The 270363-nt window shown below is 54.9% G+C and overlaps 18 protein-coding genes across 38 annotated transcripts; 11 read left to right on the top strand and 7 right to left on the bottom strand.

Moving 5' to 3' along the window:
- The first annotated feature begins 204 nt into the window (after window positions 1-204).
- Window positions 205-3200, top strand: HAPLN4 (hyaluronan and proteoglycan link protein 4). The gene is made up of 4 exons (XM_054181904.1): window positions 205-322; window positions 661-1023; window positions 1788-2090; window positions 2863-3200. Exons 1-4 carry the CDS (start codon window positions 205-207, stop codon window positions 3198-3200), a joined length of 1122 nt encoding a protein of 373 aa, XP_054037879.1.
- A 2505-nt stretch (window positions 3201-5705) lies between these two features.
- On the bottom strand, window positions 5706-14832 carry NCAN (neurocan). The gene is given in 15 exon segments (XM_054182112.1): window positions 5706-5854; window positions 5971-6153; window positions 7270-7414; window positions 7508-7590; window positions 7697-7855; window positions 8061-8174; window positions 8382-8498; window positions 9019-10242; window positions 10328-11223; window positions 11554-11848; window positions 12138-12265; window positions 12353-12510; window positions 12512-12528; window positions 13241-13642; window positions 14760-14832. Coding segments are annotated over 15 exon segments (4143 nt in total).
- A 14160-nt stretch (window positions 14833-28992) lies between these two features.
- NR2C2AP (nuclear receptor 2C2 associated protein) lies at window positions 28993-31529 on the top strand. 2 transcript variants are annotated; one of them, XM_054182257.1, is made up of 6 exons: window positions 28993-29041; window positions 29956-30002; window positions 30142-30232; window positions 30356-30461; window positions 30783-30851; window positions 31147-31529. In XM_054182257.1, exons 2-6 carry the CDS (start codon window positions 29962-29964, stop codon window positions 31260-31262), a joined length of 423 nt encoding a protein of 140 aa, XP_054038232.1. In that variant the 5' UTR covers window positions 28993-29041; window positions 29956-29961; the 3' UTR covers window positions 31263-31529. The 2 variants fall into 2 exon arrangements, with proteins under 2 accessions (XP_054038232.1, XP_054038233.1); XM_054182258.1 differs by lacking the exon at window positions 28993-29041 and adding an exon at window positions 29052-29070.
- A 370-nt stretch (window positions 31530-31899) lies between these two features.
- Window positions 31900-37600, bottom strand: RFXANK (regulatory factor X associated ankyrin containing protein). Of its 2 annotated transcripts, XM_054182256.1 has the most exons (10): window positions 37269-37598; window positions 36605-36819; window positions 36301-36378; window positions 35518-35598; window positions 35092-35157; window positions 34815-34915; window positions 33678-33803; window positions 33091-33157; window positions 32772-32852; window positions 31912-32401 (listed from the first exon to the last, which is right to left on the bottom strand). In XM_054182256.1, exons 1-10 carry the CDS (start codon window positions 37487-37489, stop codon window positions 32343-32345), a joined length of 1095 nt encoding a protein of 364 aa, XP_054038231.1. In that variant the 5' UTR covers window positions 37490-37598; the 3' UTR covers window positions 31912-32342. The 2 variants fall into 2 exon arrangements, 1 of the variants encoding a protein (XP_054038231.1); XR_008463361.1 differs by lacking the exon at window positions 33091-33157 and having other exon boundaries at window positions 31900-32401; window positions 37269-37600.
- Window positions 37601-38163: 563 nt separating this feature from the next.
- On the top strand, window positions 38164-46281 carry BORCS8 (BLOC-1 related complex subunit 8). The gene is made up of 5 exons (XM_054182232.1): window positions 38164-38245; window positions 39799-39911; window positions 44215-44279; window positions 44700-44807; window positions 45724-46281. Exons 1-5 carry the CDS (start codon window positions 38209-38211, stop codon window positions 45764-45766), a joined length of 366 nt encoding a protein of 121 aa, XP_054038207.1. The 5' UTR covers window positions 38164-38208; the 3' UTR covers window positions 45767-46281.
- Window positions 46282-47476: 1195 nt separating this feature from the next.
- On the bottom strand, window positions 47477-52702 carry TMEM221 (transmembrane protein 221). Its single transcript, XM_054182231.1, has 3 exons — window positions 52401-52702; window positions 48554-48639; window positions 47477-48268 (listed from the first exon to the last, which is right to left on the bottom strand). Exons 1-3 carry the CDS (start codon window positions 52700-52702, stop codon window positions 47751-47753), a joined length of 906 nt encoding a protein of 301 aa, XP_054038206.1. The 3' UTR covers window positions 47477-47750.
- Window positions 52703-57491: 4789 nt separating this feature from the next.
- MEF2B (myocyte enhancer factor 2B) lies at window positions 57492-68883 on the top strand. The gene is given in 10 exon segments (XM_054182069.1): window positions 57492-57684; window positions 64984-65063; window positions 65260-65316; window positions 65318-65464; window positions 65537-65665; window positions 65756-65918; window positions 66873-67018; window positions 67598-67709; window positions 67805-67895; window positions 68348-68883. Coding segments are annotated over 9 exon segments (1212 nt in total). The 5' UTR covers window positions 57492-57684; window positions 64984-65009; the 3' UTR covers window positions 68661-68883.
- Window positions 68884-110612: 41729 nt separating this feature from the next.
- TMEM161A (transmembrane protein 161A) lies at window positions 110613-115131 on the top strand. 2 transcript variants are annotated; one of them, XM_054182306.1, is made up of 12 exons: window positions 110613-110693; window positions 111326-111429; window positions 111515-111595; window positions 111837-111934; window positions 112081-112237; window positions 112507-112658; window positions 112740-112800; window positions 112939-113082; window positions 113272-113385; window positions 113598-113772; window positions 113918-113979; window positions 114229-115131. In XM_054182306.1, the coding sequence occupies exons 1-12, from the start codon at window positions 110691-110693 to the stop codon at window positions 114629-114631; spliced, it is 1554 nt and encodes a 517-aa protein (XP_054038281.1). In that variant the 5' UTR covers window positions 110613-110690; the 3' UTR covers window positions 114632-115131. The 2 variants fall into 2 exon arrangements, with proteins under 2 accessions (XP_054038281.1, XP_054038282.1); XM_054182307.1 differs by having other exon boundaries at window positions 113883-113979; window positions 114229-114629.
- Window positions 115132-117545: 2414 nt separating this feature from the next.
- Window positions 117546-138031, bottom strand: SLC25A42 (solute carrier family 25 member 42). 5 transcript variants are annotated; one of them, XM_054182386.1, is made up of 10 exons: window positions 135605-136030; window positions 135178-135252; window positions 129035-129157; window positions 127823-127934; window positions 125406-125431; window positions 124400-124566; window positions 123637-123753; window positions 122993-123144; window positions 122274-122595; window positions 117548-120544 (listed from the first exon to the last, which is right to left on the bottom strand). In XM_054182386.1, the coding sequence occupies exons 3-10, from the start codon at window positions 129116-129118 to the stop codon at window positions 120481-120483; spliced, it is 1044 nt and encodes a 347-aa protein (XP_054038361.1). In that variant the 5' UTR covers window positions 129119-129157; window positions 135178-135252; window positions 135605-136030; the 3' UTR covers window positions 117548-120480. The 5 variants fall into 5 exon arrangements, with proteins under 5 accessions (XP_054038363.1, XP_054038361.1, XP_054038358.1 ...); XM_054182383.1 differs by lacking the exons at window positions 135178-135252; window positions 135605-136030 and adding an exon at window positions 137928-138030; XM_054182385.1 differs by lacking the exons at window positions 135178-135252; window positions 135605-136030 and adding an exon at window positions 129479-129697.
- An 832-nt stretch (window positions 138032-138863) lies between these two features.
- ARMC6 (armadillo repeat containing 6) lies at window positions 138864-146094 on the bottom strand. Of its 3 annotated transcripts, none has more exons than XM_054182381.1 (8): window positions 145976-146094; window positions 144875-145027; window positions 144348-144430; window positions 143057-143627; window positions 142411-142556; window positions 141699-141830; window positions 141027-141164; window positions 138864-140136 (listed from the first exon to the last, which is right to left on the bottom strand). In XM_054182381.1, the coding sequence occupies exons 2-8, from the start codon at window positions 144993-144995 to the stop codon at window positions 139924-139926; spliced, it is 1404 nt and encodes a 467-aa protein (XP_054038356.1). In that variant the 5' UTR covers window positions 144996-145027; window positions 145976-146094; the 3' UTR covers window positions 138864-139923. The 3 variants fall into 3 exon arrangements, with proteins under 3 accessions (XP_054038356.1, XP_054038355.1, XP_054038357.1); XM_054182380.1 differs by lacking the exon at window positions 145976-146094 and adding an exon at window positions 145564-145703; XM_054182382.1 differs by lacking the exon at window positions 145976-146094 and adding an exon at window positions 145564-145704 and having other exon boundaries at window positions 140096-140136; window positions 141027-141196.
- A 148-nt stretch (window positions 146095-146242) lies between these two features.
- SUGP2 (SURP and G-patch domain containing 2) lies at window positions 146243-162801 on the top strand. 5 transcript variants are annotated; one of them, XM_054182377.1, is made up of 10 exons: window positions 146244-146707; window positions 147858-149540; window positions 150494-150611; window positions 151307-151815; window positions 152003-152114; window positions 153628-154148; window positions 155067-155131; window positions 155813-155949; window positions 157989-158109; window positions 161175-162801. In XM_054182377.1, the coding sequence occupies exons 1-9, from the start codon at window positions 146593-146595 to the stop codon at window positions 158107-158109; spliced, it is 3381 nt and encodes a 1126-aa protein (XP_054038352.1). In that variant the 5' UTR covers window positions 146244-146592; the 3' UTR covers window positions 161175-162801. The 5 variants fall into 5 exon arrangements, 4 of the variants coding, with proteins under 4 accessions (XP_054038354.1, XP_054038353.1, XP_054038352.1 ...); XM_054182376.1 differs by having other exon boundaries at window positions 158295-162801; XR_008463366.1 differs by lacking the exons at window positions 157989-158109; window positions 161175-162801 and having other exon boundaries at window positions 146243-146707; window positions 153628-153914; window positions 154034-154148; window positions 155813-155885.
- Window positions 162802-165910: 3109 nt separating this feature from the next.
- On the top strand, window positions 165911-174252 carry LOC128900796 (semaphorin-4E-like). Its single transcript, XM_054182316.1, has 13 exons — window positions 165911-165982; window positions 166305-166364; window positions 166555-166653; window positions 166844-166943; window positions 167116-167226; window positions 167588-167739; window positions 168058-168233; window positions 169622-169778; window positions 170118-170340; window positions 170795-170910; window positions 171328-171494; window positions 171682-171734; window positions 172783-174252. Exons 1-13 carry the CDS (start codon window positions 165911-165913, stop codon window positions 173433-173435), a joined length of 2139 nt encoding a protein of 712 aa, XP_054038291.1. The 3' UTR covers window positions 173436-174252.
- A 3146-nt stretch (window positions 174253-177398) lies between these two features.
- On the top strand, window positions 177399-202780 carry HOMER3 (homer scaffold protein 3). Of its 3 annotated transcripts, XM_054181693.1 has the most exons (10): window positions 177399-178000; window positions 187037-187184; window positions 189130-189286; window positions 190214-190345; window positions 190747-190854; window positions 195600-195721; window positions 196633-196789; window positions 198665-198775; window positions 199713-199793; window positions 200651-202780. In XM_054181693.1, the coding sequence occupies exons 2-10, from the start codon at window positions 187171-187173 to the stop codon at window positions 200837-200839; spliced, it is 1071 nt and encodes a 356-aa protein (XP_054037668.1). In that variant the 5' UTR covers window positions 177399-178000; window positions 187037-187170; the 3' UTR covers window positions 200840-202780. The 3 variants fall into 3 exon arrangements, with proteins under 3 accessions (XP_054037668.1, XP_054037669.1, XP_054037671.1); XM_054181694.1 differs by lacking the exon at window positions 187037-187184; XM_054181696.1 differs by lacking the exon at window positions 190747-190854.
- Window positions 202781-210800: 8020 nt separating this feature from the next.
- On the bottom strand, window positions 210801-215933 carry DDX49 (DEAD-box helicase 49). Its single transcript, XM_054181692.1, has 13 exons — window positions 215757-215933; window positions 215544-215667; window positions 215359-215444; window positions 214999-215120; window positions 214705-214892; window positions 214422-214562; window positions 213998-214073; window positions 213809-213885; window positions 213209-213306; window positions 212790-212864; window positions 212089-212177; window positions 211616-211687; window positions 210801-211320 (listed from the first exon to the last, which is right to left on the bottom strand). The coding sequence occupies exons 1-13, from the start codon at window positions 215869-215871 to the stop codon at window positions 211144-211146; spliced, it is 1440 nt and encodes a 479-aa protein (XP_054037667.1). The 5' UTR covers window positions 215872-215933; the 3' UTR covers window positions 210801-211143.
- A 130-nt stretch (window positions 215934-216063) lies between these two features.
- On the top strand, window positions 216064-221523 carry COPE (COPI coat complex subunit epsilon). Its single transcript, XM_054181697.1, has 10 exons — window positions 216064-216232; window positions 216560-216622; window positions 217011-217111; window positions 217319-217471; window positions 217922-217975; window positions 218456-218537; window positions 219557-219712; window positions 219984-220052; window positions 220557-220631; window positions 221171-221523. The coding sequence occupies exons 1-10, from the start codon at window positions 216107-216109 to the stop codon at window positions 221216-221218; spliced, it is 927 nt and encodes a 308-aa protein (XP_054037672.1). The 5' UTR covers window positions 216064-216106; the 3' UTR covers window positions 221219-221523.
- Window positions 221524-223929: 2406 nt separating this feature from the next.
- CERS1 (ceramide synthase 1) lies at window positions 223930-238077 on the top strand. 4 transcript variants are annotated; one of them, XM_054182303.1, is made up of 7 exons: window positions 223930-224169; window positions 232394-232553; window positions 233064-233244; window positions 233909-234070; window positions 234925-235072; window positions 235681-235829; window positions 236306-238077. In XM_054182303.1, the coding sequence occupies exons 1-7, from the start codon at window positions 223948-223950 to the stop codon at window positions 236346-236348; spliced, it is 1065 nt and encodes a 354-aa protein (XP_054038278.1). In that variant the 5' UTR covers window positions 223930-223947; the 3' UTR covers window positions 236349-238077. The 4 variants fall into 4 exon arrangements, with proteins under 4 accessions (XP_054038278.1, XP_054038279.1, XP_054038277.1 ...); XM_054182304.1 differs by lacking the exon at window positions 223930-224169 and adding an exon at window positions 231107-231524 and having other exon boundaries at window positions 236306-238073; XM_054182302.1 differs by lacking the exon at window positions 223930-224169 and adding an exon at window positions 231727-231966 and having other exon boundaries at window positions 236306-238074.
- Window positions 238078-238099: 22 nt separating this feature from the next.
- On the top strand, window positions 238100-241266 carry GDF1 (growth differentiation factor 1). Its single transcript, XM_054182300.1, has 2 exons — window positions 238100-238750; window positions 239786-241266. Exons 1-2 carry the CDS (start codon window positions 238378-238380, stop codon window positions 240619-240621), a joined length of 1209 nt encoding a protein of 402 aa, XP_054038275.1. The 5' UTR covers window positions 238100-238377; the 3' UTR covers window positions 240622-241266.
- Window positions 241267-243079: 1813 nt separating this feature from the next.
- On the bottom strand, window positions 243080-265828 carry UPF1 (UPF1 RNA helicase and ATPase). 3 transcript variants are annotated; one of them, XM_054181677.1, is made up of 24 exons: window positions 265453-265828; window positions 259029-259171; window positions 258525-258614; window positions 257795-257962; window positions 256750-256930; window positions 256494-256655; window positions 255744-255828; window positions 255470-255568; window positions 255174-255291; window positions 254165-254324; window positions 253925-254043; window positions 253481-253645; window positions 253136-253250; window positions 252797-252940; window positions 252169-252382; window positions 251828-251945; window positions 250093-250249; window positions 248940-249082; window positions 248058-248232; window positions 247442-247523; window positions 246758-246919; window positions 246191-246408; window positions 245597-245719; window positions 243080-245480 (listed from the first exon to the last, which is right to left on the bottom strand). In XM_054181677.1, the coding sequence occupies exons 1-23, from the start codon at window positions 265675-265677 to the stop codon at window positions 245600-245602; spliced, it is 3363 nt and encodes a 1120-aa protein (XP_054037652.1). In that variant the 5' UTR covers window positions 265678-265828; the 3' UTR covers window positions 243080-245480; window positions 245597-245599. The 3 variants fall into 3 exon arrangements, with proteins under 3 accessions (XP_054037652.1, XP_054037653.1, XP_054037654.1); XM_054181678.1 differs by having other exon boundaries at window positions 255174-255282; XM_054181679.1 differs by lacking the exon at window positions 245597-245719.
- Between the last annotated feature and the right edge of the window lie 4535 nt (window positions 265829-270363).

The following is a 270363-nucleotide window of genomic DNA, read 5'->3' as shown; positions in this document are numbered from 1 at the left end:
AGGCGGGAGATGGGGTGGGGGCATCCCCACGAGGGGTGGTGGCGGGTGACGGCATCTCCTTCCCCTGGATGGGGGCGCGGGCTGGGGACCGGCATTGCTGCTGGGGGGCTACCAAAGCCGGGGGTCAGGCAGAGCGTGGGTTTGCCTCACCGCTCTCCTCCCTGGGGGGTCGGTGGGTGCTAAGGGGCCCTGCTCTCCCCCTAGATGCGTCCCCGAGGCCCCTGGGCCGCTGGCCCGGCAGCTCTGCTGCTCCTTGCTGGCGTCCTCGCCTCCGACGTGCTGCCCAGCACCCGGGGACGGAAGAAGGTGGTCCATGTCATGGGTGAGTGGGGACAGGGGTCCGCAGCGGGGAGCTGGGCTGGACCCCCAGGGTGGGACAGGGGGAGCCACCCTGCAGCCATCGGGCTGTTGGGTTTAAGATCCACTAAAGTGCCATCAGGGTTGCTGGGACATCCATTGTGTCCCCCTTGCCCTGGCCAGGAGCTGCCCAACCCTCGTTGGGGTTTGCAAAGCCCCCAAAAGAGGCAAATTGCCCCCAAAGGTGGTCCTGCACCCAACCTGCTTGTCCCCATGGTCCTGCCCATGTGCCAGCACTGCCTGGGGTGGAGGCAGGGGCAGGCTTGGGGACAGGGACTCCCCTGAGCTCAGTGTCCCTTGCAGAAGGTGACAGCGGGGCCGTGGTCGTGCAAACGGCCCCGGGGAAGGTGGTGACGCACCGGGGCGGCACCATCATCCTGCCCTGCCGGTACCACTACGACATGGCCGCCCACGACCCGGCCGAGATCCGCCTCAAGTGGACCAAGGTGACGGAGCCCATGGCCTTCGTGGACGTCTTCGTGGCGCTGGGGAAGGCGCGGCGGGCGTTTGGCAGCTACCGCGGCCGCACGGCCCTGCAGGAGGACGGCTTCGGCGACGCCTCGCTCATCATCCGCAACGTCACCCTGCAAGACTACGGCCGCTACGAGTGCGAGGTCACCAACGAGCTCGAGGATGACACCGGCATGGTCAAGCTGGACCTCGAAGGTAACGGCTCGGCTGCGCCGGGGAGGAGGGACAGGGACAAGGAGGGCCCCGGGTGTCCCCGTGTCCCAGGCGGGATGGCCAGGACACGGTTCCCAGCGCCGCGTTCCCAAGCTGGGCTCGGTCCTGCTTTACGGCCGGTTGTTTTTCCTGGCGTGTGCCGTGGTTTATTGCCTCGGTTATTGGCTTTTATTGTTGCTCCAGGTTTACGGGCTGGCAGCTAATAAACGCGGGAGATAGATAGCGGCACGGCCTCGTAAAGCACCGGGGGGGGACAGGGATGGGATGTGGCAGCAGCGTTGGTGCCGTGCATGGCTACAAGATGCTGGGATGGGGGGGGGACACCGGGAAAGGGGGAAAACCCTTTTTTGGGGGCTCGGGAGGCACAGCAGCGCTGCTCCAGCTGGTACGGGCTTGCCCCGGGGACGCCAGGGCTTGGCTGGACCCTGCGTGGGCACCACCGATGTCCCCATGTCCCAGAGCAGCAGCTCCTGGGACCCGGGGGTGCCCCGGGGGTCCTTGCGGTCACAGGGCTGGGGGGCTTTGGGGTTGCCGAGCACCTGGAGCACCCGAAGTCCCCGAGCAGGGACGATGGCAGCTCGGCTGCGCTGGGCTTTGCAGCCGGGTCTCCCCCCTGCAGCAGCCCCTGTCCCCCGCCGGTGCCTTGTGCTGATGACCCCGTTCGTTGGGTGCAGCTGCAAAATAAGGTGGGGGAACCCGCCCCCCAAGACCCTAACCCTCCCCTCCGTGTGTCCCCCCCCGCCCAGGCGTCATCTTCCCCTACCACCCGCGCCTGGGTCGCTACACCCTGAACTTCCACGAGGCGCAGCAGGCGTGCCTGGAGCAGGACGGCATCCTGGCCTCGCACGACCAGCTGCACCAGGCCTGGCTGGAGGGCATGGACTGGTGCAACGCCGGCTGGCTGGAGGACGGCTCGGTGCAGTACCCCATCTCCCGCCCGCGGGAGGAGTGCGGCCGCAAGGACACGCCGGTAGGGGTACGCAACTACGGCTACCGGCACAAGGAGAGCGAGCACTACGACGCCTTCTGCTTCACCTCCAACCTCAACGGTAACGGCGGGGAGGGGGGGAAACTGAGGCACGGAGCACCCACAATGCACAGAGTGCATCACCCAGCTCCCTGGTTTGACCGGGCAGGGTGGGGGGTTCCCATGATGGTCCAGGAAGGCGCTTAGCTCTGGGTGAGACTTCACGTCCCTTCCCCAGGCTGCATGTCCCTTCCCCGGGCTCCCCAGCACATCAAGAGGGGGTTCGGTGCCGGGAACCCCCATAAATGATCAGGATCTGTCCCCATCACCTTTGGGGATGGGGCACCCGGTTTTAGCAAGCCCCATCTTCCCCGGGCGGCAGCAGGGGACGGAGGTAATTGCAGCAGCAAACGGGCCGGGTGATGGATGAGGCCGGGGCCGCGCAAGACAGATGGGAGCCGGGAGGGCTCCCGGGCTGTGTAAATTCCTCCTGGCTGGCAGGGCCGCGCGGGGGGGCTCTGCCGATGTTTGTTTAATGGTGGCAGGCAGGATAAATAGCGGGTGTAATCGCCACCAGGAGCCATCACCGACCGCCGCCGTGTAGCCCCCATAAATCTGCCAGCACCGTGACGGTGGCTCCCCAGAGCCCACCCAGCCGGTCGCCTCCTCAGGACCCCCCTCCCCCCCAAATATGTGTTTTGGGGTGGGGGGGGTTCACAGGGCTTGCACCGCTCAACCCCATCCTACCCTGCTGGGTACCGGTGCCATGCCGGATGCGGGATGCTGCAGATGGGTCCCCATCCCCGACACCCTCCAACTTTGTGTGTGTGTGTGTGTGTGTCCCCTCCCCAAAGGCAAAGTCTACTTCTTGAAGACGTACCGCAAGCTGAGCTACGCCGAGGCGGTGCAGGCCTGCAAGAACAACGGGGCGGCCGTGGCCAAGGTGGGCCAGCTCTACGCCGCCTGGAAGATCCAGCTGCTGGACCGCTGCGAGGCCGGCTGGCTGGAGGACGGCAGCATCCGCTACCCCATCGTCAACCCCCGGGCACGCTGCGGGGGCCGGGAGCCCGGCGTGCGCAACCTGGGCTTCCCGGACAAGAAGTACAAGCTTTTTGGGGTTTATTGCTTCAAAAAAGCCGGTGAGGCCGCCCCGGAGAAGGCGCTGGGTGGGGGTCACCCCAATCGTGTGTGAGGCTCAGCCACGCTGGGAGCACCCCCAGATTTGGCCGGGGCGACCCCTCCTCATGTGCTGGGCTCCCCGGCGTCGCTGCCTCCCGGGACGCGGCAGCGCGGGGAGCTGCGGGCAGCCCCTGCCTTGGACTGGGAGAGGTGCCCATGCGATGCCGGGGCGGCTGCTGCGCCGCAGGCTGAGGACAAAGCCCGGGGACGCTTGGGGAAACTGAGGCAGCGGGAGGGGAACGACTTCAGGAGCCCAGCCAGGAGCCTGCGCGCGGATCCAGGGCCGGCTCCCCAGCTCGTTGCAGCTCTTGCTTATCAATTATCGCATGTGCTAACGGCCCAGCCAGAGCAAAGCAGGCTTGAGCCCTCGACGTCCTCATCCTCGTGCCTGGGGTCCCCAACTCCGCGCTGTCCCTGGGGCGTCTCTCTGAACCCCCCCGGGAGATGCTGTGGGCAACCACATCATGGGAGCAGCAGGTCTCTGCGGGGGGGGGAGCTGACCTGCCACGAGCCCCCCAAAATCCCAGCGTGGTGCTGGGCAACGACTGGGGGCACTGGGCTTGGCTTTCATGTAACATGGGCGGCCGGGGGGGGCTGGGGGGGATCGCCTGCAGCCCTTCCAGCATCCGCATGCACCCGCTCACCGCTGGCCACCCCAGGGGCTGCTGCTGGGCCAGCCCAGTGCCCCACGCCACCAGCCCGGGGCCGCTCCTTAGCGCTTGGCTTGGTGGGGAAGCGGCGGATGCCGGGAGCGGGAAGGTGCTGGGTGGGCACCGTCCCCTGCGCCCCCCCGGGCCGAGCACCGTCCCGAGGCTTCCTGCAGCCCCGGCGCTCCCCAGCTGGACGTAGATGAAATAAAAGCTTCGGCCGCTTTTGAGAGCTGAGCCGGGCTCTCGTGTCTCCTTGGCTGGTGCCACCCTCCGGGGGCATCTCGGGTGCAAGGGGACCCCGCGCCCTGGGGGCCACTTCCCCCCCGCAGCTCTTGTATTCGCTCGGAATTCAAAGCCCCGGTGTCCCTGTCCCCGCTGCGCCCTCCCTCCCCGCCGGAGCTGGGCACCTTCGGAGCGTCCCGATGGCATCCCCCTTGGATTTATCAGGACCAAATCCAAGGGTGCAGCATCGGCAGAGCCACCTCGGGGCATCGCAGTGCTGGCAGCCACCACGGGGGATGGCGGGGGACGACCCTGGGGGGTCCCCCATGCCGGAGGGGCTTCCTCCACGGCCGGTGCAGCTGAGCCCAGTCCATCCATCACCGTCACCGACTGCCAGCGCCGGTGACAATAAATAGCTGCTGGGAGCTGCCACCCCCAGCCACCGCGACCCTCGGGGGGCAAGAGTGGGGACCGCAGGTGCCGGGGGCCACCGGAGCCCCAGGTGGTGGCCACCACACGCTGATGGATGGCAGCTGGGGTCGGGGGGGGTCACGCAGCCCCTGCACCCATGGATAACACGGGCAGCACCCCGATAAAATTCATCAGCGTCTCCGCAGCTCGTGGGGGCGGGCAGGGAAAGCCGCGGCCGCGCTGCTCCCCGCCGGCGTGATTCATGAGCTCTCGGCTCACACGGCCGGGCCTGCGAGAAGGATTAGGTTTGCTTAAAATTAATTTAGTGGTGGTGAAAGGAGGCAGATGGAGAGCGCCAGCGAGGCACTCCCCGGCCAAGGGCCGCACGGGGACTGTCCCCGGGGTCCCCGTCCCCCCCCTGCCCCATCCCCAGGAAAGCACAGAGTTGAGGCCACTCAACTGTTAAAAAAATTTATTAAAATGTCCAGCAGTACAGAAAGGCAAAGTCAGAAATGGCACGGGGCTCGGGGAGGGGAGGGGAGGGGGGGGGACAGGGATGGGGAGGGGGCTCGGGACACGGCAGTCACGTCGCAAACAGCAGAGATCAGAAAGCGCCGTACACACACACACACACACGCCAACTCCAACGGGGACCCGATGACAAACGGAAAGGGAAAATAAAAATCAACCCCCAAAACCAGGCGGCAGAGTGGGACACCGGCCCCGGTGGCATCGTCGTCGTCCCCCCGCCCCCACCCAGCGCCGGGCAGGGTCCCCATGCCGGCCACAGGGACGCCCCACGAGCAGGACTGGCGGGCTGGGGTGGGAAGATGGAGGGGGGGGCTGCTAAAAAACTGGAGCCACCCTGGGCCACGATGGCCAAGGTGGGACATGGGAAGGGGGGGGGCTGGCGGATTAACCCCCCTCTTTGGGGAGGGGGCCGGAGCCCAGCCGGGGAACAGCCCCCACGCGGGATGGGGGGGTCCCCATGTGGGGCTGGGGGCTCGACCCCGGGTCGGGGGGGCTGAGCGTGGGGCATGCAGGGAGGGCTGGGGACGCACACGCAGCCGCCCCCTCCGGATCCTATTCCCTACGGGGCCGGGCATCCTAGGAGCTAAAGCCAAGGGTTGGCGGGGGGGAGGTTATAAAAGAGGGAGGGGGGTTGGGAGGGGGCCAGGAAATGTCACCGCATCCCTTCGGGGACCTTTGTGCTTCCTTGTCCCCCCCCCCCGGCTCTAGAAGTAGTGGCCCTCCTCCATCCAGTCCAGCCGGAGGTGCTTGCGGTGTTTTCGCCGCTCCTTGCGGGGTTTGTGGTGGTGGTGCTGGTGGTGGGGGTGGCTGTGCCGGTGGTGGTGGTGCCGCCGCGCTCGGTGCGACCGCCTGGCTAACGGGGGCAAGGGAGGGCACCCGGGGGGGTCAGGGAGCGCGGCCCCCAGCAGGCAGCTGGTGCCTTGACACCCTCCCTTATCCCTCCCCCCCGCCTTCCCCGTCCCCACTAACGTTTTGTGCAGAGGATTTTGGGCCGGTCCCACTTGCCGGTGCTGTGGCACTTGATGGTGGGCACGTGGCGCTGGGTGAAGCCCTCCTCGCACTGGTAGCGCACGCTGGAGTGGATGCTGTACTTCTCCTTCTTCTTCCCCACCGGGAAGGCGTTTGCCACCTCCGGCGGGGGCCCGCACAGCACTGGAGGTGGAGGGGGGGACACAGACCGCTGTCACCCCCCTGTCACCAGGAGGGGATAAGGGGACACCTTGTCGATGCCACCGGTTCTCTCCGGAGCGGTGGTGGATGGCTTTAGGAGGGGTTCCTCCGTCAGGTTGGCAGTGAGGTGTTCCCCAGGATTAACTTTGTTAATTAATGGCCTTATCGGGGCCAGCGCATCGTTAAGACGCAGCCGGCGGGAGAGGGCGGCACGCTCCTCCGGCTCGCAACGAGCAGCTGGAGGTTAATATAACTTTCAAGATAAGGAATGAGAACTTAATAGTTTTAATGGTGGCAAATTAAACAAATTAAAGTGGAGAGGGAAGAATTGACTGCGGGGGGGGGAAGAAAGAAATGGAGATTAAGGGGAACTGCTCAAGTTTTCCTGGGTGAGGGGCTGGGAGAGGTTTCCCGAGGATGAGGAGGTGCCTGGGGGCTGCGGGATAGGGATGTGGGATGGGGATACTGGGGGCTGCGGGATGGGGATGGGGATGCTGGGGGCTGTGGGATGGGGATGGAGATGCTGGGGGCTGCGGGATGGGGATGTGGGATGGGGATGCTGGGGGCTGCGGGATAGGGATGTGGGATGGGGATGCTGGGGGCTGCAGAATGAGGATGAGGGGTGGTGATGGAGATGCCAGGGGGTGCAGGATAGGGATGTGGGATGGAGATGCTGGGGGCTGTGGGATAGGGCTGCAGGATGAGGATGGAGATGCTGGGGGCTGCGGGATGGAGAAGTGGGACAAGGATGGGGATGCCGGGGGCTGTGGGATGGGGATGGAGATGCGGGACAAGGATGGAGATGCCGGGGGCTGTGGGATGGGGATGGAGATGCGGGACAAGGATGGAGATGCTGGGGGCTGTGGGACAGGGATACGGGATGAGGATGGAGAAGCTGGGGGCTGTGGGACAGGGATGCAGGATGAGGATGGAGTTGCTGGGGGCTGCAGGATGGGGATGCGGGACACGGATGGGGATGCTGGGGGCTGTGGGATGGGGATGCGGGACATGGATGGGGATGCCGCGGGCTGCGGGATGGGGATGCCGGGGGCTGCGGGATGGGGATGCCCAGGGTGGGGACGCCGGGGCGGGCGGTACCTGTGCCTTTCTTGCAGATGTAGGGCAGGTTGTAGTTGCAGGGCACGTCGTTCCACTTGCCGATCTCGTGGGACACCAGCACCACACAGTCCTCGCCGCCCGCAAAGAAGTTGTCGGGTTGGTTCTCCCGCCAGTTCTCGTATTGCTGGTGGGACAGGAGAGAGGGTGAGAACCCCTGCACCCCCCCCCCACGCCCTGCACCCTGAGCCCCCCCACCCTGCACCTCCCAGGGTCTCACCAAGCCGGTGTTGTCGGTCCACTGGAAGTCCTGCTCCACGATCCTGTCATTGAGCCCGATCCAGGTGTTCTCGTGCCCGAAGCCTACGGAGAGAGGCACCCACAGCTCGCGCGGTGCAGGCCAGGAGCACCCAGGGGTGCTGACGCATGGAGAGCTGCGGGACGGGGCATTACCCCCCGCAGCCCGCACCGTTGATGAAGCCGTGCTCCTCCTGCGAGTGGATGCTGGTGAGGTGGCCGGCGCGGCGGCGGCAATCCCGCTCCGCGTCCTCCCAGGAGCGCCGGCGGGCAAAGTACCGGTAGCAGTGACCCTGGAACTTGTGCCAGTTGTGGTCACAGCCCTCCGTGTCTGCGGGGAGATGGGGACGGTGGGGACAGCGAAGGGGACCAGCCCCCCAGCACCTGGGGAGGGATGCGGAGAGCATCCTGCATCCTCTTCCCGGTTCCCCATGCTGATCCCCAAAGGGACAGGGGCTGGGCAGTGTCCCCGTGGGGGTCTCGCCCACCCCATGGCGACACACCCCGGGGGGGACATCGGGGGCTGCGCTCCCCACCTTTCTCGCAGCGGCTGCCGCCGTAGCTGGGCAGGCAGAGGCAGACGAAGGAGTTGACCTCGTCGATGCAGGTGCCGCCGTTCTGGCAGGGGCTGGACAGGCAGTCGTCGATGTCTGCGGGGACACGCCGAGAGCTGCAGGACACGGGAGACCCCCCGCCACCACCCACCCAGCCCACCGTCCCCTCCGCCAGCACCGGTGCCTGAGGATGGGGGGGATCGAGCCGGACTTAGAGCCGCAGCCCCATTCCCCTCCCGGATTTCCAAGCTCCATGCGGCGCCTGGCTCTGCCCCGGTACAACGGGATGCTCCGGCCGCTCACCGATCTCGCAGTTCTCCCCGGTGAAGCCCGGGGCGCAGCTGCAGCCGCAGACGGTGCCGTTGGCGCGGCAGGTCCCGCCGTGCAGGCAGGGGTTGTTCTGGCAGGGGTCGGACGGGGCTGCGGGGTGCAAATGGGCGCCCTGAGCCAGGGGCTGGGGGGGACGCCGCGGCACCCACCCCCTTCCCCACCAGGACCCAGGGCCTGGCCGTGACCCTGCTGGCTGCCGCACATTAACCGCGGTGCCTTTTCCGCCTGGCTGTGGCTCGACTCTTTAAATACATTTGTTGTTTGTTTGGCAGCCGGGGCCGGGCAGCGTGTGCCACGCGTCCCCCGCCAGCAGCCGCCTCTCCAGCTATTATTATTACGAGCAACTGCAAATATTAAACATTTAAGAGGATGCTTTCCCAGCTCACGTTGATAGCTCGGCTCCCTTCGAAAAACCCAGGACCTGCTTCCAGCCCACCGCAGTTGCCAGAAACTCCCCAGAAAGTAAATTGGTTTGGCTGAAAGGCGAGACCCGCAAAAACCTCCGCCTTAACCCCCTGGGTCGGTCCTCTTGCCACCCAGCCTGATTTTCCCCAGTGCCCACCAGCTCTAGGTGCCCCCAGCACCCCGACCCCCCCAGCGCCGCGCTCACCGTGCCGGCTGGCATTGTCGGCACCTGCCCAGGCCAGCAGCTCCCGCTCCTCCAGCCCCGGCTCCTCGCCGCTCCCGCTGTCGGCATCCAGCAGCGGGGACCCCCCCGGCAAAGCTGCCGTGGAGGGCTCAAAGAGCAGCCCCGTGCTCGGGGACTCGGGAGCCTCCGGCACCCATGGGTGGGGGGCAGTGGGTGACGGCCAGGGGCTGCGGGTGGCCGAGCCAGGGGGTGCGGGGGTCTCTTCCCTCTTCGCCTCCCCGGAGGCATCCTCCTCGCCGGGGGCCATTGGTGCATCCTCATGGTTGGGGACACCCGGGGGGCCGGGGCTGGCGGGAGGCTGCCGAGGGGCTGGGGGGGGCAGGAGGAGCTGCTCCGCTCCCCCCAGCTCCGGTGCAAGGTGGCTGGTGGGCTGTGGGGCCACGGAGGCAAAGCCCGTGGACCCCTCCTCGGCTGCCGGCTCCAGCGCATCCGCCTCCACCGGCTGCTCGGTGCTGGCCCACAGGGTCACCTCGCTGGCCACGGGGGCAGGCGAAGGCGAGGGGACATCACGCACTGGGGGGGACACGGCTGCTTCGCTGCTTGGCTTGGCTGAGCCCTTCCCGGCATCGCCGTACCCGACCGGCTGCTCATGGCTGGGCTCAGACGGCGGCTCAGATGGCGGCTCAAACGGCCCGTGGGGAGCCGTGGGGCTGAGCTCCCCCCGGGGCTGGGGAGCAGCCACCTCGGTGGGGCTGGGGGTGACGGGGTGCCCCATGGAAGGGCTGGCTGGGTGAAAGAAGGTCACCGCTTTCCTCTGCCTCTCCAGTGAGCCATTGCCCGGGGCCCCGCTGCCGTCACCGCCGTCACCGCGGGGCTGCGGGGCCATCTCGGGGCTCTCGGCCACCAGCGGGGCTGGGGGCAGCGGGGGCCGTGGCGGGACGGAGCCACCATCCTCCTGGGAGAGAGCGTCCCCGGAGAAGTCCTCGGTGGCATCCGCGGGTGGCCGGGGAGAGTCCCCGCGGGCGCTGGGGACGCGGGGCTGAGCCCGGAGTGTGGTGATGTCCTGGTGGCCGACAGCATCGTGGGGACCAACAGAGGCAGGCAGGGCTGGGGACGGCAGAGGGGGCGTCCGTGCGGGTCCCTCGGGATTGTGGGGGGCCATGCGGGGGCTCCACCACGGCAAATCCCTCCGGGAAGGCGCCTGTGGCGAGGGTGACACTGGGGGGGTGGCTGGTGCCATCAGCTCTGCAAGAGATGGCACAGCCATGGGGTCCCCGAGCTGGCGCAGCCCCCGCCGGGACCCCCCTGGCCGCTTTCGGGCATCACTTACCGGGGCCGATCTCCTCCTCCACCGCGTTGGAGGGTGAGTAGGTGCCCTCCCGCCGGAGGCTCTCGGTGCCGGTGTGGGAGATGCTCCACGTCTCCACCGCGTTGGCTGCAACCCCCTTCACCTCCAGGGCCAGGACGGGGGCCTGGCTGACCGTCCCCACCGGGTCACCCACCACCGTGGGATCCCCAGCCACCGTGGGGTCCCCAGCCACCGTGGGGTCCCCAGCTGCCACCGCGGGGTCCCGGCTTTGCCGCTGGAGCTGGAAGTAGCGCCCGTTCAGCCCGGCATAGCTGCTCCGCCTCGGGGCGCGGGAGCTGGCCAGGGGGGTGCTGGGGGTCTCCGCTGCTATGCCGGGGACCGTCCCCAGCCCCGATGGTGAGCCGGTGACGTGCTGCCGGGCTGGGCTTTGGGACTGCGGCAGGAGGGCGGCCGGGGGCTCCTCGGGAGCAGGGGCTTCGTGCGCCGGCGGTGCTGGGCTGGATGGATCCTGCCAGGAGCTCACCGGCACCTGGTCCACCACGTTGAGAGCTTCATCCTCGTGGGGCCACGCCAGCGAGGAGGCCGTGGTGGGAGGCAGGGATGTGCCGCCATCGCCCACCCCCAGGCCAGCAGCCGCCGTGGCAGCCGCGGGGAGGTCACCGCGCCGCGCCGCTGGGCTGCTGCTCGCCAGCCGCAACTGCTCGTCCTCATCCTCGCCCAGCCCCGCGGGCCCCGGCTGCGGCGGGAGGCTGTAGCGGTCACGCAGGGTGTCCCGGGCATCCCCCGACGTGCCCAGGTCCTCGCCGTGCTCCACCAGCACGTTGTCGCTGCCCGGCGGGTCGGGAGTGGGTGGCACCGGCTCCTGCGGCTCCCTCTGCCCCGCGGCCACGTGCGCTGCGGTGAGACCACGAGCATCAGCCGTGCCGTCGGCGGGACCGAGGGGCAGGATGGGGATCCGGGACCGGACGGGGATCCGGGGCACGAGTGGGGACCCACATCCCCCCCCCCACAAGGGCTCAGTACCAGGAACCGCATCCCGCAGCCTTGCACCATGCCAGGGTGATGCACGGAGCTGGGCTCCCTCCCAGCGCAGCTCTCCCCATTGATCTCATTAATTCCCCAATTAAATATTCATCCGTAGCAATTTTCCCAGCCATGCCCACCGATTCCCAAGGGAAGACGGGCCAGGGCTGGTGGGGGGCTTGCGGGGTGGCACGCGGTGCCGGCATCGCGGCCGGTCCCTCTTACCTTTATAGCAGTAGGCGTCAAATTTGGAGGTGGCGGGGGGGAAGCCGGTGCGGTTGGGGAACTGGTAGAGGGTCCTGACGCCCGAGGCCTCGCCGCCGCATTTCCTGCGCGGGAGCCTGATGGGGTAGCGGACGCTGCCGTCGGCCAGCCAGCCCGGGTCGCACTGGTCCAAGCCCTCGCGCCACGCCAGGTAGAGCTGCCCCGTGGTGGCTAACGAAGCCCCCCGGCTCCGACAGTGCCTGCGGGCCCCCTGCCAGGTGAACCGCCCCGGCACCGTGGCGTAAAACACCGTCCCTGCAAGAGAGCAGAGCCCGTTGGGGATGCGGGGACGGAGAGCCGTGACGGCTCGGAGCCGAGCGGTGTTTTGTGGAAGTCTCCATGAATTGAGTACGACAGCCAACACCGCGCCGCTTGGCACCGGCACCGAGGGTGACACCGAGCACCCATCCCTGCAGCCAAACCGTGGCAGGCAGGAGATCCATGGAGATGCCCGCGGTCCTGGCCACGGCCGTCTCCTCGGAGCAATGTCCCTGGCACCCACCCACCCGCCCGGCGCGCACCCAGCCGCCGCGGCACCGCTTGCCTCGCAGCTCCTGGGCGTAGCAGTAGACATCGTACTCCTCGCCGGGCTCCCTCCGGCCGTAGCTGCGGACGCCGGGGAGGCTGTTGCGGTCTCCATAACAGCCAGGCCGGGAGAGCGTGATGGGGTACCTGCCAGAGAGGGGCACGGCCGGCGCTCAGCCCCGCGGTTGCCCGTGGCGAGGTGTGCCCGGCCGGCAGCCCGTGCCGCACACTCACCGCACGGTCTGGTCGGCTAGCCAGCCCGCGTCGCAGTTGTCGTAGCCGTCCTCGAAGGCGGCCTGGAGGTGCTGGGGTGAGGCGATGATGGCCGAGTTGTCCAAGCAGGCGCGGCGGGCGGCGGCGAAGGTCAGGGCATAGCGCTGGCCCGCGGGGCGGGTAGTGGAAGACGACACCTGGAAGGGCAGCGGATGGCACGGCTGGCACAGGGCGCGGAGCTGGCAGGGCTCGCGCGGGGGTACATGGCTTGTAGGAGGTGCAGGGCTTGAGTGGGGTGCACGGGGTGCACGAAATACATGGGGTGCACGGCTTGTACGAGGTGCATGGCTTGCAGGGGGCACACGGGGTGCACAGCTTGCACTGGGTGTATTGGTTAACATGGGGTGTATTGGGTGCACGGCTTGCACAGGATGCATGAAATACATGGGGTGCACGGCTTGCACGAGGTGCATGGCCTGCACGGGGCACACAGGGCGCACAGGTTGCATGGGGTGCAGGGCTTGTACAGAGTGCACGGGGCGCGTGGAGTGCACAGCTCGCACGGGGAGCATGGCTCGCATGGCTTGTACAGGGTGCACAGGGTGCACACGGTGCACGGCTTGCACAGGGTGCGTGAAGTACATGGGGTCACGGCTTGTACGAGGTGCATGGCTTGCACGGGGCACATGGTGCACAGGTTGCATGGGGTGCAGGGCTTGCATAGAGTGCGCAGGGTGCGTGGCTTACAAGGGGTATATGGAGTGCATGGGGTGCACGGCTTGAACAGGGTCCACAGCTCGTACGGGACGCACGACCCCCACGGGCACCCACGCCACCCCGCCGCGGAACCCGCATCGCCCCCCGCAGCCCTCCCAGCAATGCCACCCCGCGTCACGGCGCCCGGCTCACCCGTCACCTCCAGGGGCAGCAGGTCCTGCTCATCGTCGATGCCGGCCACCACCTCGCAGCGGTATAGCCCCGCGTCGCTGGCGCGGGCGGCGCGCAGCACCAGCGTGGCGTTGTAGCGGTCGCGGGGGTAGCCGGGCAGGGACACCCGGCCCTCGTAGGCTTTCACCACCTTCACCGCGTTGTCCTTGGCCACCAGGATGGGGACGTCCTCCCTCTGGCCGGTGGCCGAGCGCACCTTGCTCCATTTGACGCGGGGGGGGTCGGGGGGCTCGTTGGGCCCCAGCGAGGCGGAGGGATGGAGCAGGAAGAGGCAGGGGAGGGCGACGGGCTCCCCCAGCCCCACGCGCACGGCCTGGTGCTGCACCCTGTTGATGTGGATCACCTTCCCATCGTCCTGGGAGCCTGCGGGGAGAGGCGCCCAGATACCACGGGGATGGGCGGTGGGAGCTCCTGCAGGCCTCTTGTTCGTAGCGGGGAGAGAGCTGGGGGCACTGCAGGGTTTTGGGGGCCCCATACCGGGTACCTCTGAGCCCCCCAGGGAAGAACATGAAGCGGGATGATGTGCAGCCTCCCCGGCTGGTGGCTGAAGAGCAGCTTTGCCAGTTAAATCGGCCAAGTCCCCGTCCCCGCCAGGCTGTAGCCGCTGCTCTGCACCCATGGGTCCCACACCGCTCCCGTTGGGATATCAATGCTCCCCATCCCTTGCCCGCAGAGGTGGACCCCTCGCCAACGACTCGGTGCCACTCAGCCCCTGGTGCACCAGCAGGAAAGCCATCCCCACGCCGGGATAAAGCGCGACAGCGATTGTGACCTCCTCCTCCTCCTCCTCCTCCTCCTCCTCCTCCTCCTCCTCCCGCACTAATCCTGCCCCAGCCTGTCCCGGCTCCCGGCTCCACTGCTGCAAATCCCACAAGTCTGGGGAACTCCCGCGGCCTGGCTCTCCCTGCCCGCAGCGGGGTCGGGGGGGGGCTGCTCCCCACAGAGCCCAGCCGGCTGGGGACTGGGGATGGCCACTAACCCCCACCTGCCACCCTCCGCCCCCTCCATCCCACCCTCCGTCGCACCCCAAGCCCTTTGATCACCGGGAGACGCACAGGGAGGGTACCAGGGCGGGGGGATCCCAAATGCCCCCCTGCAGCGGGATGCTGGGATGCCCCCACCACGCACGATGGGGGGGGACATGGGCTCTCCCACTCAGAGACATGGCAAATCCCTTGGGGAGGGCTCAGCTCCGCGGCGGGGAGGGGGTTGGGGGTGCCACTGATGGGATTAAGGATTTATGGTCTGGCCTGCGGGGATCCCAGCGTGGGGGGGGTCCACGGTCGCCTGGGGGGTTTCTCCCTCGCTAATCCCCTGCATGCAAGGGCAGGGAGGCATGGGGGGCTGGGGGGGGCACAGCTTAAACCCTCTCCTGGTTATTATTCACCCTCACTATTTATTATTGCTGATAGTCCCTCATTTGCTGCTGTTTCCCGTTATCGGCTAATTAGCCCCGGCTACGGAGCGCTGTCTCACTCACCCAGGACGGCGATGGGGAGGAGGGAGAGCCCGAGCAGGAGCCAGCAGCCGGCATCCCCCATCACATGGACCATCCTTGACCTGCAATGAGAGCCGGGGGGGGGGGGTGGGGGGGGTGGGAATGGGAGGCTGCTGCTCGCCCTCCCCCTGCGCGTGCGGCGACGCCGTCGGGCCATAAATCACCGCGAGGCCACGCTGACACCAACCCCCGGGAGCCGCGGGGAGAGCGGGATTAGCCCCGCTTAGCGAGATGCCATTAGCCCAGAGAGAGTTTGATTTCGCTGCCGGCACGGAGCTGATGTGGGGCCGGGATGGAGGACGAGGTGCCACCCATCAACCCACCCACTGAGCCCCCAGCCACCCCACCGGGGCGTCCCTCTGCGTCCCCCTGCCACCAGTGGTGACATCCCCGCACCCTCACGGTGCGCCGCTGGAGGTGGGACACGCGTCTCCATGGCGGGGGCAGCAGGGAAGCCCGGGGGGTCCCGCGGCCCCCCAGCCCGGCCGTGGCAGAGCCGGCGGCGCTGGAGCCGGCCCTTACTCTGCCCCCAGCATTAACATGCAGCGGACGCCATCGGCTGCCGGAGCCGGCGTGCGGCGCGCGGAGCACAAAGCCGGCACCGCCGCTCGCTGAAAATCTCCCATCCATCTGTTTGACTGCAGCGACGATTAGTATTTTCTAAATCATTTGGTCTCTGGGCTCGGAGGGAAGTCGGAGAAGTCGCCCGCCCGGCGCGGGCACAACCATCGCCTGGCCCCCACCACAACCAGCACCGGGGTCCCACAAGCCCCACTCAGGCTTTGTTTGGGATTTTAACCCGGCTCCGGCACCAAACTGGCCAAGCAGGGATGCAAGCGGCACCCCCAGACCCCAAAGGGGGCCGTGCTGGTGCTCGGCACCACGTGGCTGCGAGCTCGAACCAGACCCAGGGTCCCCCCCCCGTGCGCCGGCAGATCCAGCGCAGGGTTTGCTCGTCCCCACGGGGGTCCCTCATTTCTGACACTGACCCCCAGCCAGGACAGTGAGCCGCGGAGCACCTTGGGGGGGACACCAGGACCCCCCCTGTCCCCCTCCCAGCTGCCCGGAGCCGAGGCTTCGGCTCAGTCCACAGGTTCTCCCATCCCTGATGCTCCATTTTTCCAGCCCTTGATTTCTCATTCAGTCCCTTCTGCTTTTATGGGACAAAAATAGCAAGAAAGAGCAAAATGGCGAGAGAAAAAAAAAAAGGAGACCCCCCCTGTGTTCAGCGCTGGAAAAGGGCCTTTCGGGGGGTGCAAAACTGGGTTTTATCTTCTCTTTTCTAAAGAAGAAAGTGTTTGCTGCCCCTTCCCTCCCGCAGCTGCTCCGCGGGGCTTTCTGCCTCCAAACCCAGCTGCGGATAGAAGATGTGGAGGTGACTCAACCCCGGCTCTGGCCGCAGAGGGAAATTCCCGGGATGCGGAGCAGGGAGCGGGCTGCGGCTCACTGCACCTTCACCCCACCACGTCCCCCGGGAGCCGAACAGCCCCGCGGCCACCCCACGGCACTGACAGCACGACGGCAGCTCCTTCTTCCCTGCTCAGAGATGCTCCAGGAAGGAATTTCCCCGGGGCTGGTGGCCCCGGCAGCACCAAACTTTTCCCTGTCTTCCCACTATGGGTGGGAAAAATAAATGGCTTGGCACAGTTGGGCTCCGGAGGTTCCAGCTCCTCCCCATTGAAATGCGAATTGTGACTTTCTGGGGGTGTCAGGAGCTCGCCCAGCACCAACCATCAGCGCCGGGGTGTGGGATGGTGTGGTCCCTGCCTGCCCCCCGGCCCCCCCAGCCCGTATCTGTCCCCGAGCCACCACCCCGGGACCCGCTGGACCAGGGTGGGGGGGCGGGTGCAGGCTGGGGACATCCAGGACACTCAGCACCCGGGGAGAAGGGTGCCCTGGGCTGTGCTCGCACACGTCCCAGAGCTTCAAATCACCCACAGCCCCCTTTTCTTTTTTTTTTTTTTTGGCTTTTTACCCATTTTCTTTCTTGCATCCCTCGACATTCCCCCTCCCTGCAGCTTCTAGGAGACTTTTCCCATTGAAGGACAAACCGGACAATTTCCCACGCGGGAAAGCGGCGACCAAGTCTCGCTCCCCGACACGTCCCCACGCCATCCCTGAGACCTTCCCCTTCTCCATCCTCCTCCTCGCCAGCCCGTGGCCGCCCCAGCTCCCAGCGTGGCGGCCCCAATTCCCAGCCCCAACCCAGGGCCACCAGCCCCAGACCATGGGGTTCCAGTGCGCTGCCCGGGGCCACGTTGGGGTGGTGGGACGGAGCAGGAGCCGAGGGGATCCAAGAGACCCATGTAAATGTGCTGGCGTATAAATACTCCTCTAAGCTCTCGGCTGTTTACCCAGAGCCGCTCTTCTGGAGACGGGTCCTCGCTGAGCAAACGCCGGGCAGCGCCGCTGGGTAAACATTTAAATGTTAAACACAGAAGTTGCTCTTTGGATTTGCAACCGCTGGAGCCGGGCGCACGCCGTGAAGGGGCTGGATGGATGGGACCACGGTCCCCAACCCCGCTGGGGACACCCCAGGGTGGCGGCACCAGGGGAGCGGGTGCTGCCGGCGGCGCGGGGCCGGGGGCCGCGGGGGCTGCGTGGCTCCGGCCGCGGCCGTCGCCTTCCCTGACATCAGCATTTCTGCAGGTTTTGCTTCGGCAGCAGGGATGGTGCCGCGGTGGGAAGGGCCGGCAGCGCTGGCAGCACCCACTGCCTCCTCGGGGACCCCCGGGGACAGGAGACACAGTCCCAGCCTGCCGCTCCCTTGGGGCCACCCTCCTGGCACCCCCTGCCCTCAAAGCACGCAGGGACCACGTCCCCGCTGGCACCGCGGCTCCGCTCCGAGCTGTGGAGACAAAAGAAGGTCCCTGCCACGCTCTGCTCCCCCCAGCCCCTCACCGGACCCCCAGCCGCCCCCGCCACCGAGCCTGGCCCTGCGCTGAGCCAGCAAAAAGTTTATCCCAAGGTCAGGGCGAGCGGCACGGCAGCCTCCCTCCCCGCCGGTGCCGGAGCCGCCACACGCGGCGTCCCCCACGCAAGGACCCCCGTGCCACGCCGGGGGCTGCCGAAGCCACAGCCAGGCAGCGTCCTCCCAGACTCGGCGCCTCGTTAATTATTGAGACCGTCTCCCTCCCACCTCCTCTTGATCCACTAACCCACAATCCAGCGCCAGTGAGGCAGGCCGGGGCTGGCACGGCCGAGTCCTGAACCCCCGGCATCACCGGGATCAGCCCTGGCCTGATCCCGGCTCCCCACCGCCGGCAGGGAACGCTGCTGCCGGCACAGCTCAGTACCCCCAGCCTCCTGCCAAGGTGGGGGGAAGCAGCACCAGCCCCATCCCATTGGGGCAGGATCCAGCCGGGGTCCCCATGGAAGGGGCCGCGGGCTCAGCCATGCCAGGCATCACCGCGCCGTCCCCAGCGGTGACAGCAAGGTGAGGAGGGTGGCGGGGAGAGCCAGCGCCAGCCATGCCACCGGGAGCCCAAGGGGCTGAATTTCGCGTGTCGGGTCTCTCCGCGCAGTCAGGGCAATGCCATGGGCTCAGGGCACAGCGACGTCCCCGGTGCCACGCGGCTGGGCCCCCTCGGGGACAAGGAGCGTGTCCCTGTCCCCCTTGGACCCAGCCCCAGCCGGGGGAACGGCAGACGAGAGAAATTTAAAATAACGGCGGTGCAAAGCCACCCCCCCACCCCCCCCCCCAATCCTGGGCGAACATTTTCACATCTGTCACTAGCTGTCACCTCATGAATAATTCATCTGGCTCATGAATATGCAAAATCGGGGCTGGTGATTAGCTCCAGCTGAAACATAGCTTAATTCCTCGCAGGCCATTGGGCGCCGGCACGGCCCGGACGGTTTTGGGGTCCCCTCTCACCCCACCCTGCCCCGAGCCATAGGCTGGGACTGGGGTGGCCACGGGCCCCGGGGGTCCCCACGGCGAAGGGGACATCTGGGACGGTGGCAGGGGGGACACGGGCTTGGGATGGGTTGGAGGGGAGGGGGGGCACTGCCCACCCACCCAGGTGGCCTGGATGGCACAGGACAAGGGTGCCCCCCACCCTGGGGATGCCCCAGCCCTGGGGGTGCCCCCAGCTGCCCCCCCAGCCGGGATGCAGACCCTGTGACCTCTGCTGTCCCCACGGGTCACTCCGGTCCCCAGTGCCACCAGCGCACACACAGCATTTCGGTGCCCACCCACCCACCGTGTCTCCCCCCCCCCGCCGCAGACACCCCACGGGGCTGATCCTGCACCCCCCGCACCCAACCCCTCAGAGCCACCAGCCCCCCCCTCTCCGCAGCACCCACCTCCCTCCCAGCGCCGCGATGCCTCCGCCACCCCAGCGGGGAGGGGGGTGTCCGCCGAGGGCCCCCCCCAGGGCTGCGTGGCCGCGACGGGAGCCTGGCAGCGGGGCCGGCTCCGCGTCCCCTCCTCTCTGCCCACAACAAAGGAATTCTGCAAACCTCGCTGCCGTCACATCTCACAGGCAACGTGATGCTTCCCGCTCCCCCCCAGCCTGCGAGAATAAATTAGCACCTCGGAAAACTGTGATCCCGTCCAATATGGGCCCTTTGCTGGGTGCGATTTTTATTAGGCAGACAGTCTGCAGCCTTTATTTTAGAATTTGCTCTTCTTTTTAATTTTTTTTTTTAATCCACCCCACCTCCCCCTCCCCCCCCCCCCCAGCTTTTCTGTCTCTCCCCGGGAAGCTGAAAGTGGGAGCCCCGAAGCCGGTGCAGCATCACGGCAAGCCCCCGGCCCCATCCCCGCAGATGGCTCGGCCGCACACCGGTAATTCCGAAAGCAGCGCCGATGCCCGGCACCGAAAGCGGGGAGAACACCGGGCCGGTGGGCCTGGCACAGAGCTGGGCCTCTGGCACCGTCCTCCCCACCGGCGCTGGGTTTGCCGAGCCCCTGGGTACGATGCGTGGGAGCGAGGAGTCCCCCCACGCAGCCCCAGACCCCTCACCGGTACCCGCACCCACCTCTGTCCATCCCGGCATCCCTCCATCCCAGCCTCATCGCGCTGTCCCCATACCAGGGCACACGGGCTGGGCGTCATTCTGCCCCCGGCGCTGAGCACCCCAGGGATGCAAAACTTCCCGGCTCCCTCCCCTCCAGGGAACCACCCGCGGCACCAACGGGGAACCGGGTGGCCAAGGCAGGGGAGGGGACCGAGGAGTACCCGTCTCCGGCACCACGGGGTGGGGGGGTGGCGGCGGCTCCCCGGTGGGCACCCACCCACCAGCACCCACTGCCCTCCTGCCATCCCTCACCCCTTCTCCCTGCCCACCGCCACGCTGCCGGCTCCTCTGGGGGCTGGGCAAGGGGTCAGGGCACGGCACCACGCTTCCAGCGTCCCCCAGCCCTGCCTGTCACACTGGCCCCAGTGCCGGTGTCCCCCAGCCCCTCTCGGCCCCGGTGTCCCCCAGCCCCTCTCGGCCCCGGTGCCAGCATCGCCCAGCCCCTCTCAGCCCCGGTGTCCCCCAGCCCTGAGAGCCCTGGTGCCCCCCAGTGTCCCCCTGTCCTGGGTGTCCCCACAACACCGGTGTCCCCAGCCCCATTGTCCACCTGCCCCGGTGTCCCCAGCCCCACTCCTGATCCTCCCCCAGCCCCGGCCCCAGCATCCCCTCCATCCCCACAGTCCCCAGCCCCAGCGCCCCCATCCCTGACAGCCCCAGTCCCCTCAGTGTCCCCAACCCTCAGTCGCAGCATCTCCGCAACCCCCAGCAGCCCACATCCCTGCCCACCCCTGTCCCCACAGTGTCCCCCAGCGCAGGGTGTCCCCCGCATCCCCCAGCCCTGACACCCCCCTTGTCTCCGAGCCCGGATCCGTCCCGCTCCTGCCGTAGTGGTGCCGGTGCCACCGCCCCCGTCCGTTCCCACCGCCCGACCCGGCCCCGCCGGCACCGGGCACCGCAGCGGGGGCGCGGCGCGGGCGGTGCCGGTGCCGGTGCCGGTGCCGGTGCCGGTGCCGGTGCCGGTGCCGGTGCCGGTGCCGGTGCCGGTGCCGGTGCCGCACGTACCTGGGGCCGTGCTCACGGCGCGCAGGGAGTCATCGCCGCCGGTGGAGCCCGAGCACCCCGCCGGCACCGGGGGCTTAAAAGCGGGGCGCGGAGTGGGGCAGCGGGACGGGCCCCCCCGGAGGGGGCCGAGCCGGGCCGGGCCGGGCCAATCGCGGCTGGCGGCAGGCGCGGCCCCCCCGCCCGGTGCCGCCGGTGCCGCCCGCCCGCACCTGCCCGCAGCGGCGGCGAACCCGCGCCCGCTCCGCGCCCCGCCGCGCTGCCCGGCGCAGGGCGAGGGGCGGCCGCGCATGCGCCGACCCCCCAACCCCCCAACCCCCCCCCCCCCGTGAAACCGGGGCCGCCCCCCCCCAACCCTCCCGGCGGGGCCGCCCCCTCCCCATCGAGCGGGGCCGCCCCCCGCCGCCGGCACCGCAGCCCCCGCAGCCCGGGTTGGCAGGGGCTTGGGGGGGGGCCTGGAAGTGGGGGGGGTCCCTAAGAGGAGAGGGGGGGCTGCCTATAATGATGCGGGGTCCCTAAGAGGGGAAGGGGGTGCCTCTAATGGTGGGGGGGGGCCCCTAAGAGAGGAGGGGGGGGTTCCTGTAATGTGGGGGGTGTCTCTAAGAGGGGAGGGGGATTGGCCATAATGGGGGGGGGGGGGTCCCTAAGAGGGGAGGGGAGGTCCCTGTAATGGTGGGGGGGGGTCTCTAAGAGGGGAGGGGGGGTTGCCTGTAGTAGGGAGAGGTCCCTAATAAAGGGGGGAGTCCCTGTAATGGTGGGGGGGAGTCTCTAAGGGGGTGCCTGTAATGGGGGGGGTCCCTAATAAGGGATGGGGCGGTCCCTGTAATGGTGGGGGCGTCCCTAAGAGGGGAGGGGGGTTGCCTGTAATAGGGACAGGTCCCTAGTAAGGGACGGGGTCCCTGTAATGGTGAGGGGGGGCCCTAACGGGGGGGCGGTGTGCCAGTAATGTTGTGGGGGTCCCTGTAATAAGGGGGATCCCTAATAAGGGACGGGAGGTCCCCGTAATGGGGGGGGGGGTGTCCCTAAGAAGGGAGCGGGGCGTCCCTTCCACCCCCTCCAGAGGCCCCCCCAGTCCTGGCGTGACCCCTCTCCGCATGCACCGAACCCCCCCCCCCATCTTTGAGCCAGCTGCATCCAAGCAGGATTTTAGGGGGTGTCTAAAAAAAGGGGGGGGGGCACCTTCCAGCCCCTCTGCACCCCAAAATCCCTTCCAAGCCATATAGGGTGCAACCAACAGCATCTTCCAGCCCCTCCGCACCCCCGTACGGCCCCCCCCGGGGTGCGGAGGGGCTGGAAGATGCTGAGGATGGATGAAGGCTAGAAAAAGCCTCAACAACCCCCCATAAAGCGGGTGAGACACCCCCCAACCCCCCCCCCCCCCCCCAGGGAGCTGCGATACCAGAAACAAACCCCAAAATGGGGGGGGTGGGGGGGGAACCATCCCTGAGTTCTTGGAGAGGATCTAAGGCCGGGGGGGGGGGTGGTGTCACCTTCCCGCCGGTGAATGGAGAATGCCACCCTGTCTCCCACGGCTCGGCAACAACCGGTGACAAAAATATGTGTGTGGGGGGGTGGTGGTTCCCCCCTCGCTCCTCATTTTACCCCATAGGATGGATCCGTGGAAACCCGAGAGCAAAGTTCTCATTTCCGACTCCATTGTGCCAGACTTTTTTTCGCGGCGTTTCCTGCCTTTTGTCAAACCACCACCACCACCACCACCGCCACCCCCCCCCCCGCCGCCATCCTTTCCCCCCGCACAACCCCGGCGTTGTCGGCGCACAGAGCTCTTCTGTTCCCCTTCTTTATGTGGCTGCAGCTGGCGTCCCCCCCCCGTCCCCGTGTAGGTGCCCGAGTGTGGGGGACAGTGACAGGGGTTAATACCCCCCACCGTGGTTGCCAAGCAGGATTGGGTGAGAAGGTCCCAGGAGCTTTGCCGGCACCCTGATGTCCCGGCTGCTTCCCGCTCCATGAGGATCCAGGTGGCCGGCGCTGCCACCCTACGGGTCTCCATCCCACCATCCTGCTTTGGAAAAAGCACCCATGGGTGCCGGTTGGGGTTTGTTGGAAGGAGGGTGCTGCACCATCTCCATGCGCCTGGAGAGGACGGTCCAGCATCCCGGTGGAAGCAGGACGGCTGCCCATACGTGGCTCCCAAATGTCACCCCACTCCTGCAAGGGCCTGGGCACCCTCTGGGGTGAAGATGCTCCCGCTGCCCCACCACCACCGCAGCCGGGTCCTGCACCCGCAGCAAGACCCGCATCCCACCTGCCTGCTGCCCCCACGGGCTGCCCAAACCCTTCCTCCCACTCTTCATCTTCCTAAGTTTCATCCGGAAAACCGGCGGCACCGGCAGGGTCTGATCCGCATGACGCATCATGCGCGGGTCGGGGATTCACTCGGGAGCCCGGCTCCTTCCTGACCCAGGGGCGGGATGGGGGAATCCCCCTGCACCCATGTCCCATGGGCCACCCTTCGCTAACGAGCACCGGGCGCGGTGACGAAGCTGCACCCAGCCGTGACCCTGTGCCAGGATGGGTCTGCGGAGCGCAGGGGCTGTGGGGACAGCGGAGCCGGAGCCGCTCGGGGACACAAACCCCACCGTGGGCTCGAAGCAGGCAAGGGGGGAACGGAGGGACCTCAGCACCCACCCGTCTGCCTCCCAGGGAGGGGGGACAGGCCCCCGGCAGAGGCAGCGTGGCTGATGCGCCGCCGGCCGTTTGTCTTGCCGAGGAGGGTGCCGGCAGTGAGTTATCGGAGCTCTCCTCTCGAGTGCAGATAAATGTCATAACAGACACCAGCCAGCGCGGCTTATGGATGGGGATTTAATAGACACCTCTCCCCCCGCCACCCGCCTCCCCGCGCCGGCAGCTGCTCCGCACCCGGGGACCGCAGCGGGTCCCCTGGGATGGGCACCAGCTCCTCCACCAGCACCGGTTTGGAGCCCCGGTGTGTCCCCCCCCAACCCCGGGTTGCTCCCTCCAGCTGGGAGGTGACTTCATGGGGTCCCCCCACTCCGTGGCCCAGCCTGGAGCCCTGACATCCCGCCGTGGCCATCCCTTCATCCAGGTGGGAAAGCCAGCTCCACCTGGCGTGGAGGGTTGTCCCCATGTCCCCATCCTTGCCTGGCTTGGGGTCCCCTCCACACCCCCGGCCCCACGTCCAGCCCGTCCTTGTGATGTCGCCCCGAGAGTACCGATGGCCCCATCCGGAGCTGCTCCCACAAGGCAGAACCTGCTGTCGCCCAGTGCCCGCTGCTCCCCATGTCCCCAACCCCACTGGGGACAGGCTGGGTGGCCCCCGGGGCAGCCGTGGTTGGGGTGACTCCATCCCTCAGCCCCTCGGCCCCGGCCCCGGCAGGTTTTGCATCGGCGCCTGCTGGGGTGAGCAGGGACCTGAACGCCTTTTTGAGCCGGAACGCTGGGTTTCTGGTGAAATCCTGCAGCAGTGTTGCCGTGACGACCCTCCTGCAGCTTCCATCCAGAGATGTTTTCCTTTGTTGTGACAGGGATGTGGGGAGGCGGCCGCCGGCAATTGGGGTGCGCGGTGGCAATGGCGAGGAGCTCCCACTGCCAAGGGCCAGGACCCGCCACCACCCTCGGGGAGACCCCGGTGGGGCTCCAGCTGCGGCGTGGGGCTGGGGGGGGGGGTCTCCACAGCTCCAGCACAGCCCTGGCTTGGCCTCAGCCACCCAGGGGACAGCAGAGGGGCCCGGAGCCACAAGTGACATGAGTTTGATAGGTCTCAGCCAGGCCTCGCTCCCATCAAGGGCCACAACAGAGAGGTGGCGGGTCCAACCTGCAGCATGGGGACAGGTGTGGGGACACCGTAGACTCCTGAAGGGGATGGAGGAGTTGGCTCTGCGAGAGCAGGAGGTGAAACACCCTCGTCACCCAGACGGCAGAGCCGGTTTGGCGGGGGGTGGCGAGGCTGGGAGCCTCCTGAGCTACGGTGCTGCCCGGTTTGGCAGCCGGGGCCGCGGCTCCGTGACCGGGGTGCTGAGCAGCATCGCCACGGCCACCCCACGGGTGCTGAGCACAGGGGGCCGGGGTGCCTGGCACCCTCCCTGCATGGCGAGGGGCTCCCCAGCTCCCCGCAACCGGAGCGCGGCCACGTGTCCCAGTCCCCGCATGGCCCGGGGTGCGCGGGGGGACCCCGTCCCGCGCCCCGCGGAGCCGCTTGTTATTCCGCTCAGGTCCGCCGGCGGCTAATGAAGCCCGTTCCAGGAGAGCTGCCACATTCATCGGGAGAGCGGCTTATTAATGAGGCCTCTGCCACCGCAGCTGGGGCCAGCGCTCGGGGCACTGGCACGGGGACAGGCAGCGGGCAGACGGATGGATGGACGGCTCCATGGCAGCCAGTGCCTGTCCCGGCTGAGACACTGCTCCAAAGCCGGGGTTGGAGCCGGGCAGGACGCGGGGTCCGCTGGGGAGGGATGGGCTGAGACCCGGCACCACGGACCCGCTTCCACGCTGCCCCCGACCCCTGGCCCGTGGCTCCTCACCCCTGGCTGCGGCTTGTTCCTGCTTTTGGCCGGGGCCAAACCCGCCCCGCGGCACCATAGCGGCGAGGGCATGGAGGGGGCCGGGCCGGGGGCTGCAGCGTCGTTTCCCCCCGCTCCAGGGATGCAGGGACCCTGCCCTGGCCAGGCCCAATTTTCCTCCAAACCCGCCAGCAGGATGCATTGATTTTATTTTCTGTTTCCATGGCAACTGCCTCCTTCCCTTCCCCCTTCCGGCAGCCGGACCCGCTCCTTCGCCCTCCCGCCAGCACCCACCCGCCAGCGGGGACACGGGCAGCGAGCCAGCACCGTCCCCTCCGTTGTCACCCCTGGGTGTCACCCGTTGTCACCCCTGGGTGACAACGCCACCAGCTCAGCATCCACAAGCAGGATCCGACCCTGCACCCAGTGCCCGCCGCGGTGCCGTTGGGTGATTTTGGGGGGGGAGCAGCCATCGGGGTGGGGATGGGGGACACCAAGCCCGGTCAGCCCCTCTCAGACACCGGCAATAATTAGCAGCAGGGCGGGTGGGATGCCGTGCGGGTTCATTAGCCAGGGCGGTAATTGCCCAGCCGGCACTGGGGATGGCGAGCAGCATCTCCCGTTAGCAGAGCCAGGCTCATTAACGGCACGTCCTACCCCGACACCTGCTCACGGCCGATGATGTGCCGCATCTCCGGCGGGGAGGACACCGGCACAGCAGCAGCCCGGTGCCCTCACCCTTTGGGAGGAAACGCCGGTTTGTGGCTTAAAAGCAGGACTACGATAAGATAATTATAATGATATCCTTTTATCCATCTCCTTCCAGAGGGACGCACTCATCACCGCCCCGCACAGCTCCTTCCCAGCGCGGAGATGCCACCACATTGTTATTTAGCATTAATTACCGGCTCTGCCAAATCCTGCCCTTCCCGGGCCCCCCCACCCCCCTGGGGACCCCCGGCCCCTCTGTGTGGGCAGGGGGGGAATAAAGGCAGAGGCGCATCCCGGAGAACAGGCAGGGCCCTGTGCCGGGCGGAGAGGCCGCGGCGGTGAATAGCGCCTGTGCCGCATTCACCAGTAATCTCCAGTGTTTACACGGAAGTGGAAATCAATTGCCGCAAGTAATTAACGGCAAAGGGCACAACCACCCGCTTCTTCTTTGGGAAGCGGATCCCGGCGCCGGCCGGGGGTTGCTCGGCAAAAGTCACACGCCGGCACCCGCCACACAAAAGGCATCGGCACCCGTTTCCTGCGCCGTCGGCATGAGGTGGCTGCGCCGGCACTGGGCCAGCATCCCAGCGACTCCCGGGTGGGAGCTCGCGCCCGGTGGGAGCCGGGGCGGTCTGGATCGGTGCCGGCGCCCGGTTTGGCACCAGCCTTCCCATTAGCTCTTGGATAAACCGCAAAGGCCCCCCCGGCGGGCGGCTGAGCGCCGGGGCTGGACGGCAGCCGGGAGCCAACGCCGCCAAGCTGCACCCGGCACAGCCCGGCGCGGAACAGCTGCGGTCACCACCCGCCTTATTCCTCAAGAGCGAGGAGGGTGAGGAAGATGCTGAGGCCGAAGAGCCCCAGGGCCAAAGCGTTGCCGCCCCCACCTCCCCCCAGCAGGGCTGGAGGGGCCGGGGGGTCACTGAGGCGAGGGGGGATGGTGCCGGCAGGCGCAGGCAGGAGGTGACACAGGCAGCGGTGGCACTAACGATAGCCTTGTCCCCAGCACGCGATGAGCCAAGGGGCAATTAAGGCGCCTGCGGTTTTTGACCCAATTTCTCAGGCAAAACTCAGCGGGGGGGAGAAAGGGGGGAAGGAGGAGACAGACAGAGCCTGTCACGCGTGTCCTAGCGTGTGTCGCCACCTGTGTGTGCTCGATGACATGCGTGTGCAGGCATGTGCACAGCCCCAGGCGGGGGCTGAGCCCCCCGCGCCACGCTGCGAGGGGGAGGTGACGGCTTTGCCGCACTCGGCTGGTTTTATTTTTGCTTGTGGCTGAGCGCAGGCAGCCTCGGCGCGGCCGCCGTGACTCATGCAGGCAGCCCGGCGGCCGGGGAGCTCTGGGGGGGCTGCAGAGCACCGCTGCGCCGTGTCCTGCCGCTGCCTCCCCCAGCAAGGCGGCCGCGGGGGCCAGACGGGGACCTGGGACCACCGCGGGGTCAAGGCTTGGCAACCTCAGCAAGCAGCGGGGCACATCCACAAAGAGCCGGGGCCGTGGGCAAGCGTAGCGGCACCATATGCCTGCGAAGGATAATTTTAAGCAGCTGCTGTGTTATATGTGTGGGGGGGGCGGGGGGGGTGATTTCTCTGCAGGGATCCTCCAACGTAGGGATGCTCTGGTGCAGGGATGCTGTAATGAGCAGGGATGCTGTAACGAGCAGGGATGCTGGGATGTGCAGGGATGCTGGGATGTGCAGGGATGCTGGGATGGGCAGGGATGCTGAAGCACACAGGGATACTGGAACATGCAGGGGTGCTGGTGCACGCAGGGGTGCTGGGAAGTGCAGGGATGCTGGGATGTGCAGGGATGCTGGAGCATGCCGGGATGCTGGGATGTGCAGGGATGCTGGAATATGCAGGGATGCTGGGATGAGCAGGGATGCTGGGATGTGCAGGGATGCTGGGATGAGCAGGGATTCTGGAGCACACAGGGATACTGGGATCAGCAGGGATGCTGGGATGAGTAGGGATGCTGGGATGTGCAGGGATGCTGGGATGTGCAGGGATGCTGGAGCACGCCGGGATGACAGGATGTGCAGGGATGCTGGAGCACACAGGGATGCTGGGATGAGCAGGGATGCTGGGATGTGCAGGGATGCTGGAGCATGCCAGGATGCTGGGATGAGCAGGGATGCTGGAACATGCAGGGCTGCTGGGATGAACCGGGATGCTGGGATGTGCAGGGATGCTGGGATGAGCAGGGATTCTGGAGCACACAGGGATACTGGGATCAGCAGGGCTGCTGGGATGAGTAAGGATGCTGGGATAAGCAGGGATGCTGGGATGAGTAGGGATGCTGGAATGTGCAGGGATGCTGGAGCACGCCGGGATGCCAGGACGAGCAGGGATGCTGGAGCACACAGGGATGCTGGGGTGTGCAGGGATGCTGGAACATGCCGGGCTGCTGGGATGAACAGGGATGCCGGGATGAGCAGGGGTGCTGGAGCACGCCGGGATGCCGGGATGATCAGGGATGCCAGGATGAGCAGGCATGCTGGAACATGCCGGGATGCCGGGACGAGCAGGGATGCTGGAGCACGCCGGGATTCCTGCACAGCCCGCACTCCCGGCGCGTTCCCTCTCTCTCGCTCTTCTCAGCCGCGCTCCACCAGTGCCACCTACAGAGCTGGCCCAGGAGGGCACCCAGTCGCCCCCAGCCCAGGGCCCGCCGGGGTCCCCCCCTGGAGCCGGGTCCGGGAGGGGGGCGTACCCCGACCCCAGGACCCTGCAGCGGCCGGGGGGGGGGGGGGGGGGGCGGCGGCTGGAGAAGGGGGGGGGGGAGGGACCTTTAGGGGGTTGGGGGAACACGGGGGGACGGCACCCACGAAAGTGTGGGGGGGTGGGGGGGGGTGTCGCCGGGGTGCTGCACCCCCACACGGACGGCGGGGGGGGGGGGGGGGCCGGGGGGGGGGTGCAGGGCGGTCCCGCACGCCCCGGTCCCGGTGGCGGGGAGGGCGGAGCGCCGCGGCGGGGGCGGGGGCGGGGAGGGGGGGGGCGTTCCCGGACGCCTGGGGCCCGGGGAAGCAGTTCCGCCGCTTCCTGCGCCGGGCGGTGAGTGAGAGCGGCCCGACGGGACGGGGGTGGGCGCGGGGAGTGGCGGCGGCGGGTCCCGGGGGTGCCTGGTGCTCCCCGGGGGTCCCTAATGCTCCCCGGGGGTCCCCAGTGCTGCCCGCGGGTCCTCAGTGCTGCCCGGGGGTCCCCAATGCTATCCGGGGGTCCCCAGTGCTGCTCAGGGGTCCCTAATGGTATATGGGGGTCCCCATTGCTGCCCGGGGGTCCCCAATGCTATCCGGGGGTCCCCACTGCTGCTCAGGGGTCCCTAATGCTGCCCGGGGGTCCCCAATGCTGCTCAGGGGTCCCTAATGGTATATGGGGGATCTGTGGGGATCCCCAGTGCTGCCCGGGGGTCCCCAATGCTGCTGAGGGGTCCCTAATGCTGCCCGGGGATCCCCAATGCTGCTCAGGGGTCCCCAATGCTGCAGAGGGGTCCCTGATGGTATATGGGGATCCCCAGTGCTGTCCGGGGGTCCCCAATGCTATCCGGGGGTCCCCAGTGCTGCTCACGGGTCCCTAATGCTGTCCGGGTGTCCCCAACTCTTCTCAGAGGTCCCCAGTGCTGCCCAGCGATCCCCAGCGCTGTCTGGGAATCCCCAATGTTTCTCGGGGGTCCCCAATGCTGCCAGAGTGCCCCAAGTGCTGCCAGGGTGTCCCCAGTGCTGTCTGGGGGTCCCCAATGTTTCTCGGGGGTTCCCAATGCTGTTCATGGGTCCCCAGTGCTGCCCGGGGATCCCTAATGTTTCTCGGGGGTCCCCAGTGCTGCCGGAGTGCCTCCAGTGCTGCCAGGGCATCCCCAGTGCCGTCCGGGGGTCCCCAATGGTGCTCAAGGGTCCCCAATGCTGCCCAGGAGTCCCCGTGGCTGCTGGGTGTCCCCGTTTTTGCCCCTCGCTGACCCCGTCTCTCCGCAGGCAGCGATGCCCGTGGAGCCCCTGATCTGCGCCGACACGGCCACGCGGTGAGTCCCAGCGGCCACCACCCCGGCGGGTCCCCCTCCTGGGTGCCGCACGCTGTCCCCTGGCCCTGTGGGAGACTCAAGTCCCGTCACTGACGCTGTCCCCGTCGTGTCCCCGGGATGGTGGCGCGTGTCCCTGCAGGGTGAGCTCTGTGCTCAACCGGGACGTGAAGCAGTTTGGGAAGAAGCACATGTTCGACGCGAGCGAGGAGACGTGCTGGAACTCGGACCAGGTAGCGGGGACGAGGACAGGGACAGCCAGAGGGGTGGGACAGGAGCCACGCACGGGGGGGACGGGAGCCGGGCACACGGTGAACACCCCGCTGACGGAGCCCCGGTGTCGTTCCTGCCTTCAGGGCACGTGCCAGTGGGTCACCCTGGATTTCCCCCGCACCGTCAAGGTCTCACAGCTCCACATCCAGTTCCAGGGGGGATTCTCCAGCCGGCTTTGCATGCTGGAAGGTGAGGAGCTGGTTGGGGGCGGAATGGGGGTCCCTCTGCCTCAGTTTACCCACAGCTGCTCCTTGTGGGGCCCAGAGGTCTTTGTCAGCCATTCCCAAAACCCGAGAGGGGCTGAGGCTGTGGGATGGAGCAGAGCGGGGTGAATAGCGAGGACCTGGGGTTCTCTGGGACAGTTTGGGTGCAGATGGGAACTGGGTCCGTTAGACGGCCCACTGCTCCCGGCCCCGCAGCGGAGCCATCGCGGGGAGGAGTTTTGGGGGCAGCGGAGGCTCCCCCAGCACCCGAGCTTCCCGCGGCTGCCTCCACCCTCGCCCTCCGCAGGCTGCAGAGCAGGGGAAGAACTGGTGAAAATCTCCGACCTGTACCCCGAGGACACCCACGCCATGCAGATATCCTTTGCCGCGTTGTGGGCCGGGTCGAAGGGCTCGGCGGGGGCGTTTTCAGAGCCACCCGCGGCTGCGGAGGGACACGGGGGGCGATGGCAGAGCTATGATTTAAACGACGGACCTGCGGGTGCTCTTGGCACTTTGCTACCGCTAAAGCAACTCGGCAGAACGGGAGCAAATCCAGACACCACCAGCCGCGGTACGCCGGGGTGCGAGCCCCACGCGTGCCCCCTCGGAGCAGGTCTCCCATGTGTCCTGGTGTGTCCCCGACTATTTTTTTCCTTTACGAGCCCCGCACAGATTCCAGGTGGAGGAGACGGTGCTGGATAAGCTGAAGATCACCTTTGAGAACAGCACGGACTTCTTCGGGAGGATCGTGGTGTACCACCTCGGGGTGCTGGGCGAGAGGCTCTAGGGCAGCGGCGAGGGACAGTGGGGGGCTGCTGCCCCATCGCCCGCGTTCCCCCAGGGGGGCTCTGCTGCGTGGGGGGAAACGGGACAGCAAACCCTGCCAGAGGGGACGTGATGCCCCCAGCTGCACCCCAGGGTGCTGAGAGGGGACCCCCGCCCCACGGGATGGCAGTGACAGAGGGACGCTAGCGCAGAGATCCACGTGCTGGACTTCTGAGCTTTTGGTGGGACGCAGCCTGTGTAACCGGCCAAATAAATGGTGTCCTCGCGCCTTCTCGGCTGCTCCATGGGCAAGTGGCACCCCGGGACCGAGCCCTCTGGGGTTTGTCGTGGCCGTGCCAGCGTGTGGCTTGCGGGGGCGAGAGGAGAAGTGCCACCTCCGCGTGCTGTGGGCTCTGGCTCACTCTCACCTTTGCTAACCACCCCGGAACTTCTCGGAGTGGCTGTTGGTGGCCTCGCAGGGCTACAGCTCGGGGTCGCAGCGTCGGCCGGAGCCGTGCTGCGTTCCTGGCTGGCAGGGTGATGCTTCCTTCAGGGTTTTGCTCCTGCCTATGGATATCTCCCTGGCTGGTTATAGCACTGCGTGAACTTTATGAGCGCAAGAGGGAGCTTCCCTCTTCAGAGAGACAGCTCTGGAAAGGAATACCAGGGCACTGGGGGGGGTCCAGGCCTTGAGGAGGTTGGTTGGCCCAGTTCCCCTCAGTTCCCCAGTAGATGGTACTGGGATTGGGCAGCTGTGACAAACTGAGGCACTTGGACAGGGCTCCACACGGCTGCTTTAGAGTTTACTTCCAGCAGTGTAACACCTGAATGCACACACGCGTGAAGCAGCCGAGCCTGGACAGGGCAGAAATGCAGCTGCCCTGAGGAATGAGTGTCCCGGGGCGCGAGGCACCGTGGCCGCGCCACCTGCCGGGAGAGGCACAGACCCACCGAGGGCAGGCAGTTCCCAGCCTCCTCCCCGTGCTCCTTGCTTGAGGCATCGCACCGCTGCCCGTTTCGGGCCGGCGTTGGTCCCAGAGGAGAGCCCTGCGTCGGCCGGGAGACGCGCTGGTGCTGCAGCAGCGCAGAACAAGCTGCCGTGTCACTCCGCCTCCTTTTTCAGAAATAGCTTGAGGATGTGATTTTCGATAACCTGTTGGACTAACGGAGGGGAGAGAGGTAAAGCCCAGGGAGGCCAAGCCTGTGAGAAGCCAGTACCGCTGTGGGCAGGACCCAGTCACCATTTTCCTCCCGTTTTCCAGCGGGAGGCTGGAAAACCCCTTTCTCCAGGGGCCTGTCCCCATCCGCCCTGGGCCAGCCCTGTCTCCAGCACAGCTCTGATTTGGAGGGGGAGCAAAGGGAACAAGACCCGTCTTGATTTCTCTGGCTCGGTTTTCTCTGCATGGCAGACTGGGGAGCTGTGGTGGAAGGTCAAAAAAGGCTCCAAGCAAGGCTGGAAGCTGGGAATTGCCTGGAAGCTTTCCGGGGAGGGAAGGCAGGGCTCCTTGCCAGGCACAGAGGGGACACTTGCCTTTCTTGTGTCCCAGGGCCACAGCCAAATCCATCGGGGTGTAGCCAGAATCTGCCTCCGTCGTCAGGTCGGCGCCGCGAGCTGCAAGCAGGCAGTGGAGATCAGGGCACGGTGCTCCCCTGCCAACGCGGCATCCCCTCTGGGTCAGGCACAGGGTGAGGGGACCCCCAAAAGGTGCCTGTCCAGGCTGGGCAGCCCCCCGTGACACCCCCAGGCTGCTCTGTTTCTCCCCCCAGGGCGTGTCACGCTCTCTCCCCGAGGCGGTTACCAACAAGCAGCGATTTGAGGCCAAGGACTAAGTGCAGATCTTCCCCGTTACCTAGTAGGGCCTCGACACACTTGACGTGATTGCCACGCACGGCGTAGAGCAGAGGAGTGCCGCCGTTCTGCAGGGAAAGGGAAGGGGCTGTGTCATTGCCTGCCTCACGCGGGGCTGTGATGACAAACTCCGACTTCTCCCGGAGCAGCAGGTCCCCGTCCCACTGGGATCCCCTTTCCACCTTCTCCCAGCTCCGGGCTGGGTGTTTTCTCGCAGAGCGGCTCTGCGCAGGTTTTATTCTCCGTATGCAATACGATAACTTTTGAATTGAGTAATTTTAAAGACAACCTTAAGTTCTGAGCGCTCTTTCCTCGTGGCTGGTAACGTCACCAGTGTGAACAACTGAGGAAACCATTTAAAATTATTATCCAGATTAATTTCTCGGAACAACTGCATGAGCAGGCAAACGAGCGCTGCGAGCCTGGGAGGCATCTAAGAGAGAGGCATTGCTGCTAACTCAGCCCACTTCACGATGTGAACTCGCTGCTGCTTTTTAAAAATGAGCTTTGTGGAGCCCCGTCCGGAGCTTGGTGTCGCTCCCAGCGCTGGCACAGTCCCCGCAGCAGCCTGGGCCCGGCGGCACTCACCCAGTCGTAGATGTTGATGTCCACGTTCCTCTCCAGCAGCATGATGACGATGTCGGTGTAGCCGCCCATGCTGGCCAGGGACAGGGCGCTCTCCCGCTCCTTCGCCAGCGCGTGGGGGTCAGCACCCTGGGGACGGCACAGGCATTAGCCCCGACGGGCGACGGGAGCCCTGCTGAGACCTGCGGCACTCGGCACAGCTCTGCTGGGTACCCCAGGGGGGCTGATCATGGAGCCAGGTCCCGACGGCCTCTTAGGGCAGAGATGGCTCACACATTCCCAGGGACCTCTCCTTACCAAAGTCCTTACTGGGCATATTTTAATCATCATCGAACATGTCGGGTGAGGACGTAAAAGCCATTCTCCAGTGTCAGTAAACTAAGCCTGACGGTTCCTGTTACTCAGCCCTTTCCCCCATCACTATAACACTGTTACCTGCCCTGTCCAGACATCTGTACGGTATCCACCGTCTCTTTTGTTGCTCATTTACCTAGAAAACCTCCTGGTCCTCCAGCCCTGCCCACCACGGACCTGTCCCGGACTTCATTATAGCCTTTATCAATGTATCACCTCATTTATTTTGGGTTCTGTTTGTCTCTCTGGTAATGCATTGCAATTTTGCTGCTAATACAGTAACGGAGCCCGTGCTTATGTGGCGCGAGCGCTCGCTGGTCGTTGGCCACACGTGGATGTGGGACTGAGCTTTGGGGAGCAGCTTGATCCGTAGGATCCGGTTCCTGCTCACCCCCAGACAGTCCTCGACTGCAAGCCCAGCACTCAAGGACGATGCAGCAATGAGTTCATTAACTGCAACGATACCTCGGCGAGCACATTTGCTGGCGGATTACAGGGCCCAAGTGATAAGCCTGATCTCAAATTACCAATAAGCAGATATTTAATTACAAACAGTTATTGCTAGCTGGGAGATAAGGCTCTTCATGCTTCTGACTTAGCTCACAGCCCAACGGGGAGTAGCATCCGACAGCGTCTGAGCCATTAGTTCTGCAAACGTGTCCTGTTTGGTGCCACGGGAAAGGTCGGCTGAGACGGTACCAGGACGGTGCCGGACAATTTGGCAGCCACCGGGGTCGGAGACGGGAAGTCTCCTGTTAACGAGGTGCTGCGTGAGTGTGGCCTTACCCATTCCAGAAGGTGACGGACCGTTTCGATCTCTCCGAAGGCCGCAGCCCAGATCAGCGGCGTGAAACCTCTCTCATCGGGTTTATTTACCAAGTTCTCCCCTGCGCAAACAAGGATGAGACGTAAACAGGAAGGCTAAAGCCCCCTCCGCTCCCTATCTCCCCAGGAAACCCAACAAAGGCTGTCAAACTAAGCCAAGGGTTTATCAAAAGGCATGCTATGACCTGGCAGGACTCTGCGGGATCTAGGGCAAGAATCCAAAGGAAGAGACGGGTACCTTTCCGAAGGTGCTCTTTCAGCTGGCTGAGCTCTCCTTGGGCAGCAAGCTGGTGGATGGACAACGCTGGGGGACAGAAAGAATTCACCCATCAGGACAAACTTTCCCCAGCTCGGCACCCACTCTCTGTAGGTGGGTCCCTGCAAGTCTGGGGTGGTGGCGACTGGGCAGCCCCTGGCTGAGCCGCAAAACCCCAATGGGTAACTAACACCCTCCCGCCGTACCGCGGCAGGGACAGCCAGCCACGGCGGGTGCTGAGAGCAACAGCACTGCAGGGCGACGCCTGAGGCCATCCTGGAGGACGCTGAACAGCGTGGCAGCAGGAGACGGAGGGAGGCTCCAGCCCCTCTGTCCCTCTGCTCCCTCTACACCCCATCTGCACCCACGGTCTGGGATGCGCAGCCCGCTCTGCCCGGTGATACTCACTGTCCAGCGTGGCTGGCAGGGCTGAGACCTCGTTGCCTCGCTGCCTGTTCGTCAGCGTGTTCGAGTGCTTCAGGGGGAAGCCTGTTCCAGGGAGAGGAGAGAGTCAGGGCACGTCTCCTCCGGGCACAGGGAGGAACGACACTGACTTGAGGCCAAGAGCTTCAGGAAAGCTCAGGTCTCACGCGCCTTATCTGACACAGGTCCCTCCTGTCCCTGGCAAAAACTGAATCCTGAAAAAAAGGAATTATTCCCTTGCAAGTAATGAGCCTGGAGACTGAGGTTTGACTGGTGTGCAGGGACCGACAGCTGAGGAGGGAAGATAAACCAGCCCCAACAGCTGCCCAAGGGTGGGCAGGGTCCATCTGGGGCACCACGGGAGGCAGGGATGTGGCATTAATGGCATAATTGCACACGATATACTGCAGAGGACAGCCTGGGGGATGCACTCAAGTTCATCCTTGTATTTCCTACCCTTGAAGAGCTCCACTTTGAATGTTTTTTCAACAAGTGATTTGCAGTTTAATCAGGAAAGTAGACGGAAAGAGTTTGCCATCTCTGGTTCCACTGCATGGAGCTGCAGCGACCTCTCACTGCTGCCATGAGTCATCAGCAAGGTCTGGATTTGGACTTGGCCTTGACACGTTATGGGAGGGACCGGCAGCAGCAAAAGACTTTTTTCTAGCTGCTTTTGTGGGATGAGTGATCCAGATGACCTCTCCCACGCCTGTCTCCCACTGGGGCTGCGCCTGAGCATCTGCGAGCACCAGGCTCTGCAACACTCACTGTCGAGGGCCGAGAGCTCGGTGCTCCTCTGCTTGTCCATCGAGGCAGCCGAGGGCTTCGGGAGAGCGTCTGTTCCACCTGCAAAACCAGGGTGGCCATTAGGGACCTTTGTGCCACTCGCTGGGGAGCAGGCTGGGCTCCACGTGCAGCAGAATGGGACCCAACCGGCACAGCGAGCACCCCATGTGGACCCCAGGGAGGAGGGCACGATGATCCTGGTTTACAGGGGGACAGACACTACAGGATCCCGGGTCCGCGTATGCCCTGAGTCAGCTACCACCACCCTGTCACCCCCAGCACTCACCGTCCCCATGCTCCAAGTGTGGCATGTCCTGCTCCGGCTGCAGATGCCCCAGGGGGGCACCACTGTCCCCTGTGTCCCCGGTCCCAGACAGCTCCTCTGTGGCTGATGCTCCCTTGGCTCCTTTTTCACCCTTTTTCCGGAGCTCCTGGGCATCCCTGGTGTTCGGGGGGGTCTCCACAAGACGAGGGCCACCTTCTTCACTTTCCATGGGGCAGCTGCCACACAACAAGGCGGTAGGAAGGGGGAAAAAGCGGGGACATCTCCCAGGACGGAGAGGGAAGCTGTGGTGGGGGGAGGCTGCCGAGTTCCCAAGCACAAAGGGCTTGCGGCCACCAAACTCTGCTGTGCCGGCAGCACAGTCTGGGGTCCCGCTTGCCCTCCCTGGCCAGAATCCCGTGCCCCCCTGCGGACAAAAGCTCCCGTGGCGGCAGCGTTGTGAAGCTGCACCGCGACCGTCTCCGTACGGCTCATCCGAGCATGGCCGCCTTCCCGCTCGCAGCAGGACCAAGCCAGGGCTGGTGGGAGGGAAACCCCCCCCTTCTCCCCAGGCACCCCACTGCCGTCCCCAGCCATCCCTGCCCGCCTCGCCGTCCCCGGGCTGGCCGGTGGGGCCTGTCCCGGCTCAGGCCAAGCCGCTGTTCCCCGGTGAGGAGTCTGGGCTCACCCGCGGCATCCTCCGGCGCAGGCCCCCCCCCGTGCCAGCACTTCCCCTTCCTCCGGCCTGGTGGGGCCCAGCCGGGCTGGGGGGCACCGTGGGGGCCCCCGGTCCAGCTCCACCTGCCCGGTGACGGCATGGAGGCCGGACGAGGCGGAAAGCCTGCCGTTAAAGCGACAGTCCCTCTCCTGGGATGGTGGCGGGGACGCGGTGGCCATGGCAGTGGCCATGGGGCAGCGGGTCCCCACTGACTTGGGGGGGGCACCCACCCCCCACCATTTGTCCCTTGTCCCACACGGGGCCCCACGTCCTGCTCCCGCCTGAGGAGAGCGGCTCCGGCCACCCAGGGCCTGAGGGTGGGAGCGCTCCAGCCCATGGCACCATGGTGGGGCTGTGAGGGGACAAATGTCTGGCAGATGGGGGGGGTCAACGTGGCCGGGGGGGGAGACCCCGGGCCTCACAGTGAGGTGACATCCCCACCGCCCCATACAGCACCAGGGGGTCCTGGGGTGTCCAGTGCTGGGTGACCGAGGCCATCGCCCGCCCAAGGCCTTCTCTCGCCCAAGGCCTCCACGCACCGACCGCGGGGGGGGGCATCCATGAAGAAAGGGGCGATGGCGGGCTTTTTAACACCAGCCCCCCGGGGCTGGGCTGGCTCCGCGTAGCGGGGTCGCAGTGGACCGCCCGGGGGAAGGTCGCCCCGGGGCATCCCCGAGGCCCACCCGGGGTATGGGCCCGGCCTCGGGGTAGGGGGGGGCAGTCCGGGGAGGCGGGAGACGCTTGAGGGGAGGGTGGGAGGGCTGACGCGGAACGATCGTGCTGGGGCGGTGTTTCCGCCCGGGGCCGTGTTTCCGCCCGGGGCCGTTTGCGGGGCGGGGGCGAGGACGTTTCCGGCCGGGGCGGGTTTGGCGGACGCCGGCGGAAGCGGAAGCGGCGGCGGCGGGGCGGGATGGAGGAGCCCGAGATGCAGCTGAAGGTGAAGAAAGGTGGGAGCGGGCCGGGACCGGGGGTAGCCGTCGAGTGGCAGGGCTCTGTCAGGGCTCGGCCCGTCTGAGTTGACCGGTCGCGGCAGCACCCTGCGGGTCGTGACAGGGCGCGGGTCGTGACAGGGCGCGGGCACGACAGGGCTGTGTCAGCGGCGGGAGAAGTCGTGACAGGGCCCTGAGAGGGAGGGGCGAACGACAAGGCAGGGCAAGTTGCGACAGGGCGGGTGGCGACACGGCGTCGCGAGTGGTGACGGGGCTCTGCAGCCACAGCAGGGCCCAGAAGGGCACGACGGGGATAGTCACGATGGGGGTCGTGACACGGCAGGGGGCGACGCGCCCCCGACAGGATCCCGCAGAGCTGTGGGGGCCCGCCGGAGCCTGGACCTGTCGTGGGGCTACCTTGTGTCCCCCCTCGTCCAAGTTTTGCCTGCCCCTGGCAGGGCCTGTGTATCGGGACAGCAGACAGACAGACAGACAGCCCCACAGCCCCGTCTGTCCCGGTGGGGGTAATTACTCCCGTGAAGTTTTACATTTATTCCCATTTGCATTCAGAAGCTCAGCATGTCTCCGGCGCTACAGAACTGCCGTGTCTGAGCAGTTGTCACTGAAACAAAAGCTCAGAGGGGAGGAGGAGAGAAAAATTTTTTCTCAAAATAGAAAATTCTCTGAAAGATGTTGCGCTTCAGCCTGGTAAAATCCCTCCCTGGTTCATGCCCCCGCTATGAACAATGAAACGAGCTCTGAGCTTTATGTCTGTTAATTATTAGGAGCTTCTTCTATCAGCGTTCTTGCGAACCCGCAGGGAAGGAGTGGTCAGAGCTGTGCTGTGGCTGTGGAGACCTGCGTGCAGGGTGGCCCGGACAGAGCGTGGGCTGGGATGAGAGGGGTGGAGGGGGAAAAGCGGCTCCGCAGGCTGCTTGGAATGGCAACAAAGCATCCTGAGCCCTGGAATGCCACTGTGTCTCCTCCGCGGGCATTTTTGGGATGTCACCTGGGGAAGGCATCTGGTAGGGAGCAACAGAAGGACCCCACAGCAGGAGGTGGCTGAGACGCAGGAGAGCTTGAGGCCCTGAGATGAATCTAAATGGCCGGTAATGAGACAGGGAGCCTCCAGACTGGGAGATGCCAGCTCTCCCTGCAGCTGCAGACAGAGGAATGGGATCCAGGCCACTGCCGGGCTCTGCTTATCTCCTGTCCCACTCCAAATTGGTCAGAAAGGGCCCAGTGACGGGCACAACCCAAGTGGTCCCCGAAACCAGAACAACCAGAGCTCGTAGGGGACCATGGAGGCGGTGACATCCCAGGCTGGTCTGTCTGCGGCTGGAGACAGCGCTGGCTGCAGATGCTGTTATGGGCAGAGTGGAAGTGGAACTGCCTGTTCAGTGGGGTTTTGCTTTCACATCCTTGTTAACAGACTAGTTATAAAAGGTATGTGGGGTTTTGCTCTGGTCTCTCCATTGTTGTGTTGGAGACAGGACCAGGGCACCCTTTCCCACCCTGCCTTCCCCCCTGTTGCTCCCTGCTTTCCGTAACTGTTGTTTTTCTTGTTGCAGTTACGGACAAATTCACTGAGAGCATGTACGTCCTGGCCAACGAGCCCTCCGTGGCGCTGTACCGGCTGCAGGAGCATGTGCGGAGATCCCTTCCGGAGCTCGCACAGCACAAGGTGAGTCGTGCTTTGTGTTGGGCTCCAGAGCTGTGACAGGGTCGGGCAGAAGCTGTTTTCCTGACCTGGCACGTCGTCCCTATTTCACCGCCCTCAGTGGGTGGGAGGAAATCAGCCACTGGGGTGTGAGGTGCTGTGGGACTCCTGCCAGGTCTGAAATGGGGGTGAGGGGATGTTGCAAATTTACCCGCGGACCTGAGGAAAAAAACCTTGAGAGTCCAGCTATGGTCCTGTGCTCTCACGGCTGGACTTGTGCATGGAGACAAAGAAAAATAAGTAGTCTGTCTTGTACGGGGAGGAGGGAGATGTTAAATCTTATTACCCCTGCCTACGCTGTGAGATTTTTATTTCCTACATAAAATAAAGGGGGGCGGGGGGAGAGGAGGGAAAGGGGGGCGTGAAGAAACAAGTGCAAAGAGCCCACATGAGGCAAAGCAGGATAATGAATCGCATCTCGCAGCTGTGTTCCTACTTTCCTCCAGAGCACGGAGCACAGACACTTTAATGCCAGCCTTGTTGTCCTTCTCCCTCTTCTGCCAGTCATGATTCATTAGGAGTGATGTCTCATGAATAGATTACTGCTTCATGTCTATGCTAATGCACTGTCAGGCTCCATTTTTCACCTTTGCTTTACAGCCCTGGTTTCCAGATTAACCTGGATTGTGACACTTTATTATTCAATTATTTATTAACGTTTTATATACGTGTCTGTGTGCAATGGTAGGTATATAGAGATGTATATGTATGTATAGCGCATGCTGATGCAATTGCATCACTGGCATGCGGGAGACAGGTTTGTAAAATTATTCCTGAGCTGTCACTTGCTTTCATTTAATCAAGATAGTCCCAATTTCAGGGAATGTGTCCTGAACAAAAGGAAATTGAGCAAATTGTATGACAAGTCATGCAGAGGGAAGAGATCAGTTTCCATCACTGAAGGGTGCGTAACGGGGATGAGGGCGAGGGGCAGCGCAGAAGCGCTAATGGAAGCGACAGCCGAGTGGAGGTGCCAGATGCAGAGCGTGTTGTTAGGCAGTGGGGTTTATGCTGGGAAAGATCTCGGAAAACCATTGATTCTCTCATTTCCCCTGCTCGATGCAGTTATTTGCAGTGTTCTGTGACCTCTCCGGCTCATCTGAGTTCCTTTCCTTGCTGCAGCTATCCCAGAGAATTCTCTTTTGTGGCCAAAATTGCTGCTGTTTTCCACTTTCTTCCTGTGAGAAAGGAGGTCATGCGGTCCTGTGGACGCCAGCAGCAAACACAAGGACCGTGCGTCCCCCCATGTGACTGCAGCCATCACAAGCACCCGATACCTTTGGTCTTTGATGCCTTCATCTTGCAGCCTCCCCTCTGCCCTGGCTGCTAGCCCCAGCTGGGGCAGCAGTGGCCTTTGTACATGAGGAGGAGCTCGCCGTGCTCCCTGCAGTAACGGTGCACGTCAGGACAAAGCTGAACTGACCGTGCAGTGCCCTCTGCCCCAGGGCACTGCCCCGCTGACACGCCAGTACCTGTTTCCCTCTCTAATGTTAGAAAACATTTCCCCATGCTTGCTCGGAGGTGCTGCTGTTTCCATCCATTTCTTTTTTGCCCCCTGCATGGGCACTTCCAGCTTCTTAACTGCTTTCCTGGTTCCTGGCTGTGTTTAATGGTGCACTGATGTGGCAAGAGCTGGGAGAAAATGGAAAGAAAATTGATTTGTGGCAGCTGGAACAACAGTAGATCCAGAGCTGCTGCTAGTGACTTCTCCTCCAGCCTCGTCAGCTGCCGGGTTTGTTTTTCCCAAGGCCGCAGCATCGTGTTTGGGAGCATGCTCTGCTCCCTGCTGGTAACCAGTCCCTGGTAGGAACTGGGAGGGTTAAACATAACTCATCTAGGCCGGTGTCCTGGCTGTGTTGCCAGGCTGCTTGTAACAGCCTTATGACCAGGTTCTCTTTGTTATACTTGATCCCACTCTCATTTTATCCCAGTTTCGGGCATTGCTGTTTGCAGCGAACGGGCTGGGCCTGTCAAGCCCTTGAACCCAGGCAGCCAAACCCCAGGAGAGAGGGATGTGCTCAGGGCCCTGACAGGGCCATCGGCACAGCGGAGCGTTCAATTAACTGGGGATGGATATTTTGGGTTGCTCTGCCAGAGCCCATCGGCTTTGTGGCTAGAGACTGGAACAGGAGGGTGTCAGCAGGGCTGTGCACCGTGAAAACGCTGTCAGGTTTTATCTAAATCAGAGCAAAGGCATTAAAGTGCGGTGGTTTTAATTCTTCAGAACGGAAAAGAAGAAAAAGGAACATTCTGTGTGGATCCGTTCTCAGGTAATTTAGTCCCAAGATGTAGGTAATGTATAAAGGAAACAGGATTTATTGGTGGTTTCCAGCTTTCCTTCAGCAGCAGCAACTCTGCCTCTGGCTGGCTGAGTTCTCCTGAGACTCAGCCTTTGAAATTCCCAGAGGGATTAAACCAAGGAAAAATCGGGAGGGAGGGGGCTGGGAGAAAAGTTTCTGCAAAGAGAAGGTCACCTCCGTGCCTTTACAACAAGCAACTTTCTGTGATTTGATAAAACAATAATCTTAATACCTTCCGCAGCATCTCAAACTCTCCGAGCAGATTTACCGCCTCCCCGATAAGACACAGCGTGATGCGAGGCCCTCGCTGCCTCCGCGCGTCGTGGCTGCGCTGCTAAGCCCCGCTTCGCACAGAGCCGCCTTTCTGTATCTCGCCTGGTCTTTTGAGAACTTGCATCTCCTCGTTAATTTACTTCCAAGCGACAGTAATATATCATTAGTGCTATTGTATATTAATAGCTGGCTTTAGTTCTTAAACTGCATCCAAGGGCACGTTGTGGGAATTTGAAGAAAGGACATCAAGAAAAGATTAAGAAGTGAGGAGCTCTAGGGAAAGGCTCTTGTTCCTAATTAAGGACATGAAAATCCCAGGAAGTGGTGGGAATGCTGGGAACAGACATCACTGGCTCTGATACTGGGAAATGATTAAAATCTACTGGTGCTCAGAAACGGCCGAAGCACAGGCAAGTGGCTGTGACACACACGACTGAGCCAGAGCACTGTCGGGGAGTAAATCGGTGTTAAAGATCATCTGGTACCTCTTGGAGAGAGCAGGGTGAGGAGCTGCAGGAGAGTTTCTGCACCTTTTGCGGCTGCCTCTGCGCGCAAAGTGTCTTCCCAGCAACAGATACAGTTGTGTAAGATGCGATTGGGCTCTTGACGAGCGCAGTCTCTGTGGGGTTGCGAGTCCTGGGTCAAAGGACCCTCTCCTGCAGCGAACTGCCTAGAGCGTTGCATGTCAAGGCTTGTTTCTTTTGTAGTGTAAAGCTATGTGGTCAAGCGTCCTGATGTAGGACAGGCTTTGAGCAGCACAAGTGATTTTGGACGAAGTCCAAGCTCCTACCCGACCTCCTTCACTCGCAGAAAGAGGCCTTTGGATTTCCTCCGGCTTGTAACTAGACCCAGCAGAATAGACCGGAGAATTAGCTCCCATGAGAATGTATTTTGAAGAGTGCCCGAACTACTTAAGGACTTTTGAAATAGTTATCTATTGAGCTACACCTCTGAATTCAGCTGCGCTTTCATGGTGATTTGCGTATTTGTTTGCTTTTCCCTTTCCTTGGAGCTACGGCGTACAATTATGTCCCGTGGCAGAGCTGGCTGCATGCGGTGCTGCTCCAGCGTGTGTGGAGTTTACAGGGCTCCTTCCAGCTCCTGGAGGGACGGGCACAGTGCTGACTGCTGCTTGGCATCAGGTGCCAGAGTTTCGGAGCAGACCTGGGGACGGGGGTGCTTACGGCTGTGAAAACATTTAAGAGTGGCAGGTCTAACGAAACGAGAACTTCCAGTGCCGTGAAAGAAACTTTTACCTGGTTTTGCATGAAGGACTAAGGACGGGACTCCACGGGAGCTGTGTTAGTTCGGATCCTGGCTGCCTGCTGGGACAGACGCACTGGGAGATCCGAGTGCTCTGAAACATCCCGCTGGTCCGTTGCTCGCAGCCTGACTGACATGGGCCCTCAGCTGGCTCATGGGCTAAAACATCTAAAAACAAGGGGAATTTTGCCAGAATATCCACAGTGTTGGCCTGAACTAGTAGCCCTTCCAGAAATACACACAATAAATGTTTCTTTTAAATGCTAGTGCTTGGCCTGGAGCTTGTCATAGGCTGTCAAGCGGGAGACAGAATCCAAATGCAATTTCCAGTGAAAAGCAGCCAGAGCCCTTGTTTGGGCAGGGCTGGCAGAGTGTATGGCTGACAGACCTCCAGTGCGCGCCTAACGATGCCACCTCCTTTTCTCTTCCAGTCCGACATGCAGAGCTGGGAGGAGCAAAGCCAAGGAGCCATCTACACGGTGGAGTACGCCTGCAGGTATGGGAGACTCCTCCAAGCAGGAGGGTTGTGCTCGCGGGCGGAGGTGTTGTGGTAAAAACAAAGCAGAAGCCGCCTGCGCTTCGCTGACGCCTCCCTGGTGTGAGGCAGGGGGAGAGCACAGTCGGGGTGGGGGGTGAGGCAGTGCTCTCTGAACCGTTACCATGAATCTCGAGGGCTTCGCTTTGATGAGCGTGCCAGCTCTTCCCCAGTGCTGCGCGCGGTGCAGACCTGCCAATCTCCGGCGGTAAATCCACCCACCAGCTCGCTAATGTGTGAAAATGCAATGCGCTGTATAGGCTTGAGGTTTCTTATTACCAGCCCTCTCTGTCAGGGGGTGTGCGCGCTAGAACCACGATGCTTTTGGAAATACTAACCAGGCCTCCATCTCCCTCCACCCCCCCTCTTTTCTCCTTTCAGCGCCATAAAGAACATGACTGACAGCAGCGTGTACTTCAAGAGCATCGACAGTCTGCTCAAACACGCCATCGCCATGAAGGACCAGCTGAACGCTGCTCAGGGCCGCAGGTAGCGAGGGGGTGTGACACTGCCTGTTTATCCGAGGGCTGGCAGAGGCTTTGGTGATGTAATGCAGCCCAGTGCAAATACGTTATCTCAGTAATGTGATTCTAGACTATTATTTGAAAGAGCATGCTGCTTGCCTTCCAGTGATCTTCTGGCTTTTGTTTACTGGGAAGCAAATAATCTTGTTTACAAAAGGTTAACTGGAAAATAATTTATTTCCTTATTTAAAAAGGGACATTTGGTTGTGTAATACATGAAATCTTTGTTGTGTCAAAGGCATTTGGAGTGAGATGATGCTGCCGAGATGGAATAGGTGTAAGGCTGTGTTTGATGCTGTTCTCTGTCATGTATCTGGCTCTTTTTGGGCAGAGTCCCATAGAGATAAGTGGTAGCAGAACGACGATGCATTTTTGTCTGTTTGCAGTTGAACTATAGCTACTAAAATATCTTCCAGCAGATTGTCTGAGTCTAGTGTATTTGTCTCTCCTGAGAAGGGTGTTGGTATTGGAGTCTGACTGGCTAGGAGTGAGAAAATTCCCAAATGCCCGTCCCTGATAAAACCACCGCAGCGAACAGAGAGCCTCTGTCTCTGCAAACGACTCTGCCTTAGACACTTCTGGGTCAGATTCCGGACTTCCCCAGTTGCCCACGTGGCAGAGTGACGCTCTGTGCAGCCCAGAGCATTTTCAGCGGTTTTCACAGTGGTGTGTGGCTGCAGAGGTTGCTGTCTCGACACCCACGGGGGCTGGTGCGTGCCGCTCCATAGTCTGCACAGCGCATGGAAAGGTGTGCTGGTCTAAGCTGCTCCCCTGCTGCGAGCAGTGAGCTTTTATTTGCAGAAGTCCCCGATTCTTCACATTCCTATGGCTGCTGGTGTCCTGCCTGCCTGCTGGACGTGACTGTCTCTCTCTTTTTACAGCACTGTTGCCCCACCAGCCAAGAATCCTCCAGCCAGTTCCTGATTTCGGACAAGACTGGCTGTCCTCTGCTGCCTTCTCCAGCCCAGCTCTATGTTCTCCAGCCACAGGAAGGAGTGAGAAACCACCTGCTCAATCTGTGAAGCTGCACAGAGGCCTCTGCCTTCCTCTGCGTTCCCAGTAACAAGGTGCTGCACCCGAGCAGGCAAATCCTGCCACTGGGGTCAGGACTGCCTCTGCGGGGTGCTTTGGGGAGCAGTTGTGTCCCTTCCCATAGCACGCTGCAAAAGGGAAACGGGGTGGTGCATTTGTCCTTTCCAGCTCTTTTCGATGGCAGACTGTTATGGGGCGTTTTTCTCTCTACCTCTTGGCCACAGAAGTATCTCAGAAAAACTAGGTCTTGCTTTCAGTATTTTGTAGATGGCTGTGTAAAGATGTAATGTGGGCACACTTCAGCTTTGTTTGGGAGGCATTCTGCAAGGAGGGTTTCTCATGTGTGTGCCAGGGAGTTGCTGAGTTTGGTCGTAGAGGGAACAATAATAAAAAGAAAAAACAAGAAAGTTCTGTCTAAAACCTTCCCCTGTTGCTCACTCGGGCTGGGGGGTCTTGGAGCCTGCTGGCTCTGTGTGTTTCAAAGGCCATGGAGCAAAACAAAGGCACACAGAGTTGGAGCCTTTCAAGTGAAAAAAGAAACTGTCCTGATCTTCAAAAAACAACAAAAAAAGGACTTTCTTCATCCCCTGTCAAGCAGTGGGAGGCAGAGCTGTACACACGGCTTTGGAGGTCACTTTAAAAAGGATGCAACCTCAGTGATAATCTCTCCTGGAACCAACAGTTCCATTCTGCTGACGAATTTACCAAGGACGCAGGGATCAAAGCAGCGCTAGACTCAGTTTCCAAAGAAATTACTGTGCTCGGGGTAACAGGTGTCTTTCAGGGTGATAGCGCGGGAGGTGAGAGGGGATCTGTTTGAATCGGTGGCCTCCCTTCACTCCCTGAAGTGCTTTACTGCCTGCTGAATGATAAGGAATTGGGGAAGAACCAAGCGTGGCAGAGCGTGGAGCTGTGAGGAACCAGCAAGGTGTTTGTCAGCGCAGGGACAGAGCGAGCTAAACCTGCTCGTGTGTCCCGGAGACAGCGCCTGCCTTTAGTGCTTGTGCTTCTGCCCTGCACGCAGCAGAGGGCCGTCAGTGCCAATGTAGACCATTTCCTGGACCTCAGCCTTGACGATCAACACTCTTCTCCTGGTGGCACCCAGGTAATCCCGGGAGAGGTCCCTCCACCACTGAGCAAAGCCAGGGTGGCCCCAGCACAGCCCCTTTCCCTGCTAAGCGACCCTGCTTAGCAAGCCGTGTCCTGCTCAGAGGGTGGACGTGCTGGTGACCGAGCAGCAGGCTCTCTGCCACCCCAAACCCACCTTCTGCAGCTCACAGGCTGCTCTGGTTCCGTCTCACTTGCTCCTCTGTCACCTCCCTCTGTTTCTTACCCCTGCCTGGCTGCACGCTGGGAGGAATCCCTGCTGGGTCCGTTGTATGAACCGTCGCTGTAGTGCTGGCTCCTGGGGATGGAGGAGGAAGGAAGGAGACGGGGAGGTACAGACAGCCCGAGAAATCAGCTGCGATCTGCTGGGGAAGGAGGGTGCGTCTGTTTGTGGACAAGGTCCACTCTCTTCTCACCCACGTGTGCCACTTCCTTCGCTGCAGTCGGGGCAGCCACGGGGGTCCTGCATGGGTCACTGCCAACGCCATCCTTGTTCGTGGGGTGACAAGTGCCAGCAGCACCGCTGGTGGCAGGAGGGGCTGGGGACTCAGGGCAGGCAGCCGAGGGCTTTTGGCTTTGAGTGGAGGTGTCAACTTCTCGGTAAAAGAAGCAAAGAGCATCGGGCAGCGGCCGCACAGCGGAAAGGCAGCCATCCCCCTGCCCTGCTGAGACGTGACCTATATTAAGCTCTAAGCAGAGATGCAAATCTTGGCCCCTGGTGCCTGCAGCTCCCCTGGGACGAGATGGGGCGAAAAGGTCCCGCTTCCACTCACACCAGAGTCGAGTCCTTGCCTGAGGCTCCAGGTTTGCGTGACAGCACATTCCTCATCTCCTGTGTGACGCCGTTCCAGGGCTTGCCCTGCGCCTGCAGCAGCCCTGACTCTGCCGACAGCGTCCTGTGCGTCCGGGGCGGGTTGTAGCTCTCCTTCTCGGAGCGGAGCCCGGGGCTGCCCGAGGAGGTGAGGTTGCTGCTGGCCGGAGAGCCCAGCTGGGATTTGTGCTCCAGGAAAGGAGGGAAGGAAAATTCCCGATGGATTTCAGGCCGGGGCCGGGGTGCAGCCACGTTTTTGTTGTTGAGATCGCTGGCGGAGGATTCGCCGTGCTGGGCAGAGTCGTTCTCATACAGGGTGTGAGAAACCTCGGAGCGGCTGCGGCGTGAAACCTGGGAAGCCCGTACCAGGGCGTGTGTCACCGTGATGAGCAGGACGATGATGCCGGAGGAGAGGATACAAGCGCTGGCAATGCCGGCCTCCAGTTCAAACAGCAGCAGCATGTAGATGGCGAGAGCTGGAAGGAAAGGGAAGTGCAGAACACCTTGAGGAACCAAAAGGACTAAAGCGATGCAGCTGACCTGCAAACTTCAGGCCAGAGGAGCTCTGGAGAAGGCTGGTCACCGAGAACAGAAAGTTCACGCTACGGGAATGAGCTGGCAAAGCCATTTGCAAAACAAACCCGATGCTGAAGTAGAAACTCAGCAGCTCACGAGCACTCAGCGACCGGCGCAGGGTGCACAGTCTGGGCTGGAAATGCCCGGTCCCTGCTGGGCTGCGCTGGTGGGAAACAAGGACTTGCCTGTTAGGTAGACTGAGACGCCGCAGCAGAACAAGCCGATGGCAGTGTGGCGAACCATCCGGCTGTCCAGAAGGAACCAGTCTGCCCTGCAAAACAGATGAGAAAAACACAGGTCTGTGTAGTTTCTGTGTAGTCTCCTGGCCCTGGGCTCAGCAGAGGAAAAACGCTGATGCTCTGGCTCCTGCTGAGAAACTGAAACACTGGTTTTGCATAGAGAAGAGGTTCAGGGCCGGGTCACAAGCCCAAGGACCTCTGCTGAACTGGGGTTTCCCCCAGGCTGCTGGGTTGTACAGCTCTGGGCTTCGTCCTTCCCACTCTGGAACGGGAGATTTTGAGATCACGTGAAATTTCCACCCCTCCCTGCCTTGCTTCCAGCCGTGCTGCGGGAGCCAGGTGGGAGCAGGGGCTCAGGAGGGACAAATGGTTGGAGGCTTTTTGCAGGTGCTTCGCCCCTTTTCGGCAAACCCAGAAGAGCAAGCAAGGAACAAAACTGAGGCGTGTGGAGCCCATCTCCCCCTTAAATAAAGAATGACAAGTAAAGTGCTGGCGCATTGAATTAAGCAAAGCCAGGTTCTCTCTTCACCCCTGGGATTGGATTTCTGTGCTCAGCTCAGATTGCAAGCCTTTTGTCTGCAGGGGGCTCGGTACTTGAATTGGGCTTAAAACACATGAAAAGACCAGTTCCTTTCCAGCAGGGCCTTTGTCTCCCACCCAGCACCAACCCCTGCGCCTGCTGCCTGCGCTTTCCAGGGCTCGCTCTCCTCTGAGCCGCCGACAGCTCTGCTTGGGCATCTTGGGAGCCAGATTGACCTGGCAAACCTGGGTCCTCGCTGGGCTTTGGAGGCCGCTGTCACCAGAGGATGCCTCTGCTAATTGGGAAAGCGGGATGAGGTCGTTAGGGGATGCAGCGTAGTGTGGCAGACGGGTGCCAGGCGGCTCAGGAGGGGGGAGTTTGGAAACGTGAGGGTTCGGAGAGATGCTGGCAGGACTGCAGTGCTGAGAAGCCACAAACAGTCCTTTGAAACAACTGGGGGGGCACGGGGCCGCGCCGGTCCTGCCACCCACCTCCAGAAGTCCCAGGGAGCCGGTTGGAAACGTGCCCTGGCTTGGAAGGACCAGCTGAAGGGGCAGCAGCACAACCATCCCCCTGCCGGGACCAGCCTTGGTCCTCTGCCACGCCAGCTCCTTCCACCCCGCAGCTGAGGATGCTCTGCCCCGGCCCAGGCTCCCCCCAGCATGGCCTGGCCCCCTCCCCTCCTCCCGGGCTTCTTGTAGCCCCTCGGCTGTTGCCACCCGCAGCCGGGAGCCGTTAATAGACCCTGGACCCGCTCCCGGGGAAGAGCAGCCGCTTTGTTTTATTAATTACCTGAGTCGGGGCGAGGGGATTAGCGGGGAGGAGAAGGACTTTGTTTGGAGCTGGCTGAGACTATTGAGCGCGGGGCTGAGGAGCGGGGCGGTAATTCAGTGTGACAGGCCCAACGTGGGAAAGGTCCCTGGGACGTGAGCGGGTCCCCTAATGAAACCGGCGCCCGGTGGGGCCAGGCCAGCTTGGCCACCGGGAGACGGTGGCTAACGGCATCCCGCATTGTGGCGGAGAGGGGCTGCGTTCTGCCAGCACCTCCTGCCCTGCAGACCAGCATCCCTCTCTCCCGGGAACCTTGCCCTTTTCCTCCCAAAGACGAATGTAACCTTCAGGTCGCAGTTGGGGAAACTGAGGCACAGCTGGACTGAGTGACCTGCCGGAGCTCGCAGGCAGAGGGACGCCAACCCAGGGCTCCCAACGCCTCGTATCGCCTGCAGCAAAACCAAAAGCAGCCTCTCGCTTTGCCGGGGCTCTGAAGCAGAGCAGAGAAACATGATTTAAGATCAAATAGTTTGGGAAGAGCTTTCGTGCTCGGCCAGACGCACCAGCGGGGCCCGCAGACGCACGGCGATGGCTGCTCTCTCCTGAAAGCCCTTGAACAAGTCGCTGCTGTCGCATGTTCCCTCTCTCTACCTGTGACTTTGCATCTGGCTGCCTGATTAGCGCCGCTCCTGTTTCACGCTCGGGACTTTCAAAGTTGAACCTCACAACTCCGAAATCGAGCATGTTACAGCCCAAATCGACAGCAGATCTCAGACGAATTTCCAGCTGGTGGGGAATTTTCCGCTGTAACAGTTTTCCAGCAGAAGCTCTCAGCTTCCGCAGAAAGCAGAGCGTGCTACGGGAACTTTGTGTTTTGCAGAAATGTTTTCCTTCGTTAATGAGCGGACAAAGCATCAGCTTCGCTTGGAAGATGCTGAGAGGAGACGCTGCCGCTTGCTGGAGTGCCTCCAGCCGCCCTGCTCCACGCGGGGCAGGAGGCATTGACGGGTTTGTCTAATTAGGGGCAAAACTAACTGTTGAAACCTTATCATTTCCTTTAAATGAGCTTTCACTTGCTGAAGTGGTCCCAAAATGGTCCTGTGGGGACCGTCAGGTGAGCTACGTGGGGAGACCCCCACGTACAGCCCAGTTTCCACCAATATGGTTTTAAATCTGATTATTCACAAGTTGTTTTTTTCTTTTAACCCCGCAGTGGAGCTGGTGCTGGGCCGGGCCAGCGCAGGCAGAGGAGCCGCCAGCCCAGCCCAGGTCTTGGTGGAGGATGGAGAGGGGAATTGCTTCAAAAACGGTTTTGCAAGTGTAAATGTGCTGGTAATGATTAAGTCAACACGTGTCTATGGTTAATGATCCCAGGCCTGCGGTCCTTTCGGTGCTGCATGAGCGGCCCGTGCCGTCACCCCGGCAGTGACCCGAAGAGCCCAGCTCTCCCGCTGCAAAGGGACAAATCCTGGTGTTCCTGGGCATCGTGGCCTCGGCCCTGAACTGGGCTGGCAGCAACGGGGCTCCGACGAGCCCCGAGGGGGACCCTAACGCACGCACGCGCTGGGTTGACACGGGGATGTTATCAGGGAAATTAAATAGTGTGTATTAGTGCAGCCGGGAGGATGGGCTGGTAGAAACTTGCTCCTGGTCAATAGAGTCACTGCGCAGAGCTGCGCCCCAAATTAAGGGGCACGTTTACATCCTGGGCTTCATCGGCCAGAGATAACCCTCTGTCCCGGGCAGGGTCTGCAGAGGTGGATTTTGTGATATCCCAGTGCTCAGCGAGTGCCAGCAGCATCGTTCGCCCCCCGCAAACCCCCTTTCGCAGGGACAGTGACTGGGGGGACCCAGCAAAGGCCGGATCTTGGGGCGCAAGGGCAGGGCTGTGCCTGCACCCACGCTGCGGGGACAGGTCCCGGGGCAGCGGTGCTGCCCTGCACCCCTCACCCTCCTTGCACCCCCTGAGCCCTCCTTGCACCCCTCATTCCCCCAATCCCTTCTGCACCCCTCCGGCACCCTCCTTCCTCTCCAGCTCCTTGCTGCCCCCCAGCCTTCCGGTGCCTGAGACCCGCCCTGAGCCTCCCCTGAACCCCCACAGCATCCCTGGGGCTCCAGAGCAGCCCAGTGCCCCCCAAGCCTTTCCTGCACCCCCAAACCCCAGTGCCCCCCATGTCCCCCTGCACCCCAAAGCCCTGGTGTCCCCCATGCCCCCCGGTGCCCCCCATGCCTCCCCTTACACCCCAAGTCCCCATGACCCCCAAGCCTCCCTGCACCCCCAAGCCCCAGTGCCCCCCATGCTCCCCTGGACCCCCAGGCCCTGGTGCCCCTCTAACCCCCCCGCACCCCCAAGCCCCGGTGCCCCCTACAACCCCCTGCCCCCCTCCACCCCAAGTCCCGGTGACCCCCACACCCGCCTTGTACTCCCGGTACCCCCCAAGCCTCCCTGTACCCCAAGCCCCGGTGCCCCCCACGCCCCCCCGGCGCCCCCGCGGCTCTCACCGGTCGGGCCCGGGCTGCCCCCGGCACAGCTCGGTGGTGAAGTAGCCGTGGAGGAGGCAGAGCAGGAGGCAGCTCACGTTGAGCACCAGGCAGAGCGCGGCCAGCACGGCCGACACCGGCAGCAGCACGGCGGCCGCCGGCTCCGGTAGAGCCCCTCGACCGGCACCGGCACCGGCACCGGGACCGGCCCGCCCCGAGGGCAGCTGGAAGATGAGGCTGGAGGCGAGCAGGGCCATGGCGGCGGCCAACGTGCCAAAGAGCAGCAGCACCGTCAGGGCCCGCTGCGGGTAGGCGGCGGGCATGGCGGGGCCGGTACCGGGAACAGGGGACGGGGGGGACACCGGGAACCCGGGGGGGAGCGGCGGGCCGGCAGACCCGCTCCAAAGTTGCGTGCGCTCCTCTCGGTGTTTCCGCAGCTGGATCTCGGACCGGGAAGCGGGACCGGGCCGGGAGCGGCGCTCGGGGCGGCGGAGCTGCGGCCCCGCCGGGCGTTCGCCTCCCTCCCTGTGCCGCTGCCTGGCCGGGGCGGGCCGGTCCTGCCCCCCGGTCCGGCCCCTCGCCGCGGGGGCTGCAGCCGAGCGGCTTCCCCGGGGCCGGGACCCCCCTCCCGGGCGGCCCCGCCCAGCATCCTCCCCCCGACGGGACCCGGGAGGCGCTTGGGGGGCGGAGGGAGGGAGCGGGACCGGGGGGGCTCCGAGGGTGGATGGACAGAGGGACAGAGGGACAGAGGGACGGGGGGAGGGAGGGACAGGAGGACAGGGGAATGGAGGGACAGGGGGGGAGGACGATGGAAGGAGAGGGGGATAGAGGGACAGGGGGGATAGAGGGATGGAGGGACAGGGGGACAGGAGGCTGGAGGGACAGAGGGACGGGGGGGATGGAGGGACAGGGGGACGGGTGGGTGCTGCAGCTGCTCCGAGCAGGACATCCCCCCCGCTCCCCTCGGCTCTCCCTCTTCCCAGGCCCAGCCCCGGCTTTCCTGCTCCTGGGAAAACCCTGGGATCAGCCCCGCCAACATAACCCCGGCCTCAGCGGGGAGCGAGCGGGGATGAGGGCGGTGAGAAGGGGACACCACGGTGGCCTCATCCTGTTTCCTGCGGGAAGAGGCGCATTTGGCCCCCACCTGTGGCGGGACCATCCTTGCCGGGTCGGGAGCAAGCACCCAAAATGTTCTCAGTCCCTGCAAGGCTGAGAAAGGACCCGCGAGGTGCTGCCCTGCCGTCAGCCGCTGGCCCTTGGGGACAGCACCAGTTTCCCGTGTCTTATAAATATCCTGGGAAGCAGAAGTGCCTTTCCCCCCGGGATCTGCCCCACCAGCTAATTCCCCCTGGGAATCCAGAAGGATTCAAGGAGGATTAATTTAGGAAAAATTGACTCTACAGGTCACCTGTTACCTTGGGAAAGACCCTGCGCCTTGGGAGCTGTGGGGAAACTGAGGCAGAGTTTCCCCACTCAAACCCACATCCCCTGTGACAAGGGAACACCAGGATCGGACCATTCCGTGCACGTCCCGGGCACCCCGCCAGCGCCAAGCCAAGGGACCAGGTCCGACGTTGACTCCTGCAGCCCGGTGTCATCAGCGCCTGGCCCGTGCCCAAGCCTGGCTGTGGGATCCGGACGGGGTGACCTTTCCGTCTGGCGGAGGAGCGCTGCCCGCCGCGGCGCTGCCGGCCTTCCCGTCCCGCGTGGGTGGTTCCTGCTGGCACCCTCCGCTCCGGCCGGAGCCACGCGGGACAGGGGCTATTTTGAAAAGCTGGTGTGTTGGCCTTGGCAGGCAGCGCGGGTTTGGCTCCCGGCTTGTTTCCAGCCCCGCTGGCATTTTTGGCTGGGGGGGGGATGTCGCTCCCTGCTGGCACTTGGCCCAAAGTCCCCAAACCAGCTCCTGGTGATGGTGTCTCTGTCCCTTCCCCGTGGCCGGGAGGGTGACGGGGCTCAGCCGTGATGTCCTACTTGGGGGTGCAGAGCACTGCAGGGCTCAACCCGGGGCACCCGGCAGCTCGGGCTCCCCAAAACCCCAGGATTTGGGGGCAGGAAGGGCCTCAAGAGGGAGCTCAAAGCTTTCGAGCTGCCGACCTGGCGCTTGCGGGGAGCAGCCAGGCAGAGCCCGGGCCCCCCCTGCCCCGGGGGGTTGGGGCAGCCCCTGCATCCAAAGCGGGGGTTCAGCTGCCGTGGCTGGAAGGGGCTGAGCTGGGCCAAGCCCCTGGGTACCCCGAGGTGAAGGCGGGGGGACAGGGCGGGGGGGGGTCCCACACCCCAGGCAGGCAAAGGGCCACCCTGCGTGTCCCCAGACCCCGGCCTGGGGCAGGACGGGGCATCGGGACGCGTCCCCTCAGACTCCGTGGCTGCCGGGACACCGCTCTGCCGATGCTCTCGCACTTCAGCTCTCCCTCCCACCTCCTCTTCAGGATCAATTAAGATTATGAGCAAGGGCTAATTAACAGTCTGCTAATTGCACTCTGAAGCCCTCTATAAATCATGAGCTTTAAAAGCAGCTTTAAGAAAGATGTCATGTCCTTTCTGCCAGCGCAGCCTGCACCAAAAGCCTCACCCAGAGTCCCTGTCTCTCCAGCCCCTCTTCCCAAACCCCCCGGGCTGGGACCGGACCCCCAGCATGGCCGGGGTGGAGGGATGTGTCCCCGCCATGGGGCTGGTGTGGGAGCTGATTTCCAGCGAGCCCTTGATAACCCCCTTCCCACCTGCTGCCCGGGCGGCTCCGCTCACGCAGCAGGAGCTTGGGAATTGCATCAGTTCCCCCTCGCTGCTGTAAACACGGGTGCTCCCCACGGGAGCCCCACGGCGAGCGGCTCCCGGACAGCCCTCCACCTCCCCACCACGGCCCGAGGGAGCGGGACCCCCAGCACGGCCACCTGCCCCACGGCACACAGCACCCCCCCGGGGGATGCGCAGTGGGTCGTGGGCTCGGGGGAGCCGGAGTAGAGCGTGGCGGTCACGGTCACAGCACAAGGTGGTCACGGTCATCCCTGCGGCTGCAGCGTGGCTTTGTCCCCCCGAGGCAGAGGTCACACAAGGACAGGAGATGAGCAGGGGCATGAACTGGGCAGTGCCATCTCTGGGGCTGATTTTGGGGCCGGGTTTGGACCCGGGCACAGAGCCAGGGTCTATCAGCATCCCTTGAGCTCAAGTTCTGCTCCCCCCTCGGGGAAAAGCACCTTCTCATTCGGCTGCTCCATGCCCTGCAGCCGGAACGCTGGCTCCCAGCTCCGCTGTGCCATCCCCCCCGTCACACCCAGGCTGTCTGCGGGTCTGTCACCGTGTGACGGAGCAGCGTCTGCCTCTCTTCACTCTGCAAAGTCCACTCCGAGTCGTCTTCATGGGCTTCGGGATGCGGCATCCGCAACCACCTGCATCCTCCGGTCCCCGCTCAAGATGCTCTCTGATGCAGAACAGGTTTCTGCCACCTCTCCCGGGCTGGGAGCGGGGACGGTGCCAGGAAATCCCAACGCTGGATCGTCCCAGGTGTCACCGGGGCCTGTCCCCCAGCTCCACGCAGGGTGGGGGGACCCAGCGGCGTCGGGGTTTGCAGCGAGCGGGCGTTGGGTGGCTTTTCGTTGCAGCAGGTCGCCGGCAGCGCACAAGCTGGTTTGGGGCTCGGCGTCCCCGGTGCTTCCTCGCAGTGTCCCTCGCGTTATGTCACTGTGGTTTGACGGCCACCGCGCAGGGCGCCAGGGCCACACGCTGCAGGGTGGCCTCGCTCGCAGCACGGGGACAGGCTGGGGACAGGAGCACGGGGCAGCCCCCTCCCCACCCAGGGCAGGTCACTTCATTTATAAAAATAAAAGAGAAAAAGGAGTGGGAGCGTGGTGAATGTCTCCTTTCGGAGCTGCAAACCAGTGGTGAGGTTTCGAGACGATGAGGTGGTTTTTTTTTTTTTTTTTGCTGTGGTTTCGCCGAGCCCTCGGTGACCCTGGGGACCAGGGGACTGGCACCCCCAAACCCTGTGGCCAAGGGGACCAGCAGTGCTAAGGGGGGCCCCTGAAACCAAGGGGGGGTTCCCAGGGATCTGGCATGGGCCAAACCCAGACCCTGGCCCTAAACCTGCCCCCAGGACCCCTCCCCTCAGCCTGAGCCTGAACACCCCGGTGAGGGCACAGCATCGCCCGGGACACCCCAAACTTCGCCCCCAGGCCCCCAAATTCCCACAAACTCACCCACGTCCTCCCCAGCCAAATCCCCCATCCCAGTCCGACGGGTCCCCCCAACCTCACCCCAATCCCAGCCCCCTGGGTCCCCCCAACCTCATCCCATCTCAGCCGCCCAACCCACCCCCCCCAACCTCACACCCATCCTAGCTCCCCAAGTCCCCCCAACATCACCCCCATCTAACCCCCACAGGTCCCCCGAAAGCCACCCTCCCCCAGACCCCCAGGTCCCCCCAACCTCACCCCATCCCAGCCCCCCCAGGTCCCCCCAAACCTCACTCCTCCCAGCCCCCGAATCCCCCCAACATCACCCCCATCCCAGGTCCCCTCATCCCCATCCCAGCCCCCCAGAACACCCCAGCCCCAGCCCAGCCCCTCAGGTCCCCCCCAGACTCACCCCTCCAGCCCCCCAAGCCCTCACAACCTCACCCCCTTCCCACCCACCCCCCCCGGGTCCCCCCAATTTCACCCCCCCCAGCCCCTCAATTTACCCCAGCCTCACCCCCCAGCCCCCTCCAACCTCTCCCTATCCCAGCCCCCCACGCCCTCCCAACCTCACCCCCATCCCAGCCCCCCCGGGTGCCCCCATCCCCATCCCAGTCCCCCCAAAACTCCCCCTCTCCAGCCCCCGAAGCCTCCCCAACGTCACCCCCATCCCAGCCCCCCATGACCCCCCAACCTCACCCTTCCAGCCCCCACCGGTCCCCCCATTCCCATCCCAGCCCCCCGGGACCCCCCAACTCCCCCCCGACTCCCCAGCTCCCCCCTTCCCCGCCCCTCCGCCCCGCCCCGCCCCTCTTCCCGGCAGAGGCGGGGCTATGCAAAACAGCCCTCGCCGCGGCGGCCAATGGCGAGCGAGCCCGGCAGCTCTATGCAAATCTCCGGGCGGGGAAGGCGGGGCTATGCAAATGTTGCCGGCGCGGCTCGGGCAGGCGGCGGGCAGCGCGCGGCTCCGGGGACACGCACCGGCACCGAACCGCGATCGGGATCGGGATCGGGATCGGGACCGGACCGGGACCGGACGGCGGCGGAGCCGCACCGGGGCCGGGCCGGCTCCGCTGCAGCGCCGGGCACTCACGGCCGAGCCGGCGGCGAGTTGCCGAGGAGGACGAGCCGGTGTCCAGGTGCGCGTCCCGGAGTGGGGAGGGGGATCCTGCGCTCACCGGGGCACGGCCGCGCTCCGCTGTCACCGGTACCGGGGATGGGGGGGCGGGCAGCGGCGGCCGCGCACCCCTAGGTCTAACCCTTCTCCCCGACGGGGCTCCCCTCGGCGGCGGGCCGCCCCACGCATCCATCCGGCCGCCCCGTCGGGGCGCGGGGGCAGGGGGAGCGGGGCCGGGCCGGGGAGGTGCCGGTGCGGCCGGACCGGCGCCCCGCGGGCTGCCCTGGGCACGGCGGAGCCCCGGCCCCCGCCCCGCCGTCTAGGGATGGCGGGCTATAAAAAGCCTGTGGTTTGCGCCGCGCTCGGGGCGGTTATTTTTACTCGTGTCTGTGCAGGGAGGAACGCCCGGGTTTAACCCAAAAGTGCAGCCTGGATGGCAGCCGCCCTGCCCCGGCCCCGCCACCCGCCTCCCCACCACCCCCGGGCCCGCCGAGGCCTTTGTGTGCTGGGGCTGAGCCCGCTGCACAGAGGGGAAACTGAGGCACGGCACCGCAGGGCTGCTGGCTCGATGTGGCGTAAGTTGTAACTCCGCTGGTGACGCAGCACCGGGACACTCCGATGCAGGGCCAGGGCCTGTTGTCACCGTACCTTTGCTGGGGTGTCACACCAGTCTGGCAGTTCATGGCACTGAATTGCAGCCCTTACTCCCTCCCGGCTGGGCATGTGACCCGTCCACGGCTCTTGCCAGCGTGTGGCATCTCCAGCATGTCCCAGCGCACGTGAGACTCCCTCCATCACCCGTCCCCGCGGGGAGAGCGAGGTGGATCCTCTGCCAGATCCTCCTGCCCGCTGCAGCCGATTGCCAGCGAGTCCCCGTCCCCGGGGCTTTAGTCTTTTAATGAGAGAAAGTTTCCCAGAGCTGCTGGCTCTGGAGATGGGGTTTCGCAGGTAATGAATTAACGCGGCAGCTGGCGGGGGAGCTGGAAGGCAGGGACCTGCGCCGGGGAGACGGTGCCCCCTCAGTCCACGCACATCCCTTGGGGCATCGGGTACCGGTTGGGAAGGGAGCGTGGGCGACCCGTCCGGGGAACCGGATCCTGGCCTTTTTCCATGTCGCTGGCTGCCAACTGGACACGTCACACGCGGGTGACGTCGGGGGGAGACCTGTGCAGCTTGGGGAGGGGATGGGATTCGGGATGTAGATGCAGGCCCCAGGTTTGGTTTAACATGTCAAACGTTCCCGCTCGCCTCCGAGCCCCGGAGCACCGATGGCACCCTGGTGCCGAGAGCCGGCCAGCGCAGCAGCGGGGAAGGAAAACATCTTTGGGAAACTTTGCGTGGTGCAAGGGGATGGGGATTCCTGCTGACACCCGGGAGAAGCGTCCCAGCAGCGAGGGGGCTGGAGAGGCTGGCGTGTCGTGCTGCCGTGGGGGTGCCCAGAAGGATCGGGGGGAACTAGTGTGTTTAAGACCCTTGGATTTCCCTCCTCTTTACAAGAATTACAGCAGGATTGTGAGGAGCAAAGCGGGTTTGTAAGCCATACAGCCCTGAGGCTGCGGGGATGGGCTCAGGCCAGCCGTCAGCAACTTGTGGCTGCCCCCAGCAAACCCTCCAGCAGCAAACGAGCATCATTTCCCCTATTAATGTCCAGCTGCAGCTTGGGACGGCCCAGTCCCACGGGAACAGTGTATTCCTTCCCTCGGCTGCTGCCAGGGGGGTTGCTGGACAGTGAGCACAAAAGGTGTTCTGGGCCCTGGAGGGCTCCGTGTGTCCGTCCGTCTTCCCAAGGGAAAGAGCTGCCTTGTTTTTTGGGGACATTTCAATCCTTCCTCCTTCCACACAGTCATTTTGGAACCGAAAAGCCTCCACCCATCGCCACGCTTCGCCCGTCGGCACCGGGCCGTGGCAGTGCCGGGCGCTGGCAGGACTTTCGCTCTGTGTCACCCCGAGCGGGATGGAGCCGGGGCTGGATGGTGGCCCCATCGACCCCCCGGCCCCAGCCCAAGCCTGGATTTGGCTCTGGAGGGGCGCAGGGCAATGCCATGTCCGGGCCCTGCGCTGTGATGGGAGTCGATAGATGAATTATAATTGCCCTCGGGGACTTTGCTGGCTGCTGGGGTGACACTTGTGAGCTGGGGGAAGGTGTTAGCGCAGGCAGCCCCTCGTCCCCCGCGCCCTGACGTGTCCTCGGTGCTCCAGCGGCCCCCAAGCCCCCACAGCACCCCGTCCTCTCCTTTCCCCTGCTTCCCAGCAGGCTCCTCCTGCCTTCCCCGCTCCCCTTCCCGCGCTGCCGGCCCCGCTCTGGTTTATACTGGTTAGTTGTTTAAACAACCTATAAAAAGCAGAAGGGCCTGACAAACCCCCGGCAGAAACCCTGGTAAACTTTGACTTTTCCCTGCGCCGGGCTCGGGATGCTGCTCGCGCCACGAGGCCCCAGCCCTGCCGTTCCCCGGGGACCGGTGAGAGCCGGGGCCACGTCCCCGGTTGGGACCGACCAGGGATGGATGCAGCCCATGGTGGCCCCGGCACTTTGCGTCCATCCACGACGGGTGGTCCTTAAAGCCCCGTTTCGAGCCCGTTGCCCACCAAACCCCGGCCTCTGGCCTGGCCCCCCCCCCCCCCCCCACCTCTGGGATTTCACTGCTCCTGGTTCAGATTTTCTCCTCCTGGCGAAGCTCACTTCTTCTCCCTGTAAAAAAAAAAAAATGGGATGGAAACTCTTTCTTGCCCTTTAATCAATATGTTTCTCCGCCAAAGCGCTTTTCGGAAGCCGCTGAATGCCAACAGCGGGTACTTGCTGGCGGCTCTCTTCCCCCCCCTCCCCCCCCATTTCTACCCAGCCGCCCCTAGTTTTCAGATTTGCAACAAAATCCCCATAAATTGGTGAAAACGGCCTTTTCCCCTGATTTTTACATCCCTGCTGCTTTGTCTTATGGGGGTGGGAGAGGTGGGAGGATGAAATGATGGGGAGCTCAGAGATCCTGGACCTGGGGTTATTAGGGGAGCGCTCGGACCCTGGAGCGGCTTCCGCCGCTCCGGGGTCCGAGCGCTCCCCTAATAACCCCCCCTGCTTTGACTTTAGGATAAATTCGGTGGATTTAACATTTCTGGAATCATTCAGGGATGGAGAAGGATATAAAGGTGGCCAAAGGCAGTGCTGGGACCTCCCCCCACCGCCGGGTACCACCCCGAGCATCCCGCACCGGCTGCGGCCCGCGGAAAAAACACGTCTCCCTCGAGGGGTTCGTTTCGTCTCAGCGCGTTAATTAGGAGCCGGGATAGGAAGTTTACACGCTCCGGAGTGATGCAAATGACCCTTAAAGATGTACAGGGTCCGGGGAGTTAATTATAAACCCCGTCGCAGCCCAAGGGTCGGGGTGACACCTCGCTGAGGGTGCTGGCGAGGGGATGGAGGCGGAGGGGGGGATAAGGGGCCGTGCCGCGGCGTGGAAGGGAGCCCGGTGCGTGCGAGCGTGCAGAGAGCCCGGGCTAAAGATAAGCGCGCGTGGGAGGGCGAGGAGGCCGGCGGGATGCCAGGCAGCGCAGGAGCCTCTGCTCAGGGCGGGCAGGGGAAAGCGTCTCCACGCTGAAAGGTTTCGAGGGCTCGAGAGCTTCGCTTGCGCTGGGTTTTGTTCACCTCCTTCGTAACGCCGATGCGGAAAGGTGCTTCGTCACCGGAGCACGTCGTGGCTCCCCATTGCGGCCACGCTAATGAGGAGCCCTTTGTCTGAGATGTGACCTCGCGGAGACAATTAGAAGTTGTGGGGTGTCCCCAGGGCCGGCACCTCAACTCTGCTCCCTCCTGCTCGGGGGTCCCGGGCTGTGAGCCCCTCGCTGGGTGCCGGCTCCTTACTGCTGCTCCCAAGGCTGGGGTGGGGACCAGACAGAGATGCCACCTCACTGGTCCACGGGATGGCAATGCCGGGCAAAACCACCCTCTTATGCCCGTCACCGCCAGCTGTGATAATCGCCTGCAGCCGTAATGCCGCTTATCGCCTTATCACCCGGTGCAGCAATTAAAATCTGGAGTTAAAGTTCCCCCCCCACCTCCCAGCCCTTAATACCTGTCCAGGGGGAACCAGGCATCGATGCCCTGCCGCACTGCGGTGGCCGAGGCACCAGGACCCGTGGAGGCAGAGAGACGAAACGCCTTGTACCCCGCTCCCAGAGAGCACCCCTCCCCTGCCCCGCGGCCGGGCCGAACCCTGTGCCCATCCTGCAAGACCCCGGCACGTGGCGCGGTGCTGGTGGCAGCAGTGGCCAGGGCTGCGCATGTCCCCGCGGGTCCCACGTGGCCGCGGTGGCCGAGCGGCCGAGGCGATGCCCCAGGAGGAGCGGAGCCGTAATGAGTTGCTCGGGGAGGCGGCTGATGAAACCGCCCCGCGTGTTGCACGAGGCCTCAGACGGTTTCCCCCGGGGGGGAACGAGCCGCCCCGTGCCCGGCTCAGCCCGCGGTGAACGTGCCCTGAGTCCGTCCACGTTCCCGGCTCCCCTGGCTCCATGGCGCTGTGGTTGCCGCTTCCTCTTGTCTCCCACCCCGCCTGCTATTCTGGGCTGGGACCCACACAGCATCACCCCATGGGTGCTGTTACCCCCTGGACCCTGACACAGCATCGGCCCCTGGGTGCTGGTACCCTCCTGGGCCCCCCGCAGCATCACCCCATGGGCGCCAGTACCTGCCCTGGACCCGCCTCCGACATTGCTCCATGGGTGCCAGTACCCTCCTGTACCCCCTGCAACATCATTCTGTGGGTGCCTGGACCCCCCTCAGCATCGTCCCGTGGGCACGGGTACCCTCCTGGACCTGCTGCTGCATCACCCCATGGGTGCTGGTACCCCCTTTGGACCCCCACAGCATCACCCCATGGGTGCTGGTACCCCCCTCAGCATTGTTCTGTGAGTGCGGGTATGCTCCTGGACCCCCTGCTGCATCACCCCATGGGTGCTGGTACCCCCTTGGATCCCCGCAGCATCACCCCATGGGTGCTGGTACCCCCCTCAACATTGTTCTGTGAGTGCGGGTATGCTCCTGGACCCCCTGCTGCATCACCCCATGGGTGCTGGCACCCCCTTGGACCCCTTCAGCATCACCCCATGGGTGCTGGTACCCTCCTTGGATCCCCCCAGCATCACTCCATGGGTGCTGGTACCCTCTTTGGACCCCCACAGCATCGCCCTGTGGGTGCGGGTACCCTTGAGCCCCACTCCCAGAGCACCCCACCAGGGCAGATGCGGCTGCTTTGGGGGTTCAAAGCCGCGCTGGTACCTGGGGGTGGCTGCTGGCCCTGTCCCTTGTGCCCTGCCCTGGAGCAGCGTGGAGGGGGGGATGCGGCCAGGCACGAGGGCAGGCTGGGGGCCAGGGAGGGCAGGATGAGTCCCAGTGTAGGGACCGTCTCCCTCTGCATTTCCCATACAGCTAGAAACTGGGGTGCTGGAGCAGGGCATTGGGGTGCCACATCCAAGGAGCTGGGGGTGGTGACCCCAGCCGAGGTGTCCTCGGCGGCATTTTGTGTCCCCACTGCAGATGGAGGGACACGTCCTTCCCTCCCCGGCACCCTGCAGCCTTTAAAACCCCCCCGGGGTGAGGCTGTGCAGGGACGCGGGGGCGCGCAGCCGGGCGAGCATCCCCTGACCCAAACAGGCCAAACCCAGCTGCGAGCCGGAGCCCCCCAGGAACAGCTCTTGTTTCCACACCCCGAATTAAAGATTGTGGGATGGGGGTGGGCAGGCAAGAGCTGACACCCCCCCCCGCCCCCCGTATACCTGGGAGTGCCCTGGCCCGGTGCCGTGCCGCAGGTGTCGGTGCCGGGAGGGCAGGAGCAGCCCTGGCCCCGCGCGGGCAGCAGAAATCGTTGGGAAAACCTCTGCCTTTTCACCAGGGAATCGTTGGCTTTTTCCGGGGCGGGGGGAGGGGGTTGGGGGGACCGGGGTGGTCTTGGCACCCTCCATACCTTGGTGTCGTGCGTGGGCCCGGGGACACAGGGTGGCAGCGGGGCCGTGGGAACGGCAGCGCAATTTCCTTCCATAAATTAAAATTAGTTTTGATCAGCTAAATATAGCAGCTGAGCAAGATGGTAAATGGCAACGTGCTTGAGAGGGGGAAGCGGGACAAGCTGGGGCATCGGGGGAGCAAAGGGCTGGCCGGTCCCCAACCTGCACCCCTGGGGTGCTCCCTGGGATGGCGGGGGGTGCTGGCCAGGTTCGGGGGGCTCCCGGGGGTGACTGCTGTCCCCAGGGAGCCACAGCACAGAGCTCCCAGCCCCGCCGGCTTCCCAGCTCGGCTCTGGCCCCATGGACGTGTCTTGGGGACGGCAGGGACCAAGCTGGGCCACGTCTGCACCCAAATCGGGGTGGAGAGACTGGGTGCGAGGGTCCCATCGGGAGCATCTTGGTGCCACCCATGGCTCTGCACCGGGCTGCGGTGGCACTGGGGCGTCCCAGAGGGGTTTTGGGGCGAGCGGTGCTGGGGGGTAACAAGAGGAGCAAGAATCGGGTCCCTGCGGTGGCAGGGGGATGTCATGGGGGGGGTGTCACGGCCCCGTGCCAGGCTGTGATGGGTGCTGGCACCCTGCAAGCGGGGTGGGATGCGGGGTCCCCCGTCCCCTCGTCCTTCCCACCGCCGGCTCACGTGGCCCAAAGAGGTGGGTGGTTTCGCTTTGCTGTCTCCTCATACAGCCACTTCCTGACCTGCGAATGGCGGAGGTCAAATTTAGTCTGTTCGCTTTAGTTTAAAAAAAAAAAAAAAAAAAATTAAAGAAAAAAAAAAATAACCTTGTACCTAAAAACAGCCCTTTTGTTTTACGGACCCTCCCCGCAGCCAGCCCGGCCTCCCTTATAACCGCCCTCCCCGGCCGAGGGACCCGCCGTGACCAGCATCAGCGTGTGGGGCAGGGTCGGAGCAGCCCCCGCCGCTTCGGGCGGGCGCTTGGGGATGCAAAGGCTGATCCCGTGCTCCCGGCGAGGGACCTGGCATCGCGGCACCGCGGCTTCCCGGCCGGCACACGCAGGTGCTCTGGTCCCTGGGGCCGGTGTGGGCTTGGGGGGGGGATGGAGCCGGGGCGGTGGAACCGGCTGGGTAGACCTAAGGGGACTTATCCCCCTCTGGCCCAGCAGAAATTCCCAGTAATTTATTTTTCATTTTTCAGTTTGCCACCGCCTTTGCTGAAAAGAAAAAAAAAAAAAAAGCCAAATTTTTTTTTTTTTCAGCAAAAACTTATTTTTGGCAGCCGGAGGGGCCAGGGGGTTCACGCAGGGCCGGGGCGGATGCTCGCTCGTCTGGCCCTGGGCTGCGGGGGCTCAGCGGCTTCTCGCTCTCTTCCAGCCCCGCTTTGAGTGTAGCAGGCGAAAATGGGCCGGAAAAAAATACAGATCAGCCGAATACTGGATCAACGGAACCGGCAGGTAGGAGCCGCTTGGGGACAAGGTGGGGACAGGGAGCCACGAGGCCACGAAGGGAGGCAAAACCGCTCTGCTCCCACCGTCCCCACGGGCGTTGGGTCCTCCAGAGCCGGAGGGGGTTTGGGGACCGACGAGGAGGATTTGGGGCTGTATCCAGGGGCCCTGGGTGCAGCATCCCATCCCCTTCCCTGCTCCGCAGGTGACCTTCACCAAGCGGAAATTCGGGCTGATGAAGAAGGCGTACGAGCTGAGCGTCCCTCTGCGACTGCGAGATCGCCCTCATCATCTTCAACAGCACCAACCGCCTCTTCCAGTACGCCAGCACCGACATGGACAAGGTGCTGCTCAAGTACACGGAGTACAGCGAGCCCCACGAGAGCCGCACCAACTCCGACATCCTCGAGGTAGCGGCGGGGGGCGGCCGGGGGGGGGCCGGGGCGGGCGCAGGACCCTGCTCACCACCCCCCTCCCCGCAGACGCTGAAGCGCAAGGGGCTGGGGCTGGAGAGCCACGAGCTGGAGCTGGACGAGGGGCCGGATCCTGGGGAGAAGGCGCGGAGGCTGAGCGAGGGCATGGACCTGTCGGTGGCACGGCCACGGTTTTACGTGAGTCGCTGCCGTCCCACGGCGCTGGGGTCGAGAGTCCCTGAGGGTCCCCGTCCCCTCCCTGTCACTCACCTCCGCTTTGCCCCGCAGAGCCCGGTGCCGCTGCCCGAGGCAGCCTACGGCAGCTCCCCGCCGGCCACCGATGGATCCCTGAGCAGCGCCAGCGGCTCCCCACAGGGCCAGGGACGCCCACCGGCCTTCAAGCCAGCAGCGCCGAAGCCACCGGGACGCTCACCAGGACCGCTGCCCCCAGGTAGGCTCGGACCCATCACCCAGGGAGGCTGGGGGGAGCGGGGGGAGAAGGTCCCCGTGATGGCCACCCCATCCCCGCCGGCCCCGCGGGGATTTTCCCAGCAGGGCGCCGCATGCAAAGCTCCTCTCGCAGCATCTCCCGGGGATTTACCGGGAGCGGGTGCGTGGGCAGGTAGCGCCGCTGCAGCTGTGGAAACACCGGCCCCTGCCGCCCTCCAGCTGCTTCCTGCTCCCTGCCGGCACCCGGCACCCGGCTGGCCCCGGCACCCCGGGCATCCCACACCCCCGGCTCGTCGTGTCCGGTGTGGCACACACAGCTCGGAGCTGGGCACAAGGGGCTCGTCCTGCCCAGTGGGATGGCAGCAGCCCGGGGTGGCGATGGGGACAGCGGTGCCTGTGAGGCCACGCAGCAGAAAAGCAGCTGGAAAAAATGATGCTGGGGCTCGACCAGTGGAAACCCCCCGGGTGGGTGGGAGGCATCACGGGGAGTGCTGGGTGATATTCCCAGGGCAAGACACGGGCGTGCAGCATCCCCACATCCTGGGATGGGGACAGCGTGGTGGCCCCAGGCACGCTGGCCATCCCCAGAGGAGGTCCCAGCTGCTCTGTGGGGAGCTGGGGCAAGGGTGCTGCCCGCGGCAGGGTCTGGCCGGGGACGTTTGCAGCCTACTGGCCCCCAGGGCCGGATCCGGCCACCGCCTTCACGCGCCGTTTCCGCTCGCAGCACGCGGCTGCCGTGGGTCGGAGGCGGCCGCCGCAGCCCAGGTGCGCCGACGGCCTCGCGCAGGAAGTGGGTTTGCCGGAGCGCGGCACAGTTGCATGCACGCACGCACGGCAGCGAGGGCATCGGGGCCACCGGCCACAGCCATGGGGATGCCCCCAAGAACCAGAGCCCCCAGGACCCCACATCCCTCAGGGCCGCCCTGGGCATCCTCCTGTCCCTCTGTCCGTCCAGGTATCGGCTACCCCCTGTTCCCCGCCGGCAGCCTGAACCGAGCCCTGGCCACCAAGACGCCCCCGCCGCTGTACCTGGGGGCCGAGGGACGGCGCGGCGAAGCCCACGGCAGCTTGGCGAGTGGCCGGAGCGCTGGCAGCGCAGCGGTGAGTGCCGTGGTGGGGACGCCAGCTCTGCAGTACCTGCTGCCTGGGCGGGCGTGTGGGGACACTGCTACCAGGGGGGAAACCAGTCCCAGCATGGCCCCATCGCTGCGACGTGTCTCCCGTGTGTGCGGCAAAGCCCCCCCAAATCCATAGCCCCCCGGGGTGGGCTGGCTCTGGGTCCCCGTGTTGCCTCTGACGCCCTGCGAGGGGGTTGAGACCCCCTGGCCATGGGGTTCCCGTGGGGGTCGGTGCCAGCAGGGTGCTCAGGGGCCTTGGACACCCCCTCCCCAGCAGTGACACTGTGGGAGGGGGCAGCAGGGTAGGCAGTGAGGGGTCCCCCCCAGCTCGCTGCAGCCAGGCATTGCCCTGCAAGTCACTGTGCCCAGTGTCCCCGGGGCCACCTGCACGTCCCCCTCCCCTAATTCAGCAAGAAGCTCCTCCGATCCACTCCCACCTCCTCTTCCTCAGCCCGACACTGGGGCTTTGGTGGGGGGCACGGGAAGGGGCTGGGGGGGAGACGCTGTCCCCCAGGGGGTCAGCAGCACGAAGCCTGAAGGGGAGCACCCCAATTCCCCGCAGCGGCCGCTGTACCCCGCTCTGCAGACCCTGAGCCCCATGCTCGCCCCCGGCAGCGCCGGCGTCCCCAGCCACAGCCTCAGCGGCTTCCCCTTCCTCGCCCCGGCACAAGCGGGTAAGTCCTGGCCCCTCACTCCTGGGACAGCATGATGCCCCCTAGGCTGTGCCCCCCCGACATCTCCTGCTCACTCTTGACCTCCCACTTGGCAGAGTTCGGGGCTGGCGAGACCCCGCCACCCCCCGGTTTCCTGCAGCCCGGCCCCACGGCGTGGCAGCACCCACGGGACATGGCAGCGCTTGGGTAAGGATGGGGGACAGCCATGGGGCGGGGGATGAGCCTGTTGGTGGGGAGCTGCGGCACCCATGGGTGCCACCTCCCAGCCCGGGGTGCAGCCAGCACCCAAAGTGCAGCCCCCCCCACCCACGGTGCTGGGGTCTGTCCAGCGTCACCCCAAAACTGGGGCACATGGGGGTCACCCCAGCACCCCCTCTGTTGGCAGAGCCTATTTCCAACTGGATTTCCCCAGGGGACCTGGTCCCCATGTCCCCCCGGTCACACACCAGGCTCCCAGCAGCCGGGTGGGCAGCTGCCGGGTGCCCGGCTGGGTCGGAGCTGGTACATGAAGTGAGTTTGGGGGCTCTCAGCCCCTCTAGGGAGGAGAGGGGGGGTAACCTCGGCCTCTGCCCACCCCACGCACCTCGGTGAGGGATGCAGGGAGACCTGACCTCACTCCTCCTCCCCTCTTACTCCAGGGTCAGCAGCCGGATTGTCCCCACCGAAGAGGCGGCCGCGGCCCCCGGCGCCTCCCCCCAGCACCAAGCCATCAGCATCAAGTCAGAGCGGGTCTCCCCGGGGCTGGGCTGCTCCTCGGGCACCCCCCAGTCCCCCCTGGCCAGCCTGGCCTCCCTGAGCGAAGCCTCCCGAGGCCCCGGAGACCTCCAGCCGCGGGATGACTACGCCAAGGGGTACCCTTACCCCCTGGGGCCCCCCCGGCCGCTGGCAGAGGAGCAGCGGGCCCCCCTCCCCGCGCGGCGAGCTCAGGCCATGGACGCTTGGCAGAGATAGCGAGGCCGACAGGGTGCAGGGGAAGGGGGGGACACAAGCCTGGAGAAACCACCCCCCCTCTTTACCCCCATCCTTGGACCCCCAGGAAGCCCCCGTGCCCTTTGCAATGCAGCCGGGAGGCGGTCAGCGGTGCCACGGGGTCCCGGTTTCCCACCGTGGGGCTGCAGCTCCCGGCAAACCCCCTCCCCGCCCCAGTGCCCCCGACATGCTGCCGCTCCCCCCTCCCTGCAGCTCTGCTCCCCCCCAGTCCCCTGGGAGGCCAGGACCCCAGTGGCAAGGAGCGCTGCCCCGGTCCCCTGTCCGGTGCCGGACACTCGTCCATCCCCGTCCGTCCGTCCGTCCGTCCCTGCGCCAGCGTGTCCCCAGCCAGCGGGAATGCCTGAGAAGTGCCACGGGGTGGCAGCAGGACTGAGAGCACCAGCAGCGGGTCCTGCACACCCCTGGCCCAATCCTGCACCCGGGCTTGGGGGTGGAGCTGCTGGGGGTCCCGCAGCGGGATGGAGGTGGGGGGGGGGAAAGCAGCCGGGGGTGGTGGGTGCTGCTCCCCCGGCCCAGGGGCTCTTTTCTATTTATTATCTTCTCACCAATAAAGAGCTGGGGGTGTTGGGGTGTCTGCTGTGAGCTTCTTGGGGTCGGGCAGCGCTGCTCGGGGCGGCTAACGAGGTGGCGGGTCATTAATGTCCCCCAGGGGAGAAGTGGCCCATGCCCTGACGCTCATCCGCTCAACATTGCTGTTCCCCCCGCCGTGTCCCCCAGTCTCACAGCCGCCTCTCCAGGGTCACCAACTAGCAAAGCGGGTGAGAGCCGGGTCACCCCCCACTCTGGCCAGGTCCCTGGGGTCCAGCTGTGCGGCTCCCACCCCTCGGCTCACCGGGAGACCCCCAAAAGCTGCTCATAAGGTCTCAGCACCCCAAACTGGCACTGGGAGCAAGTGGGAGGAGGAAAAACACCTTCTGTGCCCTTAAGATCAGCATCAGTGGGGGCAAGGATGGGGTTAAGGGTGGGGGCGCTCTTATAGCTCAGGGCTGGGCTGAGGCTGGGGGGTTTGCTGCTCCCTGAGGTGGGGAAGCATCCCCTGGGGCCTGCAGTGTGCTGGCCATGGCCGCTGCCACGGCCACGGCCATGGCCATGTGGCATGAGACATGAGCAAGGAGGGGGGGACCAGGGTTTGACATTGCTCATTATCCTCTGGTTTTAAGGGGGGGTGGGGGTTCCGCCCAGCACTGCCTGGGCGCACACAGGTTGGGTGGGGTGGGGGGGATGGGGGTCCCTCCGCACCGGCCGCTTGCCGGCGCTGAGCTGGGCCCCTTCCCGTGGGGGGATTACTAGTGGCCGAGCCCCGAGATTAAAACCTGGGCGGGAGATTAATCCTGGGAAGAGTTTGCCCCGTTTAATAGAGCCCAGCGAGCGACATAAATACCAGCCGGGATTAGGGGCTGTGCAGAGCCCCGAGAGCCCAGCGCTGGATCCGGCCTCGGCCCAGGTCCCCCCCCCCGGCTGGCAGGTCCCCTCCTGGGCCACCCCTGGGGCTGGGAAGGGGCTTCTGCGTGCGAGGAGGAGGCGAGACACCAGGGGAAAGCATGGGGGCTGGGGTAAGAGACACTGATTGAATAGCAATGACTGCATGATTTATGGTTTGCATTATTGCATGGCTCATTTGAATATATGTTAATCAGGCTTTTCTCCTCGTTTTGTTTGTAAGATTTAGATTTGCTATGGCAACCCGCTGGCATGGAAGGAGCGCCAGGAAATGTCAGGGCGAGGTGAGCCCCGGGGAGGGGCTGGGGCTGCTGGGGGAGACTCGCCGCATCCCACCGCGGGGACGCGGGAGCAGCCGGCGGGACCCGGAGGGCAGCGACGGGAGACCCGGGAGCCGACCGGAGCCGTGCATCCCCCTGGCTGCCTGCAGGTCCAGTAACGCCCCATTGCGACAGGTCCGAAACTGGGGTGGGGGGGTGCCCCGGGGTGCCCTCAGCCCTGCTTTGGTCTTGCAGGGAGGCCCCTCTCGCCCTCTTGCCCCCAACTTCATGCCCCTGCCTACCCGCCGAGCATCCCCCCAGCACAGCGGAGACGGTGGGATGCCCCTTTACCCAAAGGTGGCACGCAGGGGCCCCCAGCCTTGTTGGGAGGGACAGTGCTCGGGATGGCATTGGGAAGACACAGAGCATCTGCGTTTGCTTTGTGTCCCCCACCTGTCCATCCTACTGGGTCCTGGTCCATAGCAGAGGGGTCTGGGATACCTCCCCACCTCTGTGGCTCCATGTCCTCTTCCCAGCTGGCCAGGGAGCTGCCCCAGTAAAGCCCAGTTACCTGCAGGCCCAGCATGGCAGGGGGCTGCGCTGCTCCGGGAGGGCACTGAGCTCTGGCACTCGAAGCTGCTGGGCTTTGTCTCCCACCCGGTGCTGGTACCTCTCCCTCTGCCGGGGGCGAACGTGCTGTTGGGGCTCTGCTCCCCAATCTGGGGGGCTGCGGACCTTGCAGTCGTGGTGTTCCCTTGCTGGGGAAAAGGCAGAGCTGTTGGCTTTTGGGGGGACCGTCCCCTCCCCAGAGCAGTGGGGGAGCAGCCCCGTGTCTTCGGATCCCAGCCCGTGGGGGTGGGATGGGTGGACTGATGGTCCGTGTCCCTCGGGGTCTTGGTGCTACCGGGGGGTTGTCCCGGGTGGGGACGGGGTCCCCTCGTTGCCCTGGCCCAGGCGGGTCTGCCCCCACCGGGAGAGCACCGGTCCCTGTGGGCGCTGCGGGAGACGGGGGGTACGGCCCCTCGGAGCTCCACGGCCACGAGCAGGGCCGGGGGGGCTCCGGGCTGTCGCCGTGGCCCCGGGGCTCAGCTTTAGCTGGGCGCTGCGTGTCCCTGCAGCGACCCGACGGGACGGGACGGGCTACCCGGTCCAGCCGGGGGCCGGTCTCCTCTCCCGGGTTATCCGGAGCCGTTTCACCCCTTACAACGGGGCAGGAACGAGCCCCGGGCCGGGGACGAGCGACCGCAGCCCCGGCCCCAAGTGGACGGGTGTGCCCGGTCCCTCCTCGCCTCCCCGCCGCAGCAAACCGGGGGCGAGCCGGGCACCGGGGGCTACCCGCCCCCCTCCTCCCGTGTATCCTCCCCCAAACACCCACTTTGTTGTTTTGCAAAAGCCCTGAAATATTCATGGCGCTGCGCCGAGCTTCTCTTAATGAATTTTTGATCAAAACGTTATCAGGGAACCAAAATACGCCGCCCCCCCAAAAAAACCCCCGCTGTCGCGGGGTGGGCGGACCGGGCCCACCGGTACCGGCGGGCTGGGGGAGCCGGGCCCGGCCCGAGGGCGCTTTACCGGCGGAAGCCCCGGCAGCGGGGCCGGGCAGCCCGAGGGTGGCACCGCCACCGTGGGCGGGGGTCTCACCCGGTCGCCTGGAATTCTTATTTCGGGGCCGGCGGCCGGATTTGGGGCGCCCGCCGTGCAGACCCAGCCTCCTGCTCCCCCCCGGGGCCGGGAGGGACCGGGAGGGACCGACCGGTTCCCCGTGAAGCCCTGGTTGGACGGGACGGGCGGTGGGCGGCCGGGGCAGCGCATCCCGGCACCCCCCAGCCCCGCCGGGGGAAATATTCGTTGAGGGGGAAATGCATAAGCGGAGCTCATTAGGGGAGAGCACGGAACCGGCGGCCTCCCCGGCAGCGGGGGCTGCCCTTCCCCGGGGCGGGCAGGGCTGGGGGGGGGGCACCGGGGAGGCCCCGGGCACCGGCCCGGTCGCGGCTCCGCGGCGGGGGACGCGCACCCCGATGGCTCCGGTGGCTGGAACCGTCCTCGGCCCGCCCCGGCCCCGCTCCACGGCTCGGTGTCGGCGGGGGTTTGTGTGTGTGTGTCCGTCCCTCCCGGGGACGGATTTGGGGCGCAAACCCCCGCCGGGCGCTGCGCGAAGCCGCTTTCGCAGCCGCCGATTTTTAACGCGCTCCGAAAACCCCGGTGAGCCGGAGCGGGGGCGGGGAGGGGGGTGCTCCGTTCCCGGCCACTTCGGAGCTTGGAGGTGTTAACAGCCGGGGCAGGGGTGGGGAATGTTGATTTAATTACAAAATAGCCGATTTCTGCTTCGTTTCCACGGAATAAACCTGCACCGGCCGGGGAGCGGGGTGACCCTGCCCCGCCGCCTCCGCCGCAGCCCCTGCCCTACTCCCGGGCCGGGGGGCGAACGGCAGAAGGACCCCCCCCACCTTCCTCTCCGCTCCGGCTCCGGCCCCGCTCCCCCCGCGCCCACTGGGGTGCCCCGAACCCTGACGGTCCCGCCGTACCGGGGGCCGGGAGGAGGCGCGGGGAGGGGGGGAGGAAATCCGGATCCGGCCCTGCCTCCCACTGCCTGCGCGGGGCCGAATCCGCGGGGTCACCGGCACTATTATTTTTTTTATATTTTTTTTAAATAATAAAATCCCCGTTATTTTTAGGTTCTGCCGCCAGAGCCGCCCCCGCCCCCCCCCCACCCCCCCGCCTCCAGCCCGGTGCATCCCCCCCAGCGCAAGGCTAACCTATCCTGCTCCCGACGTGAGGACGTCATGCCTTACGTAGTAAAATATGGAGAAAGCAAGGGGAAAAAAAAAAAAAAGGGCAGAAAAAAAAAAAAAGCGCATTTTTCCCTCCTCTCTCCCATCTCCATTTCCAAAAGGGACAAAATGGATGTTTGGGAGGAATCAGCCCCCCCTTCCCTTCCCGAGGCCCCGGTGGCGGCGGGCCGGGGCTGTCCAGGCCCGGTCTGGGGGCTCCTGGCGTTAAAGCCCCTGGCAGACGTTATCTGTTTAACCCCACGTAAAGGCAACGTGATCGCGGGGGGCTCCGCTTCCCCCAGCCCCGCTGCTCCTGGCAGTCCTCGCCGGGAACCGCAACCCGGCTCCGCATCGCCTGGATGTCCCCGGGCCCCGCGTCCTCCCCGCTGCCGGTGCCGCGTCCCCTCAGCCCCGCCCCGGTGGCTCCCGGTGTCCCGGCGGCTCTCGGCTCCCGCTGTCTCGCTAAGTCATTAATGGATGCAGATGTGCGGAGGGAGGTAAATAATCCCCCCCCCCCAACTCCCCTTTTTTCGTCGCTGGTTTCCCCCTCCCCCCTTCTCCCTGCCCCGCACTGAACTCCCCGGGCCGGGGCAGCGGGCGGCCGCCGGTGCTGGCCGCCGGCGGGGCAGGGCTGTGCGGGCACCGGCGGCCGCCCCGCTCCCTCTCCCGCTCCTCCCAACTTGGAGGAAGTCTGCGAAGGGGGACCCCGCGCCCCGCCTTTCCCCAGGCCTTTTTTTTGGGGGGGTGGTGGGGTGTTTTTTGTGGGTCTGCGGGTCCCGGTGTGAGTGTCGGGGTGGGGGCGAGGTGGTGGTGGGGGACGACGAGGCGTGGAAAGCTGCCCTCCCTCCGGCTCCCGCAGCGCCGGGAACAATGGCCACGGGCTCCGTGGGGACAATGCCCGGCGGAGCCGAGCTGCTTGGGTTGCAGGACACGTCCACCACCGCCTCGGCCACCCCGGGCCCCGGCCCCCCGCTCCCCCGGGGCAGGCACCCCCCGCTCCCGCGGGACGGGCACCCCCCGCTCCCCTGGGGCTGTGGGAAAACGCGTGGCCGGCGATGGAGGGGGGGGGGGAGCACCAAACTTAGAGAAAAGTGTGTCCCCCGGCCACCCCGGGGGCCGGCTCCGTCCCCTCCCGGCTTTGGGGACACCCCCCCCCGCCCCGCCGGGACCGGCGGTTCCCTCTTGCCCATCCCGACTTTTGCCGCAAACTCCACCGGCTGCTCCCGACCGGGGGCTCAACAGGTCGGTACCGGACAGTCCCCAGGTGCGCGCTCCTCCGCTTCGCCCCCCCCATCACCACCACCCCCTTTTCCCAACCCTCCATCATTCCCCCAACACCCCCCACCCCCCCTCCTTTCCCCCCAACTCCCCCCCCTCATTATTCCTGTTATCCCAAGGCAGCCTCCGTGCCCAAACGCCGGCAAACAGAGCGCGATTGTTCCGAGCCTGGGAACGCGCGGAGGGGGCGCGGGGGCCGCCGCCCCCCCCCACCCCCGCCCGGCCCCCGCTCAGACGCGATTGTGATGGAAATCGGCCTTTTTCCCCCGCATGCTGTTGAACTTGATGTTGACTCCTTTTTCTTTGGGGTTTTCACATCTCCTCGGCCACTTGTTTTGTGGGAAAATTTTCTCCCGAGCTCCGGTGTGAAATTAATTAATCAGGGCCTCTAGATGGCAATGGGACACAAAAGGGGACAGCCCGGGGAAACTCCGGCAAACTCACAAAAGCCACCCCCGGGGTTTATAGCCCCCGGGCCGGTCGGACCGACTGCCCTGCCCTGCCCGGTGCCCGAGGTAAGGGGCTGCCGGAGCGAAGTTTCGGCGTGTGGAGCTATTTTTTACTGGAGGGAGAAGGTTTGGGGGAAAAAAAAGGGGGAGCAGGGAGACGCGGGGATCTGGGGGTGCTGTGCCGGGGTGGTGTGTTTTGTGAGCATCCCCCCCCAGTCCCCTCCCAGCCCTTGGTGCGAAGCTGTATCCCAGCCGGAAAAAAAAAAAACAACCCAAACAGGAAAAAAAAAATTCCCCACGCAAAAGGCTGGGGCTGAATTCGGCATTTCTGGAAAAAGGCGGGGGGGGGGGAAATATAATTATCTTGGTTTATTATTATTTTCCCCGCCCTAAAAAAAGTAGCTGGGGGTGTTCCTGTGCTGAAGAGCCTGGCTCTGCCCGAGCGGGCACGGCGGGGATTTCCACGCCGTTGTTTCCCGAGCGGGGAAATCTCTGCCGTGCGAGGGGGGAAACCATTTGCTCCCAGTTTGGACTGGGGAGGGGATGGTTTGATTTCCACTCCCCTTCCTCGCTATTAGTTTCGGCGGGTGCCGCGTGTGTGTGTCCTCCGATGGGCTTAGCAGCAACGGGGGAAGAAATATAAAATCAGATTTTCTTTGGAAGCACTTTGCAGGGCAGGATGTGATTGTTTTTTTGGAGGGAGGTCAATCTTTGCAAAGCGTTCGGGGCTTTGGGGGGAATATTTCTGCACGGGAACAGGCCAAAAATACGAGCGTCAACTCCCCTCCCGCTCTTTGTTGCCACAACACCTTTGGGTGACAGCGGCTGCAGAAAGAAAAATCATTAAAATCTGTTAAATCTTTAGTTTTCGTCCGCATCGATATTTCCAGCCGGGCGGGAATTCGGGTGGATTTGGTCGGGGGTTTGGGGACCCCTTTACCTCGGGGTCGGGCCCCCCCTCTCTGGTGCTGGTTGAATTGAGCTGCGAAGCGATATGCAGGGGAACGAGTCGTTGTATTTTAAATGCAAATAATTCCCAGCGACGACGTTGGAATCAAACGGGGGAGGAAAAAGAAAAAAAAACAAATAAAAACGGGTCTGGAAAAAAAAAAAAAAGGGGGGGGAGGAAATCTCAGTGGGAGGAAAAGAACAAAAAAAATAAAACCACGTTGAAAAATACGCTTTCGAGGGGCGCCGGGCCGGGCGGGCGAGCGGCTCCGCTGCCCGGGGAGCGGCGGCGGCTTCCCGGTGCGATGCTCCGGTGCCCGGTGAGGCTCCGGTGCCCACGGCGCGGGGGAGCTGGGCCGCCCCCCGCCCGGTAAAGACAGACAGATAGACACTGGGTGTGGGGCTGCCCCTCCGAGAAGGTCTCCTGCATTTCCCCGGCAGCAGGGGCCGTGTCCCGGCTTGGCCCCCCTTGGCCAGGGCCGGGGCTCCGGGTGGGTGTCCCCACTCCACGGGTGGAAGGGACCGGCTTTGGGGCATCCCACGCCCCGGGACCGGCCCCGGCTGACCGGGCAGGGGCTCCAGCGCCGCCCACCCACCCCCCGCCCCCGCTGCCAGCCTCACCGGCAAAGTTGCTCCAAGTTGGAGCGATGGCGGTGGCGGCGGCAGCTCCTCCTCACGCCTCTTCTCTCTTTCCCTCCCCAGGTGGGCTCGGCTGAGCGGCGCGGCGGGGGACCGGCACACCGGGCGAGGCGGAGGTAACCGCGGCTCCCTCCCTCCACACCCCACACCCCTCTTTTCCAAAAGCAGCCCCGGGATGCGGCCGGTTCTACCGGAGGGATGCGGGGCAGGTGCGGGACCCGCAGTTAGTGGCGTTACCGGTAACGGTGCGAAGTTACTGGGCTGGCGGGAAGCGACGCACCGCGGCATCCCTCGGTGTGATGGAGAAGGGGGCCGGCGGCCGGCTGGGCTGCCCAGGCTCCGGTTCTCCGGTGGGCACCGGGGCCCCCGCTCCGCTCGGAGCCGAGCCCAGCCGCGCTGTCTCCCGCCGAGGCGGTCGGCGGCTCCTGCGGCGAGAGCCGTGCTCGCACCGGAGCCCAACATGGCTGCTGTAGTGAAGGTATTTGATTCACACGAGGGTGTAGGCGAGGGAAAGAAGGGACGACGAAAGGCGCCGGGGCCGGAGCCAGCGCCCGCAGCCGCCGGGGCGAGGGGTACAGGCGGGCGACGACTCGGTAAGTGCCGGGGAGGAACGGGGCCGGGCGGGCTCCGTGGAGCCCCCTCCGCGGACACGCGTGGGGCGGCCGCCCTTCCCGTTTCGGCGCCGCCAAGCCTCCCCCGCGGCACCTCGGGGGCAGGGAGCCGTGAGGAGCGGAGACCGGCAACCGGCGGGGGCGAACCGGGCCGCTGCGGCCCGCCCGGGCCCTGCGCAGCGGCTACCGGGCCCGCGGGCAGCGGAGGAGCGGGGCCGGCGCGGATGCTGCGCCTCGGCCCCGCCGGTGCCCGAAACGGCCCTTCCCCGATCCGGGCCCGGCCCCGAGGGTGCTCCCGGGGCGGCGGAGAAGCTCCGCCGGTCCCGTTCGTTCCCTCGGCGGAGCTTTGGGGCCGCAGTCGTTGTTGGGATTTTACCCCTTGGGGAAGGACCGCGGCCGGGCCCGCCCGGGGAAGGAGCCGTTCGGTAGCGGAACCCACCGGGGCGGCGGAGCGGGGCCGGGACCGGCCGTGCCCCCGGGCAGTGTGGACGACAGCGGGGCCGAGCCCGCCGGGGCCGCCACCGCCTCCCGGGGCCGGGCAGGAGAGGCATTTCGGAGCCCGGTAACGGTACCGGCTCGTCCCACGAATGGTGCGGACCCACGGAGGGGAGAGCGGGCGGCGGCTACCGGGGGTGCGCGGGGCGACGACCCGTTAATTTGGCAACAGACTGCCTCGCTGGCACCACCTTCCCGCTCGCAACGGTTGGCCGTGGCCGCCGTGCACCGGAGCGAGGGGAACCGCAAGGGATGATAACGACAATAATTAGTAGCAATAATAACAATTAATTAGCGGCGGCTTGGAAAGAGAAGGACGGAGGAGACGCGACCCCGCACGGCCCCGGGGCGAGGCGGCGGCGGCGGCCGTGGCGGTTCAGCACCACGGAGAGCGGCAGGGCTGGTGCCGGTGCCGGTGCCCGGTGCCGGCGGGAGCGTCCCCCGCCCGCGCCCCGCGATGCCGCGGCCGCCGCTTGCGGACTGGGCTCCTGCCAAGGGCAACCCCCCTCCCGGGGGTCCCCGGTACGGGGCACAAAGCCCCGCTGCTCCCGGGGAGCCGCCGGTGCGTAAGGGTTGGCATTTCGGCAAGCGCCGCCGTGCATCGCTCCCAGCCCCTTCAAACACAGATATTCGTATTTATTATATATTTTATATATATATATATATATAGGTGTATATATATAGAAGGGCGGGTGTGGGCAGCGGGGGCCGGGACGGATCCGTGCCTCCTCCCCGAAACCCGGAGCGCCGTCAACGGGAGCCGGGCCCCGCCGCCCGCCCCGACCTGCTGCTCCCGCTCCCCGCTGGAAGCGGAGCCCGCTCGGGGCTGCCCGGAGCCGGGGCACTGGCACGGCGCTGTGCCCGGGGCCGGTGCTACGCCCGTGCCGCCTCTTGGTTTCGTTTTCCGCCGTTTCACCGGAGCGAGGTGCGAGGATGCGGCCCCGGGAGGGCTGCACAGCCCGCCGGGCCGGGGCAAGGCTGGGGGTCCGGGAGCGGGGGGGGCGGTGCCGGGGAGAGCCGTGGTGTCCCGCGTGGGTGTGTGCGTGGGTGTGCAGGGGTGCGTGTGCGGGACCGTGCGTGCACCAGGACGAGTGTGAGCATCCGTGTGCGTGTTTCGGTGTGAGCGCTGTCGGGTGTGCACCGGGGGTGGGGGGGTGTGCGTGTGTGAACCTGACTGTGCTCCCGGGTGTGTGCACCAGTGCCCGGGCACCTCTGGGTGGGTGTGTGGCACACGGGGGTCACGGCTGTCCCCGCCGATGAGCTCTCGGTGTGAGGCGGTTGGGGGTGCTGGGGAAAGGACGCTGCCCCCCCCGCCCCTGGCGGGGGCTGGGAGAGCGGAGCGGGTCCCCTGCACCGGGGCAGGGCCGGCCGGGACCGGCCCCGGGTGGCCGCACGGGGGGGACGTGGAGCCGGACCTCGGCACCGGGCTCTGCCCCGCCACCCCCTCCGAGCCGCGGCCCCGCTTTGTCCCGAGCCCGGGGGGGCCCGGCTTGGCCAGGGGGCAGGCCCAAGGCCGGACCCGTCGGGGGACCCTGTTACCGCCGGGTCGGGGCGGGGGGGGTCAAGCCCGGTTTTACTGCCGAGCAGCCCCAAATTTGCCCCACTGCCAGCGGGGCCCGTGAGCGCAGCCTCGACGGGAGGGTCGGGCCTCCCCCGCCGGCCCCCCGCCGTTTCCCCGCCCCGGGCACGTCGGGTTTAACCCCATCCTTTACCGGGTGGGCGGCTCCGCCACAGCCCTGCCCGAGCGGGGTTACCCCCGGGGCACCGCCGCCTCCCCGACGGGGCGGGCCGGCTGCTGCGGGAGGCTGGGACCGGGGGGGGGGTCGGGGCGAGCAGACGGGCCAGCCCCCAGGGACAACGGCGGCCGTGGCGAATGGCGCTGCCCCCCCGGGGGTGTGACCCCTGCCCCGGCCCCACGCCCGGGCTGTCCCAGCCCCGCCACTCGGGCTTTGTCCCCGCCGGCCGCCCCGTCCCTCCTCCCGCCCTCCCCCGCCCTCCCGCCATCCCTCCGCCGCCGGCTCTGCCTCAACTTTAGAGGCAGGTCCCGGAGGCGCCGGGGAGCGGGAGCGGGACCCGCACCGGCACCGGCACCGGCACCGGGCGGAGGCACCCGGTCTCCGTCCCGGACCGAGCCTCCCTCCCCACCCTGCCAGCCTGGGAAGGATGCGGCGACCCGGAGCCGACGGCGACCGCCGGCAGCACCGGCCCCGGCGGGGCGAGCAGGTACCCCCTCCCCGGGATCCCTGCCCGGGTCCCCACCCCGGGTCCCCTCCCCGGGGTCCCTCGTCCTCTCCCCGTTCCCCGCTGGGGACCGGGGGCAGCCGCTTCGCCGAGTTTCCCTCCGAGCAGCCGCACGGCCGGAGCTCCCCGGGCGCGTCCCCCGCCGCGGCCCGGCCGGCGCCCGGAGCCGGTGCCCGCAGCCTTCCGGCCGGGACGGAGGGTCCCTGCCGGCGAGGACGGGGCCACTCCGGGGCGTGCAGGGTGTCCCCCCACAGGGAGATTCACGCCCCGGACCCCCAGGATACGCGGGGTCCCTCCCGGGGATGCGGGCCGGGTTGCAGGGAGCGGATGCGGGAGGAAGGGGAGGAAGGGGAGGAAGAGGGGCGCGGAGCCGGGGCTCGGTGGAAATGGAAACCCCCGGGGGGGCCCTTTCGGCTGGGCCCGTCCCTTGCCCAGCCGCTCTCATGACTCAGCAGTTCCTTGCCAGTAATTTATAGTAATTATAAAGTGGGAGTGGGCTCCAGGGTGGGTCTGGGGGCAAATTTGGGGCTGGGAAGGAGGCAGATCCCTGGGCCGCAGAGATGGATTCTGGGGGAGCATCCTGCCCCGTGATGGCTCCCAGGCCACGGGGGGCTGCGCGGGGCTGAGCCTGCATTAGGGTGTGCGTCCCCTTTGGGGTGCAGACATCGGGTTGGGGCGCTCGGGTGGGCATCGGGGAGCACCGGGGTTGCATGCTGCATCCCGAGGCGCCGGGGATAGATTCCTGTTCTCCCACGGAAACCGTTGGGGTTTCTTCATTATTGTCGGTGAGGGGATGTGGATCGCGGCTGCCCCGGGGGGCTCCGACATGGGCGCAAAACACCCCCCGGCGCACAGCGCGGCCGAGGCCCGTTTTGTAAAGACCTGGGTTGGTTTTTCTCTTTGGTTATCTAGCTGTATGAGTGTATGTGATATCATAAAGCTAGAGAACCGAATGTAAAAACCCGCTCGCTATTCTCCCGGAGAAGAGCCCTGCCCTCCCGGCAGGAGAGGGGCTCGGTGGCCACCGGCCTCCCCAAGGCACTGGCCCCGGTGCCTTTCGAGGAGGAGAGCGGCTGGAAGCCAAACGCGGCTGTGGAGTGGAAATTTCAGCGGGGTTTTGTCTTTAATCATTTTTATTGAGGCCCAGAGCTAGCGCCTATGCCTGGGTGATTATTCCAATTCCAACCCGGGGTTCCTCAGGCTACCTGCAAACCCAGCACCTTTATTTTATTAATTTTTTATTTTTTTTCCGCTGTCGTTTTAATTTCCACGTCGACAATTAAGCTGGCTTGCACCGGGTGTGCCGGAGATAAATGAAACGGGGCCAGTTCGGAAATAACCCCCAGAGAAACCCTGTTTATAACGAAGTAGCAGGAAAGTTGCTTAAATATATTACCGCATGCAAATTGTAATTTAGCACAAACCCGTTTCCGAGGCTGGTTTATCTACTGGGGAAGAGAAATAAATCATCGGCGCTCGTTGGTTATTCTGCATCTGCAGAGAGGTTGCAGCTTTGTTCTTCGGAGAGGGGGATTTGGGAGCATTGCTCCGAGGGTGCTCTGGTCTCAGCCCCCCCTCCGGTCTCTCCCGGTGTCCCCCCCATTCTCCTGCTTTGCTGCCGGTGGGTCGGGGTGTTGCATGCTCCAGCTCCCTCCTTCCCTCTGGCTTCCTCCAGCCCCTCTCGGTCCCCATGGTGGCCAGGGACACTCGCCGGTGCGAGGGATGCGGGGCTGAGCCCGGGCTGTGCGGGGGCTGGATCCGGCTCCGATGGCTGATGCTGGGAGAGGGGAGCCGCTGTAGGTGGTGACCCCGAAGGCCGGGCGGTCCCCAGTTATTTCTGGGAAGCTCAGGGAAGGGGGGAGCGGTGTATTCTGGCCTGTGGTTTTGGGTGCAGCTTGGAGCGGGCAGTAAGGGAGGCCCCTCTGTGGATGCAGAGTCCGGCCCCGTGCCCTCGGGCATTCGGCAGTGGGCAGCGGGGAGGATCCACAGACGGACCCAGGCACTCCCGTGCTTAAACCTTCGCAGGATCAGGCCCTGGCCATGCCGACCCGGCCTCCGCTCTCCCGCGGGAGGCAGGAATGGTGCGAGGGCACAGCAGCCCGAGAACAGGCTCACGTCCACTCCCCCCGTCGCCGCTCGGGGCTTCGGTGCATCGGTTCCCTGGCTGGGTTGGTGCCCAGAAATGAGCAGGGGAAGAGCATCGGCTCCAAATACGAAATAGCTCAAGGCCCCGATCCCTCGCCCCAGCAGCCTCTCCCCACCCTGCGCATCCTGGCCGGGGTTTCGCTTCGAGGTGGGGCTGCGCCTCCTGTTCCACCTGACGTCGCTGCAGCAGAGGAGGAATTTGGGGTGCGGGAGGCAGGGGGGCACCTTCCGCCCTCTCGAGAGGTCTTGCTTTGTTCAGGCAGGAGAGGGGCAGATTCCTTGTCCCGGGTCTCCATGATCCCTGGCACTGATCCTGCACCCCGCGCCTGCTCGAACACCCTGGGCTCGCCCAATTTTGGCCTTTTTCTGGGCAGGGAGGATGCGGACTCTCTATATAGCGTGGGATAAAGGGGGAACACCCCCTGTACACCCCAAAATATGGTGTGGGATAAAGAGGGGATGGTCCCTCATACACCGTGTGCCCCGCGGAGCTGCTCCGTCTGTGGCCTGGGGACAGGGACAGGAGTGCGGGTGCTTTAGCGGCGACGGTGCTGAGCTGGGTGAGAGCTTTTGCTGCAGCACAACACAGGGCCGCTGCAGCATCCGGAGCCACCGCCTTGTCTCCTTGGTGGAAGCACAGGATCCTGGGGGGGGGAAATGTGCCCCATCCGATGGCTGATGCCACCCTGCGCTCTGCTTGGGGGGCTGGACGGATGGAGCAGGAGGAAAACCTCCCCCAGCCCCTTGCTTATTTGCCCTGAGCACCTCCAAGGGATGGCAGGTTTCTGTCGGGCTTTCCGTGCCGGACCCGCTTCCATCCCTTCGACCGAATCAGGCTTTCCAAGATCCAGACCAGCCGTGAATCCCACGGCTTTGTGTGGGGGTTTGGGCAGAGGTTGCCTGCACGGTCCCGCCGGTGTTCCCGGAGCGTCAGCAGAGGAAGCCACCGGCTGTTGGGAGAAGCATTTTGGCAGCAGCGAGGCCGCATGGGGACAGGCAGGAGGATGCAAAGTGGCGGCCGAGCAGCAGCAGGAGGGATGGAGGGTGCGTGCGGCGGGGGGACACGATGCCGTGCATCAATCCTGCCCTCGCCACTGTCAGTCCCAGCCTGAAACACCCCAAAACACCCCACCACGCACCCCCACATCCTGCCTGGGAGCAGAGGGGGAACCGGCGCAGGCTCTGCCGCGCTCGGGAAACCTTCTCCTCCCTCCTGACTACTTGTAAACCATTCAGCAAGAATTTCTTAAAATAGGTTCCACTTTAAGGACTTATCAGCTGAATGCCATTAATTTTCTGGGGTTCGTTAAAAGCAAACTTGGTATCATAGCAACTGAATCTATTCCAGGGAAGCAGCCAATTGCGCCGCGTGGTGTGTGCAACCGAAGGCGAGAGAAAGGAGCCTTTCAGGTTTATTCTCGGGCTTGTGCCTTTGCAAGTGAAGTTTTAATTTTCAATGTTTTATTCCTCGCTGAATATTTTGTAATTTCTCCCGGCGAATCTGCAGGGAGAGGGAAAATCACCGCGCTGGCAAATATTTGCAAAATCGCCTTCGTTTCGTGCCGGCCGCGTGCGGGCAGAGGCGGTGGCAGGGGGATGCAGAGGGTGCTCGGGGTGAATCTGGCGCCAGCAATTCAGCCTCGTGCTTGGGACAGCCCGGCTCGTCCCTCCGGGGTTGACGCCGCCAGCCGCGATGTCACCCTCGGGAGTGACACCGAGCACAGGCGTCTTTGGCCGCCCCGCATGGATCCGGGACCGCCCAGCGGGATTGGGGGCTGCTGGTAAAGAGGACGCTAATCCCCGTCTCATTTCCCCGGCCTCGCTAAAGAAATAGTCATTATTTTCCTTTTAATCCCATCTCTCTCCTCTTTTCCATTAGGCCCTAAGCTGCAATCTTGTTCCCGGGGGATGTTACGCTCAGGATAATCCCAGGCGCTGCCGGGGCGCTCGGTCCGGCTACTTTGGGGCAGGGGGTGGCTTGCAGCCCTGGGCTGCTGCTGGTGGTCCGGAGTTTAGCCTGGGGGTCTCTGGTCCTGGTCCCCAGCACCGGGAGAGAAGCCAGGCTGAGCATCCCAGTGCCGGCACAGCAGAGCGAGTGGGGGGCAATGGGGAGCTCCCCAAAAGCCTGGCCCACCCGTGGAGATGGGAATAGAGACCTCACGGCCAGCTTGGCTGGCAGGATGGCAGCCCGTTGTGCCACGGCTGGTGCAAGGGATGGAGGGAGCCGGGGGGATGCCGGGGTTTGGGATGCCGAGGGGAGCCGGGAGGTGGCTCCATCTCCTCCCCATGGCCGCCAAGCTCCACCGGGAGACACGGAGTGGCGGGGCCGGCACCTCGTCTGCCGGAGTCCTAAAAATGGCACCCCACAAGGTTGCCTCCAGTGCGACGTTCAGGTTTTACCTGGGGACGGGTGGCAGGAACCATGTTCGCAGCTGTCCCTGCCACCGGCATCGCACGTGTGTCCCCAAAGGTCACAGCTCCCGGCCTCGACCGCTAAACCCAAACCGCCCTGTCCCCAGGCGAGGGGGTCCCTGTGCCACCCCCTGCCCTGCTCCCGCCCCCTCCTCCCACCGCGAGCTGGTGATTTTCCAACTTGATAGCAGAGAGGGGGGGAAAAAAAAAAGTCATTTATGATAAAAAGTATCACTTAAATAGACAGAAAGGGTAAAAGCCCCAGACAAAAACATATCCCCGAGCAGGAGAAAATGAAAAACACTGATGTGCTTAACTTTAGGCCATTTAAAAATAACCATCGAACAGGCAACAGTAAATAACAATTCCTTCCCATCAGGTATGTGTCACTGCGGCGGCGAAGCTCCCGTTTATTTACCCCGCGCTGGCGGGGGACGGCCTGGCCGGCTCTTTAGCTGCTAATTTTTATAGATGTCAGGCTGAAGCCTCCGACCTGGATAAATCAGGTGCCAGCAGCGCAGGGAGCAGCGCGAGAGCACTCAGCCCTTCCTCGGTGCCGGGTGCCGGGCTCCCGCTCAGGGTGCACGTGGGACCCCCACCCACGGGACCCAGCCTGGGGGGGGTGAGACGAGTCCCCACGCGCGGGGCTGGGACGTCAGGATCTGTTTCCAGCCCACCAGCCCCACGCCATGCGCTGGAGTCTTGCTTTCTCCCTCTTTATTTTATATATATGTATTTTTTTATGGAGAAATTATTATTTACAGTTTAATACCTTCGTGTTTCTATGGAAACTCCACGGCTGCGCTGGGTGGAGAAGTCAAAACCTGGGGGGGGGGAATGGCAATGTTTGAAAGGGTGGGTGCTCGCTGGGGTGCAGGGACCGGGGTAGGGCATGGGATGCAGAAGGACCCGCCGCGTGTCAGTGATGCTCAGGGTGCCGAGGACGTGGCCTTGGTGGCCCCGCTTTGTCACTCCTGCCAAGGCCAAACCCTTTTCCCGGGCTCCTTGGCAAGCGGTTTTCAAGATGCTTTAACCAAGCAGTGTTTGCCGAAGCCTTTCCCCTTCTCCCAGCGCTGGGAAAACCCCTGGGGGATTGAGGGTGCTTCGGCGGGCGAGGGTTGGCCGAGCCCCCTCGCCGCGGGAACGCGTGGGCATCGCCCACCCGGGGGAACTGCTGCAGCCCCGAATGTAGGTCAGGCACAGACGTGCATCGCCACATACGTACGTTGCCTTCAAAGGGCCGGGGCTCATCCTCGCCGATAACAAACCCGCATGCAGCTGTTAAACAGATTTGCATTAATAAACGGCGAACGCGGGGTGGGAGGGGGGCACATGCGTCACGTACCAGGGGGCCGGGGGACACCCCCCTGCCTGGCACCGGTGCTGGCGCTCATGCGGAAAGAGCAGGGCGGCGGTGGAGACCTTCTCCCCCTAATAGCCGGTGACAGGGACTTGCTAGTGGCGATGTCCCTGCGTCGGGCGCAGAGCAAGGACGGAAGGTGTGCGGCGTCCCCGCTTTTGTCAGAAAGTATCTATCAGAGCAGCGGGGAAAGGTCAGCGGGAAAAGCACGTGGGGAGGCACGAGCGGGCCCCGAGGATGCTGTCCTGTCGGTCTGTCCGGATGCCAGGCAGTGATGTCCCCCCCCGGGCCCCTGCCTCCATCCCCCCAGCCAAGGACAGCAGGAGATTAGCTTAAAAAAATCCCAGCCGCTTCAAAAAATAATAACTGTGGGTTTCGCCGCCTTTGCCTTTTGGTTTTCGAGCCTTTGGGGATGGTGTTTTCATGCCTTCCTCCGCCGCCACCAGAAATGTATGTATTTATTTTTAATGAAAAGCACAATCCCGGTGCTATTCTGGGGCTGGGCCCTGGCAAACAAGGGAAGATGGTGGGGCTTGTGGGGGGGGGGGCTGCGCTTGTACCGCTGCCGCCGGCTTCGAGGACCAGCCCCCCCTGCTCCACGGCGGCTGCGCAGTGCGCGGGACCCCCGGCTCCGCCGTCCCCGCAGCTCCCTGGGAGGCTGAGCCCAGACTTTCTCTGCCCTAATTTCCCGGGAAACCAGGCGAGGGCTGATCCTTGCGCGGCTGGTTATTGTTTTCTATAAATCTTGGATTGCTGCGGAGCTGGGAGAGGATTTTTGGGCGACCCGCGGGCTCGATGTTAGGGGAAATGGAGGTGTGATGTGCCCAAACCGCCCCATCCCTGGGGAATCCCGTCGCTTCGTGTGTCGGGCGGGGATTTAACGCCGAGTATTTGCTCCCAGAGCATCAAACGCTGGTTGTGAAACCTGGCCACGGCCAGGGCCGCGGAGGAGCTCAGGGTGGTGTTCGGGGTCCCTCTTGGTCCCCATGGATGGGATGCGGATGGGGATACGGCCACGGCCACGCGTCCCCTCTGCTCACCGAACCCCTGGGTTTGCAAGCCGGGGCCGGGCGCTGGTACCTTTTGGCTCGTTTTTTATATCAACATTGAAGCATCCTGATAAATGAAGCATCCTGATAAAAGGGAGAAACCAGAGGGTCTGAGCTGGGGGCATCAACACCGGCTCCACATTCCTCCCCTGCCCCCGCACCAGGCACCCCTTCCAGAGCGGACTTTAGGGATGAAACCCGGGCGCCGGCTTCAATGCCTCACCCCTCTGGACGGGCACGCGTGTGCTCCCGCGCACGCCCGGCCTTGCACACGCGTGTGCACGCGCAGCCCAGCCGGAGCTGGGGCCGGCTGCTCCGGGAGACGGGGGTGCGAGCGGCATTTCAATGCGATCCAGGCGGGAACAATGAGGTGTGTTTTTAAGGGACTTGTGAAAGGGGGGTTTTTGCTGAAGGACTGAAAAGGCGGCGGGGGGGAGGAGGGAGCCGGGCAGCCCCTCCATTAGCTCAGTGCAGCAGCGAGAACAGCTGTGAAAAGAGCCCAGGCCTTTTTCCCACGCCCAGAGGAGCGGAGCGAGGGAAGGAGCCCTCCCAGCGAGGTCAGATCCCATCACTAATATATACACAGGCTGTGCCCTCATTCACGTCACCCCGGCGCAGGTTTGTTTAAGGCACACACACACTGACACTAATTTCTCCTCGCCCTCGCTCCCCCAGCCGGCCCCATTATAGTCCCCGCCGCATTAAACCCGCCCCGTGCCCCGGCGACGGCTGGCGGCACTGAGGGTTGGGGTTGGTTTGTTTTGGGTTTTTTGTGGTTTTTTTGTTTTTGTTTTTTTTTTTAAATTTTATTTTTATTTTTTTTATTCCCTCCCCCCGCCCCCGCCAACACCTGACCGACAAGGTCAAGACGAGTCGCCCGCGCCGTGGCGGTGGCGGCGATGGCTCTGTCGGGCAGCTGCTGCGCCGGGGCCGGCTCGCAGGAATGCGCGGTGACGGCCAGGTCCCGCAGATGGGACCTGGCGGGGGGGTGGGGGGGGTGGGTGGGTTTGACACCCGGGACTCAGCTGGTGCCGGCGGGTGGGGGATGCTGAGCTTGGAGAGGCGGGAGGGGGGGAAGAAATCACACACACCCACACACACACACCCACACACACCCCCCCACCAGTCCCGGCTCTGTGCATCCATGGGAGCGCGGCCGATTGATGCCGGCGGAGGTCTTGGCCTCGTGGATGCTCGTCGGGAGGATGAAGTTGGGGGTCTTTGCTGGAGGTAAATTAAAAAGTTCAACCCCCCCCGCTGCAGCCTGCAGTTTCCAGAGCCAAACGGGGAGTCATCCCAGTAGCTCCGGTGCTGCCAGTGGGGGGGGTCACACCAGTCCCAGCGCAGGATACAAGTGATGGCGGGAGCAAACCCTCCGGTGCCGGCCAGAATCCGCTGTGCCGTGGGGCAGTGAGCCTGGGTCCGGGCAGCTCTGCCCCACCATCCCCATCCCGTACACCCCAGCACTGGGGGGGCTCTGGGGGACATTCCATGGGGCTGCTGGGTGCGTGTGGGGCTGCTCTGACAGGGGGATGCGCAGGGGACGAGGGGGATGCTCCCCTCCTGGTCCTCCCATGCCAGGATGCGGCCCCAGCGGTTCCCCGTCCCCCCTCGCCCCGCGGTGCTGCCAGCCCGGCCGGGCATCTACCGAGAGACGGGCAGCAAATAAATCAGGTCTGGTTTATTCTCGTGCCTGGGCTTGGTGTGTGAGTTCATTTTAAAACGTTCTGCCTTAAATTACAGCCTAATAAATCAATACCCACTTAGCGATGCAAGCGAGCGGGAGCAGTTTGCGCGAAGAATTGAAGTTGCCTCCGTGGCTCTCGGGCTTCACGAAGGACGAGGGAGAGAGTCCCAGAGGGACCCGGTCCCGGGACGCGCGTGTGCGTGGCTGGGACACGGGTGTGCATGGCCAGGACACGCATGTTCATGGCTGGAACATATGTGTACGTGGCTGTGCATGGCGAGGACATGCAAATACGTGGCTGCACATGGCTGGGAAACGCGTGTCGTGGCTGTGCACGGCCAGAACACGCGTGTGCGTGGCTGTGCGTGGCAGGAACGCGTGTTAGGGCAGGCGTGCACAGCTTGGGCAGCCTCAGAGCTAATCCCAATCCCTCCAGCTCCTCTGACATGGGGGGGGGGGTCTCTCTGGATTCCCCCCCCCCCAAAAAGGTGACAATACGCTTCCCCCCATCCAGCTCCCGCTCGCCTCTGCCTTGCCACCCCCTCCCTGCTCAGGGCGCTTCGTTATGCTCCCGCTAACGGCTTTCCCTGAGCATCCTCCTCCCCTTCGCCCCTCCGCTCACACCTTTCACTTCTCTAATCCCCTTGTATTTGTCTGGGCCGCCTTCCAGGGCCACCCACCTCTTTATGGGGCCACTGCTAAGTAAACGCTGCCTTTGCTCTGCTAAACGGGGACTCCTCCTCGGCACAGTCGGGGTTAGCGGGACCCGACCTTTCATGTGCCGCTCGCCTTTCTCGGGGGCTGCCCTTCGCCTCCTGCCACGGCACCGTCCATCCTCATCCTCCTCCTTCCCAGGGGCACAGCGGGTTCTCGGTGCCCGGCATCGGGGCACCCGCAGCCCTCGGTGCCATCGCTGCCTGCTCCCACCAAAGCCGCCCTTGGCGACGCCCGAGGACCCTCTGTGTCCCCCCCGGCTTGTGTCAGAGCCGGTTTTATCCCTCCCCCCGCCTCGTCTCCCTTGCCAAGCCCTGACACTTGATGGCAGCCCATTCAAAATGCATGGGCTCCCCTTTCCAAGCGCCCCGGTCCTTTTGAACTAAAAGGATTTTCTCAGAGGCTAAGTTCAAATGTATGGCCGTTATTTATTTATCACCCCGCTATGTATTATTCATTTATTTAAAAATGTATGGCAGCTGGGAGCCCCGTGTTTAATCACCCCACGGATGGCGAGGGCCAGGTGGAGCCGGCCCCTCGCTCCGCCGGTAACCTGGCGCGATGGCTGCCGCCAGCCTCACGCCTGATTTACCATGAACCCGGCCAAAAGTAAGGCCAGCCCCGCTGGAGCCCGAGCAGGGTGGCTGTGCCGGCTGGATGCGGGGCCGGAGCCGGTGTTCCGGGGGGATGCCAAGGATCTGCGGTGCCCCGATGCTGCGTGTCGCCGGGTGGGGGTGCCTGGGGTTGTCACCCCCCCCACAGGCCCCATCCTCGGCACTGCTTTTTGGGGTGGGGGACGTGCCCTGCTCGCCACCTGGCTGGCCCCTCCGGTGGCCCTGACCACTGTCCCCAATTGCTGCTTGTCCCCAGTGGGAGGATGAAGCGGCTGACGTGCTGATGTGCAGGGAGGCTGGAAGGGGCTGGCATTGGGCTGTCAAAAAGGAAAAAAAAAAAAGGCAGGAAAAAGGAGAAAACTGACCGTGCTTTGCTTTCCCCGGAATCGCGGGGAGGAGGGGATGCATCCAGCCCTCCCTGCGTGTCCTTGTCCCTTCAGGGCTTAACGCAGGGGTGAAGGACTGAGTCCCCTCACGGGAGGAACACGAAGGGTTAAGGATGCTTTCCTTCCCTGCTAAAGTCCCCAAGTCCCCCCCACGAGCCCCCACCACCCTCTTCCTCGCTGGGACACTCGCTAATTGAGACAGCTCCAGCCCCTGCCTCCCTCCTCTCCCCCTGGGGCTGAGCTGCCTCTTCCCAGGGGGAGCACATTGTCTGCTCCAGCCGGGTTGATGTAATCCCTAAGACCGAACAATACTTCCCCACCCCGCTCCCGCTGAAAGGGTATTAGTTGCCCAATGAGATAATTACTCCACAGGCCACCCTAATCACCCCGCCGGCCCGACCGCTTTCCCCCGGCGGGCGATGAGCCGCCCGGCTCAGCCCCACAGCACCCGGGATGCGGGTTCGGGGTCCCCCGGGGTGATGCTGCCCGAGATGCTCGCCCTGTGTGGGCACCCAAACCCCAGCAGCAAAATATACTGTGGAAAGGGGGACACGCTGCTGAGACGCTGCCTCCAGCCCCATGGTTGGTGTCACCCCAAAAATGCCACCCACGCGTGGGGTGCTGGGTGGGAGTCCGGGGATGCTGAGCCTGGGCTGGCAGCGCCGCTGATGAAGCACGGATGGGATGAACCCGCTCCGGGTGCGATGGGGTTTGGGTTTTCTTGGAGTCACGTCCTCGCCTTGGCCCCCTGGGGAAGGGTCTGGGCAGGCAGATGTCCCCCGAGGGGCCCGGCAGCCAGCGCAGACCCATCAGCACATCGAGAAACCAATTACCCGGCTAAAATTTTGGGCAACAAAATTCTACGTTTTTTCATTTAATACCGGCATTTGCACAGACCTGATTTCAAAATCCAGCATTTCAGGAACTCAAAAACCTGCTCCAACCTACAGGATAAATGTGACCAGTTTCCTGAATTGCTTTAACAGGAAATAATCCCGGTTTTCAGCCCTGCTTTGCTGCCCGGAGGGACCCTGCGCTTCCTCCCGCGGAGCGTGCGGGGCCACGTGGCACACGCGTGGTGTTAGCGTGTACCCACGGGCACACGCGTGTACCCACACAGGCAGCGCTGGATGCTTGCCGGGGCTGAAATCCAGCCGTTTTCCCATCCAAATGGTGCCAGGGCTGGCTTTCCCCTCCTGGAGCAGCTGGGGATGGGGCTGTCGGCCGCAGAGCTTCCTTGTCCCTTAATTGTCCCCTGTGCTGGAATTGGGGATGCTGCAGGAAAAGGGACCCTTTCAGGGCTGCTGAAATTAAAGCCTAGTTCTTATTAATCCTGCTCTTTGCGGCTCCGCCTACGCTGAAGTCGGGGATTATCCCGTGCGCCTTCCCGCACGCCGGTACAGCAAGAGCAAGGCGGCCGGAGAATTAATCTCCTGTAGGTTTTGCTGATCCCATGCCCAGGAATGGTGGCCGAGGGGGAACCCGGAGGGGCATGGAGGGGGCTGGAGCTGGGCAGGGGGACACGGACCTTCTGCCATCACAGATTTGTGTTGGGTTCGGGCGGGGGAGCCGGCGTTTGGTGGGATGCTCGCTGGGATGCTCACTGGGATGTCACTGGGATGTCACTGGGATGCTCACCGGGACCAGGGATGGGGATTGAGCGACAGGTCCGGCAGCGCCGTGGTCACCGGGCTGCACCTCCCGGAGTTCCCAGCAAGGACTTTCCGCCCCCGCCGGCTCCCAGCAGCACTGGGAATATTGCCGGTGGCGTGGGGGCCGTGCAAGGCCAATGCTGCGGCGAGGGCTGCTGCCCCGCTCCAGCCGCCGCTCCTCCCCCGTCCCTTTCTTGGCCGATCTCTTCTGACAGACAAACACCGGTTCTTTCTCCGCCACAAAGTCCTTGTCCAGCCAAGCACACAAAGCGGATCCATTATCCGATGGGGGACAGAAAGGAGGGGCCGGGGGGGGGGGGGGGCCGCCGCCGCACAATGCGCACAAGTGGCGCGCGGGGCCGCCCCTATTGTGTCTGGGCAGGAAGGGCCGGGACCCACGGCGCGGCCCCCTCAATGGCAGCATTGTGTCTGAGCCCCCCCGTCCCCTTGGGAGTCCCCTTGGTGCGTGTTGTGTGTCTCCCCCCCACCCTGTCCCCGGCTCCCGCTGCCCGTCTGGGGCAGCGCCATCATCCCACCCCGTCTCCGCTCTTTTGGGGGTCCTCTCTTCCCATGGGACATCCTCAGGAGTGCTGGGGGGTGTCGGAGGGGCTGAGTTTTCAGGAGCAAAGCGAACAGGTTGGTGGGTGCTCCCCCCTCCCCGGCAAATGGGTGCTGGGGCTGAAGTCCTCATCTCCACACCCCGTGTTTTTGGGTGATAAAAAGGCTGATTTGGGGTAGATCAAGGCACCCTCTCGCTGGCAGTGGGTGCTGGGGGACGGGGGAGATGCCGAAGGGTGTCTCGAGGGGGTTTGCCCCCGTCACCCAACACAGAGGGGTTTCTCTCCCCACCGGCTCCCGGGAAGGTTTGGCTCCTCTCCCTGCTGATGCCATTCCAAGGGTAAAATGGGATGCGGGATGCAGTCTGGGGTGCGGCCCATGGGCTGATGGAGCTGCTCAACCTCCTCTCTAGACCCCGATGGTGAGGTCAAGAAGAAACCCGTCCCTAAGCGGGGACCTGTGCGGGGACCCAGAGCGGGGTCTGTACAGAGAGGTGGGTGCAGAGACCTAGAGGTCCTTCGCCAGGCTCCGGCGGTGCCAGGAGAAACCTTTGTGACCCCCTTAAAGCATTGTCTTGGCCACGTGGGCCTGCCCAGCACGACTGCGGGGTGTTTAAGATGGCTCAGTGATGAGCAGAGCAAGAGCGGTGTGGGTCTGGGGGCGATCAGTGTGGAGTTGGAGGCGATCAGTGTGGGTTTGGAGGTGATCGGTGTGGGTTTGGAGGTGCTTGTTGTGGATTTGGAGGTGCTTGGTGTGGGCCTGGAGGTCTTGGTGTGGGTTTGGAGGCGATCGGTGTGGGTTTGGAGGTCTTATTGTGGGTCTGGAGGTCCTGTTGTGGGTCTGGAGGTGCTTGGTGTGGGTCTGGAGGTGCTTGGTATGGGCCTGGAGGTCTTGGTGTGGGTTTGGAGGTGATTGGTGTGGATTTGGAGGTTCTTGGTGCAGCTTTGGACATGACGGCATTGTTCATCTTATTTTTTTGCAGAGGAGAACTCCCCACCTTGCTTTGATCCCCGCGGTCCAGCAGCGCCCATCACCGGAGATGGGGCGAAGCGGCCAGAGTGAAGGGGAGCAGCCAGAGCGGAGCCCCGGGGGGACGTCCCACCCCGCAGCACCCTCCGCCTGGAAATCAAAGGACGGAGGAGCCCCGTGGGGCACCGTGGACTGGGCTTTCCTGCCCGTGCGAGCCGCGGGGCCGGGAGGAGGCTGCTCCTGGCACGGGTTTGCAGCGGCCAAGTGGCGCGTGGCTGTCGGGGACGGGCTGGTTTGGTCACGGTGCTCCGTGGGAAGGGCAGCACCTGCGGAGCCGGACAAGGGAAGTTACCTTCGCTCCCCCAGGGATGCTCGAGACCCCTTCGCCTCTCCCGGACGGGGTAAGTTTGGGTTTTTCTTGCTTTTCTCCAAGCCCAGCCGGCCGGCAATGGGTTTTCCCCACAAAACCTGCCCCCGGGCTCTCTCCAGCCGGGGCTTTGGGGGGACCGGGGAGCAGCGCCGCGGAGGGGACACCCACGGGATGGCTCCGCGCGGGGCTGGGCTGCCCCTCGCCATCGGGGCCGGGCTGTGAGGTGCTGCGCTGGTTGTTCTCTCATTGCTTTCACCTCTTTTTCTCATTGCTTTGGGCAAAACACCCCAGCTTTTATTCCCATTTTATGTGTATTCCTCTAGAAAACATTTAGATTTCCCCCCCCCCGAAGCTAGGGGAAGACTGGGCTATGGGTAAGAGCTTGTGATTGATGAATAATTGACTTTTCCCCCTATTTCCTTTTTAATGTACGTCTGAAAATCTTTCCTCTGTGACTCAAAACCATCCTTTTCTATGACTAAAGAGTGTTAAGGGCAGATCTTCTCCCCTCACCTCTTGCTTTGCCCCCGGGGAGTGCAGCCTCCCCCACCATCCATCCCCGCCTCCCCCTGCTCCGCCCCATCCAAACCCCCCAAACCCCATTTTTCCTGCTCGTAGGTGTTGGATTTACCCGCACGGGCGACTCCCGGCTCCTTCTGGGAGCCTGTTTTGGGGTAATATTTTCATCCCAGCCCCCCCCTGCGGCGCTGGGAAGGGGGTGGGGAGGAGCACAGCCCCCCCCGGCAGCAGCAGCACGTCCTTGGGAGTCAGTCAAGGGAGAAAAACCACGTCCCCTCCGGTCCTCGCTCCTCCGAGTTTTTCACGTGACGGCGAAGCTGTCCGAAACATTAGAAAAATAACTTTCACCTTTCCCAGGGTGAGCCTGGCAGCCGGCGCGGGCGCTGCCATGACGCCCGTCGGCATCCCACGCTCTCGGGGGCCGCTTTTCCGGCAGGGATTTGGTTCATCTCCGGAGGCTCAATGGGGAGATGAGGAATATTACCCCCCGCTTTCCCCCCAGCCCCGTGCAGGATGGGCTTTGAGTATCAGCTCGTCGAGGCTGGATTTTTGGGGGTTGGTACCCCGAGGGGGATGCGGGGTGCATCCCCATGGGATCACCCTCTGGAGCCGGCTCTGGGATGCTCCTATGGCACGGGGCTGTGGAGATGCTGCTTTTTAGGGGAGCGAGGTGCGGCGGCGGTCCCGGGGAGACGTACGTCTCCCCGGGACCGCCGCCGCACCTCGCTCCCCATCGCCGCCCCCCCTCCAGCAAATACCTCCAGGGACAATAATCCCCACATCCACCCTCAACCTCCATCTGCGCGGAGACCGGCGCCATCCCATCCGGAGACCCCAGGATGCAGGGATGGAGCGGGGACCCCCAACCAAGGGCGAGGGGACACTCATGCCCCCAAATTACGACGCCCCATGGCTTCGAACCCCCCTCCCCATCCATTTTTGTTTCGTTTTTTCTCCCCCACCCCCAACCCCGCCCCAGCCCCTGCTTTTAAGGAGCATCTTCTTCCTCGAAGCGATATTAATGATGGTCCATGGGGTTGGTGATGCCGGCACCCGGCGTGGCCCCGTGCCCGATGGGTGCCCCAAGCAGATGCTCGGCGCCGCGGGCGAAGCCGTCATCCTCCTCCTTCTCCTCCACCTCCTCCACCTCCTCCTCCTCCTCCTCCTCCTCCTCGCTCTAAGATGGCCGGCGGCCCCAAAATGGTGCTGAGCATGAGACGCCATCTGCAAGGCTGGTCCCACGCCCGCCGTGGCCTTTTTATGCAAAGGGGAATTAATTAGATTTGAATATGGTAATTAAGCCATCAAGCCCCGCCGGGTGCTATGAGGTCCCTTCTTTTCTTCGGGCTTTCTTCTCACCCCTCTCTCCCGCCGCCCCTTAACCCTTCCCCCTCCGCTTTTTGCACCCAAAGTACCGCTCCTGCATCTTAATTAAACGCCTCGTCTAGGCAATGCCATCGCCGCCCCCCTTTCCGCCGCCAAATTCCATCCGTCCTGGGGATGCCGTCCGTCTGTCTTGGTCAATGGCCGTGTCCGTACCCCGTGTGCGCCCGTTTATCCACCTCCCAAAAAAAAAAAACCCAGGTGCCCGCAGAGGGATGAGGGCCATTACCCAAAAGGAGGTGTGGGATTTCGGCAAGTGATGGCCATCGCAAGCAATCGGTCCAAAATTAACTCCCCCAAAGCTGTGTCGTATTTTAAGCCTCTCTGATCCTCACATTCCCAATATTGCCTTTTTTTCCCCCAGTGGCTACGGGCTGTGGTGACCCTGCTGTCACCCGGCTGCTGCCCGTGGCAGATGCACAGGGATGGGCGAAGCCGCTTTTTGGGATTTCTCCCGGGGTACTTTGTGACTGGAAGGGAAAGAATCGAGAAGCGAAGGTGCTTTCAACAGCTGTGCCCAGTAAAGGACTTTTTTTTTTCAATTGGGAATTAAAGCTTTCACCATTCCCACATTTCTTAATAGCGTCCATCCAGTCGCCCTGACCCGTAACCACTGGGGCTTCATCCACCTGAGGTAGGGGATGGTGCAGAGACCGGAAAACTCTTGGCAAGAGGGATCTGCGCAGGCAGAAAAAAAAAAATAAATCCCTGGAATATTTTTTATACATATATCTATATTTATAAGGAAAATATTTCTCTTTTTTTTTCCCCCACTTACCTCGTAAAGCAAACGAAGGAAATTGGGAATACCTGCGGGAGCTCGTCAGAAAAGCCCCCGGGCGTTTTTCTCAGCAAGTTGCTGAGAACTCGAATCGGCTTCTTTAAAAACCGGAATATTTGCAACAGGGTCATTTCTGGGAAAACTTCTAATTGTATCGGCAAGCCGCTTCCGGCTGAAACAAGAAAAAGGCCGAGATTATACATATACATACACACATATATGGGGTGTGTGTATATATATGTGATGAGGGGGGGTGTGTATATATATTTATGGTCCTGGTGAGAGGCTCCCAGGGGTTTAATCCCCAGCGGCAGCCCTGACCTACATATAGTTGGTGCTGGATCCGACCACCCCAGACAGCCGGTCCCCGCGGCTGATGCGCCTGCGATGATGGACACGGAGGGGTCAGGCCCCTTCCCCATCCCCAACCTCCCCCTCGCCCTTCAGTTTGGGTGAAATAAAGGAGAAACGGTGGTTTTCTCCTCCGGGTCCTGCTGCGGGGTGGGCACGGGGCTCTTGGCAGGGATGCTCTGGGCATCTTCGGGGAGCAGTTCTTGGGCTCTGCATCACCCTGGACCAAGCTCCGTCTCTGTCCCGAGAGGCAGGAGATGCTGGTGGCATCTCCTCATGGTCCTGCTTCAGGCTTGAGTTGCCAAATACAGCCCCGGAGATGCCATTGGCATCTCCGGGGCTGTATTTGGCAACTCAAGCCTGAAGCAGGACCAAGAGACCCACCTGTGCTGGCACCCCAGGGACCCAGCTTCATGGGGACACCTGCCCCAGGGCGCTTGTCCCCGCTGCCACTGTCCTGCCGACCCCTCCTAGGATGGCAGAGGGGAGAGCAAAAACACCGGAGGGAGGGAAAAGGAGCAGGAGAAGCGAGAGGGTGAGGAAGAGGAGGGGAGTCTATAGAGGACGGGAGGAAAGAAGCCAGTGAGAGTGTGAAATGTAGGGAAAAGAATATAAAAAATGGAGGGGAAAAGGGGGCAGAGTGGAAGGAAGGACAGACGGGCTGCGAGACAAATGAGGGGGAGGTGATAAAGCGGGAGATGGGCAGATAAGATGGAGAGGAGCCCAGGAAGGAGCGGGAGGCAGAGCGTGGCAGCCGCGGAGCTGGTACCCGCGGGAGGATGCTCGAGGCTCCGGGTCAGCCCCTCCGAGGCTGGGATTGGAGGAGGGGTGACAATGGTGGCAGCGCGGTCCCTGCCAAGCTGGAAAGATCCAAAGGTCTACAACCGCATGAGCATCCCCCTATCCCATTAACGAGGGTTCCCGGCTAACGAGCCCGGCCCGGCGGAGCAGGTGAGCAGCACCCATCTCAGGCAGGTGGCTGCGAAGCGCAGGGCTATAAATCTCCCGCGCGGTGCGGGTGCCGCCGAAAGCTTTCCAGCAGGATTTATCTCCCTTTCCCACTTTCCCCGCCTTCCCGCAACCGCCACGTGGATTCCCCGCGGCAAGGGAAAACAAGCGAAGATGCTTTCTTTTGTCTCCGCCGCCCGCTCGGCCGCGGCTCTCCGGCTCTAATCCACCTCCTCCTCCTCTCCGTTCACAATTTTCTTCCCATCCCTAGGATGGAAGGGAAGGGACAAACATTTTTTTTTTTTTTTTTTTTTTATTTTTTTTAATTGAAAAATAAATCAGTGCTGGGGAGGCGGCGGCAGCGCCGGGGAAGGAGGGACGGTGACACCCCAACAGCCGAGCCCGGCTCTGGCCGGCACGGGGCTAACCCCAGGGGTTTCACCTCCCCGAGCCCCCGCACGACGCCCGCCTCAGCTCACCGCTACTCCGTATTCCTTAGAGCCCTTGCCTACCATTTATGCCGCTTCTGTGCAAAAAAAAAAAAGTAATATAAATATAAGTGATGGATGTGCTGGTGAGAGCTCTGCATTGGGGGAGAAGGGGGGGAAAAGGGGGGAGGATGGAGCGAGCTTAAAAATTACAGTGGGAATTAGCAGGAGTCTAAGCCGTTGTTTGCGCTGCCCATTAGCATCTGCCTATTTATCTGTCACCAGATCCTCGTGGCATCTATCCATCCATCTGGATCCTTGTCAGTCTGTCTGCCTGTCTAATTATCCATTAGCATGGCAAAGCCCCGCCGACGGCGGTCCCGGCGAGGCGGACGTGAGAGCACCTCAGCTGCCCGGCACCGCCGCGCGGGCGCTTTTATGAGCCTTGAGCCACCCCCGCGCCAAACCCCGCTCACCCCGTCCACCCACCGGGACGGTGCGGCGGGCAGGGCTCTGCAGGGCTGCGGGATGCGGACGCATCCCACGGTGATGCGGGAAAGCCAGGCTGGAGAAGGCAACGGCAGGAGTTGTCCATAAGGTGTTGCTTGTGTAGGGATGTGCATGTGGATCATAGAATCATGGAATTGTCCGGGTTGGAAGGGATCTTTCAGATCATCGAGTCCAACCATCACCCTAACTCTGACAGAAGCCATCACTAACCCATATCTCCAGGCGCTATGTCTACCCGTCTTTTCAATACCCCCAGGGATGGCGATTCCACCCCTTCCCTGGGCAGCCTGTCCCAACGCTTAATAACCCTTCCAGTGGAAAAATTTGTCCTAATATCCATCCTAAACCTCCCCTGGCGCAACTTGAGGCCGTTTCCTCTCATCCCATGGCCTGTTCCTTGGGAGGAGACCGACCCCCCCGGCTGCCCCCTCCTTTCAGGGAGTTGCAGAGAGCGAGAAGGTCTCCCCTCAGCCTCCTCTTCTCCAGGCTGAGCACCCCCAGCTCTGCTATACGTGCATGACGCTGCGTATGTGCATGAAATGGTGCGTATGCCCGACATGCTATGTGTACATGACACTGTATACGTGCACAAAATTATATATGTACGACACAGTATACGCGCACGACACAGTATACGCGCATGACGCCATATACGTGCACGCCGCGGCGGACGTGCATGCCATGCCACCCGCTCTCGCTGCTCAGAGATGCTCCATCTCACCCATGGGATGCAAACCCACCGCCGTGCCGTGCCGTGCCATGCTGTGCCGTGCCGTGGGCAGCGCCGGTGCTGGCGGCTCTTTGTGCCCGCGCCGCCGCGTGGGATTTCTTTGTTCGCGGCGCCGGGCAGGTTCCCCCTCCCCGCCTGCCCACGGGCCCCGGCTCAGAGCGGCCGCCGAGGAGCAAATCAGCGGCGTTTGCATATTCAGAGCAGGTGGGGGCCCATATGCCTAAGATGCACCAGACAAAATTAGCCACCATAATCATAATCAAGTGTGCCGTTGTGCTGGGGGAAGGGAGAGCCTGGCAGACAAGCCTGATAATTATGAAGCTCAGCATGTGCGCGGCGGTTTTGCAACAATTATGCCTAGCTCAGCAAGCCGGCGATGATGCTTGTTACAACCACCCTCCGTCGCCCGCCGGTAGCTCGCTCCCGGGAGGGCTGCGCCGGCGCTGGGAAGGGAGCAGGAGGCTGGCGAGGGGCCCTGCTGGTTTGTGGCTCGGTGGCAGCCGTTGCTCGGGCATCCCCTGCCTCTCCTTGTGCCCCAACCACCTTCCCCCACCCTCCTCTTGCGGCAAAACCCCCATTTCCCACCTGGATGAAACCCACCGTGGCCAAAGCGCCTCCAGAGCCCGTCCTCCCCCGGCCCTGTCAGCACCCGGCTGCTCTTGCAGCATGGAGAGCCGCACAGACCCTTGGCATAAAGGAGCTCTGGCGCGCCGGCTTCACAAAAATCGGTTTATATTTGCCTCCCAAGACTTTCCCTTTCCCGTCCTCCTCTGCTTGCCCCGCTCTTTGCAGGGGCGTGTTGTCTCCCACGCATCCGCTCCGCGTGGCTGGGGATGAGGGCGGTGGCAGGAGGTGACAATCCAGAGTCATCCCCAGCCGCCGGCGCTCGAGGGCCGGTGTCACGCAGCGTTTCCTTGCACGAGCCCCTGGGAAGGGGAAGGGGAAGGGGAAGGGGAATGGGAAGAAGCCACCTGCGCGCGGGGCCGACGGGAGATGCTCTGCGGCACAGCCAGGACCAGCCCCGGCGCCGTGGCCTCGGGAAGCGGCAGCTCTGGGCTGCGCAGACACCGGCACGGCATCAAGCATCGGCAGCGTGCTCCACGGCGCCTTCCAACCCGCATCCAGCGGAGGAGGAGGAAAATAAATCGGTTTCCTCTTTGAAACAGGCTGGAAGCTGCCCGGGCTCAAGGCTGGTGCTGGGGGATGCTCGTGTTTGCCCAGGATGCCCCGGTGGGATGGGGACAGGGGGACGGAGGTTGTCGCCGGTCCCCCGATGGATCGACTATAAAGGAGCTCAGCACGCATGGAAATCACGGCTCTGCCTTCCCCAGCATCCCTCCTCCTCCTCCTCCCCTCCGTGCGTTGTTTGGGGGTCAGGACGGTCCACACCCCCCCCCACCCCAGCCCCAATGGAAAATGCTGCTTGAAGCACAGCGGTACCTGCAGCTCTGGGGTTAAACAGCCCAAAAGGAGGATTTTCCACGCAGGGAGGTTTGTGGCTGTACCTGGAATCCCAGCGCCTTTCTGCCCGTTACCTCCCAGCTCGATTAACAGAAGGAAGCACCAAACCAGCAGAGAAATGTCCATCGGCGCTGGAGGACTGCTCCGTTCCGCCATCGGCCGGGGGCTGGTTTGCTCCAAACGGGAGGATTTATCAGATGACGGCAAAGCTGGGAAAGGACCGGCTTGGTACACTTACCCGGGGGCACCTCCCAAAGTCCAGCGGAACAGCCCCAAAATCCAGTTTCTGCAGGACGAGGCAGCGTGTGCCTTTGGGGACGGCACGTGGGAGCGACTCCACGTCGCAGTGGGGGATTTGGGGTCCCCAAAGATCCAGCCCGGCTGTTGGAAGAGCCATCGGTGGCAGTCCCCGGGTGTCTGGCGAGTCATTTGGGGGATTTGCCGGATCCTTCCTGGGCTGTTTTTTCCCCCAAGGAGCAGGGAAGGACACGAGCCCCAGCGATTCCCCATCACTCAGCGCCTGATCCACGCCGAGAGGCTCTCGCCCTTATCCATGTGGGAATAACGGTGGTAGCAGCCGACTCCATTGACCGGTTTCTGTGCAGCTGGAGCGTCTGGGAACAACCCAAACCTCCCAAGTTGGCCCAATTTCCCACCTGCAGAGATCGGCTGCTTCAGCCTTGTTTTCAGTAGAGTTTGGAATAACTCTGCGGGAATTTGGATTCGCGCTCGGTCCCTTCTTGCCCCGAATCACCCATCAAGGAGAAATTGCCCTTTATCAGGATTTTCCAAATCCCAGCAAACCGGGGTCATCACTGTGCCCTGTGCCTTCACCGATCTTCCTCTTTCTTCCCCCAAAGTTAAGGTTTCCCTGATTGATCCCTTCCTGAACAAGCACCTTCACTTAAATCACCTGATTTGGAGCCTGGGACGCTGAAGGAGATTCCCAGGGTCTCCCATGGGCTCGGGGCGGACCCCAAATCCCCCCACAGCCGGGGGGACCAGGGCTGCACCCATCCGCAGCATCTCCGGCAGAAGGATCTTAACATATTCTTTGCTGGAGCTTTGGAAAGGAGCTTTTCGATTGTTTTAATTGATGGAGGAATTGGGCAGTGAGCAGAAACGCAGTAAAATAAATCAGCAGCGCGTTTGCACCGCCTTTTCCAACCCCCCCCCCACCCCCCAAAGCCGGTTTGGGAGCCGAGCGGCTTTGCAAGACTTGGGAAAAGCAAGAAAATTCGCCCACCTGTTTGCTTTTAAAGATGTTGGGCGTTTTTTTTGTTTTTTGTTTTTTTTAAAGAAAGAACGAAAAAAAATGAAGCTCGGGGGCTTTGAACAGCCCCCAGAGCCAAGCCGGGGGGTGTGATTCATGCATCCGAGGGGCAGGATCCGCCACTCCGCATCCTAAAGAGCAGCAGCTCTCCGGACTATAAATCCCCCGATTCCCTGGATCTCCCCAGCCCGGCAGTTATTGAGATGCAGGGAGTGGGGGGAGAAGGTGACCGCCGACTCCATAAATATTATTGGGGGCGACGGGGCTGCGCGGGGCCGGCGGGGGCAGACAAAGCGCCCATTGAGCCGTCGGCGGAGGCGCGACGGCCCAGCTGCCGCGGGGAGCCGGGACGGGGGTCAAGGTCAGAGGTGGTCCCTGCACGTATTATCCCCCCCCGCCCCGACCCTCCCAAGCCCCTTTCCTCATGCCCATAAAATTAATAACGTTAAGCGGGTACGGCCGGCTCAGCGTGCCCACGGAGGACGCCGGGAGGGGAGGAGCGGGCGCTGACGGCGGCAGCCACGTCGGTCACGCAGGAGGGGAAACTGAGGCACCGTGCAAGAGCCCGGCATTGCACCCACTCCGAGGGGTCTTTATCCCTTGGAGACCCTTTTGTGAGTGTCTTTAATAACATCTATGCTTAAAGGGTGGCAGACTTGCCATCTCCAGCTCTGGAGCAACCCCAGGACTGCGCCAATGCTGCCGGGGAGCCCGTGCCCGCCCCCAAATCACCCAGCGCCCCCACCCTGTGCCCAGTTCTCCCCGTGCCGGGGGGTTCTCCACGTGGATGGAGAGCTGGAGCTTCGGGCTGCACGTGGGAGCTGCTGCCAGGGAGGCCCCCAGCAGCCCCCTCCACCCCCAGGACTGGGGGGGGGGTTCGATCCCACTGCCACATAAACTTAGATTTTTAGAATATTTTACTCCCTATTAAGCAATCCCTTAGCAACGCTTGTTTCCATGGCAAAGAGCAGGGAACCGCCATGCTGATGCCGAGCTTTGCCTTTGACTGGAATTCAGCTCGTCGTATTCGGGTGCTGCCCCGTGGGCCGGGCCCCCAGCACCCATGGGGGCTGCCCACCACCCTGGGGTGGCGCCCAGGGGACCCCCAAAAATCTGGTCTCCATCCTCCGCAAGTGCCAGCTCTGCAGCTCCCGGGGTTTAAAGGCAGAGCCGTGCCCAGCTGCGGGGCAGCCCGGGCTTCCGAAATTCCCCTAACGAGCCCACATCTCCCAGCCTTAACGAACTCAAGCAAACGAGGCGCAGGACACCGGGGCAGCGCTGGGTGCCCCAACCGAAGGGGGGGGGGGTGGTTTAGAGCCGGGATTGGGGGGTGCTGGCAGCGCACGGGGAGAGCTGCCCTTCCCGCAGTCACTTAAAAATTGGGATTCCTGCAAAAAAATCCAAATGGAAAGGGGATTTTTTTTATTTTTTTTTTTTTTTAGTTTTTCCAAAATCCCAGCGGCGTTCTGTGCTGTGCTTGGCGTTTTCAAAGAAATGGGTTTAATTCTCCATCCTCAATGGAAAAAAAAAAAACCTCCACTTAGGAGCGATGGCGGGTTCCCGGGACAGACCCTCCATGGGGACATTCCCTCCAGGAATCCCCCAGGGTCTCCGTTTTCCACCCCAGAGGCCAAAATCAATATTTCTGTGGGTGCAAAGCCCCTGGCAGAGCTGGCGTTGCTGGGTTTGCCCCTCTCCATCTCCCCGGCAGGAGAAGGGAAACTCTCCTTCCTCGCCACGCTTTTATTTTGCTGCAGCGGTAACGAATTCTTGCAGCAGTTCGTGCCCTGAAGGAGCCTTAAAACCTCCCAAATTTGACAGCCAAAAATAGCTGTCGCTCTGCTTGTTTCCAAGTGTTCGCTAGCCCTGATTTATTTACCCCAGTTATTTGAATCCGTCGCGCGCTTTGAATCCCAAATCCTGAGCAGAATGGAAAAAAAAACCTGCATCTGGCATTTAGATGCTCTTGCGTTCGTTTAATGGGGGGGTGGAATTAATAATTTATCCTTGTCGAAGGGGTCCCCCCCTGCGCCGGGGGTCCTGGGGAGGGCTGGAAAAGCCGAAAATCATCATGGCGTTATCGGCTCCTGGCATTTCCAAGCATCCAGGCTGTGCGGCTGCTCCAGGAGGTTTTTTTCCAGCCCCGATATCCCTGTTTGTGTGTGTGTTTTGGGGGGGGGAGGCTGCCGAGGCTGCGGAGCTCGGGGGGGACCCCTGGGCTGAATGACTCCGGGAGCATTGGGCAAGTGGAATCGGTGCGGATGGAGAACCCCCCCCTCCACATCCCACCTCATCCCGACCCCGCCGTGGGTTTGTGCCCAAAAAAAAAAAGCCAAATGCAGAATTTTGGGACGGAAAGAGCCAGGTCAGGCGTCTGCAGGGCAAACCCCGCGCTGGGACCTGGCGGGGGCGGGGGGGCATTCAAGGGCTTTCGATCATGGCAAATCCGGTGGATTTTCTTCCCGCTGGCTTGCGCAGCCCAAATCTCTCTCCCCGATGGTATTTCGGGACGCCCGACGCCGCCTTTGGGCTCGCTGCGGCTCGGCTTGGAAAGTTTTGAAATTTTGGGGCACTGGGTGATTTCCACTGGCTGATCCCCCCCTGCCCGGCACCAGCATCTCCGGCACCGAGCACCCACCGGGTGAGGATGGGCTCAAAGCTTTCCCGGAGCAGGGATGCAGGGCAGTGAGGCTGGATGGGGCTGCGGGGAGAGGAATGTGCCCACCATCCTCCTCCTCCTCCTTCCCCCAGCTCCCCGAAAACAGGCTCAGCTTTTCACACACGCACACACACACACACACTCACACACTCGCCTCCGCCACACTGCCGGGGAAGCGGCGAAATTAATCCCTATGGAAATTTATTTAAATGAATTCCCTGCCTGGACACTCAAGCTGTTCCCAGCCTGGCGAGGGCAGGGCAGCCGGGGGAGGAGGGAGAGCGGCCCCCCCCAGGCACCCCAATTCCCACCTTACAGCCACGTCTCGTGGGGGTTATATCCCCCCCCCAGGCAGTTGCCCCAGCGCTGACGAGCCACGAACCCAGGTTTGGGCCAGAAAATTTCCCCCAGGGCCCCCCCGGGGCTCACTCGTGCCTTGCCCCTGGGTTGGGGCAGGGAGAAGGCGCCGGTGGCTCTCGCTGCACCTCGGCGAAGGTCGGAAGGAACATCCCAACAGGGTTTGTGCCCCGTAAGCTGTGAGGCTTGGTCGATTCATTGGGGAAAAGAGAAATTAGCCGGGCATTTTGATAAATAAGAAATACTGGGTTTCCTGCCCAAAACACACCTTGGTTTATTAATTAAATCCACACCGTGTGCGGCAGCAGGATCACGTCCTTCCCGTTCCCATCGCACGGGATGAGTTCCTGAGATCCTCGTCCCGGCCATCCCTGTGCCCGGCGCTGCACAGATCTTCGGCTTGAGTGGTCTCACCCCACGAGATGGGGGAGGTGGGGGGCAGACGGGGACCCCCTTGGCTCCAGGGAGGCAGAGCAAAGCGCCACTGGGAATCCCAAGCTCCGGGGAAACAACACGGCCGCCCCCGGAGAGGGGAATCGGGGGCATCTGCATCCCCCGGACAAGGGTCCTTTGAGACGGGGCACGGATGTGGAATTGTCAGCGCAGGCGAGGGAGAGCCGGGAAGAGGGTTTGAAGTGGGATCGTGGTGGGAAAGGTTGGGTTTGCAGCGAGCCTGGCCTTGCAGGGGACGCCGCCGGCAGCCGGCATCCTCCCTGCACCCCGGTGGCATTGCGGCGTCCCAGCCGGAGAGCCCAGCCGGGCGCTGGAAAAGCCCAAGCATGGAGGAGAAGGTTTTTTTTCCAAGCGCAATGTTCATGGTGAAGCATCGGGCGATCTCAGCACGTGCCTTCCCCAGCCCTGCCTGGGCACCCACGCGCTGCGGGGGGCGGATGCGTGGCCCCATGCGCATCCCTGAGGGCATCGCCTGGCTCGGGTGGGGGGGCTCGGGGCAAGGAGGGTGATCCCCCACCCCACGTGGATGGAGCCGGACCCCAGGCGGGACCCTGGCGGGGGCTTGGGGCTGGGGGGAGCAGGAGGAACAGGCCGTTTTCGGGGATTTATGCCGTGCAGCACTTGTCAGCGCAGGTTTAGCACCGAACGCCAAGGCAGAGCACGGGGATGCCCCGACTGGGCAATTAATGAGCGAATGCGGGCTCAGGCCCCGCAAAACTGCGTATGGGAAAGGCTGGATGGGGCCGGGGGGGGGGCACACAGCCATGGGGAGGAGGGGGAAAATGCGGGAGACTGGAATTAGAGGAGGGGTGCGTGCGCCATGGGACGGCTGCAGGCAGCAGCTAACGCCGTGTATATTCATCCACAGGGAGCCGACTGTTCATCCGGGGGCTTTTCCCACTGCACCCCACAGTCAGGGCGTTGGGAACCCCCACAAGCGACCGGCAGCAAGAGGGACGTGAGTGAAGAGGTGCCACCGCCGGCCCCGGGGACTGCGTGAGGGTCAGCCTGTTCCCCGGAGACCCGGCACGGAGCACGGCTCTCGGTGAGGATGTTTTGGAGCTGCCCGCAGGAACGGGGCAGGAGGTGGGGACCCCGTGACCCCCACAGCAGTGCCCCGGCCCCCCCAGTGCGCTCGCCGCTTCAGGAGCGTCGCCTTAAAGGTCTTGCGTGAGTTTTGCAGGACACAACCCCTCTCCTGCCTGGGTGGGAGCTCTTCTCCCCATTAGACACCAGCAGCCACATGGTTTTTCCTGCTCCCGCTGTCACCTGCCTTCTTTCAAGATGTCCCAGGGGGTCACCAGCCACTTAAACCCACACTGACCCCAAACTCCTGCCTGTCCCCACTGCCAGACCCCATTGGATATGTCCCCAGGTCATGGCGGGGTGGGGACTGCGGTTGTAGGGACGGCAGAAATTATTTGGGCGGGTAGTTGGGACGGTGGTGTCACGGTCACCTCCTGGCCACCCCGCAGGGGCTTGTCCCCGGTTCTCTCTGGGCTGGGACTGGGCTGACACCAGTTTCTCCCATTAACAGGTGACACGAGTGGACGCCGTGGGGTCCAGGTGACCAAGAAGGGCTGGAGAAAAGCCAGGGCTGGGTTTGAAGCGTGGGCAGGAGCCGTGCGGACGCCTCCCCGTCCCCAGGGTAAGGGCTTCCCCCACCTCCCCATAGAAGCAGCCCCACCGCTGAAGCCAGACGTGCCCGGGGGGTCCCAGCGGGGGGTCCCCCCCACACCTTGGTGCCAGACGGGGTGCCTGGACCATGAGATGACATCCCAGGAAGCCGGAGGGACACAGAGCTGCTGCCACCGAGCCCGAGGCGTCGGGAGGACGAGGTCTGCAGCTCGAGGAGGCCAAAGGGAAAAAACTCCCGTTCATTAAAGGTGTTGAAAGCCCCCGGCCGTGTCGCAGCCTGGTCTCCCTCGCGCCGCTGGTGTCTCAACAGAATTTTGCCCCTTTTTCTTGCAGGACACACAAAATCCCTGCGAGACCCGGTGTCGAGGGTGCGTTTCCTTCCCGATGGGCTGAGCTTTGATCCCGCCAGCCCTCTCCTTCCCCGCGGCGGGAGGCGATGGGTGTCCCGGGGGGGTCCCAGCCCTGGAAGGGACGATGTCCTGTCCCAGGAGCAGCCTGGCTTCAGGCTTGGCCAGCGTGGGGCCGGGCATGTCCCACCTCACCCTCGCTCCCTCTTCCTCTCCTCATTTCCACCCCGTTCCCACCCATTTCCCATTCTCCCATTTCCACCCCACTGGGTCCGGCCCCACTTTGCCGGCCCACAGGGCTCCCCGGGGGTGGCCTTGATGGGGGACAAGTGGGACAGGTTGTGAAAAGGGGGACCTGGGAGGGACAAACACCCAGCCAACACCAGCAGCTCCCAGTGCACTGACTGGTTGCTCCAGCCCCAGCTGGTGCCGCTGGTCCTGAGGCTCACTCCAGCCCTTCAGCCCCCACTTTTCTGCCTTTAAGTCAAATTTCAAGGCAAAATCAGAGCCTGGAGACCCGCAGCCACAGGAGCAGGCAGGGGACGATGCACAGCGTCACCGCAGAGGTTGGTGACTCCGGTTGCTCACTCGGCATCAGGGTGCCGGAGCTGCGGAGCCGGTGCCGGGTCCAGCCGTGGCTGCCGGGGCTCAGTCCCCTCCCCAGGGAGGGCTGGGGGTTCCCACCGGTGCTTCTGGTGGCCAGTTAAACACAGCGGGTGATGTGGGGCTGGGCTGGCTCTCCTGCGGATGCACCAGAAGGACGTCGCCGCCGAAGCCCCTGCCTCCGAAACCCCCCAGCACGCGCTCGCCTGCCACTGTCAGCCACCCAGACGCCCAAATATTGAGCTATACATTAAATTCCCCTGGGGAAGGGGCTGGGAGGGAGCCGGAGCACGTCGGAGGGAGCGTGGCAGTTTGTTATGCTAACCGAGGGGGGCTCCGCTCGGGGGACGTGTCGGAGAGGTCTGAAGAGCAAGGAGTTCACAGGCCCTCTCCTTTTGTCATGCTAAAAGTGCAACACAGAAAATATATACAGGCAGCTGCTCAATGGAGCGTGAAATACAAGTGATTTCTCCGGGAGCCCTGGGTAATGCGATGCAGCCCGGACAATGCCCGCCGCTGCCGCCGTCTTTGTGCAAAATGGGAAAGTTCTGCGGGGGGAACGGGCACAGACCGGGTCCTGGCTCGCCAGCTGCCCCTAGCACCCTCCGGAGGTGGAAAGTCCCCGAGCCCGTCCCCATCCTCGTCCCCATCCCCTTCGCCATTGCCCATGGGGTCCCCCGGCCGCGGGACTGGCGGGAGCTCGGTTGTCCCGGGATCGGCTCTGGCTCGGTGGGCGCCGAGTCCCAGCCCGTCCAGGGAACGTCCCCCCAGTGCATACGGGGACCGTGCTGGGCCTGGCACCCCCTCATCGGGCATGGGACCGGGGACCCCCGTTAATTCAACAATTTTACAGCAGCACCGACAACCGCCCGCCGCGGCAGCTCCCTTTTTGCTGATGCTAATTCGGGCATCCCGGCAGGAGCGGTGTAAAATCAGTCCTCAAAGGGGCTTTTGTGTCCTGGGGGAGGGCGGCTGGGCTGGGGGGTGCTCCGAGCATCCATCTTCCACCTTTCCCTCCTTTTTTTGTGTCTCTGCGGAGCTGAAAGCTGACGCCGTGGGGGCCGCGAGGGTCCTGGGGCCCTGCATTCGTTCCAGAGATGTGCAGCCACCGGTTTGTGCAGAGCCTGCGGCCAGTGCTGCGCCCCAGCGCAAGGGCTGGGGGGTCTGGGAGGTCTGGGGGGGCCAAGACGTGGGCTGTGCCCGGCCGCCAAAGGTGATGGAGCAGGCTGCTTCCCCCGAGCCAGGCTTGGCTCACAGCTGGGGGCACCTGGCAGCCAGGATCAGGCCACTTGGGGCAGGCTGGGGGGCTTTTTGGCATCACAGCCCCTGCGTTACCCCCCTGCCAGCAGAGGGGCTGCTCATCTCCTGGCCAAGGCCGGCACAGGGGGCACACTGGGGGCCGCATGCCCAGTCTGCCCTGGGGGTGCCTGGGGAGGGGGGGGTGGCACCCCCAAGCCTGGGTACCCCAACCCGTGGGGGATGCTCGGGGCACGGGCGGAAGCGACATCTAGCGGGAAGCGCATCCCATCGCCTGGGAGATCGATATCCATGGCAACCCCTCGGGGCCACCAGCACCCTGCCAGGACCAGGGGCACCCACCAGCACCCGCGGAGCCCCCCTGTCAGGGTGAGCAGGCGCTCCTTGGCAGGGCAGAGCTGTCACAGCCCTAAATAACCCTGAGCTCAGCTGAAATCCCTGCAGACCCCCGCCGTGACGTGGGTGCTGGCACCGTGGTGGGCCCTGAAGCCCCTTACCCACCGGCAGCCGGGATGAGCTGCACCCAGCGGGCTCTGCCCCGGCCTCCTCCATCTTCAGCTCCTCCAGCACTCACAGGGAGACACAGACAGGGAGCAACGGGGGCATAAGCGCAGGGGAGGAGCCCATTGCAAGGAAGATGTGGGCAAAGGATCGTGGCTGGCAAGATGGTTACAGCCTGCCCCACGGCATCATAGCTCCCTGGAGGGCACTGGGGAGGGGAAGGTCCCAGCTCAGCCAGCCCCGGGCCCAGGGTGGAGGAGGATGGGGAGGCCACGGGGACCGAGCCGCCGCTGCCCTAACCCCCATGCCCTTCTTTGCCCCCCAAATACCGTGCCCAGGGGCTGTGTGCAGGGATGGGTATCGCAGAGCCTCAGCCTGAAGGGGCACTTTAGCTGCAAATACACACCCACACGTGTGCACATATAAACATAGGGGGTGCAGGCAGATACATACATACGATTTAATTGACATACATCCGTGCAGCCGCTGCCCGGGACGTGCGGCTGCCTCTCACAGCGCGGCCGGGGCTCGAACACGCGGCCCTGGGGCCGCGCGGGGACCACAGCTCCCAGGAGGCAGCGCCGGCGGAACAGGGCGCCGCGGGGGGCCCGCCCACTCCCACTTCCACCTCTCCATTGGTCGCGAAGCTGCCAATCAGAGGGAGAGCGGCAGCGGATTGGTCGGCGAAAGGAAGGCGGTGGCGGCGGGCAGGCTTCCTGCGGCCGCCTTTGCACTGACCCCGGCATGGTGAGCGCGGCCCGGGGGGGCTGCCCGGGGGGGGCTCATCCAGGCTGTCCGGGAGGGTGCACGCATGGGGGGTGCGTGTCTCGGGGGGGGGGCGTGTCTCGGGGGGGGGCATGCCCGGAGGGGGGGATGCCTGGGGTGTCCCAGGGGTGTGCGCGTCCGGAGGGTGCCTGCCCGGGGTGGGGGGGGGGGGGCGTTCCCGGGGGGGTGCCTGCCCGAGGAGGGGCGCATGCCTAGGAGGGTGCATGCCCGGGGGGTGCGTGCCCGGGGAGGAATGCCTGGGGGAGGGAGGTAAATGCCCGGGGCGGGGGGGGGGGATACCCGGGGTGTCCCAGGGGTGTGCGCGTCCGGAGGGTGCCTGCCCGGGGGAGGGGGGACATGCCCGAGGGGGTGCCTGCCTGGGAGGGTGCATGGCTGAGGGGTGGGGGTGCCCCGGGTGTCCCAGCGGTGTGCATGCCTGAGGGATGCATGTCCCGGGGGGGTGCGTGCCCAGGGTGTCCCATAGCAGGGCCAGGGGCTGGGGGGAAGCATGCAGCCCCGGCACCTCAGGCTGCTGGGGGGGCTCCCCGTGTCCCCCCCCCCGGGTCTGGGAGCTGGGGTGCCGGGGTGGCCCCCTGAGGGTGTCCCCGGCGCAGGCGGTGATGGGGGTGCAGGTGGTGGTGAGCCTGCTGGCCGCCAGCCTCATGCAGAAGATGGCCCCGCACTGCTCCTTCGCTCGCTGGCTGCTCTGCAACGGCAGGTACGTGGCCCCCTCCCTCCCCGCTCGTCCCCGCGGGGCCTCGGGGGACAGCCGGCGCCGCTGACGCCCCACTGCTCCCTTCCAGCCTGCTCCGCTACAAGCACCCCTCGGAGGAGGAGCTCTGCGCCCTGGCAGGCAAGCAGCGCCCCAAGGCCAGGCGGGACAGGTCAGCTCAGCTCGCGGCTCCGGTGGGTGGGAGGGACATAAAACGATAAATACTGTGTCTGGGGGCTGATGGAAGTCATCCCGGTGTGCTGCGCGACTCCTCTGGGAGGTGCGGCACTGACACCCCACCGATGAGGAGCCCCAAGCTGGGGACGTGCCACCACGCGAGGGACACGTGGTGTCCCACACAAGGGACGAGCCAGCTCTTTGCCTGCTGTCCCGAGCCCGGGTTTCCCTTGCAGGAGGATGAACGGCGTGACAGATGATAAGCCCCTCTCCGTGCCCCGGGACATCGACCTCCGCCTGGACACCAGCCCCATCACCGCCGTGGATGCTCTCGGTAACCCCACAGCGCCAGCACCCTTCCCTCCCACCCACTGCAGGACCCCGGCGTCCTGGCACCCAGCATCAACCTGGACCCTCAGCCATGCCCAGGACCCGCCATGGGTCCCCACAGTGCGGTGACACGTCCCTCTGTCACACCAGTGCTGCGTTATTTCCTGGACTACCAGTGGTTCGTGGATTTTGCCGTCTACTCCACGGCCGTGTACGTCTTCACCGAGGGCTACTACTGCCTGGCGGACCCCCAGAAGGAGACGAACATCGGCGTGCTCTGGTGCCTGCTGACGGTCGTCTTCTCCATGTATCCTTCTGCTGGCTTTCGGGGTCCCACCGTCCTTGTTTTTTCCCCATTAAAAGCCAGTTGAGGTGGAAAATTTAAATTTATGGATTTATAAACCGCTCACTGATGAGCTGTAAAGGTGCCTAATGAGAGCCTTCCCCATGGAGAAGGTGGTGGTGGCCTAATGGCATGGATGCTTTACGATGCGCTAACAAGCGGGGGGGTCCCGCAGGTGTTGGGGGGATTGCTGAAGCACCCCCGTTTCCTTGACGGCCGCCCCTCGCCCGCAGCAAGGTCTTCTTCATGGTGATGCGCCATTACTTCCGCTCGGAGGAGGGAGGCGAGCGCTCCGTCTGCCTCACCTTCGCCTTCTTCTTCCTCCTCCTCGCCATGGTGGCCCTGGTCATCCGTGAGGACTACCTGGAGTTCGGCCTCGAGCCCGGTGGGTGAGGGGGGATGGGGAGAGGTGGATGGGCAGGTGGGGGCTGTGGGCACCCCGCTCACGGGGGGTTGCTCCCCGCAGGGCTGGCCAGCGTCAGCAGCAACCTGGAGAGCATCCTGAAGCAGCGGGGCTGGGAGTGGACGTGAGTTGGTGGTAGGGCGAGGAGGGAAACGGGGCTTTTGGGGAGGTTTTTTGGAAGTCTGGGGGGTCATAACCCCTCCAGGGCTCACCGGAGACGGGACCAACCTGTCCCCCCCCACGCCGCCTTCTCTCTCCGCAGGCTGCCCCTCGCCAAGCTGGCCTTCAAGGTGGGGCTGGTGGCCCTGTGCTCCTTCCTGGGCGCCTGCCTGACCTTCCCGGGGCTACGCCTGGCCCAGACACACCTCGACGCTCTCCGGATGGCGGCCGACAAGCCCCTGACCCAGTTGGGTGAAATCTGCGGGTGGGGAAGGAGGCGAGGGGGTTGGGACCCCCCCCGGCCCTGTGGCTGCAGGAGGTTTGGTGGTGGGAGAGGGTGGAGGCGGTGTGGGCGAGGATCGGTCCCTGCCTGCAGGGAGAAGGGGAGCAGGGGGCACTTGACTGCAAGGGGGGGTCTCTGACGTCTCCGCCGCAGGGTCCTGCTCCACGTGAGTTTCCTGGCGCCCGTCCTCGTGGTGGTGATGTGGATCAAGCCCATCTCGCGGGATTTCCTGCTCCACGCGCCCATGGGCAAGCAGACGGTGCAGATGTAAGTGGGGCACCGGCAGTGGGTCCGACTCTGTGCCCCGGTATCCTTGCTCCAAGGGGAAACTGAGGCACGGGTGCACCAGTCCGGCTCCTCCAACACCAGTAGCCCTCCATCCTCCCCACCGCCACCACCTCTCCCATCAGACATCCTCTGGGGTGTGGGGGGTTTTTGGACCCCGGGATCTCCCTGATGGCCCTCTCCTCTTGCCCCAGCATGTCGGACTCTGCCTACAACACCGCGCGCCTCTGGGCCATCGTCGGCCTCTGCCTGTTGCGCCTGGTCATCACCCGCCACCACCTCCAGGCGTACCTGGGCCTGGCCGAGCGCTGGGTGGAGCAGATGAGGAAGGAAGCCGGGCGCATCGCCGTCCTGGAGATCCAGCGCAAGGTCTGGGCGTGGGAGCTGGGGTGGGAGCGGGGGTCCGGGCACAGCTGCTGGGGTGGGAGCAGGGATCCGGGCACGGCCACCAGCCTCCCGCTGATCCCCGCTGCCCGCAGATCACGAGGATTTACTGCTACGTCTCCGTGGTCAGCCTGCAGTACCTGGGACCCATCATCCTCACCCTCCACTGCACCCTGCTCCTCAAGACGCTGGGTAAGGAGGTGGCGTGGGGAATGTGGGGGGACATGGGGGCTCAGGAGGGGCAGAATGAGACCTGCAAGTCATCACCCAGCCATCAGCACGCAAGGCGTCCCCAGGCTCTCAAGGCATGGTTTGCAGTTGGCATGAACCTAGTGCATGCAGCGAGGGTGCTGGGACTCAGCCACCAGCACGTCTGTAGCATGGGGATGGGGCTGCAGCACGGGGACCGACCCCCACGGACCTGTCCCCTCTGTCACACAGGACACCACTCGTGGGGGCTGTACCCAGAACCCCCTCCCCTCCCCCCGGCAGCGACGGCGGCACCACCACGTCCCGGCGGCGAGGACGGGGAGGACGTGCGCGTCGCGGTGGAGCAGATCACGGGCATCTTGGGTGGCATCTTCACTCCCCTCTTCTTCCGCGGACTCTTTGCCTTCCTCACCTGGTGGGTGGCCGCCTGCCAGGTGGTCACCAGCCTTTTCGGCCTCTACTTCCACCAGTACCTGGCAGCCTCCTAACCGGGAGGAGCTGGGACGTGCCTCGGGGCGCAGTCGGTGCCCGGCTGCCGGTCCCTTTCCTCCTGCTGGTTTCCCCCCTTTGCACATGCTGGTGGCACACGTGGACACGCACATGGAGACATTTCTGCCACCAGCTCTCGGCATGACGGGTTTTACGCATCCGGGCAGTGCGGGCATCGCCTGCTCCTGCCGCCGATCACCACCGTGCCTGCTCTCGCCGCGCTGGGCTGCGTCCCTCCAGCCCCCCTTCCCCGTCCCGGCCCCGTGGGGTGATGGAGGAGCCGGAGCCCCGCAGCCGGGTTTGCTGCCGCCCGCTCTGACCCGTGGGCACACTGTGGCTGCTGCCAGCCCCGGGCGCTCTGTGCTGGGCAGAGGACTCGGCAGGGATGGCCCTGGCATGGTGGAGACCTCGCAGCTGGGTCAGAGACCCAAACGAGCACAGACGCCGGGGTTTGCTCTGCCCAGCGTTGGCCTCCGCCGCCGGCTGAGGGCCAGTGTGTTTTTGTAGGGCTGCTGCTCCGGGCAGCTGGGTGGGAGCTCCTTGCGGGGTGCGTGGGGGGGGTCATCCCTCTGCTTCGTGTGAAATCCTCAGGCCCAGGAGCCCGTTGGCTGTTTTAGAAATAAATAAGTAACCCAGAGTTCCGTTTGCCACGCCGAAAGCTGCCGATTTGTTTGCACTTTGTGTCCCCCCGGCCCGTGGGGCAGGGCAGGGGGTCCCACGGCGCGGGGGCAGCTGCCTTTGGGCCGGGGGGTGAGCAGCAGAGCCCCGCACGTGTTATTGCAGCAGTGGGAAGAGGCTGAGCACTCCGGGAGACCTCACGTTCACCCCCATCGCGGTGCCCCGTCCTGGTCCTTCCTTCCCTGGGCACTGGGATGGCCGGGAACGCGCCGCTCAGCCCAAGGGTGGCTGCAGGGGGGACACAGCCCCTTGTCCCGGCTCAGCCCAGCTCTTCCCCAGCCCTCGGTGGGTCTGAGGGTGGCTGCGGGGGGGACACGGGGGACACGGCCCCTTGTCCAGGCTCAGCCCAGCTCTTCCCCAGCCCTCGGTGGGTCTGAGTGTAGCTGCGGGGGGGACACGGGGGACATGGCCCCTTGTCCAGGCTTAGCCCAGCTCTTCCCCAGCCCTCGGTGGGTGCCGGTCCGGCTGCGTGAAAAAGGATTAGCAAGTCTGGGCTGCTCGGAGAAAGAGAGAGGGGCTTTGATCCTATTTGATAGCCTTGTAATGGTCTTAATTCCCTCTGGCTACGGGCCGGCAGGAGAAGGCAGCCCTTTGCCCGGTGTTAACAGGGCTAATCCGGGCAGCCCCCCACCGCCTGCCTCCCAGCACCCAAGCTCCAGCCACAGTAAAAGGCCTTTTGCAAAAAATGAACAGGGAAATTCCCCTTTAGCGAACAGCTGGGGAAAACCAGAGCCCAGAGGAGCACCATTAACCAGCACAGGGCCAGGAGGAATTTGGCTCCAGCCGCGCTGTGGGTGGAAAGGCACAAGGAAGAAGCAAGGATGCAGAGGGACCTGTTCCAGCCTGCGCCGTTGTCCCATTAAAAGCTAGTCCGACGGCCTTGATGGCTCATTTATCTAATTTTCCTTAAGCAGGTGGAGGAAGCGGCTGGGGGCTGCGCCGGCGGGGAGGCCTGCGCGGCGGGGGGACGGTTGCTAAGGCCGGGGGTTGTGCCGCAGTCAGACACGCAGACGGTTCCTCCCCCGAGATCTGCCCAGACGTGACCCTCTCAGGCGGGGACAATGACTGATAGACTAGCCAAGAGCAGGAGACAGATCCACGGGCACTGAAATTGGGCCACATCAAATAAAATGAAAGGGCCCCCCCATCTTCCTCTCCCCAGAATTATTCTGTGTCTTGGCTTTATTTATCCAAGGGCCGGGCTCTGCGAAGGGCCACGCTCGGCTGTCAGCAGAGGGGAGCAGCTGGGACCAAGAGGTTGCGTTGCTGCTGCAGAGGCTGCGCTGGCACCAGGAGTCCCTGCTGGGACCTGGATCCAGCCTGGCATCGCCCCTGGTGCACCCCTACCTTCGGTGGCCACCGAGCCGTGCCTGGCAAGAAGCCAGGGGCTGGGATCGCAGCAGGTCCTGGAGGTCTTCCTTCATGCCCCGGCAGGGAGGGAAGCCACGAGCCCAACCTTCCCACCCTGCTCCCGTGCAAAATGGGATCCCCTTGCTGTCCTTACATCCTGCAGAGCTGCTCCTGCGCAAAATGGGATCCCCTTGCTGTCCTTACATCCTGCAGAGCTGCTCCCGCTCGCAGCGGAGGGAAATTTCTAATCCCAGCCCTCGCAGCCCAACCCAGCCCGGGGGCTGCTCCCCTGCACCCGGGGGTGGACGCTGCCCTCAGCCGGCGGGGTCGAGAGGCAGCTGGGACAGGGGAGGGGGACAGGGACCCTTCTCCAGCTCTGCCCCAGGCTTCCGACAAGGTTTGGTGCAAGTCTCAGCTTTTCTCGGGGTACAACCAAGCCCCCAGCTCTGCCCCGGCTGGCGGGGAGCAGCGGTGGGCACAGGGAGGTTACTCAGGGACGGCTGGACCCGTCCTGCCCGCTGGGACCTTCCCACCTTGCCAGGCATCGCGGTGTCACATCACCCGAAGTGACACGAAATGCAGCTGGAAGCACCGAAAGCCCCAAGAGCTGAGCAGGGCTGAGCAGCAGCCGGGGGGTCCCCAACTTCGGGGAAGCCACCGGGCCATGCCTAAGCCGACAGTGCCACCTGCTGCCATTGCACGCCCGTCCCCGTCCCGCACCGCGGCGCCGGGGACAGGGACAGCACAGGCCCCCGCTGGGGAAGCCACAGGTTTTGAGCCACCTCCAGAGGTGCTTTCCTTCCTTCGAGCTTCTCCCAGCTTCCATGCAAAGCCCAAAGCGCCCACCCGTGCACTTCGCGGGGTGCTCCGCGCACAGACACCTGTGCGGCTGGGGGCACAGCCAGCCCCACAAGAGGCACCCCCAGCCCCCCCACACTCCGTCCCTCCATAAATCCACCGCGGTGGGCCGCGTCCCTCTCTCTCACGAGCAACGTACGATAGGAGACACCCTCGGGGAGCCTGCAAAGTCAATTATAATTTTTTATTAAATATACATCCTCTCTTGGCACAAATCTTAAAATATATAAACATTATATAACAAAGTGTCTTCACTGCAATAAAATAGAACTCCAGATCCAAGAAAAGCAGTCAAAAATGACACACATACGTACACGCACACATTGATGGTGAGGACACGTCTTGACAAAAGGCATTTAACAGTGTTTGTGCTAATTATATGCATAGACCACACAGGCAGTGAAGGGTGCTGGGAAACCCTGCGCCACACGGCATTTAGGGGGGAGACGGGGGTAGCGGGAGGAATCAGCCCCTACAATATTAAGAAAAAAAAAAAAAAAAAAAAAAAAAGGCTGTTTTGTAGGAAGGCCACCTCCTCCTCTGGCCCAGGCCAGGCAGGGAGGGTGCGGAACACGCGCCCCGGCTCTCTGCAGAGCCCAGGTACCCAGTCAGGCACAGGGGAAACGCCGTGGGATGTATCCCACCGCCTTCCCTCCTCCTCCTGCCCGCCCAGGACCGGCTCCGGACTCGCACGGGGCTGCCACAGTGCTTCTGCTCAAGTTTCCTTTCACGCCTCACCTGCTTTCCTGTTACAGACTCCAGAGAGTGAAGGTGACCGTGCTCGAGTCCTCCTACACGGGAGGCGGTAAGAAGTTAGCAGAAGTACCACTATTTTTCCACAGAAGCCATGAAACTGTTTTTGGAGAGCACCCCCGGAGTACCAGTGCTGCAACACGCTCCCCACCCCGCGGCTTTCGGTGACTTCGTGCCCCAGGAGGCTGCGACTCCTCTCCTGATCCTTCCACCGCGATCCTGCCAACCACCAGCCGGCTCTGCCTTCCCGGGGAACGGGCAGAGGCCTGCAGGGGGCACGCAGGGCAACACGGGGGGCAAGAAGGCAGCTCAGGCCCCACCTCTCACATAGTCACTGCCCCAGCTGAGCCTCGGAGCCCCCCGGAAGGCCCAGCTCTCCCCAGCATCCCGAGGAGGTACCGCACGAGGAAACCGCGAGAAGCAGCCGCATTTCACAGCTCGGGAAGGAAAGGCGCTAGGAGAAGCAAAGGTGCTAGGCTAGACAAATGGTTCAAGAACCTTTTAAAAAAACCCCTTCTGCCCCATCACCCAGTGCCTTTAACTTCTTGCCCCCCCCCCCCCCCCCCCCAAAGTGTCCCTGCCCGCGAGCGGGAAGCCTATTTGGGCTGTTTGGGCATCGCTTGTCAAAAGCCGCAATTTTATCATTTTTGGATGCATTTCGTTGGACCTGATTTTCTCGAAGTGCTAGTGCAGGACTACAGGTGCAGAAGCAGGGAGGGAGGGGGAGTAGACAAGGCAAAAGTAAAAAAAGAAAAGCACAAATTAACGTTCGAATGTTTGGCGGTAATGCATTAAGGAACAGTGAGAAATACGACTTGAAAATAAAACCAAGGAATTAGAGAAGAATAAAATGAAAGATTGGGGAATTCGGGGTAGTAAAGACGTTCTCAGGAAAAGAAGGACCAGAGAATATTCCCATTAGACTCGTCTCCCTTCTCGGAGCTAAAGGCAATAGACCTCCTTGGCCAGCACACGGGCACCCTCCCTTTCCAAACCAGCATGCCCAACGCTCCTCGGGCACTCATTCCAGGCAACAGAGACCTGGAACACATCTCAATTCATGCAAGGATTAAGAGAAGGGAAGAGAACACTCTGTTTCTCCTTTTCTACATTCAAATCAGAGAAGGGGGAAAAAAAAAAAAAAAAAAAAAAAAGAAAAAAGCTATTTAAACCAACCCAAAGCAATAACACACAGTTACTCTGAACACTTTTGCCCAAGAAACAAAAGCACCAAAACCATTACAGACTGAATTCAAAGGTCTGTCTCTGAACAAACGCTCAGCCTGCAAAACTTGGAAGAAACGTGTTTGGCTAAAACTCCGTTGAATTCAGATCAGGGGCAGCTGCTAACTAAGGAACAACTTCTCTGAGCCCACGGCTTCCAGGCCTGGCTGCGCTTTCAGGGCTTGTTTCTCAGCTCAGAGTCGCCAGGCTCTACGTGAGCCGGCCGCACCGCGTTTCGGCTGCAAGGTGGGCGACGCCAGGGTCAGCCAGCCAGAAGCTGCCTCCTCCACAGGCTTCCCCTTCTTTCAATACACTAACTACACTCCTGACACGGCAGAAGGTACCCTGCCCTCCCATTCAGACCCGAACAAGGGGCCAGTCATCCAGTGTAAATCCTTTCTCGGCCAGGACCCAGGAGGAATCAAGCCACCTCTGTTGCCATAGGGGTTCAGTGATGCTCAGCATCTCGTAAGACAAGGTCTGCTGCGCTCGCCTCCGAGATCACCTACCGTAGTGCGGAGCAAAGGAGCCCGCTCTAACTTGGATGCCACGGTTCAGCTTCCTCTCGTCTTCACGTAGCACCCATGGGCTGTGCAGAAAGGACCGCGCTTTCAACCGGCAGCCTCCAAGCAGAGAGGGAACGTGGCATGGATTACACACACACACACACACACACACACACACACACACACACAGAGTCAGCTCCCAACACATCCAGCTGCCGGTCCGTACCTCACTTTTGCGGTAGGATGCAACTGCCTTAGTATTTCCTCACTGGGCCAGACAGGATAAAGGCAAGAGCAGAAATAATCGGCTTCTCCATTGGAGAAAAGAAATCAGAGCTCTTGCAAAGGACTAAACAAAGTTTCACCCGAACAAAGCGAACAGCTAATCACCTTCCGTCAGCAATGGGAGCAAAAAAATATACAGAATTCATGGCTATCACCTCTAAAGACTCTTAAAACAACACCACATCTTTAATTGCAAGGTAACTCAGTGACTGCAGTCAAGTTTCACAACAGAAATCATGATTTGTGGGCTTGGAGGCAGAAATTACTGAGGTTAATACCCCGCCCATCCACAACCATTAAAGGATGATCGATCCCACGTGTTCTGGGAACTACGTGCACACTAATACTTCGGTACGCTGGCTCTCCGCCACGTCCACAAAAATGGAAGCGTAGGTGCTCGATTCCTAGGGAAATATTTGGCATTAGAAGCAAAATAGTGCTCCAAAGAACAAGTGCAAAGACAAAAGAAAGGAGAAAGCTATTTCTACCAATTGTGCAATTAACTCCATTCCCATTAATAAAGCCCTGACACAAGGCTCAAACTACAGCGGTTAAAATACACCAGAGAAGGACAGCTTTTCAACTATGCCTTATTTTTCTTTTATACATTACAGACTACATCAGCTGGAAAGGGATTTTTAATCTTGGTTTATGTAATCTGATTCTCAGAGAAGTCTCAATTTTGCTGTGACCTCCCTTGCACTCCACATTTAATACAGGAATGGAACATAAAACAAAACCACCCCCCAATCTCCATTTCCCTGAAGACGGATTTGAAATAGAAACTCTGAAAGGGACTTTGCCGTTCATTTTCAAATTGCAACTGGAAACAATTGGCACTATATGTAATTTCTGAAGGGTTAATACTGGCTGTGGAACCCATTCTCCCAAGGACCCAGTTGGTCCAGAAGAATTCTAGGAATAAAAGCAAGCGGGCTTAGATGTGGACTCAGGAACGGAGGTGACAAAACGTACACAGCAGGCACCAGAAGACAAGAAGGTTGTTCAGAAGCAGGACCAGCAGCTCGAGCCCAGGCTGCCTTCCCCAGACGCGAGCAGCCTTCCCGGACAGCTAAATCACACGGGCATCTTGGAGATGTTTGTTCTTGCATCGTGCACAAAAGCGGCAACAATAATACTGAAGGATAAAACTGCTTAAATTCTAAGTATGTAACATTTCCTTTTCTAGTGCATCAACACTACAGTCTGCCAAACCCCTCCAAAAATGCTGCCTTTAAGGCCGTGACAAGAAGGGAAGGGTTTGGGTAGCCCGAAAGCACTACTGCAGTTCCACTCCATCCAGTCTGGGAATCCAGGCACAGCCTCTACTCAACAACATTGACAACAAACATGAGAATTTGATTTACAAAACCGCTCAAAACTCTCCTCCCCTGCTGTCTCCAGTCTTTGGTAATCTCAGAGGGGACAGAGCAAACAAGGAATATTTTATGCAACTCAACCCAGAAATGAGAAGAAGATTTGAGAAAGGGCAGCTTTTCCAGCCGGAGCTGACATTCAACTTCCAGACCAAAAGAAGTGACCTGGACCTGTTAAATCCTGCTGCGTCCCGTTTCAGGGAGACCAATGCTTACAGGTCAGAGGAATCTGGAATTCCCTACAGACTAACTGGAATATTGCACTTGGCCGACTGCCTCCAGCTGACACGTGGTCAGTAAGTAAGAACTGCCGACCGGGAGCCGCAGTCACTCCCCAGATTCAGGGGTTCGTTCCAACAGCACCGAGCCCCGTCTTTCCTCATCCACCACCTCATCTGCCCACAGAGCCCAGGTGAGGAGCCAGCAGCAGCACGTGTTTGTTTGAGAGGCTCCACTCCTGGTACCAACGAGTAAAACAGAAGGCTGAGGCAGCTACTTCAGAGGACTCAGTTCTGTGGAATTGTAAGGAGAATTTTGTTTAGGAGAGGGTTAGTTTCAGGTTGAGGTCTCCAAATAACTCAGAGGCTCGTTAAAAAGAAAAAAAACCAAACAATCCACCAACAACAGAAACAAACAAACAAGAAAGGTAAGTTCTCAGCTGCAGGAGAGCATGTACAAAGTGAGGGAACGCTAGCATTGCTCTTTCTACACGTGTTGTACTTTTCCCCAGCAAGGGCTGTGGGGATTAAGCTACTACCTTTCAACGTTAGTGCTGTGCTGTAATTTACGGAGAAGGATCTGCGTCAGGTCAAAGGTTGTGAAGCTTATTCCCACTGCAATTGGACCTTTGACCCAATTCATGCTGAGTCCTTTGTACAAGCCACGGATTAGTCCCTCTTCTCTTATAATCTCCTGCATGGTGAGAAGGATGGAACTGTACGTGTGTCCCATAACCCCCGCCGTCTGCATTCGTCGGCGAACCACATCCAGGGGGTAAGAAGCTGACTGGCCAATCAAGCCCGCACAGGCACCAAACAAAAGCCGCTCCGGAGGGGACGGCTGCGATTTCCCACTGTGATCTGGGAAAGAGAAAGTAAGCAGAGTGGAGAAAGCTCCTTGTAATAAACACATGCTTAAGGTCAAGTGGGCTGAGAGCCAGAGAGTACTGAGTGCCAGAGCTCCCGAGATTTTGTTCCCAACTTGGTTGTTGGCTGACTCGGTGTGTAACCAAGTCCTTCTGCACCCAGGACTTGCACCTTCTTGTTCCTCTGCAAGACAGAGATGCTGCTTTCCTCCTGCTGGCCGCCTTCGTAGTCTGGAACTGGAGAGAGGGAGGCACAAGGCATCCTCCACGAGCACACAACCGTGCAATTGGCCTCAAGGCCAGGCAAAGGACTTGCAGCACTCAACTCAAACATCTCAAGTTGGCCAAAAGCCTACACCATTTCATTTGAAAGCAAACCAAGTTGCCTTTACCTGCATGTAGTTTCTTCAGCGTCTCATAGGTGAAGAAGCTAAGCCCAGCATACGGAATCACTCCAAGGATGGTTGGTGTAAATCCTCTATACAAAGTCTTTAATCCTTCCTCTCGGGATATTCGGATGAAGACGTGAACAATATTGCTGTACCTAGCACGTGGACACAGGAAAACCAAATCTGCGCTGGTTAGTGACTGCACATACCAGTAATATTTGCAACAGGACTTTCTGAAGGATCAACAATTAATTAATTCCTCTCTGAGCTCATCAAACAGCTCACAAGGGATTTCAGAAGCCTGTCTGCAAACGGAGAAGCCAGTGACCGGCTCTCCTACAGCCCTACCATGACATGCCATCCTGTCTGTTAGATCTCCTCCGGAGGCATTGTGCCAGCTGGCCTCCCAAAGAACCAACACACAGGTTTTACTGGTGAGGTCTTTCGGTATCGATCTCCTTCCAGCCCCCGGACTAATGAGGGCTCTGGTCATTTAATCAGTGCTCAGACCTCAGCAGTAAGAGGTTTATTACACCAAAGGCTCCGAGCAAGAAGTGACCCAGAAAATGGGAATAAAGTCATCTGACCTTAAAAGAAAGTTCTGCGTTTGTGCGTGGTGCTTGTACTTGCTTTCGTTAGGCACTTACATCTCCTTCGGCGTGACAGCCATTCGAGCACGGACCATATCCAAGGGGTAGGTTAACATGGCAGCCGTTGTGCCTGCCAGAGAGCCAGCAATGAATCGAGGAAAGGGTGTCAGCGCTCTAAAGTAAGGTGAGAGAAGAGACCAAACAGATCACCTGGAGATGGAAATACTACCTGGCTTTTGAGCATGGCTCTACTCTACCTGCTACTGAATTCCCTTCCCTGCCTGTGTACGGAAGAGCTGGGTGTGGGGGGGTTGAAGCAGCCGTGGTTTGCCACAGCCATTCAAGACAGAGGCTTAGAGAAAATCTCTGTTGAGGACAGCAAGCCTGACTTGGGGTGTCTCAGACACTACATGCCCAAGAGCAAGAGGCTCAGGCCACAGGCACGGCTCAAATAACAGCACAAGGCTGGATCTCGTTGCTTCTCCTGCAAAGAAAAGCTCTTTGTTTTGCCTGCCCACTCTCAGCACAGGGAAGCGCTAACTCAACGTCTAGGCCACTTCTTGCTCACGCCTCTAGAAGACAGGGTCTTCTCACAAAGATCTCCCCTGTGCAAGACTAGATGCCCAGCCCTTTGCTTAGACCCCTCACACACCCTGTTCTGCAAAGCCTTCATGAGAGGGGCCGGGACAACTCTGTGCCACGAGCTTTCGCCTCGGCAGGCCTGCACAAAGCAGAGAAACATGCTCCCTTCCCTACACCCTACGGTCCCACAAACTGCTCCAGCCTCCTCTGCAAGGATGAAAGCCACGCCGCATCTTACTTTCCCTGGAAGCCGTAGTAACTCCCCAGGAGCTGCTTGTACTCCTCGTGCGCGCAGAACTGAATGGCAGCGTAAGGGATGACACGGACCATGGTGGCTGAGTTCCCCCGCCAGAGACTCCAGAAGCCTTCGTTGAGGTAGGTGCGATAAATCAGCCTGTAGGCTTCCTGCAGGCAACGGATCAAAGGTCAGACAGGGAGATCATGATAAGAGGGACTCCAAACAATAGAGGGGGAAAAGGTGACCCTACAGCTTAACCTCACCAAACCCTCCTTCCCACCCCAACCCCAGCACGCTGATAGCAGCTGTTTACGCTGGCAGCCCTGACTCCAGAATAAGACAACTAAAACCTCTTCTCTGGGGAGACTGAATCAGATACATCAGAGTGAAAAAGAACCAGAGTCAGGAAGACTGAGTTTTACACTCAAGACATCTTCATTTTCCCTCCAAGGGAAAGGCACAGAGCTGGATTGCTGTTTGCACAAGCCGTTTCTCAAACCAAATTCATCTTCTTAGCGTAAGACAGAAACATTTGGATCACACATATTAGCACAGCACACATGGATCAGCCATAAAGCACGTGCAACAGAACGTTCAGCAAGCCATGGCAGCGACCAGCTCCCAAATCCAAATTTCCTATAGGCTCTGAAACAACTCCAATTGCGGTTGGGGGAAAGAACACCACTAGAGAAGGTCTAATAAAACAAATCCCTGAGCGATGACACATTTATTGTCATCTCGCAGGTAGAACCTGCAACATGAATGAGGAACGAGGCCCCGCCGTGCCAGGCACTGGACGAAAACATGAGCGTGAAAGAGCACTGTCCTAAGGAGTATTATAAACGATACTGGTTCCAGTCTTTCCCTCTATGCTCTTTCACTACGGGTGATGCTAACAAAACCCAAGCAAGAAAGTTAAACAAATACAAATCAAAGGTGCTGTTAGGGCTATTACTACCATTAATCAAACACTTCAGGTCAACGGGAGACAGACACATCACCTCACCTTGGCAGAAAATCTTTTTGAAGACACTAAAAAGAAAAAACGAGCATTAGGCCTTGCAGTACATTTAGACAGATCAAATAAACCATACAGGCATTTTATCTAAGGGATAAAAATAGAAGCAAAAGAATTAATGCAAGAGAAAATAGAGATTCTTCCTAATAAACAAAGACTTTCCACAGGTAAGTGCTCCCAAACTCTCTTTAGCACATAAGTTCATTTCTCCATCTACTGTGTCGTGGTTTGGGCCTCAAATCAGGACATACTGTTATGAAAACCCTCAGTTTCTGTCACACTTCTTACTTTAAAGCACTAAAAATAAATACAAAATAAATTTTAAAAAAAAAAAAAAAGCAAAACTGCACCGACTACTTATTTTAGTGGAGCATTTCCATGCACAGGTTCCAGCCTAATGCCAGAACGCAGCAGAGAAGGGGTCTGTTTAGCGAGGCTCCACGCAAGAATGGTTTCATCCTAGCAAAACTCAAATGAACACTCGGGTTTCTTTCCTTGCATCCATTCAAACTGACAGCATCTCTTTAACTAGGTAATACACGAGGCATTTGGAAGCGAGATTTATTTGGCATGCAGCAGCTCTGTTTTGTAACATTCCTACAGCAGGAAGGCAACCCAGGCTAAAGCCCGAACAGCAACGCTAATGAAACATGGTTCCAATTAAGTGTCTATTGCAGTTTCTTTCAAACTCCTTTGAGACTTGTAACCTCTCGAGTGTATCAAACAATCACATGCAAATACATTTTCACCACGTTGCTCCTTTATGCAATTCAACACTTTCTTTTTTTCTTTTTTTTTTTCCTTTTTTTTTTTTTTTAATAAAGAAAAACACCTCAATAACCAATCGCAGCTGGAATGGAAAAGAGCTCCTATCCCTCTCCCACAGGAAAATTCTCCAGTCTCTAGTTCAAGGGACAAACTTCCTAGCTCATATGACCCAAAGATGCTTTCCCTCCTCACAGACAGGGAAGAGGCCCCAGAGTGAAAGCCTTTAGGAGAGCAAGAGACCAAGAAACCCATTAGATACGAAGAAATTGGTCAGAACAGCCAAGCTCTAATCATATCCTTTAATGGGCCAAACCAAACAGGTCTTTTTATAAACGTAGGCTTGTACAGATGAAAGGTGATTTATACAGACAGCTGTTGACTCACCCCAGTTCTGCCGTTTCCATCTCACCTCTGATCCTGACATTCCCAACCTCAGATGAACTACAGGGTTTGTTTAGGGAGAAAGCACGGCACGTACGCAGTGCTGCACGAGCATCTGGCCGTAGATGCGACCCCAGCCCGCGGCCAGCCCTGGCTTTAGCTCCCTGCAGCTTCACCTCCCCGCTCCATAGCCCTGCTATTCCAGGCCTCTCTATGCTGAGAATGAAAATCATGTCAAATGAAAGTCAATTCAAAATTAAATCTCATCCAGGGATTAGATTAAACCTACCCAATTCATTTAATCTGGGACGTCAACCAGATTTAAAATTCTTGGCCTTACCAACTGTCCACTGCATTAACTGTCTGCGGCTCTTCCCTCTGGGACGATGAGTGTGGCTCACAGCTCCCACACTGGAACAGGGGAACCACACAGAGCCACGGTGGGGCTGAATCCCAAACCCCACAAACCGCGTGAGAATTTTCTATTCCAATTCGCTGAATTTCATTTCCAGTTACACGCTTCCCGGGTTCCAGGAAGGGCTTTGCGACACAAAGCTGGGTGCGCCAGCTTCAATGCCTCTTGCAGGACTTTTCAGCATCAACTTCGACTCGAACCAAAACAATTCAGCTGCAGCACAACGCAACTCTTAGTAGAAAAGACTGCATACATTTGAGCAGGGACAGCCTTGCATCCAGCCTTTTGCAAGAAACTCAAACAGCTCAATTACCTCCCTCCAGTGGCACATCGTCTCCTCATATTGCTCCTTTCCCCTCCCTACCTTACTTCTCCAAACCGAACAGACACAGAAAGCCAGAGTGTTACCAATCATCCCCTCAAACGCTGCCTTTACAAGGTCTATTTACTCCACGCTCCAAAACTCTCCTTTATGTCACAGAACGTGTGGCCAGCCAACATCCGTGAGCCACAGGCATTGTCCCCAGCCAGCAATACGTGCATCCACGCTACCCTGAAACAGCAAAACTCTTGCTGACTACCATCAGACTTGGATCCAACAGTACGGGCCAGATGCACAGCTGACTGAGACCTGCAATAATCCTAACGAGAATCAAACAATAGGTTTTTTTAGACTCGATTCACTGTGGTAACGTCACAGTTCTGTCTGCGTCCTGCCAGGTCTCTGCGGGCTGAAGGAGAGCAAAGCTGGAGAAGGGTCTGGCTGAGCAGATCAGAGACGCTGGTTCGGATTCTGCTAACAATAAAGGAAGAGCATTTTGCAAAAGCCAACAGGACTCACCTTGAAACATGATTTTTGTCCTATCCAGTGGAGCTACTGCGGTTTTAGCAACAGCACCAGCCAATGCACCAGACATCAGGGAGTTGAGTACTTTCTTTTTCTCCTGCTTATCCTGGAACAAAGCATTGCTCAGTGTGACACAGTCAACCCTACGCAAAAGTTGTAACATTTTACCTTTGCTACAGAATTTACCCCCTCTCAAGGACTTGGGTCAAAATTCAAAATTTCAAGCACAATAAATTCCTGGTCAGATCATGAAGAATAAACATTAGACTTGTCTGCCAAGATCTTCTACCTCTTACATGTACCGTTTTCTCCCTATCCATATTTCTACAGCTAAGCCACTACGTCCCCATGATGTCGCCACGTACAGAAGGGAAATTTCTCTCTTGCCCTCGCGTGTAACCCACAAGCCCTATTTCCACATTGTTCCCAAGATCTTAAGAGTAAAATAAGACAGGTTTCCTACTATGATAAATGGAATGGAAGAGTTTTTGTTATTGACATTCCTGCCACAGCTCGTATTTATAAAGCAGCAATCTTTTCGTAACACATGGGCAGAAAGCAAGTAAATGACTTAAAATCTAACACCATGAAGGCTACGGACTGAAAGACAAGGCAAGACAAGGCTTAAGCATGTTAACTTTTGATATGCTTTGTGTTTTCATGGAAAAGAGGAGTTAACATTTTTCTTTTTTCAAAATGTTTCACAGTTAAGAAGTTAATTTTTATTTCCACAATACGTGGTTCAACTTTCCATTCCAATCTCTGCCTGTTTGATGCTAAACGCAAAGGTAGCCATGCAAAGGCAGCGCTGTGTGAACTTCAGCCTGAGTTTTGGTCCAAATCAGACCAAGGTTCAGCGCCTCTTCCAGTGTTTCTTGCAGGAGTCTCGTAACAGCAGCAGGAGCAGGGAGACCGAGACTTATGGCTCTCTTCCAGCGCTGCCACTAAAGACATAATGAGACATAACCTTGAAGAGGGAATGCAGCCCTGCCTGCCTGTCAGCCTTGAGCGATGCCCAACCTCTTCCCAGAGGGCTGGAACTGCTTGGTTGTCCTCAGAGAAACCAAAAGCTACACGTTGCGTGGCTTGCACATACACTGCAGCTCTTTCAGGACCAAAATCCCACGGAGCTGTTTATTTTCCAGAGTAGCCACGCAGCTCCTCTCTCGAGCCCACCGCACAGACCCAACCATCTCCTGCTCTTACCTCTGACGGGAGATGGGTTGATGTAACTGGCTCCGCATCCTGCCGTTTGAAATCCACTCGACCTTCTCTCACACCATTACCCATACCAGTTGCACTTACAAGTGGGCAGAAGAGCTACGGCTCCTAAATTGAACACAACACAGCAAAAAGTGTCAAAAGCAGGAAATGTGCAGGTGATAAAAACCTTGTACAGGAAGGAAAAGTGACCTACTTCCAGGGCCATTTTCAGTAGGAAAACCCCCATCCCAAACCCCCAGCTGAGGAGCATTTCCAGGATCCTAGCACCACTTCCTCCCTAAAGGTGCAAGTGTACGTGTGTGGGGGGGTACTTTGGTGCTGTGCAAAAACCACGTCAATCATATTGACTCTTTCCAGCCCGCCAGGAACTCAGCTACAAGTTACAACATCAAAATATCCATAGTTTCTAGAGAGAAGCATCAGAACCTGCTCTGTCCTCTTCCGTTGCTTACAGCGAGGAATTGGGTTGCTACTGAGTCTGACTGCTGAGCGTCTAGATATCGGAGAAGGCGTAGAGAAATTTAAAACCCAGCCCTGGAAAATGGGAAAAAATAGTCGCAGCAGTAAGTCCCAAAAGCCTGCCATAAGCAATTGGAGGTTATTTTAGGAAAGAGATAGATCCAATGCCTCACACGTGCCATAAAGGCTATTTTGATGACGCTAGCGATTTGACTGAGAGCAGCACATCGGTGATTTTAGAACTCCCTTTTTTCGCAGTTGTGGCGCACATGTGCTTGTAGCCAGTGAATCAGTGCAGTTTGCACAGATGTTTCTTGCTGCAGTACATGCTCTCACGTGCCTCGTGAAGGGCAAGGTCAGTCTACCCTTAGCTGCAGAGTATAAGCGCAGAGATAATGCTTTACATAGCAGCTATCGCTTTAGCATCTAACTTCTAATATTTCTGCTTTTTACAATGCAACTTTTTCAACATCCAGAAATGAAAGAGCTGAAGTTTGAAAAACTTGAGTTGGCCCAGAAAAGCGGCCTCTCCGAGTTCTGAATCTATTCCCAAGTGGAGCGTGTAACTACAGAGATGGGTTTTCTAAGCAACAAGCCCGCTCCGATAGCCGCATTTCCATTTCGTCAGCTTCCTTTCAAGCAATGTGGTGTTAGGAAATCTGAATTCCCAAATTGCTCCCCAGTTCTGCCCCGGCCTTCTCACGTGTCCTCCAGCAAGTTCCTTCACCTCTGCCCCGCTCTGATGCCTGGGAAACCTCAGGCACAACGGCTCGCTTACTTTGAAAGGCCATCTTAAGACTATTTTTTCCCCCCTTTTTAACAATCTCTAGATATTATATGCTTGTCAGCACCTTTCATACTTGCTGACCTATTTATTTTTTTTTTTTTCCACCCCATATCGCTCTCATAAATTAGTGCCAGGCTTCACTTTCAAAACCCCCTTGGTTGCGGCAGAGATATTATGGCAAAGGCAGAGACAGCTCAGCCGTGGCTGTGCTGGTGCGTGACCAATTTGCGATGATGAAGCTATGCGTGACCCACGCTCCGTCCGAGGCAGGACAAACACACCCGGGTATCTTTAACGCCAGACAGCGCTCGCTAGTGCTTCGGGAAGACACGTATCAATGTGTTTACAACTCCTGAGGGTGTTTTCCAAAAGAGGAGATCGCAGGATGTTGCTCAGAGAGTAATAACTCAAAATCTTAATGAAAGATAACGCCTGATAGTCCAAAGCACGACCTAAACACCATCAACGTTCTCACTTGAAAAGTTCTATCACAGAAACTCGGTCACATCAAATCACGTGAACAAAAACTCCCGCATGGATCAAGACCAAAGATGATTCATAACACTACAGAACAGAGTGTTTCATTAAGTTATTTTGAAGAACACAGACTGTTGATTATTTCTAATTTTACCTTCCTTTCCTTCTTATCTCACATACCTGGAAAATGGACTGCAAACCGACGCCTTTCAGCAAAAGCATGAAAGAAATCCCAGGTAGAGACATTATCCCTGGCTATCTCAAATAAAGAAATGTAGCTCACAATCTCAGATTCGTGTCTCCCAAAAATAAGCCCACAAAAATAGAAGTGATGCTAAAGAGCTTAGGAATGCAATATGCAACTTTATTTTAAAACATGATTTTGAAAGACGATTGAGAAAGAGATGACTAAAAGGGAATTTTAAACACTAAACTGATGTTATTAAGCCTGGACGTATTTTAGAACATGCGCATGCACAAAGATGATATCCATTTACTCAACAATATTTCCTTTGATCTTATTCGGGGATATTATTCTTTTATTTTTAGTGCCCAATGCCCTGATCTTACAAACACCTGTCTATATGCTCAATTTTACATATTAAAACTGCACACATGCTCTATATAAATATAGGCCCCATTCTCGCAGAGGTTTAAATGTAAAAATAGCATATATTATTTTTATTCACACTTGCTCTCTGCAAAGCCACACAGCTTTATTTTATTTTGGAGCTGGGCCGGATTCTAAGGGCAGCAAGTTATTAACCGAATTCTGACTGTTATGACCAATGATGCACATTGGAGCCACGGAGAAAAAAAAGCTTTGCTTTAAAGTTTCAGTTTGGATTCCTAGTGCTGCCGGGCCATTAGAAACCAGACATTATATAGCATACACAGCAATCTGACTCGCTCATTAAGTAATCCACTCAAACCCAACATGGAGCAGCTGGATATTTTTTAAATCCTTGTATTTGGTATTGCCCTGTACACAGCCATTACTTACGTTTCCAAAGCCACGGGAAACAAGGAAAAAAATAGCTGCGGATTAGATTGATTTTTTTTTATAACACGCTTCTGTCTTATTTATATTGTAGTTACACGGGTCCTTGTCACACATCTGGATCCAGACTGCTCAGCACTACATGCTGTAGAGCAAACCGTTCCCCGAAGAGAATATATAATCAGAAAGCAAAATTGCTGGTGAAGGCGAGTTCAAAAGTTAAAGAAGTTTAATGAGTAACATACGCTGTGCTTTTACAACAAAATTCATGAGAGTTTATTGAAAGGACAAAGCACTTGCTCCGGTATCCAGTTTCAACTCCATCAGAAAACACTGCCTGTAACTGAGCCGTGCTAATTGACAGTCCCAGATTAACGCTTATTTACCAAGCTGGGAAAGGGGGAAGCTCAGGCTCTCGGTTTCTGGCATTTTAGACAAACCGATGGACCAAGCTGCAGCGCTCTGGTTTGAGCCCTGGGACTCTTTCGAGGTATCCTGCCCTTGTTCTAGCAATCGCAGAAACATCTGTGCACCAAAACAAGCCCCATTCCCCGCATACCAGGGGATGCACAGAATACACTCCGCGCATTAAAAACCAGACCATTGTTAGTGGTCCCTTTCCATTCTCCCAGCTCTCTCTAGCGGCACTTAATGAATACCTGAGCAAGTTCAATCAAGCTGTCAAATTGACTCTCTGACAACTCAGACATTCCGCTTTTCTTGGTGGTGATTTTGATTAAAAGGACAGGCGAGACAGAATCAAGTTATTCAGATGATAAAAGCAACCCACTAGGAAGAACGCCTTACAGGCAGGTGCCAGTTCATCGCCCAAAGCGGGTGGGGGTTCAGAGAAATACCAGCTCCGGCTGTCCAAGCCACTTGTGAATCCCATCGTGATGCTGTATTTCAGCTGCTTCATTTGAACATATTTTAAATGACAATAATTAGTTCCTCAGCAGAAGAGCCAACGAGTTTCAGAGACCAGCAGCACAACTCAAAAACAAGCACAAATCCTCCAGTCAGGGGTGTGTACAAAAATCACACTGCTAGAAGTGGAGGCTTGCAGATAATTATGCAGTTCCGTATTTCAAAATTAAATCTTATTTACAAGTTTGACTTCACATCATTATGGGACAACCTGCCTGAAATTCCTCCTTTGTGTATTTTACCAGCTACGCGCGTGGTTTTTCTACAGCAGATCAACACCACCAACTTCCAGGAGCCTCAAAAAGGAGGAGACCTGGGGTTTGCACAAAAATCAGCGGTGATGGAGGCAGAAATCGCACGGCGCGTCCTCTCCAGCCTTCACTAACTCCCCAACCACTCCCATTCTGCCAACACCCGGCCAGACCCGAAACTACCTGTCCGTAGAAAAATACCTTAACTACAAAAACAGACCTAGTCATTACAGTTTTCACATTACTACATAGTCAGAAAACAGGAGAAGCCTGGGCATCCAGCCCAGAGACCTGCTTGCAACGTGTCATTACTGAAAAACATGTTTGTCTGATATTCTCTGGTGGAATTTAGACCTGTCACAAAACACTAAGATTTCTGAAAGAACATCATCTATCCAGCAGGAACAGCAGATACGCTGCAAAGCAAACAGTCGGCACCGGCAGCTATCTGAATCCAACGGCAGCTCTTCGCTAAGAAATGTTTGCTTTTTCCTCAGACAACCCCAGCAGTAATTACAAAAGCAGCCGTGAGCCCTGGCCATGGGAGCGCCCTGACAGACAGGTAATGGCAAACCCACAGAGCTTCAGCAGCAGCTGCTCTGACTCCGTGCCCACAAGACGTGCTGCATCCTATGGCAGAAGAGACTCAGTCCTGCTAGCCACTTGTCTCTAATCCTTCCTGAAAACGAGGGGATAAAACAAGGCACGTACAGAAACGTCCAAGACTTTTTTATGCGGTAACTGGGAGCGGTGTACAGCACACACCACACTCACAGCCATTACTGTCACGCCAACGGGGGTGAAGTCACAGTTCACCTCCGGGGCAGAATTTCAATTTCATTCAGGTAAAGTCACTTGTAGAACTCCATGCAGACACGCCAGCTTCCCTCCTTACTCAACAGCTACCCAGTTCCTAATTCTTTTTTTTTTTTTTATTATTATGTTGTTAACATCACTAATGAAAGCCTATAATTAAATTAGGAAAAAAAGAAAACCCAGAGAGTTCCGGCAGAAATTTTCACACATTTTCCCAGGCAGGCTGAAGTTAAACAGCACCCAGGGAAGTTGCTCAATTAGGTTTCCTTCAATTGTTAAACTGAGCAATTGAGCCTGACAGAGAAAGAGATGTGGTAAGAGCCGAGATTACTGCAGCCTTAAATTCACCCTTGGAGCAAAAGCATCACAGAAAAAAAGGGCTGAAACACTCAGAAGAGGGGGATGAACTATAACTAGATGGCCCCTTGAGGTCCATCTTTGCCTTCCAGTTTGATTAAGCCATTAAAAATCAAAACCAGATATGCCCTGCAGACTCAACTCTCTTCCGTCGCGTTCATCTTTCAGCTGCATACAAATCTGATCCCAAAACATTAGCTATGAACAGTCCATTGCATTTCTTCCTTTAAAGGTCTGCACGGAAACTGTTAGCATGATTTGAAAGAATTGTTGACTAAAGACTGACTAAATTACAATATCTGGAAGAGTTTAATTTTATTTTATTTTTTTTTTACATGCTTTCTTAGCTCCAAAGTACAAAACAAATGCTCCTCCTGCCTCCCTCGGCCAGATGTAACACAAGTCTGCCAATAAAACTGAGGATAAAGATACAAATTCTTTGCATGGTTTTAGATTATCTGACCTGAATTAAGCCAGTTGCCGAACACCGAGAAATGGTTAAATGTAAACCCCTGCTAGCAAAGCCGCTGTGTTATTGAGGAGCCCAAGAGTCGCATTTTGAGCTGAGCGTGGAAGGAAGGCGCGAGCCACGCAACAGAGAAAATCTTGGCAAGAAAAAAAACAGTGCTTCATTTTCCAGTTGCTAAAAGGAGACTGTTGCTGGGAACACCTCAACTCTGCTTTCCACAGCCAAAAACTGAAGACGGGTTCTTATCTGCAAGACAGATAACAGCTTTATCTGCGGGGGCCGGAGCACTGGCACAAGGGGACTGGGTGACGGGGGCCACTGCTGCACCCACTCCATCCGTCAGCCAGCGACCACCTTCCTCCGGGAACAGAAGGCAGGAAAACAAGCAACCAACCCACCACACACACAAAAAAAACCCCAAGCATCCTCCCAGCTTGAATACTTCTCTCAAAAATTATTTCTCAAGGGTAACGTCATAAAGAAATGGCAATAAAATACGATATATGACCCCCTAAGTCAGCAGGCTCCTGCAGGCCCATGCAAATACAAGCTTTCCCATCAGTGGATCCTCGATATAGTCACCTGAAGGTCACCGCGGGCACACACGAGGTCCCAAAGTGACAGATCCCAGCACAGATGAAATTTCAAACAGATTATCTGAAATACAAGCAACCCCCAGTCAATACGTGAGCAATCTTTGCCAGAAACTATTTCAACACAATAACAGACAATTACAATCCCTGCTCTAAAACGCCAGCAGTTTAAATTGCCTATGAAAAAAGGAAAACAGAGAACTAAAACTTTCCATCATTAAGCAGAACGACCCACGCGTGTGCCAAGCAGGTGTCATTTCCTAATGGCAATGCTTTCCACATTGTACGGAGTCATGCTAGACGGCGAGTTACCCACCCCACTGTCTGCTGTACTCGCTCCAAGTTGTACAAAAACTAACGCAAAGCATCAACTCAGCTTAACCAAAGCACTGCACATTACAATTAAGTTTGATTACCTTATGGGAAGCGGGGCCCAGCAGCACTAACGCGTGACACGGACACACCTTCATCGTTAACTGCATGTAGCGGATTTAAAGCACAACTCGAGAGGAAAGAATTGCTCCAACACTCATGTATTTCGTGACCTGGAGTAAGCTGTTTGCATTTCAGTTCACCTGTCCATACAACACAAAAAGGAATCTCCCTTGGCAAGACAGCTCCCAGGAATACTTATGCATCACCTGGAGAATAGAGAACAGCGCTGCAGCATGAAGCATCGGTATCGGTTTCACATGAGGAAGGGACAAACCTGGATGCATCTTCCTGCAATTAGCAGCAAAGTTACTAGAAGAAAATTATTCCTGGTTCCTGAGCTTTCTTCTAACAGCAAACCTGTCTGACCTGTACCAAGCCCATCTGCTTCACCAGGTAACCACACACGCGAGGCTGCCTTCGCACTCACGTTTTATTTAACCTCTTGAAGCAAAGTTTAACACAGCCGATATCCCCAAAATGCGCAGTGGGGACTGCCTAAGTCAGTGCACAAGCTACAGGTCAAGCAAAAAGAAATGACTGCAGCTCCCGACTCATACCGCTGTGCTCTCAAGAGCTAAAATTCCCCCGCCTGAAGCAATCACTGGGGCCAGAGAGTTCCTGCTGAAATCCAACGCCAAGGGCAGTCCCAGTCCCCGCTCTGCAGCGGCTCTCGTCAAGATTCACTGGTCCTAAACAGTAATCTTGATTTGCCAGGGGAAAGTAAAATAGGGACTGGGTATCCACAGCTCTAGAAGGATGTAAAGATGCTCGGAGTTACCTAGAATCCAGCCCTGGTGTTTTAGACACCCAATCACACGATTATTTTTAAATCCATTCACCCACAGGTTGTTGGTATGGTTATACCAACCCTCTGGTACCCTGATTACACGCTCTCTCTTCCCTCAGCTGTTTTCCAACACCCACAGACGTCTCTTCTGTTCCTTTACACACACCCCCTTCTCCCAAACTAGAGCCATTTAAAAACCAGAATGTTTTCAAAACACTTTAAATTCATCAAACCACAGAAAAACATCGCAAGGAGCACGCAACCTCCAGAAAAAGCTCCGTAGTTAATGCAACCAGGAAGCATAAGAACCCAACGCAAAAAAAGAGCCACGCGAGGGCCGACTCCAAACCCACTCTACACAGTTTGCTAAATTACCAGCCAATAGGAAAAAACACAATCAACAAACGCAAACACATCTTCAACCCCTCCAGACTTCAGGGGGTGCAGGTTTAAAGTCAACAACACAACGGCAGCATCAACAGCCTGTGGTACAGCCAGTTACATGTTTGCACGCAGCAGAGATGGTGGAACGGCATTTATTAACCCTGCACGATCATTTCCAGCAGTCTTTTTTATGTTACAATTTAAACCCAATTTGAGACGTGTCTTCCATTCCCACATCTGAAGGCAAAGCAAGAAAGTCACCTTAGCTCTACAACTTTTTGCTTATGCTGAGGTGGGAGAGATGCAGAAGGCATCGAGAGATCTGCATTTAACATCTTCCACGCCCTCTGCTATCTACCCCTCAGCAGAGAAACACACGCTTGCCTTGCTTTCAGGTTCACATCAACTTAAAAAGCAAAACAAAAAAAAAAAATCCCATCTAAGCACACATCTGGAGAGACACGTTGATCTGAGCCCAGCTTTGATCACCAGGCTTTGCAGGGAAGAGGAGCCTGACGCGCTCGACAGCCGCCTCACACCTGAGAAGGGGGACGGGCTGGCGAGGCAGCGGGCGGGAGACAGGCGGGGGGGGTAGAAGCGGCCGGGGGGGCAGTGGGACAGGCTGGCAAGGTGGCAGGGCTGGCAGGTGGGCGGGCGAGGCGGCCAGTGGGGCAAGCAGGGGCCAGGCAGACAGGGCAGGCAGCGGGTCAGGCCGGGGCCGGGCAGGGAAGGCAAGCGAAGGGCAAGCGGGGCCGGACGGGCAGGGGAGGCCGGGGCCGGGCAGCGCGCCCCGGGGGCGGGCAGGGCCTCCGCTGCGGTGCCGCAGCTCGGCGGTGACCACGGCAAAGGCCGGCTCCGCTCCCCCGGCAGCGAAGGCCGGCTCCCGGCGCGGCTCCAGCCCCTCCCCCGAGCTGAAGCCCGGCCCGAGAAGCCAGAGCCCCGCCGGCCGCCGCCGGGAGGGAGACGGGGGGCGAAACGGCGGTGACCCCGCGGGAGGCCGCGGCAATGTCACCCGGCCCCGCACACCGCGACACAGCCTGGGGCCGCCCCGGCCCTCAGGGGCGAGGCCGCGGCGACGGGCGCCCGTGGCGGTGTCGGCGCCCGCGGAGGGGCCCAGGGCCGCCCGCACTCACCGGCTCCGCTCCGCGCTCGGCGCCGCCTCAGCCGCCGTCTCCCCGCGGCCGCCAGGCCTCCCCCTCCCCCGCTGCGCCCCCGGAAGGCGGGGCCCGGCCTGACGGGCGGCCAATCACCGCGGCAGGGGCAGTGCGGTGCGCGGGGAGTGGCTGCGCGGCCGCAGACGGGCGGCGGCGGCAGCCAACCGACGGCGAGAAGGGGCGGGCCGCGGGGGGGAGGGGCAGGACCGCACGGGTCGGGGCGGAGCCGGCGGAATGCGCCCGGCGCTGGGGGCGCGCAGATTCCGCGCAGCGCCCGGGCAGCTGGACAGCGAGGTCGTACGTTGTATTTTCCCCATATTAATATATACCCGACCCGTCCCACACGGCTCTGTGCCGTGCCCGGCCTGCGGCTGCCTCCCAGAGCGGCTCTGTCCCTTCCCCACGCCCCAGGCAGGGGTTAAACCCCAGAGACCACAGCGACAGCTCAGCCTTACACCAACACCTGTTTAAAGCAGAAAGGAAATAAATCCCAGCTTTCCCACTTGGGAATCCCATGTTTGATTCTCTCACAGCTTTGGCGCTGCTTCTCACCCACCTCAGCCTGGGAATACCAGGCTGCCACCAGACGTGCTCCCCAGGGCAAGGGGGCTCGGTCTCTAACGCTGGGCACCCACAGGGACCTCGGGGTCTCTTCATCAGCTCTTCTTGCCCGCTCTGCCCCAAAGGAGGATCGCAGCCAGGAGGTCGGAGCTTTTCCCACGACGGGAAGAGGAGACCACAGCAGCCTCTCCTCCTACAAACACCCTTGCGGGTGCGGGGGCTGAAGCCTCTGAAGAGCACAACAACCTTTGCTATCTGCTGGCAGACAGCGCAAGGCCAGAGCAGGCTTTACTTACAAACTCCACTGCTTTGCTTTTCCTGCCTCAAAAAGGCTCCATAAAGAGCCAACCACCCTTGCACATTTTTATGTTTTATAGGGTCAACATTTCTACAGAGAACGTCACATTAGAGAACATCGACTCAAATACAAGATCAGGAGCAGCGCGGGAGGAAGGATCAGCACCAGAGCAGGGCTGGGACCAGCACAGCCCAGCAAGGAATCGGGGCATGCAGAAGCCTTTAGTTGAAACTTCAGAGCCTTTCTGGATGTTTCACTTCCCCTTTTTTGCCCCCAAGTCTGTAGTTGTCTTCAGTCCACGAGTCACATGGCCTCTTCATTGCAATTACAGCACTCTTGGATTCTTATCTTGCCAAGAGATAAGCAAAGCCTGGGCTCCCCAGTGCTGGCTCCCTACTGCCTGGTACCGCTTTATTCCTGCTTTGAAACTCACTACCAGTCCCCAACTTGCTCAGCTCACTGAAAGAGAAGATAAACTTTCCTCCTACATGCAAATGGCAACATCAAAGCATGTTGCTTTGGCCCGTGCTATCCAAAATCCTTACTTGGCTTTTGTTTAAAATGTTACATTGGCTGAAAATCCAAAGAAGCAACATGGAATATGGTCAGCAGTAAAATAACAGTTAGTAGAACAGTACAACAGGACAGAACACATTCACAAATGATGGGATTCCTCCTCCTCCTCCACCCCATTACCAGATCAGGCTGCAAGCCTCCATCAACAGGGAGCAGAGGAACAAATCAGAACCAGTTGCCACAGTATGTACCAAACTCCTACCAGAAAAGATCCACTTTTGCCCTTACTGCACAGAACAGAGCACGTGGAGCGGCCCCGTTCTGTACACAAATTACACACATAACAAGAGGGGCGAGCAGCTCATCTTCAGGCATTAGATGATGCGGGGAATGATTACTACACAGCCTTGATCTGCAGCCTGTGAATGCATAAAGCCATTTCAGCTGTAGCTCCCAACAAAAAGTTCACTGCAGCCTTACAAGCCAGGCGTTTGCTTCAGACAGTCCAGGTCAATGTAACTGCAAATTAATCCATGCTGCTTCATTTCCCCCCTTAGACTTCATGTCTATAGATGTCTTGAAGCTCAGCGGAGCGATGATTCACTGAGCCAGGCTTCCCTTCTGACCTGTCCACAGCTCTCGGAGCTCCACTTTGCAGCCGAGATCCCTCAGTGCAGCTTTGGCCACATCATCGCAGTCCCTGTGTGCTGCGCGAGCTTCTGTTATCAGGTTCTCAGCTCCCATCTCTAAGATGGGCTGAGAAAAGTCCCGGCTCCGGGAGACCAGGTTGCGGATCAGCATGCAAGCCTGTTTCTGAGGAGAGAGATAAACGAGAGATATTAGCGTCTTTTGTAGGGAAATACCATCCATGTAGGAGGCTGGAACACACAAAGCAGAGGTGGCTCCAACAAAGGAATCTTTTCTGGGCAACCAAATGTAGAATGCTGTAGACAGCAACAAACTACTTCCTGGAAGAATAAAAATCTATGGACAAAAGTACAGCTGCTATTTTACATTGAAGTTTATAGAACAAAATCTCCTGCTTCTGTCAGAACACCAGCAAATCTCAAACACCAGCCAGGCAATACCAAGTACTTCTTTAAATAATGCTAAGAGAATTCTCCGGTTGCAGCAGACCCACTTTCACACGCCCTGTATGTTGTTCCAGGCATCTTCCCCGGGACTTAGCTTAAACTACTCTTTCAGAAAATATTTTCTATGGTATTTTAGTACTCTGGAGAGCACAAAAGCGGACACAGAACCACTGAGACTTGCACAAGAAACCAGAGGCTAACTTTTTGCCATGTAGGCGTTTTGTTCGACTCTGGAGAATAGATGGCAACGCCTCCTACAGGACAGAAAACATCCTAGCACAGGCTGGGTCCAAAAGAGCCTATCCTCATCCCGCTCTTTCAAGGAGGAGGAGGAGGAGAAGTAATGCCTGGAAGAGAAGCATGGCATTCCACAGGTGTGGATGTTACATCTGTTACCCACCTGAATTCAGGTGGGTTTGAAACCCAAACTAAATTTTGCTCTGATCACATCAGGGCGACAGATGTAGGGAGCCCTGCATTTAGATGCCGCATTCCCAACACACTCAGAACCTTTTGGTATTCGTCAAGTAAATGACAAGATCCCAACGAAGCAGCGAACACAGCCAACACCGATCCTGAATAAATAATCAAGTGCTCTGAGGCAAATACCTGTACAGCCACTTCTCGTGGGTGCGCTTTCATAGCCTGCAGAGCTGCCAACGCCCCTCCGCCTTCCATGATGACATTACAGTTCTCAGGTTTGCGCAAAGCCAACATGCACAAGGCGGCACAACCTTGCTCACAGATCTGCAGGACAAAGGGGAAGAGACACCCACTGGCTGAAAGTGTTTTAAGGAAAAAAAAAAAACAGCGTTTGGATTTTGTTTCCTCTTTTGGCAATTTTTAAAATTTAAGTTTCCTCCACTCAAACATCCTGCTTCTCTAGCACATAAACCAAGTTTTACACCCCAGAGGTGTAAAACACTATATCCAGTATCCATCAGAATATATACAGGATGTATACATACAAGAATAAGAAAAAACCCTAATACAGTAAAAGTGGCCATACCTTTACATTTACACAAATATTTGCCAAAGCGTGCACTTAACTGCTCTACGACAACTGCGTGTTAAAGGTTTAACACATTGCTCAGTTGCAAGTGTTTAACAACTGTACTTAGAATGTATCTGCTCTCAGCACAAGCTGTTTATCACAAGTCACAGCAACGCTGCGGGTTGTTCCCCCTACACAAGATACGATGACGCTGCTATGTTATCCGGCCCAAACCCGATCTCCGTTCCCAGCCCTGGTGGGACTTCCTCAACCAATTAAGTGCATACCTGAGGGTTGGAAAGGTGATGGCTTATAGCGAGCACAATGAGGTCTGTTCCCCCAGCATTAACGATGGCATCTTTCACATCGTCATTACCCGCAACTGCTCGGATGGCGCTCAACACCTGCTTCACCACGTCCTGCGTTCATCCAGAAAAAACAGTTCAGAAAGCTGCAGAGACAGTTTTACAGACTTTTGAAAGCCAACCAGAACATCCCCCAGCAACTCCTTTCAAATAGTTGTCATTCCCAGCTACAAAGAGCAACACTGTTCTCAGTCACTCACATCTCAGACACACTTTCTGGCTACACAGCATAATAAGGAACCTTGTTAGTTTGGCAGAGGTTTTCGAAGAAGCTTTAAGAATCAAACATCAACCCTCTGTGATTCGAGCTTCTAAATCCTCTTGAATCTCTTCTAGCTAGAAGAGTGGAAAACCAGAAGCTCAGCTTTTCTGGGAGCAAGCAGAGTTCTGCTCGTGGAGGACAGAGGAAGTCACCATGAAGAAGGGACTCAGAATTACGGCGTTCTTTCTGACAGAGCACCTGTAACCTAGTTCTGTATAAAAGGCCATAAATAGGGATTCAATGGTTGGATTTCAACCCTAACTGCATCTAAAATAATGCACAGTCTAAGGCCCATTCACAGCCAGGACTTTAAAATAAAAAGCACACCCTACTGCACTGCCTCCACTCCCAAATATACTTTCTAATCCTCACCGGATGGTCGATGCAATCAGCCAGGAGAGCCACCATAAAATTTAAGCCGCCAAGGTCCACAATTTCTTGACAGAATTCATTCCTGACAGAGAGGCGAGAAAGGGTGGCACACAGTTCACTGAGAACACTGGAGTTATCTGTGAATGCTGCAGAGGAGAGATGACGAATGGAGTAACTATGAGCAAGGAGGGGTGCTGCAGCACCAAGGTGGTTTACTTTGCTCCATTAAAAAAAAAAAAAAAAACGAAACAGGAAACAGTGGATTTCACTTTATATTATTAAAACACATCAGCACAGATGATATCCTGTTGTCACTAGACTAAGACGGAATTCTCTTTTCTTGACAAGAATGCAGCACCTCAGCAGGGATAATGTGCCTGTAACCAGGCACTGGGCTGTAAAATACTTCCTAGATAGACTGACAAAGAGGTTTAATAGCTGTCGCCTTGGTGCTGCTGATAGCCTCTGGAGCAGTTTTACTATTTGTCTCTCTCAGGGCACATTTCATCAAAAGAATTAAATGGCATTTTATTGGCAAATTTCTGACTCATCTCTGGGGAGCTTCAGGTTACGACTAAGCACGGTTTTGAGATAAGAAAGCATAGGTCATTCAAAATTAGGGTCAACAGGCAGGGGTTAATGTTACCTTTTGCAGCTTCAATGAGGACCCTTAACCCATCATTTTCCAACACAATCATTTTAGCATGATCATGAGCATGACCAAAGGGCACGCGGATGTCATCATCAAACGTCATGATCCTGAGCGCCGAGGAGGCCGTTCGGACGACATCGGCGCTGTCTCCATGCTGGACAATAGTTCCAGTCAGAAGTGGCAGAACCCCACCTTTCACAAAGTCCTGACGATTCTGCTCGTGTTTCAGACAGGCATGCCGAATGCATCGGATCCCAGCCAGCGTCATTTCCGCATCCTCCCTGTACTCTTTCAGAGTTTGTAGCAGTAGATCCTGGCCAGCAGAGTCAAGCAGGTCTGGCTGCCCATCCAAGACGGCAGACAGAGTATAAAAGGCTTTCAGCATTAAATTCCTGTCTCCTGAAGCCAACTGACAGGCAGAGAATACCACAGAATAAGCGCCATTCTGCCCAGCCAGGTAGCGGAAAGCCAGCTGTTCTTTGCACTGATCAGTGAAGACCACTAGCTGCTCGGCCATCTCAGCAAGATCAGAGTCAGCTACGGCTTTTCCAAGGGAATCCAAAGTCTAAAGAAGAGAACAAGAATTAATTCTCGATCTGAACTGTGAAGGAACAAGAGGAGTTCTTTAGAGTCAGTCAAATCTGTTTATTTATAATTTTAAGTTTAAAAGAAGACTGTTATTAGTTTGACATATCTAAGAAATGGCTGTCTTAAAGAGCAGCATTTTGTCTTCATGCACAGAACCCTTGGAGGAATGGGGGCTTCCCCGTACTTCTGCCATCACTATATACCAGTCTGACCAGTAGTAGGCGAACTGGGTCCAAAAAGCACATTTCACAGGCGTCAGTGGTGTGCATGAGTATTTTTATATTCTTGGTGGTGAGGGACTGTATTCGATCTTTTCATCTACCCTCAGAAGGGCAGCTAACAGCTACCACCTCGGTTACTTGTATTTCTTTCATTAAAGTTCTTCTGTGGTTTGACTTTATCTGACAAGGGCAGAATCTGCTTCTAAGTTACGAAAGGCAGAATCTGCATTTCCTAGGCAGGAAATACTGCATTTTGCACTTACACAGACACTTCCACTGAAAAGTGCAAACCAGCTCTTTGGACTTTAATATTATTCCTATTTTGCAGAATAGATGGGATTAACTGCTTGTTGAAGAGCTCACAAAGAAATGGGACAGAGGCAGAAGTAGAAAGATTGTCTCATTATTCTTAGTCTATTGCTTAAACTATTACATAACCCTGATCCCTAGAAAACAAGATAAATTTGTGCTCCTACCAGCAAAATTTTATGCTTTTGCTTTTGACCATTTTCAGAGGCAGGCTGCCGCACAGCTTTCACAATATTGCTTAGGTCAACACCTAAAAGGAAAAATAAAACCAAGATTAATATTAGTTACAGAAGGTTGGGTAAAATTTGTCAAGTTAACCACAGTGAACAAAGATGAACTTATTGTAAAGCGTGGATCAGTGCACAAAGATGCCGAAATCCTAACTATAATGGTCAAATACATCCTGGAACAGGACATCAATTCTAGCTAAATGTCAACTGGGGAAAAAAAGAAAAACAGAAAGTTTAATTTCATTGACCAAATTGCACCCTGCAGTTTCAGTCAAAGCAGTTTTTCAGTCATAATTACTCCATGAAACTAGGGTAGCATTAATAGCGTCTATGTTCCACTTCACAAAGGCTTCTTTCCAATACTGGATGATCAATCTTTGCACACAGGTTCTCTTAAACTTTAAGATATGTAAAACCTCAGCCTGTAACAATCTGAACTGCAAAAGCAGATGAATTTACAATACCTTGGGACTCAAACTGCTGCACAGCTTCTCTCACAGCCTCTTCCGGATCCATTTCAAATTCTGTGATGTTCTCTTGCACTGCATCATCAAACGTTTCCTGCGCTATCTGTTTCGATCCCATTTTACTCGAATGGGGTACACTGTCTCCTCGTCCTGCATTAAGATAGTCCAGAATTCATTTTGCTGCAAAACCTTCTCATGTTAATCAGAAACAAAGCAAGTGACTTGCTCTTTTCCAAAACAAAAGCACAGAACTCGAAAACTAATATATATGGCCAAAGGGATGATTTTTTTTTATTATGTTTTTTTTAACGGGCAGAAACACACCGATTAAAAGAAATAAGGAGGACTTTGAGAGGCCGAGGATGTGGATCGGGAAGCCGGTGGGTGTGTTACCGTGACAGGGCTCCCGCCGCACCTCGCCTGCCGGAGGGGCACGGCGGGAGGCCTGCCCGGACACCCACGGCCCCGAGACCCCACAGGCTCGGGGGCTACCACAGTCCGGGCCCCCTCGGCCCGCCTGTGTCCCCGCTCCCGCCGCAGGGCCCGGTTCACCCCGGCATCCCCCTCAGCAGGCCCGGCCGGCCAGGCGGTCCCAGCCCCTGCCCCGGAGAGGGCCCAGGAAGCGGGTGCGGGTACTGGGGGAGCTCCCGAGCGCATAACAGGCCTCGCTTCTCCTCACGACCCACCTCCGTCCCCCGCCGCACGCGGCGCCGCTCCCTGACGGGCTCCTCCCGCCTGACAAAGAACAGCGGGCGGAGAGGAGCGGCCCCGCTCAGCCGCCGTACACAGCATGCGCCGGCCCCCGCCCTCCCAGTGCGCATGTGCCGGTGCCAAAAGTCGCGCCAGTCCCCCTCACGGGTAGAAAATGCGAGAGCGAAAAAGATCCCGGGGTTACGCACTGCGCATGCGCCTCGCCCGGAATAAACCGCTACCTCGCACTGCGCATGCACCCCGTCTGTAACGTGCCGCCGCGCCACACACACGCGGTCGGGCGCCTTCTGCGCATGCGTAGTGCGGGAACGCGCCGAGGCGGCCCCGCAGGGCAGCGGGTGCCCCGGGAGGCTGCGGGCTGCTCCCGCCCGCTCCCCTTTTCCTTACCGACCCGGGACCGGGACCGCGCCCTCGCCGTTAGTACCGACCCGCGCCACGGCAGCGCCGGCCCCGAAATCAGGGATGAGGGGGATGAGGAGGCCGCGCCCGCGTCGCGGCAGGGCCAGCAGTGCGCAGGCGCGGGAAGGGAGGGGCGGGGCCAGCGGCGTCCCGCGGGGGCTGCTGGGAGGTTCCCGTGTGGCGGGGAGGCTGCGGGACCGGGGCGGGGGGCGCCGCCTCGGTGAGGGCAGGGCTGGCTCCCGGCGGGGCGGGCCGCGGGGCGGGCCGGCCCCTCCTCCGCCTCCTCCCGGTGCCCGCGCGTGTGGCAGCGCGGGGCAGCGGACCGCGGGCCGCCGGGGGGTCGCCCGGTGAGGGGTGGGGAGCGCCGGCGGCTGCGGTTTCCCCCTCACGCCGCGTTTTACCTCAGCTTGGGCCGCCCCGCGCGGGGAAGCGGGGGAAGGAGCCGCCCGCACCCCCGCGGAGAATTCCCCTGACGGGAATCCGCCCGGGGGGAGCCTGGCGGGGGGTCCCGCGCAGCGGGAAGGCGGTACCGGCGCCGGTAGCGGCTGGGCAGCGGCCGTGCCCCGGGCAGGGACGGCATTGTGCTGTTTCGCTACAGGATAAAAATGGCCTCTCGGCGGATCACACGGGAGACGTTTGATGCTGTAGTGCAGGACAAAGTTAAAAGGTATCGCATGGACCGGAGTAATGCCATAGAGGACACAATCCATCATTTTAAAGGTAATGAAACCCGGGCGTGACGTGCCGTGGATCACAGCAGCTCTTCTGTAACAGCTATCTTCGATTTCTTCCCTTCCGTTTACGTACGTTTGCCTAAAACATGGGCTTGTGCTGGTGTTTTTCCACATCCATTTTTATTTAAGAGCCTAACAGCTTGGTATGACTGACACTATTTCAATGTGGAATGCAAATTCCAGGGAAAAAAAACGAATTTCAAACAAAGGAATTCTGTTCAGGCTGCATCAGAGAGTGGGTCCAATTTCAGGGAGGTCTCCAGAGGCATCGCTGTGGGATGGAATTCTGTTGATGTCTGATAAGTTAAATGTAGGGGTGCATTTGAAGCCTTTGGGTCTTTATATTTCATATTATTTTTGGAGAAAAAGCAAAAAGCAGGACAATAATCTAGTGAATGTATACAAAACATGATCTGCAGTTTCTTTCGTCTTCTAAATTTAATATTTAAAATGTCTAGAAAAATAACTTGGATTACATTCATAGGAAATTGAGAGTTTTAAAATGAGATCTCTTCTGTTTTCTTAAAGTTTTATAAGCTCCAAAGAAATCATTTATTTTAAATACTTCATTTGTTCAAGTATTCTTTACTTTCCGAATTTAACTACTAGAATTGAGGAATAGGGATTCTTGGATGCTTTGCAGGAAATTCTAGTATTTGTTAGCTTAGATAATTGTGTATTGAGTTTGTAGAAAATATGATCTCTTCAGCTGTGGGATTTTGACATTCAGTGTGGAAACAGAAAGTGCATGCTTTTGCTATTTTTGCATCTGAGAAATGCGAGTAGAAGCGTTATGAGCACAGCATTAGCATCTTCCTAGACTGAGAAAGTTGTGAGCAAGTAGAAAATGGGGTTTATAGCAGATTTGTATTTCAGCTTTATTGAGAGTAGAAGTTTTAATAAATTGTTTTGTCGTGTGTGTTTAGGCATCGCTAATCATTTGTTGCTTTTTGCTTATTATGAATTATTCTACGTACGTAAGAAAGCAAATGGGAAAATCCTGAAGTTAGATATGTGTACTGTTCTTCAGAAGTTTTGATATGTTGACTCTTGTAAGTGTCTAAATGCGTTCATTAATTTTTTTTTCTTAATACTACTTGCAGTCCATTGGTATATTTTTGTTTTTCTCATTACAGCCCATTCAAGGCCAGTCCCAAGACCAAGATATGAAGACAGTTTTCATGATGATGGACGATATACTCATGACAACGCCCAGCACCATCCACACGATGACTGGAGTGAAGACCCTAGAGATGACTATCCAGGCCCTTCTTACAGATCTGCTAGTCCTCTCATAAGGAAAGATAACTATTACCACGAACAGTACGGCCGCCCAGCATCTCGTGACCGGGAATTTGGCCGCCCGGCATCTCATGACCGGGAGTATGGGCGTCCCGCTTCACACGATCGGGAGTATGGGCGTCCAGCTTCGCACAACCGGGAGTACGGGCGCCCAGCGTCTCGGGATCGGGAATACGGGCGTCCAGCTTCCCATGACCGGGAATATGGACGGCCGGCTTCTCATGACCGGGAGTATGGGGGCCTGGTTTCTCACGACCAGGACTATGGCCCTCCTGACTCTTGGGAATCCACCACTCCACATGAAACGGACTTTAGTTCTTCAGATATTTTAGGTGATTTTAGATCACCGGGACTCATGGAAGATGAATATGGCAACATGGAAAATCAGGAGTATGATGTAGACTTTGGAATTCAATCAGACAGTGAGTTCCGACCCCCAATACGGAGGGGCAATGTTGGCAGGGGAAGAATTCTGCGAGGAAAGCGTATTGCAAGGGGCGCTGTGAAGACTAAGGTATTCAAAGGAGATATCAAAACGCCCCTAAAGAAATGGAACACTAAAAAACTGCCACTGGGCCCTGATCAGAAGCCAGCTATGCAACCTGATCAAATGCCAGAAACTGCTGAACGACCTAACCAGAGGCCGGTGACCGTCCAGCGCCCTAATCAAAAGTTGCCTCCACGACCTAATCAGAGGCCAGCTGTAACAACCCAGAGACCTATTCTTAGGCTCCCAAAGCCTGCGCATGTATTCAGAAATCTCAATTTTGACCTTGTGGACAAATCAGACATTTTTTCAACGTTTGGAATAGAAATTATAAAATGGGCTGGGTTTCATGCAATAAAAAATGATGCAGAATTTTCCCGCCTTTTTGGAGCTCTCTTTGAGCTGGAGACAGAAACCTGTGCAAAAATGCTTGCTTCATTTAAATGCTCATTAAAGCCAGAACACAGAGATTATTGTTTCTTTACTATCAAGAGTTTACAACACGCTGCTCTGAAAACTCCCAAAGTGGACAATGAATTTTTAAATATGCTATTGGACAAGGGTGCTGTGAAAACAAAGAACTGCTTCTTTGAAATAATAAAACCTTTTGATAAATACATAATGAGGCTACAAGACCGCCTCCTAAAAGGTGTTACGCCGCTGCTTATGGCCTGCAATGCTTACGAATTAAGCATTAAGACAAGCGGTTTTGGTAATCCAAGAGAAATGGCAAGTGCTTTTGAGACAACTGTTTCTCTTTGTCGTAAGTCCTTAGCCCTGCTGGGTCAGACTTTTGCGCTAGCATCTGTTTTTAGGCAAGAGAAAATACTTGAAGCTGTAGGGCTCCAGGAAATGGCTCCAGCACCAACACTATTCCCAAACTTTGATGATTCAACATTGTTTGGAAGAGAGTACATCGAAAACTTGAAGGCTTGGTTGGAGAAGAGCGGGTATCCAATTCAGATGAAGAAAACTGAACCAGAGTCCACAGTACAGCTTAATAAACCCTCTCCTGACACAAAAGCTAAAAGTGAGTGAACTGTTGTAAGATACTTTGCAGTATAGAATTTCTTTATTGGTCTCTAGCAGTTTATCTTAATTTTTATGGTTTCATTAGGTCAGGAATTCCTAATTCTGGGAATTCCATGTAAATCCCTAGCAGTGCTGAGGCAGGTAGTGAATACTATCTGTTGTAGCAATGGCTTTCAGCTTTGTGGATGAAAGCATGTTTCCTTCCTCCCCTCTCCTGCACGTGCTTATACTTTAAATCTAGGATTTTCACCTTGTGCCTTGGCTGCTTCAGCTGCCCTACCCTCCAGCTTCACAACTTCGAGGTAGGGAGGCCAGGACCAGAGCTGTAACTGGCTACGTCACAGAGTAAGTATTTGCATATAAGCAAAGTCAGAGATGTTACCATTACCGCTTTTATCAGATGCAGGCGTATTTTTCTTTGAAGTTATTTATACACTACTATCTATAGGAATGCTGTTTCTTCTACTGTATTATGCCATCTAGTTAATCCTCTCTAAAGCATTTTTACTCGTTACTATACTCATCAGTTTTTTCCTAATTGAACTTCAGATACCCCCCCACAGGGAGGTCTTGCAGCACTGACACTGAATGGCTAATAATTTGGAACGCATGCCTTCAGAGTAGTGTTCAAACATACTTGTTTTGCACAAAATCCTTTCGGTGCAATAAGTGATTGCCTTTTAAAGGATGGCTTAACTTGCCCAGGATGGAAAAGGATAAATTTCTTAAAACACAGTGCTTCTCATAATAAGCTGTTCTAGAATCTAAGTTGAGAAAACAGGCAGAAAGTTTCTGAGGTTTCCTTAATTTATTCTAGCATTAAGTGCAGCCTTTTTTGTATTAATAGGTTGAAAAATTGCAGATGTCAGTGTGTCAAAGAGTAGAAAACTGACATATGGATACTGTGTTGATGAGAATAATACAAAGACTACATTTTATTTCTTCCTACAGCCCCACAGCGAGCTGATCGAAAAGTTGTAGAGACAATTGAACAGCTAGTGAATAGCATTGTTTCGGGAACCTTGTCTGCCAAAGAGAGAAATGCTCAGAAGAACTGTCCTGAATATTGGTAGGTGTGTTTGAACAGTATGTTATAACACTACTCTCTGATGAAGATATTTGGAATATATTTAATTAAATTCAGTATTCCATTCAATGGGTGTAAGATCAAAGTCTACTGTATATTTAATCGGACTTTTTGAACATGTTTCCTAAGCTAATTATACTTCCTGATATCCCTGGAAATTGTCCTGTTGCTTCTGTTTTGTCTAGTACCTCACATTCCTTTTGATCTGTCAATAATGACTGTATGTCAATCCAAATACAAGATGTTAAAAGCAATTTACATTTACAAGATGAAATTAGCAAGAAAATGTAGTTAATATAAACATCCAGTAAGGTAACGGACTTACGGATCTAGTGTTCTGTGAATGTTGGGAAAGGAAAGCTGAGACACTTCCAAGTGATCTTTTACTGTGACAGTATCTCTTCATGTGTGAATTGCAGCATAGCTGATTAATTACTAGCCAAATGATTTATGTCAAAACCCTCCATCATTTATGCGCTTGGCATACTTTACTTACCGCTTTAGAAGCGGGGTTGGCTCTCTTTCTGAGAAAAGGCTATGCAGGCTAATGTTAATGTAGCAACTTGTGTATACCCTTAGAAAAACGGATCACTTGCTACTGAGTTTCTGATCTGAGAATTTGAGATTATTTGTGCTTTCATTTTAGGCTTTCATTTTATTTATGTGATTTTATTTAGGTTCTTGACTGATGAAGACAGTCTAGAATACAAGTATTACAGACTGAAGTTATCAGAGATGCAAAGGCGGACATCAGCTGGAAAGGAAGTGGGTGGCGAGGGCAGAACACTAGAAGAATCTGCAACAGAATCAGTCAGGGCCATGTTGTATGCCAGGAAAGTCGCAAGTATTAAGAGAAGACTATTTAAAAGAAAAAGGCTTGGAATTATTGCCCAACACGGTATTCGAGGAAGGAGGGTGAGGAGAGCAACCATCGGGACACAGACTGTGCTTTCAGCCGGTACAGTGCTGAAGCACCAAGACAAACAGCTTCAGGGTTCAGTCCAGTCAAAGCCTTCTGTGTCAGAAACCAGCCCGCCTGAGAAGAATTCTTCCCTCGATACCACCTCGTCCTCACAAGGTGCCACCAGTTCAGAGGTCTCTCTGCCTGCAGAAGAAAGGGCAGACTCTGAGGATTTATTAGCACCAACTGAACTTTTCCCACCATTGGCCTCTCAGTTTCCTGATGGTAAGCGAAGATTCAGGATTACATTTTAAATTGTAAATTATATGAGAAAAGAATTTCAGAGAATGTTCTGCTGGAAATTCTAAAATTAATTTATTTTGCTGAAGTGGATAATTCCGAACTGTATTGACCTTCCAGTGATGCAGATTTTGTATGAAGCTATAGATAACGAGCGTTCTGTTTCTTGCAGTGGATGCTAAGACCATGGAAACTGCTGAGAAGCTTGCCAAATTTGTTGCTCAGGTAGGACCAGAAATTGAGCAGTTCAGCATAGACAACAGTGCGGATAACCCAGACCTTTGGTGAGTAACCTACACATTTTTCTGTGTAAATGGGCCAATAAGAAAAATCAAAATGCATCTAAACAATTACTAAGGAGATATTTCCTTCGATTGTTTGTTGAGATGTATGCTTTTCTTCAATGCGTTTAGGAACGGAGGATTTTGAGTAATACTCCCTGTTGTCCTGCTCAGCAACTCCATTAATGGTGAATATAGAATCACAGAATCACAGAATGGTTTGGGTGGGAAGGGATCTTAGAAGGTCATCTAATCCAAGCCCCTGCCCTCGGCAGGGACATCTTCAACCAGACCAGGTTGCTCAGAGCCTCATCCAACCTGACTTTGAATGTTTCCAGGGATGGGGCATCTCCCACTTCTCTGGGCACCCTGGGCCAGTGTCTCACTGCCCTCATTGTAAAAAAAAGTCTTCCTACATCTAGTCTAAATCTACCATTTTTTAATTTAAAGCCATTACCCCTTGTCCTATTGCAACAGGCCCTGCTAAAAAGTTTGTCCCCGTAAGGCATCTGGCTGTGATTGAACTTTGCCCAGGAAAGGAGAGGTCCCAACCTGCCATCACACCCCAGTAAAACAAACTAAACCAAACGCAATAAAAACAGCTGATCGAGGTTGGACAGCCTGTTAGGATCCTGACTGAGACCCTGATACTGTCCTGTGAGTCGATCTCCAGCTGCTGTCGTTCTGAACTTCTTCAGATCCACGACATACAGAGCACTACAGGGAGATGACGCAATTAGCAATGACATTTGACTGATGGGTAATTTACTGCAGCCCCAGTAGACCCTGAGATACAATATGCTAAAACCATCTCTATTTTTGTATTAAAGAAATGTAATTCTTTTAGCCAATAACAGTCAGTAACAAAGTACATTAAAAAAAAAAAAACAACCCGCCAGGAATTCCGAAATGCCGAAGAAAGAACACTTCTCCCAAATGTGTACATGCACTGATAGATGTATTTTTTTCTTTTACATCCTAAGTAATCACCTTGCATCTTGACACAGTGTTCTGCCAAAGTATTTTCAGTCTTGTTATTTTTTTAAGTGAGGCTTTGATTACAATGGCCTAAGTGCTCTAGTGTAAATTAGCAGAGGTTTTTCTTCTTTTACTCTGCCAACAAAAATGGAGCCGCCTTATCTTTCCCATCTCAGAATCACTGCACCTATTCCCACACAGACCGCGGGACAGAAATTTGGAAAACCTGCATTCTCTTCTGGGGTCTGCTGTTTGCCTTCTGGGTCATCCAGAACTAGCATCTTGTCTTAGTTTCTCCTTCTATATAATGAAGATAATTGTACTGAATTCTTTACGATACAGTTTGAGAGTGCTGATAAAAATCAGTCTGTAAGAATTGAGGAGAATGGTTGCTGTTCTTGGTATATTGGAGAATCCTACAAAAACACGCCAGGAATGAGCATTCAGAAATCAATAAGAGATCTATTTCTAATGTCTTGCTTCATGCTACTGAAGAAAATACCTTTCTGATATTATTTTCACTGTATTTTTCACTCAGGTTTCTACAGGATCGAAACAGTTCTGCTTTCAAGTTTTACCGAATGAAAGTCTATGAGTTATGTCCATCGATTAACTTCAGTGCTGTGTCAGAAGCGACTGATGCTGGGGAAGGTGCTAAACCTGAAGAGAGAAATTTGGATATTTCAGAAGAGGAGGAAGATGAAGAAGAAGAAGAGGAAGAAGATAATGAGGAGGAAGCTGAGTTTGAGGAGGATATCTCCCAGCCTTTGGAAGAGATGGAAATGGAGCAAGCAGAGGAGGGAGAAGAGGATGACATCTCAGCAGGTAGAAGTGTGGAAAACCTAGCTGAAGAGATGATTTCCAAAACAGGAGAGGAAATTTCAACAGGTGAAATGCAGCTAGCCACATCATCTGACGGTGCTATACCAAATCTGTCGACACAGGCATCAGCTCCTGCTCCTGGTACCCTATTTCCTCGCAAACGAATCAGCAGCAAGTCTCTGAAAGTTGGTATGATCCCGGCATCTAAAAGGATTTGCCTCATAGAAGAACCAAAAGGTGAGTGTTACTTAAGAGATATTTTGTAGGTATCAGTACAGAATTCCAGATCTTTATGTACTTTGTTACTGTTATTGTCTAAAAGAATTACATTTCTTTAAAACAAAAATGAATACAATGTTCACTTTAAAGGTTCATTCAACTGACAAAGCGGAATCTGAATAAATTATGCAACAGGTTTTGTATTATAGTGGAATAGCAAAGTTTGCATCAAACATCGTTCCTCAAATATTCTCTAAGTATATGCGAATGTTAACCTCTCTCTGCTGCTTAAAAACTTACCATAGTAGTTTTTGCAGGGTTTATTTTATCAGCGTATGGAAGATTTAACAGACTGAAGTATAGCACTGCACATATTTTGAGTGTTTGACTAAATACATTTAGACTTTGGATTGGCCTGTCAAATTTTGTCAATATGGCCACAGCGGGGGTGAGTCATGGTATTCTAAGAACTGAGAGATAAGTAGCTTAAAACTGATTATGTGTGTTCTGCAACTACTTTAACAAATGTATTTTCTTTGCATAATGATTTTTATTGGTGAAGGTTGTCATTTGTGGTAGGAAAATTATATACAATAACCTCATTTAAGTCCAGTCTGAATTTTCTATCCGAGTATTACAAAAGCTCAGGGAAATGAAAGATCTAAAGTCCTTATAGTATATAGTTCATCAGTGTATTGCTGGCATGATGTGTCCAAAACTAAATACACGCATATTTTAATTACCTCTTTTGCAGTGGAAGGTAAAAAATGTTTTACCGTTTCTTTTTTTTTTTTTTTTTTTATTCTGATCTTTTGTGTTGGTTCTGATTTTAGGCCAAGGCATTGAGTTAGAGTCCCACTTGAGATGTACTTTTGGAGTTCTGTATTAAAATTGTTTTTCTTTACAGCTGAATTTTGTCTTTGATTTGACTTGCAGTGCATGAACCTGTCCGAATTGCTTATGACAGGCCTCGTGGCTGCCCAGTTACAAAGAAGAAGAAGGTAAAGAATTCTTCTGGTTTGCTATTGCATTCTGAGAATCAACTGTCTTTACAAGAGACAGCCTCTGAAAATGTGGTGTTGTCACAAAATTGAATTAAAATCTGAAAAGTCTGATCCTGAAAAATACTGGACTAAACCTGAGGAGAGCCATGGCTCCTGTTGTCTTTTAACTACCTGTGTCAAAATTAAACATTTAATGATTATAGCACTATTGAACAGCTGTGTGTTAATCTTGTCTTCTGTTTTTTAAAAAATAAAGAAATCAGTGCATTGCTGTCAGGATAATATGTTGTAGTTTTTCAAAATTGGTGAGATGTTATTTGACTGCTTCTGTATTTGTAATAGGAATTCAGCCATCAGATCATTCAATATTGTCACTAAACAACAGAAATACCTTTTAAAATATGAAGGTGTATTCTGTGCTATTTTAATAATGTAATTAAACAATTTGACAACCTGAAGCAAATTTTTAAATTTTTTTTAAACTGGCGAGGCATATATTTACTCTTTGATAGACTTTTTCTGTGTAACTAGAGAAGTGCTGCTCAGAAGATATTTCTGTATATCGAGAAATTCAAACACACTTAGTTTCTAGGGGGGTTTTTGAATGATTTTTTTAATACATAACTCCCTGTATAACAAAAAAACGCTTTGTTTTTCTGTTTTTTCTCTTCTCCACAGAAACCAAAAGATTTAGAATTTTCACACAAGAAGCTGACAAACAGGAATGTGGGTTTCCAGATGCTGCAGAAGATGGGCTGGCAGGAAGGACACGGCCTTGGTACACGAGGAAAAGGAATCAGAGAGCCTGTAAAAGTGTATGTAATGGGAACACACTACAGAAATTTGACAGCTCTGGAAAAGGCTGGGATTCTAATAGTAACTAGATTTATTTTCCCCACTTGGATGTGGCCAGTTCAGTGTTTTGTTTCCTTCTTGGCCTCTGGCCTCAGCGAAGTTGAGCGTCAAGACTTCACGCGTTTTTCTTGCCAGGCTGGGCAAAGTCTGGTCTGGAAGGTGGCGGTTTCTCGCCATCCAGTTTGCCATCACTGAAGGCTGCAGCGTGAATGCTGCGGTGTGCGGACACTTCCTAAAGATACAGGGGTTGCCCCTGTTCTTCAGGAGGTGTTTTTTGTTGTTTGATGTATTTATTTATTTTTTTAATGCATAGTATTATCCGGGGGATCTCCTTGCTACCACACCAGGTACATAATACATAAAAAGACTTTCGGAATGTCATACACAGTACTCCTAGGTTTAGGCAACAAATTTACTTTCACTCTAATTATGTGATTCATTCCACTGCCTACTGAAAGAGGTAAGTGCATCTGCCAGAAGGTAAGTGTGCTTTTTCCTTTAAAATACACTTCTGTTTTTGAATCTTCATTTTGTCTTTTAAAGTTGCTGTATCCAGTGCCCACTGCTGCCAGGACGGAGAATGGATAATACCTCCTTCAACTCCCTGACTGAATAAGGAGGCAGAAACTATTTAATTCTCTCTTGACCCCTATGACGAGCTTTCTAGTTCACACACGTAGTCTGTGTTTTAACAGTCTTCTTTCTCCAGGGACTTCTGTTTTCTCTTTATGCCTTGGACAGTACCGGTCATTTTAGTCGGTGGGATACTTCTGGGTGTTTGATGTTGTTTTTCCTTGTGCTCCCTGTGGTCCAGTGGCCATCACTTTATTTTCTGTATTTCCTCCAGCAGCAGCAGACAGACAGTGAGAAAGCAGCTTACTTTGCCTGTAGCTCTCGTGTTCACCAGTGTTAGAACCTTGATTCTTAACCTCAAAACTTGTTGGGACCAAATATATGAGGTTTTTTCTTTGTTTCTGTATCTCCTGGCACAAGTTTTGCTGCACAGCTGATCAGGAGCTATTTAACTGTAGCTGGTCTGACAGTTATCCCACCGCATTCAAAAAGTTTCTGGCCATCTTTAAGAACTGCATTTTAATATGTGAAAATACAGTTTTTCCAGCTCGAGTCCATTGCTATGTCGCTCTGGTAAAGACACCTGCAAAGAGTAGTGAAGAACTGCTTTCTGTACCGCTTACAAAAACTGGCTGACCTTTTCTGTCATGTAGAGAGAATTCCATATTATTGATTATTTTCATGGCGTGCACCTCTCTCTACTTTCCCATCAAAGTAATTCTTTGGGACAATGTCAGTGAGGATGAAACCAGTGCAATTTAACGTTTTGCTTTCTCTTGTTAGTTGCTTTGATAAAGTGCAGGGTCTAATCTCATTCTCCGAGCAAAAGAGGAGGATGGATTAATAATTGGAGACACTCCAATTCTAGAGTAGAGCTTATCTTGATCATTATAGATATTTGTCTATGCTGTGTGTCCTACAAGACTCCAGCTGGCTTTGGGTGCTAGAAATTTTAATCAAACAGCATTATATTCCCTTGGTAAAAATTTCATCTTTTATCCGGAGTTACATGGTGTTTCCTACTCATTCCTGAAAGTGTCTGACTTGTGTCACTTTTGAAATGCAAGAAACAAGGCAATTTTTGCCATCTTTTCAACAGAGGATCCTATCTACCATGAATAAAGTGGTTAATAAGAGAGGTCATGTAAGAATTTGATCTGTTAGATGACTATCTTCTCTGCTCCCGTAATATCATAGGAGCATTTTCTTCTGGTGGGAATTTGCATGTGTAATGGGAGGCGGGAATTGTTTTCTAGTTGAGCAGCTATATCAGGTACCGAGCCTCCGCTCCCCTTCTCCCCCAGATGAAGCAGAATTACTCTCCGTTTGTATTGTGTCTGTGTTGGAAGCTATTGTTTAGATCTCTTCTGCACGTTGTCAAATGTAACAGAAACAGAGTGTTCTAACTATTCATTTTACTCCCTAGGGGTGCTACCTCTGCAGGGGAGGGCTTGGGTGTTGCAGGGGAAGAAAATAAAGAAGATGCATTTGATGTTTTCCGTCAAAGAATGATACAAATGTACAGGCAGAAAAGAGCAAGTAAATAGGTATGTGCAATGGACACGTCTGGTTTATGAATTCCTGCAAACATTAAAATATCAGGGTTTTTTAAGTCTTCCAAGAAAATATTACTGTTTCCATGAGTATATCTGGCTTCTTAGCATTTCGTGAAAATCCAGACCTACGTTGAACTGCTTTGAACTGCTGAATTACCCCAAATCTTACTTTCTAGGTTTGACATAAGAGACTCGCTCGCTAGAAAGTGCACGGATATGCAAAGGCTGCTGTGTGAAAGAGCTTCGGCAGAGTATGCCAGTATGAAGAACACTTTGTTCTATAGTAGTGGACTTGAATACTAATGTATTAAAGCATTTTCCAAGATTAAAGTTAGTCTTGTATTTAATTGTGCAAGCTAACAACTTGGATGTCATCTTCTGAGGAAGAAACAACTGATTTTGTTCTCGGAAGTGCCTGTTTACCTCTCTCTTTGGCCAAGTTTGCCTGTTTTGTGATGAGATGGCTTACCAAAAAACGGAGTAAGCAACATGAAAAATATGACTAGCCTGGTTTGGCTCTGATCCTTTCTGAAGCCAAGAATCTTCTCAAATTCAGATCTTCTTGCAAGGCAGTTCAGATTTTATTTTACTCCATTTTATTGATGGGCTAATCTACTTCTGGAGTCTGCATAAAGCAGTTTCCTCCATACACCAATTTTAAGAAGAGTCTACCTGCGTGCTTATTTTGTGTAGGATTCTAGACTTTAAGTGTAGGATGAATAACCGAGTTCATCTGAGTCCGAGAACACTAAACTCTTCCTTGAAAACCTCGGCTGCTAAGGTTTTTCATTGTAATGAACTAGTACATGTTTTCAGTGTACTTTTTGGTTTTACACAAATTTGCAGCTCTTCTCCAACAAATTCTTGAATAATTTCTTTCCTTCTCAAAGAAGTTTGTCACGAGCAGGTGCAATTCGTGCGTCTGCAGAAAATCCTGAAGAAGTACTTGGAAGTCAGATATTCAGAAATCATCTGGAAGTGGATCATCAGTTTTATAAGACCATCAGTTTAGAGGGTCATTTCTGCTTTCTGTTAAATATTTGCTTTGTGGAAGTTCTTTTATTGAAAAAATCCCAAGAAATAAGACAAAAAGCTTGTACTTTTAAGGGACTATTCCAGAATTTACTGAAAGAGAAGACTGGATTAAGGTGCTGTGCTTCAACAAAAAGCATAACCTAACTGCTTGGTGAAGCAGTTCCGAAGACATGAAAGATGTAGGAGTGTTACCACAAATAAACGTTCAAGGTCTTATCCTTCATCTTTTTCCGACTTGCACATCAATAAGGGATCTGTGACTGGGTTACTGAAAGTGACACAATTTAATATCGCACTTTTTAGCGTACTCATTCTCCATCGTTACCTTTCCAAAACTAGTCAGAAGTCTTCACTTGAATGTTACAGCACCGAAACCTCCTTCACTGAAGTTCTCTTTAAAGAGTTTATCTTAAGCTGACGCATGTTTTGCTTGCTCGGAGTGAGCGCTGTCTTGCTGATGTTTTCATCCTGCACCATGCTTCTTGGAGAGCAAAGAGCTTGTGCTACACCACTAATAGCACCCCGCCGTAACGGGGCAGCATCTCCAGTTCCTAACTGACAAATAACGTAAGAAAATGTGTTCCTCAGTTATCAACTTGCCTGTGCCTGCTGTTTAACGAACAAAATTATATTCTTTCTCCATTAAAAATCCTACCGGTTGAAAGGGAGTGTCTTTATTTTAATTCTGCAGCAACAAACTTTTCCTTGCTTGTAACAACCAGTTTGAGTTTATGAATGCAAGTGGTTTTTTTCTTTTCTGTATGGGTCTTTAAAACCATAAGAAACAAAATCATGTTGCAGTGTAATTTTCCGATCGCTCAGTTTTAGTTGCCTGGAAGCACATAATCACTAAATAAAACCACAATGGCAGGGACAGAAAAACACACTGGTAGTTCTGTTTTTCCACAAACATCACCCCTGTCTTCACCTTCCCATTACAAGAAGTTGATGCCTGAAGGCTATAAATACAAATCAGTTTATCTGGTTCTCAGACTTGATTAAGGACATTGATAGCCCAGACACTTCTCATAGGCTTTACTTGTGAGATATTTAAAATCCTTAACCGTTTTGGCCCGCCAGGCTACTTGAAAGATCATCAATTACCGTATTTGCAGTGTATGCTTACCTGTTAAGTTCCTATTTGGGTGTGTTCTTCACTGCCCCTCTTTCTTTCCTGTGCCTAATGAGCAGTTACACGGTGTAAAACTTGACCCTTTCAAAAAGGAGATCTCTTGGTGCCGGTCTGTTTTAGAACGACACTCTGGAACCAGTATTGTTGGCCTCTGATTTATTTTTCAGACCCACTCAAAAGGATTTGGCTTTTCTTTTCATTTCATTGATGAAGCCGCCGGCGTTGCTGGTCACAATTTTTATTTCCCCTCAAACTTCCAGTTCACCTCTCTTTCACATTGACATTTTTGGAAGGATTCTTGGTTATACGTTACGCTATTTGCAGAAAGGCAGAAGGCGAAGTGGAGTTTCACACTAGATTGAAATCCGGTCTCAGACCCGGATCAGCAGCAGATCCGCGCTGCTCTGGTTGAACCGGAGTTTGTTGGGGTGCATTTCCTAAACCCCCGCTTACCCAGTCTGGGAGGATTGCTGGTATCCAGATTGGAAAATGGTACCATCCTTTCGGAGCGCGATTCAATTTAGAATATAATGCTGTCTTGAGAATGAAGGTGAACATTGGGAAAAATCTTAATCTGCTCCCCTGGATGGCTGTAGTACGGTCTGTCTTTCTTGTGCCAAACTTTAATTTTGGACAAGACCTCAGCAGAGCAGTACTGGTGCTGAGATTCCAGTGTTGCTCTCAAGTGGGTTACCGTTTGCCACTTTTTATCTTGTTTTACCAAGATTTGACCTTACGCTCCTTTTGCAAAAGGAATTTCCTTTTATTTTGACCTGCTTTTGCAGGCAGCTCTGATTTGACAATTTTAAATACTTGTACATGTGAAACATTTGTTATGCAGATACGTTGCCGTGTTTAAAGTTTACTAGCTTCTTTTCTGTTATTTTAGTTCCAGGCTCTCTTCCATGAAGACTGCAAGCTTCAGTGAACATTTTAACTAACTTCAGTGGTGTGTCTACTGTCTTTTGGTTGGTTTTTTTGCCATTAATCTTGTAGAGCAATTTGCTAGTTTCTGTTCCGTGCAAATTGGCAGTAGTGCTAAGCTAGTAACAATTAGATGCTTATGTTATTGGATAACTGACATTTCTTTTTAGTGTAAGTAAACATGTTAGCATTGTTAATCTTTTAATATCTGCAATAAATGTAGAGCTAAACAATTTCTGGTTTAAATGTTTTGCTTGTGAATTTGGCCATTTGTAAGAGATATGCATCATTTTGGCACTAACAAGTGGAATTGAGATTATGCAGTGTTATATTAGTGTAAAGCAGGATTTTATAGTGTACGAGGGGAGGAAGGTCCCTCTGTTTCTGTGCTGCTAAATGTCTCTCTTGAGAATACCCACTAAATCATTTCTTAATTACTTCCTCGTGTGGCTCCTAGTGCGTTAAATCTGTACCCAACAGTGTTACTTTCCACGTGAACACCAAAACCCGTTGTGCCCCAGTTGGAATGCGGGAGTCTTACCCTTCATTCACATACCCCGGGAGTTAGTTGTCTCTCTGATTTTCTTGGTGTACTGACTCGGAAACAGCAAAACTTTCTCTTTACGTATGCGCGTGGTTTACTGTTGCCTTCAAATTCAAATTCCTTTTTTAGACAGGATGTGAGGGGGAAAATTGCACCGCCCTGAAATGTACCCCTTGTGCAGCCGCCTTCTCTGGAGAGGTAAAGCCAGAGGGTTCATTTGCAAGAGGCCCCAGCCAGGTCTCCTCTCCCTTGCTCTTGCCCTGCCAGCTAGGAAAAGCTTTACAGAGGCAAGTCCAAGCCCTGGCTACACCTTTTCCCTCCTTTTCTTTCAAAGATTTATGATAGATAAGGACCTGGTTCTGGAAGATACAGGACACTTGCTCTCGTGTGAGAGAAATGAGGAGATCCCCGTTTTGGGGGAGGTGCCCTGACAGAGTAGGAGAACTACAGTCGGTAACACACTCTCTGGAGTAATTGTGTTGGACTAATAGAGGTGTTTTCTCTTTTTTTGCCTTCAAAGCTTTTCTTTGGTGTAACGCCAATGACGTTTTTCCTATTTATTTTGGGGGTTGTTTTTTTTTTTTTTTAGAAGACAGTACAGCATCATTAGTGTGAACACTTAATCTGTGCCGAGATGTTCTCTCTCAAAATCACTGTATTTTTTTTCTATTGATATACCATTCTGCTTTGAAGTTAATCCTGGTGTATTGTGCCCAAAGAAAGTCTGGACGCAGAAATTCAAATACTGTTACTTTGGATTGTTTTCTATTCTACAGGCAGGTATATTTTGTAATTAAAAATGGATTCCTGAAAGTCCTGTATCATCTTTAATTCTGCATATCTCGTGACTGAGTGGCCAATCACAACCAGACTGTAGATTTGAGCAATAATAAACACCTTAAATGAGAATATGCTCAAAGAACAATAGGGTACTTCTGAAATAAATAGTTTTTGTGAACCTTGTTAAGTAGGTAACTTGCTGAATTGCAGCAAGTGTGGAAAATGTTTGCATTATCTGTGGGCAATAAAGTTACTGCTGTTTAAGAAAGTGCAAGCACACGGTGTGTTCTCTTCAGCTTTTTGTGCCTAATTCATGTCATTACAAGGTTGTGCTAATTTCCTGGAAAATTATTTCCTAGGCAAGACTTTGCTTGGAAGGGAAAGTCATATTTTGTTACCCTGCCACCAGGTAATAAAGCAACGGTAAAGCAGCAAATACAGAGCAGTAAGATCTAATTTCTGAAACAGCTGCCTCCTTGGCAGGAGTTCATTAGAGACTATTTGATTTGTGGGGTTAACGGAAGTTCTGTCTTTGAGCAGCTTACACGACCTGTTTGAGAAACTGGACCTACCGTTGGATGGGAAGTGAGAATTTTGAAAAACAATGTAAAATGAGGGATCGTTAAGGGGTCACAAACATGGAAAGAGCGAAGTTCTGGCGGTGTTTGGTGCCGTACCGGTGGCTGGGTGTCAGTCACCGGCGTCAGTAGGACAACGTTCGCAGAAGTTCTCCTCTGCTGCGAGGACCCAGCGCGAAAATGTCCGTGGTTGATTTCACTGTTCGATCCTGGTAATTAAATCCAGGTCATTAAGAGGCTGCAGATCAGTTCTAGTCCCTACGCACACGTCATTTACGCACCTTTCCCTCCCGGCAAACCCCAAGATAACACTGTGGGGTGTCCAGGGTGTCGTTTGACACGGAGAAAAGCTGCTTTTTCCACATACACCGGTCCCACGGGGTGAGACGGAGAAGCCAAACGTCCGAAACGGGGGCGGACAGGCCGAGCTTTACCGTGAACCCAGGAAAATGGTTTTGCTCTGATTTACCGTGAAGCCAGGAGAACGTTTTTGCTCCAATTTCCACAGTTCCCCATCCAGCCCTGCACTGGGGGGAGCTCGGTACCCCCGGACACCTCTCCCGCCGCTCGCCGTCCTCCTTCCCCGCCGGTCCCCGGCAGAAGGCGGGGATTGCCCGTGGCCGCGCCGCTCCGCCGCCATCGGGACCCGCGTGCCCCGGCGGGCGGCGCCATGCGGCCGCGTCACGTGGCCGGACTGGGCGGTGTCACGTGGCCGCGGCGCGAGCGCCCCAGCGGTGGCTCTTCAGGCGGCGTGTGGGCTGAGGGAGGCGGCGCCATTTTGGGGGCGTGTGGGCTGAGGGGAGCGGGGCCGGGGGCCGGCCTTGGGCACTGCGGGGCGTCCCCAGAGGGCTGGCAGGGCTCTGTGGAGGCGTGGTGGGTTGGGGTATCACCTGGGGCCGTGCGCGGCCGCACAACTCGTGTCCCTCAGGCCTGGGGGCTGCGCCGTGGCTGCATTCCAGAAGCGCCTGCGAGGGAAGGGGTTTAAGCAAAACGTGCTGTGGGAGTCCAGGCTCAATGTCAAAGTTTGCCCACTGAAACAAAGATGTGATGGGACAGGAGAGCTGCAAACTCCTGGGGTCCATTCTTGCCGGGACCAGCCATCCCAGGTGCTGCGAACAAAGCCGGTCACAGGAAAGCATAAAATAAGACTGTGGAAAAAGTCTGTTCTCAAGTGCCATGGTCATGTCCTAGGAGATGCGTGCTGTTGGCCAAAGAAATGTCTTGGCACACGGGCACCTTCTGTCTCTGCACGCTGGGTTACAATATGGGCGCTAACGGAAGTCATTCAATAGTCTTCTGAAGTTTCCAACCTGATTCATTAATTTAAAAGTATTCTAACCCAAACGATATTTTACTTGGCTTATGCTAACGCAAACGGTTTCCTCAGCTGTTGGCATTTGCCTGCAGATGAAAGTGCAGAAAGAGCAGAGATTCCCTTCTTTATGAAAGCAGATTTGGAATCTGCCTTTGTGGTTTCTGTAATGGCAGGTGACAACCACCTAGCTTTAATTTCCCTCAGTTTTCTAGCGTTGGCTGGAGGGCATATTCATTTAGACAGACTGCCAAAATTCCAGGCATAAGTGTACCTGATTCTAATTAACTTAATAAAATATAAATTCTTTTTTCATAACATAATGTTGATTTGATAGGTATGTATTTTTATATAAAATATATATAAAAAATGGTGAATTACTGTAAATAAAGCAGTTTTACCTATGATTTTTCTTAATACCTAAAATAGCTGACTGCTGCAAAATGTTCCCACTTGTTCTTACTGTTTGTGAAATAATACTTACGTTCTCTGCAGAAAAACTGAAAAACCGCAGCTTGCGAATGAGAATCACAGACTTGGCGCGAATCTTGGTTTGCTGGTAATAGCTTGGAATTGCCGTCAGAGTGGTGGCTAATTCTGATTAGTATAAATACAGGTAATAGCTACAAAATCTTGTAAAAGGGCATGGCTGTCTATCTCTTGTAAAAATGAAGGTAACCAAATATTACAGTGAACTTAAACTGCTTTTAATTTTAGGACGTCTGGAAGTAGTTATCCGAGTGGAAAACTAAGAGGTTTTGACAAGTTTCAGAAAATATTTGAATACTACAGATACTTACTTTGGAGGGCTTCTGTAGGATGTTTTCAGGAATCATGAAGAAACTGCTGCCTGTAATTATTTAACGACAAGGAATAAAAACCGGAAAAAACTTATTTCTAGTTGAATCTCTGAAAATGGGTAGCACTGCTGTTGTTGTTTATCTTGTTTTGCAATTAATGCAAGAAACAAAAGCATCTGTTGCGAACTGCATTCCCAGAAAAACAGTAAAATACCAAAGTAAGTGAAAAATAGTAATTTCCCAAGCAGAAAGAAACATAGCACAGTGTTAGGAGTTTATTTTTTATGAGGCATCGAAAGAATGCTATGGACTGTTTCACCTCGAGTGTTGCGGGTGCACTCGTCCAAATGACAGTGAGGAATGCCTGAACAGTAATTGTTGTAGCTGGAGGTTCTGGCTTACAGGGAATAATAATAGCGTTGTTTATTTTCCTGTAAGAAATTGGGAAAAGAATATCCATGCATGTAGCTAAATACTTCCATATTATTTAGACAATGATCTGTAAGCTCTTTTGTTCTGTTACAATTTGTTTTCAATATAGAATTTTTATTGCATAACACTGTGACTCTAGTGATAAATATTTTTAAAAGAACTTATCTTCTATGTTTTACAGCTGGAAAGATAAACACTTTTATGAAGGAAGGACTATCCAATGTTTCCACTCTCCTTGTGAATGAAGAAACGGATATGTTATTTGTTGGAGGCAGAGATGCAGTATTTGCTCTTGACTTGAATAATATTTCTAGAGAAATAGCCAGGGTAAATGAAAGACTTTTCTTTTCTTTCCCCATACATTCTTAAAAACAAAAAAAAATACTTTGCCTCTGATTTTCTTAATTTGAACCTAATATTCTGATTTTAAATATATAAAAGTATTACTATTTCAAGGCTTGAATCTTTATCGCATAATCTTTTAACCAAAGCAGTACCTCTCTCCAGGTTATTTATTATGCCTTATACATAGAGATACACAGAAAACTGCTTATTTACCCAAATTATGATTATTTCGGGATTTTTTTAATACATAATTTTGTGAAAAAAAGTTGCAGCATACCACCTTACAGGTATTTTTGGCTTTTAGGAATATTGGTTTGCTACACGGGAAAGACAACTGGAATGTATTCATAGAGGAAAGGAAGAGGTAGGAACTTCCGTTTCCCCCCTCTAAGTTATTAACTAAAATTAAAATGGCTACAGTATCAAGCTTCTTTTTAATAAACAAAATAAAAGCAAGTTCATTTAAATCTGATTGCTTGCTGCTAAGACATCAGGAAATTTTCAGATGCAATCCATTACACTATGTAAAAATTTTTTATTATTTTCTATTTTAGATAAGATGCCAGAACTACATCCTCTTCCTCCATAAGATAAATAACTCTAACTTATATGTCTGTGGAACTAACGCCTATCACCCAACTTGTGATCATATGGTAATGATGTTTGAATACAGGTTTTACTGAAGATTTTTGAGTAGTGTGGCAGATTTTTAAACACCCTTCTCATAATACTCGTGTTGAAAATTAGAAACTGTCTTAATTCTTTTATAAAAGTATGAAAGACCTGAAAACTACTTATCGAATGTTATTTTTTTCATCCTATTTAAGTGATTGTTTGCCATAGGTTATCCATGGGACGAACATAAGCTTGCAAGGAAGAGCTGAAGAGAGCAGAGGGAAGTGTCCATTTGAACCAACTCTAAAATATGCATCTGTTTTTGTAGGTATGTATGACATGCAGCCTGAAATGGTTTTTGTCACCTAAACTAAGTTACTGGATACCGTTACCCTAATTCTATATTTTTGCATGGAAACCCCAATTTGTTCTTTGTGATATGTCTTTGCATTTTAAAAATAAGTACTTTATACTCTTTCCTTTCTTCCAAATCTTTACAGATGGGGAATTTTATTCGGCTACTTCAAATAATTTCTTGGGAACAGAACCTATAATACTTCGCAGTATGAGAAATCCTGTAAGAACAGAGTTTAAAACATCATGGCTAAATGGTAACAAGTTTTGTTTTGTATATTTTAGTCTCTTGAACTTTAATTTGGTGTATGAATTCTCTCTAGAGTGCAATAGTATGTTATGTATTGATTTTGTAGTGTGAGCATTTCAACTAAGGACAGAATTTAGAAGAAATTAGTGACTATGGACTACACTAGATGAGATGAGCATTTTTGCTTTCCATTTATGAAAGCATGGTTCCTTCTCTTAATGTTTGATACATTCATAAATACTTTTCAGCCTTTTCCTTTTCCAATAGTCCGCAGAAAAGCTCTATTAGACTTCATTTTAAAATAATACCTGGCATTTGTGTTTTTCTTGGAATTAACTTAAAATGTTTTTTGTATTTATGTGTTTCAGAACCAAGCTTTGTCAACATGGAAATAGTGCATGAAAGTGAATCTAATCCAAATGGAGATGATGATAAAATTTATGTGTTCTTCACTGAAACAGCTGTTGAATTTGAATTCTATGACAAGCTTCTGGTGTCCAGAATTGCCCGGATCTGCAGAGTTAGTATTTGTAGTATAAGGATCTTGTTTAGTGTATTTCAGGTGAAGTTTCAAGTGATTAACAATGGTATCTACACTGGCTAATCAAACAAAATTGTATCACACACAATTTATTTCTGAACTAGCTTCGTCTCTTTCCTGCTGGAACAGAACCAGCTGTTCTGGTTGCATTTGACATTTAAACCTTTTTTCTTTGCCTTTGAACTGAGATTTGTATTGAAAGGCCAACTACATTTTTCCCCACAGCAACACTATTAGATGAAAATTACATCTGTTTCTTTATGCATTCTACAGTGTTGATGTTATTCCTTCGTTCAGGGTGATCTTGGTGGAAAACGCGTATTGCAGAGAAGATGGACGTCATTCTTAAAATCCCGCCTTTCCTGTTCCATTCCAGAATTAAACTTCCATTTCAATATTGTCCAGGACATCTTTTTACTTAGGAGAAAAAAGTGGCAGGACAGCATATTTTATGGAATTTTTTCCCAACAATGGTGAGATAGAGGGCTACGTATGCTACTAAACTTTGTAATGAACTGAGTAAGGGTTCTCACTTCAGTATTAATAGCCTTAGTACAGCCTTTTGGCTTTAACTCAGAACAAGGAGCCACCAGCTACTTACGCTGCATGTTTTAATGGACGACATTTGTTTTTCTTACAGCTTGATCCAACTGAGCAAACATTATCATCTGAAACGAAACGTTTTTGGTTCCTGGGCCAAATCCTTCAATTAAAGACTAACCAAAAGCGTCTCCTAAGCCAAGTTTGTAGAGTTATGTTTTCTCTAGTCAGATGGTGGGGCAATTAAAACTAATTACATATAAAATCACATAATTACATACACAAAGCCCTGGATTCTTCTGGTCTTTATAGCACTAAAGGAAATAGCTGACATTTCAAGGTGCAGAATTATTCTGCTGTTCCAAAAGAAGTATCTGTCATGGCCTGTTTGTCTAATGTAATGTTCTGTGCAAATGAAAACAGAACTCCCAATACCTTTCAAGTTTTAGGGTTAACCAGCTTTTTCTTAATGCTCTGACTAATGAAGAAAAACAAGACAAAGTGTATCAAAACTTTACTTGTCAAAAAATAGCAATGACAAAGTAGCCGTGAGTAGGTAATTCGCATGTTTTATAAAAGCATCAGAATTACTGGAATGCAGCACAGTCAGCACTGTCCAGCTTAACCTGCTGCCACCTCTTTACCTGTCAGTTTATACCCACTGGAGCTTATGTGAGATTTATTCCTGGGTATGGCAGGTTGGGTTCAGTGTGTCCTAAGAATTTGTAGAACATTTATTCTTTTGGGTGCGTCAAAGAGACTTAGACTTGGTATTCACTGGTAGAACTCAAATCACAGCAGTGTCTGGTCCAGACACTCCTAAAAGTCTACCTAAGTTTTCAGTCGTCAATTTGAAAAGCGCTATAATGGGAGGCAAAGAGAAAAAGTGTTGGGTTTTTCAATAAAGGTAAGTTAAAAGGATTAGAAGAAGAATTAGTGGTCGGTGTCAGAAGTGTGGAGCCAAAGGGAGGAGAATCCTGTCAAAACGTTGATTACCATAATATTTGGGCTCATCTGTCTGTTCACAAGAAAGGTTGTCAGAAGGTCCTCATTCTCTAACCGGTTTCAATTTATTTGAGGGTGGTTACTTGATTTTTAACAAAAACATATTTAATACCATCTTTTATGAATGTCTTTAATTCTTTTCTTAGTGAATCATGAAAATTGCAACAGAGTATTTTTGGCATTAGGTATGTTTTGACTAGTCTTGAAAAAGATACGGCAGTGTGTGCTGTGCAGATTGGGTTATTTTACAGTATTTCTTTCTATGTAAAAGCCAGTAAAACTTGCTTTTATTTTGTGTGTTGTTTTTTCTTCTAAGGGGAAGAATAGACGTATCAGCTGTTTGTGCATACAGTATGAAAAACATTCAGGAAGTCTTCTCCAAAGGAAACTACAAAGGACCAGTAACTGTACAACATTCCCCTGTTAAATGGGTGGTATACAGGGGAGAAGTGCCAGTTCCACGTCCTGGTGCTGTAAATATGAATTTCCTTGTTCTATTTAAAGAACAGATTATCTCTCTTGGTAGCAAATCATTAGCTCATGTTTTACTGATACAAAAGGAGTGTTTATGATCAGCAAACATACCTGCTTTCTCATACTAAGGTTCCTAGAAAAGTTGCCTTGCTTACAGTTCTGCTCCACAAGAGATGTGGGATTATTAGCTATTTCATAAAGTGTGAGGAAAATAATGATACTTATGTTCTGAAGATAAGCAGAAATAACTGAATGTTTAGAAAGAAATACACCTTTTTTATATACCTTGGTGAAATGTAAAAGCAACTGTAATAATTTTCGTTATGTTTTGGTTTTAGTGCATTGATAATTTTGCACGGAGTATTGGGTATAATACTTCTTCTGACTTGCCTGACAAAGTTTTGCAGTTTGTTAGAGATCACCCTCTAATGGATAATTCTGTAAATCCAATCGGTAATAGACCAGTGCTGCTGAAGAGAGGTTCAAACTATACCAGGATTGTAGTAGACAGAGTCACTGGCCTAGATAAACAAACATACGATGTTATGTTTCTAGGAACAGGTAAGTGCTTTTATTTTAGTAAAACTTACTATACATTTTTATGTATTTTGTTCCAGAATTTTTTTCTGAGACTTCAAAAAAGTAAAAGTGTTCATCAGCTCTGTTTGAAGTTTTGCATTCAGAAGCTGTCTTGCTAGTTTAATATTTTCATCCCAGTTAGATTAAATGTGTTTGGCTTGTTGGACATTAAAAGGCTCTCTTTATAAACTTTCCATATCAAAGGAGATGTGACATAATAATATTTGCAAATTCAGGGATTGTTTGAGGTCTTTTTTCCCCTGAAAAAAATCACTGCTTCTCTCTTATTGAAAGAAAAAATAAGAATTGCTTTGAAGAATTTAAAAAATTCCCTGTGCCCAGCAATGTCTTCTAAATCTCTAATTTCAACTTGAGCTAAAATGTTATGCTATGTTTAAACAAGTTTATCTTTAGAAATACATTTCATTTTATGTAGATGACGGATATTTGCATAAAGCTTTCAGTTGTGATGGGGAAATGTTCATTGTGGAAGAGCTACAACTGTTTCTGTCTCCTGCGCCTGTACGGTCTCTCCAGCTGTCTTCTGAGAAGGTACAACTTCTCTACATACAGAACGTGACTGCTGTAATAGCTTGTCTCAGGCCTTTTCCTTCTGGGATGTTCTGGCTTTTAAATAGCCTGTAAATGTCTCATAATTCTGCTTCTATCATATAGTCATTAGTAACAGAAGCACAACACTTTTTTTTTTTCTGTAGAAGAATTTGTGTGTGTCAAAATAAAACTGAAGCAAGCCTTGATGTTCATTAAAAAATTAGGGAAGGAACTCTGTCATTTTACATGTTATGGAAAGCTAGGGGTTTTTCCCATTCATATCACCATCTATTCTTACAAGATTTGTGGTTTACTGATATTTTTAATAAATAACAGAAAATCTCACAATCCGTATTAGAAAATAACAGCTTAAAATCTCACTCACTATTGAAAAAAAAATCCCTCCTGCATTTCTAGGGAATGCTGTATGCAGGGTCCCTGTCTCAAGTGGTGCAGCTGCCAGTTTCAGAGTGCCACCGGTACAAGTACTGCTTGGATTGCGTCTTGGCCAGAGACCCTTACTGCGCGTGGGCTCAGGCTGCTAATGAATGCGTTCTGCTGGCAAAGCAAACTGGCCGTACAGAGTAAGTAAAAAGCTATTGCCTTAGCTGCACACCTGATGTGAGATTGCTTTATCTGTGCACTTCAGTATCTGGAACACAAAACTGGGATGGTTCCTAGAAATGGAACGATACAAGCTGGAACACTTCTTGTCTGTATTTTCATCTGTTTGTTTTCTGGGTTTGTTTTTTTTCTTTTTTTTCCCCCCAGGAATTTAATTCAAAGTGTGAAATATGGGGATGCGTCCAGGTGCCATCATGTAGGTATGTGAATGTCTGTTTTAAGAAAGACTATTTTAGCAATGAAAATGCTTTGTGCTCACTGGAGTTCTTGCATTATAGAAAACCACAGAATTAAAATCATGTTGATGATTACTTTTGAACTAAGACCCCCAGAAAAACCACACTGAGCTGGTACTGCCTAATGCTCTTAACCCTCTCAATCTAAATGCCAGAATACTTCAGTTCAGACTGAAAGTCTTACTCTCGAGGGAAGGATAAATGTGTCCCGTTTTAAGTTATTGGTGTCCCTCACACACCTGCTTTGCGGAAATCACACGACACATCAGTTGTCCTCTTAATTCTGTCACTGCTTTAGGGTGCAGATACATGGCATGCTATTCAAGAGTACACTTAGAAAGAAGGCTGTTTGTTATCAGCCATTTAAAATTATTTCCGTTATGTTTAGTCGGATTGGGAAATTAATTACTTTTAATGTAGAATTGCAGGTGTGTGTGATCTGGTATTTTTATGCAGTGACTTTGTAATGACTTGCAAGATACATTGCTTTGTGACACAAGATGTATCTCTTACCTACCTTAAGTCAGAGTTGTCTTTAGTCTTGTATATTTTAGCCCGCATGACAAATGATAATACGGCGATCAGTGGGACAGGTGGGGAACTTTTACACAGCTGATAGAAGCATTGTGCAGGCAAATCTAAACATCAAAGCGTTTCTGTGAAGGGATGTCATTAACCAATATAGAAGTTAAGGCATATGAAGGTGAATTTATTTATGCACGGCTGTGTATAGAGGTGAGGCAAAACCAGATTAAAATCTGGAAATCTTAAACTTCTACTGCCGTCTTCATTTTGTTACACATCAGTGGGAATAAGGCCAGCAAGTTGTCATTGACACAGAGCCAGACCTGTTAGTAATGGGATTTCTTTGTCTTTACTCCTTACCTGTTCGTTACCCATTGTCAAGACTGGTGAATTAAATTTTATATTTATTTGAATATGTATTTGGTGTTGTAAATTAAACTAAATCCCCAGTGTTCTTACTTAAAAAAAATTATCTTCCTAATTTCAGAAAATAGCGTAAGAAAATGTCTCTTTACCCTTGGAAACAACGTTCATCTTAAATGTGTTCCTCTGTCGAATCTGGCAAGTGTAGTGTGGAAGTTTAATGGGAGCAGACTTCGGGCCGAGGACTCTAAATATCTCCTCTATGATGGAGGAATAGCAATATTTAATGCGACAATGGATGAGGCTGGATTCTATGATTGTATCTCGGTAGAGAAATCCAAAGGGAAGGAATTCCTTATCGCTGTGGCCCGCTATGTCCTTTATGCCCAAGAAAAGATGGAGGAAGCAAATGTTATTGTCACAGCAAATAAGCGCACTGAAGCGGGAGCTGAGGGGTTTCGGTCTTCAGAACCACCTTCGTCGATGAACAAGGCAGCAAACCAGAAATCTGTGGACAGCCACAGAGAGAAGCTTGTTTTAAAACTCTTCGGGGCTGGGTTTGCACTTTTTTTCTTTTTCTTGTTGGTTTGGAACTTCTACAAGGGTCATTTTTCCCTGCCTTGGACCAGCAGAGAAACCAGCTCAAAACCCACTGGCACAGCTGGCTTGGGAAGTCCAGCACTGGCCACAGAGGGATCAGGCAGCGTAAGGAAGAGTTCAGCCACACAAACGAACATATCCAGTGTTAATGAATCGATGCTTGTGAGCTTTTCTTAGGGAGTGCAGCGGGAACGCGTAGCAGTGCCAGTGTCACAGAGAGCTCTGGGAGCTTGCAGCTCACAGAGCTGTTTGGTTAAGATGACATGATGTTTCCTGTTAAGGAATGTGGAATGTAAATTTGGGTAGGAGTCAGAAGCTCTGAATTGAAGATGACAGGTTGCATTGTGTATTACATAGGTGTGTTACCAGTTATTACTTTTTAAAAGCAAAATTCCTTGTTTGGGTAGCTTTTTGACATGATAGAACCATAAGAATAGATTTATTTCAAAAAATTGACACTGATCCACTTTTTTGTAATGCTGGGGTTGCCCAATTACAGAAATTAATACTTCAGAAGCTAATAATACTTAGCATTTAGTGCTTTCACCTTCAGATTTTCTGTTTAATCTACGAATAGCAACTAATTAAGTCTCCCAGTGCCCCAAGAGGTTGCTACTACCCTCATTTTACATGTGAGGTTAAATTACTTGTCACTGACCATAGTGAGTATTGGTGTCAGATCTGGTGCTTTGTTAGAAGTTTCTGAGTCATCTTCCTATATTTTATCTTTCTGTGTTTTCCTCTCCTTTCCCTTTATTAAGGCTTTCAAAAGGCTTTCCATGCATTTATTTTTCAAATGTGGTTTTAGTGACCTTTATGATACATCTCCCCTCTGTCCAAAAATGTCATGAATCAACTTACGTACTGCATCGTTGTTCTGAATTTATTTCTGAGGTGTGGTCAAAATTCAGACATTGCAGCTCCTTTTGTTAAAGGCCGTTGAAAATTGAGCATTTTTGCTGAGACGCTTTTTTCTTCATTTTCAAATAAATGTTCTCTTATGTTTTCTTGTTTGGAAAATAACAAGGGTTCTTGATCACGGAAATCCCTGGACAGAAGGCTGTGCTTCTTACTCTGTATCTTACCAGATGTGCATAAAGTAGAAGGTTGATGCTCTTCTAGATACAGCACATTTTTTTCCAGGTTTCACTGGAAAAAAATCCAGTGAAAGGATTTCAGGATATAGCTATGGAAGGAGAAACCCGCTTGGAAATGGATTCTCCGATCTGGAAGGCTGTACCAGCTGTAGCAAGACACCTGCTTTCAAGTTAAACTGGAATGCATGGAAAGGAAGACGATGTGTACAACATAGATACCTGGATAGGAAGAAAGACCAGATAAGCGGTTATTTGGTGTTTTTTCTCACTTAAAACATAAATAGGTTAAGCTCGTTTACATTGGAGCGAAGTCACAGTTTTAGGATGCCTTCTTCCTCCCACGAGCAAATTCTTCACAGCAACGTTTGCCCTTTTGTTCGTTTAGTGGCCAGCCCAGCCTAAACCACGACACCTTTCTGTGGAAGGACGTAAAGGTAGGAACACTGTCAGCCTTTCTGGCAAGGTGAAGCCATTGGTGCGAAGTCTGGACAAGAGAACTATATAAAATGGGTGTCTGAAAATTAGAAGACTGGACAGCTGCTGGCAAACTGTTATGCCAAGACCAGCCTGGCTGCATTTCAGTGGTTGTATCAGTGCAGTGCAGAAACAAGATCTGAGGTGCACGTCTTGTCTCAGTTTGAAAGGCAGTCTACTTCCTTGCAGGGTTCCTTTACCCATATGCTTACTCCCTATATGCAAAGGGCTGTATGGAAATTAATGATGCAGGCTGGATAGTGGTATATAACTAATAACATAGGAAGTGATCGAAATTTCCATTCTTACCTTTGGGGACACTTGCTCTCTTCCCTTAGTGGAAGGAAGTGCAGATGAAATATAAAACCCCATTTCAGAAAATCCTCACAAGGCTACCGGCGTTTGGTTTTAGTTCAATTCCTGCTGATCTAATTACCCTAATTTAAATGTGTAAAATAATTAGCTTCTAAGAGAAGTCATAGATAAGTTACAGTTAACAGGTCGATATGAAAGATAGTGTGCCCTACTTTCGGTAGGGTCTTTGGTGCAGTTTTAGTCCTTTTGTCATTGGTTGCCACGTTGCACGTCGGAAGGACAGAGAATATGGGGCAAGGGGACGGAGCCGAAGAAGTCCTTGAGCTGCTGTTCAGCTACCAGCCCGGAACAGCCAGCGCTGCTCCTGCTCCCACCCTCCACTGACTCCTCCGAGCGTACACCAATTCGCTGTGAAAACACAGACCTTCCCCGTTGTTTCTAAAATCAGCTCTCTTGGTGCCAAAACCCTTTTGTGCTGGCCATTGTTTCGAAGCGAGCATTACCTTAGTGTCCTCAGAATACGCCTTGATGTCACACTTAAAATTACCGGCAAACCGTAACCCGAAACACAGGGGCAATAGTAGTGGGGACACTGGAGACAAGGAATTACACCCGTCCCAGTAAATCTCCCTTCTAAATGCTTTACAAAATAGGGTGGAAGTAAAATGCTGAAATTGGTGCGTGAGAAGTGTTTTATTGCTAGTGTTGGTGCTGTTACTATTGAACTCTGCTATGAATATAGCTAAATTATGAATGCTACTTCCACCTTTTATTGTAAAATAACTAGTACAGAGCCTACTATTTTGGTGCAAGTTCTGAAGTTATTAACACACAGAGAAATTAATGTGCAGAACTGTCTGGGATTAACAAAATCTCTCTTGGGAAGATTTCCTATTAAAGTGTCCTCATAAGTTAGGAGCAGAAAGGGGACTGGGATCATCCAGCAGTGACAGAACGCAGCGACACTGAGCCTGCTCGGGGGAAACTTTGTGTTAGAGCAATGGCGTATTTTAAGGGAAAACTTGTGGGAATCGAGTGAGGAGTGTTGGTGTTCAATCAGGATTTGAGTGTGCTGGTAGGGGTGTCGGGGGGGAAATGCAGGAATAGTTTCCTGCCAAAGCCAACCTTTAGGTTCTTTATGAGGCACGTTTGCATGAGAAGCTTGCACACTTACTATCTGCTCTAAAAACTGTGTAAAACTGGTCTACACCTTCAAACTTACTGACTTAAAGCCCAGAATAACTGCAGGCAGTAGAATCGATTCATCCTGCCCAGTACCTTTGATACTGGTCCATCTTGCTTTTTGTCGCGAACGTGTTAGACAGTGTTCAGGAGCAGGCCCCATCCTTGCCCCTGTTACATGTGGAAACACGGGGGCGGACACGCATTGTGGCCCGGAGCCACTGCCATTTGCGAACTCCCTCCTGCGAACCCGTTGGATAGAATGCTGAGCAGGAGCTGAAAAGATTCCTGGTCTGGCCACCAGTTGCCTTCACAAGGCCGGGCTGTTGGTGCATCTCTACCTGAATGATTAAAAATGCATCTTATTCCTAGACTGACCTGCTCAGCACCCGCTTCCAGCCCTTGGAGCTCGTCGTACCCGCGCTGGCTGAACCAAAGAGCACTTTTGTATAAAATTTCTTTCTACCAGGAAGTTTTTTATGGTTATGATCGAGTCGTACCGTATCCTTTCTTTGATGAGCAGATGAAGCACTTTTATTCTTTCAATATAGAGCGTGTTTTGTCCTTTCCCCTCAGCCCTCCCCAGTTGATCGGTGCCCGGAGGTGGGGGCACAGACCGGGGCAGACGACTGAGCAGGGGTTTCTCTCCTCTCCTGGCTACCACAGCCGAGCGCTGCATTAGCTCCTCTGGCCACAGCCACGCTCCGGAGTGGCTGATTGCTAATTACCCACCCCACTTCCCCAAACCTTTTCAGCCTCCCTTCTTCCCAGGGTATTTCCCCATTTCATAAAAATGTCTTCACGGCTTATGTTAATTATCCACTTGTATAAATGACTTAATAAGAGACAGAATAACAAAGAGCGCCCTGTTTCGGATAGGAGGTGTCTAGACTGAGGCTAAAGGATAGGACTTTTTGTGTTCGGGGGTAGCCAGAGCCCACCGGATCCCGGGCGGGGGCTGTACCGGGGCCCGCCGCAATCCGCCGGGGCCGGGGGCGGCTCTGGCCGGCTCTGCCCGGCAGGTGGTGCCGCCGAGCCGGCCCCGGCCCCGGGAATAAAGTCGGGAGAAAGAAGCGGAGAAATGTGACCGAGATGGGGCAGTTGGTAGAGGGAGGAAGCGGATAGGGAAGAGAGAGAGAGAGAGAGAAAGGGGGGGAAAAAAGAACAAAGAAAACGCCATCCAGAAGGCGGCTGCACTTCTTGGGCTGCGGGGACAAACTTGCGGGGCTGCTGGAGCAGCAGACGGCTTTGTCTAAAAGGGCTTGGAAAAGCACCACCTAATCCTGCTGCTCCCCTCCCATGCTGAAGGGAAGGAGGGATCCTGGGAGCCGGAGAGGGGGAACCGCTGGGGACTGCGGCTGCCGGGGGGGTGCCCGAGTTCCCCCGCCGAGCGCTCCGCGCTGGAGCTGGGCGTGGGAGCCCGCAGCCCCGGGGGGGTCCGGGCGGCCCCTGCCCTCCCTGCCCCGCACCTCGGGGGTTACTGAGCGGTTTGTGAGCCAACAGCAAAACTAGCGAGGTTTCAAAGTGAAATTCCGGAGGAAATTTAAAGAGCATCCGGATCCGGAGAAAGAGAGAAAGAAAGAGGAAGGGAGAAATAAATCAAAACGTGGAGAGAATCCCCGGCAGCTGAAGAAAGGACGGGAGAGAAAGAAGCTGACGCCCGGCAGAGATGGGGTGAGACTGGCAGTTTATTATTCTTGAATTGCTTTTATTATTCATGGCCGCTGAGCTATTTTTAAGGTAATGGCAAAAGAAATGAAGGTTTTAAATTGCATTTTTTTTTCCACGTTGCAAGCTTTAAAGTTTAGATTTGCCGTTTATTTTATGGGTTAGAAAGTAGCTAATTGCAAATCTCTGCAACTTCTTTAAATAAAGTCGTATGTGAGGGAAGCCTCTAGTGATCTATATGTTGTATGAAATCCAAACTGGGAGGCTGGGTAGGAGGATTTGAACTGGGTTGTGTTCACAAACTTTTCCAGAAGTTAGAAATTAGGGATTTTGTTTGGCTGTTACGACTTTGGCATTCAGTAAAATGGATGCTGTTTGCATTTCTAAATGGATAAATAGCTGATTGAAAATCCGTGATGACTTAGTTTATGATCCCCCTCAGGTTTTCCAAGAGTGAAATAATGCTGCATGGATGTGGCAGTGGATTTTGGCATGGAAATAGGAGCTTAGTCTGGTATTTAATTTATGCCCTAGTTATAAGTCTCAATCGTTGTAACTTTAAGGACCTGACGTGTTGTTGTGAGTTTCTTGTGCAATAAACTCTTCGTGGCTGTTTGAAAGCACAGTGGATCTGTAGGAAGCCTGTCTGATCAACTCCCTCCAAACGTGTGGGTTGGCAATGCAAGAGAAATAAATAACATTCTTAGGGGCTTGTTTTCCTTTTGCTAATGTTCCTCTTGGGCTATCTAGATAAAATGAACAGTCAAACACAGATTCAAGAGGCAGAAGAGGCAAAGAATCCAAAGCAACAGCAGTGTGAATCTGGCATAGGTCCTTTGAAGTTGGCAGAGTATTTGCTGATCCAGGTTAAATGAGAAAATGTCCCTATTTTCCTGTCACTTTTCCTGTGCTCCACAAAGTTACTGTAAAACTTCTAGAACCGCCAGGAAGGGTTTAAGAAGCAGGTAGCTTGGGACTGCGAGTCAGTAGACTGTGAGACTAGTGCTTTATTCTCCAGGGCTAGTAGACTAATCCCTGTTGGACCTACCACAGGTCCCCCCAGCAGCTCTGTGGTTTCTTTAGAGGGCCACCATCTCCCGTGGAAAATGCTGAGATTGCGTCACCGTCTCAGTCTGCTTGGATTTCACTGTATAATTACAGGGGTGTAGTAGCAGAACTATTGTTAAGCCAGAGATGACGTTTCCACCCAAAATTCCTCGTTTCCACTTAACTCCAAGATAAAGTGTCTTTTTGATTGTAAGTTGATCACATGGGGATATTGAGTACCTTTCAGCAGCATTTAGGTTACTCTGGATACGAAAGACATTAAAAGCACATCACCTCTTACATCACATTCTGGAAGATGATTTTAGTGAACTTATTTTTAAAGCAGGGATTCTGGTCTGACTCCTCCATATTAGATTTTTTTGTACCATCATGTTCTGGTTTTCGTGGATAAATTCTCTTGGATTCTTGTAACCGCTGCGCCGCAGGTATTAATGCATTGGCACTTCCTCTCTGAAGAGGACAGTTGTAAATAACACTTGATCCTTGAGGGAAGTGAATTTAGTTAGGTCCTAGCTGAGTCTTCAGTGGACACCCAGTCCCCTTTCTCTGACTCTCTGCGGATAGCATTGTCAAATACAAATACAGGTAGACGCAACTTCTCAGCTTCTAATGTGAGCAGTGTAGGGTTTACCTGCTTGTCACATATATCAAGCAAATTAATTCACCCGCTCTTATCTATACTGTCATCCCACTGACCTCTGCTAAACAGGCAATTTGAACTGGCCTTGCCGGAGGGGCGGCCGCTTGTGCTTTGCTTTTGGAGCTCTGGCGAGGGCAGGTCGAAAATAGCAGCAGATCTTAGGGACTTGTTCTAGCGAAGCTGAGCAGGCATCCGTGCCTGAAGTACTACGGGTCCTGTAGCTTATAACGAAGATGCAGAGGCAGAATGTGTTGGAGGCATGGAGCATTTTGAAATGTGCATGTGTCTCAGCTTCTCTGGTTCTAATTATTACTGGACATATTTTCTGGAATGTATAAAGAATTACTTAGCTGCAGTCTGGCTCTGCTGGGTTTTTTTAACTTTAATTGCTGTACAGACTTCCAGCAACGGTTTGTGTGCCTCAAAAGAAAGGGCTGCTGAAGCTTAGTAGCAGAAGTAACAGTTGTCCCAGGAAGGTGAATGCACAGATTGTGTTGTAGACACCCAGTAGCACAGTGTTCAGCAGCCAAGACGCTCTGTAGATGGAGACTGGCTTCCAAAAAGAAAAAAAAAAATATCTCTCAGCTGTGTTGTGTCTTTAAATGCCCTTGATCCCCTTTCTCTGTGCCTGACCTTGCATACTTGTCGCTGTTGCCCACGCTGATCCAACAGGAGCATATTCAGCCAGGATTCCTTTGCTGCCCTTTATCTGCAGACAGGCTGTGAGGCAGCTGCTTTTCATTCCTGTGCTAAGCCCCGCTGGGTAATCTCTTGGGAGCTGGGGGAGGCAGAAGGGAAAGCAGCCCCCAGCCAGCTCCCATCGCTGGAGCTGCTCTCCTCCACAGTCCCTTTGTGGCTGTAGGGTAGAAGGCTGGCCTCCGTCAATCCCACCTGGACACAAGCAGCATCTATGCATTTTCCCCAAGGTGACGTTATGCAGCACGGAATGAAAGCAAAGCTGCAGCTCAGAGAGCTTGAAAACCTGCCTGGTGGTTAGAACAAAGGGCTGGGAATCAGTCCTCCCAAACTTTGTTCCCAAAGCAGTTCTGCAGTTCAGTGTCCTGGGGGCTTGTGCCCAAATTGTGGGTAGGCAATATCAAAGCGCCCTCTCCGCGCCTATTTAGGGCGAAGCAGAGAGTCCGTAGGCTCTGGAGGGAGTTACACCCAGTCCCTGGCTCAGAGAAAGGGTTAGGCTTTGGGGAGAAATGCAAAAGGAAAGAGATGAGGTTTGACTCATTAACCCACACTTCTTCCCCAAACAGCGCTGACATACAGTCAGCAGCTATTCAAGCTGCTGAGGGAAGATAAAAGGAAACAAAGACAGACAGCAGTGGAGGAGGAGATTGGTTCTCATGCCCTCTCTGTGCTCCAGTTCTGCCTTTTGAAATACTGGGCTCTGTCTGTCTGAAACACATTTCCCCCCCTCTGCCCTCTCCAGCCCCCTCCCTCAAATTATCCCGGACCGTGCTGCTTTTTGGGTTTCTCACACCCGAGTGCTCGGGCTGGTGACCCCAGAGAAGGGAGAGCCCTGACGCAGCCGGCACGGCTGCCCAGCTGACTCAGCGTGGCGGTGGGCCGGGCGCCAGAGCTCAGACACATATCTCTCGTGCTCACATGCTCTCACGTACCCCTCTCTGCTCTGCACAAGCTGCCCTGCGAACACCCATCCAGGAAACCAGACCTTGCGGAGAGAAAGGACTTTTGGGAAGATGGCAGTGAGAACGGAGAAATCCTTACCTCCTGCCGTGGCTGGCAATGGGCCTTCTAGCAGACGAGGATCTCGTTTTGGGGGAGCTTGCTCATTGTGGCTGTGCATTGATCTCAGCCACAGGGCACAGCGCAAAAATACGCTCCTAGGTCTCTGCTCAGAAGGTATCCTGCTACTGTCAGCAGGAACATCGCACCCCCAAAGCCCTTCCCTGCCCTTGTGGCTGAGTACTGCTGTGCCTGTGGTCCACAGAAACAAACGGTTCTGCTGATCTGGTACTTTGTGATTTCTTGCAATGCATTTTTGGTTTGGTTTTTAGATGAAGGGGGACCGCAGACTGCCCAGATGCAGAGCAAGGTTTTTAAAGTGATTATCCTCTCTGCGTCCAAGTGCAGAGAGGCTCCTTTCTCTGACAAGTAAATGAATATCCCTGCAAAGAGAAGCTGCAGTGAGCGAGAGGAGGTGCGGGCTGGAGAACGGCACATGGACCTCCAAGAGATGCCCTTGAGTGAACCCCATCCAGGAGCACCAAGGCAGATGCAGTTAATGAGGACCGAGCTCAGCCTCCCCAGGACATTCCAGCTGCTGCCTTAAGCGGCTAAAAGACTTTATTCTAAACCTCAGACCTATTCACTGTTTGTGAATAGGAGTGCTTTGAACTTGGACTCACCCACCAAATGTCTCTTAAAGCTCTATACTTGTGTCTAGGTTTGAATTCTGCTCTTTTGTCACACACCTCACTTTGGAACTGAAAACAGGACAGAACCATTAGTATAAATTTGGGGAATGGTGACTAAAAGCTTCCTTCTCCACAGCAAACATAAGGTTTCTTCTCTCTGGTCATGCAGCAAAGGGTGGGGGCAGGTGAGGAGAATGCGATAAGTAATTCAGTTAACTAAATGGGCATGTCACAGGCAGGCAGACAGGATTGTGAGGCGAGAATTACTGAGAACAAAAAAAATAAAGAGGATCTCAGTGGGAAAAATCTTCCAGATTGCACAGAAAATCAGAGAAGAACAAGGACAAAGCAGAAGTCAAATGCAGCTGTGCAGTCAGGAAGAGACCCCTCCCCACAGCCGATGTAGAAGCTGTTGAGCAAAGGCATCGCTGGATGCAATAAAAGATCTAAAGCAAACAATCAAAACCTGAATTCTTTCTCTCCCTCTTTCCCTTTCGAAGAGGTCTGGCAGGAGGGCTGCGTTTTAGCACTTGCCCTTAGGTTTCAAGAGAGAGGGAGCCTGTAATTGTCAAAAAGGATTTTTTCCCAAAGGGGTGCTATTTGTATTGGAAGTACCCTGAGAAAGCAAAAGCAATAAAATAAAGTTTCTCTGAGCAGCCTGTGGGGTGTAGGGACCCCAACAAGCGGCTGAAGTTGGGGTAGGGTGAAGAGATAAGAGAGCGAGCATGCAGCGAAATGCTGGAGCTGCCACCGTGCTATTGAAATTCAGTCATAGAAATGTTTTGCTGAACGCGGCTTTCAAAGGTTGTCTGTGCCTTCCTTTAACCTGGGCCGTTCCTTAAAACGGGAAACGTTTCTTTAGAGGCTTGTATGCTCTAACCTTGCGGCTGGAGGATGCAGTGGGGAATGTGCCCTGGACTCCTGTAGCTTAAACCAAAAATGTCGTCACCTTTTTACTTCTTTTCTGCTATTAGACTCGTCTGCAGACTTGAGAGTATTTTTCTGGTGAGGATTAGAGAGAGGACTCTGTGAAATCCCCCTGTTATAGACATACCTGGGAGAGGGATTAAAGGTGTCTTGCTCGAAGTGTAGGTAGATGTGGTGGTGAACCCTCTGTGGGAGATGAGCTGAGCTCCCAGCAGCCTGGTGTCAGCAGCTCTGTATCGGCATGGACGGTGTTTTACTGCGGCATGGTGGGCCCGTGGTGCTGTGATGCCTGTGTACGTACCAATCCATACGATCCCACGCATTGCAGGTGGGTCACGGGATGATTCTGGTGCTGTCTCCTAAACGAGAGATGCTGCAGCCCCTCTTTGGAGAGGCCTCTCTGGGAGGTGGCTCATCTCCCGTTCTGTTGCGTTCTCTCTGTAGCAGTACCGGATTATTTTAGAAGATCCTGCTTAAGAAGAGGCCCACGTGCCTGTAAAGAGGAGGGTAGAGCCCACATCCAGGCAGGACACTCAAGGACAGTCCATGCATCCAGTGACATATGTGTTCAGATTACACAGAATAGAGGGTGCCGCTCTGGTTTTAATCTTCCCCAGACTTTGGCACCTTTTATGCCCATTCTTCCCCTGCTAGGTAAAACGTGGCACTGGTGCGAGGAACCGAATTGATGCCATCTGTACCTCCTTGGCACAGGGCAGTGCTTGCAGGGCGGGCTTCTCCGCCAGGGTCTTGGCAGTGCCTCAGTGTGTCCTAACCTGACAAGGTCCCTTTGGCCTGCTCAGTCCATTGCTACTCTGCTGAGACCATAAGCTAAGAGGACAAGTAATGATTTGCTCTCCTGGCAATAGTGAAATAAGCAGCTATTCATTAAGAAATCAATTTGGATGCTGTAGAGAGGGGAATAATATAAGAACCAAGGTGGAAATTAGACCAGCATGCAGTTTTACGTGGAGTTTTAATGACCACTGAGTCAGAGACTCCAGTCAGTGAGCAAATCGGAAATGATTGATCTGTACCCTATATTCACGTGTCCTCCCCAAACACCCCATGACCTTCTTCCAGCTTCTCTGTAAGGAGAAGCCGCAAGAGGAGGCATTTGGGTCTTTACTCAGGCAGTGTCCTGGAGCCAGGTGCTTTGCTGATGTGAAGGACACGTCAGGAAACAGCTAGATCAGTTAGACCACCTATTGGTTTAATTTTTGGCTGCTTGGCTTTGCCTGGTGCAGCGTTAGGGGACGTTCATGGGGGACAGGTCATTTTTAAGCTATCAGCAGGACATGGGATATTGAATTTTGCCCTTCTCCCCCTGGGCTGGGAACAAATGCTGGCAGCAGTGGGACCTGGATCCTTTCCAGTTGCCATCAGGCACTTGCTGAACATGTCTGTGTCTCAGCCAGATCTTTGTCCTTTCAGTCATTTGCTTTGGTTTTTCTTAATTATCTGCAAGGGACAGCCCTGGGGGGATGTAAGTGGTTTTATTTACACATGCCCTTTTCACTGCTATGTCTGTATTGTTATGGGGACTTCCAGCTGGGAGCAGGAAAAGAAGTGTCAGCATTTAGGGATGTGTGGTGTATCCAGCATATACACTTAAAAGACAGGGGAGAAGAGGGCTGTGGCGGGAGAGAGAACACGACGGTTTGAATCCTAGGCACTTTCAGGACTATTTTTAAATGCTTTGTAGTGTTTTTGGAAACAAGAGGTCAGCGGCTTGGCCAGAAGCAAGCTGAATGCAGACGGGTGCTCCTTGGACACAACTCCGCTCATGCACATCAGATGTGGCTTTCAGCACCTGTGCTTCTCCTGCTCTGAGCTCCCCGCCGCATACGCGGTGTCCCGCAGGCCTGCCGGTGTCCCCTGTGTCCCCACCTTGCTAATCCGCTCCGCCGTGTCAAACCCTGCCGTGGTTCTTTGCAGCTAAAGGAATTGCAGGAAGGGTGAGGTAGAGCCATATTCCATTTAGTGAGCCATTTGTGACTTCTTAGAGGTGTGCCCCAAGATTTGCAGACTTTCTTGCTTTTCTTCTCTCGTGGTTTGCATTGCTGCCTACACTTTGTCTGTTTTTTGTTGTGCTCCACCACATAGACTCTAGGAGAGCTTTTGTTTTCTAGCGTTTGCTTCAACCTTGTCAGACAAGTGAGCGAGTGCTGAAAGGCAGGTTTCCAGGCTAGCCAGTATCCTCAACAATTAAATTCTTGTACTAGCTGGATACAATTTGTATTATTTGATGGATTTAAAACAAACAAACAATTTTTTCCGCTGCAGAAGCACTGCAAAAGGAGCATGAACATCTCTGCCCAGTTCCCAAGCGGAGCACAAAGTTCTCCTGAGCATTACCTGCAAAGCTTAAGCAACCGCTTTCTAGAAAGCCCTGTCCCCGTGCCAGGCTGGCACTATACTCGGGTAGTTGTGAGAAGGCTATAACGTGCTGGTCTCCCAAAGCAATCCCCAGTCACCGTTAGTAGGGACATGCGCGTTGGCAGCAATGGTTCCTGTTTGCAGTGAGGAAAGGGGAAATGCGAAAGATAATTTCAGGAGATTCTGCATATTTTGTTTCTTGGCACCAGGCAGGCAGGTGAAGTTGCTGACAAGCCCTGCCGCTGTTGGTGCCGGCTCGCGATCTGTTGGAAGCAAAGCACATCTGGTGTAACTGGCAGCAGGCCTGTTCGGAGAGTCTGCGAGGCTTTCGCGTTTGTAACTGGAAGGGATAGACCTCTCGCAGACAGCGTGAAGTTGTGTTGCTCCGGGGAAGACCGTCAGGCACGAACAAACATATGAGGAGTGTCGAGACAGTGGTGATTATGTAAAGGCACAAAAAGTAGAGCACCCTTCCCCATCAACGCCATCAGTGGTGCATATTTCAGTGCACCTGAGACCGGGAAAAGAGCATGCGTGCCCATGGACTGAGCGCTGGGCGAGAGAGCAGCCCAGCCAGCCTCGTGGGAGTGGAAAAAGCATAAGCTAACTAACCCCTATGAAGATGGGCTTTTCACCTCTCTCACAGGCTTTCCAGTGGCATTTTATTTTCCACTCCTGGTGCTCGGAAGGAAAGTAGTGCTGGCTTTTGTGGTTAGTGACACTAATTACAGGATAGTTGACATCCGGGTGGCCTCCTGAGCCTCTCCTGTCTTGCAGTGACCAGTAGGAAGGGATTGGGGTTTCCCAGGTATTAAGACTCCTTAGCTGACCTGCTTGGAGGCAGCCCTAGCAGAGAGGCTGGGAGATCTGGGCTCTCTGCCCCTTCAACAGGCATCCTTCATCATGCAAATTCACTTTCTTACCTTTTTGCTCTCTTTTTGAGAGCAGTCAATCACCCAGTTTCAGTTGATATAGGGGAGAGCAGGGTGGGGACCATAGGAGAGACTAATTTACAAAGCAAATTAATAGCACAGCTGTCTTGTGTGTCATGGGGAGACAGCACGGGGCAGCCGCGGGGGTTCCTCGCTGCGGGGGTCTGGGATGGTGCCCGCCTCCGTGGAGCGGAGGGCAGGGAGTGCATGAGGTGGGTGCTGCAACCCTGTCCCAGAGGAGGGTTATCTCCAGGAATGTCGGAGAGCCCCGTCAGGCATGTGGCAGGGGGCTGTTCGAAACATGGCTTGGTCCGAAACCTGCTGCAGTCAGCAGGATGGTTTCCATTGACCTCACTGACGAATAGCGAGCACAGGAATAGCTGCTGTGCGCGTGAGGGGTGATCTCTGAGGAGGGTTTTCCGTCATGCAGCCAGCATCACGTGTGTGTGACTGGAAACGCTAGAGCCTTCCAGGCTCCTCTGTGGCCCTCTCCCAACAGCCAGCGCCTGCTGCCAGAGGGATTTACTCCAGTTACACAGCTCACCCAATTATCTCCCATGACAGGGAAGAAAACTTGTTCAGTGATGAGAAATCATTACAAATTACAAGCTTTGTGAGTTTGGGATGAACGAAGCCCCTAAACGCTGCCTGGTTGAACGCTCTGTCTGTGCTCTGTGTGATAAATAACAGCTGACTTTTCCATCGCTAGGAAATGAATCACTGTGGAGGCAAAACCAAAAAGGAGCCTCAGTCCAGCTAGGAGACCTGAGGAACAAGCTGTTGGAGGAGAGACGCGTACTAACTCCACTGGCCTGTAGTCTGTCTTACCCTTCTTACTAACAAATGTCAACAACTAGGTAATGTCCTTCCTCTGTTCTTTCTGACTCTAGCCCAGCACTCGGGGGTTAAGGTGCAGAAACATTACTTTTCCCCTACTCTGTAGATGCTGTGTCTGGAAGGATAAGTCACAATCCATGAAAAATTTAGTATCTGTTAGTGGAGCCTGGAAAATTTGTCTCACTCCAAAAACAGACAGTGACTGAATAAAACCAGACAGAGAGGATGCGGACAGGGAGCTGGTTTAGACCCTCATGCGGTCACAAGTGATCCGTATCGGGGCTATAACCTGGGAAGAGGGCTTGGAACTGGGAGGTAGCAGGGAGTACTTTATTTCCTTCCTAAGTTTCGGTGATGGGTTCAGAAAGCACCAAGTACATTTGTCTTTGGATTGATGGGAAGGCCTGCTCATAGCAGCTGTGAGGGCTTGCAATGGGGAGGACATATAAATACCTGGATTTTGGGAGCTCGCTCGTGGCAGGACTGTGACTGTACCTCATTCGCAGCTGTCCTGGAGGTCTGGGATGTTTACAATCACATCAGATTTCTCTAGGTTTGGGTAAGGAGTGTGGTAATAGCTGCTGCCTTGGGTTTTAACCAAAGTCAAACGGAGATCCTAAGCCCTGATGCACCTGGACTCTTGTGTCATGGAAACATTCCTTCCTGCCTACTGAAACGCTCAAGTTACATCCTGGTGCCTGAGATTCCACTCCTTATTTCAGCTCAGATACTACAGGTTACAAAATCCAAGCAGCGCTTGGTTAGGTGCTTTCTTGCAGCAGCTGCACATTGTGTGGCAAAGTGTTTCCTTTAATTCATTGTTAAGTGACTTGCTTTTAATCCTGTGGTGTGACCTCTCACTGCAGGATGCGCTTCCCAAGCGTGAGTCAAGAGAGGAAGAGCTGTGCTGAGGGGAAGGTGCTTTTTGTGCTCACATCCCAAACACATCCTCCATCCATCCATTTCCCTAGAGCTCCAGCTCCGAGATATCCTATGAAGTACAAATAATACAGCAGCCAGAGAAATCGTATACCTGGTGAAGTCACCATGAACTGACCATTAAGGTGCTGAGGGATGGTAAAAGGAAGCTTCAAGTCAGGCTAAAAATAATATAACCCCTAATGACTAGCCTAACTCTGCCACACGGGCTGTGTTGTGTAGGGCCACCCAGTATGCCCTAAGCAGGAGATTGTGGTGTCCTGCTTGTGCTTCTGCTTGCAAATTGCATGCCCATCCTTGGGTGAACATGCATGTAAGATCTACTAACCTGAGGGCATAGTCTGTTATTGCTGGAATGACAGTTTCAAGCTGTGGTCTTTGAAATGTCTGAAGACTGCAGAGGAGGACGGAGAAGCTCTAGAGGAAGGTAAAAACGTCTACCTGTAGTTAAACACCCTTGGTAGCTTTGCTATGGTAGCTTTGTTATTGTGCCAAGGGTATTTTCGTCGACCAAGGTCACTAGTGTGCAGTGAAAGCTGCTGTCTTCATGCTGCCTGGATGGTGGGCAAATAGGCATAAAGAGCCATGGGCTTTTACTTTGCAGGGGCATCAGCCAGTGGTCCCCCAGCTTCTAAAGTGGGCTTTAGAAGAGTGCCAAGGATGCGAAGGGCTCCTGTGGAGAGCACAGAGAAGCCCAGAGGTCTTGGAAAAGTGACTCACAGGAACGATGGAGAACTTGGTTCATGACTCCCCTAGTAACAGGGGACAGCAGATGATGCCAGCCCCGGCAGTGGGGAGCTACTTCTCCCTGCACAGAGGCTGGGTGAAGGGCTGCTGGTTGAGAGATGCTGAGTCCTTGGGTGCCGCACTGCTTAGCACCTCACGTCTCAAATCCCCGGAGAGAGGGCAAATAGCAGAAGTGCTGCTGGCGATGCATAATGCAACATAAGTACCAGGAAGCCAATGCACTTCCCGTGCTGCTGGGCTTCCCCTCTCCCCTGACAGCTCTGTTCGTTTCTCTTGCAGGGAGCAGCCAATCTTCAGCACCAGGGCCCATGTTTTCCAGATCGACCCTGCCACCAAACGGAACTGGATCCCTGCCAGCAAGCACGCTTTGACCGTCTCCTATTTCTACGATGCCACACGCAATGTGTATCGGATCATCAGTGTGGGGGGCACCAAGGTAAGGGGGCATTTGCCGACAGCATCGCACAGATTGACAGCGGGTTTTTCTCCAGACAGAGTTTGTTCTGGTGTTAATTTTTTTTGGTATCGAGTTGGTCAGTTCTCAGCATGGGCACTCTGGCATCTTCACTGCAGGGAGTGGAAGGTAAAACGCTGCCTCTGTGCTCAAGTGTATTTAGTGTTAGGCACTGGAATCCGTGCTGGTAAAAAATGTGCCCTAGAGTCTGGTGTTGTGCCTCCCCGCCCCGCTCTCTTCTCACCCCCTGCCCCCACCGAGCATGCAAAACACAAGCTTCTTCTGAGAGCCTTTATCCTGTGCTAAAACCAACCCCTGTAAATGTAATGAAGCTACAGACAGAGGTTGGGGGAGTCTCAGAGGTAGTCCATTCAGTCACTTCCACAAAACACAGCTCTCCCTAAACTGTTCTTGATAGGCATTTTCCTGACTTGTTCTTGAAGACCTCCAATAGCAGGGATTCAGCAGTCTTCCCAGGAAACTTATTTTGCTGCTGCCCTACCCAGCAGAGAGTGTTTTGTAATAGCTAGTCCTGACTGTTCTTTAAACCTTTTTTTTTTTTTTTTCTTACTTGCTATGAAAATGGAGAACATCAGAAAGTTGTTAAATCCCCTGAGACACGCTGTCTCTTGTTGTCTTTTCCAGCAATGGAGGAAGCTGATGATACCGAGGCTTTTTTCTTTCCTTTTTCAGTAGACAAGCTGATTGAGATTTGTTCATGTCACGTAGCCAGACTAGAAAGACTTTTGGTCACCAAAAACCTGAACTGTTGTCTTATAGATTAAAAGCCAGAGCTTTCTACCCCTAGTTCCTAGAGTACGCAGGGATTATAGTGATCAATCCCACACCGCTACCCCAGGGCAGCAGGCTGGAGTTTTCTCTGACTCTCGTTGTTGCCCCTCTCTGCAGGCAATCATCAACAGCACTATTACCCCCAACATGACCTTCACAAAGACGTCCCAGAAGTTCGGACAATGGGCAGACAGCCGAGCCAACACCGTGTATGGCCTGGGCTTTGCTTCGGAGCAACATCTCTCCCAGGTAACACTGCAGGTGCTGGCAGAAACCTGAATCAGCCCCTGGAGAAAAGACTTGAGGAACCCAATATAATGCTGTTCCCACTGCGCTAAAATCTAATGCAAGATGCAAAGATGCTAGGAGGAGCTTTAAAGTAATATTTGCAATGTGTTTTGAGCATCACAAATTGAATTAGGACTTCGGGCTCAGTTTCTGTCACTGCTGTTTAGCTAACCCCACAGCCCGGAGTGCCAGGATCGTGGGTAGTGGCATGAAGGGGCTATTCCCTGAATTTTATTGCTAGTTTAAGATACATTAAAAAGCATGTTGAATGAAGTTGCAAAGGGAGGAATAACTCAGGCATCAAGTCTAGTTTGTTCCACATTTTGGCGTAGCACTGGAGTGACTTTTGCACTCCCCTCTAGTTTGCAGAGAAGTTCCAGGAAGTGAAAGAAGCAGCCCGTTTGGCGAGGGAGAAGTCCCAAGATAAAACAGAGCTGACCAATCCTGCCCTGAATATCACATCTCACCAGGTAATGCTTGGAAAGGGATGTGGGTGAAGCTCACTGAAGAGCAGTGACAGCTAGGGAAAAGGGTCACTGTGCTGCTCTCCTCCAGTAACTTTCATCCCTTTTCCCGTGAGGGCTTTCTCTTCTTGCCAGACACTGAGGTTGGAGCTCACAAAATCACATTTTGATGACACCTGTGGCCCTGAGGTCACTCTACTGAAACACATGAAGTAGATGAACTAATTAGTGCTTAAGTGGAGCTCCTGGGAAGGTTCACACTCCTCCCTCTTTGCCAGTTAAGCTATCAAAACCATTGGATGTCTTATAAAGCCATGCTGGAGGAACGGGGTTTTTCTGTTGTGGTGGTTAGTTTGGTGGGTTTGGTTTTGTGTGTTTTGTTTGTGTTTTGGTGTTTTTCTTTAGAGATGCTGGCTCTCCCTGGGCTCAGTGTGACAGTAACAGGCAAGCAGCATGCAGGAGTGCATGTCGCCTGGCTGAAGATCATAAGAAGAAAGACACATGGCATTTCCAACCATTTTCCTTCCTCTTGTGGTGCTGCAGGGGGTTCTTCTCCAAGGGTCTCTGATAGGTGATGGTGCTGTCCGTGGAAGTCCATGGAACAATAAAGTGATTTCTTAGAGCTGGCAACTGATGAGTCCTGGCCAGACTTCTATTTCCGTCAAATTTCCACTGTGGAAGAGAAGCCATGCTGTGAGAGTAGAAATCACATCCTCCCCTTGGGAACTCTTCCCGAAGGTAGAATTGCATGCGTGACAGCCAGTCATTCAGTTTTCTTTCCCCCGGAGAGACCAAGGAGCACATAGAGGAACAGGAAGTTATTGGAAGCGGTCAGCATGGATTTACCAAGGGCAAATCATGCCTGACCAATCTGATAGCTTTCTATGATGTTATAACGGGTTGGCTGGATGAGGGGAGAGCCGTAGATGTCATCTACCTTGACCTTAGCAAGGCTTTTGACACTGTCTCCCATAACATCCTCATTAGGAAGCTGAGGAAGTATGGGCTAGACGAGGTGACAGTGAGGTGGATCGAGAGCTGGCTGAGTGACAGAACCCAGAGGGTTGTGATCAGCGGCACAGAGTCCAGTTGGAGGCCTGTAACGAGTGGTGTCCCTCAGGGGTCAATACTTGGACCAATTTTGTTCAATATATTCATTAATGACCTAGATGAGGGGACAGAGTGTATCCTCAGCAAGTTTGCTGATGATACCAAGCTGGGAGGGGTGGCCGACACTCCGGAGGGCCGTGCTGCCATCCAGCGTGACCTGGACAGGCTGGAGAGCTGGGCAGAGAAGAACCTAATGAGGTTCAACAAAAGCAAGTGTAGGGTCCTGCACCTGGGAAGGAAGAATGCCAAACACCAGTATAGGTTAGGGGCGGACATGCTGGGAAGCAGCTCTGAGGAGAAGGACCTGGGGGTCCTGGTAGACAGCAAATTATCCATGAGCCAGCAGTGTGCCCTTGTCGCCAAGAAGGCCAATGGCATCCTGGGCTGCATAGGGAAGACTGTGGCCAGTAGGTCGAGGGAGGTCATTCTCCCCCTCTACTCTGCACTGGTGAGGCCACAACTGGAGTACTGTGTCCAGTTCTGGGCTCCCCAGTTCAAGAGGGACAGGGAACTACTGGAGCGAGTCCAGCGTAGGGCAACCAAGATGATTGTGGGACTGGAGCACCTCCCTTATGAGGAAAGGCTGAAAGAGCTGGGACTCTTTAGCCTGGAGAAGAGAAGGTTGAGGGGGGACCTGATTAATGTTTACAAGTACCTAAAGGGTGGGTTTAAGGAGGACGGAGCCAGGCTCTTTTCAATGGTTCCCAGCGACAGGACAAGGGGCAATGGGCACAAGCTAGAACATAGGAAGTTCCGTTCAAATACACGGAAAAACTTCTTTACAGTGAGGGTGACAGAGCACTGGAACAGGCTGCCCAGGCAGGTGGTGGAGTCCCCTTCTCTGGAGATTTTCAAGACCCGCCTGGATGCAGCCCTGAGGGATGTGCTTTAGGCAATCCTGCTCTAGCAGGGGAGTTGGACTAGATGATCTCTAGAGGTCCCTTCCAACTCTGAAGATTCCGTGATTCCGTGATTCCGTGAAATCAGAAAACTTAAGCCCGTCACAGATCATTCTCGCGTGCATTGCACTTGCAATTGTATCCTTTCTCCCTGTACAGCTAAACCAACTCCAACAGCAGTGGGATGGAGGGGAGAGGATAAGCTGTGGAAAACTCCACCTGCTTTTTCCTATGGTGAAGCTGTTGAGTGCTGATGGTGAAGTTGCCCTCCCAAATAGTTCACTCCAGAGGTGACTGCGTTTCCCAGAGCTCCTGGCAGTAGGAGAGATGTAGGATGGAGGGCACTGCGTTCTCTGGGTTGAGTACAGATGGAGTGGCAGCAGAGGAGGAGGAGGGAGTGTGAACAGTACCTTGGCCTGCAGGGAAAAGAGGGGGAGGTGGAGGCGGTGGCTCTGCAGAGACTGGAAATGTCGTGTGGGGTGCAAAAATGGGGAAAAATCTGCCTAGCTTTTGGCTCCTGCTAACTCTAAGCCCCATCCTAATGGGTGGCAAGTGAAGAAGGGAGTAGAGTAGAGAATTCATAGCAGAACCAAAGTTTTAGGTAAAAGACTGGTCAGTAATAATTGCCCAAGACAGAGATTTGTGGTTAGCTGTACAGTGAGAGTTCCTCTGGCTCCCTCTTATCCTGTTCACACCAGGCAGAACTCATCAGGGACCACAACAGGACACATTCATCTCCCCTGTGCTGCGATGGCAACTTGCAACAGAAGGGATGAGGAGGTCAGAAGGTGAGGGTTAAACACAGATGAGGGAAATGGCTTAAGGCTCTGCTCGTTCTTCTTACCTGACTCAGCAGCACTAAAACTGCCACAATGGGAACCTACGCCCACTCTTCCCATTCAGCCTGCCTCATCTCTTGGTGGGAGAGCTCAGGCACAAGCATGCATGGCCCCTGCCTGCAGCCATCCGGCAACCAGCGTGCCGACACATGCGGTGTCCTCTGCCATGTGGGCATGCAGATCTTATTTCTCTCTTCCCCAGCCTGTACATACATCAGCCCATCATCCCTTCTCCTGCTGCCCCACTGCTGATTCGCAGTCTCTACATTTAGTAGAGCTTCAAACATGAGCTTTATCCTTGAATAATTGATTGTGTTTCTGTTTGCAAGTGAGCAGAGAGCAGATCTGTCTCCTGAAATTAAATCAGGGCTCCCTCGTTTTCTGCATCTGCACTAGTTTACTCAGGCTTCAGATTTTCAGAGCTGGGTAAATCCCAGGATAGCAGCTCTCTTCTGTCGTCTAGTACCTTTTAGGCCAATCCCCAGCCCATTTAGCATCCCTGTCACAGAGTATGTCACTGTGGATAATGTAAACAACAAAACTGTGTGGAGCATCTTCAGCTGTTATCAGTTTCAGTTGGACTCACAGGGGCACAACACACCAGAACAGGAAACTTCTGCCCCTTCCCTGCCTCAGTTTCCCCACCTTTTGTTAAAGGCGAGGCAGGGTGGTGTTTTGCAGGTCTCACTTCTCGGTCACTCTCTGGAAGGCTTCATGAAGCTGGTGTTCAATACATCTCACAGCCCTGCCTGGCTCTATTTATAGATGTCAGCCGACTCCGAAGGCAGGTGGCTGTCCTTGCCACAGGCGTTTGAGGGCTACCTATGAACTCCAGCAGGCTCACCAGCCACCTGGTCTCACAGCCCCCAGCTTAGGATCCCAGAGAGTCTTTTTATAGCTCAGTGTGCCCTGTCAGTGCCAAACTTCTTCCCTGCTGTGAGATCAGACTGTGCAGACAGGGTCTTCTGGAGGGGCCAGAGGATGCAAAGTCTGCTTTGGCTTCTGCATATTCAGCTCTGCTCCGCTGTCTGTTCCCTCCAGCCTGGGAGGACGAATTGTTTCTCTGCCAACTCTGATCTACGCAGGAATATGGAGCCACAGAGAAGGATATACTTTAGTGCAGGGGCTATGAGTATCTTCCCCCACACCTTTGGAAAGCGGGTGCCACAGTCATCTGAGCAGTAGCAGAGTTTCCCTCCCTTGAGCCTGAGAAACACTATCCTAATGGCACCTGGTGTCTTAATTCAAGGTACAGAAGCTGGACTTGTGACTGAACCCAGGTGGCCTGGCAGGTCTGCGTTTAGAGTTTATTAAGTCTTTCCAGTGCTCTGAGAACCAGCAAGAAAATCCTATTAAGAATTCAGCAAAACCCTGAAACGGCCAGCTTGAGCAGCTCAAGTGGTGAGCACAGCCGCGGGATTCGGGTTACGGGCTGTAACATCGCTGGCATTTGTCAGGGGGAAGCTGAGGGCCAGAGAACTCCGTACCTCAAGTTGGGAGGGAGGAATAGCTGGTGCGTGCAAGCTGTGAGCCCACCTGCTCGGGGTGTCTGTGCACTGGGATCGCTGCCCCAGCATGGCATGGAGACAGGGAAAGGGAGGACGTGGCAGCAGGGCAGCTGCTGGCAGAGCGAAGCACTAACCTACTATCCAAGAGAGGTCTCCACATAGCTTCCGAAGTCATCGCTATGCCATGGCTGGTGCTGCTGAGCCACACATGAGGATCTTTGCCACCCCTTGTCATGTAGACAAGTGCAGCACTACCTAAAGAGTTAGGACTGAAAACCAGCGTCTGTCACAGGGAACTCCCGTGAACCCAGGCTGTGAACGAGTTTGCAGAGACATTGTGGCCACATGGCCTGTCTTCACTGCTGTGTGACAACCACCTCTTCCTCATCTCCCAGGTACTTCCCAGCCCCATCATCAGCTCCAATGGGCCAGGAGAAGATAAACTATTCCGGAGCCAAAGCGCTGATGTTGAGATAACAACAGAGAAGGAGCGGCTGAAGAAGATGCTTTCAGAAGGGTGAGGCTGCCATAAGTAAAGCTGCTCCTGACTCCTACACTCCTAGAACTCTGGCAGGATTTGGTGCATGTCGCTGTCATCCCAAATGCTTTTTTGACCTTTAGGTAGCTGAGTAGTGCTCCATGTCCACTGCTGCTCAAACCCTCCCCCATACCAATTTTCCCTCTTCCCAGTAGAAGGTTATTCCAGCTTGGAGGTGAAATCTGCTGTTCAGGCAGCATGGAAAAGAGCATGCTTTGTGCCCGCAGCTGGGATGAGTTGATGCCAGTTATCTACAAATCAGTAGTTTGTGATACCAGAAGATGTTCACACTTTTCCAGCTGGCCCAGGGCTACGTTTGTGTTAATTCCCCTGATGATTCCAGCAAAGTCCCTGCTCCTTCCGGTCTTTGTCTGTTCAAAAGACTCTGGGCTGGATTCTGCCCTGTGGCTCCCGTTGAGCTCCCAGCTGAACACTTAGAATATTTTTAAATCAAAAGCAAGTGTCCTTTGCTACCTTCTCCTGAGTCTGGGGTGGTAGGGTTTTATTCAAAGCAAACTCAGATCTAACAAAGATTTTAAAAATGGATCCACAGTCCCACATTGCAAAGCTCCTTTATAGTAGCTGTATCTCCCCCACCCTCCCCCACCCCGTTAATCTTACAGTGTGGTTTCTGCAGTTTCAGGCAAGCACACATGGCCTCAAAGTCAAATATTATGCAGGGATAAGGGAAAGAGATGCAGATTCAGGGCTGGAAGAAGCATTTAATTTGGGAAGCGATATGAAAGCCAAATAGAAAACTGTGGAGAAGCAGGGAGCTGCTCAGCACTTCCAAGAGCATTATTTCAGTACGTGTTAGCACTGGAGGAAGAAACCTTCATGCTGAGACTCTCGTATGCTCTCCCGAACGCTTCCCCTGTTCTCTCATGCAGTTCGGTGAGTGAGGTCCAGTGGGAGGCCGAGTTCTTCAGCCTCCAGGACAACAACAACAAGCTCGTGGCTGCTCTCCACGAAGCCAACGCCAATGTGGACCAGTGGAAGAAGCAGCTGGCTGCTTATCAGGAGGAGACGGAATCGCTGCGGCAGCGGGTGAGCACAGGAGGGCCCTTGCAGAGCAGGTCAGAGGAAGCCCCGTCCCAGAGCCAGATGGTGCCCTTGACCCCGTTCTCCCATCAGTTTCCATGGGTGTCAGCAGGAGATGGGATGGAAATCCAGGATGCTGCATGAGCCTGGCAGGGAAAACATGTCAAGGAATAAGGCCATGTAACTAGGGAGTGTTCACAAGAGCTCTGGTTTTGTGCAGGGCAAGTGCTGAGTCCCCGTGGATAAAGGGAGGAAACCAGAGCACAAAGTCAAAGAATATGAGCTTCCCTTCAGGTTTTCTGGGGGTAATTTCCAGCTGCCAACCGTACTGAGTAAGGCCTGTGCCCCCCCACCCCGAGCTAGGCATCAGGGCAATCTTCTGGCTGCTGACAGGAAGGATGAGGATTGCTCTATCTGCTATAATTAGCTCTAATCCAAGCTGCAACATGATGAAACCCGGGTGGCGCCGTACAAACAAGCCCTTGTTCAGTTGCAATAATAGGATCTTTTGACCTACGTAACGTCAGAGAAGTCACAGATCAACTGTGTGCATCTGGGCAGAGGAGTGACAGTCACACGGTTGCATTGTTGGGAGGGGGGAACTGCAGAGTACTTGGGGGAAAGGGTTTTAGGACAGTTGGGGTTTGGCTGGGAAAGGACTCTGGAGCCCTGGAGAAGGCAGCATAAAGCCATTTCACTTCGAGATAGCTCATTCAAAAGACAGCAGGGATTTATAGCAATTAACAGCTGTTTCCACTTGATGGCTGTTGTGTGGCCAGTCTGTGCAGCATGCAGCCATCCCCCGGGACTCACTGTGCCCATGGCTAATTCTCCATGCTGGCGTCAGACAGTAAGAGCTGCATGGAACAAATTTTCCCCTCTGCAGTGGGAGCCTACCGTAGGTATAGCAGAGATCTTGGTTGCGCGTATGTATATGTGTGCGTTTGGGGCTGGCTGGCTGGGGCTGCTGTTCCCCTGCCATTGCTCTGTGCGTACGCAGCTCTTCGGTGGCTGTTCTCACAGCTAGGAGCGAGGATTTGGTGAGCCCTGGGTGAAGGCCAACCACTGGGGACTTTGCAGAATCACAGAAGAAATTGTAACTCAGTGAAACTTCTAGATTATTGTCCCTAAATTTGGAGCATTTTGGGACCAGAGCTGGTTGATTCTGGCCGTGACCCCGTGAGCCTGACAGCTCACAACCACTGTTTACGTGGACCCTGGAGGTGGCCCAGTCCAGCCAGTGCTGCCCTGCTGGTGGGAAAGTCTCACTCCGGGGTCCGAGCCCCGTCTATGTGGGGGTGCTCATCACGGGAGCTGCACTTGTAGAGCTCAGTGCAGGCCCTGTGAGAGCTTGGGCCCCAGCAATAGCTGCTGCAGACCTTCTGATGAGCCTTTAAAAATGAATCCTCTTCATGAATAATCTAAGCCACTGGGCTGAATTTTTCAGGAAGGGGGAGTACACTTGGGGAAACCCTTCCTCCCAGCTGTGCTGTGGTTGAGCTGCAGTAACTCCCCTGCCCTCGGCAATCTCTGCCCAGGGATGTGCAGGGAGCTGGATCTAGCCATCACTTCAGGTTTTAGGCTTTTGAGTGCTTGATGTCAGCCAGTTGAGCTTCACTGGAAGTGCAAAACTGCAGGAGAAAGCAGAGACAGAGTCTCTAAACTGGGTTTTGCTGCAATGTGTTTCTGTGTGTGATCTAGGCGGAGCAGGAGGAGAGAATTTTTTTCCTAACAGCCCCAGGGTGTGAGCTGCTATCCTGTTGGAAGCCTGGTTGGGTTTGCAAGGGAGCCAAAACATGACAAAGAATGGCTGTGGGTGATAAGGTGTCAGGACATTCCTGTAGCTCTGAGCGCGCCCTCCCTGTACTTGCTTCCATGTAGGTAGCAGAACTGGAGTCACAGGGGGCTCACGATTCCTCCAGTGAGAACAACAAGGAAGAGCTGAACCAAACCCTGGAGGAGCTGGAACTACTGATCAAGGCTAAAGATGAGGTAATGCCCCACAAAGCAGAGCAAGCCTGAAGCTGGGTGGCCTGTCAATCGCCAACACCCTGTCTGTCATTATGGCTTGAGATCAGACTGCTGCTGTTGCACGCGCTGCCTATGCAAGCCAGGAGCCTCTGTAAGCCAGCGCAGCCCTCTTGGTGGTTTCCCTCTGCGGAGAAGCAAAGCTGAGTGAGAGTAAAGTGCTGGGAGTTTCCCGTGCAAATAGCCTTGAGTGGAGAATCTCAGCCACTGCAGAAATGGCAGGGCTGTGTCTTATCCCTTCCCCTCTCATCCATCTGCAGCTGCATTTAGCCTCCAGTGTAGGAATTGCTTCTCACTTTCACTGCGTTTAAATGAATGATTTAAAGCAGAGTTTTAATTACAGAGGCTGCGAAGGAGGGGAGATGTGGAGAGAATCTCTCCGATTTGCAAATCTGCAAGCTCTCTGGTGGCCGTGCTTCAGCAGGGTGGGTGGGAGACTTAGGGTGGGAGTCACAAAGCAGGGATTGGGGAGGGGAGATGTTTTGGGGTTCCTGATGCTCAGCGAGAAGAGATCTCTTCCCCCACCCCCTCCCCCCGTGCCTACTTAGTCTAGAGGGAAAACGCTGGGGCAAAGGTATGCAGAGGCTTTCACCCAACAGCTGAGCAGAGACGCTGGCCCCAAGAGCCTGGGATCTTGAGCAAGGATGCAGTAGGATGCAGAGATCACTGAATCTTGCTGACACTCAGCTGGTGATCTTGATTAGGGACCAACAGCTTAGAGGGAGGCAGCAGGTTTAGCAGAAGTAGAAGGTTAGAAAGGGAGGTATAAAAATTTTGGAGTCGAGTGTGGTTATGTGATCCTTGCGGTGAGGGACAGGGCCTTGGTTGGGGTACGTGGTGGGAGCTGGCCCCACTGGGACGGGGGATATCTGAAATGATGCTCTTCCTCCTTGTGTTTTAGGAGATTCAGATGCTAAAGAGCCAGAAGTGTAGCCGATGGGAAGCAGAGGGCGAGCGTGAGGAGACACTGCAGAAGCTGCAGGTAAGGATGGCAGATCTGGGACATCCCTGGGAGTAGAGGGATCTGTCCCCATTTCTCCTTTGAGCCAAAGAGTGAATGCCGCAGAGCTGCCACGCCTGTCTCTGCCTCTGGATGATGGGAACAGGTCCTTGTCTATGCCTCTGTCTTATTGCACCCTCCCTGTATCTCTCAGAGATATGACACGGGGCACAATCAGCAGGCAATAGCAAACCCATCCTTCACGTACTCTCCTCTAGCGCTTGCAGTAGCCCCTGACATGGGACTGGAGCAGGACCTGTGGTGTCCTGTGACCCTCCATCTCTTGGAGGTCCTGCTTAGCTTGCTGGATGGCTGGGGACCAGAGCTCTGACTCAGTCTGGCTGGCAGGAGGGATGCAAGCTGCTCTGCACCTCAGGGCAAGGACACAGATGGAAGCACGATCTGTCGTGCAGTCTCTGGGGGCACAGCCTGTCTGTGTTTGCCTCTGAGCTACTGAACGAGGGGATCTGCTGCAGGCCTCACCCCCTTGCACAGGCACTGGCTTTCATGGCAGAATAATATCTCCAAACATCAAATGCCATCAGACCTGGAGATGATTGGCATGTGAGGAGATCTGCATTTCTAGCACCTTTGCAAACCGTGGGTAGATGCCTAGGTTTGGGGAGCGTGTGCTCACATGCGTGTGTGTGCCGGGTGCTGTGGCTCGAGATAGGGAAGTCCCTCGGTGAAAAAACTGTTGGAGACGAGGGCTCCCTGGGTGTGGGAGCCTGGCACTGGGGTGCTAGCAGGGCTGTTTTGTGGCGATAAGGGTGGTTGTCCGTGAGCAGTGTGTATCAGTGCTGGGGCAGCCACCTCACTGCACTTGTGTCCTTCGGCAGGAGCTGGAGGCACGCAACGCAGAGCTGGAGCGACGCCTTCACCTGGCCGAGCAGACGCTGGCAGAGACCCTGGCCGAGAGGGAGAAAATCCAGAATGAGGTCACCAAGGTGGCAGAGATAATGGATGTGAAGATATTTGAGCTCAGTGAGATCCGGCAGGGACTAGCCAAGCTGGTGGAGAGCAACTGAGCAGCAACAGGCTCAGAGGAGACACCTCCGGAGGAGGGGAGCCTGAACTGGGACTGGTCACTGACAGCAATTTCGGTCACAGAACAGCCTCGAGGCCTGTTTGGGCAGGATACGCCAACATACCAGCAGCTGCCTGGACAGTGTGGAGACCAGCCGCAGCCACTTACTGCCCACGGAACACCCAGACAGAGGGCAGAGAGCACCTGAGCTCCTGAATCCTCTGCAGGGAGCATCTACAAGTCACAGCCAGACCTCTCTGGACCCTGCCATGGCTGTGGCACGGTCCAGAGACAGCAGCTGTCCCTGTGCTGCCTTCCCAGCCTCCCTGCTGCCACACTGTGTCTCCAACCTTTTTACAGTTTTCTAGGGGAAGGGGCTCAGCAGCCTTCGTGTTTTTTCAGTAGTTTTTTAGGAAACCACTTGCCTTTTGCAAATAAGCTGCCTGTTTCCCCACCTAGGGAGAGAGGAGAAGTTCTAGCACACCAAGGACAGCAGTTGCTCCCTTTCCTCTTCCCCAGCCCTAACTACATCGTGTCTTTCTAACAGGATCCAGTAACACTGGTCACTGTCAGGAGCTTCCAGAGGTAGCAGAGTCCCCACTGCAGAGAAGGGTGCTTGCCTGCACATATGTCCTTTCCACTGTTCAGTCACATCCTCCAGAGGAAAAAGAACTGCAGGTTTTAAAGCTCTTAATAGTTTAACACAGTGGGATTTAATGACTTCTTAAAACTTTAAGATGAGAAGAGTAGAGGCTTGGTTGGGAAAGGGACGTTTGAGAAATGGGCCATCCCCGAGGGGACGGCCAACAAACTGCTAGATTGGCACCTCTCCTGGCCTCTAAGGGCTGCAGTTAATTGAAATTAAATGGAGCAAGTAGCAGTTGCTCTTGGTTTCTTTTTTCCTTTTTTATTGGGAAACAGTCCACAGAGATGTCCTGCTCCGTGTCAGCCGAGCAGTATTCCTTGTGAAGGGTACGCGTCCCAGCTTGCCACGCTTGGCCAGATCAAATGAGAACAGGAGGCGTTTGGAGCATGCTGGGATCGGTGCCCTGCGGGGCCTGTGGGAAGTTTGTCAGTTATCGTAGATGTTGTCTAGTAATAGGAACTGAGCAAGGCCTGAGGGAGGCACCGCAGAAACCTGGAAAGTTGTGTCCCCCCCATGGCGCCTGCTGTGCCCCCGTAGTTACCTAGGAGCATGCTTAGCCTTGTGCTGAATGACGAAGCAGTGTCTGTGTAGAAGTAGTTAGTAACCTTACAGGAGTGTTGATGGATTTGGATTTCGTTGTTGGTTTTTTGCCCTCTTTGCCGCTATAGATTAGGCAAAGACAGCCGTAATCCTGGGAATGTTTCACAGGTCTGCAGAAACTCCGGTACTTAGCAAGCGCTGGCTGCCAAGTACTGCCCTCTCCGCACCCAGCCGAACCTCGGCAGACCTGTGTAAAGGCAGCGCAGCTCCTCAGGGTCTGCCTCTCCTCTTGCTCACCTGGTGACCACGAGAGGAACCTACAGCTTCCACACACTGCCTGCAAGTCAGGGCAGGATTAGGTCTGGCACCTCTGGAATCTGCTGGAGTGCAGAACTGCTGGTGACTCTGTGCTGGATTGTGTCTAGGCAAAGCCCTTCCCTCTCCCAGGGGTGATGAGGAAACACTGGGATTTCCAGACCTGCGTAGCCAGGGAAGGGCTCTTCTGTTTTGGGGGTGGGGAGTTCTTTTTTTTTTTCTTTCTTTTTTTTTTTTTTTTTTTTTTTTTGCATGAAGTGTTCTCACAACTGTATGGAGCTGGAGCTACTGTAGTAATATTTGTTTCAGGGTATTTAAGAAGGGAAGGAAGTAACTGGGTGGCAAAAATTTCGAGGGACTTGTTTACCACCCCATGCCAGTGTTCATATTTTATTCCTACAGGAGCCGCCTTCTTTTGAAATAGAGATCAGCTCCAAGAAAGGTGTGTTTGGTTTGCATCTCCGTCACTTAATATGGAGGGAGGAGGATGGGATTTGGGACTATGGGAGAAAGTAAATCGAGCAAAAGTTTTATGTTCTCTACTACTACCCTCTTGCACTTCTTCTGTGGCTGCGACCCACGAGGTGGAGCTGGGTTCTGGCAGTGACCGTTTCATAGCCCAGCGTCTTGGCCAGTGCCCATGTTGTGTTGCTCAGTGATGGGGGCTGACCAGAGCCGTGTGTGCCACGCCTGGGTGAGTCATCTCTCCCGAGGGAGGCCACGATCAGACCGTTCCGGAGAATTGAGAGGGAGGACCTGAGTCAAGCTGCTGCACATCCCAGCAGGACTCCCTCTGAGTTGGGGAGAGGCAGACGCAAGCTGCAGCGTGGTGCTTGGCTGAGACAGCAGCTCAGACAGCTTCCCGGAGTACCACGCTTGCCTACGGCTCTCCCAGGACCTGCTCTGACCTGGGTCGAGCAGCAGTATAGTGTGAGACCCAGCTCTTATGCCATTTAAGCCTCTTCTTGTCCCTTATGCATTTTTTAATCCTCAAAGCATAACCTAGCGTCACTGGAGAACTCCACCTAGACCTACCGCAAAGACGGACGACCCATTGACAGTCTAGGTTGAGTGCAAGAAGGTCTACAAGTCATGCAACAAGTCACAAATGTAAGGAATCTGCAGCTAGTCTTCCACTGCCATCCTGCAGGAAGCTCTCCTTGTTTCACACAGTGTTCGACCTCTTCATGTCAGGCTGAGAGTCAGCTGGAGCCAGACTTTGTTTAAAAAAATTGCCATGGAAAAAAATAAAACCCACAACGCTGTGAAAAAGCACAAGTTCTAAACTGCTGCTCGTGTCCCATATAAAGCCAAAGCCTGCGCACAAGGTGGCTGTGGGAGCCGTCCTAGCCCCGTATCGTTATGGTGTGTAAAATCAGCATTGGGTGCTGCTGAGCTCGGACTGTGCATGAGGTATCTGGGTACCACCAAGACAGGGGTGCTACGCACTGGTCACACGGGGATCCTGAACTGGTGACTCTGCTCGAGACTCGGCAGCCCAACATACGGTATCTGGAGGGGGTGTAACCCCCTGGAAGTCATGGTTCTGTCTAGTGGGGGAAGTATTACACCCAGTCAAGTCTTTAAGTGCAAACTCCTCTACTCCGCTCTTGTGAAATGAACGCTTCTGCAGCAGAAACAAAGGTAGACCCTTGGCTACACTTTCCGAGCAGCCTGTTCGTTGCAAACAAACGGTGCTGTCGGCCTCTGGAAGCTGTGCTGTTGGAGCTGGCGTGTCCCTGGCAGGATGCTATCTGCTGTTTCCCTGCACACGGCGTACCTTGAGACCAGCGGTACTTTGCATGCGTTTGCTGTGCATCGCTCCGTCGGCAAGTCAGAGTCCTGGCTGTGCTCCTTTGCTCTTCCATTGTCAGGAACTGGGAACAGGGGCCATTTTCCTTTACGCTCTTCTCCACAGGTGCTGGTTGCAATTCTTTTCCTTGCCAGAATAATCTGAATAGTGGCTTTTTGATGAGATCTGTCCTGTGCTCGGCATTTGTTAAAAGTCCTTTATTGAGGCATTGCAGGGCAGTGTGATGGATGGTTCTGGGAGGCGCTTTCCGTTGCAGTCTTCCCCTCTTCTAAACTAATGAAAACCCATTCATCACCAGCTATTTCCACAAATGCCCTAAATCTGTGGTTAGCAATGAGACAACCCTACTGTAGACCGTATAGCGGCAAAGCATTAATTCCATCTGCCCCACTCTAGCGAGCATTTAAAAAGGACTTCAGTTGTGTTTCAGAAGAGCAGCGCTCTAACGCATCCCCACCGTGTGCTTTCCCACCCTCACCCCTTCCCCGTTTATGCTTCTCTTGCTTCAAAAGGAGAAAAATCTCGTCTTACAAAAGCCAGCGCTGAATGGCAAGGCTGCAGTTCGATGTTTGCTTCTGTCTCACAGTAACAATTACTGTCAGCAACTAATAACAGTGGCTTCCTTGCTGGAGGAGAAATGTTACTGATTGCAGGTGCCTTGAGAGACCTAATTCTTTTGGCAAATTAGGATCTTAATTATTCATAGAAAACCTAGACAGAACATTAATAAAGGGAGCATGGGGAAAATGGCTCACATATGAGATCAGGATGAACAAATAAAAAAACCTTGCAGCCTTCCCCTCTTTGCACGACGCTCCGGTGGACGGCGGCGAGGTGTGATTCTGTGCTCTGAATCCAGACCCAAGACAAGGTCCTTCTGACCAGCTCCGCGAGAGGAAATGAAGCTTTGCCGTTACAGGACGTGCCAATAATAGAGCCTCGGAAAAAGGATGTGTCCAGTGCAAACTCCATCTGACAGATGCCAATACAGGCCTTCCAGGCTGAAGAGGAAGGTAAATGCGGTCCTGGCCTGGAGCTGGCCCGGCCGGCAGAGCGACAGGCCACCAGCAGCTCTGCAACCTCCCTCGCCTCTCCGGGCTTTGATTCCTCCTCCTCCACAAAGCAGATAATTACCCTCCCTGAAGGACTGTTGGACTTCAATTACTAGCATCTACGAGGTCCCTGGAGAGCCAAGAGGAGAAAAGGTTAGCACAGGCCAGGCTGGTTAATACCCTAAGTCCGTTAAGTGGTTTTAAACGAGAGGTAAAAATCTTTCTCTTCCCAAAAAGCCGCTGCAGAGCCCCCTGGTAACGTGTGTTGTGTTGTTAGGCAGCCTCACATCAAAGTTACTAACCAGATTGTCTCCCATATCTGTATTTTTGTGAGAACACGCTGAAGCAAGTTCTTGACGGAGGGGAAGCAACCAGGCGCTTCATTGGACATCTCCAAAGGATCAAACCTGGGGGAATTTGTAATTAAATAGCACCATTAATGAAAAATAGGTGACCTAACCCTTTTGAGCTGCTGCATCTGGGCTGCAGAGATCAGCCGCTCCATTACTCAGAGGAGAGGTTATTTTTAGTTCAGAAATGGTCTGTTTACACTTGACAGCACAGGCGAGCAGGCTCTGAGTGTAACACACCCCCCACATGCTCACGCTGGAAGACAATTTCCGCGTGCACCAGAGAAGGCAATTAAATGTGTGCTTTGGCAAATGTCTGCAAACACGTAATAAAGCCCCCAAATCCAGTGAGGTTCACGGTCCCCTTTCCCAGAGTAATTTATAATTATTATCGTTATTAGATTGCGGTGTGTAAAGGCAGTTTCTGCTCCAGGGGAAAAGAACATGAGCTACAGCACTAATCATCTCTGCACAAGGTCCTGCCTCCTCCACGAGCTTCCCTCCACCCTACCCAAAAAGCGGCAGCTGGAATAATGCTGGGAATGAGATGCTTGTGGTAAGAGCAAGCAACGCTTTGGACACAAGAGACGTGGCAGCTCCAGCAACAGGTAATCCAAAGGAGCACCACTCGCCCCTTCCAGTCAGCTCACGGCTGAAGCACCGTTCGCGGCCCCGCGGCTCCCTGGGCTCTGCTGAGCGCAAGCCTGGGAAGTGCGAATCAAAGGTACCAAATGCAATTTCCTCGGATGCCGCTGTCACCCGCAGCCGTAGGAAGTTGCCAGGTGGAAAGGGGCGGGAGGCTGGTGTCACCTCTGTCCCCACGGTGGGCAGGGAAGGGCTCTGCAGTCTGCCTGTGTCCCGTTCATAGTTCACCGGGGCTCGCAGAGGCTGCCACCATGTGAATTGTCACCCCTTTCTCACGTACCCCATCCCCCACTCTGCACACGTCTGACACCGCGTGCTCGGGAGGGAAGAGGGCAGTCTCTCTGCCTCGGCGCCAGCTCCTCGCCCTGTCGTCAGCTTATTTTTCCCAAGGGCTGGTAGAACAACAAGTGAGAGAGGATGCTGTACGGAGTCTCTGCCTTCTGTTTCCACCGATGTTGGGCTAACAGAGTTTCAAATCCCAGCAGGCAACAAACAGAAGACATTACACTGTAGCCTTACTGGCTGGAGATATCAATGCCCAGACGTTGTTACGGGTAGGTGAAAACAGTATCAGCCTCGAGACTGGTGGCAGGAGTGCCACCTCTCCTGTGATCTCAGCATGGGAGCAGCACAGCTTGTGGTGTTGGGGCTTGGGAATTCAAGAATGATACTGGGGAGTACGGAGCCGAGATGAAGGCATGGGGATGAGCCACTGCAACAGGCTAATGCTGTGCTCACAGCTGCTCTTTGCAAGGCCAGAGGAAAGTCTTCTGCCCCTTGGCAACTGCTCTCCCCGCCCGGAGGTGACAGGAATCCAAAGCAAGCCATGCAGGGCTGCGTTCCCAGGAGACAGAGCTGCTTCAGGGAGTGAGAGACAGGTATGAATTAAACAGAGCCAGCAGGGAGGTTTTCTTAGCACAGAAGAAAAAAAAATAAATACAGGTATTCCTTTCCTCCGTCCCATTTTTGGAGTTATGACGCTGGCAGGGAGGAACTGGGGGAGTTAGAGTGTCAAGCGTGTCATAGCCAGAGAGGAGACACATGTCTGGGCAGCTGCAGTCGAGCCCTGAAGGAGGGTGTGCCAGGGCTATGGAGCTGAATCAGCAAAAAAGGACGGGGAAGAGCTTTAAGGTGCAGTGGGGACGGAGAAGGTTCAACAAAGAAGCTGCAAGGAGCTGGGGGGAGTGCCCTGGGATGGAGAAGGCAGCAAAGCTGCAACGGAGCAGTGCAGGGACACAGGATCAGTCCTGGCCAGCAAGAAAAGGGAAATGCTGAGGCTTGAAGCGCTGACCTGGGAGGATCCTGCTGGCAGCAGCACCCAGCCCGGCTGCCGCACGGGCAAGGCTTGGGGACGAGCAGCCCTGTGCTGTATTTCCCCCTGAATGAGGACCAGAGCCAGCAGCGGGGGTGACCAGAGCACACCAACTGCCATCTACCGGGTAACCCGGCAGCAGGGCCCCCCCAGGGCTGCACACAAGCTGCCCCAGGAGAAGGGAAAAGGCCGTTCCTGGTAGAAAAGCTTGTTAAGGAGCTTTTTAAGGCTTTCAAAACAGCTGAGTTTGTGTTTGCAAAGAGCATCCAAAGGTAAAGCAGCAGCTGACACAGTGCAGGTTGTTGCAGGGAGGTTTCGGACGGCATGAAGAACCCGTGTGGAGGCACAGCCGTGTTGGATTCACGCAGAGACGGGTGCCCCGGCCAGGGCAGAGATGGAAATGGCTGCACCTGCAGCCAGCAGCAGCAAATCTGGAACACGGCTCCAGTGCAGCGCTGCTGTCTCAGCAGGGAGAAATCAAACAGCCCAGCCCAAAGATTACCCCGGACTCTTTCACTACAGCTGCCTTTTCTTCACCGTGGAGATCCAGGGCTTCCCTGCCTGCTGCAGCATCCACAGACGGAGGGGATGCCAGCTCCTGAAGGTGACTGCCGCGTTACCAAACCTGTCCCCACTTCCACATTTCCTTGCTCAGCAGAACTGCCAGGGGGGATGATTTATCAATACTGTATATCTCACCGAGGAGGATCCCAGCCTCTCCCTTCTCCCTGCAAAACTTCTGGGAAGCACTCCTCAGGTGTTTGTTCCTCCCTGTGAGGGGCAGAAATGAGGGGAAATGCTCCAGGAACAGACAAATATTTCTTTAAGCGCACATAGAGCAGCCACTCTCGGCATCATCAGTGTAAAGGACACACAGAGGTGCCCTGCGAGGTGGGCTGCAGAGGAGCACGTACTCGCTGAGCCCCTCCGAGCCGCGAGGCCAGGTGATGGTTTCCCACCCAGGGGAGACGGGAGGATGAGGAGGGCTGGCACGGGTGCGGGGCTGTCCCCTCGCACGCAGCCCCCGCGCCAGCGTGGGGTTCAGCAGCCACACACGGTCCGGGTGAGAGAGCAGGCGGCGATGGGAGATGCTGAATTGAGAAGAGTTTCCATGGCAACCCAGCCAGGGGAACCCCCGGAGCTGGGGCTGAAGGAGGGGGGAGAGCAGCGCCAGCGGAAGGCACCTGCTCGGGCACGGCCGGGCATAAACGGCACCGTGCTGGGGCCAGTTCAGGCACAGCACAGACGGGGAAGCCAGCGAGCGCCTGCCTGGGGGACCGGTGGGCCGAGCCGCATGCAGAGGGTGGTTTTACAGCCGAGACGCAATCTCGGCTGTGACGGGAAGGAAACCCTTATATCCCTAGGGGATCCCAAAGGCTTCTGACAAGGCTTAGAAACGCCAAAATGGAATATCCTACTTGGGGTGGGGCAGTACTGACAGCGCATACAGAAGTGTCACCCATGCCCTTTAGCCCTGGGGAAGAGGTAAATTCCTAATCTGGGAATTGAAGGCATCTTTCTACATGCCGATTTGCACAGCAACCTCTTTTTCTACTCGGCCACTCCCAAGACTGATCATCTGAAGCAAGAACATCTAGTCAGCACTACAGAGAGCTCTTATTTCCCGCACGTGTCCCACCCTCACAGAGAAGGCTGCTCAAGAAAGACAAGGGATGTATTAAAAGGAATTTTGAATAAAGCTTCAAGACGAGAGCCTTGATCAATCCCTACATGTCACATGTGGAAGGAGACAAACAGAGAAACCCCCACCAGGCTGAAGCAAAGAGACTTCAGACAGCAGGTTATGAAGCGCCTGCGAGAGGGAGGGGAACAACTGACACTCAAAGGCAGTATCAGCCCCCTCCCCGGGAAGGCAGGAGCAGCCTGTCCCAGAGAGGGTGTCGTTTTAATCTGCAGCTAACAGGCTTGCTCCACAAATTAGCATGCACAAGGCTGTGGAAGCATTCAGTATTCAGAAAGCATCGGTCTAATACAAACCTATTTGCTGCTGCTGCAGCAGCTGCCACCGGTGACAGCGAGCTGTGCTACAAGGCAGGCTGTGGAGTGCTGCTTCCTTCCTGGAGGGCACCCAAGGGGACAAAGCAAGGAGGAACGCGTTCAGGCATCGCCGAAACCCCAGACGGTTCCACACCCATCTCACCTGCCGCCAGGCAGCAGATGGACCCGCACCTCCCAAGCCCGTGCCAGCGCTGCAGTCCGTGGTCTGAAGGCACCAGGAGGCCCCCGCTGCGGGTGGCTGCAGGAGTTTCCCTGGGGGAAACACCTCTGCAGGACCTCACTCCGCCCAGACCATGCTTAAAGGCACCCCAGGGACTGCGTGCTCCCAGGGAAGGAGCTGGCACTGAGAGGTGTAACGAACACCCACGAGAAGCTCAATCCTTATCCAACTCATCTCTTGAAATAAAACTGATTTTATCTCCAAGCTGTTTGCCCACACAAGTACCGCTCCCTGCCCCTCAGATCCCACAACTCCCCCATGTGTTGGAAAAGCTCAAAGATCCAGTCACTTGTTGCAATAAATATTTATTTGGGCACTGACCATAAAAACTATTTTTGTAAGCCAGAGGATAGAAATAACAGTTCTTCGGTCTTGAGTCATAGAAAGCTCTGACCATTAGAGAAGGCACGGAGGATCCATCCTGACACCAGAACTGAGCTGGCCAAACTCCAGCCTCAGCTACCCTGGGATTTTAAGTTCTGTCTCCATAGGGAAACAACCGTTTCTCAGGAGAGCTCAGCCCTCTCCAGCCCAACTTGTTCCAAACATACGTGATGCAAATCTACACAGGGAGGCCCAGAACCCTACAGAGCAGACCCAAATATAAACCACCCTGCTTACTCTTGGATGGTACAGGAAACAAGGCAGTCCTGCTCCTGGGGTTCTTTCTGTGCCAGAAATGGTCTTTGAACTGACTGATCATCTGGGAAAACAGCATCCCCCCCCGGTCTCCAAACCATGGCTCTGCTATCCCTATGGAGAGCAGCCCGGGGCTGGAGACTGAGCCAAGGCAGACAATCGCAGGCAAGAGCATCACTTAAACGTATAGAGCAGGATTATCCCAAGAAGACCCCAGGACCAGCCACACAGTACAACCTCCCCACATGTTCCAGGAATTTTCCTCTCAGTAAACTCTGGGCTATGGCACAGATAGGGGCTGAGCTCATTTTGTCACAGTATTTTTAGACTCTGGCTCAGGGGAGAATCTGTTGATATAAAAAAAGTGAGTGGCAAGCACCAGCCCTTGAAAGGGAAAGAGCAATGACTGAATGAAGGGGAAAGAGAGAGAGGATCTTTATTTCCCTTCACATCACCAAGAATTCAGGTCTGGCCTCTCCTTTGCTGGCGGAAGGAAACATGCTCTTGAAAGACATTCTTCCAGGAGACCGATCCAGCCTGCCAGGAATGGCCCAAGCCAGCAGCACTGTGCAGGAAGGAAACAGAACGGAGAGGGTTCATCAAAATGTCCCTTCTCCCCTCACCCACCTTCCCCGTACTCTCCAACACTGATTCAGGCCAGAAGTGTCCACATTAAAAGGTGTCAGATCCCAGTATTCCCAAAGCAGCAGCAGTGTCAGGGCAGTCCAAGCCAAGCAAGCGAGGCCAAGGGATGTTATTTCTCTTCCGCAGCACGCAGTCTGTTCCGCCGCTCCATCTTCTTCTGCAGTTTCTTCTTCAGCTGCAGTTGCTTTTTCTTCTGCAGTGTCTGCTGGACCTTCTCACGGCATTTCTTGTTTTTCTTCTTGATCTTTGCCAGCTCTGCCTTCCTTTTTGCCTCCAGATCTGGATCCTGCAATGGCAAATGCAAGGGCTCTAGTGACACGCCTAGGGACAGTGCCAGCCCCTTTGCCCTTCCTAGATGCCCACGCTGCTTTCTAGCCCGTGACCGAGTAGGTTGCAAAAGTCAGACCCTACTCCAATGCGCTTTTTAATATCAGTCACCCTTTAAGATAACACCTCCCCACCCTGAAGGGGAGTCAGGAGGACACACCACAGCAGCGAGGGAGGAACTGTCACTCCTTTTCCACATCGGTGGCATTATACCAGCTACTGATCAAAGCAGTTTATATAGCAGCAACTCTCACCTTCCCTTCAAGGATCATTTGTTTCCGCTTATTTATTTCTTTCTTCTCATCAAAATCCGTTCCCTCCAGTTCCTGGCAAAGCAAAAATACAGCAGGGCAATTAGTAATCACGTATGACAGGGAGAAAAGCAGAGAGGCTCTAAAGGGTGAGCAGAACCTCAACAGTGTGCACGCGTTTGGTAGCTGCCGTCCTTCCCCCCAAAGTACCAGCCTCAACACTCAGCAGCATAAAAATGCTGCAAAAACCATGCAAGAATAGAGCAAACCCAGGGAAGATAACTAAAACAACCCTCCACACACACACATCCAAGTGCTTCCACTAGAAAAAGGAACAAAAATTCTTACTTATGTGCTCAAGAGCAAAGCTGCGTATCCAGAGAGACACATTAGACTGCAACTAATCTCCTGGTTACAGCCAGCTGCCCAAGATCTCCAGCCCTCTGCACCAAGGGGCTTTGTGTTTGCACACTTACGATTTCACATTGCCTCCTGGTGACGTTCACTTGGGTGACAATGTCAAGCACAAACTGCTCCTCCACAGAGAACTCCTGCAGCTTCAGTTCTAAATCAGGGCGAGACATTTACAGACCAAGGTTGGTTACAAAATCCAGGAGCAGATTCTCAACTAGTAAAAAACCCAATATAGTTCCACTGATTATCAGTGGAATCGTTGTCATATGCTGTGGTCACTCTGACTTCTTCAGGCCTACAGCAAAGGACTAAATCCTCCCCTCTGCCTACAATTCCCCAGAGCATAAGATGTTGCATTAATTAGGTCTGCTTCCTAAAAAAAGATGAAGTCTGAACCTACGCAAAACAACCTGTTCTTTTTGTCCACCCCAACACAAGCAGTAGCAAGGAAGCAGGGAAGAAGCTGGCTGCTTTAATAAAAAGGTTACAGAGCGAGTTCAACACTCTGTTTCTCCTCCGCTAGAAACGGCAGGAAGACAAACACGTTCGCACCTGGAACACTCAACAGCAGAATCAAAGCTGATTGAGATTCAAGCACTCCTGCACTTTTCCAGCCTTATCCACACAGGGAAGAGAAACCATTTTATGCTGACGTTCTGGTTAACACATTCTGCACTGATGAAATCAGTGCTGCAAGTACCACAAGCACAAAGCAACATATATGATCCTACATTTTTAGTAGCGTTAACGGTGCTCTACTTACTGATTTCATCCTCAATAGCATGTACGAGATGGATGTCGTACTGCGTCACCAGTGTAATAGCTATCCCCTTCCGACCTGGATGATGAAAACACAGTGATATACGAGCCTTGACAAGCAGAGGGAGACAAAGTCCAACCCACGCCAAATTCCTTCCATCCCCAGGAGTTGGCCTAGCACATTATGGTGACAGGGTGCTGAGGGGTCTTTATGTGCTCTGAAAAATCAGTTAGCTATTGGTGCAGATCAGACACAAGCCAGGAGGAGCCATCGTTGCAATCTTAAGGCTGAGCAGATCCGGCACTGACTGAAGAGACCACACTGCAGCTGCTGCAAAGCCTCCTCACACCTGTTCAGGGCTCAGCCCCGGCACTGGGACCCCAGTTTTAGCCAGCAAACGGCACGTGCTTTTTCCTGCTCACCTGCTCGGGCTGTCCGGCCAACCCGGTGAATGTAGATTTTTGGCAGGCCAGGAGTGTTGTGATTAATGACAACTTGTACTGTAGGAATGTCCAAACCTCTGGAATGCAGGGAAAGAGAACAGAAGTTGAGAAACACTGTTTTAATACATGCAGTTGAAGTTCCTATCCTTGGCTTTCTCCAAGAGCCCCATATTCTCATGAACATGGGACTCTCTATTGGCTTGGGCTGGTTCTATGACAAACTCCCTCCTCATGCAACTCCCCAACAGTCACAAAACGCAATGGCACCTTGCAGCCTGCTGTTCCCTCCTAGACCCAGAGAACACAGGAGGCCTCAAGGAAATCATTCTCCTTCTAGAACACATACCCTGTGTTCTTGCTGCAGCGGAGCAAGCCAGGATCAGAGCTCCATCACACACAATCAGCTCCAGAACACAGCTCAGAGATGTTCTACAATGGAAGCGAACAAACCCGTCCTACCCAAGTAGGGGGAATTTAAAGCTCTCCTCTTGCTAAACCCAGCCTAATCTCTGCAGTGGCTCTGGTGCTTGAAAAGCAGGCTTAAGACTTTTGGCAACAGAGACCGCGTTTTTCCCTTACCTGGCAGCAACATCAGTGGCAATGAGAATCTTAAAGATGCTGGACTTGAACTTTGCTAAAGCTGCAAATCGTTGCCGCTGTAAAGAGAAAAGTCTGTGTGAGGGACGTGGTGATCCGCAGGACTTGGACAAATGCCTGGCTTGGGGACGCAGCTGAAGCATCCGTCGCCCAGATTTGTCCATCACTCACCTGTTTCATCATGGAATGCAGAGCTACAGAAGGAAAGCTGTATTTCCTGAGCATCATGTTCAAGACCTGGCAGTCCCTTGAAGAAAAGAAAAAAAAAAACAAACAGAATATAAGCGGGAAATGTAAAGCGGACGGATCAGGACAGAGCTGGGCTTCCTTGAGAAGCCCTCACACTACAATGACCACAACACTGTTAATTACTGAAGCGCTCTGATGGAGGCAGGGAATGGGACACCCACCCTACACCCGCCCACCCCCGAGACTGCTCAAAGGAAAAGGTGTTTCTCTACCAAATTTCAGAAAAGACTAACGAAGAAAACACAATTCCAGCCTAAACCCCAATAAAGTGGGAATCTGGAATCTCAACTAGAAATGTAAAGTCACACATCCATTAAGAGCAATCACGAGGAACAATGCCACTCACTTGCAGGTTTTGGTAAAGATAATAATAGACCAGTCTTCGTGCTCGTCCTGGAAGGTCTGGATTAAGTGGACAAGGTACGCGTCCTTGATCGCTTCGGGTACAAGCAAGTAGCGTTGGTCCAGCTGATCCACTGTCCGCACCCTGTTGGGAGGGGAAGGTGAAGCATCAAGAAGCACCGGTTTGGCAAGCGAAAATGGAACACAAGGAAAAGATAATGGGAAGACAACATAACGGAGAGGAAACGGGATTCTTCATCTGCTCTGCAGAGCGGACGAAGACTTACTCAGACACAGCCTCCCAGAAGAACGGTCTGTTCGCGGCCAGGCCCTTCAGCTCTTTCAGGGTGTCGGTTAGCGTGGCGCTGAACAGCAACGTCTGTCTGCGTGCTGGAAGCGCCTCCAGAATCACCTCCAGGTCCGGGGTGAAGTCAGCACAGCCCTGCTCCAACAACCGGTCAGCTTCATCCAAAATCTAGGTACAGCCACAGATAAGTGAGATCACCTGCATGCATACCTACAAAACTAAAAAAACCTTGAAAGCGTTAAAAAAAAACCCCAAGCACAGAAAATTGCCTTACCAAGAATTTTATTTTTTTGAGGCTGAAAGTGTTGGAACTGCGGAGGTGATCTGCCAGCCGGCCGGGAGTAGCGATGACAACGTGGGGTTTACGGGAGAGCTCCAGCGCCTGCGCCACCATGTCTGCACCGAGAACCACAGAGCCGAGTTACGGCCAACCGAATATAAAATCACTTAGTCTGCAAAGCTGGAGAATGTCACGCTCCTTATTCCCACCAGCCTCCACTCCCTGAGACACTGGATCCTCAGCAGGGAGAAAACAAACCGTATGGAACAAGAGCGTCCCCGGGTGCTCTGCTCTCTCCCCACCCCACCATCCCGGGGCCGGTGGAGGTTCCAACCCCCGGGAGGCAGCACTCACCCAGGCCGCCCACCACCACGCAGTCCTTCAGGCCGAGGGGCTTCCCCAGGACACGGAACTGCTCGGCGATCTGGTACGCCAGCTCCCTGCCGGGGAGGAGAGAGCTGAAACGGGGCCGGGCCGCCGCGGCGGTGCCTTCCGGGACCGGCTCTCCCGCTCCGGGCCCTCCCGGGACCGCTCCGTACCTGGTGGGTGTCAGCACCAGGCAGAAGATGCCATAGGGGTCCTCGGAGAGCACCTGCAGCACCGGCAGCACGAAGGCCGCCGTCTTCCCGCTGCCCGTCTTGGCGCAGCCCAGGCAGTCGCGACCTGCGAGGGAGGGAGAAGGACGGGGGCGGTCAGCGGCCGGTAACGGCGATGCTGATACCGGTACCGGGACGGGGGAGGGGGGCGCTCACCCTGCAGCACGGGCGGGATGCAGGCGGCCTGCACGGGCGTGGGCCGGCTCAGCCCCACCTGCCGCGCCTGCTCCGCCAGCCACGGCGACAGCCCCAGCGCCCGGAACTCCGCCATGGCCGCCCCCGGCCGCACCGGGCACTCGCGGACGCGCGTCACCCTGCGCGCCCGCCTCCCTCATTGGCTGGCCTCCCTCCCAGCATGCCTGGCTCGGCAGCCGCTTCCGGCGCTGCGGTGACGTTTCCGCCTCCCTGCGTGCCTATTGGCTGGGGCGGGAGGTCTCCATGGAGACTGTGGCACCCGGCAGCCTCCGCGGCTCAGCTGCTTCCGGAGACGTGTCTGAGGCGGGGAAATGGCGTCCGGGGCGGGTGCGGGCTCGGCTGGTCAGGGCGGCGAGGCCGACGAGCTCTTCGACGTGAAGAACAGCTTTTACATCGGGGCCTACCAGGCCGCCATCAACGAGGCACAGCGGGTCAAGGTAGGAGCGGCTCGGAGGGAGCGTAGGGTATCCCTTGGCCCGCGGGTCCGTGCCTTCCCTCAGCTGTCCGGGCGTCTAAAGGCCCAGTCCTGCGGCTCCCCGAGCGCCTTCCGGCAATGCCTGTCTCTCCCCAGTCCGTTTTCGGTGCCCCCCGTCTCGCTGCGCTCGCAGGGGGACGCTGAGGTGGAAGGGGGGGACCCGAGAACGTGTGTGTGTGTGGGGGGGTACCGTGTCTCTGGGGGAGTCTCGTATGTGGAGCTGTGCTGTTGCAGGGTTGGGTCATGGTTGTACAGATCCCTGAGAGAGGTTCTTGTTTGTTCCCTGCAGCCCTCTAACCCGGAGAAGGAAGTGGAGAGGGATGTCTTCTTGTTCCGAGCCTACATCGCCCAGGTGAGGTTGTGAGTGGTGCTTTTGCAGCAGCACAGGCCGAGTGCAGGGCTGGAGTTGAGGAGGTTGTGAGTCTGAGTCCTCCTTCAGTAGTGGAACGCAATGCATTCCCTGCCAGTAGTGCATTTGCTAATGCCATTTGTTGTACGTAGGGTCAGGATGGCCTGGTGAGGCCTCTTTGAGAGGTGCTTTCTTATGTTTAAAATGTCATATGGGTAAATAGCCCTCTTTAGGGTTATGGAATTTGGCTGCGTTTGTACAGTATGACATGAGACATAAAGTAGAAATTTCCTGTTGTTGTTATTCTAACAGAGGTTTTGGAAAGTAAGCAGTTATTGCCTGCATTCTGAAAAATTAGTAATAGATTTTTTTTTTTTGTTGCCTTCAATAGAGAAAATACGGTGTTGTCCTGGATGAAATTAAAGCCAATGCTAGCCCTGAGCTCCAGGCAGTGAGGATGTTTGCAGAATATCTTTCAAATGAGAGTCAAAGGTAAGTCTGATAATAAGCTGGAACTCAAGCCCTGTCCTGCAGGGAATATGCTTCCACGTGGAAAGCTTCTTGTTGAAGTGTGGCCTTTGTTGTGATTTTCTGTGGTTTTGCAATGAATCCCAAAAAGGAAGACTTGTGTGGGGGCGGGATCTTGTTGTCTTGCGTAGTAATGAAACACTCCCAAATTCTTACCCTTGCTCTTCGTAGGGACGCAATTGTCGCTGATTTGGACAAGAAAATGGCAAAAAGCGTTGATATAGCCAATACTACTTTCTTGCTGATGGCTGCTTCCATCTATTTCCATGATAAAAATCCTGATGCGGCTCTGCGTGCTCTGCATCAAGGGGAGAGCTTGGAATGGTAAGTGGCATCGTGGAGGTGTGTGCTGGCAAAGCCGCTCTAGAGAGAGTTGCCATAGAAATGTCTGAGGCCTGGTTTGTCTCTAAAAAGCCTTCAAACCATTGAGAAACTGCTTTGAGCTTTGCCTTCTAAGTAGTAAATGATTTGGTGCTCGTCCTACAATATCAAGTCTATTGCTCCCTTGTGAAACTTAAGAACCCGATTTATTGATTCGTGTGTGCTCAGAATTGCTGAGATGAGCATTTTGTCAGTACAGCAAGGGAGCACTTGGGAGCTGGGAGCCAGCTTCCCTGTTCCGGGTCCTGCTCCAAGAACCGCCCGCTCTGTTGGTTCCCTGCGGCAGGAGGCTCATCTCTGGGCACTGGCAGCACATCTCTCTGTTCCCGGGCAAAGTGTAGGGAGCAGTAAAGCCTACAGTTGTCAAAATCACTTTGCTCTTGTTCGTTGCAGCATGGCCATGATGATACAGATTCTTCTGAAGCTCGACAGGCTCGATCTGGCTCGGTAAGTTTGTGTCCCTTTGCTTCTTAACGATGTTTTGGTGGGGGAGCCTTGATAAGAGAATTTTCATCCCCTGGCGTCCCCCAAGGTGCAGCATTTTACCGCCTGCAATGGACAGAAGACCTTGTGTGTAGGTACGGGTACGCTGCAGAACATTTTTATTCTTTGAGTTGCAATAGTTGTGGGGATAATAGAGCTGGATAAAGCTAAAGGAAGAGAGGGACCTCTAGCTTTAATCTCATCTTCAGCAGTGTGGTTTGAAACTCTAATCCCGGGTTCCTAACTCCTCATGGGGAAGTAAAACAGGGAGGTCTTTCACAGATTTTATTGGTAAAATATTGAGGTGTTTGTGCCACATTACCAGCTTGCCGCTGCTGTTGTGCTAGAACGATGGAAAAACTGAGAGAAGAAACTACAACCTTTAATTTCTGCCTTAAAGAAGTTGCCTTTTCTTTTACGTGACTCCCGCCTTTGCTTCTGCAGCAAGGAACTCAAGAAGATGCAGGAACAAGATGAGGATGCGACTCTTACTCAGCTGGCAACTGCCTGGGTGAACCTGGCCATAGTGAGTATCTTAAATGGGGATCCCTCACCTACAACATCTGAGAAGCACCACTCTGTATCTTATTCCTAATTGCTCTTTTCATATCATGCCTTCAGAAAAGTGTGCAGGATTTTTGTTGGTTTTGTGGTTTGTTTTTTTTCCTTTCCTTCAAGTACCGGAAAATATTGGTAATGGTCTTCACAAACTAACTGGCTATTTTGATTGTCAGCTTTTCATCTGTGCTCCTTAGCCTTCAGCTCACACAGGGAAGAGCTAAACCACACTTAAATATTTCACAAAACATTATAATATAAAATGGAAAACTGCAGCGTTACTAGCATCCAGACCTTGCAATTAAACTCCCAGAAAAAAATGTAATGCTCTACTTAGAGCAGACAAAAACATACAGTTTGGCAGTCCAGACAAGCAGGTGATTGAAAACAAGCAGTCTCCTAAAATTCGGTGAAGTCAAAGGTTATGCGTGCAATAACCTGTTATATTAATAAAACTTTTTTTAGTGTACATTTGGTTTTGTTGTGAAATCTCTCATATGTAGCCCTTGCCTTACCATACTGTGCGGCTAGGTTCTCCTTAAGATCTTTCTGCAAGAGATCCCACCTCTAACTGGGGAAGATGCTGCATGTAGAACCTTTCTGAAGTTGGAACTTTTTGAAAAGCCAGGTGTCCATACGTGCGTTTAATTATAAAAATCTCATTCATAATCCTTTATTACGTCAAACATCTGAAGTGGTTCTTTTGAAGTGGTTTTTTTCTTCTTTTTGAATGGAAGCCTGGATCTTTTGATCATTTAAGTGCTTCTTAGTATTAAATATTTTTACATTTCTTTCATCTATGGCCTGACAGTGATCTGTTGTGCTACAGGAGATCATGTGGATGCCAGCAACTGTTAGCATTGGTTCTTACACATTTTATACCTGGGCATTATAACCCTAGAAATTAACTTTGTGCCCAGTCCGTCAACCGTGGCAAGAACATAGAGGTGTAGTGAAACGGTGGGTGTTTGTCTCCTCCCTTTGCAGGGTGGGGAGAAGTTACAAGATGCCTATTACATCTTCCAAGAGATGGCAGACAAATGCTCCTCCACCCTCCTGCTCCTGAACGGGCAAGCAGCCTGCTATATGGCTCAGGGCAAGTGGGACGACGCGGAGGGAGTGCTTCAGGAGGCACTGGACAAGGTACTTTCTGGTTTTGCCAGGCAGAGTTGCTCTCAGGGGTCTATGGAGTAAACCAGCAAGGACCTTCACTGTTAAACTGCATGAAAATACCAATATATTGATATATATCGCTAAGGGTGATTGCTGTATAGACCTACCCTTTCTTCTACTTTGCCTTTTCCAGTAAAGTGAGCTGTGGGTTTGGGCAGAACTTGTTCCTGCAGAACTTGTGCTGGTTGTTACGCTGGGTCGCGGTAAGTTGGATAGATCAGGTGATTGTTCTTGTTTGCAGGACAGTGGCCATCCTGAGACCCTGATCAACTTTGTCGTTCTGTCACAGCACTTGGGCAAACCGCCAGAGGTGAGGCGTGTTTTATTGTACTCCGCAAGTGAATACGATCAGCCTGTTCCTGCTGCCGAGCGCAGGCTGCAAGTTCCTAGTGCACGTAGAGACTCTGCTGGGGTTTTTCGGTTTTGTAGGTTCTCATCAGGACTGGGATTAACAAAATAGAGTAGTTCTGGGGTGCAGGGAGCTCACATCTTCAGTATTCAGTAAAGCGTTTGTGGAAATACAGGTGGTGTAGATAATGGTATATACTTGCGAGGAAGGCCTGGACAGAAGAAGTCTCTTTAGTTCTAAGTTCAGTTCTCACTGATTATTTCTTGAACCCGCTATTTAAGGTTTACCTTTTAAGTGCAGAGTATGCACAGGTCTTACTGGTTTTAACTGGGGCTGCTAACGTTCAGGACACAGAGAAAATCGGGTCTTTACTCACTGCAAACAAATACATTGAAGTGTGGTGTTTTAAACTCTTGGCTTCTCATGTTATCTCGATATTTAAATTTCTCTGTCTCATCCCTTCAGGTTACGAACCGCTATTTGTCACAGTTGAAAGATGCGCATAAAAATCATCCATTCATAAAGGAGTATCAGGCAAAGGTACTAATTACTTTCTCATATAAAATTGAATTTGTCATGCTTCGTACCAGTATCTGATGGGGCGAGTGGTTTGTTTACCAGTAAAGATGACTGCAGTTCAGAGGGGGCAGGTCCGTGGTCTTTCTCTGTCACATCACTTGCCAGCAAATTTTCTAGCCCTTGTGAGAGAAACACGAGCCAGGTGTTAAACGAAGGAGTGATAGACCTGAACCCGGTAACATCCTGAAAGAACAGCTCTGTGATGTGGGCTCTTAATTTGAGTCAGAAGTTTGTTACTGTCGGACTCTATGCTTGAATAGTGGAAGCATCCTTCTGGAAGAGAGAATTTGGAGAGGGGGAAAGAAGGATAAAGATAGTAGCGAAGAGAAAATGGAACAAACTGAAAAAAATTGAGAACTGATACATGTGAGCTTGCTTCTTAGAATTCCTTTTGCCTTAGTGAGCTGTGATAGCGGTGTTTTCTTCAGCAAACGCAGGTTTTATTAAATTTTCACTAAAGTTCAAGATTTGTTAATTTTATTTTTGTTTCTGATTTGAAGGAGAATGACTTTGACCGGCTAGCCATGCAGTATGCCCCCAGCGCGTGAGGAGAGGGGAAGGAGGCCGTGGCCCTGCTCTGGGGTACCTTGGGAACTGGGGTTGGTGTCCAGAGCCTCTCTGGTAACACGGCAAAACGCCCTCTGCAAGGGGGTCTGGCGTAACTCGCTGTGGCAGGGTCTTGCAGTCCAGCAAAGCTGGTGCCAAACCTGTATGTAACAGTGGCTACTTGAATTTGGTAGCTGAAAAGCCTGCGTTGTGGCTTGCCTGGGTCCTGAACTCTGCTTAAAATGCAGTGCGAAACAAGAGTGTGCAACTCTGTACCTTAAACATTCCTAATAAAGCCTTTTCTGGATCTGTGTGCCCCTTGATTTCTGGAATTCAAGTAATTCTGCTCTGGGACTGAGCCCTGTCATCTGTACCGAGGGCACGCTGGTGGGAAGAGTATGAAGGTTAATTTTAAGCATCTGCCTTCAGTCCATGGATGAATCCTGAGTTATGGATCTTCTTTCAGCCTGACAGGTGACTCCGCCGTTAACTTCATCATCCTCTGGAAGAAGCATACGCAGCTGCAGGGGTCACTGCTGGTGAGAGGGAAAGCTTCCCCCAAAATAAAAATAATCCGATGGTAATAGGCTCGGCCTTAATCTTAAGTTGGTAGAATGCAGTAGCTCGTGTCCCGGAGCCAGCAAAGTACGTCCTGCAGCGCGTGTGGAAGTGCGCTTGTCACCGGTCACTTCTGAAACGGTGGTGGCTGTCAGACCTGACGTGTCGTGGAACATAACGTGACCCAACGCTACGTGGTGATGCTTTTCAGGGGCCGCGGACTCCTGGGTAGCGTTTGAGGCCACTGCGTGTGTCGGGTGATTGTGTTCTCTCAGAGATGCAAAGAGCAGATGCCCAAGTGGAACCCTCAGCGTGGATCTGAACTCTAATATTTGCATTATCTTCTGGGTTGCGTTTGGGGAGGGGGAGAAGAGGGGTTTGCGCTACACTGTAAATGTGTCTCCCTGGCGTTTCCTTTGTGCCCACCTCGGCCGAGGTTGCTCTGAAAGGGCTCATTGTCTCTTTCCTTGGCTTGTTTAGTGAGCAGCGATTTCCAGTGAGGGGTTATTCATGGTCCAGTCTGGAATGAATGTTTCCTTTGTGGAGCTGTCTGAGGGAGATGTGAAAGGGGCTTGTGTGCTCGGGGGCAGCCATTACCCACTTGATGGGCCATGATAAATTGACTTAAAAATGTAAACAATAAAAGCAAGTGGCATAGCAGGAGCCAGCGCTGGCCCTGTGAGAAGAGGGGAACATGTTGTCCCGACCTCCGAGAGGAATGGGTTTGTGTTTTCTCATTGCTGCCCCAGACCAATTAGAGAGGTTCCAGAGAACACAAAGGCTGAACGGCTGCGGTCAGAGGACTTTAAATGAGATAAAACTCATTTCTATTTTGTCTGTTTCTTTCGCTATCAAGCTGGTTCGAGTTACAGTTCCATGAGTGCCTGGGATATGATGATGATGATGGTGATTATCTCCAGTAGAATCCCACAGCTGCCATTTAGCCAGTAGTTCTGGTGCATTAGGACACAACTGAATTCCATTTCCTCCTCCATGGCTGAAACCGAATCCCACTGCGCTGCACCAGCGCCTTTGGTCTGAGGTTCTTTACTATGAGACAGTTGGCATTTTAGGAGAATCTTCATCTTAAACTCATGCTTCTCCTAGCGAGCCCAATGTCTGACTGTCTGTCTGTGACTCTGGATGTCTTGCTTTTCATTTAAAACATGTATATAACAAGATTTGTGTTGCGTGAATCAGCGGCTCACCCGAGTGCAAGCTGCCTGCCTTCTGGAGGAGGCACTCACTCAGGTCTTTCACCAGGTGTGACCTTTGGGGCATGTGTATTTGTGTTTTCCAGGTGTATCTCATTATTCCAGACCCTTCTTAATTGCAACAGGTGCCCAAGTTCAGCTGTAGGGTGGAGGCACCTGATTGCTTTCTGCTGAAATGCTCTGTGAGGAAGGGATGAATCTTCTGCTGCTTGGAGGCTTCTGCTGGGAGGTATGGAAAAAAGAAAGATGGGGGGAAATGTTTCTCTTTGCATATTAAATGAAAAAACGTTGAAGGGTGAATGTTTAGTGAGGCATTGTGGGCATGGAGAGCTGTAGGAATTCTGTGGTGCCGGAGAAGGTTGCCAAGGCGCTGTGGGTACCTTCCAGCCCCCACCACCACCCAAAGGGTGCCCCTTGGCAGGCAGAGCAGTTTTCCACTGTCGGATCAGCAGTTGTTGTCTCTTGATGCTGAAATATTAGTATTTGTCTCCGGTTCTTGCTGCTGGAGCAGCTCCAGCCCATTGTCACGGCTCATCATCCAAGAGAGCCGTCGCATTGTTGGTTTGGTTTTGGTTTTTTGTGGGTTTTTTTGGGGGGTAAGAAATTGCAATATAACTTCATTCAGCGAGAGCCTGGGCTCATTAACAAGCATCTAATGAGCCGCTGCTCCGTTCCGTGCTGATTAACGGGCACCTAATGAGCCGCCGCTCCCCTCCGGGCGCGCTGCCCTGGCCCCGTCGGGGTTTGAGGGGGCGAGCAGAGCCCAGAGGGGGCGAGTACCGCCCGAAGGGGGCGAGCGGAGCCCGGAGGGGGCCGGGCCGTGCGCGGGGAGGGTGGGGGGCGGCTCTTAGGTCCCCGGTAACGGCGGGGAGGGGAGTCCCGTCCCCGTCCCGCCCCGCGCGGAGCCTGCGCGGAGCCGGCGGGCAGCGGCGGGCCATGGGCGGGCAGCGCTGATCGCCATGCCGCCTCCCGAGCCCATGCCCGGCTACGGGCAGCTGCTGCGGCGGGGCTACGGCAGCTTGGCGGCGGCCGTGCGGGGCTGCGGGGACTGCGGCTGGGAGCTGTCGCGGCGGACCTGGGCCGAGAACGCGCACCTGGGCTGGGGAGAGGTGCTGCTCTGCGGGCTCTGCGCCCTGGCGTGGACCGCGCTGCGCCGCGCCGCCGCCCGCAGGCTCTTTCGGGTCAGTCCGGGCCGCATCCCGGGGGGGGGACGGGGAACGGGGTACCGGAGACCAGCGGGGCTGCGGGGTGGGGGCGCCCGGTGCGCCGGAGGGCTCGTCTCTGCCACCCGGGGCCGCGTCCCCGGCGCACCGGAGGGCTCCTGGCCGTATCCCGGCGCACCGGAGGGCGTCTCTTTGCCACCCGGGGCCGCGTCCCCGGTCCCGGTGCACCGGAAGGCTTCTGGCCGCATCCCAGTGCACCGGAGGGCGCCTCTTCGCATCCCGGGGCCGCATCCCCATTGTACCGGGGGGCTTCTCTCCGCCGCCCGGGGCCACATCCGCGGTCCCCGGCGCACCGGAGAGCTCCTCTCCGCCACCCGGGGCCGCATCCCAGGGGCCGGGGGTGGCTCGTTGTATGGGAAAGCCCGTTCTCCTTCCCCTGGGGCTGCGTGTTGGGCGGGGAGGGGGGGTTGCATGAAAGATTTCTCCCCCCCCCCCGACTTCCCCTGGGGCTGCATCCTGGAGCACCGAGCATCCCGCTGCACCGGGAGAGCTCTCCCCCCCCCCCACCCCGGCCCATGTTCCCTTTGCTGCGTCCCGGGAGGGGTTGGGGGTTATTTCTTGCGTGGGGGAAGGAAAGGACCCCACTTCTATGTGTCATCCGTGGTTTGCATGAAAAATGTCCTTCCCCGCTCTCCCTCCCCGGTTCTGCGGGAGGATGGCGTGGGGAGAGCTGCTGCGCTGCAGTGCTGGGCTGACCTTCCACGGAGCAGGGGGGGATCCAGGGATGCGAGCATCCGACCCCCACAGCCCCTGAACGGCCTTGCTGGCCGTTGTCTCCTCCTTGTTCAGACCGTACTTTGTAAGGGACAGGATGAGCAGGACGTCCCGGGGAGCGCAGAACGGCTCTGTTTAATTTCTTGCTGTGAAAAGCATCAGTAACGAAATGAGACCTCCCTGTTCTTTCCGATGGCTCAGTCCCAGCAGAGCCGATCTCTTCCACGCTGCTTTCCTAGAGAGATGCTGCACGCTTCGCTCTGCAATTACCCTGGCCTTGATAGGGCTTAGGAAGGCAGAAGCAATGGAGATGCTGTATTTTGGGCCTCAGGGATGAGAAGACGGCCCTTTTCTCACCCAGCCGTGAGTGTGGTGGCACGAGGCCTTGAGTAGCTGCAAGAGCACGTGTGGTTCTTTGCAGCTATGTGGGACAGGCCTCGTTCCCTGGGCGAACCGCTTCCTTCAGAGGCTGCTTCACAGATTAAAGACAGCTACTTCGCATCCCGTAATTAGGCTCTTGGGAGTTACTGCTGTCCTCTCTCTGCTGCCGAGCCTGCCTTTAAAGTGGCTCTTCCTTTACCGCTCAGAGCTGGCTTTGCTTATCTGGTAACGCCAGGTGGATCTTGACCTCGTGCAAGGTGCCGGTCTGAGTCCTCTGGAGTGGTTTGAAGCTGCTAAAGCAGCACGTAGGCAAGGTAACGTGCTGGCTTTTCATGGAGGACTGAATTTCTCCTTGTTACCTGCACTCCTGTCTGCCTGCGGCTACTGATGGGCAGCGTACAGTGCCTGGGAGCGCTGGGACTGGGTTTAACGAGGTTGGAGGTAACCCTAGTTCCATCGTAACAAATCGGAGGTAATTTCCTTCGTGCTCTGGTTCCTCCTTGCGTAAGGCTCACCTTTACAGAGCGAGTGGTGATCGGGGCGTGAAAAAAAGCCCTCGGAGGATGCTTGGCAGCTTGTACGAGTGCTGAGGCGTCTCTCCTTCCCAGAAATGGGTCACACTTGTAATTGCAGAAGAGGGAGGGGGGTTGATGGGAGCCGGTTCCTGTGGCTACATCTGCATGTGTTACAGTGAGGAGATGCTGAGCGAAATTGTGATAGCATCAGTTTGCTCCCTGCAGATAGGTGGAAGGGTAACAATAGGCAGAGACAACTCACTCTCTCTATATATATATTTTTAAGGATCTTGAAGCATTTCTCTGCTTTGCCATGGGAAAAGCTGGAGGTTGTCGCTTTCCTCTGAGACCTCTGGCAGTATTTAGGAAATCAGTTCGTGTTGTGTGACCCCTGTACGGGCAGCGGCGGAGTGGGGTCATTCAGGATTAAAGTCAGCAAGAAAAGAGACCTTCTGTGTAACACTGGGAGGAAACTTCTCCCGTGCTCGGGCCCTCGCTTCCCAGTGCAGACTTGAGGAGCATCCTTCCTCATTTTGAATCTCTTTATGTTCCCTGCAAGAACTGAAACGCTCATGGTTATAAAAATGAATCCACTCAGTGTCTGGAGAATGCTGCCTTCCTGCGTGTTATTTATAAATAATAAATCTTGCCGCTTGGATTGTGATTCTTTGTGCCCGAAGAGGAAGTGACTCTTGCCACAAGGCCTTGAAGCTTGGAGCGTAAAGTGCACCTTACTTAGCTCTGGCCGTGACCGCTCCTGCGAGAACGGCGTGCGTTAAAGCCAATACCTCTTCCTGTGCTCGCTGCATGGCCCCATTTTTATCAGCGGGATCGCGAGAACGGGAGGGGAGGCTCCTCGCCCTCTTCTAGGACCACAGCATTTGTCCCACATCGTCTTTGTCGCAAAAGGTCTCGCAGTTGGCTTGGAGCAGGGGTAACGGCCGTGCCTGTGGTGGGAGGGCTTTGGTTAGCGTTTGAAAGTGCCAACTTTCACCTGTTACAATGACTGGGTCGGTGCCTGGGCATTAGACGTGGTTTTCCCGCTGTACTTAGAGCAAAGGTGATTTTTGGCCGTTGCCTCTCCTTCGCAGAATCCTCACTTGGTGCAAATATGGAGCGGAGTTATTTTGGTGTTGGAAGGATGCCAGTTAGCTGAGCAATTGTGCATTACTAGGTAGGGAAGGACCCCAAAATCAGCTGTACTGGGGGCATGGGCATCCCTGCAAAGGCCTGAGGGACGTCTCCGTCCTCTCTAGGGTCTGGCCCGAGGGTCTCTGCTCTTGGTCCCCTTGACTTCAGGGTGCATAAACTTCAGTGATGCTTGGGCCATGTCTGGTTGTACCAGCTCACTGGAGCTGCAGGCCACCTTCAGAAACGAAGACCAAGCCGGGTCTAGGCAAGTGTTCCCATCCCTCAAAGCCTCCTCGGTTTGTGTGCCCTGTCCTCCTGCTGCCGCTGGTGTCTGAGCTCCATCGGTCTCTGAAAGCCACCGTCCTTGGTGTGTCCCCTGTGTGGAGAGTGGCTGCAGCCAGGCTCTGAGGAGTTTGATTAAAAAGCAGCAACCTGAGCATCTCCGCATTAGTTAAAGGTGCCGAGGCCAAGTGCTGTTGGAATAGGACCAGGCAACTTGGCTTGGGAAAGGCTTGGTGAGCCCGTGCTGGCAGTCTCCGTCCCCGAGCCAGGCTTGAGCAGTGCAGTGAAGTTTATCTTGAATAGATAAAACTAAGAGCACACCTAGATTCACGCTCAGAGATGATCCAGAAGAGCTGTGGCAAGCCCAGGAGGACACTTGCAGCCCTAAACTACCCTGAGCCATCTTTGCTGCTGGGAGTTAAAGTCCCCGAAGTCAGCAAAGTGCAAGTCCGTAAGTGAGCAAAACCCTCACTTGTAAAAGCTGCCTCTGAGTCTGGTGATGTTCGTCAGGTATCGCCTCCGTCCTTAACGACTGTCTGCCTTTGCTCTGCGCTGGGGAAATGTTTTCCGTTTTTGGCCCAGGCACTAGTCAGCTTGCTGCCTTGGTGGTGTCGGGATTTGTAAGGCATTGCCGTGTCCTCTGCAAGGAAAAGTGTTGGGTCAGTTGAAAAATGTGCTCTGGACAGCAGGGTTTCTAGGTGAGAGATACGGTATAGCCCCAGGAAGGATGTGGAAGCTGGAAAGCAAAGGTTCCTATTATCCCTTTCAGCGATTTATGCAACTTTTCTCTACCCTATGGTATTGTCAAGACTTGTTTTTCCAAGCCCCGGCGCTGGGGGGAAATTATCGCCGTCCTGAAAACCGTCTGCCCAACACAATCTCTGCGGAGGGCGGAGGAGACCGATGGAGCCCGGGGGTGGGAGAGGGCTCTGCCTGGCTCTCCTGCTGCGCTCTGCCTGCTGTTTGAAGCACGAACCCTGGAAACTCGAGGGGAGAAACCCACAACAATGGGCCTTTTCTTCACCCTGGGGAATGAAGCTGCGTCCCGGCGCGGGGGCTGCTCTCCCGGTGCCGCTGTGTCAGCAGTCAGGCATGAGGAGGTTATTCAGCCCCCGCGGCACCCCGGGGGCAGCTGTGTCTTCTCTTGCTTTTCTCTCTTCGGGGCAAGCTTTACCGCTTACCGAGGAAGAAATAACGTCTGTTGGTTTGTTGCTATTGTCGTAGTGTCTCTTTTCTATGTGTTTATAGGAGTCCAGAGCCTAACGCAGCTTCCCAGTGTCTCAGCTGCTGCAGGGATGGGGAAACTGAGGCACTGAGCAGCTGCGGGGATGGAGCAAGGAGAGCTGGAGCTCTTTCTGCTGGGCTCGGTTTGTTCCCCTTTCCCAGCAGGGTGACAGCCACTGCCCTCGGGTCCGCAGGCTCCAGGAGACCCGTTTCTTCACGTTTAGAGAACAGTGACATTTTACTGGCTCTTTCCTTCTGCAGGCTCTGTGTCCCATTGCTGCTGTGGCGGGGGGTGGCGGCCTGTCCAGGAGCAGTGTCCAGGCTGGGTATGGAGGGGACGTCGTCCCTTGGGGTGGAAAGACACCGTGGCAGCCCTGAGCAGGAGCACGCCAGGCTGCGGGGAGCTGTGCCGCCGCCGCGGAAGGGGCAGTAGCTGTTGGCTGTGGCCGGGTTTTGAATTGGAGCTCTGCTGGCTCATCATTATCATCTGCATTGAGTAAAAACTGATGTAAAGCTGCCAGTTCCCTGGGCCGAGGGTGCTTCGTGCCAGCCATTCCTTTGTGTTCCTCTGGGGAACTTGTCGTGCCCAGGCGCGGCATGGCTGGGATTTGGCGGGGCTCTCGTCCCTAGGCTGGGGAGGTGGCAGAGGCGATGGGGGCGGCCGGGGGGGATACGGTTCCTCTGTAACAAGCCTCAATTCATAACCCATCACCGCGAGCCTGCCGGGTTGCTGGAAGGACTCGTGTCCTGCTGCTTCAGCCGGTTGTGGATTTGAGGGGACTGGCTGCTTTCCTCCAGTGCCGGAGGCTGTAAAAAGGAAGAGAGCGTGTGTTTGCTTTTTGCTGCGAGTATTTTTTTGACACTTCAGCAGAGCTGTGGGCAGCGACGGTTTCCAGTCGGTTTCTCTTTCCAGCTCCAAACTGCTCTCGCAGGGTGCTCGCACCCGCTGCTCTGCTCCGTCCCCCTCCTTCAGTCCCCGCATGCTGCGGGGGAACAGTCACGTCCCTCAGACCCAGTAATTTTACCGGTGAATCAGAAGATGCCTGCGAAGGTTTGCGTGGGGGTAGCGAGGAGGAGGAGGGAGGAAGAGCCGGTCGCCCTTTAAGCGCAACCCCATTACATCACACTTGCCAAGAGCCTTGGGCTCTTTCAGCCGGATCCGCTGTTCCCGCCGCAGCGCCCGTCACCCTTAGCAACAGGCATCTCTGCTCCGTTGCCGTGGGAACGGCAGCTGGGTAGCGGGAGGACATCCCCCACCTTGCGCATCTCCCAGCCCCTGGGAGAGGGCAGATGCATCTCCTGCATGGTGTTGGCTGGTCCGGGCATCTCCTTGGCTTGCGCTTCCCCACGCAAGTGGTCCTGGTTTTGGTGGGGCCTCTCCAGGGCCATTCATTTGTCCCCCCAGCCCCCTGTGCGATGCTGGTTCTCTTCCGATCCCTCCCTGTGTCTTCTCCAGAGCCAAGTCCCGTTTCTGTAGCGCTCAGGGTACGGCCTGGGATGCCCCGTGGCTATTGAAGGGAGGAGGGCAAGATGCACCATGGCTATTGAAGGGAGGAGGGTGGCTCTCTCCAGGACTTGTCGCTAACTGTATGTGCAGTCAGGGCTAAACCCTCTCTGAGCCATGGCCACCACAAGCTGGAGTGGGGTAGCCCTTCCCTGGGTCTTGCTTTTGCTCCAGACCGGGACCTGCTGTCGTGCCTGCAGTGTCTCTTCATCAAGCCGTGACTGCAGGCTCGCAGTGGCAATTTTCTGCGCTTCTGCCATCTCTGCCGGGGCTCCGAGTATCCGTAAAACGCAGGTTGTCTCGGTAGCGTGTGACTGCCCCGGGGGTGGTGGTCCTTGTCATCGGCTCTGCCTGCCGGGGGCAGAAATGTGGTGTCCTTCCCCCTCCGTGGGCAGGGAGCCGCCTTGGCGGGCGATGGGCAGCCAGGCTGCGAGGGGGATTTGGGGCCGAGCTCAGCATCCTGAATTCAGCCCCGGCTGGGGAGGGCAGGAGGCTCTGCAGCCCACTGTCCTGGTAGTGTGGCGAGCTGTCCCCGTGTCTGAGCCACTTCTATGCTCCACTGTATGGAGACACAAATAATTCATGCTTTCTGGGCTCAGGACTTCCTGTCTCTGCATTATTTATTCACCCTTCAAGCTTCCTCCTCTTTTTTCCTGCCGTGGCTCCTGTTGGAAGGAGCCTTGGCGGCGGCAGCGTGTTCCTGGTCTCAATGGGGACAGCCATGCTTCGCATGCGAGATGCGCTGGTGGGGGGCCCAGAGCTGAGCCTCTATAGCTGGGGGCTGGGGCGGGGGGGGGGATACGGACAACTTGGCAGAGCTTTGCGGGGCTGCTGCTTCCAGGTCTGACCAGTGCTGGGAAATTCAGCCCGTAGAACAAAGCGCTTTTAGGCTGGGACAATGCTTGGAGCGGAATCCTTTGAAAACCTGGTGTAGAGAGGGGCTAAAAGCCAGACCAGCCGCTGCCCAGGGACAGCTGGGGCCTTAATATAGCCTTTGAGCATCGGGGGGCCGAGCGCCGGCTGCAGAAAGTGCTGACCTGGGGCAGGGTACAGTTACTTTGCAGGCATTTTATTTTCATCTTGAGCTTATCTGGTCTCTCCCTGGGGAGCTCTCGGCCAGGGGCCTTTGGGTGTTATCTGTGTTTCAGGCAGCGATGGTTCCCTCCGGACCTTGAGCAACGCTCCCCCTGCGCTGGCTGCTGCCCTGCCGCCGCGCTGGGGGGGGCAGAGGTTGGCCGGGCTGACAGGGCTCTGTCGCTCTCGTGATGAGAAGCAGAAGCGGTGCCTGGCGTTGCTCAGCTGCCACCGAGGGGAAAACATCCCTGCCCGGAGCCCTGGCTGAGCCGGCGGCACGCTCGGCGTGCAGCATCCCTCGCTCGCCGGCACGCGGTCCGAGGTGAAGGGTAGCGGCGGCTGCTCCGTTTTACTGTTTAATGCTGGGGCTTTGCTTTCCCGGCGGTTTCCAAGTTGCCCCTGGCCTCGGTGGCCCCGCGCTCTCGCTGCTGCGGTGTCGGGAGAGCTGGGGTGGTGCCGGTCGTCCTCGGGAGCCCGGGGAACGCAGGGTGAGAAAGTTTCGTTCTGATTCGCACGAGTAATCTGCAGAACCGCTCGTCCTCACATCCCTCGCTTTGGCCATATTTGGGGAGGCTTCGCCTCCTGTTTTAGAGCCCCAGCTGGTGGGAGGGGTGCTGCAAACCGCAGGGAGGGGGGAAAACCAGCAGCAGGTCAGCCATTTCAGTGCCGGTCAGCCAGAAACACTGCTGGGAAACGCGTATGAGCGTGGGTCGGTGCGAGAGAGCAAGAGGAGCTGGTAGCCCAGCCTTTACCGACTCCTTACCTGCAAAGCTGTCCCCTCCAGCGCACGTGGGGGGTCTCCTGCTGTTCTGGTCGGGGAGCGGCAGCAGCTGCGTGTTTAGGACTCTGCAAAGCCTTTGCATCCTCAGTTGGAAGACTTTTCTGGGAGCTGGCAGCGCTGCGAAGCCCGTATGCACAGGGGTAGCGTTGGTACGGCTGCTTCTTCTGGGTTTCCTTGTGCGGATAGGAGTTGATTTTTATTTTATTAGCTATTGACTCTGTTCTGCAAAAGCCAGCTGTGGTCAGCCCTGCTCCTGGAGCCAGGGTGATGGAGCGGTGCCCGGACAGTGGGACGTGTCCCGAAGGCTTCTGCCTTCTCCTGGGGCTCTGCTTTCGCAGCTCCTCACCCTGGCTGAGCAGAAGGGTTTCTAGCCTCGTGCTTTTCCCTGCTTCAGGCTCTCTCTAGAGCCTCTTTGACCTCCGTATTCACGCTGTAAAGAAGGAAAACGTGAGGTTTGGAAAAATGGGGCTCGTGACCCTGGTTTTGCCCTGTCTGGTAGCTCACGCAGAGCTCGAGTCTCTGGGAGATTCGGTGCTCTGTGCCCTGTGTGACGATACTGCTCCCTTCTCCTTGCAGCCCTTTGGGGAGTGGTGCAACTTGCAGCCCAAAGATGCTGCCAAGATGCCTGAGAGTGCCTGGAAGCTGCTTTTCTACACGTTATCCTGGTCATATGGCATTTACCTGCTCTTCTTCACCGACTACCCCTTCTTCTACGACCCACCGTCCGTCTTTTACGGTACAGCAAGAACCAGGGAGAAGTGGGGATGGATTAGGGTGTCCAGGTTGCTGGGACGGCTGGGTTGAACAAGGGAAGGGGAGTTGGGGTGAGCGAGGGAGAAGACCGAAGCCCTAAATTGCCTTTTTCATGATGCTGTGGGTGCAGAAAGGGCACAACAGGCTGTCTCCCTTCATTTGGTTACAGAGAGAGTCACCTAGTGGCTACTGCGGACAGCAGGGGCTGGGACGTGCCAGGAGGGGTTAAAGCAGGAGAGGAGTAAATCAAACGCTTCTCCTTTGGATCTGGGAGAGGGAAGGGGTCTAACACCAAAGGCAGCGTTTGGGAGCCGGGACACCTGGCTTCTCTTCCAGCCTTTGCCCCCGTGAGGTCCTGGGTGGGAGCCCCTGAGCACAGCGAGGTGCTGGGGCTGCTCGGGGCTCCCCGAGGTTTGCGCTCCCGCCTCTGCTGCTGACGGAGGCTCTGTGCTCATGGCTTTGGGCTCACCCGGGTGTCTTTGTCCTGCCCCAGGCTGGAAGAAGGGCATGGACGTGCCCACGGACATCGCCATCGCCTACCTGTTGCAGTGCAGCTTCTACGGGCACTCCATCTATGCCACCGCCTACATGGACACGTGGCGCAAGGACTCCGTTGTCATGCTCCTCCACCATGTGGTCACGCTGACCCTCATAGCCTTCTCCTACGCTTTCAGGTGAGGTCCTTGGCTGTGACACCGCAGTGTGCCTGGCGCGGCCTTGGGCAGCCACACGGCAAGAGCTGCCGCCTTCACCGGCACCTCAGGGGCACGTAGTGGGACTGATCTCATCAACGCTTATCAGTAGCTAAAGGGCGGGCGTCAGGAGGATGGGGCCAGGCTCTTTTCAGCAGTGCCTGGTGACAGGACAAGAGGCAACAGAGCACAAACTGGAACACGGGAAATTCCATCTCAACATGAGGAAAAACTTCTTTCCTGTGAGGGTGGCGGGGGTCTGGGACAGGCTCCACAGAGGTGGTGGAGTCTCCTGCTCTGGAGACACTCAAAACCTGCCTGGATGGGTTCCTGTGCCACCTGCACTGGGTGACTCTGCTTGGGCAGGGGGGTTGGACAAGATGGTCTCCAAAGTCCCTTCCAACCCCTGCCAGTCTGTGACTCTCTTGCTGGGTTGGTGGTGGTGTCTCCTCTTCCTCCATGCTCCCGCAGCAGTCCCTGTGCTCGTGAGCCGTTGCACAGTGCCAGGCTGGGCCGTGCCAGGCTTGTTTGTCTGGATTATTCAGGGACTCTGGCTGCTCCCGGCGTGATGGACCGTGGGTGCTGGGTGCTACCATGGGCCCGCCGCCCCACACGTCTCCCTCCCTGACTCCCCTCTTTCCCACAGGTACCACAACGTGGGCATCCTGGTGCTCTTCCTGCACGACGTCAATGACGTGCAGCTGGAATTCACCAAGCTCAACGTCTACTTCAAGCACCGGGGGGGAGTCTATCATCGCCTCAACGACATCATCTCCAACATCGGCTGCCTCACCTTCAGCGTCAGCTGGTGAGCTTGGCCGCCTGCCCAGCCCTCAGCCGGCTCCCAGCCCTCCTCACCAGCCTTTGCGGAGCCCCCGCTGCCCCGGGGCAGAGCTGGCTGGGTTTGTCTGCCTGGGAACGAGCCCTTTCAAAAAACGGCTTGGGAAGTGGTTCCCGCAGAGCCTGACCCCATGCTGGGCTTGGAATCCTTCTGTAGTCACTTTGCCGTCTGTCACCACACAAGTGCCTGTGAAATCTCGCTTGCAGCATGACAAATGACCCCAGGGGAGGAGGAGCTGTTTCCATTTTCCCACTCGCTTGGTTTCGGCAGTAAGAAGCGCTTTTGCAAGAAGGAAACAGGACGTAGGGCTGTCCCAGATTCCAGCCTTGCTGTTCCTCTGGGGGCAAGGCAGGACAAAAAAAACAAGATGAAGAACAGAGATGGGTAACTTGCAGGTTGTCGCTCCTCATTGTCCCCCTCCTTCCTCCCTCTCCGCGGGCTGCTCAGCAGTCAAGGTTTTTAGTGATAAACCAGGGACGCACAGGACTAAGAAAACCTTCCAGCTGTATTCCCTTCCATCCAGTTGAGAGAATTTTCACCGTAGACCTGCCTCTCTACCCTGAGGCAGCCCTTTCTCTGCCCGGCCTCTGCTGCCAAGCCTTTTCTGCCCGCAGGAATTGGATTGTCCCCTCCATGGCTGCCCTCTCACGGGGTCTGTGTGAAGTCCCACCTAGAGCCAGCCTGTGAACCCGAGCCGGGTGCCCGGAGCAGGGACTGCAAGGGACGCTGGCGAGGGCTGCCTGGGGGCGGGAGGTTGTGCTGGGTCTCACGCCTCCCCCAGGATCCCCCTTAAACCCACCCTGCTCCCTCTGCCCTGGCAGGTTCTGGTTCCGTCTCTACTGGTTCCCCCTCAAGGTGCTCTACGCCACTTGCTACTCCAGCCTCCAGTCGGTCCCGAATATCCCCTTCTACTTCTTCTTCAATGCTCTGCTCCTCATCCTCACTCTGATGAACATCTACTGGTTTCTGGTGAGTAGGGGGAGCTCAGCAACCCCTGCGCTACCTTCTCCCTCCTCTGCCGCTCGGGCACGGCCCCTGCTGCCTGCCCGCCTTTGGGGGCGGCTGGGGGGCTGCAGGGATGGAGGAGGCTTGGGAGGACCGAGGGGTGGTGGGGGAGGAGGGAAACCCCTGTCGGTGCCCGGGGGGCTCCTCTGCTCTGGAATTCAGACTGTCTGGCACCCCGGGGATCCCCGGGGAGGGAGCGGTAGCAGCAGTTGGGGCAGGCTGGAACTCAATAGGGGTGTAAAAGCTCTGGCATCCCCGGAAGCTTTGGGGAGGGGGTGAAAAGGGTGGACTTGGAGGGCTCACGTCAGCGAGCTTCGGCCATGGGCAGCATCCGAGTTCATCATCCTGGGGGGATGAAATCAGTTACGGGCAGTTGCAGGAGCGCTGCTCCCACTGCGGCTGGTCATCAGCCACATCCCAGGGCTTTGGCCATCCCGGAGGGATCTCCCCTGCCCTTCTCGGGGTTGAGGACAGCAGAGAAAGGTCCCACGTAGCAAATGGGCAGTGGGCAGGTTGGGCGGCGCAGCTCGAAGCCTCGGGGTTTGTGGCTGACAGCGTCTCTCCCCCCACAGTACATCGTCCTGTTTGTGGCCAAGGTGCTGATGGGGCAGATGCAGGAGGTGAACGACGTGCGTGAGTACGACGTGGAGGACAGCAAGAAAACTACAACGGTCAAGAAGAAGGAGGCTGGACTCCAGCTGCCCAATGCTCTGAAAGAAGGGTATGTGGGCGGGGGGGGATCACGCACGTGTACAGCATCTGTGGGAAAGGGGTGCGGGCAGACTGCCCGGGGCCCTGCAGCCACTGTCAGAGGGTCCATCACTGGGCTGGAAGACAGAAAAGCCGGGTGCTTCGGCAGAGAGTGTAAAACACTGCTGCAAGTATCAAGAAGGGCTTTGTACCTCCACGCCGCACGTTGTGGTGTGTCCGTCCATCTTCCTGTCCTGTGAATCCTCATCCACCCCTTCCCTGCCCACGGCGTGGGACTGGCCCTTTGCTTGGCGCAGAATCTGCGCTTCGTGTGGTGAGCACCGGGTCTGGGAAGGTGCTGGGTCCCACAGGGCGGCTCTGGCTGACCGGGGACAAACCGAGCCCTGTCACGACAGGTCCGACCTCGGTAGTGATCTGTGAGAGTACGGGAGGGCGAGCCTGTGCGGCCACCAAGGCTCACTGCCTGCCGTGCTGTCTTTTTCACAGGATGCACCTGAAGAATGGACTTGTAAAAGACAAGCGGTTGTAAGGGCGGCGAGGCCGCGGCAGCCTGGGCAGCCTGGCTGGATCTGGGGACTGACCCGGGACCCTGCGCTCAAACCCAGCAAACGAAAGGCACAAGGAGAACTTCATCCCCCACCCCCCTTCGTCCCCTGCCCGGAGCCGGGGAAGAGTTGCCGCTGACAGGATCAGGCACCTCTCGGGGCTTGCCTGTGACCAGCCTTCACCTGGTGCTGGTGTGCTTTCTGTAGCCAGTCCGTGCTGGTTCTGTCGGTGACTGGTGGCTTTGCTGGTCCAGGTAGGATTTGGAGCTGGCTTTAGGTCCCCTGGTGTTTCTCCTGTCACTCCATCCCTCAGCTGTTCTCAGTCCCTTTGAGATTTCCCCTGTCTTTATCGTTGGACCCTCCCACCACCCCTTCCTCAGCAGCCCTGAAGGGTCTCCTGACCCAGTAGCAAACTGGGGAGGGGAAACCTCCTCTCCTCCATCGGCATCGCCGTCCAGGCGAGGGGAGCCCAGAGCCAGCTCCTCTCTAGCTGCCGAGCAGGGGCTGGAGGTGACGCCGGGCACCTCTGAGCCTCCCTCCTCAGGAGGGGTCCCTGATACGGAGATGTGGAGGCACAGCGCAGTTCCCGTGAGCGCGTCTGCCTGGACACCCAGCCCTGCAGCGTTATTCCAGCCTCCTGTCCTGCCGGATGAGGGCCAGGAGGTTTGATTTGCTTAAAATGCCCATTGAAGTCTTATAGTTGCTTAAAAAGCCAGTCCTGGTCCTGCAGGGTCCCCTGCTGAGGGGTCTCCAGACTCTCACCCAGCGATGTCTGCTTGCTCCGGTAAAGAACAAATCCTTTCTGCTCCCGGCGGTGGTTTTCCAGGCAGCGCCGGCCCCGAGTGGTGCAGGGTCCGGAGGCTGGGCTGGGTCTCTGCCGGGAAGCCCGTGGGTTTTACAGCCCCTCTGGGTTTTACAGCCCCTCCAACCAGGGCTGTCCCGTTGCTCTCCTCTCGTGGGGCAGCACCCACGGCTCCCGTGTCCTCCCTGGGATGTGGAGCTGCCTCGTAGCTGGGGACAGCAGGCAGCAGAGGGTGGGGGTTCAGGGCATTAATTCCAGCCATCAGAGCGTGGTTAACTGTCTTTTGGGTTTTTTTTTTTGTTTTCTTGTTTGGTCTGTTTTATTGATGCAACTCCAGGCTCATTGCGTGAGCCACAGGAAAAGTTCTTCGGTAACCAGAAAGTGAAATGTGACTTGGGCTGATGGAAACTGTCCGGAGCGGTGGCAGGATCTCCCACCTTCTCGCTTGTCATCGCCTAGCGGGGCTTCAGCGGGGCACGTCTCGGTGCTTTGGCTCCTTGGCTGCCAAGCGGGATTTGCAGGATGGAGGAAAGGAAGGGAACCGATAGCCCCGGCCTCTTTCTGCTCGGTCGTAGGAGCGTTGGGGCAGTGACGGTGCCGAAGTGGGGTAATGGCGGTGCCGAGTCAGCACCCGTGTGGGCAAACTGAATTTCGTGGTACCAGCTTGCCCAGGCTTCGTCATTCAGCTGGGTGACTGGTTGCCTGACATCGGTGTGCCGCTGCGGGTTTGCTGGGATGGCTGGAAAGGGGCCGTGCCGCTGGGGGTGGGCGCTGATGGCTTTCCGTGCTGGCCCTGGGGCTGCGTGTCCTGTGGGCAGGGAGCCAAAGGGAGAGTTTGGAAGACTCGGTGTGCTGGAAGTTGACGGCCTTGAGAGAGAAATGTCGGATGCTGTGATTTGGGGGGGGCGGGGGGAAGCTGATTTGGGAGCGGGGAGCAAGAGGGAGACCCAGACCTGAGTCTCCCCCTGGACCTGGTGGAATGGGAGCAGCACTCCACATGCCGGCAGCTTTGTGTGGGGAAGAGCAGCCTCTTCCCTGCCACCAGGGACTTTGTTGTTGGACCTCGATGGTGTGGAGATGTGGGAGATGTAGGAGCTCCGAGGGAGGGGGCAGCCTGAAAGGGTTAACGGGTCCGGGGGAGCCTGGAGGGGACCGTTCACACCCTCTGCCCAATCCTGGGAATCCCTGGGTGCTAATTGAGCACTAACCAGATGAAAGGCTCCAATCAGGCCATCAACACCCCCCACCCCCGGCCTCAGGTCCCCAGCCCGGGCTGCTCTTTGTCTGCGGGAAGGAGAGGAGCAATGTGGCTTCTCCCCAGCTTCAGAGCCGGCCTCGCCTGGGCTCTCCTTAGCCTGGTTCTGGGCATGGAGTTGAGCTTGCAGGAAAGTTTCCTCTTAAAATCCTTGGGTCTGAGCGCCAAGCCCAGTCCGAAAACCCCCGTTCCTGTGCCGTCTGTGCTCTGGCGGATCTTCCAGAAGAGAAAGACGCTGCTGCCTTCTACAGACAAAGACCTGGCGGATGCCTGTAGGGTGGAGGAATTTAATGTCCCTGGGAACATCATCCGTGTCTTCGCCGACCGAGGTACAGAAACGCTGTGGTTTGGGTCCTGTCCTTTGGAAGCTCTTCTGGTCTCTGGGCGGGGAGACTTTGCTCCGGTTCTGCCTTTTCTGGCTCTTGGGTGGGAGAAGCTGGGGCAGGACGGGGCGCTGCTTAGAATGGGTCTCCAGGAGCGATCCCTGCTGCGTAAGCTCTGGTCCCTCTGGTTGTCGTAGATAATTACGTACAGTTTAGAAAGGAGTCAGTAGAGGAGGCAGCGGGTGTAAGGCTCTGTCCTGGAGTCCCCTAATGCAAGTCCAGAAGATGCTGGTTTGATCCCAGGTTGGGCTGGCGGTGGTGGAGGTGGCTCCTCACCTGGGCAGTGGTAACGTGGCTGTGGGTGAGGCCGGCACCCAGCTCCGGATGGGGACGGGATGCTCGGCCGCTTGGCTCTGTCCCCCCCCCGCCGCCTCCTTTTTGCCCTCATGCCTCTGGCTGACCGTGCGGCACATCTGCTGCAGCCCGTGGCCTCTCCGAGCCCTTCTCAGCTACTTGGGAACTGTTTGGTCGGTGTCCTCCTGGTCTCGAGCCACCAGGGAGCTTCGCTTCTCTTGTGATCCCAGGTTTCCAAGGGAAACCTCGGGCTGGCTGCAGCAGGCAGCTTACCAGTCCCTAAAGGTTGCTGCTATTTGCCCTCCTTTCCCCTCCGTCCCAAACAGCTGGCACCCCACAACCCGCCCCGTACTGGGGGGAGATATTTACAGCCGGGGAAAAATAACTCCCCGAGACGTTAAGCAGGGGAGATGCTGGAATGGCTGTAGCATCCCCGCGCCGCAGGCTGGAGCCCAGGCTGGCGGTTGTGCCTCCAGACCTTTCTGAAGGCCGTGCCATCAGGCTGACAGACCCCGCTGCATCGTTGTCATCTCCATCCGACGCCTGCGGGTGCGCTTGGCTGCCACCGTCAGCCCCATCTTCCTCTCGCTGTGCAGCCAAGAGCTTAAACCGGAGCACTGGGAGGCTGATCCCACTCAGCGTGACAGGGTTCAACCGCCGCCACCCCTATTTCTCCTTCTTTGTCAGGCCACTTCATTCATATCGGGCAGCCCCAGAAGCTGCTGTGTCTGCAGAAGCGTCTCTACTTTAATCTCTCTGTGCTGGAGGAGGGCGAGCGCTTGACGATGGCTCAGCTGGAGATCAAATTCAGCCACAACTCCTACCACACCTCCAGCCGGGGACAGGTTTTTGAGCTGAGGCTCTACCAAGCCTCCCAGATGTCTCTCCGGGGGATGCCCTCCCACGGGCACGGCCGAAAGCTGCTGGTACAGCAGTCCTTCGCCCAGCTGCACAAGTCTCTTCTCTTCAACCTGAGCGGGGTGGCGAAGGACTGGAGAACGCACAGCAGGAATCTGGGCTTGATCCTGGAGATCTCGGTGAGCAGCGGAGACGGTGCATCAGCCCTGGCGAGCTGGGGGCTGCAGAGCCTCTGCGCCAGCATCGACTCCTTCCTGGACACCTCTCTGCTGGTGGTGACCCTCAGCCAGCAGCAGTGCAAGGCTTCCAGGAGGAGGAGAAGCGCCCACTACGCCCCCGTCACTCCCAGCAACCTCTGCAAGCCCCGGCGGCTTTACATCAGCTTCAGCGACGTGGGCTGGGAGAACTGGATCATCGCGCCGCAGGGCTACATGGCCAACTACTGCCTGGGCGAGTGCCCCTTTCCCCTGACGGCCGAGCTGAACAGCACCAACCACGCCATCCTCCAGACCATGGTGCACTCGCTGGACCCCGAGGGGACCCCCCAGCCCTGCTGCGTCCCCGTCAGGCTGTCCCCCATCTCCATCCTCTACTACGACAACAACGACAATGTGGTGCTGAGGCACTATGAGGACATGGTGGTGGACGAGTGCGGCTGCAGATAGCGGAGCCGTGTGTGCCGGGGGGGGTCAGTCCCGGCTGAAGCGTTGAATGATTGATGGAATAAATCCGAGTGCGTTTAATCCCCGCTGTGATGGTGTTGAGGGAGTTTCCCCGTGGTGCATCGCCTGTCGGAGCCCGCCCTGGGGCTGCCCTTCTCCATGCGCAGCCGGGGAGGGGATCTGGCACCCTGGGGTCATTAGCGGAGCGTGAGTTATCCAGGGCTGGGTGCTCAGCCCTCGGCTGAGCAGGATGGGATTATGATCAAGCCTGGCGCCGGTTGTCTCGTCCATTCCCCACGGGCGATGGTGGCACCAGGCTGTGAATCCCAGACCCCTCTCCTTCTTGGCCGAGCACCCGCTGGGCTTCTGCTTTTCAACTAAACGCTGCCGCTTTCTTAGTGCGAAAAAAGAAATTCCTTTTTTTTTTTTTTTTTTTTTTTTGGTGAGATGATGTTTGATGGGGCCTGTGCTGGGAGGAGGTGCCGTGGTGGCTCCGGTCCCGCTGCGGGATGAGGTATGGTGTCATGGCAGGAGCCGCATTCTTGCGGTGCTGCGTGACTGACTCCCTTCCCCCGGCGGCGTCGGAGCCTGGAGCAGCGCTCGCAGGTGTCTCTATTGCTGTGGGAACTCAGGGCTGAGCTGGTTTTAGTGGGCTGTTGGCACTGGGGCAGTTTTGGGGCGGGGGGGGGGGGGGGCAAACGCAGCCCCTGGGGGCTGTGGGGAATTTGCTGTGTGAGAAATGATTTTTGGCTGAGGAAGGAGTGTGTGACGCAGGGAATGTGGTGTCCTGGTGCAGAGATGGTGGAGTCAGCGACACCTTGTTCCCTCCCAGCCTGCTCTGAGGCGGTATTTAATTTACCTCGTTGGATAATTGATGAGACCGGGGCGTCCCCTCTCCCTGGTGGCGGCAGGACCAGCCTGACCCGCGGCTGGAGCCAGATGGCAGCCGAGCATCAGGCAACAGCAGCGCCGCAGCGTTACAGCCCTGGTACGTCAAGCCCCCACGTTCACGTGGTTGTGGGTTTTAGGGTTATTTTTGTTTTATTTGTGGGTTTTTCTCTGGGAGCCGGCCATGGCAGTAGTGTGGCCGTGCTCTTCCCGAGGCTGTTCCATGCCCGTGGCAGCAGCGCGGTGGAGCCCAGCACGGGCCCAGCTTTGCAGTCGGGGCTGAGCAGCCCATGGAGGAGCCGCTGCTGTTCCGGGCTGCGCCGTCTCTCGGCAGCTGGAGGTTTGAAGCCGCTGAGCCCTTCCCCGTGTCGGGTTCTGGCCCATGTTAAATGTTCCTGACACACCTGCAGCTCTGCTTTTTTTTGGGGGGCAAGGGGAGGACAGAAAAGGAATCCGAGTTAGACTTGAATTTTTTGTGGTTGTTTTTAACTGTGAACCTGACACCCTAGCATAGATTATTTTTTGTTGTTGGTTTTTTTGTTTTTTTTTTTTTTTTTTGTACCAATGTCGTATTGTCTTCATGGTCTGATGAAGTATTCCCAGGCAACGCTGGGCTTTCTCCCTCCGGGGAAGCGCTAGAGGTTTAACCACTGCAGAGAAAACACCTTCCTGGCCCCCGGGGCCGCGTTTGTGCTGACACCACTGAACTGTGTCGCTGAACACCACGACTCGGGGACTGTCAGTGCTTTAGCTGGGTCCTGCACTAACATTTTCGCATCCAGTTGGGGTTCTTGACAGCACCGCGGAGCAGAGCGCTCCGGGGCGGCCCCGCTGCGCACCAGCAGATGAAGAGGAGCTCTGCTGCAACCCATTTCAAGCACGTAAATGTTTTAAGGGCTTAGAGTAGGACTTCACTAAAGCAAGCAGGAGCCATTTCTTTTGAATTTAAGATGAGCAGCATTAAGAAAAACCTTGAAGTATTGGTGTGTTAGTGCTGGTGCTGTGGCAGACTCCATTTACGGTGCAGGGGGTACAGCAGGCCACGGACCTGGTTCTCCAGCGCGATGGAGGGTCACTGTCCCCCCTCCATCACCCCACCCGCACGCAGAGGGCCGGTGAGGTGGAAGGAGGTGGGTGACAGCCCTGGAGTAGCTCTAAGGAGCATTTCAGCAGACGCTGAGCCCCCCCAGGGCAGCCCCAAACCGCAGCCAGGTCTCGCTTTTGGCCGCGATGAGGGTTAGTGCCACTTTCACGTTCAGGGGAAGCAGGAGGGAGGAGATCTTCCACGCGGGACTGGCCACCTCTAGGATGAGCCTCTGGTCACTCCTGCAGCTGCCCCAGCACAGACCACGCCGGGGCTTTGTCCTCTCTGAGGCAGAGGAGGGGAGCAGGGAGGGACGTTTAACGGAGATGGCACAGTTCATTTGCTTACCCCTGTACGCTATGCACACCCCCCACTTTTGTACTAGTCTGTGTTTAAAAAAAAAAAAGTAATAAACGTGGAAGTTTATACAATCAGACTAAAGTTTTAATGAACGTTGCCTGGTTTCACCATTGAAAGTTAGAGGCCACCTTGAATGCAAGAGCTGTTTATTAATATTTTATTGATGACAAACAGGTTTAAAACAAACTGAGACAAAAATCAAAAAAGAGTAACACCGTGCTAGCACTGATGTCTGGATTTATAAAACTCAGAGTAACTGCTACAAAGGAAAAAACCAGCACAAAGCAGAGGCAAGCATTCCCGTCGGTGAAATTAAGGGGGTGAGGGGAGAGGAGGGGGTTACGTTACTCAATGGATTGCCTTGCACACAGGGTTACAGCTTAAACCTATCGGAAAAGTCTATGCAACTACGCAGCCTACAGAAGGAAAAAAATTAAAAAGCCCTTCGGCAATGTTAATAAATAAAACAGTCCATCTTACAAGGAAGGAAGGTGGCCTGTGTCTCCATTCTTTCACATTTTAGAAGTCTAAACTCTGGAGGCTTTTTGTGAGAAAAGAATGGTTTTCATTTCTGGAAAGTTTCTTTTTGCAGTTGTCGAACTACGTTCGCTGCAGGACCGAACGAAAATTTTGAACACCTGTTCCGTGTTTTGTGTGAACGCTCCTCACGGCTCGTGGGTACGTTACACCAGGTCTGCACTGGGGGAGAGACACTCTTGAAAAACTACAGCAAATACAGGTTATGAAAGCGGGTCAACAATCTACAGAAAGGACAGTAATGAAAGGGCTTTTCCCCCCCAGTTACAAAAAAGTGGGTTTTACGTCATTTAAGTACATTCATATGAGAGGTATCTTGAGTTCCCCCAAAAAAAAGACTAGAAACACTTGGAGCCCTTTGAGTATAAAGCTAACTTAATTCAAACTTTAAAAACGCCTAGGTTAGAGAATCACACTCTACTGATCTTCGCCAATTAGGAGGTAGAGGTTAGTCTAATTTAGGGATCTGATACAAAATGGGTCTTGTAGGAATCTTAAATTCTCTGCCCTGTTTCTAAAAAGGTTTAGACAGAAATAAAACGCTCCCAGTGTTCCCATATGACTTATTTAAGACATGGGTACAACTTAGAAATTGGATGGCTTCTCTTATGTGCTGTTTTCAGTTTTGACTTCCAGCTATTTCTCAAGCCAGCATCGATGGCACAGCCGCGTCCACTACCTGAAAAATAGGCTCCGGGTCTGGTTTGCAACACCTGAATCTTTCAGCTATCTGCGTTAATCACCGAAGAAGCCACACAAAAGCCTAACCCATTATCTCTAATTATACCCAGCTATCAGAGGCCACCTTCCAACAACTGCCTGCTTTGTCCATTTTTTCCAACCTGCTTCGGTAACATCGTAGAGTCTTTACTTCAAAACCAATATAATCCCCAGGTTCCACTACTTCTTCCCCAGATCTGAGGGAGCGAGTAAAGCAGGCCTGTTAGCATCTTTTCCTCCAGGGCCGAAGGGCTCAGGAACCCATCCCCTTTCAAGCGCAAAGTTCATCTTACAGAAAGGCTTGTTTTTCACAGAGTAGAGTCCAGACAGTAGCCAATTAAAGCATACAGAAAACACTTTGAAACCCTCCTCCCGCTCGAGCGCGCAGGCTCCTTTCACTCTAACTGCTATCCAATGTAGGAAGAAGAGGCTGATTGCTGCAACTTTTAATCACACTGAAAGTTCTCAAGGTTGGTGCTCTAATTTAGTTTTGTTTTAAACTTTTTGTAAGCTTCTCAGAACAAGGATCTCCCAGGTCCACCACTAAGAATTCAGAGACAAACTTCTAAAAATTCAGTGCTCCTTTGAAAGAATCTCTTTAAAACCACCTTGTCACGAAAGACCCGTTCAGAATGTGGGCGACACGATGACACTAGGATTTCAGAGCCAGTGTTGGACAACAAAACCTGCATCTCAGAGTTGAGCATCAGCTACGTTCCGCTGGATTTCTGCTTGGCTCGCTGTCACTTTGTCAGGAACTCTCTCTCTCTCTCAGATACTCTGCTTCTAAAATGTAAACAGTTACTGCTAAAATATAGTACCCCTTTAAAACGAGAACAACTCTGAGATGAGGGTTTTCCTCTCCCCATCTGCTCTGAAAAGTAATGCCCTGCTCGCAAAGAGAAGTATGGAATGAAGTGAAACCTGCTTAAGGCCCTTCTCTCGAGCTTGTTTGACTGGGGGAGCAGGGACTCAGCTGACCACTCATTTCAGGGTGAGTTGCCTTCCCAGTGAGGCGCCAGCCAGTCCTTCGGTGCTCTCTCTCCTCTCCGGTCAGTCTCCTTGTCTCAGTGAGCTAGCAGTGGGCTCTCTCGCGCGCTCCTTTCTCTCTCTCCTCTCCGTTGGTTGGTTTCTTTCTCCTGTTGCTCTCACACAGTGGTGCTTCAGTTTTAGCAGTGGAAAACAGGTATCCATTTTATTTTATTTTTTTTATTACCCAGAATAAAATGCTGATGAACTAAGCTCCACACAAGCTTAGCTCTTCTTCCTCAACCTGAAAGCAAGAAAGCAGAACAGCTGCATTAGGGATGTCGCTCTTAAGATAAACACTCTGTTGTTTGTGAACTTAAAGGGAGTAAGAAGCAGAGGAGTGAACCTCAGGTGCCTTACACTCTAATACTGTGACAGTCCCGTCACTCCACCATGTTGATATGCACGTTCACCCTGGTAAGTAGAGTCCTGTGACAGCGCCACGTCAATCTGAGATTTAAACTCATCACCAAGGTAACTGTCCTGAAAATGAAAGGGGGTGTTAGGCCTCTAACTCGTCATCAAGCTCAAGTGCTCCCTTACAAAGCAGAATACCTGGCAGCCAAGCTTAACGATAAAGTCTGAAAGGTGGCGTTTTGCTGGGGATTTCTTTCGTTTGGTTGTGGTTTGTTGGTTGGTTTTTTTTTTAAATCTACTCTTTGCTGCAGAATTTCCACAAATACAAAGGTTTTTGTGACAGCTGGCTGTTGAACAGGCAAGCAGTTCAAAGTTACGGCTCGAGTTGAAGTCTATACATGCAGCGTTCCACTTTTATGCCCCAGCGTACTCAGAAAGTCAGCCAAGTGGAGGAATATGAAACGCGGTGGCTGAGTCACTGAAAAATGGTTTTAGTTTCCATTTTCCTCAGTACTAGGAAACAAGGATGTGCATGCACACAGACCACCGACGTAAAACCCAGAAAAGAGAGCAGGCTGTACGTCAAGCTGCGCTTACCTGTGATAGTTCTGGTTGGGAGAGCCCAGGCTGACTCATCTGCGATGGCTGACTCATGGAGATATACCCCTGAGTCAGTGGACCCTGGGAGAAAGGCTGGGACACCACATCTTGGCTCGCTTGACTGTTTGGAAGGTTTGACTGACTAGTTCCAGGAATCCCAAAACGATTTTTCTGGCGCCCACCACGACCAGTCTTTCCTTTGGGCGCCCCACGTCCTGGAAAAGCATTTATCCCAACCAACAGTGAGAAGTCTCACACAGGCAAATATGTGAGAATTAACTTTCTATAAAGACCTGATCGCTCGCAAGAGGCAACGTTTTATATGTACTAAACGTAGCAGGTGCAGAGAAATCAAAAGGCAGAACCACCAGCGTACACGTGGCAAAGGGACCCGCGCTGGAGGCTGCGGTGCTGCTGTGCTTGTACTCCATGCAGCGGAGATTTATTACCGAAGCACATCATCACCTACTCTCACCAGCACTGCTGCAGGAGCAGCATAAACCATTCTCCCATTTGAGACCTGAAAAGTGTTCTTTTTACACCATTTCACTCTAGCCCCCGTACCTGCGGCTGGTCCATTAGCCTGGCCAAAGTATCCCGGTGGTGGCATCGGTGGCATCACAAGGTTGAAAGGGATAGGAATGTTCATAGCAGTGACATGGCTGGGGCCAGCGCTAATCATCCCGATCTGGTCATGGGTTTGGAAGTACATGTTGGATGGGCGCCCTGGGGAAGGGAAGAAAAGCCACGATAATTTCAGACACGCCAAATATTTTTTAAAAAAATCAACTCATTCTTGCTTTTAAGAGTAATAGGGGGGACTTGTGAGCAGGGTAAGTCAGAACTAGAAATTGAAAGGACAAGCCTACCACTGCCAGGAACCACCAATATTCCTAGTTCACCATTTATTCCACACTTGAAAATTTCTGAGACCCACCTAACACACGCTCGTCCCTACAGTTACTCTTCTACAGCACCAGCCAAGATTCCTGAAACACTTATATCGCCCTCCCCCCCTCATTTTTCCACTTGCTGTGCAGACATCAAGTTAGACTGCTGGGGCTTCTATACACAAACAGCAAAATCCAGGCACGTCATGAACGTTTTCAGTTCTTAAATTCCATATTCTTCTGTAGTGTCTCTTCAAAATTTAAAAGTTTGAAGTCTGTAAGTTACTATACCCCACGGACTAGTTGGGGAGAAAACCCAAGAGTCTATGAAGGTGTTAATTTTGATAGCTTCCTTTACCTTGACTGCTCCGGTCATAGACAGATCCTGGAATAATTGCCTCACGCGCATCATACATGGCAGTAGTCATGAAACGGGCACCCTGAAAGCATTGTAGGAGTTAGACAAAGCCTTTGCATAGAAAACTTCACGCTGCAACTTCAGTGCAAGTTATTTTGGGTAAGAATCCAGTAAAACTTCACAGATAATGCACACTTTACAAGCGCTGAAGAAAGTTAACTAGTTCTAATACACAAAATGCATCCAATTATCATTTCAACTACATCATGACAAAGTACAATCATGACTAAGTACAATCCCATTAAGTGCACATGCCTAATGAGCTCGCCATTGCTACACAAAACAGTTACTTGATGTTTCATTCACCTCAGAAGTTAACCCCTCTTAAATAAAGAGCAAAAAATGCACCAAAGAGGCTTTCTTACAAATGCTCAACTTAGAAACAGCTGAAGTGACCTACTTGCCTAGCTAATGCAGCATGATCCAACAAAAATACAAAGTCCTGGGTGTGTGAGGCTACGTGGGTGACTCTTTATTCCATCCATTTACAATTGATCAATCAACCCCCAATTGCTTCACGCCACAAACATCTGAGAGAGAAGAGAGGTCAACTTACTGGGTTGATGGTATTGACGAGTTTCCGGGGCTTGCTGAACTGCATGAGGCTTTCCCGGAGGTTATTCAGTGGCCCCTCCACCAGAACCTTCTGCTCCTTGTAGTAATTCAGCAGGTGATTCCAAAGTGGTTGTTTAGACAGCGCTTTTGGGTTCCCAACAATAATTACTCCGTACCTGGACAACAGCAGACAAACAGAGAAAGTAAAATTAACTCTTGAGTAAAAACAAAGCCACGTTACATATTAATGTCGGAACAGCCTCAAAGCCAACCTCTTCTCCAGTAAATCCAGGCACCTAATAGAAGCTCATGGTGGTAGGTGTAGGAGACCCTGATGCAATTGTTTTGTTTACAGCAGATGATTTCTGTAGTATGACAAAACATTTGGAAGGAGATTGCTGCAGCCAGTTTCTCAATAATCACAAGCTTCCTTCTGCAGGATTGCCAAACACATCAGCACACCCAACCATCCACACCGTTTGGTTAAAAACTGGCAGAAGCCAAGGAAGCCAACCAACATAGTACCGACTCCTCGTTACCCTTCTCTGTAATCAAATCCATTTTAAGAGAAGCAAAGTGGTAAAAATCGGTTGCTGGAAGGGATAAAGAAACAGATGAAGGGAAGAATTCTGTCCTGCAAACAAAGGGGAACCTCGTGGCAGCTTCTACAAACTACTGATGCCAAATGGCAGCACTGATTAGGTTCAGATTGCTCTTGGTAAATCGTAGGGAATGTAGAAATCATTCAGGCTCCCTTAAACAAGGTGGGGAATGGGCCTGCCTCCCACAAACACAGACCTTTTGTTCAACGGACTCTATCGATGCTTTAGCAGACCTAATTAGTTCTCTAGAATAGATAAAAGTTTGCCCAATTTTACTTTACCTTGCTCTTGTAAGAGCTACATTAAGACGCCTGGGGTCATTCAGAAACCCTATTCCTTGGTGTTCGTTGGCCCTCACGCAAGAAAGGATAATAAAGTCCTTCTCCCGTCCCTGGAAGGCATCCACACTTGCAATTTCCACTTCCTGAAGCAGAGGAAAACGTGTAAATCACGGAAGCACAGTGCAAAACAGTTCTGCTACCAACAGGCATTACAAAACGCATTGGCTGTGTGCTAGCAGTTCCCATCATTTGACAAAAATGTTATTTTTGTAATGACTAATGACTTGGTAATTCCACTGGTCATTAAATAGTCTCCCTAAAGAAGAACAGACAGTCTCAATTTAGGACAAATTACTTTTATGTTCACTGCTTTAGGGTTCTCGTATTTCCCCAAAACTGGCATTTGCATTACGGAAAGCATCCCTTTGCTAGGTATGCTGCCAAAAAGACTTCTGACTATTCCAAAACCTCGTAGTAAGACAGCTCCAAATTAGCACTGCTGCTCCCAGCTACCAAGAAACCTGAATCAGAGGGACAGATCATTCCTGGCCGAAGTAGAAGTATTTCCACCACGTTTTCCTTCAGTGAAAACACTGACCAAGTTCTCAATATTGCAAAACAGACTATATTAAACATACAACCACCTTGTTTATAGCAACAAATTTTAATGTTTGGTAGAGGAGTTCCACTGATGGGAGGACATATTCCCAAGCAAATAAATAGTATGACCATCAGAATTTATGGAGCTTGGTTTCCTGCACGTCCCTTGGCTTGATGCTTTTATCTAAGACACAAGCTGCCTGAAGCTTTTCCACAGCTGAAGCACTAATGACCTCCCCCTTCTGCACCTCAATGAGTCCTCAGAGGATGGACTCACTGAAGCCCTCCTTTCACCAGAGACCTTAACAAGGCCTTCTCCTTTATCTGGCCAACTGCTCCCCTGACGCGTACTGGCATTTGATTCCTCCTAAACTCTCCTCCCTGGTCTATTTTAACCAGAATCAAGTGAAAAACTCAAAAACTACTAAAGAACAAACACAGACTGACGCCGAAGAAGCCGGACGAAAAATGAAAATATTTTGAAATTTCACAATATCTGACATTTCTACGTTCTCTGCATCCAAGTGTTCTCATTTGCGCAATGATTCCGTACCTGGTAGAGCTTTGTATGCAAGGAACCACTGAACTGCATGTACTGGACCAGATAGGATCTTTGACCTTCATATGGAGTAATAATGCCAATCTGATCTGGTTTGGCACCAGCTTTCAATAGCTTTGTAGTGATCTTCTCCACATTGGCTGCTTCCGTCCTAGAAAGAGAGATACATTTCTCGAAGGAGAATCAAGACATTAACTTTTTACAAGTTGAGGTCTAAAAAACTTGAACATGTACGCTGTGCTAGCCTTTTGTCAGAAAGGCTACTTCAAGAAAAAGATCAGTTTTACCCCGTGCTGCTCCAGCACTCCGATTAATTTGGCTTAAGCTTTGCAGGCACATTCATCACCGTATCACCTCTTGACTTAGGCTATGCATGGATTTTTTCAGACAGAGGAATAAAGACAAAAGCCAACATCTCAAAAGAAGTCTCAGAATGACACAGAAACTTCTCCTTAATAAACACCTCCACCTTCTCAAAACTACACAACAAGGCTTTCTGGAACAGCAAAATTCATGGTGGCCATCATTCTGAAACAGATCTTCTTAGCAGAGTTAAATGTACACATGTACTTTGAATGAGTTCACTAAAAACGTTCCAGCCTGCTGTGCAAACAGATATTTCAGTTGCTTTATCTTAAAGTTTTAAATATAGAATGTTTTTAATGCCAAGCTCCCTGCCAGCCAACTATTGTGCCATTTGTTTGCGCACAATTTGGCTCACTGCATTCAGCAGTCTTGCACATGCTGTTCATGAAACAGACAGAGATTAAAAATATCACAGCAGATATTTTTCATAAGTTAGTCTGGCTTCCCTTCCAGAGACATGAACACACACATACAACCAAGAGGAGCGAAGTGTTTTAAGCTCGCTCTGAAAAAGAAGCTGGGACGTGCAGAAAAAAGGGACAGAAAAAAGCATTAAAGCCTAGGATTTAGAACTCTGCTTCAGGAGCTACCGGAATTCTGGCTTCAAAATGCGACTTGATCAAGCATTTCCTGCTGCAAGTGCATTTAGTTTACTTGCTGGCGCAAATTCTCCCCACATTTTAGGAACGTAATTGTCCCAAGCTCCTCACATTACCAGTGAAGGAAAACACACACCTCCACAGAACAATTCAAACCCACTTAAAATCTGAACTGCTCCCGCTGGAGATGCCTTTTTCTCTTCATTTACTGTACGGGGAGTCTAAGGCAAATCACCTCGGAAATGCAGCTCAGCCCCTACTATCCTTGATGGCAGCTTTTATTAAGAAAAGCACACAAGCCATTTCAGTCACAGCTGTTAATACGAAACAATGTTTTATTAATTGATAAGAACTACTGCAGAACGTAAGAATCAGCAGCGCTGACGTACTGTGTCCCAGCACACCATACATTTGAGGTCTGTGGGCTGGGTCATTTGAAGTACAGATACCACCTTCACAGAAAGTAACTCTTATTCGAGAACACAAGCCCTTATTTTAGCTGTTACGCCTTTATTCGCGCAGCAAGGGACCACAAGTCAAGGTGAATATGGAATACTACGAGTTTTGTTGCGGAGATTCTGAAGGACAGAGAAATGCCTAGGTATTTCATCTGTAGCAGGAACTGTATGCTGCACTTTCCCTTGACTTCATTAATTGTGACTGTCTCCAAGGGACAGCACAAGATTATTAACAGATTCATTATATTTGAGATACACTGGGACAAAGTATTTTTAAGTAAGCTTCTGTCTGTGCGTTTTGTTTACCTGTTCAAGTAAGAAGTGCCTGAGCTGGCAATTTCTTCCTGTCCTTGTGTAACATAGAAAAACATCGGCTTATCTGGCTGTGGCCACTGGAAATCAAAACCCTTTTTCACACGATCCGCTGAAGAGCACAAAAACAGCAAGTAGAAAAAGTTAGTGCTGCTTTACTAGCAAGAACACTCACCTTCCTATCACAGCACCTTGAAGACTCAAAACTTTAAGTGCAGTGGCAATTCTCTTTTTAAGCGAATGTATTAAGAAACTCCTCTAGATGAAAGAGTCCTTCCTTTGATCCTTAATGAACGGAAAAGAAAGTAATTTGCAGGAGTACCATTCTCGCCTACCTGCAGTAACACCATTCTGGAGCGAACCCTCGTAGAAGATGTTGGATGGAAAAGCGCTGAGCGCGGGGTGCATGCGGTACTGCACTTGCAGGCGGATGGGACGAATGCCCAGCACCACGAGCCTCTCGAAGAGGGACTGGGACAGACCAGCCTTCGCAGCCTTTTTACACATCACAACAGGACCAAGCTGGCAGTGGTCACCCACAAGAATAAGCTGTGGAAAAGGAAGTTTGTAGAGTTTTTACTTTCTGAAACTAGCTAGAAACAACAGCCTTATCTTACTATAAAACATAGCAGGAACTAATCAGTCTGACTTGGTAATAAGCTTCAGATCTAATTTAAGGCTTATAAACCTTTAGTATCAGCTAGCTTCTCAGCTGATCTTTTTCAAATAAAATCTTATGCGGTCTCCAGATTGTTCCAACAGGACCAACGTGTTCTAGGCAAAGATCATGCCGTGGAAACAGAAAACTAACAGGACTAACGCAAAATAAAGTCATTTAGATCCGTATTATGGAAGCGTCTTCCATGAGAGGAACATTCACGTGCCTACACTGTGAGCATTACTGCTTAATGCTACTTCCTCTATTTATAAACTCTTTCTCTAATGAAATGCAATGGTTCCCACCTGTTTTGCTCCCAGGACAACTGGCACCATGCACTCTGGCTCAGTAGCCTGTGTGCTTTCATCGATCAGAATGGAGCGGAACTGCATTTTTGCAAGTCTTGGATCACCAGCTCCCACACACGTGCAACAGATCACATCTGCATTCTGAGACAGAAATACAACCAAAATTAATGAAGTAGAATACCAACAGACAATATTTCCACAGAGAAGAGTACTCAATACCATTCTAGGAATCCCCCCAAAAGATAAATCGCACTCTGATCTCCACCAGCAAGTTGCGACTAAGCCTCAAGTGGAAGGCGGCAGTTATTTAAGCTGCTAGAACCAATGGAACCTTACCATAAGCAATTCACGCTCTGCTGTTCGTTTCAGCGCACGGTAACGTTTCTCATCAGCAGATGACAGTTCTCCAGTTTCATCTTTAAGCTGCTGCAGTTTCTGAAGTTCTGGCATGCTACAAAAAAAAAAAAAAGAAGTTTTTGCGTTATAGCCCAACTAACAATTTGGTAGGATTACAATGGAACTCATTTGTAAAACTAAACATGACGTGTATAGAACCAAAAAAAGTTATCACATCAAGCCAATACATGTTGTCATCGTTACCCAGTTAGTTGTGTCCACCACAACACTTAAGTTGTTGTTTGGGGTTTTTTTGTTCCCCTGCCCCCCTCAAACATTTCTTACCTATCCATGTTTCTGATCTGGTTATGCAATGCCAAGAAGGACACAGGAGAGTCGATTGCCTCACGACTTTTAGCACACAGACGAACCACTTTCAGTCCAGTTTGATGGATCTTCTCAGTCAACTGATCTACAGCTATATTACTCGGAGCACACACTAACACAGGCCTTGAAAAAAAAAATTAAGAAAAAAAGTAAGTCTCGGTGAACTGTAAACTTTTTTCCACTAGACTTGTAATAAAAAACACGTGTTACAACCCATATCCCCTAAAAATATGCTGGGGAAGAATATTTTCTGAAATAAGCACAAGTCTTCCCAGAAAGATATAATTCTGGAGAACCTTTTTAGTTCAATGATACAAGTTATTTTGATTTTTAAAATCAAATTGGTTTTTTGATCATTAACAAAGTAACCTCACACAAAGATTTAGAGAGAATAGTCCTTACCCATTGCCCTGTCTAGCCAGATGATAGACGATTGTGGCTGATGTCACTGTTTTTCCGGTACCAGGGGGACCCTGAATAAGGCTCAGAGGACGCTGCAGGACAGTCTTCACAGCATAAACCTATTAAAAAAAATTATTGCTATTTAGCATTCAATGCGTAGGAAGTTACAAGGTTGTTCAACCTCTATTCATAAATCCTTTATCATATGCTTTGCATGTAGTAAAAAGGAGATGAGGTTACCTGAGAATGGTTGAGATCAGGAAGTCCTTGTGCTGTAAAGCGCTTTGGCAACTGGCATTTAATAATTACATCTTCTACCTCATGACCTAACAGTTTGTGATAGATGTACCCAGACACTGAAGTCTCATCCACAGCGAATGTTTTTAAAGCACTCTGCATCCTGAAATGAGGGAAGGATAGGAAAGAATATATCAGTATGACCTCAAATCTCCACAAGTGTTCTACATAGGTTAATCAGACATCAGGTACAAATTGGAGTATACCTTGGGAAGAGAGAACAAGTAGAGCACTTACTAACAGAATTAACAGACAAAAATTAGACTCTGAGAACACAGATCTTGTTGTTTTGTTTTTCCCCATGTGAATATTACAAAGTATTATAACCCGAAAAATCTGTAGAGAAACACCAGCCTTTGTCAGATTCTGCAACGGCAATTTTAGGTGCAAGATCTGAAGAAAATTTGTACTCAGTATATCTCATCCAAGATAATAAACAAACTCCTATCTTACAAAATACAGCAGAGACATGTCTGAAGCCTTCTGACCCCACAGCTGATTCAAACGCCTTAAAATGTCAGCTGGTTGAAGTGATTCAAAGTTTAGGAGGGCCAATATCAAGCGAGCACTTCATGACAGAGCAGTGTTTAGGAAGCTGAACTACAAACCAGTTTTCTTCTTGCATTCCAGGTATTACTAAACATAAGGTAAATTTCCCCCCCTTTGGTTTAGGTACTATCTTGATGTATTTGCAACAAATCTTAAGCATGCCTTCAAAGCAAGAAAAAGTAACAGTTTGATGGCAGACTAATTCCATTTCTACTAATTAGGCCTGTTGCTCTGTGAAGCAGAAGTCGTGTTCACAGACTCCATACATTTGGCATACTCGGATTTCCGACTGCTAGTGTCATGAAACAACACATCTTTTCTTGTTCAAGAATTCCCACTGAAGGTAAATATATACACCAACTGCACCCGTTATCTGCCAAGTTTTGAAGTGCTTTCTCAATACCTGTCAAATGAAGTAGACTTCCACACAAAATCCACTTGGAAGTTATGAGTAACTTCCACAGGCGCTCCAACGCTGCTCCTCAGCTCAATGGCTATCTCATCACCATAATCTGTAGAACCTCGTTAAGTAGTAATCTATAGCAAAAATTTGAATTTTATTTTTCCCGATTTTTTTTTTGTAGCAGATCCCCGTAACAAATCTAAATGATCTCAAAATTACTTTTGTACATATTCACTGACTTCTCAGACTTCCACCTTCAATTAAGCCTTTCCGAAGGCTCACGAAGTAAAGGATACTATCAGGAACTTTGATAACATGACCGATTCCTTTCCATAAAGGGGCCAGGTCTCCTTTGTACCTCAAGCAGATCTCATCTCCTTGCATAAGACGCATATCTACAAAGGAAGGAAAAAAATGCTCTCACAATATTCCCCAATGAACCCCCCCAACACAAAAAGCTTATAGTACTGTCTTATATCCCAGGCCAGATCATCACGGCTCTTTAAACACTGATGTGATTCACCAGGCATAAGAAAAAACAGGGAAAACATACAATCAAGCTGTCATTACCTGAGTCAGTCTTTGGCAAAGTGAAATAAGCAATTCTTTTCTTGTTCAAGCCCAGGTCCCATCTGACTGTGATGTTATCTTGGGTCTAATGGTAAAGAAGAGGCATCTATTATGTTCTTAAAGAGCTGTTTGCCAACTACTACCATCCTCACTGTCCTATACTTCCAAATAGTGGAGAAGTACAAAACTTGCTGTTCTAGTGTCACAATATAGACAAATACTCATATTTATTCTTATGGACTCAGTCCACGCCATCTGCAGAACGTAATTCTGTTCTACAAGAGTTACTCAGCTAATGAGAAACAAAGTCCTAATCGCCACCTGCGTTATTCTCCCCCCCCCCCAACTTTTAAAGCATTCACCAAGTGCTTGCATGACCTCATATAACTCAAGTTTGACTGGAAACTTGACAGAGGTAACTGCAGGTTATGAGGATAATTTAGAAGAAGGTGACCAAATTGCACAGTTCTACAATAGAACATGGTTCTTGGAAAGATAAACTTTGAACACAGAAAAGAGGCAAGTTCAAGTGCGTCAAGCTCTTTTTAAAACTTCAGTTTGAGGATTCATCTTTCCTCTTGCTGTTATCATACATCTCCATTACTACTGTAATTACTGTAATGTAATAGTAGTGTAAAAGACATTTATTTCACTTGAGCTTTCCTTCTGTGCTGTTAACAGCGATCACGTGTTTGATACCAGAGAACTGGTCAGAAGCCCCCTCAAACAGGCACATTTCTAGCACATTACCTGAGACTCCTTGAGTTTCTTGTCATAGTCTGCCTCAAGCTTGACCAGAGGACCAAATATATTCTGGTATTGATAAGCATCTTCATATCTAAGCAGGACATGCTGTGGTTCTTCATCAACTCCAGGCTTTTCCAAGTCCTCAAGGGTTGCAGATGGATTTTCCTAGAATTTAAAGCAGAAAGATTTTGTCCCTCCTTCATAAAAACACAAAGTTAGCACTTGGCAAAATAAGCAGTATTTGAAAAGCAGCACATACCTTCCAAAGTTCTTCCAGTTTGTTAATCTGTTGAGCTGTAATCTGACGTGCTCTCAACTGTTCCTGTTCAGATGGAATCTTTACCAGCCATGAAAGGAAACAGCGATCTTGGATGAGAGGCTGCCACTGTGAACTGTCCCAATTAATATCCTTTAAACTGCTCTGACTGGCACATGGCTGCCTGCACAACCAAAATATTGAAAAAATTATTAAATTAGACAAGTGTAAGAAAAGTCTACCTGTGAAGTGTAGGTTTATCACGCTCTTAAGACAACTCAAGCATCTCACTTAAAAGGAAAAAAAGAAAACAACCCTAGTTCCTGTAACATTGGCAAGGCTCAGTATCATAAGCAGCATTTCTTGCACATTTCTAGAACTGAAAATTTCAGCATCTAAAATATTAAATGTGACACTCACCTTTGAAAGTGGTTACAGTCCATTAAGATTACACACACATATAACATATCAGAAAACACTTGGGACTACTTCCCATCTATTGTTTAAACAAATAGAACTCATAGCACAGAAACACAGCTTTCTACCATCAAATACATGGCAAGTGACAGCATTTAATAATACATAAGATTATAAAATCATGATTTTTGATTGAACCCATCAGAGAACAATTTCTGGTTTACTGTTATCTTCAAACGATTCTAGAAGCTGGCAGAAAAACAAACTGTGTAATAGAGTCACTACTCCAGTAGGGCTCCAGAGTAACTTCCTGAACTGATCTGTTACTCTTTCAAATCTGAAAATCACAATTTAACAAAGGGGAAAACCACCTTTCTTCCATTAAGTACCACTTCCTTTGGGAGAAATACTTTGCTATAGACCTAAGACATTTGCCCAGCATAACAGAATGTCCCCTTATAGCGTTACCTACTTGTACACAATTCATGAAATCTACACAATAAAGGAAAAATGGTGGCAAATTAGAGGATACGATGTATTTTGGTACAAGAAGGAAAGCAAGCATTGCCTTTTAGAAATAAGGTTATGCAACAGACTTGCCACAAACATGGCAATAAAGGCATTCTCTCACCTGCACAGCAAAACGACAACAGAGTCTGCCTTAGCTGGAATAAAGCCAAGGAGAAACACATTACGACATCCACAGTTATAACATTCCAAGACGGTCTCTCCTAGAGGTCCATCTTTATGGAGAGTCACCTCTTTGCACTTCGCTCTCACCAGATGATTAACAATGTGGCTGAAACCAGAGAGGACATACGTTTATATGAAGTTAATAGGAAAAACCAGTTTTAGTCCCAACCTGATACATCAACTTAGTTATTAAAAGACACAAACAAAATCTGTTTACACTGTGGCAGATATTGTCAAGATCTTGCTCTTCTTATCCAAGCAAAGACACTGCTAACACAGCTTCAACGGTTTCTCAGTGCATGAATGCTTTAAGGTAGATGAGTGTGAAAGAACAGGAAATGCATAAAAAGGTTTCTTTATGTTACTGATAATTGAAAGAAGCTTCCCAAAGCTCCACCGGTCAAGAGCATCAGTTCTACTGTGCTTTGCAAGAACACAGGATGGGGGAAGATGCAGCAAGTTGACTTCACAGAAGCGATTCAAGTTTTGCTGAGATCAAAGTCTAAGTTGGTAACAGCAGAAATGCTAAAGAGGAGGCTGGAGGTTCACAATTAAGTCACTAGACTTGGATTATCACCAAAATGCAAGTCACAGCGATCATACTACTTCAAAACAAACACACTCTAAAACAAGATTGTCATCGTTATTTCCATCATTTGACCATTTACCTGCCAGATGTATTTCCACGCCCATTACAGAACCACTTTTTGCTGGTGTTACAGTAAACCACGCAAGCAGGGTCATGGATACCACAGTAACTGGAATTAAAAATGAAAAAATAGAAAGTGGTTGGGTACTTGCTTATAGGAAAATTGAAATACAAGATTTAAACTACCTAGTAGCATACAAAAACAAGGGGAAGTGAAAATTAGGGAACACAAGAGTTGGTGAAAGCATCAAACACGAGCTAAACTTAAGCATTTTAACACTTCCCACCATTACTGTCCCTCGGCTAGCGTAACGGTCTATTCCTCAAGGAAGCTCAAAGACCTCCTGGCCGTGGCAGCTCACACAAGAGCTCACCAGAGGGCACTATCTTCCTACCAGTACATGGCTGTCACCAAGGAAGTTGCTCTCAAATTCCAAAAATCCTCTAAGCGTACACCTTTCACTTGCACAAAGTGCTCCTGCCCTCTGGAAATAATAAACCCGTGGCAAAGATTAGGTCTTACCTGCAAGCATGCACAGGAAGATCCTTTGTGTAATAGGTATCTTCTTCATCTTCTTCAAAATTCAACTCTGCCAGAAGCTGGCTGGTTTTAGCCACGTTATCATCCACAGCTCCGTTTTGCAGAATGCCATCAGGTCCATTAACCTGAAACACAAGCTTAGTGCTTAAACTATACAAGCCATCATCCAAAACACAGAGCCAAGGACAGTAATCCTTACTCCTCAAAGCAAAAACTTGTGTTTAATTTAGAAAAAATCTCGAAAGAAAAATGCTGGTAAGAGTGGAAACACACCAGCTATAGAATCAATACTTGCTTCAGTAACTCCTATTTTAAAGGATTATTTAAACTCCAACTGATAGTAGAAAAAAGTTAGTAACAGGAGATTGTGGAAAAATGTAATCTGCAGAAAAGCAAAGTCTTACACAACACACAAAATTCCATTTACACAGTTCCAGCAGGGTCAAATGTTGTCTTTTCATCCTTCATTTTACTCCAGGAATCTACCTGAAAATGGGATCTTTATTGTATAGGACTTTCGCCACCTATTTTTATTTCTGCTGTTCTGTAGCCACCAAATCAACGTTCCCCCCACTCCCCCAGGATATCAGAAGCACAACTTCATGACACTTGGACAACAGACAACAGGTAATCAAGAAATATGTTCTCATATAAGCCTCATAAAAAATATATTGAAATAGTGCAAGAAGTAACAAAGACAGTTTTTCAGCAGAGTGTCTAACTCTCCAGGCAGTATCACTTGTTCAAGATGTACTGACCATACTACACACTGAATCAAACATTCCTGCAAAATACATCAGGTACGACACTCACTGTTGTGTTACTTCAAATTTGTTTTAGCTACGATATGATTTCCTTTAAAAAGAAAAGGCCTAAATTATCCAAGAAACTGCAAAAGCCCACCAAAACTAGTAATGCAGCTCAAGTTTTCAGGGCAACACAGAGCTCAGGCATGCCAACACAGCACATACAACACAGGTGTGCTCTCCTTCCTCTGACGATACACAAACTGCCAGAACCATGAAGTTCTGCAACATTTGGTGCTGCGTCAGCAGCTTTTACACACCCAGTCCTACTGATGTTAAAAATAACTCCTTTTTGGCAATACTGAGAACAATACAGGAAGGAGCATCGATAGGTGTGAATGTCACAAATCATATTCTGGCATGGCTAGAGCAGCCATTGCCCCTTGGGCCCCACAGGTGTTCTGGTTTCGTGCCACTGCTGCATCTCTCCAGACTACCAGCCATGGGGAGATTCAGCAGCTTATTAACAAAATGCTGCTAAAAGCCCCCAAGATGGCTAGAACCTCACACCCCCCAAAACTCTATTCACTCATCCACTTGATTCTTTTGACTTGTTTAGCCAAGATCTCACTAAAACCTGGCAAGAGATAAGCATACCATAACCCACGTTAACTTTGAGTGGAAAAAGGTGGGAAAGGGACCACCACAGTGCCTGCAACGATTAGCACAATATTAATAAAACACCCAAGTGAGGGCTGCGAGGTAGGTTCCCCTATCACAGCAAAATCATCAGATGTATTAAAACCCCCAATGTTTCTAAAGGTATTGGGTTAGACAAGATGAGATTTATTTCTGAAAGTTTCACCTAGCTAATAAATAGGAGCATAAAAATCGCCTTTGTCTATCAATACACTGTTTTAATAGCTTTTGCTCTTAGACATTTAATGCAATTTATCTGGTATCTGTAACTTAATTCTCTGACAAGAGATGAGAAAGCTGTCCACTGTGAGAACACTAAATCTTTATTAAAATAAATTTGATAAAAATACTTGCTGTAGCATTTTAAAGCTGTAACTGATAAGCAAATCAAAACAAGCTTACTTCTCTGAAAGTCTCATTTAGATTCCACACCAGCTTGTTTCAGTATTGCACATTAAAATTTAACAGCCAATTGCAAGAGTTAAATTTAAAAAATAAATGTAAGCCACTTCACATCTGCCCTCAGCAGAAAGGAACTGGACTCAATGGCACAAGCTCCATTTCATTATCTTCAAATGAAATGAGGTGCGTTTGCAAAACACAGTCTAAATGGTATGGCTTTTTATTGATGTTACCTCCAAGTACTGGCTTTTAATAGAAAGATCAGCCAAGAGGAACCGGTAGTATAGAATGTGCAAAAGAAGCAGAGGGGAAAAAGGAAAACACAAAAGAAACTGCAGCAGCATGCAACAACCCATTAGTATGATGAACCCAAATCCGATCAGCTCACTGTGTAATAGCATCTCCACAGATGTTTGAAGATAAATATCCATTTTAAACAGACAGTGCCATTTTACAAAACACGAAGATAACTTATTGACCGAACAGGTGGAATTCCAAAGCCTTAAGTTAATCTGAAATTCTCCAAAGCAGGAATACCAAGCATTCACAGGTGCATTTCTATCAGTTATTCCACAGAGCCATAACACATTACTATACACAGCAGCTGACAAGTTTAACCAATATTTTTTTTGGGGTGCTCATAAAAAATTGGCTTGCCAAACACCAATAAAATTGTAAAGCTTTTTTTTTTTTTAAGGCAGAAAGACAAGAAACTGCAAGCTCTTTGTAGTTCTGCACCAGGTGATGGTGTTGTCACACCCCAGGGAGCTCCTGCCCTTTCCGAGCGTCAGGCAGGAATGATGTCACCTGTTACTATGAACATCCAGCAGCGAGTACGAGCCCTTGGCAGGCACACAATGAGGAAGTGACTCAACCATTGTTCTAAAACCTCCTGTGATGTTAGCCTATGTGCATATTATTAAAAATCTGGCACCATCCGCTGTTGTACACAGGGGGAGGGGGGGCTTCTCTCTTTTAAAAGTGTTGACTGAAACTTCTGGCACAGCAAGTTTAACAGCTACAGCAATCTGAACGCTCCGAAACTATCACCGAGGTACTGGTCCCTCCCTCCCTCTCTCCTTTTGTGGCCTCCAAAATACTGGTTGAGAGACAACAGTAAAGATCCAGGGAACTGAGTTACAGAAAAGCAAACCAGATGATGTAATTTACATAGTGGCTTCTTCTGACCATGTGTCCCCAAATGAGCGGTAACAGAATATTACCATCTCAATTTCTCCCAGGGCTTCTGGCTAACACACCCCACCCACACCAGCAGCTGATCCACAGGTGAACACAGCCATACCCATTTAATGCAATTCTACTTTAAAGTGGTACATTTCAAGCTGTAACAAGAAAAATAATTGCAGTTAAGTAGGAATTGTGCTAGACAAGTACTCTTGTTACAAGGCTGCAGTCCAATCACTCATAGCAATGCACCTCAACCCTGTAACTGCAGGATACCCAGTCACACTGCCCCCATTCAGGTAATTTTCCCCTTCATGCTTTAGAAAAAAATACACACTTTTGGACTTGCATGGATTACCCAGCTGTTTGTAGGTTCTTTACATTAAAACTATAGACTAATTACTTATTATAATCTCTTATACTGATTTACCTTCCCCCTCAAAACAAGGAAGGGAACATTCCTGAGAGCATTCACCCCCACACCACCTCCAAAGCAGCCTGGAATAAGCTGTATTTCCAAAGGGGGACCTGAGCAATAAGGAGCAAGTCATTTTGCTATGACAAAAAGTCCTCGTTACAACTGGAAATTAAATCCAGCCCCCATAGTCCAGACCAAAAATCTAATAACTGACCCAGCCTCCTTCAACCACTGACCCAAACAGCTTCGCTAACACATTAACACCATGTGCCTTGTCCATCACAACTCCTTGAGCATGTGACTGCTCCTACCATCATACCTAATTCCTTGCCTGGAAGAACGAAAAAATAAGACAAATCAGAATTTGTCTTAAAATGTTTATAAAAAAATAATCTATGTTTGATTTTAATTATATGGAAATAATAGTTTTCTAAAGAGAAAACAGTAAACACTGCTTATGCACTACTAACCTCTCCCTATCTTTTGTCAATTGGACACTAATCAATTACAACATCCTCCTCTTAACCTATTAGTTAAGTATACATTGAGAAAGGAAGCTCTTACAGAGTGGCTAAATAAATCACATTTTCTTAAGAAATTAGGCGCTCTGTCTTGCTCAACTAATCTTTTTAAACACTGGGACACTAAAACTATGAAGCAACAGAGTAAAAGTATACACCTCCAGTGTTTATCAACTCCAAATGAAAATTATTTATTCAAGTAGCTTTAATTATAATCACAGTGACAACATTTAATTAAGCAAAATGTATGTGATCAATTTTGGGGCCTTAGAAGTTATTATTTAGTACATCCCCTGCCAAAAGATGTAACAAGTATAAATTATTTGTTGGAGGCAGCAAGATTTTCCCCAGAATCTTTAAAAACCACATAATTTCTGATCTTATCACTCATGAGACCGTTGAGACGTACAAGTCTAAACAGATCCAGGGATTTGGGCTTTGCTGTACTTCAGCTCAGGACACTCTACTTACTACACTTCTGAAAGTTCTTCTTGCAATAGGTCCATTCCCTCTCCCCCCCAAAAACCCGACATTTCTAGTGTCAAAATGAACATCAGGATGACCGCAAGAGTTTGCAGAAACATCATAAACATTAGTTGGTTTAAAAAAATAAAAAACCAAACCCTTCCTTCTTGCCAGGACAGTTGCTTAAAGACATACTAGTACCTGTATGTGCTCTCCAGATCCTTTTTTTTCTTTTTACTTCAAAGGTTTTTCAAACATGTTTAGACAAAAAAAGACAAATTAATCCTCTCGTCTGGTCTTTTAGCTTATGAGGCTTATTTTGGGGTGGTTTTTCTTCTTCTGGACACATATTCTCTACCAGGAGTACTGGAACAATCACAACCCTTTAAAGCTTTACACACTAAGATTTTACTAAAACTGTCTTTTTAATCAATTAATGTATCGTTTGACCGGACACAGACATGAGTTTACTACTTTTACTCAATAACTCTGATAGGTCAATGCTCGAACTGGATAGTCAACCAAACCCAAATTCGAAAGCTATAAGCAAACAGAAAATAAACAAACAGCCCATGGGGTCAAGTCTCTAATTCTCTTGTAAACACAGGAACCCGGAGCAAGTCCCCACACAGCAGCTCCGCCCAGGCTGAGCACTTTCCAGCACAAGAAAGTCATTCCATTTGTCCTGGGATAAACCCGATACAGCTCGGACAGGATAACACCACCTTCAGCCCTGCACTGCACACCTGTCGATTCCCAGCGCCTGAACACACTGGCCTGTTTTTCAGTTTGCCACTTCTGTTTCCACAGCTCTATTTTTTACAGACCCTGACACATGGTGTTTTGCAAGTAAAAGGAAAAAATCAAGCCCATTCAAACTACGTTTGGTTCAGGATTAAGAACTTATCTAAAGCATTTCAACTCCTCTTTAAACTCATCCTTTAAAATGTGGATAGTTTACAAATGTTCAGTTGTTGATAATGGGACTACAGGAGTATTTATCTAAATGTAATGAAACTTAGCAAAATATTCCATGATCTTTACATGGAGTACAGTTTGACTTCTTAAAAAAACATGGAAAAGTTCTTCGGGTTGTTTTTTTTTTTAACTACAGACACAGTCTAGATGTAGAATAGCGACAGGTACTATCTTGATTTGCAACACTCCTTCACTTATGAGCATGTAACCCTAGTTAGTTCCCTCTTTTGCGAATCGTTAAATAAATACAATTTAATTGTCATTTATGTACCAACCATCAACAAGCTGTATTAAAAAAATCACCTGTTTTTAAGCTATGAGGAACCAGACCTCTGAACTTGTAACTCAGGCCATTATCAGCTGTCACTCCCATACAAACCCAACACAAACCAGCCTAGCAACCGTGCAGCAGAAGAGGTGGGAAAAAAATTTAAATAATAAATTAAAAGCATATTTTGCTTTTAGTTCTAGAAAGAAATTAAAGCAAGTAATGCTGAATTTTCAAAGTACTTCACTTTTGATAACCGAGTACTATCTATAGTCGTATTTGTTTTAAAGAGGAAAAGAAACTGAAATGACATCCAGCCGCGTTTCCGATTTACTTGAACATCGCACCGAAACGCGTCGCCAGCGTCACGACCCAGCCGCGCACTCCGCCGGCTTCACCAGCCGACAACCGGCCGCCAGTTTTATCCCCTGCCCGGCGTTTCCAGGGCAGAAGCCGAACGCCCGGCTGCCAGGCCCGTCCCCCTGCGCCGACAGCGAGCGGTCCCGCCGGCCGCCTCCTCCTCCACCGGGGCAGCCACACGCGGTTTCCACTTCCCCGTCTGCCCGGGGCAGAGCGCCCAACCCCGCAACCCGCCCAGGGCTTCCCCTCGCCGGCCCCACGGCCGGGCCCGCCCGCCCCTTCCGGACCCCCCCCCCCCCCGCCCCGGTGGCGGAGACGCCCCGACCCCCCCCCTAACACCCCCCCGCTCCGGCCGCGGACTCACCTGCGCTTCGATCGGTCCCGGCGGTCCCTGTCCCGCTCCGGGAGGCCCTTGGCCCTGTCCCGGCCCCGCCTGCCCGGGCCCGGGCGGGGTCTGGGTCTGGCTGGGGAGAGTGAAGTCGGTGAACTCGAACTCGGAGCCCTGCGTGTCGGCACCGAGCAGCTCGGCCTCCTCGGTGTCCAGGAAGGTGAGGGTCTGCGAGCTGGGGCCGTACGCCTCCACGCTCATGGCGGCGGCGGCCAGGAGAAGCGGCGCTTCCCTACCCGCCCCGCCTCTCTCTCCCCCGGCGCCGGCCGGGCCTCACCTCGGGGAGCCCGGGCGCCGCGTTACGCGAGCGGCGGGCTCCGCCGCGGGCAGCAGGCCGCGCGCGCCCCAGCCGGCTACCAACGGGCTCTTCCGCCGCCCGGCTCGGGCGGTCCCCACGCGGCCGGGGGGGCCCAACGGCGGAGGGTGGCGGCCGAGGCGGCGGGCGGGGGCCGGCGGAGGAGCGAGCCCCGGGGCGCTGCGAGCGGGACCGACCGTCCGGCTGCCGCTGCCGCGCGCCAGGCCAGGAGCGGTGACGCGGAGCGCAGGGAGGACGACGCCGCCGACGCCAGCACGCCCCGTGCGCGTGGGAGGAGTGACGTAGCACGCACACACCTGGGGAGGGCAAGGCGAGGGGGCGGAGCTCCCGGCGGAAGGCGCGAAGGGGAAGGCGCCGCGCGAGACACCTAGCGGGCGGGGCGAGGGGGGGGGGGGCGCGCTCCCTCCTCACCGACACCCCCTCACGGGGAGGGGCGGGACCTGCCTCTGACTGACGGCTCCACCAGCCAATAGGCCCTCGAGATGAGGAGAAGGGCGGGCTGTGGAGGCGGTGGCGGCCCGGCCCTGAGGCGGGGGTTGGCACTTGTCGTGGCGAAGGGCCCTGGGGCAGTCGTGGGGAAGAGATGGGCTGGGGTGGCTGTTGATCCTTGTGGAGGCGATGGTGGGGGCCGTCGTGGTTGTGGGCGCTGGTGCGTTGTGGGGCTGTGGTGGTGGATGGGCCCTGTGGAGGCTGCAGCCTCTGAGGTGGTGGATGGGCCCTGTGGTGGTACCGGGTTCCTGTGAGGGGAGATGAGGTGGAGGTTGTCCCTGAGCAGGCAACGTGGGGCCCTTTGTCTCCTTGTGCCTGCTGTGAGCCTGGAGCTGCAACTGCTGGTTCTGTGGCCGGCCTGCCTCATATCCCTGTTTGAAATGAGTGGTTCGGGTCTGGGCTAACAGAGGCATAGCCTGGGTGATGCAGGGGCTTTAAGTGTTTTGAGACAGACGTGGTAATTAAGAAGGATCTGGTATTATAGTAATACCTGCTCGGGCTGTAATACCTATTATACCTGTAATACCTAATATAACAGTGTGATAGTCAGGAAGCTGAGTTCCTCTGAGGTGAGGGTAGTGGAGTTGGCCACGGAGATTCTCCGAGGTAAAGGAAGGTGATTGACTGGGTTGTGCAGCAAAGGTGAGTAGCACATTTCTACCCATAAGTAAACAGAGTTTTGGATTTGTGTTCCCTCATTTCAACATCCTTTTATTAGCACACAACAATTCTCTTTTAAGATTACTTCTGTGTGTTGTGAAAAACATTGATATGAAAGGATAGATGTTCAGTCCCTTGTCCCTACTAAAGCCTTCAACTATAAGATGTAAATGTGTATCTTCTTTTGTAAGTAACTTTAATTTTATTCTTGCTTTTGGTGTAGGATAAAGCCTGGAACTGAAACAGCGTGTACCAGATTTGCAGCTGTTAGGCTGAAAAGACCTAGAAGACCGAAAAGCATCATTGTCCTAGGAATATTGTGCACCGAGTACAGGAGGGGAGAGAACAAGTAGAGAGAATACGGGAGTCATCACTTCTGCATACAGACTGTTTGAATTAATCTTTAGCTTTAAGCCTCTAGGAAGAATAGACTGTACCAATAGTTTATCATAATTGTATCCTAATTCAGGATTCCGATTAAAGTAGGTTAATCCAACAAACCACTAAAATCAAAAGGCAGAATGGAAAATTGATTGTTGAATTATGACTGTCACATCAGCTCTAGTTTAACATGGTGACATCAAGATAAGTCAGTGTATACCCATACATGAGTTCGTCAGTGTTACAAGACAGTTCAAATGTTGAGACTCCTGATTCCTACAGGTGAAACGCAACTGAATTAAAACTCACTGAAAGGTTGGTTGGAAGGCATCCATGGATGAACTAAACTGGTGCTTTCTTAAAATATACCAGAAATTAATTGTTTCATAGTTCAGAGAAAAGCATAACCGTGAGAAAATGTGAAATTCTACTTGAGGATGAAAACTGAACTGAAGAAAGAAATTTATAAAGCCAGGTAGGCTGCTTGGTATGAACACTTATTTATTAATAAACAGAATGTACTTGCAACATTTGGCCGGTTTACAGAATCCTCAAAAGTTTTGGAAACGGATCAAAGTTTTGATGCGCTGCTGGAATTTTTCCCTGTCCCCTCCACAATACAGAGAATAAGAATGCTTTTAAAGAGAAGAGGTTTGGAAAACTGGCTGGAAAATTGCGGGTCCGTAGCTCGCTATGCCATCAGAAGACAAGTTTGGCTTCTGGTTTGGGGGCACCCACGAGCGTGGGCCGCGTTCCCGGCCCAGAGGGTGCTGCTGTCTGAGGTGCTGAAGCTGGAGGGCTGCGAGGGGCCCCCCCACCACGCGTACCCTCCGCTCCCCCCTCACGCGAGGCAAAAGTAAGGCCAGAGTGAGTCGGGTGTGGAAAGCCTGCCGTCCACTTTGATATTAGGAAAAACTTTTACATGGAAAGGGTTGTTAAGCGTTGGAACAGGCCGCCCAGGGAAGTGGCTGAGACACCATCCCTGGAGGTATTTAAAAGATGGGTAGACATAGTGCTTAGAGATATGGTTTAGTGATGATTTTTGTCAGAGTTAGGTTGATCTGATGGGACTAGATGATCTGAAAGGTCTCCTCCAACCTAGGCAATTCTATGATTCTATATTTTGACAAGGAGTCAAACTGGCAACTAGTTGTGGCCGTTGGGCTCCTGGGTACTGTGTTTAAAAATGGAGACTGTGATTAGTCTTTATACCATTGAGGCATGACTTTTGAAGAGGGTACATTTGAATTTCATGACATTATTGTTTAATTGTAGTTCACTGCCTGCTGTAAACTCTGTGGACTACTTTGTTGCTTTTAAAGATAAACATGGAGGCAGGTATGCAGGCTACACTGCAAAGCTCCTAGATAATATTTTTTGTGTAAGCCATATTTTGTGAAAGTTTTCTCTTTTAGATCTGGGCTAATGCAGAGATATGTTAGTCTGACTCATTGGTCTTTACTGTTGTGCATCCACTATGAAATTTAAAAAGATAACACTTCAGAAGGCTGGAGCACATTCTCTGAAAATGTTGCGGCTTTACCATTTTTTTGCATGGTTAGAAGCTAGAATTCACAGGACACACAGAAGAAGCTATCCAAGAGAACAAATGTGGGTGAACTTAATTTTAAAAAATGTGCTTTCTGCTTGCTTCCATGAGTTAAAAAGTTTAAGGTGATTATCTTGAAAAGGTAATAATAAAGGTTCCTGATGATTATAAGTGTAAAAACTGATGCATACAGCAGTTTAGGTGTTGGTAGAAATAACACAGTCCTGACTCAAAATAATTGGCTTTGACAGAGGGCTTTCCTTGAAACTCATTTCAATTCCAAGACACACTAGCACTGGGATTTGATAACATCCTCCACTCAGGACTGCACAAGAGAAGGCTGAAAACAAGCTGTTAGAAAAAGGAATGAACTGATTGGTCTCTGCAAACTCCAAGCCATGGAGATAGTGCTAGAAAGTGTCATCATGACGTGAGGGGTTCAGAGCCAATCAAACTGGGGGTGAGGAATCTTTGCAAAACTGCTACTTCAAAAGGATAAAAAAAAAATGTGTATTTTTATCCTGGGATAAAACAATTCAGGTTAGGGGAAAACGAGTATGAAGCAGAGATCAGATGTTCTTGGCAAAGAATGCTCACACATTACACATCTGATGGTGATGTCTATATAACTACTGTGGTTAGCAATACATTAACATATTATAGAACAATAAATGCAATCAGAAAATTTCTTATGCATATTTAATCACTTTACTTTCTTATCTGCTCTGTCACTTCACATCTCTATTTCCTCTTTTTTGTTTAATGTTCAGATAAGTCATATTGTTTTAAAAGTTCTCCGTTTTCTGTCTCTCTGTTTTTCCTTTTGCTTGCCTCTTCCCTAAAACAAACACTCAGATGAAAATTCATATGATTTTACCTAGCCTGAGTACTAGTACATGGAAGAGCAAAGAATACCTGTTGGAAGAGCAAAGAATATCTCTTGTTGGTGGCTTTTTTTAAGAAACACTATTCCCCTGTATACTGACAAAATTTCAGTAAAAGAATTTTTTTTTTATTAAAAAATGCACCAAAATGCAGCAACAAAAAAATTTTGGAAGGCTATGAATTAGCTCTTCCATTGCAGATGTTACAATTCTTCTCGGTTACCACAAGAGGGACATAGAAGGAAAGCTAATGCAGCCCTGGGAAAAAAAATCAAGAGAACAGCTTGATGCAGGCTTGGAGCGACATACATTTTCCTTTTGTTTAGCAGAACCTTCTGGGATCAGAACATTCCTATAGCTTCCTTCATCCCCAATAAGCTTTAAAAGGCTTTATAGACCTTAGAAAATGTGATAATAAGCATTAATAGCTAAAATGGATCTTTTCCCAGAACTTCATAATCTTTCCTCAGCTTTTTCCGATTGGAATGTCTGTAGTAGTGTTGGGACAGGGAGCGGTTGGGCTGGCTGTATTTTTGTTCCATTTCTAGCTGTTGGACCAACGAATATTGCAGCATTTAGTAGGCCTGTAGAGAAGGTGGTTATGGAGC

Source organism: Rissa tridactyla, chromosome 22 (genome assembly GCF_028500815.1).
Source record: "Rissa tridactyla isolate bRisTri1 chromosome 22, bRisTri1.patW.cur.20221130, whole genome shotgun sequence".
Classification (NCBI taxonomy): Eukaryota; Metazoa; Chordata; class Aves; order Charadriiformes; family Laridae; genus Rissa; species Rissa tridactyla.
Note: the sequence above shows the minus strand (reverse complement) of the source record. Positions and strands in the feature narration are given on the sequence as shown.

Coding starts and splice junctions, on each gene's coding strand:
- LOC128900796 (XM_054182316.1), top strand. CDS start 165,911: ATGTTATTTGTTGGAGGCAGAGATGCAGTATTTGCTCTTGACTTGAAT. Junction 171,495..171,681: donor AAGCAAACTGGCCGTACAGA/GTAAGTAAAAAG, acceptor TTTTCCCCCCAG/GAATTTAATTCAAAGTGTGA. Junction 171,735..172,782: donor GTCCAGGTGCCATCATGTAG/GTATGTGAATGT, acceptor TCCTAATTTCAG/AAAATAGCGTAAGAAAATGT.
- DDX49 (XM_054181692.1), bottom strand. CDS start 215,871: ATGGCGGAGTTCCGGGCGCTGGGGCTGTCGCCGTGGCTGGCGGAGCAG. Junction 212,178..212,789: donor TGCTATTGAGGATGAAATCA/GTAAGTAGAGCA, acceptor GCCCTGATTTAG/AACTGAAGCTGCAGGAGTTC. Junction 211,688..212,088: donor CCAGGAGGCAATGTGAAATC/GTAAGTGTGCAA, acceptor TTGCTTTGCCAG/GAACTGGAGGGAACGGATTT.
- HOMER3 (XM_054181693.1), top strand. Junction 189,287..190,213: donor TCAGTGTGGGGGGCACCAAG/GTAAGGGGGCAT, acceptor CCCTCTCTGCAG/GCAATCATCAACAGCACTAT. Junction 196,790..198,664: donor CGGAATCGCTGCGGCAGCGG/GTGAGCACAGGA, acceptor GCTTCCATGTAG/GTAGCAGAACTGGAGTCACA.
- SUGP2 (XM_054182377.1), top strand. CDS start 146,593: ATGGCCTCTCGGCGGATCACACGGGAGACGTTTGATGCTGTAGTGCAG. Junction 152,115..153,627: donor GCGGATAACCCAGACCTTTG/GTGAGTAACCTA, acceptor TTTTTCACTCAG/GTTTCTACAGGATCGAAACA. Junction 154,149..155,066: donor CCTCATAGAAGAACCAAAAG/GTGAGTGTTACT, acceptor TTTGACTTGCAG/TGCATGAACCTGTCCGAATT.
- UPF1 (XM_054181677.1), bottom strand. CDS start 265,677: ATGAGCGTGGAGGCGTACGGCCCCAGCTCGCAGACCCTCACCTTCCTG. Junction 256,931..257,794: donor GTTGTCGTTTTGCTGTGCAG/GTGAGAGAATGC, acceptor TTGGTTGTGCAG/GCAGCCATGTGCCAGTCAGA. Junction 253,646..253,924: donor CTGGCTAGACAGGGCAATGG/GTAAGGACTATT, acceptor TTTTTTTTCAAG/GCCTGTGTTAGTGTGTGCTC.
- COPE (XM_054181697.1), top strand. CDS start 216,107: ATGGCGTCCGGGGCGGGTGCGGGCTCGGCTGGTCAGGGCGGCGAGGCC. Junction 216,623..217,010: donor TCCGAGCCTACATCGCCCAG/GTGAGGTTGTGA, acceptor TGCCTTCAATAG/AGAAAATACGGTGTTGTCCT. Junction 217,472..217,921: donor CAAGGGGAGAGCTTGGAATG/GTAAGTGGCATC, acceptor TGTTCGTTGCAG/CATGGCCATGATGATACAGA.
- TMEM221 (XM_054182231.1), bottom strand. CDS start 52,702: ATGCCCGCCGCCTACCCGCAGCGGGCCCTGACGGTGCTGCTGCTCTTT. Junction 48,640..52,400: donor GGGCAGCCCGGGCCCGACCG/GTGAGAGCCGCG, acceptor TCTGTTTTGCAG/GGCAGACTGGTTCCTTCTGG. Junction 48,269..48,553: donor CGTCTCAGTCTACCTAACAG/GCAAGTCCTTGT, acceptor CTTTCCTTCCAG/CTCTCGCCATCTACATGCTG.
- HAPLN4 (XM_054181904.1), top strand. CDS start 205: ATGCGTCCCCGAGGCCCCTGGGCCGCTGGCCCGGCAGCTCTGCTGCTC. Junction 323..660: donor GAAGGTGGTCCATGTCATGG/GTGAGTGGGGAC, acceptor TGTCCCTTGCAG/AAGGTGACAGCGGGGCCGTG. Junction 1,024..1,787: donor GGTCAAGCTGGACCTCGAAG/GTAACGGCTCGG, acceptor CCCCCCGCCCAG/GCGTCATCTTCCCCTACCAC.
- BORCS8 (XM_054182232.1), top strand. CDS start 38,209: ATGGAGGAGCCCGAGATGCAGCTGAAGGTGAAGAAAG. Junction 38,246..39,798: donor GCAGCTGAAGGTGAAGAAAG/GTGGGAGCGGGC, acceptor TTCTTGTTGCAG/TTACGGACAAATTCACTGAG. Junction 44,280..44,699: donor ACGGTGGAGTACGCCTGCAG/GTATGGGAGACT, acceptor TTCTCCTTTCAG/CGCCATAAAGAACATGACTG.
- ARMC6 (XM_054182380.1), bottom strand. CDS start 145,669: ATGCTGTGTACGGCGGCTGAGCGGGGCCGCTCCTCTCCGCCCGCTGTT. Junction 143,628..144,347: donor AAAAGCATAAAATTTTGCTG/GTAGGAGCACAA, acceptor TCTCTTCTTTAG/ACTTTGGATTCCCTTGGAAA. Junction 141,165..141,698: donor ATCACCTTTCCAACCCTCAG/GTATGCACTTAA, acceptor TTTGTCCTGCAG/ATCTGTGAGCAAGGTTGTGC.
- GDF1 (XM_054182300.1), top strand. CDS start 238,378: ATGAAAGGCTCCAATCAGGCCATCAACACCCCCCACCCCCGGCCTCAG. Junction 238,751..239,785: donor CCGTGTCTTCGCCGACCGAG/GTACAGAAACGC, acceptor CTTCTTTGTCAG/GCCACTTCATTCATATCGGG.
- SLC25A42 (XM_054182383.1), bottom strand. CDS start 129,118: ATGGGTAATGGTGTGAGAGAAGGTCGAGTGGATTTCAAACGGCAGGAT. Junction 124,567..125,405: donor CAAAAAGATTTTCTGCCAAG/GTGAGGTGATGT, acceptor CGTTGCCTGCAG/GAAGCCTACAGGCTGATTTA. Junction 122,596..122,992: donor GCTGAAGAAACTACATGCAG/GTAAAGGCAACT, acceptor TCTCTTTCCCAG/ATCACAGTGGGAAATCGCAG.
- CERS1 (XM_054182302.1), top strand. CDS start 231,736: ATGAGCGTGGGTCGGTGCGAGAGAGCAAGAGGAGCTGGTAGCCCAGCC. Junction 232,554..233,063: donor CCCACCGTCCGTCTTTTACG/GTACAGCAAGAA, acceptor GTCCTGCCCCAG/GCTGGAAGAAGGGCATGGAC. Junction 235,830..236,305: donor CCCAATGCTCTGAAAGAAGG/GTATGTGGGCGG, acceptor TCTTTTTCACAG/GATGCACCTGAAGAATGGAC.
- NR2C2AP (XM_054182257.1), top strand. CDS start 29,962: ATGCCCGTGGAGCCCCTGATCTGCGCCGACACGGCCACGCG. Junction 30,462..30,782: donor CCGGCTTTGCATGCTGGAAG/GTGAGGAGCTGG, acceptor CGCCCTCCGCAG/GCTGCAGAGCAGGGGAAGAA. Junction 30,852..31,146: donor GGACACCCACGCCATGCAGA/TATCCTTTGCCG, acceptor GAGCCCCGCACA/GATTCCAGGTGGAGGAGACG.
- RFXANK (XM_054182256.1), bottom strand. CDS start 37,489: ATGGCCACTGCCATGGCCACCGCGTCCCCGCCACCATCCCAGGAGAGG. Junction 33,804..34,814: donor TCCGTCACCTTCTGGAATGG/GTAAGGCCACAC, acceptor TGCCGTCCCCAG/GGTGCTGACCCCCACGCGCT. Junction 32,853..33,090: donor GTGTGTCGAGGCCCTACTAG/GTAACGGGGAAG, acceptor GCCTGCTTGCAG/CTCGCGGCGCCGACCTGACG.
- TMEM161A (XM_054182306.1), top strand. Junction 113,386..113,597: donor GGCAAGCAGACGGTGCAGAT/GTAAGTGGGGCA, acceptor CTCTTGCCCCAG/CATGTCGGACTCTGCCTACA. Junction 113,773..113,917: donor TCCTGGAGATCCAGCGCAAG/GTCTGGGCGTGG, acceptor CTCCGTGGTCAG/CCTGCAGTACCTGGGACCCA.